General features: G+C 36.0%; 1 protein-coding gene across 2 annotated transcripts; it reads right to left on the reverse strand.

The window, feature by feature from the left end:
• Positions 1–16929: 16929 nt before the first annotated feature.
• LOC141397840 (uncharacterized) lies at positions 16930–160957 on the reverse strand. Of its 2 annotated transcripts, XM_073974597.1 has the most exons (7): positions 160142–160957; positions 88538–88567; positions 37198–37984; positions 33586–33885; positions 24486–25808; positions 24295–24424; positions 16930–18130 (listed from the first exon to the last, which is right to left on the reverse strand). In XM_073974597.1, the coding sequence occupies exons 3-7, from the start codon at positions 37327–37329 to the stop codon at positions 17769–17771; spliced, it is 2247 nt and encodes a 748-aa protein (XP_073830698.1). In that variant the 5' UTR covers positions 37330–37984; positions 88538–88567; positions 160142–160957; the 3' UTR covers positions 16930–17768. The 2 variants fall into 2 exon arrangements, with proteins under 2 accessions (XP_073830698.1, XP_073830699.1); XM_073974598.1 differs by lacking the exons at positions 88538–88567; positions 160142–160957 and adding an exon at positions 44618–44826.
• Between the last annotated feature and the right edge of the window lie 57381 nt (positions 160958–218338).

Consider the following 218338-nt stretch of genomic DNA (forward strand, 5'->3'; position numbering starts at 1 on the left):
CACTAAATGTGGAAACGTCAGACTTGAACTTAATTGATTGTGTTAATAACAGCGTTTTGCTTGTGTATTTTTTATCACTTCACATAGCTGTAAATTCTACAGGCACGTGGATAAAACAATTTGTTCCTCATTATACTCGTATATGATTCAGACTGTTGAAAGCACATATTTTGTAATCATAATTTTCTCTGTTTCTTTTTTTGATTCTTACCATAATTATAAAATTTATTTTTATGGGATTTTGTAAACATTGTTGTTAATTATCAAACCTTTACTTTGATAAGTACAGTTTCTTTGTTTATTACCCAAGCAGTCGATAACGATCGAAGTAATTTTGAATCATTGAAAGGGTTTGCTTTTGTTTAGAAATGAAATAAAAAAAAACATTTATTGCAGGTAAATGACATTTTGTGTAAACAACATTAGAGATAATATTCGCTTTCACTATCAACGAATATACGAAGGCAATACTAGCATACACCGTCTAAATCTTTTTATCAGTGACACATTTGTTATATCACACCGCACAGGTTTTAGTCCGATTCGACATTTTGGCTTCACATTGACTGATTTCTTGGTCGCACATTGCAGAAATTTTTTATAGTAGACGTTCACAAATTTTGTCATTATTTATATTCAACTCTTGCCATAAATAGTATACAACTCGTGGTCCATCACAAGTCGATAACACTGGTCAACACGGCTTTTGTTTCATCTGTTTTTTTTTTGAGTTTCTAACTCAAATCGGCTAGTTATCTGTGAATCCGGTCGCGGGTTTTCTCCATCAGCTCTTGTTTTTCAGATATAGCTAAAAATCCTTTTTTACGATTTTTAGCTAGAATTTCGACACGAATATATCAAGGAGATGTTGTATGCTCAATACAGACAGTTTTTTTTTCAATAATTATGGTGAATATGTTTGAAAAAATATAGAAGATATACAACGCACCTTGTAAAAATTCGGTATTTTGAGTACACAAAAAATTCGGATAAAACATTCAATTTTTTAATTTTGTTGACCCGTGTTCTCCAAAACTGCTTAGTTTTTATAATGCAATAATTTTAATCTTTATCTTTTAAATAAAAATTATTAAGTAAAAAATTCATCTTAAATAAAACACTTAATTTTATTTTGGATTTGTGTAACAACAATAATTTATTACTTCTTTATTTAATTTTAATAAATTTGATTTCTGTCTTAAATATTTTATTTAGATTTTTAATAACATTTATCAAACTTAATTTTAAATATGCATTTTTTTCAATTATATAAAACAGTTATAATACAAATTTTGTTTATTAGCCTTAATTTTTCCCAAAAATATTCACAAATTTTTAAGCAACAATTGTTTATTCTTGTGAAATGTTTGTTTTTTGTTTTAAATTTCTATTAGTTTTCATGTATAATTTTCCTAATAAATATTATTGACAATAGCGTTTGAATTTAAAATGTTAACTAACTTTTTTGGAATTATTTTTTATTTTTAGCTTAGATCTAAAGAAACTAATTTTTAAATAATTGTGTTCAAAATAATGATATTTTTGAATTTAAAATAGTCCTAAAGAAAATTATTGGAATTTAGAAAAACAACCCAGCAAAAAGATTGCTTTCAAATATGCAGTTAAATCATATTTACAAGTGATCTGGAATGTCATCAAATTATGCATACTCATTCAAATTATGCACCCTCATTTTTTACAAGAGCGTGTGCCCCAAAAGATGCAGTCCATTAGCACTGCATTTCCACTAAATTTTTTGTTTCGCATTTCGGATTTCGACAAGGGCTCCAAATGAACTCCATTAGACATTTTCTTCACACGAGTTACAGTAAAAATATTCACAACTCATTTTTTTTTATTTTTTGACAAAGTTTTTTTGTTTACACGAGCAAGCAAAGAGTGTTTCTCTCTCCACTCCAACAATCTATCTGATTTTCTTTGCTCAATTTTTTCGTTGTTGTATGCCGATAGTTAGTTTAGTTAGTTTAAACGCTTTTCAGTTTCTTGGAGGAAAGGATGTAGGTACATACATACATATATACAAACTGAATCGCTTGAAGGCCCCTCTACGCATCTGCAAATATGGAGTCCGATTCCATTGGAACTGCATTAAAATATGCCGGGAAAGCACAACTCTAGATTGCACGATATCTAAATTATTTTGCTGGGGTATTAACTCTCGTGAGTAATGCACATTTAAAAACATTCAGCATTGTAAAAAACAAATTGCATTTGAAAGAGTAAAAGTTAGATGATAGCGAATCCGTCCCACATCCGATATGCCTGAGGAGCCTTCATTACCAAAGGCGAAACATTTTATGTCACATAGTCGTGGGTGTGTGGGTTCGTGTCGTCGGCTTTCCTTTTTCAGATGCATTATTGGTCATTAAGCTTGATTTCCAACGAGAATTTAATTAAAAACAAGTAAAAAAGTATCAGTCGGCTTTGCCGACAGAGATATACCCTCAGCCTGTGTATATTGAAACAATTTTTTTTTCCAAAAAACGCATGTATTTAGGGAGTTTTACAAATTTTGGGCGTTTGAACTGACAAAAATGTTGATTAGGATTTAATATCAAAAGTTTTGCGGAGGAGATACTAAAAAGAATGGATCTCCAGCCACTACATATGGTACCATAGGGGTTTTTTAGAACTTCAGGGATGTTTGCTCAAGAAGTATGAACTTGCCCCTGAAACAACTTTTACCATCGCAATTGAGGCAGCAATGCAAGTTGCTTCAACAAAAATCAACGTGATTCGAAAGCAGGTCTTAAAGTGAACATGTATCCGAAATTTTGAGTGGGAGGTACCGGTTGGAGTGGACAAATATAGTCCATATTTGAACCTGATCTGTATCTGGTAGATATATTAGGATGTGTAAAGTATGGACCAATTCGGCCACTCTCTTCAAGAGTTATCGTACGCACAATTTTTCCGAACATTTTCGAACTTTTGTGGGGGAGGTACCTGAAGGAGTGGACCGATATGGCTTATCTTCGAACTTAAACTATGTTTGGACAAAATATTACTAAGGCCAAACTTTGGACCGAATCGGCAGACCTGTTGGAGAGTTATTTTGCCCTCCAACCTCCTCACACGGTGTCATAGGGGTTTTTTTGCAACTTTCAGGCTATTTTCTCAGGAAGTATGGACTTGCCCCTGATGAAACTTATACCGTCGTATGGAGGGCAGTGAATACAAGTTGCTAAAGCAAAAATCAAAGCGATTCGAGAGATGTTCCTAAACTGAACTTTTCCAAAATTTTGTGTGGGAGGTACCCGACGGAGTAGACCGATTGAGTCCATATTAAAACCTGATCTAAGTCTGGTACACGCTCCACAATGGGCAAAATATAGACCAAATCGGTTACACCCTTCAAGAGTTATCGTGCGTACAAATTTTCCGAACATTTTCGAACTTTTGTGGGGGAGGTACCGGAAGGAGTGGACCGATATAGCTCATCTTCGAACTTAAACTAAGTTTGGACAAAATATTACGAAAGCCAAAATTTGAACCGAATCGGTTCATCCCTTCGAGAGTTATCGTGCGCTCCAGCCAGCCAGACAGACAGACGGACGGACATTGCTCAATCGACTCCAAATTGTCTGAAACACATTTCGTCCAAACATACTTGGGGTCTAAAACCGTTATTTCGATGAGACACATTTTGCCCGTATGAAAGTGTATATACCCTTCATAGCCTAAAGGCTGAGGGTATAATTAATACTAAAAATAATCTTCGCCTTAAAAAGCAAAATTTTCAAATAAATATCTAAAAAGTTACTCAAAGTTTCTGCATATAAAAATTCTTAATTGTTGCCCAACGCCGCATTAACTACATTTTGCAATGTCATTGCTTGATACTGTATGTAAGAAAAAAAAAAAAACAGTAGCTAATTTAATTGTTTTTATGACCTCAACCAAAGTATGGAGGGTATATTAAGTTTGTTTTCCGTTTGTAACGCATTGAGATGATCATTTACGACCCTATATATTCTTGATCAGGGTAAAATTCTGAGTCGATCTAGCATTCAAAATGGAGATATGACGCTGAAATTTTGGGAATATGCGTCCTGTGTTTGCAGGCAGGTCAAGCTCGATGATATATCGGTCCACGTTTTGGTATAGCCCCCATATAACAGTACCGCTCGATTTCAAGTATTTTGTCGTTTTTTGTCACATTTTCAAACCGAATTAGTTATAATTTGACATTTAGGGTTCTTAGTGATCATCAAAGTTATATTCCAAAAATGATTGGCATAGGTCCATGTTTTTGTATAGCCCCTATATAACGGTACCTCCCGATTTTCGGTATTTTGATGGTCTTAACTAAATTGTTTGACCACCAAAAATGTTAAAGATAAATCTACACTTTGATATAGCCCTGTAGGTATTACCTTCCACCTGGCTGAACACATGTTTTTAGATTAGATTACATAATTTGGGCATTTGGGGTATCCATGGTCGAAATTGTTTTCCATATAAAATTGTGAAAGGAAACTTAATATTCAATTTGAATAAATACTATTTTATGGTGGAGGGTATGGCCGAGCTTAACGCCTTTTTACTTGTTATACAATAACAGAATTTAATTGTTTCGTCGAGTTGTTTCAACATTGTCACAAGAGTTTTTAAATATTTCAATTGTAATTGAATAAAAATAATACTTAGTTATTGCTTGGGATGTGTTATTAAATATGATACCATAGTTATACAAGGTAACCATAATGCCCAGCTGGCTGAATTAATTGTGCTCCAATATTAATGAATATATATTTTTGGGTACAAACTCCCATTCAGAAAAAACTATTTACCACCAAGAGAGAAAATGACCCATTCATGCACAATAACAAGCATGTTTTTACACGAAAGGGCCTAACTCTGCCAAAATTTGGGAACTCGGTGCCATTTTTGGAGACCGACAGGCCTCGGTACATAATCGGTGCAATGATTTATTAATAATTTGGTAAAAAATTGTAGTTAAAAACTTAAAAATACTTAAAATCCGTCGTTACCATTGTAAGTGGCTATATCAAAGCTAGTACTATATCACTATAGGCCCAAAAAGTCTGTTTTTGAAGTCATATATTTGGATAAAATATGTAGTTACGGGATTAGATTCTTAACACTTTGAGCCACTTAGAAACAAAATCATTTCAACCTGGCAACGCTTCATGACCACATACCGGGCAATGTCAAAGATATTGCATCTTACATTGTAAAATTTTATAAAAATCTATCAAACGAAGAACAAATTTCTTTCGCTCGACAATTAAAAACCGCTAACATAATAAACAGGTTTTTAATGGATAACACGTGTAAAGGTATGTAAATTAATATTCTGATTAATAATTAAAAAAGTTAGATTTGGTAAGGAATATTTGATGTAGACTTGTGGTGTATTTTTTGTGTAGTTTATATTGTAGTTTATATGGTTTTTGGAATAGAACTCTCGGTATTGTGACGCATTCGCGAAACTATATATATGTGGTAGAAGGTAATAGTGAGTACTATATGTGTAGAAAATTTTATGCCCGTATGGATCCGTAAACTTATAGAAAAATTTTTACAGATAGCGTGACACTTAAAAATTTGGATATTTTTTAAGTATTGGGCTGGGAGTGGGTCTTGTAAATACGACACATGAGTTATACCAAGCATTGAAATCTTTTATGTTCATGATCTCGTAATTTAGTAATTGGGACTAAAAAACCCTACTAAATTTAAAAATCTTGACCTGTAATTATAAAGTATTCAAAAATTGAACGCGATCGCGGTATTCTACTTCCAAATCATCAATTAATGAAGGAGGTCACAATTACTATTGTATTGTATCCCAATACGTCAAATGATCTCTGAGATTTCGCGTTTGGCTAAAACCCGTTGTGGGGGAGGTCCCCCGCCCCCTCCATTTTTCGGTATAAAAACTAACTTACGATCAATTATAAGACCTAAAGAATCTACAGTCAAAATTTTATCAAATTCGGTCCAGAAATTTCGCAGGATTTATATTTCGAACATCATGGCAGACCTGAATAATTTTCTATGTATATGTATATACCTGAACCGATCATGTATATACCTGGACGTGATTCTTAATTGATCAGGATGTACCATATCAAATTTTAAAGTGATCTGATGCAAATTATGACCTTAGTGCGGCTTAAATATAAAATCGGTTAAAATCGAAAGCTATATCTATATCTGAACCGATTCCTTCCAAATTTTGCAGATATATTTTTATGCTCACTATAAACATCAAGACGAAATTTGAAAGGTCCAGCAGCTTCCAGTGACTTGTTGCTCAAAAACCTGTAATTGGGTCCATAGTGTATATCCATAATTTTTGATGGAGAGCTTTTTCACAACTGCGAACCTTAAATGCCAAACTAAAGCCAATTTTTTTAAATACCAGAAATCGATGATATCGTTATGTGGGGAGCTTTTAAAAAACGTGAACCTATGACCATAATTTTTGGAGGAGAAGTTTTTTTGACCACTTAGTGTACTTTTACAAATCATTTTAAAATACCTAAAATCTAATCTATCTTGCCCGCATACCAAAGACACATATGTGCAAAATTGTATTCAAAATCGAAAGAAAGAAGAAAATCGATTTTTTATATGGCTCAATCGAACTGTTTTTAATTTTTTCCGGTTTTATGAACAAAAAAACCTTAGTTTTTTAAACCTTTCCACCATTTCTGTAAAACCAAATATTTGAAAAAAAACGATTATGTTCTAAATAAGCTCCCAAAAATATATTACGATCGGTTCATTACTTTTCAAGCTAGAGTTGGCACCGCAACATTTTTTAAACAGGGTTTCGTAGAGAGTAATTTGCCACAAAACTAATGTTTTTTAAAAAAATCAGAAAATATGTAAAATGATAAAATATGTACATATAATAGTAATAGTAATAAAATATGTATAATAATCTAAATAATCTATGTAATAAATCTAAATCGTAGTTTTCTTGGAAAATTGTTTGGGTCAGCACAAGCTACAAGGGGTAATTTGGTAATTCATTTACATGTACAGTATATTTTTAGGCTGAGAGGTTATTAATAAATATCGAGCCCTTCTCGCGAAAAAGATGTAAACGAGGTTTTTTCGATTTTCTTATTTTACTGAAATCGATGAAGAATATTCCAACACACCATCTCTCAAATTTTTAGAACTTCTCCATGTACTATTACAAAATTAGAACAAAAACAATTTTGATGTAAGCGTCCTTTCGTTTTGTTTATATTTTTAGGCAACAGCGAATTGTCGCTTACATCAAAATTGCACATTAACATACCATGTAGTTATTCGACTATATTGCAAGAAATACGCTTTAATCTTTTAATTTTTCGAATAAATACTTGCTATAAAAGTAAGTTGCTTTGTTTTTAAATTGTAGATGTGAAATACTCTAAAAATTATTTGTTTCAAATACATTTTGTAATGTAACCACAACTTCTAATGTAATAGCCTGATTGCGTGGCAGCGAAAAAGACGCAAGCGACACAAATTACTGTTATATTAAAGATATTCCACAAATTATTTATTTTTTGGTAAATAGGAGTTACTAACGGGACTATACCAAAATTTAATAAAAAATTTGGTTAGATCAAAAGTTATTCAATAAAAACCGTCTCCTGTAAAATTTGCTTTTTGTCGCTTACAACTTTTTCGCGGGAAGGGCTCGATATGTTTAAAATGTTTATGTTTACTTGCGAATCAAATTAAGTTTGAATAAAATATTACTAACGCCAAATTTTGGACCAAATCGGTTCATCTGTTCGAGAGTTATCGTGCGCACCAGCCTGACAGACAGACGGACGGACATGGCTAAATCGTCTTCAAATTGTCTGAAACACATTTCGTCCAAAAACATACATGGAGTCTAAAACCATTATTTCGATGAGGCACATTTTGCACGTATGAAAGTGTATGTACCCTCGTGAGCATAAATGCTGAGGGTATAACAAATTAAAATGCATACGTCTCCATCGAAATATCTGCTGCTGACTATGGGAGGTCAGTATTCCACGTTGAGGATGTCCCATTTTAATATTGTTGAATTTGGCATTCTGGGCTCGGAGTTCAACTAAAGCTTGTCTTTCACCTGAATACTTAGCAATCCAACGATTGGCGAATGAGTGGTGTCAGCAATCAACATCGAGGATGGCGAACCCTGCTGAAAAAGTACTGTCTTAACTGTCCTATCCGGTGACCGTCGTTGATATAGACAATACAATTATTGTACCTATCTCTTACAAAGCCATTGCAGTGAGAGGAGCTTCTCCGAAACCATGTTAGTGTTTAGAAAACTGATAGTGCTGTATGAGAGAATAAAGGGTTTTGAAATCTCTACTACTGTAGGGAAAAAGTATATCTTGGAGAACAAGTTCATATTTTTAGCGAATTTTTCTGCTTTTATAATGGGCACATTTAAAAGCTTTGGATTGGGAGATAGAACTCTCAACTTTACAGATTGCCTAGGAGATGTTCTACAAATTGCCCTTTACACATTTCCGTCTTCTGAACACAAACTCGTTTAGGAAGATTTTGGGAGGTGTGACGAAGTCCAACAAATTGCCAAAAAACGGTGTTGCACACTTTTGGGCAACTGTGGCTGACTTCCTAAATGCCAGTTGCTTTGTTGTCTTGCATAAATCTAGGGTTCAAGGGATTCCATACTAGAGTAATTTTATGAAATTGTAGTAGTCTGGAACTCGGTCTAAGAATCCCTAGTTTCATGTATGACTACAAAGCAACTAACGTTTCGGAATTCAGCCTGAATGTATTGTTTTGGAACTAAAAAACTTATGATTTTAGACTAATACTGTTTTGAATTAATTGTGCAGTAGTGAATATGTTGTAGCCGCTTTATAATAAGAAAATATAGCAGAACTCTGAATGTTACTATTTAATATTCTGCGATTTTTAGTGATTTTAAAAATAAATGAAAATATCTACCAAACAGATACAATCCTCACGAAAAACCTGTAATAAATCAGCTGACCTGACAAAACAAAACTATTTGTCCGCCACTAAAAATTGTGTATTTTTTGAACCAAAAAATAATTTTTACATTTTGCAAATTTGTTCTAAAAAAATAGGCTTGCGCTTTCCACAATAAAAACGTTTTCAAAGTGCAAATGGGCGAATAATTAAAAACAGATTAAGAAGATTAAAGGAATAAATTTGTTTAGCAGAACTGTTGCTCAGCTGGGAAGGGTTGTTGTGGCACAGTATTCTCAAATCTATATAAACAGCCTCAGAATTCCAGATACCAGAGGCCTCAAGAACAGAAGGTCTTTCTGCTACCGAACAGAAGAATGCGGAATATAGGGCAACCAGCAATCAGATGCAACATGTACCACACGAGATAGTTATCGAGAGAAAAAAGAGTTCAGAAACGCCCTTTCCCCAGAAGAAATGATTTTGAATGAAGTTGGATAAATCCACCAAAGAGGGAAACCTCAAACTGATGGCATTGGTGCAGGTAAAGCTTTGTGTAGAGATGAACAAGGTATTCAAGTAGTATATACAGATAGCATGCCCAAGGTATGCCGCAGCATAAATGCCAGAAGATAATATTCTCCGAATCCGTGGCAGAAATAAGACAGTTGAAAAATAATAATGCAGCAGCTGCTGACATGCCGATAGCATCTAGAATTCAACTAGAGAACAAAATCGAGATAAGACTATATGCTATAAGTACAAGGACATAAGTCTCTCCATATTGCCTATATAAACCTTTTGGTAACTCTCATATCAGCCCACTCGTTTTGGTACCTCCCCATAAAATCCCAAACTATTTTGATTTAGTGCAATTTAAGGCCTGTTCTAAAGTCGATTTGAAATATGATTTTATAAAACTTTGGCCGAAGGTAGTCCTTGAGCTCTTTATTACAACGATGTAATTTTTTTCTACGGCAAGTTCATATTTCCCTAACTTGGTGCCGTTACAGCAAAATTAGTGATGCGCAAATCGTAATATTTTTGATTATGTGCTGATTAAGGGCTATTCTAGTATTGTCTTGAAATTTTTATAAAAGTTAGTGCTTGAGTTCCTGATTACAATGATATACAGTTTTAGTGAATTACTCTATTATTTATTCCTTTTTTACTCAAAAGAGGACCGTAGGACCAATAAGTCTATTCTTCCTGAAATAAAAGCCCGATAACTATGGAAAGGTGTGACTGATATTGCTTCAATTGTATATCATAATATTTTTCTCAAAGTTAAACTGAAATAACTGGTGAGTACGATCGAAACCAATGACTCTCAACCTTATATGAGGTTAAAAGATGGATTATGTGGGTTCATTTCCTCAGCTACCTCTTCCTCAAAAGTTCAATACTTTGGAGCTTAGATTCAGTTTAAGACCACTTATCGGTTTTATATTATTCTAGGAAAAACCAATACTTCTCGAGATATGGGTTCCGAAATATTACTATATTCAGAGTCAAAGGTCAGGGTCAGTATAGAGAATAAAATATAACATTAGATAGAAAACACGGGAACACTTTATTAAATTGTTGAACGGGGGGTATTTTATTCTCCATACTGCCCCCGATAATGGCCCGAAATTTCCAAAAACCCTGCATAAGAGTTATTCTTGTAATAAAGGTAGGATTAAGGATTTTATTCGTGTAGAGTGCATTGATTTGATCTTTCAGAGTAAAAATTAGTCCAACTGTTATGGTATCTACTCGATTAGGATATAGAGCAAACGTTATGGTTTTGAAAATCCTTGCGGAAACTCACAAACCTTTTTGTCTACGTCATTATTTTTTTTAATTGGGAATATGTTCAGTAGGGTTATGACTTTTTTACAACCTCGTATCCAGGTATCATATTTTGATGAGTTTAAAGGTAGTGAGCTAACATGTGCCGCGCGTTCACCCATAAGAACGTTAAAAGCTTGGGTTTGGGCGCAGGGTTAGTAACCCTCCTCTAAAAAAAGCATCCTACTATGAAAAAACAAAAGAAAACAAGTAAAAAGCGTTAAGTTCGGCAGGGCCGAACTTTTCATACCCTCCACCATAAAATATTCTGAACTAAAATGGAATAATTAGTTTTCATTCTTGTCCCCAACTTTAAGTGGGTACGTTAAAATGTCAGATAATGTACATAAAATGATTCATTCGGGAGGCCCTTTTTTATGGTGCCTATATCTATGTATGTTGACAATTTTTGGTGGGATAAAAATTGGGAGGTACCGTTATATAGGGGTTATAATAAAACATGGACCTATTTTGACAGTTTTTGATGGGAGCCTTTAATGTCAAATAACTCCTAATTCGGGTAAAAATTTTAGCAAGAATCCTCAAAGTACCGAAAATCGGTACATAACGTGGGAACTTCAAATGTCATTAACAGCTAGTTCGGAGGTATGTGGGCTGTACGGAAATATGAACATAAATGAACAATTTTTGTTGCAGAATTTTTGTTGGCTTTTAAATTTCAAATTACGGAAAGTTCGTCCAAAAATAAAACTAATGTGCGGAAAATCGGGAGGTTTGTTTTGGGGCTATACCAAAACATGGACCTACGTTCGGTAAAAAATTGTAAGTAAAATATTGGGGCTATGTTGAAAATTGCTGATGCAGATGTGTGGTGACCACTACAACCTTCAAATGTCAAATTACAGTTAACTAAAATTGCCAATTTACTGAAAATTTGGAGGTACCGTTATATGGGAGCTATATCCGAACATGGACCTATGTTGACAATTTTTGATGGAGAGGTGTTGTGACCACTAAGAACTTCAAATGTCAAATTACTGCTAGTTCGGTTTAATATTGTAGCTTAAATTATCAAATTACTGAAAATCGGGAGGTACTTTTATATGGGGGCTTTATCAATACATCGACCTTCCTTGACAATTTTTGGTGGAGAGGTGTGGTGACCACCAATGTTCAAATTACAGATAATTCGGTTAAAACTTGTAAACATGGACCTATGTTCATAATTTTTTCGAATATAAGTTTTTTGGTCACTAAGAACCCTAAATATCAAATTATACCTAATTCGGTCTAGAAATGTGACTTAAATGGGATGGGGGCTATTCCAAAACATGGAACTATGTTCACTAGTTATATAAGTTTATTGACATTTAAGAACCCTAAATGTCAATTTATAGCTAAATCGGTCAGAAAATGTAGCTAAAAACGTCAAAATGCCGTAAATCGGGGGTACCGTTATATGGGGGCTATACCAAAACGTGGACATATGTCCACAAGTTTTGTTATATAAGTTTACTGACATTAAAGAACCATAAATGTCAAATTATAGCTACATCAGTCTGTAGTTAAAAACGGGCTATACCAAAACGTACCAAAACGTAATACCGAAAATCGGGAGGTACCGTTATATGGGGCTATACCAAAACATGTACCTATGTTCATATTTTTTTCGAATATAAGTTTTTTGGTCACTTAGAACCCTAAATATCAAATTATAGCTAATTCGGTCTAGAAATGTGACTTAAAACGTTAAAATACCTGAAATCGGGCGGTAACGTTATATGGGGGCTATTCCAAAACATGGACCTATGTCCACTAGTTTTGTTATATAAGTTTATTTACACTTAAGAACCCTAAATATCAAATTATAGCTAATTCGGTCTAGAAATGTGACTTAAAACGTTAAAATACCTGAAATCGGGCGGTAACGTTATATGGGGGCTATTCCAAAACATGGACCTATGTCCACTAGTTTTGTTATATAAGTTTATTTACACTTAAGAGCCCTAAATGTCAAATTGTAGCTAAATCGGTCTGAAAATTTAGCTAAAAACGTCAAAATACCGTAAATACGGGGGTACCGTTATATGGTGGCTATACCAAAACGTGGACCTATGTCAAAAACTTTTATTATATAAGTTTATTGACACTTAAGAACCCTAAATGTCAAATTATAGCTAAATCGGTCTGAAAATTTAACTAAAAACGTCAAAATACCGTAAATCGAGGGGTACCGTTATATGGGGGCTATACCAAAACGTGGACCTATGTCCACAACTTTTGTTATATAAATTTATTGACACTTAAGAACCCTAAATGTCAAATTATAGCTAAATCTGTCTGAAAATGTAGCTAAAAACGGCAAAATACCGTAAATCGGGGGGTACCGTTATATGGGGGCTATACCAAAACGTGGACCGATATAGCCCATCATCGAACTTGACCTGCCTGCAAACAAAAGACGCATTTTCCCAAAATTTTAGCGTTCTATCTCCATTTTTGTGGATGCTAGAGTGATTACCACATACGGACGGACGGACGTGCACAGATCGACTCAGTTTTACGCTGATCAAGAATATATATACTTTATAGGGTCGCAAATGAGTATTTCAATGCGTTACAAACGGAAAAACAAACTTAATATACCCTCCATACTATGGTGGAGGGTATAAAAAAAACAAACCCCTCAAAAGTTGACGACCCCCGCAAACGTTTTAAGTACCATGATCTGCGAATCTGCACCTGGAATGTTCGCATTCTTTATAGAGAAGGTGCAGTCTTCGCATTGGCAGACGTCTTGAAAAGTACAAGGCCGATATTACTGCCATACAGGAAATACGATGGAACGGGAAATGCGTCACAACAACACCTAAAGGTGACGCACTGTATTATAGCTGCCATGACGTAAAGCATGAGTTTGGTTGTGGATTCGTAGTTAGTCGGAGACTAAAACATCTGGTATCCAGCTTCACCCCAGTGAATGAAAGACTTGCTGCAATTCGAATAAAAGCTAAATTCTTCAACATCAGCTTTATTTGCGCTCATGCTCCCACTAAAGACAAGGACGAACTGACCAAAGATATATTTTATGAGCGCGTAGAAGAAACATATGACCTTTGCATGCCCATGCCCATGACATTAAAATTATTCTAGGCATTAAAATCGGAAAGGAAAATATCTTTGGCCCAACAGTCGGAAAATTCAGTCTCCACAGTGCAACATCTGACAATGGTATGATGCTGATAGACTTCGCAGCGGCAAAAAATATGGTAGTTAGCAGCACCAGTTTTCAATATCTCGACATCCATAAGGGCACCTGCCTGTCTCCAGATCAGAAAACAAGAAATCAAATTGATCACGTTGTGATATATGGAAGACATTCATCAAGCGTGTTGGATGTGCGTTCGTTCCGAGGAGCAAACATAGACTCGGACCACTACCTTGTTGCAGCAAAGGTACGCACCCGGTTAAACGTAGCAAACAAAGTACGAACAGACCCAACACGAAAGTTAGACATCGGTAAGCTGCAATCACAACATATAGCCACAGCATATTCCACTCAATTGCTTAATCAAAGCACTCCTCATTCCGATAACATATCAGCGCAATGGCAAAGCATTGCCCACTCCATGCAAAAAGCCGCATAATCCATACTTGGATACCAAAGACACCCACCAAGGAATCCATGGTATGATCAGGAGTGTCGTGCTGCTACCGAAAGAAAAATGCGGCATATACGGCTACTTTACAATCCGTAGCAACGCGTAGCGCACGAGAGAGATATCGGGAGAAAAGGAGAGGAGAAATGTCTTTTCCGCAGGAAAAAGAGGGAGATGGAAAAGCGGGAGTGTGAAAAAATCGAGATGTACAGGAACCGGAATGAAATCCGAAAATTCTACCAAAGAGTCAAGCATCAAACTGATGGCTTTGGTACAGGCACATCCTCCTGTAGAGACCAGCAAAGTAATTTGGTAATTGATACAGATAGTGTGCTCAGGATATGGAAAGAACATTTTTCAAAACTGTTGGTATCCAATAGCAGCGAAGACGATGAAGATACCACAGACCCAATCCCAGAAGATGGTATTGAATGTATACCGCCCAGCCAAGATGAGGTAAAGACAGCAATAAATCGGCTGAAGAATAATAAGGCAGCAGGAGCCGATGGCCTACCAGCCGAGCTGTTCAAAACCGGAGGCGACACGCTGATAAGGTGTATTCATCAGCTAGTTTACACCATCTGGCAGGAAGAACGAGTACCCGACGATTGGAACCTGAGTATCCTGTGTCCCGTCCATAAGAAAGGAGATAATACTTTATGCTCCAACTATAGGGCCATAAGTGTTCTCCCTATCGCCTACAAGATAGTGTCAGGGATATTGTGCGAACGACTAAAGCCCATGGTCAACGAAATAATTGGGCCATACCAATGTGGTTTTAGACCTGGCAAGTCTACCATTGACCAGATATTTACCCTTCGGCAAATCAAGGAGGAGACCCAAGTGATGCAGATCGACACCTACCACCTTTTCGTCGATTATAAAGCAGCCTTCGACAGCCCGCTGCGTTCAAAGGTATTCCAAGCCATGTCTGAATTTGGTAGCCCCGCAAAGCTCATCCGGCTTTGTAAAATGACTTTAACTGACACGAGATCTTCAGTTAAAATAGGAAAGAACCTCTCCGAAGAGTTTTGTACCAAAAGAGGTTTCAGACAAGGAGACAGCCTTTCATGTGATCTCTTCAACATCCTGCTGGAAAAGGTTATACGAGAGGCAAACGTTAAAAGAAGTGGCACAATCTACACCAATAGCCACATGTTACTTGCTTATGCTGATGATATAGACATCATGGGACGATCAGTAAAAGAAGTAACCGATACCTTTATGAAGGTCGAAGGAGAATCTGCTAAAGTGGGTCTGGCGGTAAACGGCGAGAAGACCAAGTTGATGGTGTCGACGCCAATGCGTCCATAGAGATCGGACCAACTGTTGAAATTGGTTCCTATAATTTTGAGGTAGTAAAAGACTTCGTATACCTCGGCACTGCCGTAAACACAACAAACGACATCAGTTGTGAAATGAAAAGAAGAATTGTAATGGCCAACAGATGCTACTTTGACTTAAGTAAGCACTTTAAAAACAAAGCCATATCTCGTCAAATAAAAATAACGCTCTACAAAACACTGATACTACCCGTTTTGATGTATGGCTCCGAGGCCTGTGTACTTGCGCAAGCAGACATGGCAGTGCTTGGTGTGTTTGAGAGAAAAATTCTTCGAAAGATCTGCGGACCAATCTGCGCTGACGGTGAATATCGACGTCGCATGAACCACGAGCTGTATCTGCTATACAACGACATCAATATAGTTAAACGTATCGAGATGCAGCGATTGCGTTGGCTAGGCCATATCATAAGAATGGGCGAAGTTGAACCCGCTAAAAAGGCGTATAAATACGAACCGCTTGGCGTTGCACGCAGAATTGGCAGGCCAAGGAATAGATGGCGCAAACAAGTGGATGAAGAGATGAAAAGGCGCGGTATTCCAGAGTGCGAAGCAACAAATAGAGAGAATTGGAGATCTTTTCTTAGTTCGGCCTATGGAACAAATGTTCTGTAATGGGCCAGCTAAGTAAGTAAGTATGTAATAGGTAAACGGTCATACACTCGTGTAACAGGAAATTAGTTTTTAGGATTCTTTTTTTCATTTAGTATTTTTTCAAAAACATTTTTTCAAAGTGGTTTGTGCGTGACCTTTTTTTAGTACTTAAATGCAATAAACTTCAGTTTTAGTCATTAATAGGCAAAGGTTCATTCATTCCTGCTACATGAAATCATTTTTAAGAAGAAAGGTAAAAAAAGTCATAACCCTAATGTTCATACGCTATAGATTTGTGTGATACCGAAGGAATTTAAATAAGTTATTACGATTTGAGATTTGGTTTGTTCTATTTCTTTTCCAAGATAAAGCCTGTTCACAGCTATAATTATGTCAAACCAACAAAAATTGCGAATAACACAAAATAAATTTTCAAACATTTTTGAAACTGTTTTTAACATGAATTTGATGTAAAATATTGAAAGTGTAATAATACAGTTTCTTCTTTTGCATTTCTAATTTTATTTTTTTTAATTTCGTTGAAATTTTTAAAATTATTTCACTTACTTTACTCTTAGTCTAAATTGTTTTTGTTTTTTGTTTTTATAAAATGTTAACATTTGTTTTAATACTGATATACATGTGTGTTTGTGTATAGTGTATAGAACTGTATGTGATTTTTTTATAAAAAAAAATAATAACGGTAAGTCTTGGCAAATATAATTGCAGAGAGCTTCGGAGACTATAATTGCCCCAAAACTAAATTATTTTTCTAATACAAATTGTAAACCAATAAATTTAAAGGTGATGAGGTGTTTGTGTAGTTGTGTGTTTTATAATCTATACATACATAAACTACGTATATCTCTATTTCTTCAAATTGTTTCAATATGTGTACTTCAATTTTTTTCTTAACGACTAATTAAAAAATAATCTATTTTGATCTTCATCAAAGTAATTCAGATTCTTTTTATTTGGCATTGTACACTGAAATGTGTACCACATATTTCAGATTAATTAAAAATTTACAGCCAATTTTGGGGTGGGAATATTCCCTTATGTATGTTTTTTTGTTATTTTTCGACTTATTCTTCGTGAATGAAGGAAGCCAAACATAACTTATAGGCGGATTTAAAATTACTTTATTTTTACTCTGATAATAATTAAGTTTGCCTATAATTTTTCTTGCCTTGTTCTAATATACAATTTATTGTTGTAATTTTACAATTGTTTCTAAATATAAAAATAACTAAATTACAAATTAAATTTCATATATCATTTATTCTTGAGTTTTTGTGTGTGTCTTTACAGCTCATTTATACCACATCAACGACAACTATTCGCCTTGGCAATTTCACCCCTCTACTCACATGGTATGTGTACGAGCCATCACACTATGCCTCCGAGACTATGTGAATAGACTACGTCATAATGAAATCAATTGAGCTTTACGTTGTGACTCCAGCCGTATCTCAAGCATTGCATACGGCAGAACACTCACCACTAGCATTATGACCAATGATATAATTTTCGGTGTCTCACACATATATCCATGGGCGGCAAAAGTTATACTCAGCCCCAAGAAACGTAACGCCTGTAATGGTGATGTTACTTCGACCACGTGATTGGTGTGATTCAAGGTGACCAAGGCAAGCAGCAGAGTTTCCCACATGCCATTGCAGGCACCCCATGAGGCAGCCAGAACGTAGAAGAGAGCACTATCATCACTTGATGGTTTCCAGGTGGAGAGGGCCAACAGTAGACACGAGTGGAAAAAGAAGCCAGCCACTGGAAAGAAATAAAGATGAATTAATTTATTAAAATTTGTTGGAGGTGTAATGGGAAGAGGTTGCATTCTAAAACAAGTATAAAGGGCGTTAAGTTCGGCCAGGTCGAACTTGTTATATCTTCCACTACGAGTTGTATTGAAGTAAAATGAAACGATTAGTTTCCTTTCGTTTATGAAGAAGACTAAATACCAAATTTCAGCAAGTTTGGTGAAACTATGTGGCTAACTTTCAAGCAACCGAAATTCGCGAGGTACTGTTCCATGGGGCTACATCAGAACGTTAATCTATGCCTACAAATTTCTGGCGGAAAGTTTACGGACTCATTATTTAGGTAAAACCTTCAAAATACAGAAAATCAAGAGGTACGCTTCTACGGGGGATATAGGAACCCGCGGATCTATACTGATAATTCCCTTCCGGTGTGTTTTATAACCCCATTTAAGACTAAATAACAAATTTCAGTTTTTCGGTGGAATATTGACGTCACAACCTTCAAAATTACGAAAATCGGGAGGTACCGTTATAGGGGTTATATCGAAACGTATACCGATAAATTTCAGTCAGAGAGACTTTTACCTCCAACAAAGACTAAATATCAAATTTCAGCCATTTCGGTGGGTTGCTGTGGCCACAACCTCAGTTCTATGGTGGCTATATGAAGTCGTGGACCTATACCGACTAATTTCTGGGAGAAAGTTGTGTACCCCCAACGAAGACTAAGTACCAAATTTCAGCCATTTCGGCTGAAGGCTAAAACCTTCAAACTACCGAAAATCGGGTGGTACCGTTCTATGGGGACCATATGAAGGCGTGAACCTATACAGACAAATTTAATATGGAACGTTTATTACCACAAATGAATATCAAATACCAAATTTCAGCCATTTTGGTGGATTATTGTGGCCACAACCTTCAAAATACCGAAAATTGGGTGGTACCGTTCTATGGTGGCAATATAAAGGCGTGGATCCGTACCGGCAAGTTTTTGGGGGAAAGTTTAATACCTCCAACGAAGACTAAAAACCAAATTTCAGCCATTTCTGAGGAATATTGAGGCCTCAATTTTCAAAACACCGAAAATCGGGAGTTACGTTCTATGGGGGCTATATGAAGGCGTGAACCTATACCCACAAATTTCATATGGAACGTTTTATACCCCAAATGAATATCAAATACCAAATTTCATCCATTTCGGTGGATTTTTATGGCCACAACTATCGGGGAAATCGCGAGGTACCATTCTATAGGAGGGTTTAATTAAGGCTTGGACCTATACCGGCAAATTTCTGGGGGAAAGTTGTATACCCCCAACGGAGACTAAGTACCAAATATCAGCCATTTCGGTGTGATAATGAGGCTAAAACCTTCAAAATTCCGAAAATCGGGTGGTACCGTTCTATGGGGGCTATATCAAAACCAAATGTAAAGCTCTATCTTAAAAATTGCGTGCTGTATCTTGATTTTAGCAGACGGACGGACGGAGATACGGACAGGCAGACATGGTTATATCGACTTATAATTTTACCCTGATCAAGAATATTTATACTCTATAGGGTCTCCTCCATATTATGGTGGAGGGTATAAAATATAACTATAATACAAAGACTTAAGAAATAAACTTAGTTAATTTTTTTAACCACAATGACCCAATGTTGCCCTCAGGCAACATTTGGAAACTCCCTATCCGCGAGGAATTGATGAGAATTTTTTTCGCATAGGACTTATTTTTGCGAGTACTAATCATAATAAAAATGAAAAATATTTTTATCTCTACGGAAAAAATCGGGGTTCGATGATTTAAACTTTCACTTCGACCGAGGGCAGACACCCTAGCAACAACATGTTCACGTTTGTCTATGTGTCGATATTGGAAGCGGTATATCACGGTATACCGGCGGCGGATTATTGTAGTGTGCACCAGGATTGAACGTAACTCCCGACCAAGGGTTTCCTCCCCTTGTCATTGCCTCATTGCATTTTATATCCTCATCGTGAGCTGGGGCTCTGTCGAGCTATAAACAGCTGTATTACGTTAATGATGAGATATCCTCCATAACCTCTTACCGCTGTACTTTTCTAAACTATGTGAAATCTTATTGACAATGGTTCAGGGAATTACCGGTTCGAATAGTTAACGACTTCTATCTGAAACATTGGTTCATTAAGATTGAAATTGTCGGCTATGGTTAAATCACTCGAAACAATGACATGTCGGAAGAAGTTTGGGTATTATTTTGACTAGTAGTGACAGAGGCGAGAAAGAGAGGCGAATGGAATTATGTTACTCCGTATAAGACCCTTCAGTTGAGGAGAAATCGATAAAATTGCCAGCGGTGCTCTGGAAGCCCGGTATGGATGTCAACAGTGGTGAAGTTTTTAGGTTGTTGACAGCATATGACATGTTTTTTAGATAAGGTTTTCTGCTTAATCTGGCTCTGGGTCTATTTCCAGTTCTAGGAATGTGACAGCTTCGAAGGGTTATAACCACAAAGCCACAGGAGTTATAGTAAGTATACATATAATCGGATTTGATAAACTGGGTCCAATGCGAATACGTCAAATAAATTCTCGTAAAAAAGGTTAACCTGGCAAAAAGCTTTAGTGTGTATGGCGGTTTAGTTGAGTAGATTTGACCAGGCAGTTGAAAAAGTGTAGTGTGTCGTGCGGGGCTCTTCCGCATGCTGGGCAGATGTTTTGTACGATGTCATCAATCTTTTCGCTAGAAGAATTTAGACAGATACATCACTCCTAGCGTAGTTGAGCCAAAAGTATTTTGGTTTGTCGCGGCAGCTGACTCTGAGGACCGCATTTACACGATAGTTGTGGCATCTGCATCCGTTCTATTTAAACCGGCTTGATATGCTTGTTGATCTACGGATTTTTCTTGTAACGTTAGATCATGAAGATCCCTCCTGGCATGCTAGGTTGGGGTCCTATCCACCTTGTGGTGGCTTTCACGGTAACATCCGAACAAGTACTGCAACGAAGGCATGTCATTGTGTTGCTGTCCAGGAACAATCTTTATTTCCTCATATAGTTGGTCCACTGAAAACTGAAGAGAAACCCTGCTGCAGTTCTCAGGGCGGCGTTCTGACAGGTTTGAATATTTTTCCATCGCGTAGCACTTATATTCGCAGACCACACTGGTGGTCAAGAAGTTGTCTTTGTCAAAAACACAATTGCAGCCGGCTAGGAACTTGGGGACCTTGTTCCTACATCTCAGCTTGTCGCAGATAGCTGTGACATGCGCGGACGACTTTTACGTGCTGTCAAATGTGAAGTAGTTAGTGGTCCATATTCTGTTACCATCGACCATGACATTCAGCTCAGTGATCATTTCCGCAGTTTATGTGTGGTAATCGGCGGTAAGATCAGTCAAATAGGAGTTCAGCTTTTCACAAATCACATAAGAGAAGATACCTGACGCCAGGATCGTATAATCATCCGTAGACGTTACGATCCCAATGTCGTCTGACAGGGTGGAATACAGGAGAGGTCGAGCTGAAGCAGTTCCGGTGATATTACCCAACTTTGGGGAGTGTGAAGTGCTTACAAGCATCAAAGCATCGTCATATTTCTGACGCTGTTTAATGCGTCAAGAGCCTTTGCTACGGGCGACAAGAACAAAATCGGCGTACACGATTCACCTTTACTGGCGTCCTTGCCTGGCTTCAGAAACGGGCCCACTCGGCACATTTCCAGACTTCTGATACGCTGTGTGTGGCTAGCGATAGTTTGAGCACTTTGGTGAGATACTCAACTCCTGGCACATGCAGTTGTTTCAGCGTTACCATGGATATTCCATCAGCGCCAAACGCCTTGCATGATTTAGCGTTCCTGATGGCATTCCATTGTAAATTGTGGCGGTTCTTCCTCGTCAGGAAGATATCTAATGCGACATAGTACTTTTCACTTCGTCTTGTCACTCCCGGGGTGCTCGACAAACTGTCGATTAAAATAACTTGCACACTTCTTCGGATCAGTCATTGTAACGTCGCCAAATGTGACTGAGATCCCATCTTCCTTTTTGCCAAGAGCTGACAGTGACTTAACCGTTGCTCACAATTCACTTATTCCGGCTCCAATGTTGACACTCTCCAGATGGCTTGGCACCAACCTTAACTTTCAGTGTCAGCTAACTGAATTTGGTATTACGGGGGTTGGCTTGACGATGCTCATCACGCTCATTTGCTAATCCCGTCGCTTCTGCTGGGAAGTTTGGTCTCACTTCGGGTATTCGACCAGCAGGTATATGGCGCGCGACTGCTGCAGTGATGATGTCCCGGAACGTCTTTTCCGCTACCCGAACATCAGAAGGATTGGGCAGATCTGTGAAGCGGTGATTAGTGTACTCTAAAAAACTCAGGCCAGTTAGCTTTCCCATGATTAATAAAAGTGCGGCGTTCAGAGGTGATGAAATCGGGCGGTCTGCAGAAAATTATTTGGAGATGGTCTGATCCAAAAGAAACGACGGGTTGTCAGGTGACGTCAGTTTTCAGAACACGTGACACGATTGTTATGTCTGGCGAACTGTGACACTCTCCGCGCCCTCATTGACCATGCACAACGTAGAGCTATCAATCTGCTTAGCAAGTACTGTACCCGCCGATTCCAAAGACAGAATGCCTCAACTCATGACGGTACTGACCTTCGAAAAGCGGCCTAATGTTGGACCTGTAACCTGGAGTACAGCTATTTATCGGAGGGATGTATACGTTCAGCAACTGTACCTCGGCAAATTTCACACCTGACTGCTACCTTCATACATTCCATGTACGGGTCAGTAGAGCTTGGCTCAAGCGAGATAGGTCTGTATTGAACAGACTGATGCAATAGGAAAACTAATCTCCACTTCCACTTCTGGTGCGATCTTTCCTCAATACGTTGTATTTATAACAACGCTGTAAGCTGCAGTTGTTGTTGAACTTGGATTCCTGCATAAAATCCACTATTTGTTCGAGTTAATTGTAAAAAGGATGCATTTTCAGGGACTGGAACAGCAACGGCTGGAGTTAAGTGCTGTGTGTCTGGCTTCTGTTGGGGGATTGCAGAGGAGCAACATAGTCACAGTCGTAGTAGCTCACATGGACGAGTCCAGAACAAACCCCTTAGATGCACCCTTTCGAAGGCTGAAACATGCTAGGCCGTGAGACTGCACAGCCATTGTCATTCTTGTCGAAGACCCGTACAGGGAAACAGGGTATTCCCCACTGTCCGAAACTGTTTTTCTGAACTTCCACAACCAGTAGACGGCATAGATATCAAAACAAAACGGTTGACGTTGGGTTTTTTCGTGGATGGTTATGTTAAATGTCTACATAGCCATCAACAGTGGAATATGAAATTGGGCTCTCCTTGCACACATTGGTCGATAATGTGCCGATTCTGACCACCAACTAACCCAAGATATAGGGTTCAACGTTTAACAACTTATTTGAGTCGTTGATCGTTGCTTACGAAGAATCGGTGTTGACCTCTTGCAAAGCAAAGTCCGGTGTTTAGTAAGTTATGCATATATACATATTGTGAGAATGACGACTTGGGAACCTTGTTCACGACGGAACGAAAATTATAGCACACGATTGTCTCGATGCAGTACCACATGAATTGCAATTTGATTCCCTTCAAATTCCCATCTCTTCTGTCTCCACAAAGAATATGCATAAGACATAGAATAATGAATATATGGACGAAGGATTACTCAATTTTTCCGCGGTCAAATCACACAAACCTGAAAACTCAAACAAGTTAGAAGACGATTTTAGGGGAAAATTTACAATATTTTCTTGGATAATTTTATCTGAGAATTAGTTCCCATCAAAAAGTAACCCCATGTAGTCTTTTGTCAGAACAAAATATTTATTAACTTGTATTTTTTTGGCATTTTATATTGAGTTTCTTGGTCACCACAGTCAATTCGGACATACTCGGTGAGAGCATTCCGTCGTCTATAAATTCATTAGTCTATGCATAAGATTTAATTGTACAGATGGGTTCCACACCAACAAAAAATATAGCGACTCAAATGTTCCAAAATTTTTAAAGTTGGGAACGTACTATCGCAATTGAAGATCAAAATTGTGAATCCTTTCAATCCGCTTTGAAATTCCAACCCCCAGGTTACAGTTTAATTAGATTTTATTCAAATAAATGTTAACTTACATATAACCACAATACGTTTTGTATGCCGCAATAGCATGCTCAGGGTGCAGGACACAATAAGTTGCATTACACCCATGCCAATAATGGCTCCTGCTACCATGCTTATACCCAGCGAGCAGGAAACAAAGGCCTAAAAATATATTAAAATTATTTTTGTACAAACCATTTAAACAAAATGTGTTCCGACTTACCGTCAAAAAATCACTTAATATATAGGCTTGTTCCGTGCCTATAAAATACGCCAATGGCCCAGCAAATAGCAGTGTGTCCGTCATACCCTTTATACGTTCGTGGCGAAATGTTGCCTGTACCTTTCCAGCCAATACTAAGAGTATGACAGAAATCAAGGCAAATATCAAATAAATTCCAATTAAAGTCGAAGATCCAGCTCTGGGCTTTTCGCGTATAAAAGGTGAAAATATGGTTTCATTGATTTCATCATTTTCAGCGGCCACATCATATTGCCATAGGGGACACATGTCGGCACCACAAATACGACTGCCGTGTTCATCCAAATTGTAATATTCCCTTTTATAGGGTGAACCACGGCTCCAGACATACGGTGTACTGGGTATATAAAATTGAACAGCCTGTGCAAGGGGTGCGGTGTTATTTGCCGTGTGATGGTGGGGCGGTGGTGATACCGAGCTTGTTTCTGGACTAGTCGTGGTGGTGCTTGTTGTTGTTGTTGTCGTTGATGGTGTCGTCGGTATTGGTTTTGTATGACCCAAACAATTCCAATCTCGTGATGTGCAGGATAATACCATTGAGGCAATAATAGCTCCCACAATTATACCAATATCCTTGGAAGCTTGGAACCAACGACCTAGTCTTCTGACCTTTTGATCGCGATTACATGATAACTTATGTTCCTCCCACGAGTCCAAGGCATGTGACGACATCAGCGTACATTCATGTTGAGAACAACTCAATTTACTGCCAAAATGTACCACCACTGCGATTTTACTTATCCACGAAGGACTATGGGTTACACCCAGTATCATGTATGCCGGCAGTAGTGTATAAATCGATGGATACAGATGACATATTAAAAATAAACACACAGCCACTGAATTGACTCCCATTAAAATGGTATAGCCAAATTTGCGAATAAGTTTTGGTGTAATCAAAGACATACCCGCCGATATGAATAGACAAATACTGAGGAGTAGCGAGCCGATATTGGGTCCAATTTGCAACCACTGCTCTCGGTGATGCCAAACTGAATTAGAACCTTGAAGGGCAAATATGGGCACCAGTACACCACACAATAGACCATGGGCCAAGGCCAACAGGGTGAAGCATTTTGTGACCTTCTGTCGTATGTGGGCTGGTACTTTGTAGCGGCAATTACGATTATTCAATGAAATCAGGCGTCGTATTGAGGTTGCTCCTATGGAGCTGTTTATTGATTCACGGCGACGTGATGCTGCCAATGCGGCCTGTACATGATATGACGAGACGGGATTAACACGATGTGATCTAGTCGATATGGGTGAATAGGCTGGCAGGTGCTGTAACACAGAAGAAGGGACAGAGAGGAGATAAAGTAAATTTTCAATGTTTAAGCATTTTAAGGTTAAATATATTAAAAGGTTTGATTGGCCTGAACTTAATACTTTTGTACAAAAACTGGAATATACTCGACAGGAAACCCGTGGACATGCAACCAATGTCCTTTTGTTTCCTTAAAAAATTCCCTTTATTCTTAAATTAACTTATTGAAAAATGGGAAACAATGAATTTTTTAATTTTCTTTTAGTATCGATGCAATATTAATATCTCAAAATAATCTTCTTATTGATTTAACAGGTATATACACACACCTTATTTCCACAGAGTGTAGTGACCCTTATCACAGGTACAAACACTGTGAAGAAAGCTTCGATAGGTGGTAAGTTCGAGGACCTCTTGCTTCCTTTTATATGAAACAGAGACAATTATCTAAAAATAATCAGTAAAAAGTTCTGGGCGGTACTTGCCCACACAAAAAGGGAAAAGTATAAACGAAATAGGAAGAAGCCAAATTGAAACACATCTATACAAAAAATAAGTACAAAGGAATCTGTGATGAAAGAAATAGTATTTTTGTAGATGACAAAAAAGTTTTGGAAGTTTCAAGCGTAAACTATTAGGTGTTTGCTGGGTAGGTGTCATATACCTTAAGGAGCGTCCATTTTGCGAGTTTATATGTTTGTACCCTCCACTATAATATGGAGGGTATAATTAAATTTGTCATTCCGTTTGTAACACATCGAAATATTCATCGGAGACCCTATAAAGTATGTATATTCTTGATCAGGGGTTCTAAGTCGATATAACCATGCCCGTCTGTCCGTCCTCCGTCTGTTGAAATCATGATACAGCTCGCAGTTTTTAATATAGAGCTTTATAATTTAGTATAGAAGTTTCTAATGCTTCTAGGATGTTTGGTATTGCAAATGGGCTATGTCGGTTCGTTGGGGATATAAAACTTTTCCCAGAATTTTGTCGGTATAAGTCCACGCCTTCATATAGCCCACATAGAACGGTATCTCCAGATTTTCGGTATTTTGAAGGTTGTGGCAACAATAATTCACTGAAATGGCTGAAATTTTGTATTTAGTCTTCATTTGGGGTATAAAACTTTCCGTATGAAATTTGTCGGTATAGGTCCACGCCTTCATATAGCCCCCATAGAACAATACCTCGCAATTGTCGGTATTTTGAAGGTTGTGGCCTCACTATTCCACCGAAATGGCTGAAATTTGGTATTTAGTCTTCATTTGGTTATAAAATTTTCCTCCTGAATTTTGTCTATATAGATCCACGCCTTTTTATAGCCCCCATAAACCGGTACCTCCGGATTTTCGGTGTTTTGAAGGTTGTGGCCACAAAAATCCACTGAAATGGCTGAAATTTGGTATTTAGTTTTCATTTGGGGTATAAAACTTTCCATATGAAATTTGTCGGTATAGGTCCAGGCCTTCATGTAGCCCCCTTTGGATGGTACCTCCGGATTTGCGGTATTTTGAAGTTGGCGAAATTGTTAAAATTTGATATTTCGTCTTCATTTGGGATATAAAACTTTCTATATGAAATTTGTCGGTATAGGCCCGCGCCTTCATATAGCCCCATAGAACGGTACATCCCAATTTTAGAAATTTTGTGGCCTCAATATTCTACCGAAATAGGTGAAAGTTGGTATTTAGTTTTCGTTGGGTATACAAAACTTTCCAACTGAAATTTTTAGGTATGAGTCCACGCCTTATTATTGCCCTTATATAACGGTACATCCCGATTTTCGGTAAAAATACCGAAAATCAGCCACTGAATCGCTGACATTTGGTTTTTAGTCTATACTGGAGGTAAAAACCTTTCCGACGTCAAAATCCCACTGAAATGACTGACTGAAATTTGTTATTTAGTCTTCCATGGGGTTACTAAATATTCCAGAAGAGAATTATCAGTATAGGTCCACGTCTTCCTTTATCCACCATAGAAGCGTACCTCTTGATTTTTGATGTTTTGAAGGTTTAAGCCACATTATGTTACCGAAATATCGGAAGTTTGATATTTAGTCTTCTTTGAGTCTAAAAACGTTCCTACAGGAATTTGCCGGGATAGATCGAAGTTTTGATGTAGCCCCCATAGAACGCTAACTCCCGAATTTCGGTATTTTGAAATTGCTGAAATTTAGTATTTTGTTTTCTGCATAAACGAAAGGAAACTAATTGTTCCATTTTACTTCAATACAACTCGTAGTGGAGGGTATAACAAGTTCGGCTCGGCCGAACTAGTTTACGGTAAAAAAAATTCCACCTGCCCCCATCCACCACCCGGTAAGTTATTACTCTCTTAAAACGCCTGTAAAATCGTCAAAATTCCTAAACGTGGCTTCACACTGGAACCAATCACAATGAATACTAACAACCCAAGAGATGAATTTAAAAACAATGAGCGAACAACCTCTTCAGACCCTATGGAATTACAAAATGTGCCCCGCCTAAATTGAAAAAAAGAAGTAGCTTTTGTTAGACTCAGAAACTGGGTAAACGGAACGAACTCGATAGTGAGTGATGCGAACAACATACATAAAACCCTCACGGGTAATGCCATGCAGGCTGTGGCCCTATACCAGCAGTTGAGAGAAAACAGCAATTGCATTGAGCAAAGTCGTGGGAGAAATCCACGACAGCGAAAAAGTACAAGTAGAAAATACCCTTCAATTTTACCAGAGCAGAGAAAATTGAACAAAACGGTTCCCGTATTGGCCCTGAAAGCAAACATGAGACAGTGGCAAATAATACCCAATGGACCGCAATAGGAGTAATAACTAACATAACTAGGAGAAAGGCGCAGAATAACCTGGGTCCTTGGGTCTACCAAGGGCGAAATACAATTAAAAGTAGTCGTTTCCCTTACGCCCATAACTTGAGAATAATGTATTAATGGGTAATCCTGAAGAACTAAAAAGAGAGAGCCTAGCATGAAGAATATACGCTGGAAGCATTAAGCATTAAGTTTGGCTGGACCCTCCACCATGAAATATTCTGAACAAAAATATAATAAAAACTTTTTTCTGTTTGCGGTGCGGAAATTTTCGACCACTGAGAACCCTTAATGCCAAAGTACAGCCAAGTTAGACCGATATTGTAGATAAAAACATCAAAATGTCTGAAATCGGGTGGTATCATTATGTGGAAGCTATACCACAACCTGGACTTATGTCCACATTCCAATTAGGAATCCTAAGTGCCAAATTATAGCTTATGTGGTCGGAAAATATAACTATAAACTTCAAAATACCTGAAATATAACGGTACCTTTATATGGAGCTACTCCAGGAACCCCTAATTGCAAATTATAAAGCTACTTAATACAGAAAATACGATATAATACAAACAAGTAAAAACTCGTTAAGTTCGGTCAGGCCGATACTTTACGACCATTTTTGGGTTGGAAAGTTTCGTGACTACAGAGAACCTCAAACTTCAGGTAATTCCGTCAAAAAATGTTCTCAAAACGCTGAAAACACAGAAAATCGGGTGATACCGTTAAATGTGGCCTGTGGCAGCTGGGAAACTCAAATGTCACATGACAGGTAGTTCGGTCAACAAATGTAGCTAAAGTACTGAAATTCCTTAAAACAGGGAGGTACTGTTATATGGGTGCTATTCCAAAACATGGACCTATGTATATCGACAATTTCTGCTGGAGAAGTTCCGTGATTGCAGGGAACATTAAATGTCACATTACGTGTAGATCAGCCAACAATGTAGTTTCAACCCTCAAAATACCTCAAAACCTATGACGAGAATTTATGGCGGAGAAGTGTCGTGAATGCAGGGAATCTCAAATGTCAAGTTACGGGTAGTACAGTAAACATGTAGATAAGACCCTCAAAATAACGAAAATTGTGAGGTAATGTACGTAAAATACCGAAAATCGGGAGGTACCGTTATATGGGTGTTACACCTATACATGGACCTATGTTGACAATTTTTGGTGAAAAAGTTCTGAGAAATGCAGATTCCCTGCAGGCACGAAACTTCTCCACCAAAAATTGTCAACATAGGCCAATGTTTTGGAATATACCCCATATAAAGTTAATTTTATGAACACTGCAGTCTCGAAACTTCTCCATAGACAATTTTCAACATGGGTCCATGTTTAGGTATATCCACCATATAACGGTACTTCCCGATTTTCGGTATTTTGAAAATTTTTGGTCCAATTTTTAAACTAACTAGCTGTAAATGTAGATAAAACCCTCAAAATACCGAAAATCTGGAGATACAGTTATATAGAGGCTATACCTTAACATGGACCTCTGTTGACAGTTTTTAGTGGAGTAGTGTTGTGACCTTTATGAAACTTAAATGCGAAATTACAGCTAGTTCGGTTAAAAATTGTAGCTAAAACCCTCAAAATACCGAAAATCAGGAGGTACCGTTACATTGGGGCTATACCTAAAAATATACCTATCATGACAGTTATTGGTGGAGTAGCTTTATGACCCATAAGAACCTTAAATGTAAAATGACAGGTAGTTAGGTTAAAAATTGTAGCTAAAACCCTCAAAATACCGAAAAGCGGGAGGTACCGTTATATGGAGGCTATACCTAAACATGAACCAACGTTGACAGTTTTTGGTGGAGTAGTGTTGTCTCCGCTAAGAACCTTAAATGTCAAATTACAGCTAAAACCCTCAAAATACCACAAATCGGGAGGTACCGTTATATGGGGTCTATACCTAAACAGGGACCTATGTCGACAATTTTTAGTGGAGTAGTGTTGTGGCCTTTAGAAACCTTAAATGCGAAATTACAGCTAGTTCTGTTAAAAATTGGAGGCTATTCCAATATATATCATAGTTAGATTATGACCTACCTGAAGAAAGACACATCTGTGCAAAAGTTTAGTGTCCTATCTCATACTTAAACTCATAATTTTACCCTGATCAAGAATATGTACATACTTTATAGGGCCGAAACTTATTACTGCAATGATTGCTTCAGATACCAAAGTTGGAAACAGAAATGAGATTCCTGGAATAAGAAATCGGGAATGGATTCGTACAATCGTTCGTACATTATTCCCTGTGATAGTAGGAAAAATGCTGGTTCAAATTTTGGGTATCGTGATATTTTGTCCAATCTTAGTTTAAGTTCGAAGATGGTCCTATCTGTCCACTCTTTCCGGTACCTCCTCCACAAAAGTTAAAACAATTTCGTTACAATAGTGCTTCCAGACTTATATCAGGTTTGAATATGGACGAAATCGGTACACCCTTCCGGGTACCTCACACACAAAATTGGGAAAAAATAAAACTTAACAGCTAGTATCGGATCGTTTTAATTTTTTTGCTACAATTTCATCTTTTTTTAGGGCAAGTCCACACTACCTGAGATAATGGCCTAACAGCACCAAAAAAAGGCCTGCCTGCACCAACTAAACTGGGTAGTACGTAAAATAACCTTCGAAGTGAGAAACCGATTTGGTCCAAACTTTGTACATCATATTTTTTTCTTTCAGAGTCGGATTATGTCCAAATATTGACTACATCGGACCATTCTTTCGGTTACATCCAAAACAAAGATTGGAGGGAATGCAGTTGAAGGATTCGTCTGGGATCATCCATCTTTGGCAACATATTATGTATGCGGCCCTGGTTACGGCGGTACAATTTCTTCGGGGTCATGTCCATACTTCCTAAAAAATTGGCCCAAAAACACAAAAGACCCATATAGACGTCAAAAGTAGTATGTTCTTCTTCTTTTCTATGTCGAACAAAAATAAAACGAAAGAAAAACAACTAAACTTTGATTTTTAAATTTTGTATTTTTTTAAAGCAAACACAAAGTCAATATTGCCATGAAAACCAAAGTTTAGGTGTTTTTCTGTCGCAATCATATTCTTTCGACATAGTGAAACAGGCCCTATATCTCTTTGAAGTTGAGGCATTATTACCTGAAGATTTTTATTGTTCGTTTAGCCGATTACACTGTGTAGCAGCATTTTTGGGGGGTGGAACATTTCATTTGGAGATGAAAGCCCTTGATGAATATACTAAGAATCCAAAAGGAAATTTTCGCCATAGGTCAAGTTTCTGAGATATCGCGCGATGAAGTTTTTAATTTTTTAAGAAAACGTTTTTTTTTTGTTCTAGAACTACAACCAGCAAATTTTCCATAATAGAATTAATTTAATTTGATTGACAACTCTATAAGCTTTTTAATGGTATATATAAGTTTAATCGGTTACTTAAAACCGGTTCAAATATCGGTTTTAATGTCGCAATATCCGGTTTAAAAACGGAGATAACCGAATTTATCCTCCAAGAAAATTTGTTATTAACGTGTTCACCATTACAAGAGCTATTTGTGGTAAATATTTCAGAAGCACCCCAGATGTCTACATAAGTAATAACCAATTGTTATGTCTACATACCTATACATAACCAATATCGAATATACAGAAAAACAAAACATAGTTTAATTCTGAACCAAGTCCGAATAAATATCAAAAATGACAATGACGGGACAAAATCGATTAGTTGTCAAAGAACCGTATCTAAAATCTTCTGAGCAACATTTTTTAGAATATTTGGATGCTGAACAATCTCATCTGGTGGTATATTCACTACGGTTCAAGAAATGAAGGAAATGTTCTACGAAAAGATTCGCCAATCGATTTGACTGAAGACATGTCATTTCAAAACGAAGATACAACAACTCCAAACAGAGATATGGAGCTATTTTCCCAAGTATTATAGGGATATCTCAGAAACTTTACCTATGGCGAAAATTTCCTTTTGGGTTCTTAGTATATTCATCAAGGGCTTTCATCTCCAAAAGAAATTTTTCACCCCCAGACTTTTAGTTCCATTTTGTGTCACAGTGTTACTAGGCATATTAGATGTTTGATAGTGTCTAGGCGAATATTACTTTTTTGAAGATCTAAGTGAAGTTTTTTGAAGTGCATATAGGAAAACCGCGAACTAATGTGAAACTTTGTTATCCCAGAAACCTATTTGTAATGTTCTCTTTTTACATTCCATTTGGGTTTCATATTGCTTTTCTGAAGAAAATCCCTAATTAGTCCCGGACCACAGTATAGATAATTTCACTGAAATTTTGAGATAAAATGTTGCGTTTTTTTTGGAAAAACACATAATTTCATCAAACTAGTGTACGCGGTTTCATGTGTTCGTCAATTTTGTTTTGTTGCAATATTCGTATGAAACAAGCAGTCTGTTTGATTTTACATTTTTTCTTACTTTCATGTCAAAATTTCAGTGAAATTACTTATAGTGTGGATAGGGATTTACATAGAAACAACAATACGTAGAGGTTTCTTTTCTGCAAAGTTTTTATTTATTCTGATAAGTGAATTATAACGCCTAAATGTATACTCTGAATTTCAGCATGAATATTTCTTAACAATCTTTAACTACGCAATGGCAATTTGTATTTGCCGCTGGTGATTTCTTCTTTAAACGGAAAAATAATACTTATTTTTGTTAAAGTTATCTATAGCCTCCAACACAAATTATAAACAAAAAAAAAAAATATTAAATTTAAATAATATCCGTTTAATATCCCCAGGGGTTGAATGTTGTTTTTCAGCTATCAATTTCCTGTTATTAAACTTCTCCTGCATGTACGAGTATGTATGTATGTACGTAGGAGTTCTGTTACCATCTAAAACTTGCATTATTTTTTGCAGATATCAAATTTCAGTCTCCCACAACATCTATGCAGTAGCTATGGTAACTTTAGTTGTTTCCGCTTTATTCGTACTACTCACCTCCAAAACTTGATCATCCCAAATATTGTGTGTTGCACCCGAACTTCGTGTACGCAATACACGATGCCTTGTTGTCAATGAATGACGATAATGATGGGGATGCTGGTGTCCATGGTGTTTGTGTCCTGCACCAGTACCCAAGCCATAGCTAAGTAATGCTGCACCACCAACTGGCAGGCCCCCACTTGCCGCAACAGCAGTCGAACCACCTCCACCACCAGTTGCTATTGCTGTATTATATGGAGCCATACTGCCGCCCATACCCAAGCCAGCCATTAGATAGGGATTATATGAAGATGGCTGAAGAGAGAGGGAAGAGATTAATGTAAGAGAATATAATACATTTCCTGAGATTGTAAAATTTGAAGAAAACTAAAAATAACAATGAGGCCGTTTTGTTATAAAAATAAAGAAAAAACTTCTGCAACAATATCGAATTTCTTTAATTGAATTTCAATTTGGGTCTTATGTGTAACATTTTTATACCCTACACCGTAGTATGGAGGGTATAATAAGTTTGTTTTTCCGTTTGTAACGCATTGAAATAATAACTTGCGACTTTATAAAGTATATATGAGGATTTCTGAGCGAAATCGGATATTTTTTCAAAAAGTGGTTTTAGATTTCCTTTATTTTTTGCTGTGGTGATGCTGCTCATCAGCCAAACATTTCAGTAAATTTTCAGATTTTTGACTTGAACAAGACGAATTTTGTAAAAGATATGGGCAAAGATATACTCATAACATCTTTAATATTGGTCCAAATAGAAACAAGTAAAAAGTAAAAAAACGTTAATGGCCGATCTTTTTATACCCTGCACCATAAAATAGTCTTAATTAAATGGAATAATTGCCATCCTTTCACAATTCTATGTGGAAATAATTTTCGACCATGGCCGAACTTTTTACACACTCCACAATAAAATAATCTTAATTAAAATGGTATAATTAGTTTCCTTTCACAATTCTATGTAGAAAAAATTTTCGACCATGGATACCCCAATGCTTAAATTATCTAATCTAATCTAAAAAATGTATTCAGCCAGGTGAATGGTACTGTCTATGGGGCTTTATCAAAGTTTTTACCTATCTGTACAATTTTTGGTGGAAAAGTTTTATCACCTAAAAAGTCAAATTAAGGGTAGTTCCGTCAAACAATGTAGCTAAGACCCTCAAAATACCGAAAATCGAGAGGCCAGTTATATGGGAGCTATACCAAAACATGGACCTATGTTGGTGATTTTTAGTGAAGAAGTTTTGGGACCACTGAAAATTCAATTTCAAATAACAGCTAGTTTGATTTTTGGTGCTAAGTTTCATGACCACAGAGAACCTCAAATGTCAAATTACTGATAGTTCGGTTAAAAAATCTAGCTGAAATGCTCAAAATACCGAAAATCGGGAGGTACCGTTATATGGGGGCTATACCAAAATATGGACCTACGTTGACGGTTTTTGGTGGAGATGTTTTGTAGCCTCTGTGAATCTTAAGTATTAAATTACACGTAGTTTGGTCAAATAATGTAGATAAAATCCTCAAAATATCGAAAATCCAGAGGTACCATCATATGGGGGCTATACCAAAACATGGACCTATATTGAGAATATTTGGCGGAGAAATTTCGTGGCGACCGAGAACCTTAAATGCCAAATTACAGATAGTACGGTTAAAAATTTTAGTTAAATCCTCAAAATACAGAAAATAGGGAGTTACCGTTATATGGGGGCTATACCAAAACATGGACCTATGTTGAAGTTTTGTAACCACTGAGAACCTCAAATGTAAAATTCAGTAATTCGATTAAAAATTTAAGGTTCACAGTGTTCACAAAACATCTCCACTAAAAACCGTCAACATAGGTTCATGTGTTGGTATAGTCCCCATATAACGGTACCTCCCGATTTTTGGTATATTGAGGATTTTAGCTAAATGTTTAACCAAACAAGCTGTCATTTGACATTTTTGGTTCTTAGCGGTCACAAAAATTCTCCAAAAATTGTCAAGATTGATCCACACTTTGATATAGCCTCCATAAAACGGTACCTCTCGATTTTGGGTCTTTTGAGGGTTTTAGCTAAAACCGACATATCTGTAATTTTATATTTGAGTTTCTCTGTGGTCACGAAACTTCTCCACCACAAATCGTCCGCAAAGGTCCATGCTTTGGTATAGACCTATAGAACGGTACATCGCAATTTTCGATATTTTGAGGATTTTATCTAAAATGTTTAACCGAGCTAGCTGTAATTTGACATTTGAGGTTCCTGGTGGTGACGAAACTTCTTCAGTAAAAATCGTAAACATAGGTTCATATTTTCATACAGCGCCCATATAAAGGTACCTCCCGAATTTCGGTATTTTGTGGGTGTACCCGTTTCCCGTTTGAGGTTCCATACAGTTACAAAACTGTTCCTCCAAAAAATTGTCAAGATATGTCCACACTTTGATATAGCCCCTATAACAAAATACCTCCTGATTGAATACAAAATTAGATTAGATAATTCAGGTATTTGGGGTCTCCGTGGTCGAAAAATGTTTGCACCTAAAATTGTGGACAGGAAAAGAAACTCATTATTCCATTTTAGTTAAGGCTTTTAACGACTTTTTACTTGTTTAACGACTTTTGATTTGTTTTTTTCCGACAAAATTCGGCATAGCTGAATGGAATTTATTTATTTTGAACATCAGCAATTTAATTCAGCAACTAAATCCAGCCACTCCGAATTTTTTACATCAACTCTTCCATGAAGACTTCTTACTTCATCTCCTCTATAAAAAAACTCTCTGCTTCAGCTCGTCTACAGGGAATTCTGTTTCAATTCGCCTTCAAGGAATCCCTACTTCAGGTCGTCTATAAAGAATTATCGCTTCAACTCGTCTAGATGGACTTCAGCCCATCTGCAAGGTCTACCTACGTATGTATATAAAGACTCCCAGCTTAAGCTCTCCTATGAAGACTTACTAACTCAGCTCTACACAAACTCCCTGCTTTAAGGTAGAAACAGAATCAATTGTTGCTTGCTTTGATTGCTTCCCGAATGTCAAATTATAAAGGAATGCCAAAGCCTCTTTGCAATTCCGCCGGCGGTCCCCCATATAATTTGACGTTTGAAAGCAAGCAAAGCAAGAAACGAGCTGATTCTGTCACGGCCTTTACTTCGACTGTAAAGGCTTAATGCTTCAACTCATCTGCAACGATTTCTTTCTTATTCAGATCGTCTACCCGGACTCCCTACTTCAGATCTTGTATAAAGACTACCTGCTTCAGCTTTTCTATGAAGAGTCTCCACTTCAGCTCGTATACAAGAACTCGTCTATAAGATATAACTACTTTAGTTCTTCTGCTAGCACCCTCTGCTTCAGCTAGTCTTTGAAGACTCCTTACTTAAGTTCATCTATAAATAGTCCCTGTTCCTGTTGTCTAAGAGGAATTCCAGAATTCCTAGCTACAGCCTGATTATGTCCCTTACACACTGTTTCAGTACGTCTGAATAACGTTTTCCCAAAAAAACCTTTGATGTTTACCCATATAAACAAGCTTAAGCCTGCCAACATTTAATTTACAAAATTTAACTTCTCTTATAGACTCTCTTCATCTTTCCATTTACTCACCTTTCTGTGCTGCATACGTTCTCTCTCTCGACTGGCTTCACGTGCCAATCTCTCACGCATTTCACGCTCCCGACGTTTCTCACGTTTGCGCTCCAATTGTTCCAGCTCATGTAAATTAGGTAAACTACCCATGTTGTTGCTTTTTAGATTCTCTCAGAGATAATAGATATCCTGCAGAAGATGTAGGTTGTAGACAAAAGTACAACAACAGCGAGAACAATATTGTAGTTTATTATTGTGCTATTTTTGTTATTATGGATTCTCCCAATGCCCTGTAGCACTGTCCACCGCCCACCTCAAAAACGAAGCAAATCGGGGACATCAACAGAAATATGAGATTATGAGGCCACAATAAGGGACGGTTGGTCGCATTAAGAACCCAAACTTATGATGAATGCTAACATTGCTCCTGCAAAAGTAGTTGTGGCTGTTTTTGACAGCTGACCACATTCAACGTATTTGCCACCCTTCATTCTTTGTGATTGGGTTTGAGGTTTTTGTCACGGTTGCTTCAGTTAGTGCGGGCTCTATGGTCGTCGCTCGGTTGTAGGTTCGTTGTTTTTTAATGGTGTCTGTCTTCACGTAAAACAACAAAAATTGTTAATTAAAAGCTCTTACTCATTGTTGTTAACAGGACATTTTACTGCTGTAATATTCTAAAGCCATGCCATCCATGGTAATGGCGGTCCTCCTGATATAGTTAGAGATGGCGTTGATTTAGATGTTGTTAATGAGAACACCATTTTCTCCTGGTTAGACCAAGTCAATGATGACAATGTATATAATCCTGCAACGAAAAGAGGAGGACAAATGAGTAACATGAATTGTTAACAAGTTATTGTTATATTGTTTTTGTTGTTGACTCTTCTTCATTTTCATATTTTATAATAACTTCATAATTAAAAGTGACAGCAACCATTTGTTGCTGGCTGGCAGGTCAAAGTTTTTGATTTGCCCTTAAGCAAAAAATTGAGAGAAATTTATGTTGTGCTAAATATCAAGTCAGGAATATTAAATGGAAATAGGCCAATTGTATTAAAAAAAGATTATCTAGTCTCCTTAGGTGAAAAACTTCAATACAGCATAACTGAAAAACCAGTAAGGAAAAGATAAAAAAATTTCGACATAATTTGGCACATTTATTTCTAGACCAATTTCCGTCACACATTCCAAATTTCAATAAAATTTGATGCACCAAATACCTTAAATTGGTCGAAAATCTTAATACATAACAGAGATTAGTGATAATATTTTAGTGATTATATTTTATTTGGGAGTATAAAACATTCCGACAGAGAATTATCGGTACAGGTCCACGTTTTGACATAGCCCCCATAGAACGGTACCGCTCGATTTTGGTAATTTTGAAGGTTTTAGCCACATTCTCCAAATTAAATTGTTGAGATTTGGCATATAGTCTTCTTTGGGAGTATAAAACATTCCGACAGAGAATAATCGGTACAGGTCCACGTTTTTATAAAGCCCCCATAGAGCAGCATCGCCCGATTTTCGGTATTTTTAAAACTTCAGTCACATCATCGAACCGAAAATGCTGAAATCTGGTTTGAATGCACATAATTTGTGGTGGAGGGTATAATAAGAGTTCATAATCACTCCAGCATGCTCTTTTAAGTAACAACAACTTTTATTTAGCAGTTTGTTTGGAGGCCTTTTACTTCTTTCTGATATCAGATATCAGAGATTTTATATCCAACATTTTTCCAGAATCGTCATTTTATTTGAATTCAACTTTAGGAAGCATCCTGTGCTAAATTGGCATATTTCCTTAAAAATGGCAAAAAGTCGCAGTAAATAACTTGAGAGGTTATTCCAGACAATATATATAAAACATAAAAAAATATCTCGTTCCTTTCTGATCCGATTTTATACTCTTTCCCTGTTTTAATTGCAGAAATGGAATAAAATGGACGATACATATAATTAGTCCGTAACATCTAAATTAATATAACTTATGGCTCATAAAACTGTTTAATTTAGTTAAATATCTTTATGATAAACCAAAAATACAAAAGATTCGAAAATAATATTTTCACAGACAGCAAACGTCTATCGCAATTTTACAACTAAAAACATCATCGTGAACACTGTAAAAATATCTATGTTCAATGTAACGTTTTTCCATTCCGACTACTCAATTCTAGTTACGGTATATACCGTTAAGTACAGTCGACCCTCTAGTTTGATACTGTACTAAAGTTTCATAGTTTCGTTAAAGCCAATTTTTTGATTTTCTGCACGCTAGATCGGTATTTTTCCCACTGTGCGGCGGTTTAAAATTGGTCAATTTTAAGTATTTGACAACGACTGTTCTACACTTGAGCACCGATGTTCTCGAATCGAGCACGGCTCGTGGTCAATTCGCAATCGTATGTATTCGGATGCATTTTTATTTTTATTTTCGTGTTGCTGAAAGTGAAAGGACGCTTTGCAAAATAAAATTTATTAAAAATGGAAAATATTTAAGAAAATTGTACAGAAGAGCAGCAAAATATCATTGCTGAGTTAGTGGAGATCAATAGTAATATTATGATGGTCATCAATACATGCCTTCCAAGCACGCAAATTACAGAAGACAGTGACGACGATAATAAGCTTTTGGAATTCTTAAAAGGCATAAATATTTCGAAGTTTGCCGTACTTACAAAAGAAGATTTAAAGGAAGCAGCACTAGGACTGCGTGTGGAGTTCAGAAAAAGCTCTTTGCTCAGTATTTATATTACCATACTAATAGCTCGGAATCGATGATGAAACTATGTCAGTTCCATCCAAAATAGATGCATTTTGGAACCAAAATGAGATACGTGCCAGCATTCCCGGCGCTCCTGGTTCCAACTTATCAAATGCCGGATGCATTCTTTAGATTAAAATAGTAAATATAAGATACGTCGTAAATATAGTTTATAGTGATTTTTTAACGAAGGACCTACATGTTCCTAAGCATGTCACACTTCACCTAATATTTCCAATCAAAAGTTGTCCGAAATTGATGAATCAGTTGGCAATGCATTAAAAGCTTATTTAAGAGGAGAATGTGTGGATTGGGATCAGTCCGAGTAAAATGGAAAAGTTCTTTTAGTTATTTATTTATTTTTTAATTTATTCATTCATTTATTCATTCATTCAGCATTATTTTTTTTTTATTTATTTATTTATTTATTTATTTTTATTTATTTATTTCAATGTTTCATCAATGAACAGAAACAAACAAAAAGATTCCCGTACCAATCACACAAAGTCACAAACTTTTCAGTTTCTCTGAATCGTTTCGTTCTGAAAACAAAACAAAACCACAAACTTGTCAATGCAAAAATTCGAAAACCGTACGATTACGGAAATGTACTTCGGTTTCAGTTTCTCTGAATCGTTTCGTTCTGAAAACAAAACAAAACCACAAACTTGTCAATGCAAAAATTCGAAAACCGTACGATTACGGAAATGTACTTCGGTTATGCTTTGCCGAGTTGTTTCATTCACCACCGAAACAAAAAGAATTTTTGGCAAACATTTGCTTTGCGAAATGATCAATGCCACCGTGGCATTGCCACGCTGAGACAGACACACACATTTGATTAACAACCCTGTACAAAGTTTGCCATCATCATCATCATCAGGGATGGAAAATTAAAAATTCCAAAAAGTACCGAAATGGTACTTTTTTCATTGAAAAGGTACTTTTTTAAATTAAAAATTTTACTCAGTAAAAAAAAAATACAAAGGTTTGGATCATGAAATCTAAAGAATGTTGCAAAATCGTACATATTTTTATACACTCCAACATAGTATGGAGGGTATATTAAGTTTGTTTTTCCGTTTGTAACGCATTGAAATACTCATTTGCGACCCTATAAAGTATATATATTCTTGATCAGGGTAAAATTCTAAATCGATCTGTGCACGTCCGTCCGTCCGTCCGTCTGTGGTAATTACTCTAGCATCCACAAAAATTGAGATAGGACGCTGAAAAACGCGTCTTTTGTTTGCAGGCAGGTCAAGTTCGATGACGGGCTATATCGGTCCACGATTTGGTATAGCCCCCATATAACAGTACCCCCCGATTAACGGTATTTTGACGTTTTTAGCTACATTTTCAGACCGATTTAGCTATAATTTGACATTTAGGGTTCTTAAGTGTCAATAAACTTACATTACAAAACTTGTGGACATAGGTCCACGTTTTGGTATAGCCCCCATATAACGGTACCCCCCGATTTATGGTATTTTGACGTTTTTAGCTACATTTTCAGATCGATTTAGCTATAATTTGACATTTAGGATTCTTAAGTGTCAATAAACTTACATAACAAAAGTTGTGGACATAGGTCCACGTTTTGGTATAGCCCCCTTATAATAGTACCCCCCGATTTATGGTATTTTGACGTTTTTAGCTACATTTTCATACCGATTTAGGTATAATTTGACATTTAGGGTTCTTAGGTGTCAATAAACTTATATAACAAAACTTGTGGACATAGGTTCACGTTTTGGTATAGCCCCCATATAACGGTACCCCCGATTTACGGTATTTTGACGTTTTTAGCTATATTTTCAGACCGATTTAGCTATAATTTTACATTTAGGGTTCTTAAGTGTCAATAAACTTATATAACAAAACTGGACAGAGGTCCACGTTTTGGTATAGCCCCCATATAACGGCAGCCCCCTGATTTACGGTAGTTTGACGTTTTTAGCTACATTATCAGACCGATTTAGCTAAAATTTGACATTTAGGGTTCTTAAGTGTCAATTAACTTATATAACAAAACTTGTGGACATAGGTCCACGTTTTGGTCTAGCCCCCATATAACGGTACCCCCCCCCCCCCCCCCCTATTTTCGATATTTACGGTATTTTGACGTTTTTAGCTATATTTTCAGACCGATTTAGCTATAATTTGACATTTAGGGATCTTAAGTGTCAATAAACTTATATAGAAAAATTTGTGGACATAGGTCCACGTTTTGGTATGGCCCCCATATAACGGTACCCCCCGATTTACGGTATTTTGAGAACTTTACCTACAAGTTTTAACCAAATTAGTGGTCACCACACCTCTCCACCAAAAATTGTCAAGAAAGGTCCATGTATGGACCCCATATAACGGTACCTCCCGATTTTCAGTAATTTGATGATTTAGGAGGAGGATTTTACTTAAAATGTTTAATCAAACGTAGGTCCATGTTTTGGTATAGCCCCAAAACAAAACTCCCGATTTTACGTACCTTAGCTTTATTTGTTGGACGAACTTTCTGTAATTTGAAATTTAAATTGTTCATTTAAGTTCATATTTTCGTATAGCCGACATATAGGGGTACATCCGAACTAGCTGTTAATGACATTTGTATTTTCCACGTTATGTACCGATGTTCGGCATTTTGAGGATTTAAGCTACAATTTTTAACCAAATTAGGAGTTATTTGACATTAAAGGCTCCCATCAAAAACTGCCAACATAGGTCCATTTTTTATTATTACCCCTATATAACGGTACCTGCCAATTTCTAGCCCACCAAACATTGTCAACATACATAAGCACCATAAAAAAGGGCCTCCCGAATGAAGCATTTTATGTACATTTTAACGTACCCACTTAAAGTTGGGGACAGGAATGAAACTAATTATTCCATTTTAGTTCAGAATATTTTATGGTGGAGGGTATGAAAAGTTCGGCCCGCTTTTTTACTTGTTTTTTTTTTTTTTTATTTTATACTTAACATTGTTTCCGTTTGTAACACATCAAAATATTCGTCGGGTACTCTACCGTTTGACCCGTATTATCATACCAAAATTGGTGAAATTTGGTATTTAGTCTTCGTTGGGGTTACAAAACTCACTCCCAGAAATTTGACGGTGCAGGTCCACAAAACGGTACCATCCGATTTTCAGCACTTTAAAGGTATGGGCTCATTATCCCATCGAAATAACTGAAATTAGCTATTTTGTATTCGATATGGGTATAAAACGTTCCTACACTCAATTGTGGGTATAGATGCATGTTTCATTATAGCCTAGTGCTGGCAAACTATCAATAGTCCCACCTTCGTTTGAAAGTCAATTTTTTTTTAATAATTCGTAACAGATAGCCCCAAAAATGTCCTGGTGGCCAATGTTAACTTTGTTTTACGTCAGTAATCAAAGCGATAGATACATGTAGCCCATAGAAGAGGTGTTACAACTTTTCAGATTGAAAGGTACTACGATACCGTTCGATGTGAAGTCTTTTAAATGACTAGTCTACTTTAGTGACTGTAAATTATACATTTTGCAGATATGATAATATTAATCTTGAAAGCAAAGTGTGAATTTTGAATTGTTGGTTTCACATAGAATTTGCAACCTGTGGGACTAGAGTATGTGAAATGGTACTGAATTTGTCGCGGGGGTACTTCGGTACTTTTTATAGTGGAATGTTACTGAAAAATGTACTATTGTACTGAATTTTCCATCCCTGATCATCATTTGTGAGTGGATAGAGAAGCTCTCTTTGCTTTCTCGGGCTGCGGAATGTTGTTTTTCAAACAACAAAGTGTAGTGTTCAAAAGCATTTTGGTAACAATTTTGATAGAGTTTAACCCGGAACTGGCCAGGAGATACTTTAGAACTTGGATGGAAGGAAAGATGTTAATAAGAAGCGTTATTGCCAGAGACAAAAATAGACGAAGAGAGCCATTCATACAGTAGCTTCAGTCGGGCGGGGGGTTCGGGTCTACTTTGAACTCATGGGTCTTCCATCGGGGCATAAACAAAAAAATATTCCAGACTCCCTATGTTTAAAAAAAACAGGATGACAATTGATATAGAAGTTAGTCGTTTTAAATAGGTCCCCAGTGACTAACACAAAGAGAAAAAAATAACAAATTGAAAAATAAAGATTTATCTCACCATCAAAAGAAGTGGATTCCTGGTGTTTTTAGAATCCTTGCCTCTTTACCCATAACCCAACCATGGTTTTAGTGCCATACGTTTTGTCTAAAACCCCTACCTCCATACCTACTTTTCCTTTAAGTCACCACGTAAGCAGAAATAAAATTTAGCAATTCATTTTCAACTCAATTAACATTTAATGAATAAATTCAGAAATATGAATAGTCAATAACAATGAAATAATTAGAATTGATTCAGGACATGCCCGTTTATGTATAAAGAAAGGTTGCAAAACAACTAGATTTTTGAACATTATCTTATAATATATATTAAATCAAGGAATAAACTATTTGATTCTAGGCAAAGGGAGAAAGAGTGTTGTCGGACGGACATACCAGGACAAAGAATGAAACATTATAATGTTTTTCTTGTTTTTTTTTCCTCTAAATATCGAAATTCACTAATGATATGCAAAATTTAAAACAAGGGTATTTTTTAAAGGATTCTAAGGGTTAACACATCAATTTCTTACCACTTACTTAAACTTGATTATCCTTAAATCCTTTGCTGGAACACTACTGCGGATTATGTCGCCGAGGCCTCAGGATCATTTTATCCTTTTTGTGTCGAAGTAAAGGTGTTCGAGGATATTGTGTGGTTAATATAATTATGTTGTGTGTGTGCAAGGAGGTGTTAATTCCTTCAAACAAACTTGTTGTGGATGATGATTTTGTTGATGAATTTGCTGCTAAGTTAAGGAAAGAAGGTTATTAAAATCTTGCATATTTTAGTGGAGAAGATACAAATTATCTGTTCTTGGTTTTGGGATCTACTCTACTCGTGAACAATTATTTTGGTTTGATCAAATTTTACTCTCCTCAGCTTCCCAAAATCAGGGGCAATTACACCGTGGGCAATATGGACATGTCAACTTCTACTCAATGCTAGGGGAAACGTTTTTATCCAAATTTGGTGGTCAATTTCCGGCGGTATTACACAGGAAACCCAAATTAGGTGTTTTACCGGGATTGAAGGTTAACCTCATTTACGCGTAAATTGGGATTCCCGCAAATGAGGATTTTAAATCACGATTTGTTTGATGGAATAATTTACACATTCTAAAAGAGATTTTGTGTTAACACAATCACACGATCACTAATCTTTAATAAAACGTTTCTTACCACTAACTAGGTTAGGAACTCCAATGCCATGAGTTGCCTTTGGGATGAATTGTCTCGCAAATAGTTTGGGGTTTTATCCCAATTATAAGGAAATTTAGCTTCTTTTTCAAATGGGTTTTACTATATTACCCGACAAAGCAATCGAAGCTTCCACAAATTTTTAATTTTTAATGTCTTATAGGGCACCTGGCACGTTAATGCCAACCGTTTTGGTTTGGTTGTTAATTGCAAAAAAATATGTGATGTTCCAAGGCCAGGCAAACAAGAAAAGAACGAGTCGTCTTCGACATACCGAACACAAACTTCTTTGCTTTGCTTGTCCAAATTTGCAGAGAGAATTTAACGAAATTAAATGAGAGAAAGCTTTGGAATGCATTCGATCCTGATTGGCTGATATCATTATCATTCAGCAATTGCATTGGGGAATCCGCAGAAATTCTCTTTTGTGAATGCAATAAAAAGACATATTATTGTAAAGACTAGACAATGTGCATTTGCAAGTTTAGTTTTACTATTAAACTGTAGGTGTTTTGTTTTTTTTTTTTATATAATAGATCAGAAGAAGTATTGTAGAAATATATATTATTTTCAAATGGAAAATAAAAAGTCGAAAATATCTCTGGTATATGAAATCCTTTAAATCGACTTAATAAGTATAAAACAAGCAAACTGTTATTCTCCAACGTCATCTACTGAAGTATAACATCAATGAAATGAACCATCTTAGTGCAATATTTCTAGGAGTTAGAAATTAAATTACAAATTCAATATTGGTTCCTAATTTAATGTTGCAAGTAGAGAGTTATTCATAATAATATATAATGAACTAATAGCATTAAGCTATTTAAATAATGATATAAATAAAACAAAACCCAAAAAAAAATTATGCCTGAGCCGGGGTTTGAACTCGAGTTACCCGCATGGTAGGCGAGAACACTCGCTCTAGGCTATGCCAGGGTGTCGCTCGCGGCTGCTTAATTGAAAAGTAGTATGGCGATATTTGCCAAATTCTGGATAATGGTTTCCAATTAAGGGGGAATAATTCCAAATATGAATTGGAATTTGGTTTAAAAATAGATCGGTGGGGAACTGGGAACAGTAATGTCCCAGTGCACATTTTTGTTTAGTTTTGTTAGGGCAAGGGTGTGTTAGCTGAACAAAGTTCACCACAAAAGGAATCATTCATTGAATCATTAATGTGCTTTGATACTTTTCGTTTTCTATATGTTGTTGTAGAATTGAGAACTTTTCGGTCAATTGGTTATGTTTCGTTTTGTATTGTTCCTATGGAAAATGCGAATCGAAGCCACTGGAAATGTTTCATAAGATATCAAGATATCAATTCCATAAAATTTTAAAAATGCAAATTTCTTTATAGTTCATTTAAAAGATGAACATTTAATGTCAATATATGGATAAAACGGATAAAAAATAATGACACCGAATGGTGTCAATTTGACCCCGGAGTGGTGTCAATCCGACACCGTTTAGGGTCAATCTGACAACGGACTTGTGTCAATTTGACACCATCCGTGCGCAATTCGAACACGTGCTAAATTCGAGCCCAAACGTTGTTGCTACACTATCGACAACGGATGTGATCAGTTTGACCACGTATGGTTTAATTTTTTCTCTGGGTGTACCCCTTATCACAGTGTGGTGTAGGTTATAAAGAGTTCCTCTAGGGGAACTACAAGCTAACTTGGATGAAGAAAGGGTTCCTAAGCGATAACTTCAATTCAGCCTGGCAAAAATAAATGTTCCTATAGGAACAATTCAATTCCACCTGACTACAATAAGAGTTCCTATAGGAAAACTTAAGGCTGAAATTAGCGTTTAGGAATGCTTCAATTCGGGCCGGTTGAAATAATTGTTCATACAGGAAATCTTCATTTCAGCCTGGCTGAAGTTAGTGTTCCTAGAGCAATACTGCCATTTAGCCTGGATAAATTAAATTTTCATCTAAAGACTAAATTTTAAAAAAAAAAACCTTTCTTCAAAAACCTCATTTGCTTCTTTATTTTAATGATTTGATTTTTCAATCTCTTTAAAGTGCCATTTATTATTTTTAAAACCCTTTTCATTTGTCAAGCGTCGAATATGAACACCCACTTCTTTTATGGTGTCATCTATGAAAACACTTCATAAACAGACTACAATTTCCATTTCCTTTTATTAAGGACAAATTTACCGGTAAATAACAATTGTCCGTGTGATAAACCCTTTGAACCATCACAACTACTCTCCCCTTCCTCACAGGATTACTGTTTGATAATGAAGCTGTTCATCTCCAGTCTTTAACCACTGAATCATCCTCTCATCATTGTTTGACCATTTAAGCATCTATCTATCTGTGGCACAGCAACATTTGTAAGGTCAGATAATGGTCGCATGTGGTTTGATGCAAGATGGGTGTATGTAAATGTCATGTACATAATTACATGGGTGGACCTTGACATTGCTCAAATCAAAGGCATGACAGGTAGGGTAAATGCACTAATAGTCGGCCCTTTAACTTTTTTTTCCATTTTTAAACTGGTGTCATAGGTTGTGGGAATATAATTTTACTGTAAATATTTAATTTTACACATCACTAAAGGGTTATGTTTCAGAATTTATAAACTTGTTTTTATTAATTATTTAATAAGTATTGCCAATTTGCATTTTTTCCAAAAAACATCCTATGTTCTAATAGTCGGCATGCATGTTCCTAAGTTCGGCCACTGATGTTCCAATAGTCGGCACCCCTTTTACCGTTGTAGAAAAAAGAAGAAACTTAAAAAAATAAGAATTTATTTCGACTAAAAACCTACATAAATATATTTATATCAATTAATAAAACTTAAATCTGACAAATTCATTTACATTAATACGCCTTACAAATATAACAAAAAATTAATCATTTTAACATTTATATTTATTGAATTGAAATTTATTTCCCTATATCGCTCATTTACTAGAAGAGTGACAAATCTCAAAAAATCAAGATTCGAGAAAAACACGTTTTAAGTTGGAAATGGAAATTTGACTACCCAAATTAAAACGGTTATTACAGGAAAAATAAAATAAATACTTAGATCATATTTTGCAAAGAGTTAGCCAGATATCAGTGTTTAATTTCTGTGCAAGATATATCATGATTTGAAGTACTGTAGTGCACCATACACTTAAAAGCCTGAACTTTCGGAACGACCTCCGCTGGACCTCCGACCAACCTCCTCCGAACTTCGAAAGTACCTCCTCTGGACCTCTGACCACCCTCCTCCGAACTTCGGAACTACCTCCACTGGACCACCGGCCACCCTCCTCCGAACTTCGAAATTACCTCGTCTGGACCTCTGACCACACTCCTCCAAACTTCGGAACTACCTCGTCTGGACCTGCGACCACCCTCCTCCGAACATCGGAACTACCTCCTTCGGACCTCCGACCACCCTCCTCCGAACTTTGGAACTACCTCCTCTGGACCTCCTACCGTCCTCCTCCGAACTTCGGAACTACCTCCTCTGGACCGCCTATCACCCATCTTCGAACTTCGGGATAGCCTCCTCTGAACCTTCGCACAACTTGCTCTTTCCACATTCAGTTCACAAGAACATTAAAACCTGTGCGCTACTACACACGCAAAAACACACAAACGGCAAAAAAATATGTTTCACTCGATTTTACTCTACGAATAAACTCGTACTCCATTTCGAGTACTTTCACTCGCACTCTTATTTTGAAACTACGAGACAAAAAATACATATCTATTAAATTTTTATTGGTGGCCGACGTTAGGAACCATGTAGAAACTGGCATGTTCTAATAGTCGGCATACCTATGCCGACCATTGGAACAACTGTGATTTTATTGTTCCTATTGTCGGCATACCATAAATACGAAGAATTCGCATTTTTTATAAACATTTATCACTTCCACCTTATTAGTTTTAATAATATATAATATGGCAGTCACTTATTTCAAAACAAGATATGAATTAATAGGATTTTTTACTTATTTTACTTTCATTTATAAACTAACAAATTTCTTAAAAAATTCACTTTAACGCGTGTTGACAAATCAGTACCGTTAGAAACGACTATAAATGCTAAAATACCGTTCCCAGGACCATGAAAAATTGTATAGAGGGAGAAGGGAGTATATTTTATGTAAATGTAATCTTATTTGACTATACAAATAACGGTATTCTTATTTATTCGTGTTTATATACAAATGTGGCCGAATACTGGAACCGGCCGACAATAGGAGCGTTTACCCTACATAAATATGTTATCCACATAAGCAATGCTACGATAAAGCATATTTTGTATTCAGAGGTAACAAATCCCTTTGAATATTAAACAGAAGGTAAGTAAAACAATAAAATAAGACTTTATTTGATATGTTTAGACAAAAATTGAAGTCATTTATAATTTAAGAGGCTTAAATGGTCATTTGCCTAAGAGCCAATATGTCCAACCAAGACTTCGTAAGTATCTTGTATGTGTGGCATCCTTATGACATCTGTGGGATATTGTTAGTTTCCTTTGGGATCGAGATCTACTCTGATTGGAATTTAATACTTTTAATTACTACCTCTCACAATAACGCCAATAACTGATTGCACGAGGACGTTTGATTAATGGATGATATCGCCTTTCTTATGTTCGTATCACGTCGTTGTTCTTATTCTCCATTAACTTGTCATTTGCCCATTTTTTATATACACTGAACTGTGTGCAGTGACATTTTAATGTACCAAAAGATAAATAGTGAAAGGACAACCAATCAAAAAGTAAAGCAGTACAGTTGGGCGGTTATCAATGTATCATACCCTGCACCACTCAGAATATTTAAGAGATTCCATTTCAGACTACAGATATTTGTTTTTGAGTCCAGTCGAAATCGACTTTGAAAGAGCTTTAGATTAAACGCATTAAACTTCCGTAAAATAATGTATTTATAGAAAACAAGTAAGCCAAGGCTATAGTCGGACGGGCCGAACATGTGATACCCTACACCACTACCCCAGGGAATTAGCTTTCAACAAATCAAAATTTCTTTATGGAACAAAAAAACTTATTGTAAGAAATAACTTTGTTGTTGTAGCAACGCATATATGTTCGTTCATGTATTATTTCAGTTATCAAGTTCCTCTGTATCCAGACTCAAGAATTCTGCAACCTGGACTTGTTGCGTCCATAAAGAATGAGGAGACAGGTGAGTGGGGTTAGCTGGGCAGTTGAATAAATGCAGAGTATCGTGTGGTCCTAATCCACATGCTGGGCATATGTTGGGTATCGTGGCGTCAATTCTTGTCCAATACGAATTGAGTCGGCTGCATCGTCCGGATCTTAACTGAGCTAAAACCACTCGTGTTTACCTTGGCAGCTGGCGTTCTTCTGCTGCGATGGATGGGGGATGGTTTCCAAGTACGGCATTCATACTGTATCTTCGTACTGCTTGCGCAACCATGTTGGTGTGAATGCGATTCAAGCCTGCCTGATAGGCTCGTTGATCTAGCGGTTCTCTTTTATACCTTTGGACCTCTCTCTCTAGATCATGAAGGTCTCTCCTGACGTCCCTGGGTGGGGGAGCCTGTCCATTAAATCGTGACAGGGATGCTCACTGCTGTAACACCCAAGCAGGTACTGCATCGACAACATCTTATTGTGCTGACGCACCGGCAAAACCTTCGCCTCCTCATGAAGATGGTCCACTGGTGTCATGAGGAGGCACCCTGTTGCAGTCCTCAGGGCGGCATTCTGGCAGGTTTGAATCTTCTTCCACTGCGATGCGCTAACCTTTGCGGACCACGCTGGCACCGCATAGCTTACAACAGACCGGCCTATTGCATTGTAGGTGGTCGACAAGGTTTGCTTATCAGCAACCCAAGTGCTGCCGGCCAGCGACGTGAGAACCTTGTTCCTACAAATTGCTGTGGATGCGCGGACGACTTGAACATGCTATCGAACGTTACACCCAGTATTTTAGGGTAATTAGTGGTCGGAATCAATGCACCATCGACCAATATGTTCAGTGGGAGCCTCATCTCAGCCGTCCATGTGGTGAACAGCGTGGCTGTGGATTTAGCGACGGATATTTTCAAATTCCTCAGATGGAAGAACTGCACTAGGTCAGCTATGTGGACATTTAACCTATCACATATGTCATCGACGCCAAGATCGTACTATCATCCGCATACATCACGATCTCTGTGCCGTCTGGAGGGTGTGTAATTACAGAAAGGTAGAGGTTAAACAACGTTTCAAACATGGCTGGAGATTAGTTTTCTCTATATCCTCGAACAGCTTGGCATGGTTGACGGTATCGAAGGCCTTCGATAGGTCAAGAGCCACCATGACTGTTCGGTCGCACGGCCTTTTCTGGTTCAGTCCTCTACTGATATGTATGGATATGGCGTCTAAAGCTGTTATAGTACTATGCATTTTCCGAAATCCATGTTGATGTTGGGCAACTGGAAAACACCTTCTCATCGTGGGTAGGAGTAGCGCTTCTAGGATCTTTGCTACTGGCGACAGGAGTGAAATCGGCCTGTACGATTCACCTCTGCTGGCATCCTTGCCAGGTTTCAGTAGCGGGACCACCCTGCCAACTTTCCAGGCATTCCGGTACAACATGGGTGGCTAACGATAGGTTAAGAAAACTTGTTAAATACTCAACTCCAGGTTCATCCAGCTGCTTAAGCGTTACCATCGATATTCGGTGCGGGCCCAACGCTTTGGATGATTTAGCGTTTCGGATGGCATCTGCAACATCGCTCATCGTAAATTGTGGTGGTACCTCCTCGGCTGGAAGAGCTCTTCTTATACGGCATAGCACACTTCTCTTCGCCCTATCATTCTCGGGTTGTTTGTGTGTATAAATAACTTTGTGGATTCTGGCACCGTATCAGACCAAGCTTAAATAACACTTAAATAACATTTTCAATGTAATCTTGTGCAAACAACATCTACTGCGGATTTTATGACAGAACAGACCCAATCGACAAAACCCCTTTTTGGGTTTTGTGTTGTTCGATCGAATTTAGATTTTGTGGCCTCATCTAAACATGGATAAATATTTACTTTTTAGAGCAAATCGAGGCAATATCTCTGAAACCAATTCAATTCTTGTTTACACCTCTGAAGCAAACATCTACAACAGCATGAAGAAAATAATTTTAGAAATAATTGCTTCGAAGAACTGCATTTGTTGCCTCAAAATAAATAATACATATATCTTTAAATACCTTTATTTCGCACCCTATCTCCAAACCTGTTAAATTTTTTGTTAACTTTTCTTTGAAAGAAATATCCACTGTAATTCACAACGTTTCAGAACATTCTATTCTTGTAAAATGCATCTATCATGCTATTTCTAGCACATTTGCAAAGCAAATTTGATAAATATATGAACAGTGCATTAAAATCCCAAATCTATACAGGTATTGGGAATATTGTGTGAAATATGTTTTTTTAGAAAGTATGATATGAAATATAACCCAAACAACATGAAATAAGTATTTTAGAGTTTCAGAATGTTCTGAAGAATTGCTGAGCACATTGTTTGGAACATTTTTGCGAAAGGTTACTTGGTTCAACTCGCAACAGTTTTGCTGCTACTGGCCATAATTCCAAAAATTATATAAACTTTCAAATATTTTATCGTTTTGATGTGCTAGATGCAGTTTTTCCTAGTTCTTCTGTTTAACACATAAGTTCTTCTACTTTATGGCTACAATATTGCTGCAGACCGCGAAGTAAAATTCTTATTTCAGTGGAAAAAATGGTCCCTTTAACCCGGTTTAGATGAGGCTATAAACTCCAAACCCGATCTAACAACACGAAACCCAATTAGGGTTTTTGTAGTCTCGGTATGAAAATGCTCATTTGGAGTTGTTTGCATTTTCAGTGATGCACAGTGTAATAATATAATACATAATTGTTTCACAAACATCCCAGAAGGGACAAAGGAAAATTCTTTTATATAAATGAGTGAGTGCTCCCCGATTCATATTCGCTCAATGTAATGGGACCCACAGCTTATCTCCGAGTCCGAACAGCGAGTCGTAAGACACCACTTGTAGAGAAGTTTTACATGGCTGAAATACTCATAAAATGTTGCCAACATTACTGAAGGATATTTTGCCACCGCTTAATGTTGCCTGGCTGGGGAATCGTTTTGAAAAAAGGTGGCAAAGCTTACCATGCTGCAATGTATGTATAAAAATCCAACTGGACAATTAATATGCTAGGGCACCGTGTAATTTGCAATAATGCAAAAATTGGTAATGGGAAAATGTGGTTCTCTACACAAAACACATTATATTAGGCAGTAGGCCCGTTATCTAGCAGACACGTTATCGCAATTTGCATTAGGGGGTAAGGTTATTAGTTTGTTTCCATATGTATGCTACTTTGCCGGTATATGCTCTCCAGGAAATAAAATATAGACCAACAAGTAAAAAAGTGTCAGTCGACTTTGCCGACAGATATATACCCTCAGCCAATCGTCGGTATCATGCTTAAGTGTTCTATACGCCATTTCCCTGATTCGAGAAAAACTCAAGTTAATGTTTGAGTCTATACTGTCAAAAAGTGGTGCAAAAATTCAATACTTTAAAAGCACAATTCTAACTAACTAAACTCAAAGACTATATCAGAAGTTGATTTTGGTCAGATATCTGGAATTAACTGCACTAAGACACAAATGTTGTACCTTTGTGGTGGAGGTACCCTTAGGGAGGACCGATATGGGCCATTGTAGAAGTTAAACTAAATTTTCACAAAATATTAGGAGATCCAAAGTTTGGATCAAATTGGTTGCCCCATTCAAGTGATATCGTCCTAGCATTTTAGTGAATTTTTTTTTTAAATATTGTGGAGAAGTACCGGAAGTTGTGGACCGGTATTGCCCTATGAAACTAAGTTGGGATATAATATGACGAAGACTAAATGTTGGACCAAATCGGTTGAACAGTTCGAGAATTATCGTGCTCTCCGACAGCCACATATGGTGCCATATGGATTTTTAACATCTTTCTTGCTGTTTTCCAAAGAAAAATGGACTTGCCTATGAAAAAACTTTTACTGTCGTAATGGAGGTAGTGAATGCAAATCGCTTCAACAAAAATCAAAGTGATTCGAGAGCAGGTCTTAAAGTGAACTTATCCGAAATTGTGTGTGAGAGGTACCAGAAGGAGTAGACAAATATAGTCAATATTCAAACCTGATTTATATCTAGATATATTAGGATATGCAAAGTATGGATTACATCGGTCATTCCCTTCAAGAGTTATCGTGCGTACAATTTTTCCGAACATTATTGAACTTTTGTGGGGGAGGTACCTGAAGGAGTGGAGCGATATGGCTTATCTTCGAACTTAAACTATGTTTAGACAAAATATTACAAACGTCAAATTTTGAACCGAATCGGCTGATCCGTTCGAGAGTAATCTTGCGCTCCATCCACTACACACGGTGTTATAGGGGCCTTTTGCACCTTTCAGGCTATTTTCTCAGGAAGTATGGACTTTCCCCTGATGAAACTAGTACCCTCGTATGGGGACAATGAATACAACTTGTTGCAACAAAAACCAAAGCGATTCGAGAGCAGGTCCTAATTTGAATTTATACGAAATTTTGTGTGGGAGTTACCCGAAGGAGTGGACCGATTGAGTCCATTTTGGAACCTCATCTAAATTTAGTAGAAATTTCACGATGTGCAAAGTATGGATCAAATCGGTTACTTCCTTCAAGAGTTATCGTGCGCACAAATTTTCCTACCATTTTCGAACTTTTGTGGGGGAGGTACCGGAAGGAGTTGACTGATATAACCCATCTTCGAACTTAAACTAAGTTTGGACAAAATATTACAAAAGCCAAATTTTGGATCGAATCGGTTGATCCGTTCGGCAGTTATCGTACGCTCCAGCCAGACAGACAGACGGACATAGCTCAATCGACTCCACATTGTCTGAAACACATTTGGTCCAAACATACTTGGAGTCTAAAACCATTATTTCGATGAGGCACATTTTGCCCGTATGAAAGTGTATATACCCTCGTTAGCTGAGGATATAAAAATATATTTTTTTTTATTTTTCATACAAAAGTAGTGGATAATCACCTGCTAAGTAATATCAGATCATTATCCAAAATTGTAGGCATCTTCTTCTACCTAAACTGTTATATTGTGCAAAATTTCGTGATAATTGAGTTATAATTGCGACCTCTAGCGTGTTTATGATTACACTACTAACAAAAAACTGGTATATTAGGCTGTAGCTCTGTTATCTTATCATGTACACCAACACAATTGACATCAATAGAAAGGTCAAGCGTTCTTCTTCCAAGTATAGTTTACTTGACTGGAATGTCTCTTCCATAAATAAAGATATAAGCTGTATATTACAAATTTTCCCAATTTTCACACAAAAGTTGTGGTCCATTTAACATTCTAAATATTATTTGATCGCCATCTCAAAGTGCAAGCTTTTTCTTTGTCATTTACTCTTACCTTGTTTAAAGTTTCGCGATTATCGGACTATTATTGCGACCTACAGAGCCGCTTTAAAATTAGATAAATATTATGTTTTTGGTCCATTTCACGAGTTAAATATTTCACGATAAAAATAGGGATCTATTCTGGTCTGAACACGACCTCCATACCAAATTTTGTGACGATCGAACAGACGGACGGACGGACACACATCTCAAAATCGCTTTATCTCGTCGAGATATGAAGATTGGTATACCACATTGGGGGTCTCCGACGAATATTTCGCGGTGTTACATGAATTTTTACCAAAACAAATTTATAATAAATACCCTTTCCACATAGTGGTAAAAAAAACAAAACATTGTTTCACAACATACCATACCGGACAAGGGTGACTTCTCTCATATCAATGGGGGTGCACTCATTGATTCATATTTAGCTCAATGATATGGGATCTACTCTTTACCGCCGAGTCCGCGTGTCTTAAGACACTATTGTGGAGAAGTTTTGCTAAGCTGAAATACTTAAGAAATGTCGCCAACATTACTGAGGGGTATTTTGTCACCGTTGAAAAATGTTGGATGTTGCCTGGCCGAGGAATCGAACCCCCGACCTTATGCGTGCAAGGCGAGCGTGCATACCATTGCACCATTGCACGGTGGCACATAGTGGTGTAGGGTATAATAATGAAGATATTCCGTTGCAACAAATTTTTCGCTTGTATTTTTCCTATTGGTGAATATTTTTAGAACATTATATTAAATCACAAGGAATTGCAATTGTGGCATAACATTAACATAATGGTTTAATGAATATTACAACATTTGAAACGCATTTAAACCGCGTTATAGGGAAAATGACATAGTGCGCATCTGATTTTCCAACACAACGAATCCATCCCTTTTATTTGATGTACAGTTTGTGAAATTCTATTTTGCGGCCACGATGTAGCTTCTCTTGCATATTAAGGCCCAAAACACAGTATAATGGTCATAATTTCCATGAAGTTTTATGCGTATCCAATTTCGATGATAACCTTTAACAAGTAAAAATGTTAAGTTCGGCCGGGCCGAACTTTTAATACCCTCCACCATAAAATATTCTGAACTAAAATGGAATAATTAGTTTTCATTCCTGTCCCCAACTTTAAGTGTCAGATAATGTACATAAAATGCTTCATTCGGCAGGCCCTTTTTTGTGGTGCCTATATCTAACTATGTATGTTGACAATTTGGTGGGCTAGAAATTGGGAGGTACCGTCATATAGGGGTTATAATAAAACATTGACCTATGTTGACAGTGTTTGATGGGAGCTTTTAATGTCAAATAACTCCTAATTCGGTTAAAAATTGTAGCTAGAATCCTCAAAATAGCGAAAATCGGTACATAACGTGGGAACTTCAAATGTCATTAATAGCTAGTTCGGAGGTATGTGGGTTATACGAAAATATGAACTTAAATGAACAATTTTTGTTGGCTTTTAAATTTCAAATTACAGAAAGTTCGCACAAAAAATAAAGCTAAGGTACGGAAAATCGGGAGGTTTGTTTTAGGGCTATACCAAAACATGGACCTACGTTCGTTTAAACATTTTAATTAAAATGCTCAAAGTACCGAAAATCGGGAGGTATCGTTATATTGGGGCTATGTTGAAAATTGTTGATGCAGATGTGTGGTGACCACTACAACCTTCAAATGTCAAATTACAGTTCGTTCGTTTAAAACTTGTAGCTAAAATTGCCAAATTACTGAAAATCGGGAGGTACCGTTATATGGGGGCTTTATCCATACATGGACCTTTCTTGACCATTTTTGGTGGAGGGGTGTGGTGACCACTAAGAACTTCAAATGTCAAATCTTAAAATTACAGCTAATTCGTTTAAAACTTGTAGGTAAAATTCTCAAAATACCGAAAATCGGGAAGGTACCGTTATATGGGGCTATACCAAAACATGGACCTATGTTCATAATTTTTTCGAATATAAGTTATTTGGTCACTTAGAACCCTAAATATCAAATTATACCTAATTCGGTCTAGAAATGTGACTTAAAACGTCAAATTACCTGAAATCGGGCGTTAACGTTATATGGGGGCTATTCCAAAACATGGACCTATGTCCACTAGTTTTGTTATATAAGTTTATTGACAGCTAAGAACCCTAAATGTCAATTTATAGCTAAATCGGTCCGAAAATGTAGCTAAAAACGGCAAAATACCGTAAATGGGGGTACCGTTATATGGGGGCTATACCAAAACGTGGACCTATGTCCATATGTTTTGTTGTATAAGTTTACTGACACTTAAGAACCTGAAATGTCAAATTATAGCTAAATCGGTCTGAAAATGTAGCTAAAAGGTCAAAACACCGTAAATCGGGGGGGTACCGTTATATGGGGGCTATACCAAAACGTGGATCTATGTTCACAAGTTTCGTTATAAAAGTTTATTGACACTTAAGAACCCTAAATGTCAAATTATATCTAAATCGGTCTGAAAATGTAGCTAAAAACGTCAAAATACCCTAAAACGGGGGGTACCGTTATATGGCGGCTATACCAAAACGTGGACCTATGTCCACAAGTTTTTTTATGTAAGTTTATTGACACTTAGGAACCCTAAATGTCAATTTATAGCTAAATCGGTCTGAAAATGTAGTTAAAACCGTCAAAATACCGTAAATCGGGGGGTACTGTTATATGGGGGCTATACCAAAACGTGGACCTATGTCCACAAGTTTTGTAATATAAGTTAATTGACACCTAACAACCCTAAATGTCAATTTATAGCTAAATCGGTCTGAAAATGTAGCTAAAACCGTCAAAATACCGTAAATCGGGGGGTACCGTTATTTGGGGGCTATACCAAAACGTGGACTTATGTTCACAAGTTTCGTTATATAAGTTTATTGATACTTAAGAACCATAAATGTCAAATTATAGCTAAATCGGTCTGAAAATGTTGCTAAAAACGTCAAAATACCGTAAATCGGGGGGTACCCTTATATGGGGGCTATACCAAAACGTGGACCGATATAGCCCATCATCGAACTTGACCTGCCTGCAAACAAAAGAAGCCTTTTCCCAAAATTTCAGCGTCCTATCTCTATTTTTGTGGATGCTAGAGTGATTACCACAGACGGACGGACGGACGGACGGACGGACGGACTGCCGTGTACAGATCGACTCAGAATTTTACGCTGATCAAGAATATATATACTTTATAGGGTCGCAAATGAGTATTTCAATGTGTTACAAACGGAAAAACAAACTTAATATACCCTCCATACTACGGTGGAGGGTATAAAAATACATCATTTTATATCGTTTCATTGCGATCCATCAAGAACCGCACTTCATTTGTAGAAAAAATTAATTGTATCTCCGGTTTCGCTATAGTTTTTTAATATCTTAAGCAGGCGTATCGCTCTCTTTAGTTGAGTAGAAATGACACATCCAAAACGTTTATAAATACGCGATATTTTCAAAAACATTTATTGCAGATTTTAGAAATTTGAGGGGTATCATATCCGACGATATAGTGGATGGATTTAGACGCGACGTGTCTTATCAGAGTCAGAACGTAAAAAAACTAAATTTACGTGGGTTTTCACGGAAGTCGGATGACGTTTGTGCGTACACGCACACGTTATACATTAAATAATGCGAAATCGCGAGTACTACAATCAAACAATATACTTTTAGGTATGTCCAGCTGGGCGTCCCGATTAGAGCAAAAATTCAAAAAAAAAAAAAAAAAATATTTTTCATACTTCAAAATGTCAGCATCCGTTTGAGGTAGATATAGTGGATATAGTAAAAAATCATACATTACATACTTCAACTCTGAAGTGTATTCTTTAACTTCTACTTTGAGCATTAAGCTCTCACGGTGCTCTTGAATCAAATTTATATGGAAGGTGCTTACACCTGGGAAGTTTTTGCGGATTCTGAAACTACAATGTTCATAGATGAGAAAAAGCAAAAAACCAAAGAAATTGCCGGAGCGCTTCTTAAATAAATCGCGATTCTAGTTGACATTTTTAGTCCTTGATTAGGTTTTCTCGATTTTGCTTAGAAACCGCAAGTCCTATCAAAATGAGACTGAAGAAAATGTTGTAGCTGTGAAAATTCTCTACAAGACTCAAGGGCGTAGCCAGGATCAAATCTAGGGGGTGCAACATATTTTTTTTGGTGATGTGTATAGTTTTTACATACAAAATTTTAAACCCTTTATTTAGGTACATACCTAATAAAAAACAAGTAAAAAGCTTCCACATTAAAATATTCGGAATTTATGTGAAATATTTAGATTTCTTTCCGTTATGAAAGTTCTATTGGCCACGATTTTAGATGAATTGCGTATACCAATTACTTAAAATATGTCGGTATCGTTGTTTAGGGGTATACCAAAATGTGGGCCTATTTCTGCAACTATTGGCGGAGAAGTGTTTTGATCACTACGAACACTTAATGCTTAATTGCACCCAATTTAGAGAGAAAATGTAAATAAAAATAAAAATTTTGAATTGGAGGTACCCGACGACTGGATTTATATGGACTATATCCGACTTGATGAAATATTGTAATACGATTTGCTATAATTTTGGGTACTTTTTTAAATTAATTTTAAAAAATTAAAAAAAAAAAAACATTAATTTGAAAAAGTAATCATGGTGAATTATTACCAATACATAAAACCGTTTAACAAAACATAAAGAAGTTGTTTTAGATGCACAAGCAGGACTTTACATATGTGCAAAGTTGACTGTTCGAAATTGTCATAAATATGGACAAATTAGGGGGAAGAGTTATTATAGCCCCATAGAAGACTAATTATTAAATTTTAGTCATTTCTGTAGGATAGCCGTACTATCCTACAATATCCCGAGTATTTACCCAAATGTTGGTTCGGCAGTTAAAGAGTTTTTACCCATTTTTGGGTAAATATTTCAAATCGCGGTACCCTTATATGGGGGCTACAAGAAAACGTGGACCTATGTTGACCAATTTTTGTAAGGATATATTACCCATTGAGGACTCACTGCGCCAAACTACAGCCAATTTGGTTATAAAATATGGCTAATGAGCCAAATTTCGCCAGCCTACGTCAAGTGGTTCGGCAGATAAAGAGTTTTTACCCTATATTTTGGTAAATACTCAAGTATTTACACATTTGTATAAAGTATTGTTAAACTACCCATTTTGAAACGATTTCACAACCTAAACCCAGATATAGGGTGTAAGATGTTGTATTGGTGATTCAATATAGTAAATACCCAAATAAATACTCACATATGGGTATTTACCCACCGTGTGGGTATCTAATCACAAACAATTAAGAGGCGGTCTCACTTGTATTGAAAGGAGTGCCAAAAATAGTTCTAATCGAGCGAAATTTTAAACATAGTTTAACAACAAGCAAGATGAAAAAAAAAAATTAGTTAATGTAGGTCCACATTTAGGTATAGCCCCCTTGTAAAGGTAATGCCTGCTTTTTGGTATTTTGAAGAATTTAGACACAGTTTCCAATTGATTTGGTTGAAATTTCGCATCCTCGCAAAAATTTTTCAATATAGGTCCACGTTTAGGTATAGCCCACATATAAAGGTTTATTTTTTTTTTAAACATGGAGTCTCCCAATACTCCCAACATTAGTAAAACTCAGCATAAATGTATAGCACTGATTTCAAAAGTATCAGAAAATTTATTTACAAAACAAAAAATATATTTTTAAGGAAGTTAAAAGTTTATATATGAATATCTTTTTACGTAAAAACATTGTCAATGCTATCAACTATAACTTTAAATCTGGAAATTGTACATTTATTTCACTCATAAGCTGCGAATACTTTTCAAATTTTTCGACTTTTCTTGACATATTACCGCTGTAAATTGGCAAAAATTGTACTGCATATAAACAATTTGATGTGTTTAGGTAATATTTATTTCAATCGAAATCAAATTTGTTGCCATAAATGTTCGATTTTTGTCCACGGTCGGAACCACAGTGCGATACGGCCCTCTTCGAAGATAAACTAATTTTGGACCGATATAATAAAAACTTCTTTAACAAATTTTTAATTTTGATAGTCTATCAGTCAATCTATACTATATCGACTCACAATTTTATCCTGATAACAAATATCTATACTTTATTGGGTTGCAAATAAGTATTTTAATGCGTGACAAATGGAAAAATATACCATATATCCATTCTATGGCGGAGGGTATAAAAATTGCATAATAATAATAATTGTTCCAAAAACATGCCAGAAGGGACAAGGGAGACTTGTCTCATATCAATGAGTGCACCCCGATTCATATTAGCGCACTTGTAGAGAAGTTTTAAATTAAAAATTGCATACCTCATGTATTTTTCAACAGAATTCAAAGTTTACTTAGAAATAATAAATTATGTTTGGTATCTTCTAAGCAGCCTAGAGCAAGAGGAAAAGCATTTTCCTATGTTTAATGCGTTTCTTCACTTCTATCATTATAAACCAAACATTTGGTAACCGCTTTTAAAAAATAAGGCTTATTCGATAAATATTAGTCGTCCATTTGCCGTTATTAAATTTAAAAAATAGTATATCAGAACAACTGCAGTTTTTTATAATTTTTCAAACTTTTTTGACGGCTCTAGGCAGCTGCCTCAGTTTCAACATAGTTTAATTTCCTACAAAAAGCTTGATATGTTCCCATGAGGAGCGCAATTATACATATCTTTAAAAAAATCCAACAAAATGGGAGAGTGTTTAGTAGAGTTATTTTACGTTGGAGTCATTTATGCAAAATGAGCCACATGTGCTTCAAATGTTAAACCCTTGCTCTTCAACAAAATTCAGTTTTGTGGGAATTTTTGCTATTTCCCCCTTATACACATGCATATGTTGACTGGGCTATAATATGCCCTTCATACAATGGTGGAGGGCATACAAAAGAATTAATGGGATGTATTAGCCACCTACGCCAACCTACTTCGCATCATTTTAAAGGTGATATGGTCTTCTTCCATTGGCAAGCTTTGCTTTTGGAATGCTCAAAACTGAATTGACTGTATTCACATACAAATAAAACGTTGAATTTTTCTCCATATACATAGAAAAACCTACAATTTTTTGAATCGCCTTTTTATTGTATCCATGACTTTTGAAGATCATCAATTCATGCTGGAATTTAATTTCTTGTGTTTTTATTATAGTCCATCTATAAACACCATTAGTCGCTGTCACATGTTATTATCTTGCAATCAAACATCCCAAAAAGAGAAATCGACAAAAGACAATTAATTTAAATGCCAATGGTTGAGGCGTTTTGTTCTTTTTGACAAAAAAAATTTGTTACGCAAATGGACTTTCGATTTCGGAAAAACGTGCTTAGAATGTATGTGAAAATATTTATCATCTCTCATGAGCTGGACTAAGGGGATAGAAGGTACGATTTCCTGCAGTATTTTGACACTTTGCCTGCCTAAAGGCTTTGACAAGGTTTAACAATTTACCAGGCATATCAATCACTTATTGCTTTGGGTTGTTAATTTCCAGCACAACTTCCGAAAGATAACAAAACCACAAGAAATACAAAATATTGTTTATTTTATCCCTAAATGTGATAATGAAGTACCCTTCGGCTTATCATCCTCCTAAGGGAGTGTGTTTGTCTTGCACATTTTAAAACCACAATTTCTATGAAAAACTGATACTTTGATTTTTGTTAATCTTACAAAGGGAATGGTGATTGTAATTCATGGGAAAAAGGTTAATATTGCTAATATTTTTGTAAGGTTAAGTCAGATTGAAGGGGATATAAATTTCCGTTGGTTTGTCTATTTATTTATTTTTAAGAATTATGTGATTGAAAATGAAACCACTATTAAAACATTCATCAATAACCTGTGACATTTGATTTAATTTAATTTTCCTTTTTGTTTGTTTTGTTATTGCTGAATATTCAATCTTAGTCCGGTCAAAATAGACATTGAAATAGCAAAAATTCCCACAGGGCTGAATTTTGGTGGAGAGCTGGGGTTTGCCATTAGAAGCAACGTCCTAAAAGTCCCCATCGATCCCATCCATGTGTGCAAAAAAAGTTATTCGGGGTCAAAGGTCAAATTTTAATGGTTTTTAGGTTTTCGGATTTATTTTTTGAAAACGGTTGATCTAATCAAAAAGTGACTAAAGTAAATATTGTAGACAGAAAAATTATCTACAAGTTTGGCCCTTAAAAGGAACCATTCTTGAGATATAGTTGTTCTAAAAAACACATGATTTTTATGCACTTATAAGGGAAATATGCACATATTCATACGAACCGGCTAAAATAAGCGAAGTAACCGGGTCTGTCCCCCAAAAAATATATATTTTCTTGAAGAGCGAAATTATAGCTATCTTTTAAAAAATCTCCAACAAAATCGGAACGTGTTCAGTAGAGTGATTCAATGTTAGAGTCATTTTATGCAAAAATAGCCCATTTAACCCACATGTGTAATTGTGAGCCCAACGGGAACGACCCCAACGAAAACTCTCCGATTATTTTCAAGTTTTGTCAGAAGGTAGGGTTTGTTGCGCTGATTACGGAAATGTATAATTTTCAACGGTTGCGGATCCGGTTCGCCGGTTATTCGACCCGAAAGGCCAAATTTAAAAATCGGGTTAGACCCGGTTCTACTGAACCGATTACTGCAATATCGTTTGAAAGCTTATGAAAGTATCTAACACATAGTGTCGTTACTTTAACCGGTTCGCCTCATAATGTACTTATGCGGCTAATTTTTTATATGACCATTAGATCACGATATCTCGAAAATGGTAAGTCTTTTTTAAAAATCATAAAGACCACTCTTGTAGACAATTATTAAATCTACAACTTTAATTTTAGCCGGCTTTTGCTAAGTCTTACCGTTTTTGAGAAAGATTAAAAAAACTGAATAATGCCTCTAAAAATGACCTTTCTAATGGCCAACCCTAGCTCTCCACCAAAATTCAGCTTTGTGGGTATTTTTGCTATTTCCCTTATACGCATGTCTATTTTGACCGGACTATCTCCTATGATTGCTAAAGTCTGTATTCCCCAATGATTTAACTTTATATTACTCTCTGTTACAGAGTGTAAGTTTACAAAACGAACTGAAAACATCGCGTAATTTACTGATCGCTACCAATATCATGATTTCGTCCCGGCGAAGTGAATGTTCACTTGGCTTTTTCAGCTTCTTTTGACATGATATGTTTAGTGAAAAGCGATATCCTTAAGTATCGAGTATTCTCATGTAAATGAGAAATACATTTACTTCTTTTTTCCGTAATTCTGTCAGTCAACACCTAACCCCTGCAACAACAATCTTCCCTATAAAAATATTCATCAAATTAATCCATTCATTACGAAAGAATTGCAAAATATTACATTCACTTCCGCACATCCATATGTTTGATCAACTCAATCTTAATTTAGTTAGCAATTGTTTACATCAATATTCATGTTAAAGTCATATCCTCTTGTCAAAAGAATTTACCACAGCATGATGCTCCACACAAGCTAGTCGAGGTAGAACAGCTAACAGTTGTATGTGCTGCGTGTGTGTGAGTATGACATAAATTTACTTCATGTTTTAACCAAATGCCGGATTTTGCTTTCATTTCTTGAAATCGTTTGTCATTATCATTTTTTATAATTTATCATTTGCTCTATATGTCATTCCGGACGGCGGAAAAAGAGGGAATGAAATAATTTTTTCCTTGAAAAAAATTAAGGCCAACAAAATCAACAACGAATGGTACCACGATAATACAAGGTGCGATATTTAAATTTGTTGATATGGACTGAATGGTCAAATATTAGTAGATCTACAAAGAAGAGTAGCAGGGAAAGACATAACTAGCATCAACCAATATGCTAAACACCTGGCGGATAATTATGTGACTAATCATTAAACTCACTTTTAAGTTTGATAGAAAATATAGTTGTGGTTAGAAAATGTATTGGGAAACAATGTTTATGGTAACTTTTGGGAAGAAATGAATGTATTACCCTCGGAAAACTTACAATCATTTTTGCATCGCTATGAGCAGCACACCCTTATATGTCATCTCATTACACAACAAAATGAAAACAATCATAAACCAGGAATTTCACTTAAAACTTGACTGGTTGAAACGTAAATAACTTGTGTTCTTTTTCTTTCCTCAATGCGAATAATAATACAGGAAAAAACCAAAAGTAAACAGAAACAATGCCAACGATATGGAACTCCAAAACGGTGCTCACGGTGCTCTGATCCAATTTTAAATGAATGGTGCCTAAGGCTGAGAAGTTTTTTGCGGATTCTGAAACTACAATGTTCATAGACGAGAAAAATCAAAAAGAAAAAAAAATCACCGGATCGCTTTTTAAATAAATCGCGGCCAAAATTCACATTTTTAGGGGTTTTCACGATTTTGCTAGAAAACCGCAAGCCCTTTCAAAATGTACCTAAAAAAAGGTTGTAGCAATAAAAATTCTCTACGAGAATGTCTTCTACAATATTTTCGTAGAATTTACCATTTTTGAGATATAGAAGTTTAAATTGGGACAATTCACTGACTATATCGTCCCCCACGGTGCTCTTGAAACCAATTTAAATGGAAGGCGCTTACACATGGGAAGTTTATGCAGATTCTGAAACTACAATGTTCATAGATGAAAAAATATAAGGCTCTTGAATCAAATTTAAATGGAACGTGCTTACACCTGGGAAGTTTTTGCGGATTCTGAAACTACAATGTTCATAGATGTGAAAAATCAAAAAAAAAAAAAAAAAAAAAAAGAAATGGCCAGAGCGCTTTTTAAATAAATCGCGATTCAAGTTGACATTTTTAGAGGTTGTTTAGGTTTTTGCGATTTTGCTTGGAAACCCCAAGTCCTATGAACATGGGAATAAAAAAAATGTTGTAGCTATGAAAATTCTCTGCAAGATTAACCTTAATAATATTTTCTTAGGTTTTACAACGTTTGAGATATAGAAGTTGAAATTGGGACAATTCAAATTCAATTCTGTATCGTCTCCTTATAAAACAATGTCATGACTGCAATTTCCCAACTTAAAATTATATATCTAAAAAAATGGCGCAACCTAGGAAAAATAACATAAACCATTCTTGTATAAAATTTTCACAGCTATAAAATTTTCTCAGGTCCCATGCCGAAAAGACTTGCCGTATTCAAGCAAAATCGCGAAACCCTAACAAAAAACCTAAAAATGTAAACTGAGCTTCTTTATCTCAAAAATCGTGCAGCCTGAGAACAAATCATAAACGTCTATCCTGTACAGAATTTTCACAGCTACAACATTTTCTTTACCTCCATTTCGATTGGACTTGCGATTTCCAAGCAAAATCGTGAAAACCTAAAAAACACCTAAAAATTGAATTTTGACCGCGATTTATTTAAAAATCCTTACAGCGATTTTTTCTTGTTTTTGGATTTTTCTCATCTATGAACATTGCTGTTTCAGAATTCACAGAAACTTCCCCTGTGTAAGCGGTTTTCGTTAAAAATTAGTTAAGGCACACCCTTCATGAAATTGTTTTATAAGGGGGCGATACAGTCAGTGCATTGTCCCAATTAGAATTTCAATATCTCAACAAGTGAGAAAAGGCTATAGTCGGTACGGGGCCGACTATGTGATACCCTACACCACTACCTCTGTGAATAATCTTTTCACTCGAAAACATTTCTTTTATGGAGATACGAAAGTTTTCACCTATCTGGCCCTTAAAGCAAATGACTTAAGGCGAACTGAACCAAAATAATTAATATTTAATTTTATATTTGACTACTGCCGACATCACCAACATCAATAGGCTTCTATCTCTGTGAGAAAATTTCGTGATGATCCGATCAAAATTCCTACCTATAGTGTGATTGCGGAAAAAGTGGAAAAAAGGGATGCATTAACGACTATTGCGATATCTCTATTATTTGACTACCTACGCAAACCTACTTTGCATAATTTCAAAGACGGGATTTTCTACTTTCTTAGTCAGGCTTTGCTTTTAGAAGGTCCCCAACCAAAGGTCTGATATCATTATTATTAAAATCGCAAAAATGAGAAGTTGGGTTTTATTAGCGACTACTGCGATATCTTCGTTGTTAGACCACCTACGACAACCTACGTTACATTGTTGTAAAGGTGATATTTTATATATATTGACTTTTTCTCCAAATAAAGTTTTTGCCCATTCCGACCCCTAAATATTATCCGACTATCATCAAAATCAATAGGCTTCTTTCTCTGTGAGACCCTTACTAACCCTCGAAATTTCGTGACGATCCGATCAAAATTGCGCCCAGTAGCGTGATTTCCAAAAAAATGAAAAAATGGGATGTATTATCGAATATTGCGATATCTCCGCTATTTGGTCACCTACGCCGACCTAGTTTGCATCATTGTAAAGGTGGAATCTTCTACTTTTATAGTCAGGCTTTGCTTTTGGAAAGTCCCCAGCCAAAGCTGTGATAGTCGTCATTATAACTAAAATCGCAAACATGAAAATTTGGGGTTTATTTGCGACTATTGTGATATCTTCGTTGTTTGATCACCTACAGGAACCTACTTTACATCGTTAGAAAGGTGATATTTTCTACTTTCATTGTCAGGTTTTGCTTTTGGTATACCCCATATAGAAGCAGAGATACTCGTTTTGGAAAAAAAACGTTGTCTTTTTATCCACATAAGTTTTTTGCCCATTCCATCACCAAAATCAATAGGCTTCTTTCCCTCTGGGACCCCCATCAACACCCAAAATTTCGTGACGATCCGATCAAATTTGCGACCTGTAGCGTGATTACAAGGTTTAGATGGACAGACGGACAGACGGACGGACGGACGGACTGACGGACGGACACACATAACTAGATCGACTCAGCTCGTCGAGACATTCATTTTGATATATATAAGTATGGGTCTACGACCATTATTTCGATGCGTTACAAACTTTTTGGCCAAAACCAACTTATAATACCCTCCCCACATAGTGGTGTAGGGTATAAAAATGGTAAAACCTACGAAAGTACCGTAAACGTGAATCTTGTAGAGAATTTTTATAGCTACAGCATTTGTTTCAGTCTCATTTTGATAGGAATTGCGGTTTCTAAGCAAAATCGTGAAAGCCTAAACAACCCCTAAAAATTTCAAGTTGGACCGCGATTGATTTAAAAAGCGCTCCGGCGAATTTTTTTGTTTTTTGATTTTTTTTTTTTCATCTATGAACATCGTAGTTTCAGAATCTGCATAAACTTCCCAGGTGTAACCACCTTCCATTTAAATTGGATTCAAGAGCACCGTGTTTAATAACCATCTATGTAGTAATTGCGTTTTACCAAAAATTATAATTCAAAAAGCTGTGAGAGGAAGCCAGAACATTGATAGCGCATGAATATTGTCAACAATTAAACGCTTTCATAGTATTTTTTGCAAGTGTAACCGGAAAATGGTGACATTTTTAAAGGTATTAATGGTAATCCTTCAATGGGAACCGTGATTTGAATTCATTGGAAATGTCAAATATTGATAATTTTATTTGAGGATAAGTTAGTTTGAAGAGGACTTAAATTTCCGTATGTATGTCTTCAGCAGAATATTAAGAAAAGGTCACCGTAAACCGATGTCTACGTTGCCATAGAATAGCAAAGAGACCCTTCCCTTTCCCACCTTAATATGGAACAGTATCTTTTTATACCCTCCACCATAAGATGGGGGTACATTAAGTTTGTCATTCCGTTTGTAACTGCTCGAAATAATCATTGTAGACCCCACAAACTATATATATTCTTGATCACCGTGCAATTATACATCAATATAGCCATGTCCGTCCGTCTGTCTGTCTGTGGAAATCACTCTAGCGTCCGAACGGATTGGAGTAGGTGGATGAAATTTTGTTAAAATCTATTATATTGTTACGGAATTAGATTTAACTAATCTGCGTGTAGACGTTGTTTTATTCCCCAGTCCGATTTGTACCAAATAAAACAGGGTTCGTTTTAGATTACGTTTCTACAATGCTTTATTTACTTTATTACACTTATTCGGAACCGACTTTAATTACTAAGCACACAGCAAGTCTCTAGTTAGCACGCAGCTATTCTTTAACCGGTCTGTTCAGTTCAGTTCAGTCCTCTAGAAAATGTCTGGCAACTCCTCGAATCTGTGCAGCGAACACACAGACGCACATTCGCACTAAGCCAACAACCATACTCACATACATACAAGTAGACCAGCACAGTAATGACGTAATTACAACAACAAACAAATACACGAAATACAAGAAGTAGAAACTAAACGATAATTACATGATTATGGCAAGACAAATAAAAGCACATTAATGAAAGGTAAAGAACTAGAATTATGAAGATAATTCTACATGGTAGTTGTTGTTGCTTAACCCAGATAAAGCAACTGGTCGTTTAAACGCCACAAAAAATGGTTGCAAAAATTGACGTAAAACTCTGTTTTTTTTCGAATATTTTTGTGGGGTTTTTTGCATTTTGTTATATTTTTGTGGGGTTTTTTGCATTTTGTTATAGTATTGTCTGTTATCTGTCATTTCACGCTTATAACGCTTCATTTGAGCTACCCATTTCCACGCAATTGACCTAAACCCCAAGCTATTCAAAAAAATCGACTTTTTTGTAATTTTCGACTTTTGATGAAAAATTTAAATATGCGATAAAAATTTAATCATAAATGTTAGAATCATATAGGGTCAGGGATTTGTTAGGAATATAGTTAGAGTATTTTCTCAATCAAAAACCAAGGGATTGGCATGTAAGGATACACCAATATTACCCTCCAAAGTTTTTGGCACTTTTAAAAGAAGGCCCGATTGCAGGAAAACTAAAAGTTTTAGAGAAAAAAGTTATTTCTTAAAAAATGCTTAAAAAGTCTCAAAAATAAAATATTCATAAACAATTTTAAGTTTTCTTGCAAAAAAAATCTCGGCGCTAAGTGGGTTAAATAAAGTAACTGCGTAATAAAACTTTACGTTACAATTCAAATTTTTAAATTAATGGAAATTAAACTAAATTAACTTAAACCAGTTAATCAGTTACATTCGTAACGATATGTACGTAGGACTTTTGGTGTTGAAAGCGGGCTATGTAGGTCCACGTTTTCGTATATCCCCCATACAAAGTGACGCGTGACGCGTCGTCGTTTTAAGGCATTTTTAAGATATTTTTTTTCCATTTTACCACAGAATTGGTTGTAATTTGGTATTTTGTGTCTCCAGAGGCTAAAAAACATTTCTACCAAAGTTTGTTTATAAAGGTCCACGTTTTGGTATAGCCCCCATATAACGCCCCATATATCGTACGCGTCGGTTGTAACTTTGTATTTTGTGTTTCCAGCGGCTAAAAAATATTTCTACCATAAAATGTTTATATAGGTCCACGTTTTGATATAGACCCCATAGGACGATATCTACCGATTTTCGGTATTTTGAAGGTAATGTAATGAGGCTACCACACCAAAATGGCTGAAATTTGGTATTAATTTTTCGTTGGGGGTATGAAACTTTCCACCAGAAATTTGTAGGTATAGGTTCACGCCTTCATATAGCCACCATAGAACGGTTCCTCCCGATTTTCGGTATTTTGAAGGTTGTGGCCACATTAATTCACCGAAATGGCTGAAATTTGGAATTTGGTTTCCATTTCGGGAAATTTGAAAATATTGGTCCATGTTTTGGAAAGAACAAAAATGTCGCCCCATATGAGCTGTTTTGAAGGGAGTATTATCAGTTGAGATATATGTACTATTCCTGCATTAAAAGGAAGAGTTTAGTACTTTCTAAACGAAATTAACCTAATTGTTCCTATTCACTTCAATACAGTACGTGGTGGGGGGTGTAAAAAGTTTGGCCCGGCCGAACTTAACGCTTTTCTTACTTGTTTTCATAGTTGGATGTTTTTTTCTAGACTAGGGTTACTAACCAAATGCCCAAACCCAAGTTTTTATCGTTCTCATGGGTTAACGCGCGGCATATGTTTGCTCACTGCCCTTAACGGGTGTTAAAGGCAGCTCCCCAGGTGACACCACTGTGTTAGTGTCCACTTAAGATGAGAGGGGGGGCAAGAAAAATCCTGAATTTGCCATGTTAAAGCCGGTCAGGACCGTTGCTTCGTATCTTTCATCCCCTACGTGAATTACACTGTGCTACAGTGTAAATTTGCAGGGGCTCTGATGCATAAATTCGGTATTGTGGAAGTCCATGGAAGACGAAAATACCTTTGGTTTCTTTGGGTCACTTCGTTTTTTATTTTATAACGCTAAATGTAGTGAAAAACGGGGTTTCGTGGATTTTCAACTTTAAACGGACATAACTTCTTTTTTCCACAATGGAAATTTACAGCTTATTTTTTATTTAAAAGGTGAAAATCATGTCTTTCGAAAAAGCCATAATTTTTAAAAATCGGGTAACAAATGGTTATGTTATAGTGATTTAAGTGTGATAAAAACGCATTAAAACAGGAATATGCTTTATTTAGTTATTTACTTTTATCAAGAAGATAAAAAACCAAACTGCGTAATTATTTGCTTTGATTAAGGAGAAAATTTAGTAAGCTTTACAAAATGGGGAAAACCCAATAAAATCGGTTGAATGCGTGAGGCATTTTTTGTGTTTTAACTTTTTAGGTTTGCTTTATAAAAGTTGGTACCTAGGTGCGTATGATTGTAGTGTGAATTTGTCTAGTTAACAATTACGCACAAGGTACCAATCTTTTAAAAGGAAAAATCAAAAAGTTAAAACATAAAAAATGTGATAACTCACGCATTTTTCAACCGATTTTATTGGCTTTCATCTTTTTGTAAAGATAACTCCTTGATCAAAGTAAATAATTATGCAGTATGGTTCTTCTACGCTGCCTAGAGCACGAGGAAAAGCATTTTCCTGTTTTTAATGTTTTTTTGTCACGCTTAAATCACTATAATTTAACCATTTGTTTCCCGATTTTTAAAAATTATGGCTTTTTTGAAAGGCATGATTCTCACCTTTTAAATAAAATATAAGCTGTAAATGTCCGTTGTGGAACAAAGATGTTATGTCCGTTTTAAGTTGAAAATCCAAGAAACCCAGTTTTTCACTACATTTTCCGTTATAAAATCAAAAAACGAAGTGACCCAACGAAACCAAAGGTATTTTCGTCTTCCATTGTCTCCCACAATACCGAATATATTTTTCAGAACCCCTGCAAAAATTGTCTCCACTTTAAATAACAACGATAAGTAAATAACAACGATTAACATTCGAACGGGACCTTTGGCACCAAGCTTCTTGTTTGCCCTTCACACTGAATAACTTTGAGTAATATAATACAGGTATATAGTAATCTGTTTGTCGAACACTACAACAGTGCTGAAAGCCAGAAAAGATTTTCCGTTACTATAGTATATACTAGCTATATGAAACAGCAAATCGTTTCTTATGAACAACTTCTCTTAGTATTATATCTGTTCTCGTGCAACAATATTACTAGCTTTATTACATTTCCTAATTTTTAAGGTGAAGGGTGTACAAAGTTCGACATATCTGTTGAAGCAACTACAACCGCTGACTCGAGTGTTTAATTCATTTATATCATTATTTATGAAGGTAATTGTTGAAGGTAAAAATCTTTAGACATTCAAAAGAAATTCCGGGACTTCAGAATTTAAAAATTTAGTTCAATAAACCAAGTATCTCTACTGCGCAATAACATTGCAACTGTAGCTCAGCTCACTTTAAGCAATGACAACAAACAAGTTGTCATCATAATTATGTAAATGGGTCTATCAGTCTGTCAGTCGGTTGCTCGTTTCTTAGTTGCAGTGTGTATATTATTGTTGTTGGAGTCTTTCTTCTGAATAAATATCTATTTTGCGTAGGTTGTTGTCATGGTTAAAATATGATTGTGTAAAGTGGGGTGGTGTGGGTGAGGAAATGAAAAACGAGAAAGTAAAAGTAACAATCCGATGCTGCCACTATGCGTACACTTTACTCTCACAGTCACGAACACACACACTTTTTGTGCCACCTATTTGTACACATGTGGTCTCTGTCTCCACAGTTATCTCGTTAATGTGAATTATTACACATACAGGGCACGTAATCATTACATCTTTTGCTAAACCTAAGTAACAAAGGCAGTCATACAAAAGAAGTTAAAGAATGATGATGGATGGATAGCAGCAGCTATGGCGAAAGCATACAATTTACTCTTCTATGCAAAACAATGCATGAAATGCAAAATGAATACCTTAAACGGATTTGTTTCTTGTCTTTAGTTTTGTGGGCTGAGGTTTTTCTTTCTTTCTCCATTAGAATCACGTTTTCCCAAAAGCCTTGAGTTCCTCACTTATTGGCATTAACTCCATTAGAATTTCATAACATTTGCAAATGAATGGAAAAAGTTTAGCATCTTTGAATGAAACTATTTTCATTAGGTAATGTTCACAACAACGATTAGTTTTTGTTCAGCCAATAGAAACGAAAAAAATTATATGGAAAGAAATCTAATCTTTGTGAACTTGCACACACAAATTTAGCTAATTACCAAGGCATTGAAGAAAATTGGTAATATATAGGTGATGCCAGTTGGTATGGAGACCTCTCCGTAGGTAACAATTTCCTTGATAAAGCTTATTCAGAACTAGGAGCATGCGAATTGTTATCATATGTACATATGTTTGGATCACATTCGAATTTGAACAAACTTGCACTAGCTATACGTAGCACACAGGAGATATAATAAGAAGATATAAAGAAAGGGAAGAGGATAAAAGGGAGAAATGATATCATGCACAGGTATTAAAATACGATCTGAAAATTCTACGAAAGAGTGAAACGTAAAACTTATTTAGAAATCAGCAAGTTAATCAGGTGTTATACAAATAAAGAGTTCTTAGACAATGCAAAGGACCAATTTCCATGTTGTTGGTATGCAGTAGTAGCGGTGATAACGATACCACAGCACCAATCTCAGAAGACGTTATCGAAGAATACCGCCTAGCCAAAAAGAGGTCAAGGCAGTAGGTGCAAATGAATTACTAATCCAAATATTTAAGTGGCGAGGTGACATGCCGATAAGTTCATGTATTTCAGTCTACAATAAAAAGATGACAAGTCAGTATGTATAAGTAAAAATACACTGTAAAAACAAAATATCTCACGAACATCCCCGAAGAGATAAGAGTTGACAATTCAAAATACAGAGACAGAAATTTCCTCTCCATTGCAACGAAATTAAATAATTGGATTTAGATCAGAAAACTTCGCTTTACGTCAAAATCTGGAACAAGAAAACAACACATTCATGTATTTGTAGATTTTTTCTTTCTTCTGATTTTTTTCTTATAATAACTGACACTCATACCTCAGTTTAAATACGAAAAACCAGGTTTTCGATTAGTATTCTGCGTGGAGGTATTCTACCCACTGAGATTCCCAAATACCAAGTTAAATCCACTTCAGAAGGAAAATGTAGCAAAACCATTTAAAAGAGCTCACATGGGGCGTCATCGTTGTTCTTTCCAAAGCATGGACCTATATTTACAATTTTCCGAATTGAGCTTTTATATTCTAGGACAAAACACAATACCAAATTACAGCACTCTCGGTTGGAAAATTTGCCAAAAACCCACGAAATATACATAATTGGACAATATCGGTTGATAGGGGCTGTGTACGTCCCTGGCTGATTCAATAAAAATCTAGTAAGGACATCAAAATCTAGTATTTCATCGACCGATTTTATTTTTCGAATTTTGTTTGCCCGCTTTATGATCAAAAACCTCAGATTTATTAGCTAAAAATTAAATTTTGGGAAAATTTCATATTTTTTACAAATTCGATCAATGAAGGACTAGATTTTGATGTCCTTGGTAAGTCCATAAAAATATATGACAATCGGTTCACTATTTTCCGCAAAATGATTTAATAAAAACAGGGTTTCGTAGACGGTCATTTGCCACAAAAGTTCGTAATATTTTTCAACAAGGAATTTCAGAAAGCAGATTAAGTTATGCTCTATAATATGAAGAAAAATCTAACAAAAAACTTTCATAGTTTTTTTTTTTTTTTTTTGGAAAAATTCATGAAAAATTGCTTTTTTAGGGCTTTTTAACTGAGATTCTGAGGCTGTCGCAAATGTGGCATTCGAAAATGTTGGCGTACGTCTTGTATAAAACCTGGTTATGAATTGCTTATAATTTTTTATTTTCACATATTTTGAACATTTAAAAATGTTCTCACGGGGAAGAAAAAATTAACAGAATATACTCGTGCAATGAAATCGGCAATACCGTCAACAGCTTTCTAACATGTATTTTGTTGCTATTTTCCACTGTAAGATTCAGGAGAAACAATATAGATATACATTTTAGTAATAACAAGTAAGAAAAGCGTTAAGTTCGTCGGGCCGAACTTTTTATACCCTCCACCACAAATTTCAGCCATTTCGGTGGATTAATGTGGCCACAACCTTCGAAATACCGAAAATCGGAAGGTACTGTTCTATGGGGGCTATATAATGGCGTAGACCAATACCTACGAATTTCTGGGGGAAAGTTTTATACCCCAAACGAAGACTAAATTTCAGCCATCTCGGTGTGATAATGAGGCCAAAACCTTCAAAATACCGATAATCGGGAGATACCGTCCTATGGGACTACATATATCAACACGTGGACCTATATAAACATTTTATGGTAGAAATGTTTCTTAGCCTCTGGAAACACAAAATACAAAGTTACAACCGATTCTTTGGTTAAATGGGTCTAATACATTCAAAATATATTAAAATGACGCGTACTTTATAATGGGCCTTATGTGGGGGCTATACCAAAACGTGGCCTCTGAAGACACAAAATACCAAATTACAACCAATTCTGTGGTCAAATGGGTCTAATATATTCAAAATATATTAAAATGACTCGTACTTTATATGGGGCCTTATATGGGGGCTATACCAAAACGTGGACCTATATAATCCAACTTTGGTAGGAATATTTTTTGGCCTCTGGAGACACAAAGTACCAAATTACAACCTACATAGCCCGCTTTCAATACCAAAAGTCCTACGTAAATATAACATGTTTTCCCAAAATTTCATCAACCTACGTCAATCCGTTCGGACGCTAGAGTGATTTTCACAGACGGACAGACGGACGGACATGGCTATATCGATGTAGAATTGCAAGCTGATCAAGAATATATATACTTTGTGGGGTCTACAATGATTATTTCGAGTAGTTACAAACGTAGTGACAAACTTAATATACCCCTATCCTATGGTGGAGGGTATAATAATAATAACACTGTGCTACAGTGAAAATTTGCAGGGGTTCTAATGCATAAATTCGGTTTTGTGGGAGTCCACATAAGACGAAAATACCTTTTATTTCTTTGGGTCACTTCGGTTTTTAATTTTATAACGGTAAATGTAGTGAAAAATGGGCTTTCTTGGACTTTCAACTTTAAACGGACATTACTTCTTTTCTCCACCACCGATTTGCACACACTGTTTTTCATTATAAAGGGGAGAGTAGTGCCTTTCGAACAAGCTATAGTAAATATGAAAAAAAAACAAAAAGTTGAAACACAAAAAATGCCATAACGCATTCATTTTTCAACCGATTTCGTTGAAGTTTCCCATTTTGGAAAGCCAACTAAATTTCCTAAATAATTATACAGTTAGGTGTCGTTTACGCAGCCTAGAGCACAAGGAAAAACATTTTACTGTTTTTTAATGCGTTTTTGTTACACTTAAACCACTATTACTTAGCCATTTGTTAACCGATTTTAAAGATCCATGGCTTGTTCGAAAGGCATTACTCTCCCCTTTATAATGAAAAACAGTGTGTGCAAATCGGTTGTGGAAAAAAGAAGTAATGTCCGTTTAAATTTGAAAATCCAAAAAAGCCCATTTTCAGTACATTTACCGTTATAAGATAAAAAAACGAAGTGACCCAAAGAAACCAAAGGTATTTTCGTCTTCTATGGACTCCCACAAAACCGAATTTGTGCATCAGAAATCCTGCAAAAAAATTTTGTCCACTTTTGTATCACAGTGTAATTGTTCCACAAACATCCCAGATGGGACAAGGGAGACTTCTCTCATATCAATGAGTGCACCCCGATTCATATCAGCTCAATGATATGCGACCTACTGTTTATCGCCGAGTCCGAACGGCGTGTCTTAAGACACTACTTGTAGAGAAGTTTTACATGGCTGAAATACTCAGAATATGTCGCCAACATTACTGAGGGGCCACCCCGGAAATTTTGATTAAAAGCTTTATCACCATATTTTTGTCGAATGACGATAAAATATTACGAATATATTGGGAAAATGTTAATCAAATATGAAAATGTTACTAGAAAGCGATCGAAAAACGATTTTAAACAAATAATTTATTGAAATTTGTTTATGGTTATTAATAAATTTCTGTTGTTAGAATGGTTTTCAACGTTTTTCGCATGTTCTCGCTCTCAAGAGCGAGAGCAAAAATTTTTTACGGCATAGAGAGAGAGTGAGAGAGATCGCTACAACAATGTGCTGTGATTTTTCTTGAGATGTGAGTGTCGTTGCTGTGTTTATTTCAGGGACGCGCTTCTTTGCAAAGACAGTATAGTGTGGGCGCTCACTGAGTTGTTCTTGCATTTGCGTCTCTCTCTCACTTACAGTCTAGATAAATGAAAAAAAAAAAACAATAAACATCATGTGGTTGTTGTTTTCTTCACTCATACATACACACATACTAAAACATTGATGGAAATTCTTGGGCGACTCTGGTTTATTTCAAAGCATGCCGATGGCATTTTTGCGGCATGGAGGGATGAAGCGTTTGTGTGACATTTGGTTTGTTTATCCACTTGTACTCGGGTGAAGGCTTGTATGTATACAATAAGTTTGTTACTGTTTTTTGTTGATGTTTTTTATGAACCTAACAACCTAACAATAGGGAAAGAAAAAAATGGTACGAGCTCATGTTTTTTTCTGTTTGGTGGTTAAGAAAGACAGAGAATATTTGTTAACCATCAGTTTGGTTTATTGTGGCAGTTACTTTAAAGCAGTCGTCGTGTGTGGATCGGTAGTGCAGAAATAAATCAGTGTTTGTGTGTTTTCTTAAAGTAAAGGTGCTTTTCAGGTAAATTAAATTCCCAATACATTTTATAAGTGGAACTTTATTTTAAAATTGAATACACAATTTAAAAAAGGGGAATAAGAATATTTTATTGGACAAAGAACCAATCGCATGTGATATTGGTAATAACATCAATACATTTTATATATGTATATGAAATATGGATGTACGTAATATTTCTCACAATAGAGACCCATTTTCCGCTGATGATTTTCAATGTGTCAAAAGAATGTGTTTTATTTCACAACTAACGAGAAGCGTTCCCTGTATTTTATATTTAAAAGTCATTTATTTGTGTTATTTTATTAAAATATGACACTAAATAATTATTTACTTCTGTTATTAATTATTTCATTCCGTTTTTCTTTCTTTCATCTGTTATTTCTTGTATCTATTATTTCTAATGTACCTATGTGTCTGTTATTGCTTTGTGTTTGGCACTTCTATGCGTTTCAATTCAGTAAATAACCACCACCGTTCAAAAATGTGTGTATGTATCTTTTTTGTGGCTTTTGGATTTGTATTTAACAGAAAAACAATAAAATAGTTGTAAATATGAACATTTTTTCATCGATTAAAAAAAATACGTTCAACAATTTTTTTAATCCATAAAATATTTTGTTTTTATCAAACATAATATTTTGGAATATTTTGATAAATAGTTTTGTCAATATGTGAAATATTTTATCAGTACAAAATAAAAAATTCTATAAATATTTTAGTCAATATGGCAAATACCAGGAAATGTGGCGAAAATTTCACAATCGTCTCTCGTAAAACAATTCGAGGCAGGTTCCAGCGTCGATATAAGAATTCAGAATTGCACTGTTTCCAAAACCATTCTTGTTGTTGACAATTGTTTAACTTTTTCCATTGCTGTGTAATTTTTGCGAAGAGAAGAGAGATCTGAGAGTTTAATTACGGACAAGACGGTCCCTATTATTTCTGCCACTGCAGAACTGATGAACTATGAATCCGCATCAGTCCAAATAGGCTGAATGAAACATAAACATCTTCTGTGCATCTTCTTGACAAATTGTCGGTTTAACTCGATAAACGCATACCATCGTACCTGTCACAACTCCTCGACACAAAAATACTATAAGAGTTTATCACAGTCCCCCAATGATATATTGAATGTTCCAGGCAGGCATAAAAGTACATATGGGCTGAAAGTAGACAGTCTCAGATATCTACCATCTTGGCGTTTTTTGCCTTTGCGAGTTCTGGTGTACCTTAGTTTTAATTTGACCTAAAAATAGTATCTTTAAGACAACTGTCCTACCTACCGAACAAAAAATTACCCCGGTATCTATCAAACATTCTTTTCTAAAACAAGAAGACATGTTGTCTAGCAAATCCCATCAATATTTGTGAAACCGGTGATGACAAATTGGGATTGTGGCCAGTAAACTGGAATCACTGTGCGGCGATTCGAACGTAGTACGACTTTATTTATACAAATAAAACTTACATAACGTGACTAACATCATTTTACCAGGGACGAGCCCCTGGCTCTCTTGGTCCAAAACTGGCATGATTACCACTGTAGGCCCCAAAATATGTTATGTACTGCCCTTATATGTTATAATCACAATTTCTAACCGATATTGTAATCCTATTGAAAAATGTTTAAAGTTTGTAACACCTGAGTTTGCTTACGATTGAAAATCTTTAGGGCGTTTTTTCTAATAATTTAAATTTGTTGTAATATCTAACGAAAGATTCCCACCCAACATGGCTACATGTGTTAGTTCTCAAATGCCTATTTTTTGTTTCTCAAACAATGTTTTAACAAATTATTTGCATATTTTAAACAGAAACTTTGTTTTCGTATTTCCTATATATTCACCTTTTTACTTGCAAATCCTCATCAAATTAGCAGCTACATAGGCAAAAAAAAAACACACACACACACATGCACCTACATTATCCTGCCTCCTGTTTAAAAATTCCATTCACAATCAATCACATTACACATTGTCTATCATCACATTGCCTGTCCCATGTCAGTCAGGGCATACAAAAAATTCCACACGGTCTCAGAAGCTACGGTGAAAATTTAATTACATTGGATGTTGTTGTTGTGTGAATTTAATTAAAATAAAATTGAATATTTTCCATAATGCGATAAGGACGATTTGGAATGTTTTCACAACATGTTGTTGATACACATGTGTGAGTGTAACATTTAAATATTCAACATCAGCGCTTTATATTAATTTAAATTTTCTAATGGAAACATTGTTACCACAAAGGTTGCCGATAAATTTTCTATAAAAAAAAATAATTAACATAAAATGATGAAAAAGCAAAAAAAAAAAAATAATTTGATCCATAATCGTTAAGCGTTATTAATTCTTTCAAGTCTCAAAAAATTTACAAGTTGTAGGTGACAGTATTCGGTTCTTGAAAACGAATCTTTTGAGCTTGTTAAACAGTACGAAAAAGTTAAATTTTCTTTAAAATAAGTATCTTTTTGGGATAAAATTGTGTGAGTAATGAAAAGGCTAAAAATTACAGAGTTCTGCTAGCCGTGACAGCAAACAAGACGAATGACTTCATTTCATGTGAAAATAATAGCAACCAAATTTTGTTAATTAATTTTTTTTCGCCGAACAGGCAAAAAGGGATTACAAGAAAATTTGTTTACCATATTTATAAGGTCTGAATAATTTATTAAACAAAGTCATTTTCATACTTCGTTAGTTTGTAGACAAAACAAAAACTTCTTCTTAAACATTTCCAAAAATCCCTTATTCACAAGAAAATAAGCAAAGGAAATATGAAACAATCCTTGGTAAACTCTATTATTAAAAAAATTACATTTTCGGTTAAAAAAACCTCTAACCATAATTTTGGTACTTTTGGCTATGAATGGGCAAGTAGTAATAGTGCGCAAAAAGTTGTTGTCGTTCTTTTTTAAAAAAATTACTACCATAAAACTTTGGCTTTTCTTGTTTCCCACCTACACTAAAATTTTCTCTTAATAATTCATTTCTTAATGAGAAGAGTTTTGAAAATTCTACTCGGCTCTGTTGTTCTTTTGAGTTATACTTTTTCATTGGAAGAACCATAAGCAACTTTGGTTTATCCTATTTAAACAATAATAATAAGGTCGCATTTTAAAGAAGTTGTTGTTGATATAAGATTGTGGTGTTTGTTGAACAAATATTAAATAGAATGAATTTACAGTTTCAGTAGAAGCTCAAAACGAGCAAGGGATTTATTAGCTTTTGAAAATGAGGCAGTTTATGGTGCTTGCTGAGATTATGAAATTATTTCACATATTTTGGTAGAGAAATGGAGGGGAATATCATTCATAATTCATTGGATTTAATGTTTTCTGAGTAAATAAGAAGCCTTGTGGTACAACTAATAGAATACGTATTGCCAAAACGTATACGTCATAGTTGACAAGGTGCTTACACCTGTAGTGCGATTCTCTAACTCATTTTTTGAGTTACCGACAATTGTCGGTAAAATTAAAATGCTTATAATTTCGGTACTTACCGATGTTTTTCGGACGAATAAAAAGCAGTCGTAAAGTTCTACCGATGGCAAGAGTGTTGTCAACTTTAATTTGAACTTTTCATTCATAATTTTGCGTTTTAATTTTACCGATTTTTGTCGGTAACTCATAAAATGTGTTAGAGAATCGCACTACTGGGAAGTTGTTGCGGATTCTGAAACTAGAAAGTTCATAAATGAGAAAAATCAAAAACCAAAAAAAATCGCCGGTTCAAGTTGACATTTTTAAGGGATTTTAGGTTTTCACGATTTAGCTTGGGACCGCAAGTCCTATTGAAATGGAGCTAAAGAAAGTGTTGCAGCTATGAAAATTCTCCACAAGATTGACTTTTATTGAGATAGAGAAGTTAAAATTAGAACAATGAATTGACTGTATCGCTTCCTTATAAAACAATGTCATGTATGGTGCGTCCTAACTAACTTAAAATGAAAACCGCTTATACCTGGAAATTTTTTTCGGATTCTGAAACAGCAATGTTTATAGATGAGAATATTCAAAAGCAAGAAATAATCGCTGGATGGATTTTTTAATAAATCGCGATCAAAATTAACATTTTTAGCATTTTTTTAGGTTTTCACGATTTTGCTTGGAAACCGCAAGTCCTATCGAAATAGGACTAATGAAAATGTTGTAGCAGGGAAAATTCTGTACAAGAGTGGCTGATTGGCATTTTCCTAGGTTTTACCATTTTTAAGATATAGAGTTTCAGATCAAGCTTTCAGATTTTTTTCTTAGGTTTTCAGGATTTTGGCATGAAAACGGCAAATACTTTCGAAATGAGACTAACGAATTCCTTTTAGCTGTAAAAATTGTCTACAAGATTGGCTTTTATAATTTTTTCCTAGGTTGCACGATGGGGCCAATAGCAGGTTTTCGAGGCAAAAAGTCAATTTTTGAACTGAACAATTTGAAAAAAATAATAACGGATTTCGATTGCCAACACTCTGAATCACTAAAAATAAAAAAATAAATCAATCTGGTAACATCACATAGCGACATACTGATCTGGCAATGGTGACATATTTTCTTATGCATCATTTTCCGACATTCATTATAAATAAGTAGTGAAAGCATTTTAGGCGCCAAAAAGAACATTTCAACATTTTTATATTTTTTAAACTTGGAAAGCTCTTCAATGGGTGTGTAAAATAAGATAGTGTTAACAAATAATAAAAATGTTATGTGTGGTAAATGTATTTTTGAGTTAAGATGTTATGTCTTTTTTTGGAGTATTTTGCTTCGTTATCCATGTGTTCTCTGGAGTATAACTTTTGAGATCTAGGTAGATCTAGGATATTATATATATGTGGTGAAAGGTATTAATGTGTACTATCATTTTGTGAAAAAATTAGCTGCGCCTATCTGCGCCTTTTCATAAAAATCTGATTTCAGATGTCGTAATACTTAAAAATATGGACATTTTTATGTTTTGGTTGGCGAATAATCGGAAACCCATTAATGTTACCAATTGGATTTCGGAAAAATTTAATAGACGTATATAATAATAATAATATATAATTTCAAAGATATCGCAAAGATTGGCTTTTGTGGCGGAATCTTAGCCGATTTTTACTAAATTTGGAACCATTTTTTATTAACTTATAACAAACCGCAGACAAAACCGTGAAATTTGAACAGATGTATATAGGGGAGCTATTTCTATATCTGAACCGATTTCAATATAACTTGACAAACTTATTTGTAGTCCGAATTCCGTAACATTTTCCACATTTGATTGTAATCTGATGGAATTTGCATGCTTGGTAAATCATTTTCCTGAAATCGGCCGAACATATATGTGGGAGCTATATCCAATTCTGAACCGATTTCAATACGATTTGCCAAAAAATGTTTCTAGACCAAAATCCGTCACACATTTCAAATTTCATCAAGATTGGACATACATAGCGGGATTGGTGCACCAAATACCAAAAATCGGGCGAAAATATATAGGAGAGCAATATCAAAATCTGAACCGATTTCAATATAACTTGGCAAACTTATTTGTAGTCCTAACTCCGTGGTATTTTACAAATCGCATAAAAATTGGGCAGAATTTGCGTGTTTGGTCCATCAATTGCTTGAAATCGGGCGAACATATATATGGCAGCTATATGTATATATGAGCCGATATGAACCAAATTTGGCATATTAGTTTCTAACCCCATTATAAACATCTGTACAAAATTTGGAAGGTCTAGCTTGCCCCAGTGATTTGTTGCCTCGAAAACCTGTCATTGGCCCCATCGTGGGTTGTACCATTTTTGAGATATATAAGTTTAAGTTGGAAAATTGCAGTGATGCCCTTATTTTATAAGGAGGCGATACAATCAATCCATTGTCCTAATTTTATCTTATATATCTCAATAACGGTAAAAACTACGAAGATATCATAAAAGTCAGTCTTGTAGAGCTATAACATTTTTTTAGTCCCATTTCGATAGGACTTGCGGTTTCTAAGCAAAATCGTGAAAACCTAAAAAACTCATAAAAATGTCAACTTGAATCGAGATTTATTTAAAAAGCGCTCCTGCGATTTTTTTGGTTTTTTAATTTTTCTCATCTATTAACATTCTAGTTTCAGAATTCGCAAAAATTTCCAAGTGTAAGCACCTTCCATTTATATTTGCTTCAGGAGCACCGTGATATGTTTGTTTTGGTAAAAATGCATGTAACACCGCGAGATATTCGTCGAAGACCCCCTGTTTAGGTTTGATACATTCCAACTCAACTTCCCGAGCTCAGTCCATCACGGATGCTGATTGACATCATCGTGCATCACCTCAGCAAGTTCCCTCTGCGGAGACCGTAGAGTGTTGATGCTAACGACCGGTGGTTGTTGAGTTTTCTCTCATTGGAATATGTAAATGTAGTATAAATCGACTCAGATCCTCTGCGATCGCTGCAATCCTCTGCGATTGCAAGAACCTCTGCGTTCACTTGTCGATTAACCTTTGAAGAGTTAACTTGTCGCGTATTAACCAACCGCCTCGCGTTAATACTAACCGGCCTCCGTCGCCACTCCAGATTACAATTGGTAATCTTTGTTGTTTGTAACTAACAGGCCTCTGCCGCCACCCCAGATTACAAGGTAATCTTTGTTGTTGTATGAGAAAAGAAATAAACATCACCAATAAACCAGCATATTATTTAATATTAAAACTGATACTGCTTGTGTTTTATTTTCATGTTCTTTTCTCCCTCCACTGCTTATCATACGGTAATCCCGAGTTATCGAAGAAACCTATGGATTTCCCCTCCCTCACCTAAACACCCCCAATGTGGTATACCAATCTTTATATCTCGACGAGATAAGCCGATTTAGAGATGTGTGTCCGTCCGTCTGTCCATTATAAATTGTAAACACGCTCCAGGCCGCAATTATGGACCGATCGTCACGAAATTTTATGGAGGTCGGATTCACACCAGAATAGATCCCTATTTTTATTTGTGATGATCGTGACATATTTTGAGGGTGAAATGGACCAAAACATAATATTTATTCAATTTTGTAGCGGCTCCGTAGGTTGTTAATATTTTAACATGATTCGTTGTTAATATTTTAACATGATCCGAAAAGTGATCTCAGAAATGTGTTGAATATTTGTGGAAGAAATATCCGAAGGAATGAATCGATATAGTTCATCTTGGTTGAGAGAAATATTACGATGCGCAAAGTTTGGACCAAATCAGTTACTCCTTTCGAAAATTATCGAGAGCACTGGTCACACAGACGCATTAAATCAAATCGACTACAAACAGTCTGAAACAGATATGGTTGTAACATATGTTGGGTCTAAAATCAATTTTATCACATCAAATTGAATATACCGTCTTTAACCATAAGTTAGAAAGTTAGAAAGAATTACATATGGACGGGCAAATCATGCGACACTCTACAACACATCTTTGGGTATTAGCTAAACTAAAGATGGTACATTGGTATCTTTGCGCAACATTCACACACCCCATTGGTGCCTCATTGATTACCATGGACCATAAGAGTTTAACAAAGTTTTTTTGCCAGCTCCCCAATCGCTTTCGGTCAGCTAATTGAAACGAATTAAATAAGCTCTCGGACATTACACCCAATATATTTGTGGTGATGGTGGACATAAAGGCAATGTTGTCATTTATGTATGTTCAGCGAAACTTCATGTTAGCAGTCCATGTGGCAAACAGTGTGGCTGTAGATTTACTAGCGGATATTTTCATTTCATTTTTATGTCAGGAAGCATGGACTTGCCCACGAAAAACATAATATCGTTGAAAACAGGACCATACGGAGAAGCATCGATATAATTTTCTAAAGGATCTGCACTTAAACAAAAATATTGAACTTTTTTGGAAGAAGTACATAAACAGAAGAGCGATATAAACCATTTTCGAAATTAAACTACATTTGGGTAAACATTAGGAGATCTAATGTTGGAACAAATCTTTTGCTCCGTTCATCAGATATAGCGTGTACCACTTTAATAGAATTTGTTTTATTTTTTTCAGGGTGGGAGGTGGTTGGTGGGGTATTAGGTTCCGGAAGTTATAGGCCGATATTGCCCATCTGAACTTATCAGAAAATTTGTGTGCCAGGTACCCGAAGGAGTGAACCGATAGAGTCCATATTGAAACGTCATCTATACCTGGAAGAAATTTCACGATGTTCAAAGTATGGACCAAGTCGGTTACTTCCTTCAAGAGTTATCGTGCGCACAATATTTCCGAACATATTTAACTTTTGTGGGGAGGTACCCGAAGGATTGGATCGATATGATCCATCTTCGAACTTATTCTAAGTTTGGACAAAATATTACGATCGACAATTTTAGACCAAATCTATTGTGCTATGGTGCGTTCGAGTGCTATAGTGCGCTACAGCCACTACACATGGTGCCGTAGAGATTTTTATAACTTTCGGGATATTTTCACAGGAAGTATGGACTTGCCCCTGAAAAAACTTGTACCATCGTAAGGGGGCAGTGAATACAAGTTGTCACAACAAAAATCAAAGTGAGAGTTCGAGAGGAGGTCTTAAACTAAACTTATCCGAAATTTTGTGTGGGAGGTACCCGAAGATGTGGACCGATAGAGTCAATATTGAAACCTCATCTATATCTGGTAAAAATTTCAGGATGTTCAAAGTATGGACCAAATCGATTACTCCCTTCAAGAGTTATAGTGCGCACAATTTTTCCGAAAATTATTACGAAGGGCAAATAGTGGACCCAATCGGTTGATCTGTTTGAGAGTTATCGTGCGCTCTAGCCAGCCAAACAGACAGACAGACGGACGGACACGGCTAAATCGACTCCAAATTGTCAGTAACGGATTTCACCCAAATATACATGGGGTCTAAAACCATTATTTCGATGAGGCACATTTTGCCCGTATGAATTTGTTAGCATACACGCTCGCGCTCTGCGCCACCTTAGTCATAACTTTGTATTATTTTTGTTTACATTATTTTGTCATGGGTTACATGACTAACGGATCCGAATTTTTGCTGGGTAATGATCAACTCAACCCACAGTAAAAATCTCGCATTATTTGTCTACTCTTTCGTCAAAAAATGCCGTTATGTCACTCTTCATGTGTAAAGTACAATTGTTCCACAAACATCCCAGATGCGACAAGGGAGACTTCTCTTATCTATGAGTGCACCCCGATTTATATTAGCTCAGTGATATGGGACCTACAGTATATCACCGAGTTCGAACGGCGTGTCTTACGACACCACTTTGTAGAGTAGTTTTACATGGCTGAAATACTCAAGAAATGACGGCAACACTACTGAGGGGTATTTTGCCACGGTTGAAAATTGTATGATGTTGCTTGGCCGAGGAATCGAACCCACGACCTTCAGGGTGCAAGGCGGGTGTGCATACCATTGCACCACGGTGGCATCCCAACTAGTAAACTATAAACATATTTTTGTCTCTACTTAAAAATAGAACATTTTGAGCTACTGCCCTCTTGTTTTTTGTGCGATATGTCATCAAAAATAGGATCATTCGCATACGTGACGAGTTTGGCCGTGAGATGTAATAGGGTGTAATATTTTTAGTCCATTTTTGGTCTAAGTAAGAATAAGTTTATTATGTCTTACCTTAAAATTTCAATCCAGTTAGCAATTTATCTGAAAACAAATATAATAAATTATATTAAAGAATATTGAAATCGTATATTTTATTAATTTAAATTTTAAATATAATATCAGATATCGGTGTCTGTTAATGTTTTATTTCTCAGTTTACGGTTTATTAGCAAAAAATTAGTACGTCTTTTGGTTATAAAACGCTCAAAAATAAAAAAAACTCTCTCGTTCAAAGACTTCATTTTGGTGTACTTAATAACGCTACAAAAATGTATGATGTACAGCCGTTTTCGAACTGTAGTGAACGCCGATTTCAGAAGTGCTATTCGAGAAAAATGTATTTGAAGTATCTATGTTACATATAAAATATAATGAATTTTTGCTCCCCAAAGCTCATATCTTAAAAATTTTATCACGATTTAAAAAAAATCATTTTAAACGTTAAATCAATTAAAAACGCTAAGTTCGGTCGAACTTTTCATACCCTCCACCATAAAATAGTCTGCGTTAAAACGGAATGGAATGGAATAAGGCGCACCGTCCTTAACTAATTTTAAATGGAAGGTGCTTACAGCTTGGAAGTTTTTGCGGATTCTGAAACAACAATGTTCATAGATGAGAAATATCAAAAAACAAAAAAATCGCCGGAGGGATTTTCAAATAACTCTCGAACCGATTCGAACCAAATTTTGGGTATCGTAATATTTTGTCCAAACTTAGTTTAAGTTCCAAGATGTGCCATATCGGTCCACTCCTTCTGGTACCTCCCCCACAAAAGTTCACAATTTTTCTGTAAAATGGTCTGAACGATAACTCTCGGGGAGGGAGAGCAAGGGGAGCAATCGATTTGGTCAAAACTTTGCACATCGTATTATTTCTTCCAGATATAGATCTGGTTCGAATGTGAACTATATCTGTCCACTCCTTCGGGTACCTCCCACACAAAATTAGGATAAAGTGAAGTTTAAGGGCTCTTCTCGGGTGGTTTTGTAATTTTGTTCAGTAAGTTTTCCTTGCGGCTCCCTTTATGAGGGTACAACTTTTTTCTTGCGGAAGTCCATACTTCCTGAGATATTGGCCTAAAAGCTCCAAGAAACCCTGACGGCACCAACCAAAATGGCAAATCCCCAAAATCTTCGCAGGGAATTTCTGATTGGTGCAGGCTTTGCACATCGTATTATTTCATCCAGTCATGTATCAGGTTGGAATATGGATTGTATCGGTCCACTCCTTCGAGTACCTCCCACACAAAATTCGGATAAAGTGAAGTTTAAGAGCTCCTCACGGATCGTTTTGATATTTTTTTCAGTAAGTTTTTTTTTGTGGTTCGCTTTACGACGGTACAATTTTTTGCCGGAGTAAGTCAATAATTCCTGAGGTATTGGCCTTAAAGCTCCAAGAAACCCTGATGGCACCAACCAAAATGGGAAATCCGCATGATAATCCTCGCAGGAAGTTTTTGATTGATGCAGGCTTTGCGCATCGTATTATTTCATCCAGTCCAGTATGGGATTGAAATATAGACTATATCGGTCCACTCCTTCGGGTACCTCCCACACAAAATTCGGATAAAGTGAAGTTTAGGAGCTCCTCTCGCATCGTTTTGACTCTTTTTCAGTAGATTGTTGGAGTGGCCTCATTTACAATGGTACATTTTGTTCCGGAGTAAGTCAATACTTCCTAAGATAATGGCTTAAAAGCTTCAAACCCCTGTCGGATATTGTGCAAGATAACTCTAAAACTTTTTCAAAAATTTCTTTCAAACTTATTTTAACATAATTTAATATTTTGAGTCCTTTATGAGGAAGTTTGGTTGCCAAAAATGTTTGGTATATGTCAATGATTTGGTAAAAGCCCACGTTACGCTACCTACAGATTTTAAAGCAAACTCGTGATATAAAATCAATATATTTTATATACGGCATAACTATTGTGTTTGGTTTGGTTTTGTTATCAGTGGCTGAGGGTATTTCTCCGTCAGCACAGCTGACTGATACGTTCATACTTGTCTTTAGACTAATTTCGATACGACTTGCGTGAAAACCTAAAAAACTCTAAAATTGTGAATTTTGATCGCGATTTATTTAAAAATACTTTCAGCGATTTTTTCTGATTTTTTTTATTTTTCTTATCTATGAACATTGCCTTTTCAGAATCTGCCAAATATTCCCATGTGTAAGCGGTTTTTATCAAAAGTTAGTAAAGGCTCACTGAGCATGATATCTATATATATAAAAGAAGCTTACTGATGAATGAGTGAATGACTGACTGACTGGCATATCATCGCCCAGACGAAACCGCTGAAGCTAGAAAGCTGAAATTTTGACTGTGGGTTGCTGTCGGTGTGTAGGGGTGAGATAAGGCTGGGTTTTTGGAAGTTCGACCTAGAAAGGTACGAAAAGTACTAAAAGGTACTAAATATGGTACCCTTTGTATTAGGCAAACGGGAAGAGCTAGAATTCTAAAATTTGGAAAGAGGGTAACTGATGGAGATTTAGAAAGATGTACCAAAGGGTTTTTGGAAATTCGACTTATAAGTGTACGAAAAGTTACTAAATTTGGTACCAATTGTATATTTTGAGCGGATATAGCTACAATGTTCATATTTGGTAATGAAATCAAGGTTGGGAAGTGGTGTTGATATAAGGAAATTATTTTGGAAGTTCGTACTTATGTGTACGAGTAGTACTAAATGGTACTAAATTTGGTACAATTTGGATTTGGGTGAACGGATAGAGCTGAAAACCTGAAATTTGGAATTTGGATTACCGTTGAAGCGTACGATTGAGATATGGGTGTACTTTTGGAAATTCATACTTATGTGTACGAAAATTACTAAATGGTACCAAATTTGGTACAATTTGGATTTAGATAGACATGGAAACCTGAGATTAAGATTTATATTTGGGTGAACGGCTAGAGTTGGAATGCTGAAAAGTCGAATTAAGGTTACTGTTGGAGTGTAGGATTGAGGAAGTTTTGGAAATTCGTACTTATGGGTACGAAAACTACTACATTTGGTACAATTTGGATGTGAGTGAACGCATAGAGATGGAATACTAAACTAAATAATAAATAATCTATATATATATATATATATATATCACATCCAAATTGTACCAAATTTAGTACTTTTCGTACCCATATATATATATATATATATATATATATATATATATATATATATATATATATATATATATATATATATATATATGTATATATATATATATATATATATATATATATATATATAGATTATTTATTATTTAGTTTAGTATTCCATCTCTATGCGTTGTACCAAATTGTACCAAATTTAGTACTTTTCGTACCCATAAGTACGAATTTCCAAAACTTCCTCAATCCTATACTCCAACAGTAACCTTAATTCGAAATTTCAGCATTCCAACTCTATCCGTTCACCCAAATATAAATTGTACCAAATTTAGTATTTTCCGTACCCATAAGTATGCATTTCCAAAACTACGTTAATCCTACACTCCATCAGTAACCTTAATTCCAAATTTCAGGATTCCAACTCTATCCCTTCACCCAAATTAAATTGTACCAAATTTAGTACATTTTGTACTTTCCGTACCCATAATATATATATTTCTAAGACTAACTTAATCCTACACTCCAAAAGTAATTAAATTCCAAATTTCAGGATTCCAGCTCTATCCGTTCACCCAAATCCAATTTGTACCAAATTAAGTACCGTTTACTACTTTTCGTACCCATAAGTAAGAATTTCCAAAACTACCTCAATCCTTTACTCCATCAGTAATCTTAATTCCAAATTTCAGGTTTCCATGTCTATCTAAATCCAAATTGTACCAAATTTGGTACCATTTACCATTTACCATTTACTAAATCCAAATTGTACCAAATTTGGTACCATTTACCATTTACCATTTTCGTACACATAAGTATGAATTTCCAAAAGTACACCCATATCTCAATCGTACGCTTCAACGGTAATCTAAATTCCAAATTTCAGGTTTTCAGCTCTATCCGTTCACCCAAATCCAAATTGTACCAAATTTAGTACCATTTAGTACTACTCGTACACATAAGTACGAACTTCCAAAATAATTTCCTTATATCAACACCACTTCCCAACCTTGATTTCATTACCAAATATGAACATTGTAGCTATATCCGCTCAAAATATACAATTGGTACCAAATTTAGTAACTTTTCGTACACTTATAAGTCGAATTTCCAAAAACCCTTTGGTACATCTTTTTAAATCTCCATCAGTTACCCTCTTTCCAAATTTCAGAATTCTAGCTCTTCCCGTTTGCCTAATACAAAGGGTACCATATTTAGTACCTTTTAGTACTTTTCGTACCTTTCTAGGTCGAACTTCCAAAAACCCAGCCTTATCTCACCCCTACACACCGACAGCAACCCACAGTCAAAATTTCAGCTTTCTAGCTTCAGCGGTTTCGTCTGGGCGATGATATGCCAGTCAGTCAGTCATTCACTCATTCATCAGTAAGCTTCTTTTATATATATAGATATCATGCTCAGTGAGCCTTTACTAACTTTTGATAAAAACCGCTTACACATGGGAATATTTGGCAGATTCTGAAAAGGCAATGTTCATAGATAAGAAAAATAAAAAAATCAGAAAAAATCGCTGAAAGTATTTTTAAATAAATCGCGATCAAAATTCACAATTTTAGAGTTTTTTAGGTTTTCACGCAAGTCGTATCGAAATTAGTCTAAAGACAAGTATGAACGTATCAGTCAGCTGTGCTGACGGAGAAATACCCTCAGCCACTGATAACAAAACCAAACCAAACACAATAGTTATGCCGTATATAAAATATATTGATTTTATATCACGAGTTTGCTTTAAAATCTGTAGGTAGCGTAACGTGGGCTTTTACCAAATCATTGACATATACCAAACATTTTTGGCAACCAAACTTCCTCATAAAGGACTCAAAATATTAAATTATGTTAAAATAAGTTTGAAAGAAATTTTTGAAAAAGTTTTAGAGTTATCTTGCACAATATCCGACAGGGGTTTGAAGCTTTTAAGCCATTATCTTAGGAAGTATTGACTTACTCCGGAACAAAATGTACCATTGTAAATGAGGCCACTCCAACAATCTACTGAAAAAGAGTCAAAACGATGCGAGAGGAGCTCCTAAACTTCACTTTATCCGAATTTTGTGTGGGAGGTACCCGAAGGAGTGGACCGATATAGTCTATATTTCAATCCCATACTGGACTGGATGAAATAATACGATGCGCAAAGCCTGCATCAATCAAAAACTTCCTGCGAGGATTATCATGCGGATTTCCCATTTTGGTTGGTGCCATCAGGGTTTCTTGGAGCTTTAAGGCCAATACCTCAGGAATTATTGACTTACTCCGGCAAAAAATTGTACCGTCGTAAAGCGAGCCACAAAAAAAACTTACTGAAAAATATATCAAAACGATCCGTGAGGAGCTCTTAAACTTCACTTTATCCGAATTTTGTGTGGGAGGTACTCGAAGGAGTGGACCGATACAATCCATATTCCAACCTGATACATGACTGGATGAAATAATACGATGTGCAAAGCCTGCACCAATCAGAAATTCCCTGCGAAGATTTTGGGGATTTGCCATTTTGGTTGGTGCCGTCAGGGTTTCTTGGAGCTTTTAGGCCAATATCTCAGGAAGTATGGACTTCCGCAAGAAAAAAGTTGTATCCTCATAAAGGGAGCCGCAAGGAAAACTTACTGAACAAAATTACAAAACCACCCGAGAAGAGCCCTTAAACTTCACTTTATCCTAATTTTGTGTGGGAGGTACCCGAAGGAGTGGACAGATATAGTTCACATTCGAACCAGATCGATATCTGGAAGAAATAATACGATGTGCAAAGTTTTGACCCGAGAGTTATCGTTCAGACCATTTTACAGAAAAATTGTGAACTTTTGTGGGGGAGGTACCAGAAGGAGTGGACCGATATGGCACATCTTGGAACTTAAACTAAGTTTGGACAAAATATTACGATACCCAAAATTTGGTTCGAATCGGTTGAACTGTTCGAGAGTTATCGTGCGCACAAACCAGACAGAAATTTTTCGTATCAAAGTGTATGTACTGAGGGTATACAAATGTTGTAGCTGTGAAAATTCTCTACTACACCTCTATATCTCAAAAATGGTAGGTTTTACCATTTTTGAGATATAGAGGTGCAGTTCAAATTTTTAGGTTTTTATCTTAAGTCTTCAAGATTCATATCAAAATGGGACTAACGAAAATGTTGAAGCTGTGAAAATTCTCTACAATACTGAGTGATTCATTTTTTCCTAAATTGTACCATTTTCAAGATATATAAGTTTAATTTGGGAAATTGCAGTAATGACATTGTTTTATATGAAGGCGATACAGTCAGTGCATTGTCTCAATTTGAACTTCTATATCTAAAAACGGTAAAACCTACGAAAATATCATTAAGGTCAATCTTGTGGAGAATTTTCACGGCTACAACATTTTCTTTAGGCCCATTTACATAGGACTCGCGGTTTCTAAGCAAAATCGTGAAAATCTAAAGAACCCCTAAAAATGTTAACTTAAATCGCGATTTATTTGATAATCCCTCCTGCGACTTTTTTCTTTTATTCATATTTCTCATCTATGAACATTGTAGTTTCAGAATATGCAAAAACTTCCCAGGTGTAAGCACCTTACATTAAATTTGGTTAAGTCAGACCGTGGGAATAATTAGTTTCCTTTCACAATTTTAGATGGAAAAATTTTTCGACCATGGATACACCAAATGCCTAAATTATCTAATCTAATGTAAACAATATGTTCAGCCAGGTGAAAGGTACCACCTAAGGGCCTATATCAAAGTGTTGACATATCTTAACAATTTTTGTTGGAAAAGTTTTATATCCGCAGGGAACCTCTAAAGTCATATTACGGGTAGCTCCGTCAAATAACGTAGCCAAGACCCAAAAAAAAAAAAAAAAAAAACAAAAATCGGGAGGTATCGTTATATGGGAGCTATACTAAAACATGGACCAATGTTGACAATTTGTGTGAAAAAGTTTCGTGACCACTGAAAATTAAAATGTCAAATTACACCTGGTTCGATTTTTGGTGGAGAAGTTTCGTGACCACTGGGAACCTTAAATGTCCAATTTCAGAAAGTTAGATTAACAATTGTAGATAAAATCGTCAAAATACCGAAAATCGGGACATACCGTTATATGGGGATTATGCCAAAAAACTTAGTCTGCCTGCAAGCAAAAGACGCGTCTTCCCAAAATTTCCGCGTCCTATCTCCATTTTTGTGGATGCTAGAGTGATTACCACACTGACGGACGGATATGCATAGATCGACTCAGATTAAGAATATATGTATACTTTGTAAATGTAATGATGTTATTTTTTTTCCGATTGCAAATTCATACTTACTGAGATAATGACCCAAAATCTTTTCGTCACTGTCAAACTTCTATACAACAAACTTCCCTGCAACGGATACTTCTCTATGACGGGATTGTTTTTATGGCTCAACTGGAATTTTTAACAAAATAATCTCTATATAATCCGTCGGTCCCCAAGTACTACGTTATGGAGAAGTTCGACTGTATTTAAAGTTTAGTTACACAGAATGTAATTCAATTGTTATTTCTAATGTTGTACAGGTTTTAATAACTTTGATGAAAAACTATTTTATGCCATTTTATTTTTTTCTGTTTTTCATTAGTTCTGTAACATTTATTTCATATGCACAGTCACATCTGTATGTATGCCTGTATAAAATGGACCTTCCTATATGGTTTTCTCATTAATTTACAACTAATTAAAAATAATTTCCAATTCATGGAAAATAGTTTTCCCAGAAAGCGACTGCATGCTAATTTAGTTAGTTGTCGGGTATGCAAGAAAATTTGTTATTGCTGGAATATAAGTTTTGAATTTAATTATGAAAAATATACATATGTATGTATATTTTATCACGCTGCAATTACACTTTTATAGTGTGGTTTAACTTTTTATCTTGAAATCCCACAAAAGAAAAAACCGCATGAACAAATTAATTGATATGGTTTGTTAAGGATAAATGTTATCCTGGTAGTGGTGGAATGTATATGTAGAAAAAATCTATAAATAATTTAAAAATGTTTTCGTCGGAGATGCTAGGACAGTTCTAAATATCTATATATGACGAAAAATGAAAAAAGTTTAATATTGGTGAAGCCAAGGTTTGCACTATTATAATACGCGAACTATTGCAGTATACCATAAAATATGACTATAGCTGGACTAAATTCAGTGTTTTTTAACAAAGCTCAAAAATTTGGCTAAAAAAATTAATTTTCGTGGAAGCTATGACCGCGTAAATGAATAAAAATAGATAAAAACACGTTGAAGCAAACTATTGTATAACCTCCACCATATGGAGGGTATAATTAAATTTGTCATTCCGTTTGTTGTATTCGTCGGAGACCCTATAAAGTATATATATTATTGATCAGGATAAAATTCTATGTCGATTTGACCATGTCCGTCTGTCCGTCCGTCCGTCTGTTGAAATCAAGATACAGCTCGCAATTTTAAAGATAGAGAAAAAAATTTGGTACAGAAGTTTTTATTACTTGCAGGATGATTGGTATTGAAAATGGAATATATCGGTCCACGTTTTGATATAGCCCCCATAGAACGGTACCTACCGATTTTCGGTATTTTTAAGGTTTTAGCTTCATTATCCTACCAAAATGGCTGAAATTTGGTACGTAGTCTTCTTTAGGGGTATAAAACTTTCCCCCAGAATTTAGTCGGTATCGGTCCACACCTTCATATAGCCCCCATAGAACGGTACCTCCCGATTTTCGGTATTTTTAAGGTTTTAGCTTCATTATCCTACGAAAATGGCTGAAATTTGGTACGTAGTCTTCTTTATGGGTATAAAACTTTTTTTATTTTTTATTTTATTTATTCAATATCAATACAAAGAAAGCTTACAAAGCCTATTATTTATGTATTGTAAGATAAAGACTATGCAAATAATTCAACAATATAATAATAAAAAAGAAAAATTAAATTTATAATAACAAACAAAATCGATTAGGCTCCCCAGCCATATGAATACTGCAAACATTTTAGAACAAGATAACCCTATACCAACCAGCGATAATTATTAACTTGACCGTTAAAGTAAACTTTCAGTTTATGTTTAAAAGAATGGTATGAATAAGAAAACAATTTTAGATCATTTGGGAGATAATTCCAGATACGATAAACACGCACAAAATATGAGTGTTCATACATAGAGGAATGTACAATCGGAATATCAATTTGAACATTTCTTGTAGAATGAATAAAATGAAATGAATTAACTAACAATTTAGGTTGCTGCATTTTCATGATATTGAAAAAAAGTAATATAGTCCTTTGTTTAATATAATTACGGAAATTGCAGCCCAAAAATGCATGTGTAAATTCAAGAGCATTAACATGATCGTTTACATTTAATGAATATACATATCGTATAATTTTCCTAAAAATTCTTTCAACATTATCAATGTTGTAAGACCAAGTACCTGTATAAACTTCAATTCCGTAATTAATCAGGCTCATAAGTAAAGAATACCCCAGACGCATTCTCACAATCCTAGGAGTATATGCTTTAAGACTATATAGCCTTCTCAAAGTAAGACAGATCTTATTGGACAAAGTATTAATATGTTTATCAAAACTCAGATTCTGATCCAGTATAACACCGAGACATTTAACAGAGTCAACAGAATTAATTTGAGTATCATTAATATAAAAATTTGGATAACAAATCTCACGATTTCTATTGTGGAAAATTATAGCTTTAGTTTTTAGAGGGTTTACTTTAAGCTTGTTATCTTCCATTAACTTTGATATAATACTCAGATGAGAATTTATGGACTCTTGTGAAGATTGTGATTTAAATAGTAAAAAGAAATCATCTGCAAAAACAAAAGGTTGACAAAACTGATTCTTAATCTTAGTAATAATGTCGTTTATGTATATAAGAAATAGTATTGGGCCCAATACTGACCCTTGAGGTACACCAGATGTAACCCAATCAACAGAAGAACAAATCCCATTTACAGATACGTACTGACTACGTCCTGACAAGTAGGAATGAATTAGTTTACAAGATGTCCTCGAAAATCTAAAGTTATCACGTAGTTTCTCAATCATAATATGGTGGTTTATGCAATCAAAAGCTTTTGTGAGATCCAGTGAGACCATAGCGCAAGATACATTATCATTTAGATCTTTTCTGATAGAGTCGGTAAGAGCAAGCAATGCGGAGGTGGTGTTATGATTGTTACGAAACGCAAACTGAGAGGGATTAAATAGAGAATATCTGTTGATGTGTTCAAGTATTTGATTTTTCATTACATTTTCGAGAATTTTAGACATTGCAGGAAGTATTGTAATGGGTCTAATATTATCAATATCATGGCTACCATCTTTAGGTATTGGAACAACACGTCCTAATTTCCATGCAGATGGGTATATGGAAACAGTTAGTATCGTATTGATCAAATGTAATAGATATTGAGATATAATTGGAAAGATAAGTTTAATAAATTTAGTAGGAATCGCATCATAACCTGCAGAGTTCGATTTGATAGAGCTTAGGGCAAGAACAAGTTCAGTACTTGATATTGTTTTAAAGGAGAAGGAATTATCCGATTCACTAAACGCTTCAAAATTAAAATCGCGATCATCTCTGGGGTTCATGTAGCTTAAGAACTTGTTTGCAATCTGATCAACATCACTTTCTAAGAGATCATTGTTCTCACGTTCAATACAACCAATCGAACGAATCTTTTTCCACATTTGAGCATTATTAAGATTAGAAAATTGCTTACAACCAAATTCGGAGCGGACTTTTCTGACAATAGCCTTTGCTTTATTCCTCAAACGACAATACATTCTCCAATATTCATCAGTATGAAAACGAAGGTATAAACCATATGCCTTATCTCTTTCCTTTCTAGCCTGTCGTATTCTGTTAGAATTAAACCAAGAGTCTTCATTACGATTTTTTCTTACTCTAGTTGTTGGGACATGAGCATGAAGGACATTTACAACATTATTTAATTTGGAAAGTTGTAAATCCACATCATTTGAATGAAATATAGATCGAAGCTCAAGGTCATCAATATAATCTGAAATGTCTTCAAGCCTAGTACGATTGTAATCTTTAATTTCAACCCAATCATCACGTAAAACAGGTGAAAAATCTATCGAAATAAAAATAAAACTGTGATGGGAAGAGAAAAAAGGAAACTGAATCTGATCTTTGTGAACAACACAATTAGGTTGGCTTACCAAAAAATAGTCCAATAAAGACGTACTATTGTTGTGTAAATGAATGTGTGTAGGCAAACAGTTGTGTATGGGATGCAGACCACATCTAGTCGCAACAGACCTGAGATTTAGAGATTTAATGTGATTAAACAAATTGTAGTTAAAATCCCCCATTAAAACAATATTTGGATAACTATCTAATATATCGGCATGCACACTTTCAAAAGCATCAATAGAACCATTGGGCAAGTAAACCACGCCAACAATAACAGACGATATGCCATTGCCAAAGACTTCAACAAATAACGACTCACATACACCATGCTGCATACCACGGAAAATAACTCTGAAGCGTAGATTATTAGAAACATATAAGCAAACACCGCCACCTCGATGAGGAATGCCAGGTTGATCACTGCTGAAACGATCATTTCTAATCAATTTGTAATTAGGAACCATTAGAGCACTTGAAAATACATGTGGCTTAAACCACGTTTCCGAAACGCCAATAATATCCAACCCAGAATCATAAAAAGTGTTTTTAAACTCTTCAAGTTTAACGCTAGAATTTGACGGGCATAAACTTTGGGCATTTATATGTCCAATATTAAGATTTTTATCAAAAGAATTAGTCAAATTCTTCAATAAACTATTATCACTGGCTATAGGGCCAAGATTCATATTATCGGTCATGACTTTTAATGCAATATTCATAATTGTGGGGGAGCCAAAAATCTAAAACCATTTTACTTGTATAATTCCAATAACTTTTCATTTCAATATGAAATACTACAATTCATTAATTAAACCACTTGATTGAAAATATTACAGCAAAAAATAAAGCATGAATGAGATCAATATATAAAGAAGAAAATACTTTTACATTGCAATTTGTGAATGAATTTTGAAGACATCTATAAATTCCTTATAGTTGAATTTCTTGACATCACCATCTAACATGACAATTTTAGTTCCAATTTGTTCTCTGTTTATAATGCTGAAACCAGATATTTTATTGTCCTTCTTCAACTTAGAACAGGTTTTAAATAACTTGTTGGCCAAGCTGGAATAGTTGTCGTTTAGATAAGCTCTGTCTCCATTTGAACCACCAATAATATCAGACACTTTTAGCGATTTATGCTTGAAATAAGCCGACATAACTTCATCTCTCTTCCCAATGTCTTTAAATTTTAATAGAATTGAACGGCGCCTTCGTATATAAAGAACATTTTGAATATCATCCGGAACCATGTCCACTTTTAAAAATGCACACAAATATGTGGCAACATCTTTAAGCTTTTCAATATTATCAGGAAGACCAGTTAAGATTGCATCATTTCTGTTAAGTCTGTGCTGTAGTATAAGATTTTGAAGTTCCAGCTCAAAAAGAGAACTTTTAACAGAAATATCATTTGCTTTAGCAAATTCCCGGCAACAATGTACTTCATCTCTTATTTCTTGCAAACTGGTTGAAATCTCCGCACGAAATTCCGCAACAGCAGTCTCAAAGCCTCGTTTTATTTCTCCTTGTTCTTTTTTGATATCACTAGCAAAGGTAGAAAAAGATTCTTTGAGTGATGAAAATTGTTTTCTAACTTCAGTCTTGAACGCTTTATCGGAATTGTCTGGAGGATTAGCCATACACTTGACGCATGTGTAGGCGAGATTGCGATTTTGGTCAAGAAGGTTGAAAACTGATTTGGAAACGTTCTCACAATCAACGTGAAACCATAAATCACATGTCCTCTTTTTCTTGAGGTTTCCAAATTGCAAACTCCGCAAGGATGTCCCATTTTGAAGAAAAAATATTAAAAGCCAAATAAAAATTTGAGCGGCACGATCGCTGTTTACTTATGTGTCAGCTGATTAAAAGCAAAGTTCAACGGCGGCTATTTTGCATTAACGGCGTCAAAAATAAAGATTGTTTGCAGCGATAACGGCGTTAAAATATAAAAATGCCGGCGACTAATGTGATCAACAATAAGATGGCAGCAAAGAATCTATCGACTTCAAAATGTAAACAAGCGGCTTAAGCTAAGATGAAAATTATCAGCTTGGTACTTAGCCAGAAAATACAGCAACAAATCACCGCAACCACGATGCAAAAATATAGATGCAATTAATTATTAACCGTGCATTTAATTAGTCGGCATTCATAAATCACAGATGCAAGATGTTTTCTTCTGTCCGAATTTACATAGTAGTAATTCACTTTCGCACTAAAAGTTGTAATTTTTAACTTTCAATCAAGAGGCGATATTCTCCACTTCTACCACTGCATAGTGTTGCCAACTTTTTCACTTTCCCCCAGAATTTTTTCGGTATCGGTCCACACCTTCATATAGCCCCCATAGAACGGTATCTCCCGATTTTCGGTATTTTGGAGGTTTTAGTTTCATTATCACACCGAAATGGCTGAAATTTGGTACTTAGTCTACGTTGGTGGTATAAAACTTTTCCCCAGAACTCTCTCGGTATCGGTCTACGCCTTCATATAGCCCCCATAGAACGGTACCTCCCGATTTTCCGTATTTTGAACGTTGTGGCCTCAATATTCCACAGAAATGGCTGAAATTTGGTATTTAGATATCGTTAGAGGTACTCAACCTTCCCCTTTAAATTTGTCGGTGTAGGTCCACGCCTTCATATAGCCCCCATGGAAAAGTACCTCCCGAATTTTCATATTTTGAAATTTGGTTTTTAGTCTTCAATCTATATATATAAAATAGAAAAATGTTTGTATGTTTGTTTGTTTGTTTGTTTGAAATTTATAGACTCAAAAACCGCTGAACCGATCTTGCTGAAATTTTCAGGGTATATTACTACATCGCCTGAAAGTAACATAGGCCATAAAAAGTTTCGAAATTCCGCTCTGATCCGGAGATATAGCATCAGAATCGGAGGTACCTCCAAAAAATTTAAACTTTGTATGCAAATATCTATAGAACGGTTACAGATACAGACTCCAAATTTGAAATGTGTGATGGATTTTAGCCTAAAAATAAATGTGTCAAAATATATCGAAATCGGTCCAGATTTGGATATAGCTCCCATATATATTTTCGTCCGATTTCAAGTATTTGATGTACCAAACACGCTATATATGTCCGATTTCCATGAAATTTGGAATGCGTGACGGAACGTAGCTTATAACAAAATGTGCCAAACTATATCGAAATCGGTTCAGATTTGGATATAGATCCCATATATATTTTCGTCCGATTTCAAGTATTTGATTTACCAAACACGCTACATATGTCCGATTTCAATGAAATTTGGAATGTGTGACTAAATTTGTTGCAGAAATGAGTATGCCAAATTATGTTGAAATCGGTTCGGATTTGGATATAGCTCCTATATATATTTTCGGCCGATTTCATGTATTTGATGCACCCAACCCACTATGTATGTCCAATTTCAATGAAATTTGGAATGTGTGACTAAATTTGATGTAGAAATGAGTATGCCGAATTATATTGAAATCGGTTCAGATTTGGATATAGCTCCTATATATATTTTCGGCCGATTTCATGTATTTGATGCACCCAACCCACTATGTATGTCCAATTTCAATGAAATTTGGAATGTGTGACTAAATTTGATATAGAAATGAGTATGCCGAATTATATTGAAATCGGTTCAGATTTGGATATAGCTCCTATATATATTTTCGGCCGATTTCATGTATTTGATGCACCCAACCCACTATGTATGTCCAATTTCAATGAAATTTGGAATGTGTGACTAAATTTGATGTAGAAATGAGTATGCCGAATTATATTGAAATCGGTTCAGATTTGGATATAGCTCCTATATATATTTTCGGCCGATTTCATGTATTTGATGCACCCAACCCACATGTATGTCCAATTTCAATGAAATTAGGAATGTGTGACTAAATTTGTGGTGAAAATGAGTATGCCGAATTATGTTGAAATCGGTTCAGATTTGGATATAGCTCCTATATATATTTTCGGCCGATTTCATGTATTTGATGCACCCAACCCACTATGTATGTCCAATTTCAATGAAATTTGGAATGTGTGACTAAATTTGTTGTAGAAATGAGTATGCCGAATTATATTGAAATCGGTTCAGATTTGGATATAGCTCCTATATATATTTTCGGCCGATTTCATGTATTTGATGCCCCAAACACGCTATGTATGTATGTATGTATGTATGTATGTCCAATGTGTAACTAAATTTGGTGTAGAAATAAGTATTGAAATCGGTGTTGATATGGCTATAGCTCCCATGTTTATTTCAGTGAAATTTGGGCGGTATCTACGAGTATATCTATAACGGAGGAAAATGTTTGTACGTTTGTTTGTTTGAAGTTTATGGACTCAAAAACCGCTGAACTGATCTTCCTGAAACTTTCAGAGTATATTACCACACGGCCTGAAAGTGTCACAGGCTATATAAATTTTAAAAATTCCGCCCCGATCTGGAGATATAGCCTCAGGATCGGAAGTACCTCCAAAAACTGTAGACTTTGTATGCTGATGTCTAACGAACGATTATCGATACAGTCTTCAAATTTGGTATGTGTGACGGAATTTGGTCTAAAAATAAATTTGCCAAAATAATTTGAAATCGGCTCAGATTTGGATATATATTGTCGGCCGATTTAATGCATTTGATGCATAAAACACGTTTTGTATGCCCAATTCCAATGAAATTTGGAATCTGTGACGGAATTTATTGCAGAAATAAATGTTCCAAACTATTTTGAAATCGGTTCAGATTGGGATATAGCTCCCATATATATTTTCGGGCGATTTCATGTATTTTCTATATCAATCACGCCATGTATGTTAAATTTTGACGAAATTTGGAATCTTTGACGGAATTGATCCTAGAAATTAGTTTGCCAAATTATATTGAAATCGTATCAGATTTGGATATACCTCCAATATATATTTTTGGCCGATTTCATGTATTTTATGCAATAAACACCTTATGTTTGTCCAATTTCAATGAAATTTGAAATATGTGGCGGAAATTGATCTACAAAAAAATTTGTCAAATTATATTGAAATCGGTTCAGATTTACATATAGCTCCCATATATATTTTCGGCCGATTTCATGTATTTGATGCACCAAACACGCTATGTAAGCCCATTTCAATGAAATTTGGAATATGTGGCGGGAATTGGTCTACAAAGCAAATTGGTAAATTATATTGAAAGAATTTCAGTCAATAGAATTTCAGGAAATGCACAAACGTACAAATCCATTGATACTGTGGCAACTGAAGACGACGCGGTTAACTATCCAGTTGAATTCCTAAGTTCGTTGGATCTTCAGGCTTTCCACCACATAATGGTGTTCCTATTATTTTATTAAGAAACATAGACCCACCTCGCCTTTGCAATGGTACAAGGTTAACAGTAAAAAAACTACATAACTATTTAATTGAGGCAACCATTATTACTGGGAAGTATATAGGTTCAGATGTAATTCTACCTCGAATCCCTCTAATAGCAACAGAAACGCCCTTCAATTTTAAAAGATTGCAGTTTCCTGTACGTTTGACATTTGCATTGACTATAAATAAATCCCAAGGACAGACTCTTCGTGTATGCGGCCTAAATTTAGCATGTTCTTGCTTTTCTCATGGTCAGCTCTACGTTGCATGTTCACGTGTTGGTAGACCGGGCGATTTGTTTGTTTAATCTCCTGAAGGAAAAACAAAAAACATTGTATATCCTAAAGCATTATAATAAATACTTTACTTTAAATTTTTGAATTTATTTCTATCTGATTTTAAAAAATCCGTAAAATTTCAAATGCATATCAATCTAAAGGGGTAGCGAAACGCACCGGGTTCAGCTAGTGTGATATAAAACTGTTCGCCAGAAATATGTCTGTACAGGTCCACGCATTCAAATTTCCCCATTTCTGACTAAAATTCGTCGGTATAGGTCCACGTTTCGATATAGCCCCCATAGAACGGTACCTCCTCATTTTTGTAATACTGAAGATTGTGACGTCAGTATCCAATCGAAATGGCTGCAAATCGTTATTTCGTCTTCCAATAGAAGCGTACTTCTTGATTTTCGGTATTTTTAAGTTTTAGCTACATTCTCTTACCGAAATATAGGAAATTTGGTATTTACTCTTCTTTGAGCCTAAAAACTTTCCGTCGGTCCACTTCTTACGGTACCTCACCCACAAAAGTTCGAAAATGTTCAGAAAATTTGTGCGCACGATAACCCTTGAAGAGAGTAACTGATTTTGGCCATTTTAAGCACATCGTGAAATTTTTACCAGACTTAGATAAGGTTCCAGTATGGACTCCATCGGTCAACTCCTTCAGGTACCTCCCACACAAAATTTCGGAAAGGTTCAGTTTGGGACCTGCTCTCGAATAGCTTTGTTTTTTTGTTGTAACAACTTGTATTCACTGCTCCCTCATATGATGGTATAAATTTCATCAGGGGCAAGTTCATACTTCCAGAGAAAAAAGCCTGGAAGGTGCAAAAAAGCCCGTATGAAACCGTGTGTCGTAGTTGGAGGGCAGGATAACTCCCGAACGGATCAACAGATTTGGTCCAAAATTTGGCCTTTCTAATATTTTGTCCAAACATCGTTTAAGTTCGAAGATAAGCCAAATCGGTCCATTCCGTTTGGTCCATACTTTACACATTCTTTACCAGATATAGATCAGGTTCGAATATGGGCTATATTTGTCCACTGCTTTGGGTACCTCCCACACAAAATTTCGGATATGTTCACTTTAAGACCCGCTCTCGAATAACTTTGATTTCTGTTGAAGCAACTTGCATTTGCTGCCTCAATTACCACTGTAAATGTTTTTTCAGTACCAAGTCCATACTCCTTGAGAAAACAGTCCGAAAGGTGTAAAAAACCCATGGCACCATATGTGTTGGCTAGAGAGCACGATAACTCTCGAACTGATCAACCGATATCGTCCAAAGTTTGACCTTAGTAATATTTTGTCCAAACTTAGTTTAAGTTCGAAGATGGGATTTGGTCCAAAATTTGACCTTCGTAATATTTTGTCCAAATTTAGTTTCAGTTCGACGATGGGCAACAACTTTCGGTTCTTAACCCCCCAATATTTAAAAAATGTCACTATAATGGTATGCACGATATCTCTTGATATTGGTCCAAACTTTGGATCTCCTAATATTTTGTTTAAATGTAGTTTAATTTCTATAATGGCCAATATTGATCTTCTACTTAGGGTACCTCCCCCACAAAAGTTCAACATTTGTGTCTAAGTGCTGTTTAGGGTCTGTTCAAAGATCCTTTGGAAATGTATACCGATGCTGTCTGTTGTGTTCCTGTTTACAGCCATATTTTTTCCGTGAACAAGTCCATGCTTCCTGGCATACTGGTCCAAAAGTTATAGGATGACCCACTGGAATGACTAGTGAGCCTATGACTCACTACAAGAAGATATGACTCTCAAAATAAGATTCACTTCCATAATGGACTATGTCGGTAAATTCCTTTAAGTACCTCCTCCGCAAAACTTTTAAACTTTAATCCTAATCCCCTTTTTTGTCGGCAAGTTCAATTGTCCAAAAATGGCCACAAAATTCTGAAAAAAATTCTGAAATTACCCTAAATAAATTCGATCTGTCCGTAGATTATAGTTTTAAATTCACATAGGCTGATGTCTCATGTCACAAATACGTATTTACATGTTTAAACTTACATCAGTCCACTCCTTTAAACATTTCGGTTTAAGGGCTGTTCCCGTATCGTTTTGAAATATTTACCGCAAATTTATGTGCATAAGAAACACAATAAGAATAATTTATTTTTTATTCGGGAAGCCCATACTTACGGAAATAAGGGCTCGGAAAACCTATAAAGCCGCAAACTAAAACTGTTTTTTTTAATAGTCAAAGTTTTATCTGGCCTTTAAGTGTTAATATCTAATTCTTATGTTACCTCGCCAACAAATATCGACAATTTACACATAAACGAACCAGGACTTGTGTTGCTTCAAAATTTTTACATCACGTACTCCTTGTGTTCCCCATAACATTTGTGTATTTTTGGAAGAAAAGTGCATACTTCGCGACTTGCACAGAATTAGAAATGTCTCTCTGTTCCAAGAGAATTCCTTCAAAATTTGTTGTAGTTATGATCGCCTTCCCGAGGGTGTTTGTCAGTTCTCCTACAGGGCGCGTCCCCACCGGCGGATAGGGGGAGGCGGATGACCGTACTAATTTGTTTTAGATCTAGGGAATTAATTTGTGATTAAACCTGTTCCGGAACGGATTAGTACGATCACCTGCCTCAGGGAAATTTATTTTCCCCGCGGACAAAAAACTGACTATGGGGGTGTTCCCCTAAAACAAAAAACACAATATGAAGAAAGTTGGACAAAGCGAAAAAGTTACGGTGCAGGGCCTAATAAACCCAGTACCGGCGGGTGATGTTGATCTGCCCACGAGTCACACCCCGTCGTCATCATGCGATCGTGAGCAAATCTATCCCACAGGTGTGGGTGCCTTGGCACCTGTGGTCGATGGTAATGCGACAAGCACACAGCCTAAGGGCAGATACAGGGAGGAAGAGACTGAGAAGCTAAGGGGAAGTTCATGCTCGACCCAGCCTTCAGATACAGGTAGTGACTCAGACTCCAAATCCGATAGCGAAAGCAAACGTTTCGAGTGCACCGCGTCAAATACCACGCAAAGGAGACTGTTCCGAGAATCCTTTGGCAGAGGGCGACAAAGTCAGCTCGAACGTGAAGAGGGTGTGCCCAGCCGCGGAATCGACTGCAGTGCCTGGGGATTCTGCGAAGAAATCCCGGACCCGGCAGAAGAGGAAGAGGGCTGCGGAGACTGGTAGAGAGCCGCCATCTTACGCCAAGGTAGCCAAGAAACGCTATAGGGACGAACTCTACTATGCAGTGATCGATACCAATAGAGGTTCCGGAAAGCTACCCAAAGACCATCTTCCAGCAATTGAGGAAATGGTCAACAATAAGATATTGGATCATATAATGATTGGAGGTGATCCAATTCAAATTATCAGCAGCGGGGTCAAAGGGGACGTGATGGTGTTCCAATTTGCCCAGCATGCAAACGTTGCCGCCCTCAAGGATATTGTCAGCAGCATAATACCTCCATGGGAAAACGGCAAACTAAAATTGGTGAGGAAAGACCAAATTCCTCAACTAACAAAAACTTCAGTATTCGTCAGAGGATGGGGCAGCAAGTTCGAGACGGAACGCATGCTCGAAGTCTTTGGTCGTCAAAACAAGGACTTGGACGTGAAGAGATGGGAGGTCTTCCACAGGGAGGTGCAGGAGGACGGAACTCTCCTTGTGGTCGGAATTGACCATCTCTCCATGGCTAGTCTGACAAAGACTAAGGGCAGGGCTTTCTACATCTCCAACGCTGTCCGCTTCAAAACAGGAAAGGCGGTAATCGGCGAAAGCGAGGAAGCCAAACAAAATAGCGAAGAGGTTTTACCTCCCAGCAACAATGAAAAGGGAGTCGATGCCGTAATCACCGACTCTCAAGAAGCCCGTTTACTGGAGGACCAATGATTGAGGTCATCCAGATAAACCTCCATCGGAGCGAGACGGCAACCATGGCCCTGATGGAGAAAATCAATACAGGTAAAATCCATATTGGCTTGATCCAGGAACCTTGGACTATTCAGAACAAGGTCTCTGGACTAAACCATATAAACTACCAACTGTTTTATGCAAATACGGGGTCTCGACCGAGAACCTGTATAATATGTCACAAAACCTTAAGTTTTCTTTTCTCTCCAGAGTTGTCAACATCGGACGCAACTGTGCTGAAGCTGGGGAATGGCAATATATACCTTGCGTCAGTATATTTACCGTTCGACTCGCCGACACTACCACCTACGTCGGAGCTGCAGCGGTTGGTGAGGAAAGCAAAACAAACAGGTAACGAAGTACTAGTAGGTAGCGATGCTAACTCACACCACATTGCGTGGGGTAGTACTAATACTAACAAAAGGGGCCAAGCCCTTTTAGATTTCTTGAATACTAACGACCTAATAACCCTTAACATAGGTAATAAAGCCACCTTTGTTAACAAGATTAGGGAAGAGGTATTAGATATAACAATATGTTCCGAAAATCTTATAAACGAGGTGCAGAATTGGAGGGTCTCGGAAGAGTACTCCTTCTCGGATCATCGTTATATAAGATTTGAACTAACACGGCCACCGCCGAAACCTATAAGTTTCCGAAATAAATCCAAAACCAATTGGATAAAATTTGGGAAACTAATAAAAGAGAGGCTAGGGCACGATAGATATGAATGCCTAAGCACGGAAGATATAGACAGAAATGTCAACATTATAACGGAGGTCTTAGTAAAGTCATTCGAAGAAAGTTGTCCCCTTCGAGAGAGGAAATCTGCTACGAAAAACCCTGGCTTTACAACAGAGCTCGACGAAAGAAATTAGCTGTATTCTGGGACAACTATCACACAAAACTTAAAGAATACAACAAAATGACTAGAACAGCAAAGCGCAATTCCTGGAAACTTTTCTGTGAACAGGTAGACAGCGTAAATGATGTATCCAAAATAAAAAAGTTTCTATCGAAAACCCATACACAAACCGAGATCATGGTGAATGATATGGGAAATAAGATGGAAACAATCGAGGACACGCTGGGGCTTTTGATGAATACACATTTCCCGCCAAACACTGCGATGCACGCAGGGGTGCCGGTAATGAGGGAATGTGTTACAGAGGAAGCACCAACAATTGATGAAGCGATGGTAAAGGATGCCATCAAGAGCTTCAAACCCTTCAAAGCAGCGGGGCCGGATGAGATATTTCCGGCCTTACTCCAGAAAGAGATGGACTTCATTGCGCCCAAACTATCTGGAATTTTTAATGCATGCTTAAAATTTGCGTATACCCCTAAAGCCTGGCAGGAGGCGAGGGTAGTATTTATCACCAAACCTGGGAAGGCAAGTTACGCAATTCCTAAGTCTTATCGTCCGATAAGCCTAACATCCTTCCTGCTTAAAACCATGGAACGATTAAGAGCAAGATTCCAAACGATATGCTTAAATACAAACAACATGCATACGTTAAAGGTAGATCAGTGGAAACCGCATTACATGAGGTTGTTCACCACATCGAGAGAATCTTCGACAGGAAGATGTATACACTAGCGGTATGCATTGATATCGAGGGTGCTTTCAACAACGTCAGCACCGAAACCCTTATCCAATCCTTAGATAAGTTTCAGGTGAATCGGGCCCTTAGGGACTGGATAAGCCACATGCTAAGGAATAGATGGATAAGCTGCGGGCTACTTGACGTAAAAATAAAGGACAAAGTTGGTCAGGGTACGCCAAAGGGGGGGATTTTATCCCCACTCCTATGGGTCACTACCATAAATAGCCTATTAAGGACTTTAACCGATGAGGGATTTGACCCAGTCTGTTATGCAGACGACGTTATAATACTTCTGAGGGGTAAGAATCCAAACTTGCTATGCAGAAGAGCTGAATCAGCCCTAAAACTAGCGTACAACTGGGCTAGACCAAGAGGTCTTAATGTAAACCCGGAAAAAACGGAAATATGTCTGTTTACTAGGAAAACAAAACTGGGACACTTTGAAGAACCAGTTTTCCTAAACAAGACGATCAATATTTCCAATAAAGTCAAATATCTGGGAGTAATTCTGGATAGGAAACTTAAATGGAAAGACAATATTCAAGAAAGAGCTAATAAAGCTCATAGATGTTGGTCAACCTGTAGAAGGGCTATAGGCGCCAAGTGGGGTCTTAATCCTAAGATGACACACTGGCTATACAAAAGCGTAGTTAGACCTATTCTAACATACGCTTCAGTAGTCTGGTGGACAGCTATGGATAAAAAGTGTAATATTAAAATACTACAGAAAGTCCAACGAATGTGCTGTCTAAGTGTAAGCGGCGCAATGAGGACAACATCAACGAGGGCATTAGAAACTATTCTATATATACACCCAATAGAAATCCAGATAAGGTATGAAGCGGCTGTCGCAGCTATTCGACTTAAAGCGATGGACGAGTGGATCAGTAAGGACCACGTAACATACCATCAAAACATTCTACAGGTAACAACGGGAGAGTCAATGGATAACATTGTATCGGACCGTATACCTGAAACATTTGTAGCTGCCTCATGCGAGGCATTAATTCCAGACAGAGACTCGTGGATCGGCGGAAATCTAGCACAAATGCCGACTGGAAACTGTTGTTATACATACGGCTCAATGCTAGGTGGGAGAACGGGACTGGGTCTCTTTATTGAAGAACCAGAGACCGAAATATCTCTTCGTTTGCCGGATCACAATACGGTCCATCAATCGGAGATCCGAGCGATCACAGAGTGTCTGAACTACTGTAAACGTCCTTACGGACAGTAAAACTACAATCAAAGCAATAACATCCAAGACAGTAAAATCACAAACAGTCCTGGATTGTATACATTCGATCAACAGCTATACTCAGCATGGCACGGTGCGTATAATATGGGTACCGGGACATGCGGGGAATAGAGGTAATGAGATAGCAAATTCTCTGGCAAAAAAGGGAAGGGAATTAACAACCGTAAACCTAGCGAACGCAAAGCCACTAAACGCTAGAGTTAAAAAATTGGGCAAAAAATGCCCACTTATCCCTATGGAATAGAGAGGAATTAGGGAAAACCACAAAAATCCTATGGGGAGACCCAAATGAGGAAAAAAACTAAAAACCTATTACTGCTAGGTAAAGCAGAGTTGAGTAGACTTACAGGTGTTCTTACAGGTCACCTGGGTTTACAAGCTCATCTGCAAAAAATTAATTGTGCAGACAACAGCGTATGCAGGGCATGTGGAGAGGATGATGAAACATTGGAGCATTTTCTCTGCAAATGCCCCGCTTTCGCAAACATTAGATCCCAGTTTTTAGGGAACGACACAATACCAGATCTTAATCAGGTAATTGTAGACGACCTAAAACAATTACGGGATTTTGTTAAGGGGACAGAGTTCCTTAATTAATTTATAGTAGAGTCCCCTTCTTCAAAAAACTTAGACTAGAGCGCACAACAGGCCTACTTCATGGCTTATGTGTATGTCCACCAGGACATGTGGCGAGTACTCGCCCCTCTTTTCAACCTAACCCAACCCAACCTATGATCGCCTTCATATGTACATTGTAGAACCCGCCATTTCGTACATGTGAAATATTCACTTTTAACAAATAATTAAGTCACCATTAAAGTGATTTAAGGCTAAGAGAAGTTTTGTTTGCTTTCACACAAAAACAATGCAATAACCGACCAAAACACAACAACCTCTGTCAAGACAACAGCCAGCAACAGACTTCATCGTAAGTACTCCTGTTGCCTTGGCCCATAAATTAAGGAACGGAAATCGTAGTGTGAAGAAAATAACACCACACACAAAACGTTAACAGAAAATATAAATTACCCTGGGGCATATGAAATGAATACGAACGGACGTAACCGTTATTTTCAAGCATGGCACTTGATTATCAAATATGACATGAACATGAAATGTGAAACAAGTGCTCTTGCTCTTTCTTCCATCTTCCACACTCTGTGCGGAAAAAAGGGGTCATAACTTAACAATGAAACTGAAACGCAAAGACAATTACGTAAAGATACAAGGCTAAGAAGACAAATGGAGAAAAAGTGTATCAGGAATGTATGCACAAAATTTTAGAATAACAAAATCCGACACTAAGGGCTGTTGTTAACTTTCGCTATGATGGATGGTTGGCACCTTATAGAGTGTCGCTGTTTTGCCATAGAAAGCTAGCTTAAATGCCAACATTTGTTGCTTTCATTGAATATGTGCGTATCGTTTTATTTCCCCCTCAAATGACTTGGAATGTTTTACAGACATTCCACATTTGTAGTTGCTTATAAAAGTTGCATTAATATTTTTTGCTTAACTTTTTTTATAATTTTTAATTAAATGTAATTATGTCTAATCTTCAGTACAAGTAGATGGGGGAAGAGGATGTTTACTTGGAAGTCAAAGTTCAAGTTTCTATTAAGCCGTTTCATCGAACGGACCAAGAGATTATACATATAGGATCCTGATTAGCTTCACAAGGTTTTCTTTTTCATATCCTGTGGAAACATGTTGGGATTTTTAAACTTATTTAACCTTCAACAAAAAGAGGAGTTGAAAAGGAAGATTGACTTGGTCCAAAACGTAGAAGGGATGAAAGCAAAGATCTTTATTGGCTTTACTGGTGGGTGCTTAGGTAGCTGCATATTATTTTAAAACGTTCAACCAAAAGAACGTTAGACACTCGGATTGAAGCTTTGTATAAGGCAACAAACCCTAGGAATATGTGAATCCTCACCTGGAATGTCCTACCTCTTTACAAAGAAGGTTCTGTATATAAAAATCTCGTGTTGCTTGAACTTATTACCATTTTGCTGTTTATTTGGGAATTTTATCACCAAAACTAAAGCGGACAAAATCGCCTCATATTCTTTTAATTGTTCCACAAACATCCCAGAATGGACAAGGGAGACTTCTCTCATATCAATGAGTATTTTGCCACTGTTGAAAATTTGATGTTTCCTGGACGGGGAACCGAACCCACGACCTTCTGCGTGTATGGCGGGTGTGCATACCATTGCACCACGGTGGCACCCATATTCACATTTTCAAATATTAATGTCAAAAAAATGATTAAAATTTAATTTTATATAGGTACTCTTCTTTTTTTACCTTTTCTCCCCGTAGAAGAAATGATCCAAAATTCTAATTGATTTTTTTGTTTTTGTTAGAAAACCCCCATAAGATTTGTCTTTGATTGTTCATCTCCTCTGTTTATTTGGGAGTGAAATTGAAAACGTGCCCCGAAATCCTTTTTACATTCTAAATGAGGGTTGTTAAGTTTTTCACAAAGTTTTGCTAAGGGTTTTTGCTAGTTTGCAAAACGGCGATGGTGCTGTTGTTGTTTGCTGTTCGGATCACAATTTCGTTTGGATTAATTTTTCATTCAATTAATTTTAAAGGTTATTTTCATTTTGTTGTCATTAAAATTATAGTAGTTTGGGGAAATCTCTGGTCTAGGTACAGGTATTAACTAAATTGTGTGGATCAAGATAATTAACATAAAATAATTGGTGTATAATAATTAGGACACAACTGTCTTAAAAATGCACTTAGGAGTGTAGTTTTCAAATATCTATTACATTATTGTATAAATTTTAAATGTTTGTTTTTGTTTTGGAAAGTTGGTGTACATATTTTAATCGTTCTGGAGACATTCTGAATAAAGCAACGCCTCACGCATGATGGCATCAGTCTTTTGTATTAAACTGGAGAATTTTTATGTTTCTTCATAAGAGGTTAAACAGCAGATTATATTAAGACTGACTTTTATACAGACTTTTTATATGCTAATTAAAACCTAATTCTCTAACACTTTAAAATCAGTGGTAGTAATTACGAATAGTTATGAAGTAAATAAACGTGGACTAAATCATCGAAAAAAATATTATGAAAATCTTATAACAAACTCTCCCAGAGCATATAAACGCTGCTCAAACATTTTATCTGAATAGGGTTTTTTTCTGTTTTTATCATTCCCGGGAAATGGGAATCGGGAGTCATAAAATCGCCATTCCCGGGAATACGGGATTTCCCGGGAAATTTAAAAATAAGAGATTGGATCAATGTTACAATACTTCTGAAGTTTCTAGGGGCTTTTTGAGTTTTTGAGCTAATTTCTTAGGAAGTATGGATTCGCCCCGAAAAATTTGTATCGTTTTAACTAGGGTTGCACACAAAACAGGTTGCCAAACATTTTAAAAAAGAGTGAGGGATATTTCTCCCTTCGACGGCTATCTTACGTACTACCTACCCTATATAGTTGGTACCGGCAGACATTTTTTTGAGATTTTGGGCCTTTACCTCAGGACTTGCTCACCCAAAAAAAGTTGCGCCGTCGTTACTCGGCCTTCAAGTAGAACTTTTTGGAAAGAATTTCAAAACGATTTGAGATGAGCTGTTAAGCTGCACTTTTCCAAAAATTTTGTGTTGGAGGTACTGATAGGGTTGGGCCGATATAGTCCATATTCCAACCCGATACATGACTAGATGAAAAAATACAATGTGCAAAATTTGGACCTATTAGAAACTTCCTGCGGGAGTTATCTTTCCAATTTTCCATTTTAGGTGTTGCCGTCAAGGTTTCTTGGAGGTTTTCAGACATTATCTCAGGAAGTTCGAACTTGCCCCCTACAAAATTTGTACCGTGGTAAAGGGGGCCGTAAAGACAAACTGCTAAGAAAATATCAAATAGATCCGAGAGGAGCTCTTAAACTTCACCTATTCCGAATTTGGTATGGAATCCGTCCTATGCCTGAAACTAATATTACCATATGCAAAATTATGACCGATTCGCTTACTCCCTTCGAGAGTTGCATACGAAACGCACCATTTTAGTGATAATTGTTGAACTTTTGTGGGGAAGGCACCGGAAGTAGTGGACCACTGATATGGTCCAACTTCGAACTTAAACTAAGTTTGAATCGAATGCCAAATTTTTGACCTGATCGGTGCCTTTGTTCGAGAGTTATCGTGCGCACAAGGCAGCCAGCCGGACCCTCTTTAAGTACAGTACACATTGTCAGTTTTGAATGACGATTTTTTGCAATTATCGATAACTGTCCAACCGTCCAGCATCCACAAAATATTTTGTGGTTGCATGATGAATGACAAAAATGACAATGTGTACCCAGCTTTAGCCAATGATTGAGGGTATAAAAATAGGACTTCAAAATAGAAAATATTCTTTCGCACTTAAATGAAACAGAATTAAAATCCGTCGTTATATCCCATGTTTTTGGTGCGGCTCTTATAACTTTTTCCCTGAAAACACTTTTGTAGATTAAAGTTATTTCCAAATCTTTTGTAATTTATTGATTCTGTAAAATCTAATCGAATTCTGATTCTATGATATAAAAGTGACGGGCATAGTTTAGTCATTCATTCAATATTAGTTGCGATAAATGTAAAAAGATATTTCCCGATTTACCGGGAAATATGATTTTGTTTCCCGGGAAAATCCCGTAACCAAAAAACCGAGAATTCCCGGTGCGGGGTTTCCCTACCCAAAACCCTACATCTGGATTAAGGGGTAACCCCAAGTCGTAAAGCCCAATAAGAATAATTTTTCCTGAATTTTCTCCAAGAAAACTACGGAACTTTTTTGGTACTCAGCAAAAATTTGGTAAGCACATGTCATTACTTATTGCATTACTGGGTAATGAGTAGATTTTTTTTATTTGAGAGAGCATATCTGCTGAAAAATATTACGTAGTTTTGTTGAAAATAGTCTTCGTCGAAACCCTGTTTTTATTAATGCGTTTGCGGTGCCTACTCACATATAAAAATAATAAAACACCATATAAGAGAAGTTAGGAAAGAACGATTTTTGTTTTGCACTTCAGTATCCTCAAAAACAATTCCCCTGATTAAACAATTATCAATTTTAACAAAAATCTACAAAAATATTTGGTATAAAGGTTAAGGAAAAAATTCTGGTTTCATATCTGTTGACGTTCACAAAATTGGCCGATGCGCGCAAATGTTATAGCTGTTTTTATTCTCTTATAATGAAAAAATATTTTAAAATATCTTATTTGTTGTATTGAGAAAATGTACGCATATATCAGTAACAGCATTTGATATCCATCCGAAGATGCACCATAATTTCTAAAATTTGTTTTTATTTTCTCGGAAAATCCAAAGAATTATAAAAAAATCCGTATAAACCTCTTAAAAATAAATTAAAAATACGTACAGAATCTAGACAGCGTGTACAAAAATATGAAACCAAAATATTAACATTGGCTTTATAAATTGCATATTATAGCAACATATTATATATATTACTAGCAGACCCCGGTCCGCGTTGCTGGCCCGTCGTAATGAGTTTTAATGACAACTGTTTATCGATTTTATGCTTGAAAATTAAAAAATAGGTATTTTCTACATCACTTCTTCGGTCTATTGTCAAACCGAGAAGGATTTTTTGTCTGTAAGCATTCTTTTCTCTTATGGACTTTGTCGGATTTTTTCGCCAATTTATGCTTTTAGGATTTATTATCGTCCATGTCCCTGTCTTTATCCTAAAGCGATCTAATTTTAAAGGTTAAGAAGTTGTTAAATCGAATTCTCCCGCTTATTGAGACTTATATGTTTTAGCTTTTCATGGCTGATGGACCGTTGAACCTCACCATAATTTGTAAATATATTGTTTTTCTTGATCGGGGGCGCAACCACCGTTGTCTCGAAAACTAATTTGCAACCCGATGCACTCATAAGGTTAGCAAATATAGCGATTATAAAACAATAGGCCCCGAAATTCGTCTACAAATATAAAGCATTTTGGACCACGGGACTTTCCTAACCATTTTCTGAATATACGGTTCAGTAGTTTTGGAAAAATAATGTTTTGAAAAGAGTGGACTTGGTCATCAGTTTTCAAGATATAACATATTAAAAAAAGTAGGCCTGGTCCGGTATCTTGGCTCCAAATATGTACCAAGGGTGCACACAACTTCATTGCCTACCAAAATGTATGCTGAAACCGATATAATCATACATTTGGCTTATATATAGCGTTTAACAGAAAGGCATGGGGAAGGTACCCCACCTCTTCCGAAATTCATAATATATACATAACAACGGCAAACATTGAGCTTTTGTCGCAAATTTTATGGAAATCCCTTCAGTAGTATTGGAGTTATGACATATTAAAAAAAAAACAGGCGTGGTCGGGCCTATAGGCCCTAAAGAAGTACCTATATTGTAGATTAATCCGTAAATTTTTAATCCGATACATGCATAATTTTTGCAAATATGTATAACGTTTTTTAAAAAAATCACATAGGGGAGGTACCCCGCTCCCTCTGGAATTCAATAAAATATGTAACCTGTTTTCGGGGGGGGGCGTGGTAAACTTTTCTTTCCAAAAAACCTAAGTTGGGTTATGACAGCATTTGATTTTTATTCATAAAGGTAAGGCGTTTTTTTCAAATATGCCCCCTTCAAAATTCAAGAAAATATGCCTGTACATTCCCTGACATTTTCAGGAAAATCGGTTCAGTAGTTTTGTAGATGTAACATATTTTAAAAAGTGGGTGTGGTCAAGTCATTGGATCCTAAAAAAGTGGGTAAGGTCTTCCGAAATAGATACATTCGTAATTATTGTAAATATAACATTTTAAAAAAAGTAGGGTAGAGGGGAAGTACCCCGCCCCTTCCGAAATTCAACTGAATTTGTAGCCTAATTTAAGCGGGGCCATCCTTGTACATTCCCTGGCAATTTGAGGAAAACCGGTTCAGTAGTTTTTGTAGAAATGATAAAAATTAAAAATTGAAAAAGTGGGCGTACATTTTCTTTGCATAAAAAATATCGAAATCGGTCCAGCCGTTCTCAACTGATGCCATGACCAACGAACGACATTTTATTTTTATTTTTAAAGATTTAAAAGTTTAGATAAATCGCGATTTCCTTGAAAATCCCTTCAGTAGTTTTGTAGATATAACCTAATTAGAAAGTGAGCGTCGTCGGATCTTAAGTCCCAAAATAAGTACGTAAGGTTGGAGACACAATCGCCATTGACTCGCAACTAAATTCTGAAACCGATACATTCGTATTTGTTGCAAATATTGCATTTTTACAAAAACACGCCCGATCCGAAAGTCAAAAAATATGTAGCCTATTTTTATCGGGGACCAATCCTGTACATTCGCTGAAAGTTTCAGGAAAATCGATTCAGTAGTTTTGTAGATATAACATATTTAAAAAAGTGGGCGTTGTCCAGTCTTAATGCCCCAAATAAGCACGTAAGGTCGGAGACACAATCGCCATTGACTCGGAAATTAATTTTCAAAGCGATACATTTGTAATTGTTGCAAATATTGCATTTTTACAAAAATAGGGTATAGGGGAGGTACCCCGCCCGATCTGAAATTCAACCAAATGTGTAGCCTATTTCAACAGGGGGCCATCACTCTACGTTCCCTGAAAATTTCAGGAAAATCTGTTGAGTAGTTTCGTAGATATAACATATATATAAAAGTGGACGGAAAAGTGGGCGTGGCCAATATTTCTTTTCATAAAAACCTAAACTGGACTATGACTAATATTTCCACAAAAAATTATCCAAATCGCTCCAGCCGTTTTCAACTGATTCAATTACCAACAAACGACAATTGAGTTTTATATATTATATCTAACATATACATATCAGGTTCGAATATGGACAATATTTGTCTACTCCTTTGGGTACCTTCCAAACAAAATTTCGGATAAGTTTTTGTTGAAGCAACTTACATTCGCTGCCTTAATTACGACGGTAACCGTTTTTTCCCGGGGCAAGTCTATACTTCTTGTGAAAAGAGTCCGAATGTTGTAAAAACCCCTATGGCACCATATGTGGTCGCTGGAGAGCACGATAACTCTCGAACTGATCAACCGATTTGGTCCAACATTTTAACTTCGTCATATTTTGTCCATACTGAATTTCAGTTCGAAGATAAGCAACAACTTCCGGTCTTACCCCACAATACATAAAAAAATTCACTAAAATGGTATGCAATTTGATCCAAACTTTGGATCTCCTATTTTGTCGAAATTTAATTTAATTTGTAAAATGGTCCATATCTGTCCTCTCCTTAGGGTACCTCCCCCACAAAAGTTCAACATTTGTGTCTAAGGGCATTTTAGGGTCTGTTCGAAGATCCTTTGGAAATGTATACCGATGCTGTTCTTGTGTCCTGTTTACACCCATATTTTTTCCGTGGACAAGTCAATACTTCCTGGCATACTGGTCCAAAAGTTATAGGATGACCCACTGAAATTCCTAGTGAGCCCAATATATATCAAGAAAATATGACTCTCAAAATAAGATCTACTTCCATAATGGACTATGTCGGTCCAATCCTTAAGTACCTCCTCCGCAAGACTTTTAAACTTTAATCCTAATCCACATTTTTGTCGGAAAGTTCAATTGTCCAAAAATGGCCACAACATTCTGAAAAAAACCCTAAATACAGTCCACTCCTTTAAATATTTCGGTCAAAGGGATGTTCCCGTATCGTAATTGTAATTTGTACCGCAAATTTATGTTCCAAGAGAAGACCTTCAAAATCGTTTGTAGTTATGGTCGCCTCCCTTCGTTTTGTATCCCTTAAGTATTTCAACTTATACAGCTCATACATTGTTGAACCCGCCATTTCGTACATGTGAAATATTCACTTTTAACAAATAATTAAGTCACCATTAAAGTGATTTAAGGCTAAGAGAAGTTTTGTTTGCTTTCACGCAAAAACAATGCAATAACCGACCAAAACACGACAACCTTTGTCAAGTCAACAGCCAACAACAGACTTCACCGTAAGTACTCCTGGTGCCTTGGCCCATAAATGAAGGAACGGAAATCGTAGTGTGAAGAAAATAACACCATACACAAAACGTTAACAGAAAATATAAATTACCCTAGGGCATATGAAATGAATAAGAAGGGACGTAACTGTTATTTTCAAGCATGGGACTTGATTATCAAATATGATATGAACATGAAATGTGAAACAAGTGCTGTTGCTCTTTCTTCCTTCTCTCATACTTTGGAAAAAGGGGTCTTATTTTAACTATGAAACTGAAACGCAGCGACAATTATGCAAAGATACAGGGCTAAGAAGACTCTCGGAGAAGGAATATAAAAAGATTGTATGCATAAAGTGTTAGAGTAACAAAATCCAACGCTAAGGGTCGTTGTTAACTTTCGCTATGATGGATGCCCTAGTCAGTTGTGGTGTAAGCTAAATGTGGGTGTTACCTTATAGAGTGTTCCTGTGTTGCCACCGACAGCTAAGTTAAACGCCAACATTTGTTGCTTCCACTTATCTTGGGAAGTGCTTGGAGGATGTGCGTGTCGTTTAATTTCCCCATTAAATGACTTGGAATGTTTAACAAACATTCCACATTTGTAATGGCTTATAAAAGTTGCATTAATATTTTTTGCTTAACTTTTTTTATAATTTTTAATTAAATGTAATTATGTCTAATCTTCAGTACAAGAAGATGGGGGAAGAGGATGTTTACTTGGAAGTGAAAGTCCAAGCTTCGGTTACGCCGTTTCGTCTAATGGACGTATAGGTGACGGACATAGGATCCTGATTTTTTTAGAAGGGTTCCATTTTCATATCCTGTGGAGACATGTGAGGATTTTTAAACTTATTTAACCTTCAACACAAGATAAGGCTGGGCCAAAAAGTTTCTAAATCTAAATCTGTGCAAAACGTTCACCCAAAAGAACGTTAGAAACTCGGATTGAAGCTTTAGATAAGGCAACATACCTTAGGAATATTCGAATCTACACCTGGAATGTCCTACCTCTTTACGGAGACGATAGTGTATTTGCAGATATTTAAGTGTTTTCTCTTAATGACGTATATAAAAATCTCGTTTTGGTTGTTACCATTTTCTTTATTTATTAGTATCTTACTTCCGAAACTAAAGCGAACAAAATCGCTTCATATCCACAATTTCAAATATTAGCGACAAATATTTTATTTAAATTTTCATTAAAATTTTTTTGTTCTCTGTGTTTTTACATTCTCTCCCCGAAGAAAAAATTATCAAAAATTCTAATTGATTTTTTGTTGTTGTTAGAAAACCCCCATAAGATTTGTCTTTGATTGTTCATCTCCTCTGTTTATTTGGGAGTGAAATTGAAAACGTGCTCCGAAATCCTTTTTGCATTCTATATGAGGGTTGTTGAGTATTTAAAAAAGTTTAGCTAAGGGTTTTTGCTAGTGCGCTAAACGACGATGCTGCTGTTGTTGTTATTATTTGCAATTAGGTTTACAATTTCTTTTGGATAAATTTCTCTTTCAATTATTTATAAAGGTCATTTTCATTTTGTTGCCATTAAAATTATAGTATTTTGGGAAAATCTCTGCTCTAGGTACAGGTATTAATTAATTTATGTGGATTTACAAGATAATTAATACAAACTAATTGGAGTATAATTATTAAGACTCAACTGGCTTACAAATGCATATAGGTAATTAGTTTTTAAATATACTTTAATGATACCCAACTTTTCATGTTTACGATTTTAATTGTAATGACGAATATCACAGCTTCCCAAAACAAAGCCTAGCTATGAAAGTAGAAAATCTCGTCTGTACAATGATACAAAGTAGGTTGGCGTAGGTGGCCAAATAACGGAGATATCGGAATTGTCGGTGATACACCCCTCTTTCCTATTTTTAAATCAAGCTACAGGTCGCAATTTTTTATCGAAAGGTCACTAAATTTTTGCCATAGAGTACGAAGCCTATTGATTTTGGTGATGGTCTAATAATATTCTGGGGTCGGAATGGCCGAATAACTTATGTGGAGAACGTCAGTTCCAAGTTGATGTCGACAGTAGTCAAATACAAAATTAAATGTTAATTATCTTGGTTCAGTAGTGCGATTCTCTAACACATTTTTTGAGTTACCGACAAAAATCGGTCAAATTAAAACGCAAAATTATGAATGAAATGATCAAATAAAAGTTGACAACACTCTTGCTATCGGTAGAACTTTGCGACTGCTTTTTTCGTCGCTAATTTACCGAAAACATCGGTAACTACCGAAATTATAAACATTTTAATTTTACCGACAATTGTCGGTAACTCAAAGAATGATTTAGAGAATCGCACTACAGATCGCCGAACGTCATTTGGTATAAAAACCAGATAATTGAAAACTTTAGTATCTTCCTAGGAGAAATGTTTACGAGTGAAAAGCTTAATAGCCGTTGCTCACTTGTTTGGTCATAAATCGGGCAAACAATTTTTAAAAATAAAAATGAACTATGAAGGACTAGATTTCGATGTCATTTCGAGAAAACGCGTTTTTGGTTTCTATGCTTTACCCAAAACACAATAATTTTTCCCTTCCAACTTACATATCTCAGGCAATATTGTTCCGATCAACTTAAAAACACATACATATTATATGAAGTTTTTCCTCTTAGATATACAAATAATACAATGCGTCAGTTTTATTTAACTACATAATTGTTTTTTCTTAACATTTTATTTGTTTATACGATTTTTAATAATACTTAAAACACTTATTTTTTACCTAATTATACCCTACAACACACTGTGGTAAGGGGTATTATGTCTTTGTGCATTTGTATGTAACATATAAAAGGAAACGAGATAGACCCATAGTTCCTTTTGGGGATATACATAGAATCACTTTCTGAGTCGATTTATGTATGTCCGTCCGTCTGTCCATGTATTTTTGTTCGCAACGTACAGGTCGCATTTTTTGTCCGATTCAGCTGAAAATTGGGGAATATAATTTTTTTACCTATAGGAAGAACGCTATTGCTTTTGGTGAAAATCGGTTCAGATTTGAATATAGCTCTCATATATATATTTTCGGCCGATTTGACGTATTTGCTGCACCAAACACGCTATATACGTCCGATTTTAATGAAAATTGGTATATGTGACTAAATTCAGTCTAAACATAAGTGTGCCAAATTATATCGAAATCGTTCAGATTTGGATATAGCTTCCATATATATTTTCTTCCGATTTGACGTATTTGCTGCGCCAAACACGCTACATAGGTCCCATTTTGATGAAATTTGGTATGTGTTACTGAATTCGATCTAGAAATAAGTATGTTAAATTATATCGAAATCGGTTCAGATTTGGATATAGCTCCCATATATATTTTCGTCCGATTCCAGGTATTTGTTGTACCAAACACGCTATATATATTTCTTCTTCTTTATTTGCCTATTCGATTTTCGAATGTTGGCGACCAAAATGCAAATATAAGTATAATATTACAATAGTTTGAATTATTAAATATTGTTTATAATATCGGCAAAAGTCTCTCTGTTTCTAGCTTCGCTTAGCAGGTTTATGACGTCACGTATGCCGGTCCATTCTTGGATGTTGTTCATCCACAGAAGTTGTTTCCTCCCTCTTGTCGGCCTTCCTTCAAAGTTTACACGGATAATACTTTGCAGAAGTTTGTATTTTTGATTTCTCATAACGTGTCCCAAGTATGATGTTTTTCGTCTCTTTATGTTATTCAACAGCTCTTTTTCTCTGTGTAATCTTCTGAGAACTTCATTATTTGATATGAAGTGTGTCCACGATATTTTTAGGATGCGTCGATATGTCCACATCTCAAAGGCTTCGAGTTTTTTCATATCTACGGATTTTAAGGTCCATGTTTCCACGCCATATAATAGGACAGACCATACATATGTTTTAATATATCTTATTTTAGTTTTTAAGTTTACATTATGGCTTGTAAAGACTTTTTATACCCTATACCACAATGTGGAAAAGGGTATAATAAGTTTGTTTTCCCAAAAATTCATGTAACGCCGCGAAATATTCGTCGTAGACCCCTCATGTGGTATACCAAACTTCATATCTCGACGAGATAAAGCGATTTAGCGATGTGTGTCCGTCCGTCCGTCCGTCTGTCCGTCCATTAAAAATTGTAATCAAGCTAGAGGCCGCAATTATGGACCGATTGTCACGAAATTTAGTATGGAGGTCGGGTTTGGACCAGAATAGAACTGATTAGTTTTTGGCGATGATCGTGAAATGTTAAAGGGATGAAATGGACCAAAAACAAAATTTTTGCTCGATTTTGTAGCCGCTCTGTAGGTCGCAATAATAGTCCGATCGGCGCGAAATTTTAAACGTAGTTTTGGTTTGAGATGAAGAAGTAGCGTGCAAGTCAACGGTATGATCGGATAATATTTAGCGGGTTAAATTGATCAAAACTTTTGTGTGAAAATTGGTAAAATTTCTAATGCACATCTTATAACTTTATCCCAAGAAGACGCGTTTCGCCCAAATATGTTTCATATGTTATCTGAATAAAATTGATTATAACATAGTTTAATGTTACATTTTCACATGAGAACAAAATTCTTGCACTTATAGTATTGCATTAGTTACTGTTTTACATTTATTGCTTTAGAACAAATATATGTATGTAGATTATTATTTCAACATGTTATTGTTTTCTTTATTACTTAATAAATGTATACATTTAAATAAAAGTTATCATTTATCAAAAGCTAGCCCGGAAAGCTAGTGCACAGGGATAGTGGTATAGGGTATCACATGGTCGGCCCCGTCCGACTATAGTCTGTTCTTACTTGTTTATATTTAAAGAATGTGTCTAGCCATTTCAATCCTGCAGGCTATTTCTTTAGAAATGTCCCATTCGTTGTTGATAATAACTCCCAGATATTTAAAGCTTTGGACTCTTTCCACATTTATTTCATTAATTTTTAATGGGGCCGCATTAGTATATGTATGGCGTTTACTGATGTCCATGTATTTCGTTTTGTTGATATTAATTTTAAGACCGTATTTTTCGCTGCAAGTGGTCAGCCTGTTGACGAGTTCTTGAAGTCCTGACATATTATCAGCTATAAGAGTGGTGTCAGCGGCATACCTTATGTTGTTAATGAACGTTCCATTTACATATATTCCTTTCCGGATATCATTTATTGATTCTTTGAATATTCGTTCAGCGTATATATTGAAAAGTAGAGGGGACAGGACACAACCTTGTCTAACACCTCTAGAAATATTAATATTTTCAGTCAGTTCGCCACTGACGTTGACTTGCGCTGTTTGGTGCCAGTACAAACTTTTTATGCATTCAAGCTCCTTGCCTTCTACTCCAATGGACAATAAAATCTCTATCATTTTGTCATGTTGGACCGTGTCAAATGCTTTTTCATAATCAATAAAGCATATGAACACGTCCTTCTGCGAATTTCGGCATTTTTGAACTAACGCTTGTAAGGCGAATAAAGCTTCGCGGGTTCCCATCCCATCTTTAAAACCAAACTGGGTGGTCCCCATTGCATTTTCACATTTCCGGTAAATTCTGGAGTGAATAATCTTTAGAAATATTTTGAGTGCGTGGCTCATTAGACTAATTAATCGATAGTCATTACAAAATTTTGGACGAGTTTTCTTAGGAATGGTTATAAAAATGGATGTGAGCCAATCTTTGGGATATTTACTAGTTTCGTAAACATAATTAAAAAGTTTCGTCAGAAGGTTAATGTTTTCACCATCAATTAACTTCAACAATTCGGAAGGAATCTCGTCTGGTCCACATGCTTTTTTATCTTTTAGCGCCTTTACTGCTGTTTCAACCTCCGATCTTGTGATAGATGTCCCAGATAATTGTTGATCTACCGGCCTTTCGTAGATGGACCGATTTTCGTCAGTAAAAAGGATTTTTATATACTTGCTCCATATGTTTTTCTTGTCTATAGTATCCAAAACAGGTTCATTATGTTCATTGTATAGTACTTTAGGTATTCCTCTGTTGTATATTCCAGCAGCTTCCTTAATTTTTTTATGAAGATTGAAGTCGTCATGTAATTGTTGCAATCTCTCTATTTCTCTGCATTGATCATTAAGATATTCATTTTTGGCATGGCGTATATTAATCTGTATTTCTCTATTTATTTCGTAGTACAGTTCGTAATTCGTATTCGTATTAGTACAGTTCGTAATTCGTATAAAAAAAAACTCCGCACGGAGTTTTTGATTTCGATGAAATATGTAATGGGTGACTGAATTCGGACTAAAACTAAATGTACCAAATTACATCGAAATCGGTTCAGATTTGGATATAGCTCCCATATATATTTTCGCCCGATGTGACGTATTTGCGGCACCAAACACGCTATATACGTCCGATTTTGATTAAATTTGGATTGTGGGACTAAACTCGGTCTGGAAATAAGTGTGCCAAAATATATCGAAATCGGTTCTGATTTGGATATAGCTCCCATAAATATTTTCTCCCGATGCACGAAATGCCCTATATCTGTCAAATTTTGATGAAATTTGGATTGTGAGACTAAACTCGGTCTAGAAATAAGTGTGCCAAATTATATCGAAATCGGTTCAGATTTGGATATATCACCCATATATATTTTCGCCCGATTTCACGTATTTGCTGCACGAAACACCCTATATCTGTCCAATTTTGATGAAATTTGGAATGTGTGACCGGATTTTGTCTAGTAATAAGTGTACCATATTATATAGAAATCAGTTCAAATTTATATATATCTCTTGTATATATTTTACATATTCATAGTGATGTAGGGTATCATATAGTCTGCCCCGCCCGACTATGATCCTTTCCTTACTCCTTTTTTCTAAATTCAATGTTCAAAAAATTATATTTTCATTTAATTGTATAAACCTGCACAAATAAATAAATAAAAAATAATGTATCGAGCAGATTTACTAATAGGAATAGGATAGGATTCTAGTAGTGAAGCAAAGATCATCCTTGACTATTTGCCTCAGAGGAAGAAGCATTAATTATGCATGTTATTGCAAGGATGTTGATTAGTAATTATATTTTATATAGAAAAGTTCATCGGTGTTGGTTTTTCTAACAGAAAAGTTTCACCAATTATGATTTGCATATTAAAAAGACTCATTATTGTTAACACTTTTGAAAGAAAATTGCATCATTCATGATTTTTCTTATGGAGAAGTTTAACAGTCATGTGTTTTTTAATGAAACGTTCGCTGGTCATAAATATCCTTTTTAGAAAAATTCATCATTGGTAATTTTTTAAGAAAAGTAAATCAAACATGACATTCAGATAATTTTTCTTATTGCAAAGTACATATCCTACATATCCTTAGTACTTTCTATCCATTTCGTGTCATACTTTCCTTCCAATTATACCCAACAAAATAACGGTAGTTATATCCACATTCTTAGTATTTCGTATCACTTTATGGTGACAGTTTTTAAATTCTAAACATTTCTATTCTATGCACAGAACATATACATTCTCTACTAGATTGTCAAACAAGTCAATTTGTATTTTAGACACAGAATAGCAGCCATGTATAGATTATTGAGTTAAAGCTCAATAACTGTGTCACATTAGTATTGTTTCCCCGTTATTGCTTTGTTTTCAATTCCTTCTCTTCTTTTTGTTTCATGACACAAACAGACGCCCTTTCTGTTTAAAGTTTAAACACTCATTCCTTTGTTTATTTTCGCTTCAGTTATCGCAGGAGATACCAGCGATAATACAATAAATGCTCTTAGCCTGAACGTGAAAACATGAGAACTTGACTCGGAAATCTTTTGGTAGGGGAGGGAGAAATTTGAAAAAACAAATGTAATTGACCCTTTAGTGTATTGGCATTGAATTGCAACCGGAAGTAAAGGAAACTAAAAAAAAATATTTTCTATTGAATTGTATTGTTGTGTAGTTTTTTATAAGTTCTATTTCGGCTTCAGAAAATGCTAAGATTGTGCAAGAGATTTTTATCAAAAGTTGGGTTGTTTTGTTATTCTAATTGGAATTATTTGTAGAAAAGTTTCCCTTTTCGTCTTTCGCAACACAATATAAATAGAAAGCATTCCATCACTACGCCACACTATGACATCAAATAAGGAAGTTCTATTTGTAATGAGAAAACAATTTTTGGACCGATATGGCATTTCTTTATAAGATGGTGTTCTGAAGTCTGAGTTCATTATAAGACCATATTCGCTTAGAATATTTGGTTGATAAATCGAAATAAAATTCATATAGGGAGTATACCAAATAATGGACCAATACTGCCAATTTTTCGCAGGGAGGTTTACTATGCATTAAAAACTCTTTGTAATGGATTACAGCAAATTCGATTTAAAAATGTGTTGGTAACAGTAAAATACTTTAATTCAGAATGATTCATTACATGGCAACCACGCGAAGTTTTGGACCTAGGACCCCAATATTTTACTTAGAGTGTTTTTAGGCCACTTTGACAAAAATTTTAGTTCGATATATTAATTAGAAGTATTTTTGTCATACTTTCTCATGTAAGTGCCACCACTGTGCGATATGACATATTTTAAAGGTTCCAAGCACATTTACCAACATATTAATTTATATTTTGACATTTTTTTGTTCTTCGTAGGTAGAAACCCGCTCGTATTGCTACACGCAGACAAATATCTGTAAGAAATATGTTTGGATTCAAATAAATACTTGTTTGGGACCGATTGCAAACAAATATATGTTTGGATCCAAACATAATTTGTTTGTGTCCAAACAAATATATTTTTACAACATTTTGTATCATATCTCAATTTTATATGTTTGGGTACCAACATATTTTTTATGATAGAACATATTTTTTATGGGTGGAGAGGATTTTTAATTAATTCACTTTCGAGTTGAGGTTATTATACCTATTATATACATTGAAAGACAAGTAAGCCAAGGCTATAGTCGGACGGGACCGACCATGAGATACCCTACGCCTTTACCACTGGGAATTAGCTTTTCATATATCAAAATTTCTTTATGGAACAAATAAACTTGTTGTAAGAAATAACTTTGTGGATTCTGTTACCGTATCACACCAAGCTTAAATAAGAATATAATAATTGTTTCACAAACATCTCAGAGGGGACAAGGGAGACTTCCCTCATATCAATGAGTGAGTGTACCCCGGTTCATATTCGCTCAATGATATGGGACCCACAGCTTATCCCGGAGTCCGAACGGCGTGCCCTAAGACACCACTTGTAGAGAAGTTTCATATGGCTGAAAAATGTCGCAAACCTTACTGAAGGATATTTTGCCACCGTTGTAAATGTGATTTTGCCTGGCTGGGGAATCGTTTTGGAAAAAGGTGGCAAAGCGACCCATGCTGCAATGTATGTTTAAAAATTTAATTGGACAATTAAAACGTTAGGGCACCATGTAATTTGCAATAATGCAGAAACTGGGAATAGGAAAATGTGGTTCTCTACGCAAAACGCATTATATATTAAGCAGTAGGCCCGTTATATAGCAGACACGTGATTGCAATTTCCATCAGGGGGAAGATCAGTAGTTCTATTTCCATATGTAGTCTACTTTGCCGGCATATGGCCTCGAGGAAATAAAATATAGACCAAAATTACTTTTTTTTGTATTTTTCATATAAAAGTAATGTTCCATTTCACCCGCTAAATAATATCAGATCATCATCCAAAATTATAAGCATCATCTTGTACCTAAACTTTTACCTCGTGCAAAATTTCGTGATTATTGAGATATAATTGCGAACTCTAGCGTGTTTATGATAACACTACAAACAAATAACTGGGTATATAAAGCTGTAACTCGGTTATCCTATCATGAACACCAACACAATTGAAATCAATAGAAAGGTCAGCGTTCCTTTCCAAGTATAGATTACTTGCCCGGAATGTCTCTTCCAGAAAAAAAGATATAAGCTGTATATTAAAAATTTTCACAATTTTCACACAAAAGTTCTGGTCCATTTAACCCTCTTAATATTATCTGATCGCCATCTCAAATTGCAAACTTCTTCTTTGTCATATACTCTTACCTTTTTTAAAATTCGAGGCGATCCACTGTGGTCCCAGGCCGCGACAAAAATACAAAAATCGATGTCTACAAATTATGATTGTAACTATTTAAATCTATCGTAGACACATCCAATTTTAGTATTCCGGCTTTCTTTTTACAACTTCTAACGGTACTTGTTATAGCAGAGCCGCAGAAGTGAACATTTCCATTTGAAGAAATTGAGACATTGAAATTTCCATTAACGTTGTGACAAGTTAAAAGTATTATCACATAAAAGTAATGTGTAAAATTACTATAGTAAGAAATGGAAGTTAAAGTTAATGGTATTGTTATTGTTTTTAATTGATAACATCATAAAGTTGTATCTTTATTTTGTTGTAAAATTGATCTCTTTTGAAATGTATTTTTGTGAGTGTTTTTTATTTAATATTGTGAAAAGACATAGACTTTTAGTACCTTGGATCCTCGCGGATCCTCACGTTATTTTTATTTAAATGTTCGTGAAAGTGTCCAGAATTAGAAAAAAAATTATCTCGTCTGCCGAAAGTTGCCGAGCGGAATTCAGTTTTCATTATACTGAGTACACTCGAAGTTTTGTGAATGGGTTTTTGGGTGTTTTCAAGCAATCGGTGTTGTTGTTTTGCATTTTTTTCGACCTTATTTCATAAAAAATGATGTTTTTAGGATTACAGTATGAATGTGTGTTTTCAAATTTGTATGTTTTTGAAATATTGTCAATGCCAGCATGGGACGGACGGTATTCGAAGAAATTATAGCAAATCTTCAGGTGGATGTTGCGGGATATGATTTCATTTTAAACACTGTCTCTGCAAAGGAATTTCAAAAATTTGGATACACAACGAGAGGACAACAAATATTATAAACATCATGCAAATTGGCTTGCTATAAAAGACACCATTATTTTTGAAGCAAGAATTATCTGCCGTTGAAAGTAACAGCCACATGTTACTGGCTTATGCCGACGACATTGACATCATGGGTCGATCGGTAAAGGAAGTAACTGACACCTTTGCAAAAGTCGAAAGAGAATCTGCTAAAGTTGGTCTGGCAGTAAACGGCGTAAAAACCAAGTTGATGGTATCGACGCGTAATATGTCCATAAACACCGCACCATCTGTGAATGTTGGTACCTCGGCACCGCCATAAACACAACAAATAACATCAGTTGTGAAATACGAAGAAGAATAGTGTTGGCTAACAGATGCTACTTTGGGCTGAGTAAGCAGTTTAGGAATAAAGCCACCTCTCGTCAAACAAAAATAACACTGTACAAAACACTGATACTACCCGTGCTAATGTATGGTTCCGAAGCATGGGTACTTGCTCAAGCAGATAAGGCAGTGCTTTGTGTGTTTGAGAGAAAAATTCTTCGAAAGATCTACGGGCCAATCTGTGTTGACGGCGAATATCGGCGTCGTATGAACATCCAGCTGTATCAACTATACAATGACATCAATATAGTTGAACGAATCGAGATACAACGATTGCGATGGCTAGGCCATGTTATAAGAATGAGTGATGATGAACCCGCTAAAAAGGCGTATAAATACGGGCCGCATGGAGGTTCTCGCAGATCTGGAAGGCCAAAGCTTCGTTGGAGCGAACAAGTGAAACGAGATGTCACAAAGCTACATATCCCAGATTGGGAAAATACAGCAGCAAACAGAGAGGATTGGAGATTTTTTCTTAGTTCGGCTTATGGAACAAATGTTCTGTAAAAGGCCAGTTAAGTAAGTAAGTGAAAGTAAAAACGCGGCCTGCCGTAAATTTAAGCTCCACACGGAAAACTAAACAACGTAGAACGGTTATATTGACATGCAGGGCCACCTGTATGGTCTTGTTTACTTTTTATATGCCCTGGTACATTTTTAGTCGATCTGGGAACTCTCCTAATCCAGAAATCCTGTAGCTAGTATTTATTTTAATAGATGCCAACCCATCCTCGCGAACTAAACGTCTCATAAAACATCTTAGTTTCCAGATATTCCCGGTTTGAGAACTATAGGACATTGTTTACATCTAATATAATCTGGTACGCCCTTGGTCTATGTGTTAAACCTCCTAGTAAGAATATTCTATGCCTTATATTGTTGATACTTGTTACCAGTTAATCCTTCTCAAGAATAAAATTAATAAAATATCATGATTTTTACAAACGTTTATGTAAAAAATTTAGGCCAAATACTTAAAATGCCAAATATCTGGAGTTAACATAATATAGGACTATACCCAAATGTGGACATATATTGATAAATTTTTGCAAGAATGTTTGATACAGATTATAAACTCGAAATGTCAGATTGCAGCAAATTCAGTTGGAAAATATGGTCAAAATCTTGAAATTATTAAAAAACGGGAGATACGTCTATGTGGAGAATATACCAAAGCATGGACCTCTATTGACCATGGAGCTATGCAAGATGTTTTATACCACCAAAGAAAACAAATTGTCAAATTACCGCGAATTCACTTTGAAAATTTAGACATAATCTTGAAATTAATAAAAAACTGAAAGTACCGTTATGGGGGGTCTACACCTAAAAGTGGACCAATCCTGACGATTTTTGGGGAAATCATCTTCTAGTCACTACTAGTTTACGGTAAACTTTTCAGATCGATATCTTGATTATAAATATTTTTGTCGCTCTCTCCCATACAAGCTAAACCACAGTGCGATCGGACTATTATTGCGACCTACAGAGCAACTACAAAATCGGATAAAAATTATGTTTTTGGTCCATTTCACCCACTAAATATTTCACGATCATCATCAATTAAAATATCGATCTATTCTGATGTGAAACCGACCTCCATACCAAATTTCGTGACGATCGGTCCATAATTGCGGCCTGGAGTTTGATTACAATTTATAATGGAAAGACGGATACACGGACGGACACTCATCTCAAAATCGCTTTATCTCGCCGAGATATGAAAATTGGTATATCACATTGGGGGTCTCCGAAGAGTATTTCGCGGTGTTACATGAATTTTTACCAAAACAAACTTATAATACCCTTTCCACATAGTGGTGTAGTGACATCGGTCCAACCCTTACATATGGTATTTAATATTTCTCACAAACTAAACTTAAATGGGAAGTTGAACTATAACGACACATCTACTGGCATAGCATCTGGACCACACCTACATACTTACGAAATCCTGTTATGTGAGTTTTGCACTACAGGTAGTTTGTGTGGTATATATGTATAACAACGCTATATCTTCTCCATACTGCCCTCGATAATGGCTCTCACTGTGGAAATACCACCCAAGTGGTGATAATGTATTATGTGAAATATTGGATATATCAGTTGTGTAGTATCACACTTTGTCGTTGGTGACATTTAGGTCCACCACTCTTGTTTTTTTTTTTTTTTTTTTTTTTGTAAGCCATAGGTTGAGGGTATTAAGCTGTCGACAAGGCTGTTTCTTTTTTATTTGTTTTCCATTTTCTCTTCACTAAATGGGAATTTTCATTTTCTTTTGAATTTATTTTTATGTGTCTATTTATTTCTTTCAAGTGCCAACGTGATGAACAGATAAGCTCACTCGTCTTGAACATTGACTGCCTGGGTTCTTAGACCAGACAATATCACTTTTTAAGCGTTTACAAAGGCTCTTCAAGGCGCCATTTTCAGCTATGTAAATCTTTCCTACAAACTGGTGAAGGAAGTGGAAGGAATAAAGGAGGTCTTCATAGATCCCTCGGAGATGTTTGTTTGAAATATATGTATGTATGGATTCACTCATACATTTCTCCCTCCTGCTTTTTTTGGTTTGTGCGCTTTTCTTCCGAATTTGACAATGCTTAGCATCAGATTTTGTTCGGAAGTCGAAACGTAACATTTCGTAAGATGTGAAATCAAGTCATTCTCTCGAAATAACATTCATTTATAACTCACTTTATGGTTGTACATAAATACATACACATTGGGGCGACCAAAAAATATAAAATTGTTTTATTTTATTTTTATTTTGAAACGCCTTCCAGAGCAATCTTCGTTTCCATAGTAATTTGTATTGGACCAAAGGTCAATTTTCACGAAAGTTCTCTAAAGGCCGAATTTATGGTCCAATCGATGAAAAAATATTACGAGTTCATTGTAGGCGTTTCAAAAACAAAAAAAAAAAACATTTTTTGTCTTTTTTGGGCCGCCCTAATATACATACATGTTTTATAAATTATGATTATTATGCCACGCTGGGTTGTGGTGTTCGCCTATAATAGCTATTTGCTTTTTTTGAATATGGTTATGCCATTTAGTTTCAGTTATGACTAAATTAGAGGTGGTTCTTCTCTTCATTCATACATTTAACACTTAGCAGAAGATAGAAGCTTCCTTCACAAACATATCAATTCCTTAAACAACAAAAAGAAATGCCAAAACTTCATTCATTTGAAAGATGTTTTATTTATGATGACAGTTTCCTTCTTATGCTGTTGCTGTTTTGTTTGGTGCCTTTTTTCCCTTGATGTCTTTGTTTCCTTCTTCCACTTTTCTCGGGCATTAATTTTAAACTAAAATAAATGTTGGCATATAAATAATGTAAGTGTCAATCATATGTTATGGAAATGGCAATCTATGAACATTGTATGTGTATGGAGGCAGAGCCAGCACCTTCCACATCCACATTTTTTTCGTTCTCAAGGAAGTTTAAGAATAATCTTGAGAATTGCTGACATTTGTCTATTTTTTAAAAGGTAGTGGTTGGGGACCATTACAGCCCCGATGTGTATGAGGTGTGGGAGAAGCAGTCTCCTCAAATATTCCTAAGGCGTTAGGTTGGGTGTTCTCTGAAGTGCTTTCCTTGCCATTGAAGAAAACGCTATAAGTGGTTCAATGCCAAGCAATTATGATTTAAAAATAATAAAAAAAGATAAGAGTCAATAAGAACAACAAAAAATCAGACATCCGCCATAAAAATGACAATAAATTGTGTATGCAATCATTTTATATTCAGGAATGAACAGTCCTTGTTGAATTGTGGTACTTTGTAATCATAACAAAATATGTATGTCAAATTAAATTTACCAATCAGTGTTCATTTGAGATTTGTTTCGCTTAACAAATAAATTAGGAAGAGAGGAATATCCTTAGAAAGCAATCAATGTAGTCGCAACAAAAATGTATACTCTGAGAGCGAGTTACTTGACATAACATACACATGTAATCCCATGACCTATGACATTTATACAAGGTTGATGTCTCGTGTTTGCTTAAGAATTAAGGACAAATATTATTTTAAACTGGATCCCTTCTTGCCAAATATTTAAAACCGCGACATTATGTGCGGTCTTAAGAAACCGAATAAATCATTATACATGCAGATTTTCTCAGCGGAGTAGCAGTGTTAAGAATGCGAATGCACGTAAGTTTGGTATTATATTTTTTATATCTCATCATTTGCTGTCCATTATAACCCAGAAAGATCCGATCTTTTCATCAGAATTTAAACCAATTCGAAGGAAGCCGTGAAAGGTCCGATCTTTTCATCATCATTTGAACTGATTCAAAGGAGGTCGTGAAAGACTCGATATTATCATCAAGAATTTGAACCCATTCCATCGATTCTTTAGACATGAATTATATGTTTTTATTTATACACATTTAATTTTCTTCTACTTATCTAAATACTTTTAAAGCTATACAAGATTTATTATGTTAGGAATGTTAGGAAAATACGAGGGCAGTTCGGAAACTTCTTAGCCTATCAATGAAAGAGAATAGTTAGTTTATCAAAAATATTTTTATTTTTCAATATAATCTCCTGAAACTTCAATACACTTAGTCCGACGCTTTTCTAGCAGTTCTATCCCTTGATTAAAATTGTTTTCCTCAAGGTCTTCAAAATAGTGGTTTACAACTGTAATTGCATTTTCATTTGAGGTAAAACGCTTGCCACCAAGGATTTTTTTTAGATTTGGGTACAAGTAAAAGTCACTGGGAGCTAAATCAGGAGAATAAGGTGGGTGGTCAAGCAACTCGTTTTTCTCGAATTTGTACATTTAATAGATCCAAAAGGTTGCAATAGTACTCTGAATTTATTGTTTTACACTTTTGCAGATAGTCAATCAATAAAATACCTTTGAAGTCCCAAAACGCCGTTGCCATAACCTTACCAGCCGATTGAATTGTTTTTGCCTTCTTTGGGGCACTTCCTCCAGCTTCAGTCCATTGTTTGGATTGTTCTTTTGTCTCTGGAGTATAGTAGTGGTTCCATGTCTCATCAACAGTTATGAAACGACGCTTAAAATCCATTTTATTTCGCTTAAAATGATCCAACCAAGCTTGAGAAGTGTTCATTCTTATGCGTTTTTGATCGACTGTTAACAAATGCGGCACCCATCTTGCAGAAAGCTTTTTCATCTGTCGTTCTTCATGCAAAGTTAAATGGACTCGACCCATGATATTAGCAATTTCACGCACTTTTATTCGTCGATCATTTAATATCATATCATGCACTTTGGCTACAATTTCTGTTGTTGTTGCTGTTTTTGAATCTTCAATGCTTGTACGACCACGTTTAAATTCAGCAACCCAATTTTTTACTGTTGCATATGAAGGAGCACTTTCACCTAACACATTCACCATATCATTATGAATTTCTTGTCCCGATAAACCTTTTTTATGTAAATATTTAATGACAGTACGCATTTCTAATTTTTCCATTGTAAAAAAATTGCGGATGCGTCTTTGTTGAACACCTGTTTCTATATAAAAGGAGTTGCCAGATCGAAACAAAATTTAACTTGTGTTCAAAACAGAGATGGAAGTTTCCAAAACACTTAATTTTTTTCTGTTTATACCGCGCTTTTTGTGCTAGGCTAAGAAGTTTCTGAACTGCCCTCGCAGAGTCGAACTGCACTCTTTGGTATTATAATAATTTATTTGCCTGCTCTAGAGAACCCACTTCAGAGCCTTAAAAGCAAGTCGATTTTTAGATCCCTACAAAACAAAAGAGTATACATTTCTAAAATGTTATAAAATAAAATTCACGAAATAATAGTAATTTGCAGTTGAAGTCCATGTCGAAATCTGTACTGGTGATGGGAAGTAAAAAACCTTTTGAAAGATGAATCAAAATCAGTTGCGGAGGGAGTAAACTCTGTTGCGAGCAGCGGCGGTGCTTAAACTGCAACAGCTGGATGGCCGGAAGTCAAGTATCTCACTAAAGTTCTCAACCTATCGCTAGCCACCCACACCGTTCCCGAAGTCTGGAAAAGCAAAGGTGAATCGTACAGACCGATTTCGCTTTTGTCGCCCGTAGCAAAGAACCCTGGCGCTTTAGTTCTCCCCAGCATCGGAAATAACTGTCCTGTTGCCGATCAATAGCATGGGATCGGTAAGCAGCACAACAACTGCGCTGTACGCCATCTCCACACATATTACACTGTGCAACATTTTTAAGGTGATCTTGTGCAAACAATTCGAACTGAGGATTTTTTAAAGAACAGACCCAAACGACAAGAAACCCTAGTTGGGTTTTGTTGTGTCAGATCCAGCTCGGAACTTTTGGTCCCATCTAAACATGGTTAAATATTGAGTTTTTAAAGAAATTCGGGGCTATATCTCTGAAACCAATGCGAATCTTCTTCTGACCTCTGAAGCAAATTTGTAGATAAGGACAAGAATAAAATATGTGGAAGAATAGTGAACTCGAAAAACTACGTTTATTGCCTCAAATTTCAAAATATAAATATATAAAATTCCACAATTTTTATATATTTCGCACCGTATCTCCAAAACCGTTAATTTTTTCTGAATATTTCCTTTTGGGTAAATATTCCCTGGAATGTAATACACAAGTCTTCAGAACATGTCATTGTTGTAAAATGCCTCTATGCCATTGTTTTCAGTACATTTTTCAACGACGATTTAATTAAAATATCAATAATGTAGTGAAATCCGAAATGCGAGAATAAACTGTTGGTGTGAACTGTGTTTGAAATACGTGTTGTAAAAGATATGGTGCAAAATACCGCTGAAACAACATGAAGTAAGCAGTTTAGAGTTTCAGAATGTTCTAAAGGTTACTTGGTTCAACTCCCAATAGTTTAGCCGATACTGACCAGAATTTCAGCAATTATGTAAAATTTTCTATATTTTATAGATTTTGATGCCCTAGATGGAGTTTTTCTTATGTGGTTTCTTCAAAAGATAAGTTCTACTAATTTAGGGCAACAATATTGCTAAAGACAGCAAGGCCAAATTCCTATTCGGTTTAGATGAGGCCATAAAATCCGAACTGGATCTGACGGTACAAAACCCTACTAGGGTTTTTGTAGTCTAAATATGTACTTTCAAAAAATGTATACTAGAAGTTGTTTGCATTTTCAGTGTTGCATAGTGTTAGTCGAGGACTCAATCAGAGCAAGCCGTGCAATAGAACAGTGATGACTGTCAAGCACTCCACGCTGTTTGAGGTCGTCGAGCAGACTACGCTCCGGCCATGTTTGAAAAGTTGATAATAAATTATTTGTGTGGACGCCAGTCGTACGTAGAATTTAGAATCAAGAAGTCCAAGAGTCAGATCAAGCAGAAAACTGAACACACAAACATATAAACTACTGTTACAACAACAACAACAAACTGCAATTATGGATATAAACTTTTTGATGATAATTAAATTAGAGTTATTTCATAAGTTCCTTTGAAATAATAACAAGTAAGAACGTCGTTAAGTTCGGCCGGGCCGAACTTGTTATACCCTCCACCACAAGTTGTATTGAAGTAAAAAGGAATAATTAGTTTCCTTTCGTGTACGAAGAAGACTTAATACTAAATTTCGATCTATACCGACAAATTTCTGACGGAAAGTTTTTAGGCTCAAAGAAGACTAAATACTAAAATTCCTATATTTCGGTAAGAGAATGTGGCTAAAACTAAAAAAATACCGAATATCAAGAAGTAAGCTTCTATGGGGATATAGGAAGACGTGGACCTATACTGATAATACTCTTCTGGAATATTTTATAACTATTGGAAGACGAAATAACGAATTTCAGCCATTTCGGTTGGATATTGACGTCACAATCTTCAGTATTAAGAAAATCCGGAGGTACCGTTCGATGGGGGCTATATCGAAACGTGGACCTATACCGACGAATTTTAGTCAGAAATGGGGCAATATGAAAGCGCGGACCTGTACAGACATATTTCTGGCGAACAGTTCTATATCACATTGAAGACTAAATACCAAATTTCAGCCATTTTGGTGGAATATTGAAGACTCAACCTTCAAAATACGAAAAATCGGGAGGTACCTTTCCATGGGGGCTATATGAAGGCGTAGACTATACCGACAAATTTAAAGGGGAAGTTTGAGTACCCCCAACGAAGTCTTAACACCAAATTTCAGCCATTTCGGTGGAATATTAAGGCCACAACGTTCAAAATACCAAAAATCGGGAGGTACCGTTCTATGGGGGCTGAAGGCATGGACCGATACCGACAAAGCTCTTGGAGAAAGTTTTATACCACCAACGTAGACTAAGCACCAAATTTCAGCCATTTCGGTGTGATAATGAATCTAAAACATTCAAAATACCGAAAATCGGAGGTACCGTTCTATGGGGGCTATATGAAGGTATTGACAGATACCGACAAAATTCTAGGGGAAAGTTTTATACCCCTAAAGAAGACTACGTACCAAATTTCAGCCATTTTGGTACGATAATGAAGCTAAAACCTTAAAAATACCGAAAATCGGGAGGTACCGTTCTATGGGAGCTATATGAAGGTGTGGACCGATACCGACAAAATTCTGGGGGAAAGTTTTATACCCATAAAGAAGACTACGTACCAAATTTCAGCCATTTTGGTAGGATAATGAATCTAAAACCTTCAAAATACCGAAAATCGGGAGGTACCGTTCTATGGGGGCTATATGAAGGTGTAGACCGATACCGGCAAAATTCTGGGGGAAAGTTTCATACCCCTAAAGAAGATTACGTACCAAAGTTCAGCCATTTTGGTAGGATAATGAAGCTAAAACCTTAAAAATACCGAAAATCGGGAGGTACCGTTCTATGGGGGCTATATGAAGGTGTGGACCGATACCGACAAAATTCTGGGGGAAAGTTGTATACCCCTAAAGAAGACTATGTACCAAATTTCAGCCATTTTGGTAGGATAATGAAGCTAAAGCCCTAAAAATACCGAAAATCAGGAGGTACCGTTCTATGGGGGCTATATGAAGGTGTGGACCGATACCGACAAAATTCTGGGGGAAGGTTTTATACCCTTAAAGAAAACTACGTACCAAATTTCAGCCATTTTGGTGGGATAATGAAGCTAAAACCTTAAAAATACCGAAAATCGGGAGGTACCGTTCTATGGGGGCTATATCAAAACGTGGACCGATATATCCCATTTTCAATACCAACCATCCTGCAAGTAATAAAAACTTCTGTACCAAATTTTGACTCTCTATCTTTAAAATTGCGAGCTGTATCTTGATTTCAACAGACAGACAGACGGACTGACGGACGGACGGACGGACGGACAGACGGACATGGTCAAATCGACATAGAATTTTATGCTGATCAATAATATATATACTTTATAGGGTCTCCAACGAATATTTCGATGTGTTACAAACGGAATGACAAATTTAATTATACCCTCCATATGGTGGAGGGTATAATAAAAATTATGAAAATTATATTTCAATACAGCATTTTCCATTTTTTGAACAAGGCGTGAACATTTCATGCCTAACGGTTGGTGAAAATGACATGTCAAAGCATTGGTGGAAATGACATGTAAAAGCATTGGTGAAAATTACATGTCAGATGATATGCTTTGGATCCAAAAATGAATAGCATCTTTTGGGGTCCACGCTCGTATAAAATTCATCGATGAAGATGCCAAAAGATGACATGCCAGATTATTTGCACCCATGATTGAATAGCATCACGGTGCTCTTGAATCATATTTAAATGGAATGTGCTTATGTAAATGCAGTGAGGGGATAATAGACCCCTTCCTATGACATCCCCATATTAAATTCACCAGTCTATAGCATTGGAGTAGATTGCGTGGTAACTAGTTGTGTTTACCAGTAGCCAGCAAAATTGTTAGTTATTCCCTAGTTACCCGAACATCTGAGTTACATTTAGAATTTAAATGAGGTAAATACTTAAACTTGAGACCTAAAATTCTGTGCATACATAATGGTTTTGAAGGACAAACGTCTGTTCACAAGTTTGCAAGTCTGCAGTCTTCTTCCGAATCGCCATATACTTCCAAAACTATTAATTTTCAAAACGATTTTAAAAGTATTTAAAACGAACAAATGTAAGTAGACAAATGTTGTTTTTGTCTTTAATGTCATAATCTTGACATGGCGGTTTGATTTGAAAGGTTAACTTGCAGAAACTACCAGAGATGGGAGTCCGAAATTACAAATGATGTTACCTTTATTGTTCTACCATGTAAAACTTGCATATAAATATCAACTTATCACATTGAAATGAAAACTCAATAAAAACGAAATTAAGTTGACTGGTACCCTTCCCCGTGAGAAAATCTTAAAACTTTGAACATTGTAAGCTTGAAGGGGCTATAAAAACTTTGACCTATATAAGAAACTATAACGAGCAAACAAAATTTTTGCTTAAATATTTTTCATATAAGAATAAAATAAAAAAATTTCCCGCAGTCGGAGTCGAGTTATTTTGTTCGACTCAGACTCCGACTCCAGCAAAATTGCTCGACTCCGACTCCGGCTCCGACTCCGAAACCCTGGTCTTAGCCTTAATCTCACATTTAATGTTCCCAATGGTCAGAAAACTCCACAAGAAACAGTTGACATTTTTACTATTTAGAAGATTTTCGCTTATTTTGGATAAAAAAAACAGTGATTCGACATTAAAGTTTCCAAGAGGCAGGGGATTTATTTACGAAAAAATGGTGCCATATTTTCACATTTTGGTATCCTCCTCCCACATAACGGGTTTCTTCCGACCGAGTTTGCTGCAATTTCGTACATCGGATTCTCAGATTGGAAGGTAAGCGATACCACCCGTTTTGACGTCTTTTAAAGGACTTTTTCCCGCTTATTGCGACTTATGGTGGGTACCACCGTGGTGCAATGGTGGGTTCGATTCCCCGGCCATGCAACAATAAACATTTTTCAACGGTGGCAAAATACTCCTCAGTAATGTTGGCGACATTTCCTTAGTATTTCGGACTCGGCGATAAACAGTAAGTCCCATATCATTGAGCTAAATATGAATCGGGGTGCACTCATTGCTATGAGAGAAGTCTCCCTTGTCCCGTATGGGATGTTGTGGAACAATGTTTTTTTTTGTTATCGTTTTTCTTGATCGGGGGCGCAACCACGGTAGTCTCGAAAATTAATTTGCATGCCGATGCACTCATAAGTTTAGCAAATAATGCGATTATAAAACAATAGGCCCCCGAAATGCGTCTACAAATATATAAAATTTTGGACCATCGGATATTCCTGAACATTTTCTGAAAATTGCATGAAGTTAGGTTCAGGAGTTTTGAAACAATAGTGTATTGAAAAGCGTAGGCGTTGTCATCAGTTTTCAAGATATAACATATTTAAAAAAGTAGGCGTGGTCCGGTATTTTGGCTCCAAATATGTACCTAGGGTACATACAACACCATTGCCTCCCAAAATTTATGCTGAAACCGATTTAATCATAAGTTTAGCTTATACACATAGTGGAGGTACCCCGCCCGCTTCGGGGCGGGGGCCATCCCTGTACATTCCCTGACAGTTTTAGGAAAATTGGTTTATTAGTTTTGCAATGAAATGAAAATTGAAAAAAGTGGGCGCGCTAAAATTTTCTTTCCATAAGAACCTAAATTGGGTTATGAAGGCATTTGATTTTTATTCATTAAGATATGGTGTTTTTTTTCTAAATATGGCAAAGAGAAGTACCCCACTCCTTTCGAAATTCGAGAAAATATGCATCCTATTTCCACCGGAGGCCATCCTTGTACATTCCCTGAACATGTATGTAATATATTTTAAAAAGTGGGCGTGGTCAAGTATTTGGATCCTAATAAAGTAGGTACGTTCGGAGACACAACCCCATTTGTCTCAAATTAATTTCCAAACCCGATACATTCGTAGTAATTTGTAGCCACTTTTAACCGGAGGCCATCCCTGTACATTCCCTGACAATTTCAGAAAAATCGGTTCAATAGTTTTTGTAGAAAAGATAAAAATTTAATTGAAAAACCTAAGTCTGGTTATGACGAACATTTCACAAAAAGAATTATCCAAATCGGTCCAGCCGTTCTCAACTGCTGCCATTACCATCGAACGACATTTGAGTATACCCTCCACCATAATATGGAGGGTATAATTAAATTTGTCATTCCGTTTGCAAGACATCGAAATATTCATCGGAGACCCTATAAAGTATGTATATTCTTGATGAGGGTAAAACTCTAAGTCGATATAACCATGACGGTCTGTCCGTCCGTCTGTTGAATTAAAGATACAGCTCGCAATTTTTAAGATAGAGCTTTAATATAGAAATTTTCTATTACTCTTAGGATGTTTGGTATTGCAAATGGGATATATCGGTCCACGTTTTGATATAGCCCCCATAGAACAGTACTACCCAATTTTCGGTATTTTGAAGGTTTTAGCTTCATTATCACACCGAAATGGCTGAAATTTGGTACTTAGTCTTCGTTGGGAGTATAAAACTTTCCCCCAGAATTTTGTCGGTATAGATCCACGCCTTGACATAGCCCCTATAGAACGGTACTTTCCGACAACTTTCCCCCAGAAATTTTTCAGTATAACTGTGCCTCCCGATTTTCGGTATTTTGAAGGTTGTGGCCCCAATATTCCTCCGATATGGCTGAAGTTGGGAATTTAGTCTTCGTTGGGCGTATACAACTTTCACCCAGAATTTTGACGGTACTGGTCCACGCCTTCATATAGCCCCATAGAACGATACCTCCGGATTTCCGGTATTTTGAAGTTTGTGGCATCAATATTCCACCGAACTTGTTGAAATTAGGTATTTAGTCTTCATTTGGGCTACAAAACAAAATTGTGAAATTTGTGGGTATAGGTCCACATTTCGATATAGCCCCCATAGAACGGTACCTTCCGATTTTCGTAATTCTGAAGGTTGTAACGTCAATTTTCCTCCGAAATGACTGTAATTTGTTATTTAGGCTTCCATGGCGCTATAAAATATTCCAGAAGTTAATTATCAGTGTAGGTCAACGTCTTCCTATATCCGCCATAGAGGAGTACCTCTTGATTTTCGGTATTTTGAAGGTTTTAGCCACATTATCATTACCGAAATATCAGAAATGTGGTATTTAGCCTTTTTTGATTCTAAAAACTTTCCGTCAGAAATTTTTCGGTATAGACTGACGTTTTGATATAGCCCCCATAGAACTGTACATTGTTTTACAGAAATTGCTGAAATTTGGTTTTTAGTCTTCTTCATAAACAAAAGGAAACTAATTGTTCCATTTTACTTCATTACAATTCGTGGTGGAGGGTATAAAAAGTTCGGCCCGGGCGAACTAACTCGTTATTTATAAAGTTATACCCTTTACAAAAGTATTTCCCGATTTTATGAATTTTAAATTTTCAATTTCAATAAAACTCGTGTACAAAAGAAGTATATTTTGATTTGTTTTTCCCTTTTTTCTCTGCATTATACCACACTTTCATCCTCCCTCATTTATTTCATTCTGCATTCTTATTATTAAAATATAGATTGTGATTTTTATTGTATTGTTTTTTCCTTGTCAACTCTCATTGAAGTTAATAATTATCATTTATTACGATTAGATAGGCATACCCAAAAAATGCTTATTTAAGTTACGCTGGAAAACCAAAAAAGGATATTTGCCTTCGTTTTAAAGCAAATCGTAATTATATCACTGAAGTGTTTATTTAGAAGAATGAAGATAAATGTTGAATATGCGATAATGAGAAGAAGTAAAGTAAACTTTGAAAGAAGATTAAAATTGATTTTCAATACTTAGTTGCTGAAGAAATTTATGGACGGCGATGTAAATCAACAAGGGCCTCATGTAAACTTATAATTGATTTGATGTCTTTTAAAGGATTTAACCACTTGTTTGTCAATAATATAGCATCTTGCTTACTCAACGACTGCACTTTATTTAAAAAATGTTAATTAAGCAAAATTAAAACAAAAATCCCCTGGAACTTTTCTTGTAGAAATCATAAAAAGAACAAGCACATTCTCCTGTGTAAGCTGTAGAAATCTCGACTCATAATTTATTCTTAAGGAAGCAGTAAAATATTCTGTTTTACACTTTACATTATTCTAATGTATTCTTGTTTAATTTTTGTTCTTTATTTTAGCAGATTATTTTCAAGGTTTTTTTCTTCTTCGACTCCTTACAGCATGTTGTGAAATTCTACTTGTCAAACAAGTCATGAACTGCAACTGAATTTGCCAATAATTTTGGGGGGGGGGGGGGGGGTTGGTTCCTTACCAAAAACAAGAAAATTAAAACAGTAACAAAATTCTAAGCTAAATTGACAAAAATAATCTTTAAACGATGAAATTTGCAACGAAATTTTTTTATACCAGCATCACAACCACATACATACAACATGCACATGTATAATGGCAAAAGGCAGCTTATTTGTTTCTTATTCAGATTTTGCGTAGAAGAAAGACATAATAAGCTGATAGAATTTCTTTTCCCAAATGAATGTGTAGAAAATGAAGTGAGAAGGGGGAAAGAGAGATCGATAAAATGAATGTAAATTATTTTCAATTAATACTTGATTGTAATGTACTAAATAAACGATATGTGTTGAACTTAGGGGCTTAGTGTGACTTTTTGTTGGAAATCACAATTGAGAAAACAGGAAAATATTTTAAAGGGAAGGGGGTTTTAATGTTTCACCCTTAATGTTACACAAAATTATAATACAATTTGTTATGTATTTTCTCCTTGTGTAGACATTAGGGTATGAATAACATTGTTATATGTGTTTTTACATTAAGGTTATAAGTTTTATGCATTATTATACCCTACACGACTATGTGTAAGGGTTTTTTAAGTTGGTTTTGGCATAAATCTTTATAACACATCAAAGTTATGGTCGTTAACCAATACATTAGAATCTCGATAATTCGTAATTCAAGGGACCGGCCATTTAAAAATGCAATAAATTCTGTTCTTATGAGGATATCTCCGCTTCTGCTAGAGGTATTCCAAAAGAAAATCCAGTTAATGGAAACAGATAAGATCTCTTCTACAATAATCTAAAATAGTCGGTGTAGATGTCCAGAAAACTGAGATATCTCAATAAAGGTAATACATCCCATTTTTCCAGTTTTTGAATTAAATGTTAATGGTGAATATACTAGATTTGGTTGGGTGTATTTCAACAAAAGTGACCGGTATAAAAAAAAACACTTTGATCTTTAAATTGATCTCAATTGCGTTTCAAATAGTGGCCAAAAATTACACTGTGTGTAATTTTTTGAGTCATGTTTTATTAACCATATTCTGACTCCACAGTGTGATAGACACCAAAAATGAGAAGACACGTGTCTCGCCGTTTTTCCCTATCTCATCAACTTTCGCGGTTATAGGCCTCCAAAGGTTTGAGGAATTGATGTAAAAAGGGTCATTTAGTCAGAACTATATCTTCCAAACCGTTAGGAAATTTGAATTTATCTCAGAGGCAAAGTTGTAGCTCCTGTCTTAAAGAACAAAAATTGTGAACACTAATAACCCATCAAACTTCATCTGCAAGGTCAAAATCGCCATGGTCAAAATTTTTTTAAAATTTTTCTCAAGTTTTGTTATACAGCTATCAAACCGATCAAATTTGAACGAAACAACCAACTACAAAAATGTACCTCAGATCTCAATAAACATCTTTCTAGAATATACGAAGTGTCTATGAACGGTTCTTAATGGTAAAAATAGCAAAAATCTTTTGAAAATATCCAAATGCATAGGTTCCACACAATTGGCCAAAAACTCAAGCTATTCAAACAAATCGACTTTTTTGTAATTTTCGACTTTTGATAAAAAATTTAAATATGCGATAAAAATTTAATCATAAATGTTAGATTCATATAAAATCAGGGATTTGTTAGGAATATAGTAAGAGTATTTTCTCAATCAAAGACCATAGGATTGGCATATAAGGATACACCTATATTACCCTCCAAAGTTTTTGGTACTTTTAAAAGAAGGCCCGATTGCAGGAAAACTATACGTATTAGAGAAAACTATACGTTTTATTAAAAAATGCTTAAAAAGTCTCAAAAATATAGTTTCCATAAACAATTTTAAGTTTTCTCGCAAAAAAAAATTCTCGGCGCTAAGTGGGTTAAGGGCTCCTCTCGGATGGTTTGAAATTTTTTTCAGTAAGTTTTCCTGGCAGCTCCCTTTATGACGCTACAATTTTTTTTCTTGTGGAAGTCCATACTTCCTAAGATATTGGCCTAAAAGCTCCAAGAAACCCTGACGGCACCAACCAAAATGGCAAATCCGCAAGATAATCCTCGCAGGGAATTTCTGATTGGTGCAGGCTTTGCACATCGTATTATTTCATCCAGTCATGTATCAGGTGGGAATATGGATTGTATCCGTCCACTCCTTCGGGTACCTCCCACACAAAATTCGAATAAAGTGAAGTTTAGGAGCTCCTCTAGCATCGTTTTGACTCGTTTTCAGTAGATTGTTGGAACGGCCTCATTTACAATGGTACATTTTGTTGCGGAGTAAGTCAATACTTCCTAAGATAATGGCCCAAAAGCTTCAAAACCCTGTCGGATATTGTGCAAGATAACTCTAAAACTTTTTCAAAAATTTCTTTCAAACTTATTTTAACATAATTTAATGTTTTGAGTCCTTTATTAGGAAGTTTGGTTGCCAAAAATGTTTGGTATATGTCAATGATTTAGTATCAGGGCACGTTACGGTACCTACAGATTTTAAAGCAAACTCGTGATATAAAATCAATATATTTTATATACCGCTTAATTATTGTGTTTGGTTTGGTTTTGTTGTTTTTTTCTTGGTCAGTGACTGAGTCAGCACAGCTGACTGATACGTACTTACTTGTTTCAGTTAGGCGTAAGTCATCTGGCATAAAAGCCAGGGTGGCTGATAAAACTGTGCAACATTTTTAAGGCCTAGTTGGGGTTTGTTGTGTCAGATCCAGCATGGATCTAAACCATACTAAAACATTGCTCCACAACATCCCATACGGGACAAGGGAGCCCCATCTAAACATGGTTAAATATTGACCTTTTAAAGCAATTCTGAGATATATTTTTGGAACCTATGTGAACCTTCAACTGACTTTTGAAGCAAAGTTGTAGATAGAGGCAAGAATAAAATATTTGGGGAAATAATGAACTCGAAGAACTACATTTATTGTCTCAAATTTTATAAAATAACGAAAATTTCCATAAGTTGTATACATTTCGCACCATATCTCCAAAACCGTTATTTTTTCTTAATATTTTCTTTCGGAAATTGTTGTAAAATGCCTCTTTCATGTTGTTTTCAGTATATTTTTCAACGACGATTTAATACTAATGGCAATAATGTGATGAAATCCGAAATTCGAGAATAAACGGTTGGTGTGAACTGTATATGAAATACGTGTTGTTAAAGATATGATTCACAATACTGCTGAAACAACATGATATAAGCATTTTAGAGTTTCAGAATTTTCTGAAGAATTGCTGAGAACTTTATTTGGAAGATTTTTGCAAAAGGCTACTTGGTTCAACTCCCAATAGTTTAGCTAATACTAACCAGAACTTCAGCAATTATGTAAAATTGTCAATATTTGTTCAATTTTGATACCCTAGATGGAGTTTTTCTTATGTGGTCTGTTCAAAATATAAGTTCTACTAGCTTAGGGCTACAATATTGCCAAGACAACAAGGCCAAATTCCTCATCGTTTCTCAGATAAATGTCCGATAAATGCAAAAAAACTGTAGTTTTAGCCCGGTTTTGATGAGGGACAAAACCCTACTAGCCTCAATAGGTAATTTCAAAAAATACATACTAGAAGTTCTTTACATTTTCAGTGTTGCATAGTGTAATTTAGAAAAACACCGCCTAAATGCTGTTCTTGTATAACGTAGAATTGTTCTTTTATTTATGTATTCTTATTACTTCGCCCTGAATTATTTGAACGACTTGAAGAATGAATTATAAGTAGCAGTTGATAAAAACAGTCGGTTCAAATAGTCACACATGTTACAATTCAAAATATGATTATTACAACATCAAAGATCCAAAGTCATGTTAAGGAGCTTAGTTGTGACAATAACAACTTAAAGTGGGATTTTCAGTGAAGATTCTTCACTGCTATCGTGAAATTCCACTGCTTTACTTGTTTTTGTTAGCAGTACGGACAATGTTCACTCTTCGCAGTTTGTTCTTTGAAATGGATTAGTTTCAAACCACAGTCTTATAAACATGACTGCTTCGTAGGATTATTTTGTTTTGCTGTTTGCTTTTTTCTCTCTCTTGATATTTTCCACGAAACAACATAATTTTCAATTTCAAATGTGCTTGTTTTTTCTTTAAATGAGCCACCGAAAAAAAATGTTTCACTTGTGGTTGTACCTGCCATTTCTTATCTACTCAAATGTTCTTACAGATTCTTTTTGCCACTGTTGTTGTTTGTTGTGCCATTAATGTTCAGAATTTATTTACTTTTCATGTGATTTTGACAGTTATGATTGTTAAGTTTTTTCCAGATATTCTTCTGATTCTTGATTTGAATTTCTTTGAATTTATCGTACACGTATCTGTAAAGCAAAGCGGGTTCTCTGTACGATACCTACAATATTTAAATACCGAAAGGTTATAATAATTGGTGCATAAGTTAGATACTTTTTCCCTCAACTTCCCCCGCTCGATCAATAAAGGGTGCTGATTGGCGCACTGGCATCTCCTCCCTCTGCGGATCGCCGCTGGGCATAGGTTGTTGTCGGTTTACTCACTTTGTTACACTTTTACTCTCACTGGAATAATTGTAATTGTATTAGTATGTGACACGGGATCCTTTGCGATATCTTAGAACCTCTGCGTTCACTTGTCATCTAGCACTTGTCGTAAAATAACGTCTATGTGTTATTACAGAAAGGCCTCTGACGCCACCACCCTTTTACAAAAGGCAACTTTGATCCAGTTAGTTCCATATAGTTTAGTCCAGTCAAAATAGTCATCAGGGTTTCCCCCTGTAAAAATTCCCTCAAAGCTGAATTTTGATGGAAAGCTAGGGTTTGCCATTAGAAGTAACGTCCTAAAAGTCCCCATCGATCCCACGTGTACAAACGAAATTATTCAAGGTCAAAGGTAATTTTTGGTAGCCTTATTTAGTTTTTTTTATTTTTCTCAAAAATGGTAAGACCTATCAAAAATCTACTTAAGTAAAAGTTGTAGGCTTAAAAATTGTCTACAAGATTTGTCTTCACAACTTTTCAATAGGAGTCATCGTTCTTAAGATATCGTGATATAAGTGTCAAATTACACATGTGAAATAACAACGCCATGTGTTAGGTATTTCCATAAGCTTTCAATCGATACCCACTTTGCTGTAATTGGTTTAATAGTACCGGGTCTAACCCGATTTTAAAACTGGCCTATCGGGTCAAATAACCGGCGAACCGGATCTGCCGCCAATGAACATTATACATTTCCGTAATCAAAGCAACCAACCCCACCTTTTGACAAAAATTAAAAACAATCGGAGAGTTTTCGTTGGGGTCGTTCCCGTTGGGCTTTCGATTACACATGTGGGTTAAATGGGCTATTTTTGCATAAAATTACTCTAACATGGAATAACTCTACTAAACACGTTCCGATTTTGTTGGAACTTTTATTAAAGAATAGGTATAATTTCGCTCTTCAAGGAAACATATATATTTTTTGGGGGATGGACCCGGTTACTACGGTTATTTTAGCCGTTCCCTTGCATATGTGCGTATATCCCTTACAAGTGCATATAAATAAGGTGTTTTTAAACCGTTATATTTCAAGAACGGTTGCTTCTAGGAAAAAAGTGTAAAGACCAAACTTGTAGGGAATTTTTCTGTCTAAAATATTTGCTCTAGTCATTTTTGATTAGACCTACCGTTTTCAAGAAAAATCCGAAAACCTAAAAAATTGCTAAATTTTGACCTTTAACTCCGAATAACTGTTTTTGCACACATGCTATTTCAATGTCTATTTTGACTAGTCCAGTTCCTTTGGCACAACACTAATAACACGGTACAACAAATTTGAACTTTTCTTAAAATAACAAGGAACCCCGCACAGATAATGAAAGAAGACCGAAAAAAAGAAGACACGTGTATCGGCGTTTTGAAAGTTTACGTCGCAAAGTAACCGAAATAGGCGTGGCAATTTCCGCCCATTTCTACAGGATTTGAAATATTCGACATCAGATTCCTTGGAATCCTTCCATTTTAGGTATAAAGTGACTTTGGCAATATTGCTGACAACAATGCGGAGCATCTTTCTATAAAAAAATTAACCCTCATGCGAGTCACTAAAGGGGTCTTCTTGGTCACATTTTCAAAAACTCCTTTAAAATGTGATTGTATCAGATCAAAATATTCTACAAAATTTTTGTCATAAAATTTTACTATAGGTCCCCGAATACACCAAAACTCTAAATCGTACCTAAACGCCAGGAATCTGCCAAAAGTAAAATCACGTTTTAGGGTTAATGTTGTAGTTTATCTAAGTTTTGTCCCACAAAACTTCATTCTAGATAGAAAAAGTCAAAGGCGGAAAATAATCTCCATCAAATTTCAATATAAGTCGCCAAATAAATGAAATATGGATTTACAATATATATCAAGAAAATATATTAATCAAATTTGCCAACAAAACACCCAAATAGTTCTTTGAATAAATTTGTTTTGTTCTTTTTTCGAGTTGTATTCTGCCCAAAATTTTAATGTAAGTCCCTAGAACAACTAGATATCTAATTAAAATACTTTGTTAAGAAAATTACGTTACAAAATTAGATGTTATAGCTAGAAATTATTTGTTAAACTCTTAATTAAAATTTATTCCATACTGAGTTAAAATCCCCTAAAATACTTCACTTTTTGGGGATGGTGGCAAAAGAAGAAATGTTTAAAATCAAATTTCTTTATTAGTCTCTGAACAAAAGAAATTTGTAGCTATAATATTTAACATCTCCACAAGCTTTCGCTTTTTATATATGATTTAGGACCGCATTCTACCGTTTTTATTCACATTTTCGTTATTTGCGGTCACAATATATGGTAACATGGGGCGCCTTCCCCACTGGGGCGGCTACGCCATCGCCGATTTTATCGCAAACTATAAGTGCTAGAAGAAATCCGTTAAAGGTAAAATTGTGAGTTTCACCAAGGTCTATCATCCTCCAAAAGTTGGCAGTTTTGCCATATATATGATAGCGGGCGCACGCTGTTTTGTGTTTTCAAGGTATTGGAAAAAATAATTATGGTAGGTTTTCTTTACCTTTTGCGATATCAAAAATATATGTTATACCATTAGAAGACAACTACTGAAGAATATAAATCCCAGTAGTTTGCATGAAAAAAGCAATTAGAAATGTCAATATATTAATATTATCAAATATGTAAGGGATGGGGCGCCTACGCCATGATAGGTGTTTGGCGGGTTAATGTTAGAAATTTGTCATGTTTAACTTAAATTCCTTATGCCATAGATATACCACCTTTTAATGTGAAGTTAAAAACAAATATTATCCTAAACATATCTTATTTTAGAAGTATTATGATTTTTGTACCTAAATTCAAGGTACCTACTTCAATTAAGTACCAGAATCTAGTTCTGCTTGTGAATTTTGGAATCATTTTTGATTGTACAATAGAAAACATGTTAATTTTTCGCATAATATTGATATTTAAGGAACAAGTATGGTAAATTACAGTTTTGGAGTCCGTTGGAGAATGATCCATATCGATGGCGAAGCTGCCCCATGGGTGGGAAGGCTTCGCCACTTTTAAAATCATTAATATATCAGAACTTATAGCCAATATATGCTAATATTTTTACCAAAAATAATATTTTAAAAAACTTTCACGGTGTCGATATGAGAACATTTTGAACAAAAACGTGGCGAAGGCTCCCGATGTTATTATATATTTTATTGATGTTTTTATACCCTCCACCATAGGATGGGGGTATATTACGTTTGTCACTACGTTTGAACTTATTGGAAATAATCATTGTAGACCCCACAAAGTATATATATTCTTGATCAGCGTGCAATTCTACATCGATATAGCCATGTCCGTCCGTCTGTCCGTCTGTGGAAATCACTCTAGCGTCCGAACGGACTGACGTAGGTTGATGAAATTTTGGGAAAATATGTTATATTTACGTAGAACTTTGTGTATTGAAAGCGGGCTATGTGGGTCCACGCTTTCGTATAGCCCCCATACAAAATGACGCGTGACGCGTCGTCGTTTTAAGGAATTTTTAAGATATTTGGCCCATTTTACCACCGAATTGGTTGTAATTTGGTACTTTGTGTCTCCAGAGGCCAAAAAATATTCCTACCAAAGTTGGGTTATATAGGTCCACGTTTTGATATAGCCCCCATATAAGGCCCCATATAAAGTACGCGTCATTTTAATATATTTTGAAGGTATTAGACCCATTTGACCACAGAATTGGTTGTAGTTTGGTATTTTGTGTCTTCAGAGGCCAGAAAACATTCCTACCAAAGTTGGGTTATATAGGTCCACGTTTTGGTATAGCCCCCACATAAGGCCCCTTATAAAGTACACGTCATTTTAATATATTTTGAATGTATTAGACCCATTTGACCAAAGAATCGGTTGTAACTTTGTATTTTGTGTTTCCAGAGGCTAAGAAACATTTCTACCATAAAATGTTTATATAGGTCCACGTGTTGATATAGCCCCCATAATACAATATCTCCCGATTTTCGATAGTTTGAACGTTTTAGCCTCATTATCACACCGAGATAGCTGAAATTTGGTATTTAGTCTTCTTTCCCCCAGAAATTTGTAGGTGTAGGTCCACGCCATCATATAGCCCCCATAGAACGGTACCTTCCGAATTTCGGTATTTTGAAGGTTGTGGCCACATTAATCCACCGAAATGGCTGAATTTTGTGGTGGAGGGTATAAAAAGTTCGGCCCGACCAAACTTAACGTTTTTCTTACTTGTTAGGTTTATTTTAGGTTTTCGCGATTTTGCTGGGAAACCGCAAGTCCTATCGTAATGGGGGCCGTTATGATTTGTTCCTATGTTTTACCATTTTTGAGATATATATGTAGATGTGCAATTCATATTTTCAGTTTTTTTGTTTTTAGGTTTTCACAATTTGGTTGAAAACGTTAAGTCTTATCGATATGGGACTAGATGGAATCTTTTAGCTTTGCAAATTCACTGCAAGATTGGCTTTCGTAATTTTTTCTTAGGTTGTACCATTTTCAAGATATATAAGTTTAAGTTGGAAAATTACAGTCATGACATTGTTTTATAAGGAGGCGTTACAGTCAATGCATTGTCCCAATTTGAACTTCTATATCTCAATAACGGTAAAACCTGCGAAATTATCATGAAGATCAATCTTGTAGAAAATAGTCATATCTACAAGTTTTCCTTTTGTCCCATTTCGATAGGACTTGCGGTTTCCAAGCAAAATCGTGAAAACCCAAAAACCCCAAAAAATGCCGAATTGAATCGCAATTTATTTAAAAAAGCGCTCCGGCGATTTTTTTTTTTTTTTTTGTTATTTTATTTTTTCCATCCATGAACATTGTAGTTTCAGAGTCCGCAAAAACTGTAAGCACCTTCCAGTTAAAGTTGTTTCAAGAGCACCGTGTATCATATCAATGAGACACATTTCTTGTAACAAAGTGATTATGCTCTCTATACCCATAAGGGTGAGGGTACAACCAAATTACGAAATAATTCTCAGGTTAGGTTTAGAATTTTTGTGAGATCTATGATTTTTGTTTTTAATTTTTAGATTTTTCTCAAACAACTGTTTTCGAAAATATCCTATATATTTTTGATTTTTGTCGCAGAAAGACATAAACCCGAATATTCGGAAATTAATTTGGATCGAAAAAAAAGAGGTCTAAAGCAATCATTACACTGTGCAACATTTTCTAGGTAATTTTGTGCAAACAATTTCAAATGCGGTTTTATGAAAGTGCAGACACAATAGACAAAACCCCTCTTTGGATTTTGTTTTGTTAGATCGGGTTCGGATTTTATGGCCCTATCTAAACATGGCTAAATATTGACTTTTTAAAGAAACTGGGGGCTATATCTTTGAAACCAATACGAATCTTTGCATGATATCCGCAGCAAACTTGTAGATAAGAACAAGAATGATGTATTTGGAAACATAATGAACAAGAATAACCTCATTTATGGCCTCAAATGTTATAATATATTTAAAATTTCCGTGATTTGTATATTATATCATTGTTGTAAAATGCCTCTATCGCGTTGTTTCTAGCATATTTTTCGTCGACCATTTGAAATATATATAAACAATACATTGAAATTTCAAAGACGGGAAAAAACAGCCTGTGTGAACGTTGTTTGAAATAGGTTTTGTAGAAAGTATGATAAGAAATACCGCTTAAGCAACATGAAATCAGTGCTTTACAGTTTCAGAATGTTCTGAAGAATTGCTGAGGACAATATTTGGAAAATTTTTGCTAAAGGCTACTTGGTTCAACTCTCAATAGTTTGGCAGTTACTGACCATAATTCCAGAAAATAGGTAATCTTCCCTATATTACATCAATTTTGATGCGCTATAGCGGTTTTGTAGTTCGTCTGTTTGACATATAACTTCTACTACTTTAGGACTACAATAATGGTGAAGACCGCAAAGCAAAATTCTTATTAGTTTCTGAGATAAAGCACGGATCAATTGAAAAAAGGGTCGTTTTAGCCCGGTATAGATGAGGCCATAAAATCCAAATCCGATCTAAAAACACGAAACCCAACTAGGGGTTTTGTAGTTTTAATATGTACTTTCAGAAAATGCCCACTAGAAGTTGTTTGCATTTTCAGTGTTGCACAGTGTTATTTAGCCGTATCAAATTAAATACCCAGCAAAATGTTCCATGCCATTCAATCATGGGTGCAAGTGATCTGGCATGTCATCTTTTTAGCATCTTCATCGATGAATTTTATATGAACGTGGAACCCAAAAGATGCTATTCATTTCTGGATCCAAAGCATGTCATTTACAACAATGCTTTGGCATGTCATTTTCACCAATGCTTTGGCATGTCATTTTCACCAACCCTTTGCAATGACATTATCATTACGACGAGAGTTTTAACAACGTTGGTTGTGATTTCGAGTCGCCGACAACATCAAGCCTATTGTAAATAATTAATCTTATATATTTAGAAAAATGTGTATAAATAAAAACTCAAAATTCATCTCTGTTAGATCGATGAAATGGGTTCAAATTTTAGGACTTCATCTCGGTAAATATGGGATCCTCAATTACTCCCATCGAGAGTTACTGGGCCAACAAACCAATCAGGCAAAACATATGTGTTTGGGTTCTAAAACAATACTTCAATGAGACACGCACGTTGGACCGAGCAAATACTTTAAATACAAAACAACTTAAGGAAAGTTGGAGGAAAGTTGTATCAACCATACAGACACACTAACGGACGGTTTTTGAAAAAAGTTGTAGTTTTGGAAAAAATTGATTTTTATACCCTCAGCATTTATGCTAACGAGGGTATATACACTTTCATACGGGCAAAATGTGCCTCATCGAAATAATGGTTTTAGACCCCAATTATGTTTGGACGAAATGCGTTTCCGACAATTTGGAGTCGATTGAGCAATGTCCGTCCGTCTGTCTGTCTGGCTGGCTGGCTGGAGCGCACGATAACTCTCGAACGGATCAACCGATTCGATCCAAAATTTGGCTTTCGTAATATTTTGTCCAAACTTAGTTTAAGTTCGAAGATGGGTTATATCGGTCCACTCCTTCCGGTACCTCCCCCACAAAAGTTCGAAAATGTTCGGAAATTTTGTACGTACGATAACTCTTGAAGGGAGTAACCGATTTGGTCCTTATATTGCAAATCGTGAAATGTTTACCAGGCTAAGATGAGTTTCTAATATGGACTCAATCGGACCACTCTTTCGGGTACCTCCCATACAAAATTTGGGATAAGTTCAGTTTAGGACCTACTCTCGAATCGCTTTGATTTTTATTTCAGCAACTTGTATTCACTGCCCCCCATACGACGGCACAGGTTTCATCAGGGGCAAGTCCATACTTCCTGAGAAATAGCCTGAAAGTTGCAAAAAACCCCTATGACCCCGTGTGAGGTGGTTGGAGCGCACGATAACTCTCGAACGGATCAACCGATTCGATCCAAAATTTGGCTTTCGTAATATTTTGTCTAAACATAGTTTAAGTTCGAAGATAAGCCATATCAGTCCACTCCTTCAGTTACCTCTCCCACAAAAGTTCAAAAATGTTCGGAAAAATTGTGCGCACGATAACTCTTGATGGGAGTGACTGATTGGGTCCATCCTAATATATCTACCAGGTATAAGTCAGGTTCGAATATGGACTATATTTGTTTACTCCGTCGGGTACCTCCCACACACATTTTTGGATAAGTTCACTTTAAGACCGCAATCGAATCACTTTGATTTTTGTTGAAGCAACTCAATTACGACGGTAAAATTTTTTCAGGGGCAAGTCCATACTTCTTGAGCAAACAGCCCGAAGGGTGCAAAAACCCCTTGTGGCGGTCGGAGAGCACGATAACTCTCGAACTATTCCACCGATTTGGTCCAACATTTGGTCTTCGTTATATTATATCCAAACTTAGTTTCATGGTGCAATACCGGTCCACAACTTCCGGTTCTTCTACCCAATATTTAAAAATGTCAATAAAATGGATCTCTAATATTTTGTCAAAATTTAGTTTAACTTCTAAAATGGCCCATATCGGTCCTCCTCCCCCACAAAAGTTCAACATTTCTGTCTTAGTGCAGTTAATTCCTAATCCACATTTTTGTCGACAAGTTCAAATGCCCAAAAAGGGCCCCGAAATTCTGAAGAGACTTTAAATACATTCGATCTGTCCGTAAGTGAAAGTTTTACTTCACATTGGCTGAGGGTATATATCTGTCGGCAAAGCCGACTGACACTTTTTTACTTGTTGTTACACATTTTGGCTTTAATAAATAGAGATGTATTGTTCTAGTCGACTAAGTAGGTATGTGTTGGAAAAGAGTTTATTGCGAATTATTCACTTATCAGAATATAACTTGTCGTTTACAGTTTTGTTTTTAACATAGTATGCCATGAATTTGCTATTGTTTCTTTTTCAATAAATACATATTTTTGTCTGTCGTTGTTGTGCTATCGAATTTATTGATCGTTTCAATTATTAACTCTGCGAACAGTATGTATGTCGGTTTATGAACAATGTTACTTCGTTATTAAAACTTTGATTTGGATATAAACAAACTAATCATGTTAATTATGGTTTTTTGTTATTCCGACAGTCAATAAACAAAATTTAGAAGTGAAACTCATTAAACTTGCACTTCTTTTTATGAGTATTCGGTCATAAAATATTGGACAAAAATTTATCCCGAAAACATTCCATTAATTACATCTTCTTTCCTTTCCTGTGTTTTTTTATTAAGTTTCAGAGGGTTTGTGTTTGATGAAATTGACCAACTTCTGTTATTTGTGGAGTACACGGCGTTGGATTTATGACTATGTTTGTGATTTTTTATTACCTCAGGTTTGTTGTTGTTTTTATTAGTGTTGCCGTCGCTATATCTCCACTCATCAAACAAAAACGGCATTGATGATGAGAAGAAAAGAAAACACAACGTTGTTGTTTTTATCACCGTCACCGCCTTTTGTTGGCTCCCTGTTATTTCACTTTCACTTTTGTTGATATTCTTGGTAGTTGTATTGGTTGTTTGTCGTTTTTTCTGATATTATAGGCTTTTTAAAGGTAAAATAAAAACACCTACTAACACACACGCACTGATATATGCACATACAACTTTATGTACACTTTTATACACTGTGATATACGTATGTATGTTGCATTACATGGGGTTTTCTCTTTTTTTAATACTACATCAACAACATACTGGTGTTATTTTGTTGTTGTTGCTGTTTTGTTTTTCATTATTATATTTCTTGTTGTTTTTATGGTTTAATACGGCCAACATACACATACACACTCTCATATATATATTTAGGTCACACAATTGAACTGTTTTTCACTTTCTCCAGTTGTTGTTTTTTGCAAACAACTGCAAATTTCCAAACAAACAACATTTTTCTGATATTTTAATGAATTTGTATAAAGTCAGAAAGAGATTTTTAAATGAATATTTATATTCTAAAGCATCTTCTTTTTCATTTTCACAATATCTATGCCTTTAGTTTACATTTTTTTTCCAGTTTAGTATTATTTTTCTTTCAACAAGAAATGAATTCCTTATTATTCCTTTTTATTTTTGGTTTTTGTTATACCGAAAGTTTTAAACAGAGCGAGTTTTAAGCACCAACTAAAGTGAAAACAACCTTTGGAAAACTCTATATAGGCTGTTTGCCTTGGAGAAATACCTTGCAAAACCAAAATATCTGCAGAGTACAGAAACACAGACACACAAAAATTCATACAATACAATGGGAGAGCAATACAAGAGTCTGCAAAAGATACCGTGGTGTAAAAGTTACAAACAACTCTTTGGGAGAGAGTCTTGAGGAAAATCACAGCACATTTACCTTTACCTATATCACGCAGGCGTATAAGTAACATGACCGAAATACTAACGTAATACAGAACAACAAACATAGGGTTGCTAAGTCAGGGAAATTTGTGCGATAATAGCTTATTTATTTGGCGGTTTGGTCGTCTTTACATGCTAATTAACACGTAATGCCAAAAACGAAGACTTTTCACAGTTTGTAGTAAAAGAATATGAAATGCAGGAAAAACAAGTAGAAAAGAATCTGTCGGCAATGGCATCTGTCGACAGTCAAACATTACAAAAATTTGGACAGGGTTTATTGTAGATTCCGGGTCAGTTTCAGGGGAAACATCCCAGAAGGGACAAGACAGACTTTTCTCACATCAATGAGAGCACCCCGACTTACTGTTTATCGCCAAAACCGAACGGCGTATCGTAAGACACCGCTTGTAGAGAAGTTTTATATGAGGCGCTCAGTGCACACTTCGACTAACTCCACTTTTTGAAAAATTTGAGATTTTAGTGTCAAAGCCTTTGATATCGCCATATCTATTTATGATTATAATATCTTTTCTGAATAATAAAGATGAGCACCTTTAAATAACAAGTCTTTATTGACCACTGAATAATATGCAACTTTTTTCAGTGCACACTTCGATTAACTCCACATTCAAATGTAGCTCTGCTCGCAACGTGTACATTTTTACATGCAATGTCCTTTCGGCTTTTGTTGAAACCATAGATGGCCTTATTATGACGTATATAACATACATTTTTGACGTATATTACATACGTCGGAAACGTCGTAAACCTAGCCATGAAGAATGACGCTAACATAAAGCTAACATGAATTAATTACAAATATTGTTTTATAACTGAACTGCCAACATTAATTTTTATGTAAAACCTGTAATATATGTGTAAAAAACTAAGTTTTTCGTTAATAAAAAAATTCAAGACCTAACTTTATTACTTTTTTCAGTGCACACTTCGATTAACTCCACCATTACCACAACATTACTAACGATTGTTTGTTGACTATTGTTTTTATTTTATTTTATATACCGTTAGATGAAAGCTATACCTGCTATTATGCATTCTACATTATATATTTGAATCCAAATAATCAGGGGAATTTTAAAAAACAATATACATTTCATCATTGCTTTTCTCAACTTTTTGTTTTATGGAGTTAGTCGAAGTGTGCTCTGAACGCCTCATATGGCTGAAATACTCCGAAAATATCGCCAACATTGCACTGAGGGATATTTTGCCACAGCTGAAAGTTTGATGTTGCCTGGTCAGGGAATGGAACCCGGGCATTCAGCGTACAAGGCGGGGGTGCATACCATATAACTATGGATAATATAATCATAGAGTTGTAATAAAAACCACAACGATAATCTGCAGAAAATATCAGCACTTAACTGCAATTTCGTGTCGAAAGTGTATGTGGAAGTGGCCGTAAATTTTAGTTCCCAAATCTCTAAGGCTTTCATTATACGAGGACTGCATTAAAACTTTCTAGCCTAACAATGAAAACGCGAATATATACCATCACAAATAATTTTATTGTTATTTGCGTGATACCACTGAGTGTCGATGGCTCAGGATGAAAAGAGAAGAAAATAAAAGACAAACAAAAACAAGTGTTTCAGTCTCAAATATATTTTCGGTTTATTGTTGGTGTAGGGTTTCTTCGAATGAGAAACATTACCTTTTGTATTCTCTCCCACAATCCGAACTAAGCGAATGTGACTCCTAAAAGAAAGGCAGAGAAGATTTCCCCATTGAGCTCGAAAGAGCGGCCAATAATGCGGTTAACTGTTATGCTGCGGAAGGGCAAAACAATGCAACGAACATATACATTGGCGTAACCAATATAACGAAATAAACAATTGTTTTCTGAAGTAGTCTCCAGGATGATTTATAAACTTTTTCATGTGCTCAAACCTATTGTTGAAGCACTTTTCGCACTCCGACAGAGACACATGTTTTTTGAACGCTTCAACAGCATCTTCTGGCGACGAAAATCGTTAACCACTCCTTTTTTCTTGATGGGCGGGAATCAAATGAAGTCAGTGGGTTCCAAGTCAGGGCTGTACGTCGGATGATCCATCAATTCCACGTTTTGTGCGGTCAAAAATGCGCAGGTTTGATTCGATGTGTGAGATATCGCTTTGTAATGGTAAATGATTCGTCTTCCCTTGTTCGTTTTTCGAATTTCTCAGGAGACTACCAACCAAATTGAAATGTACCACTCAGAATTACCCATACTACGTTCCTCAGGCCGTATAATAGAAACATGGCTAGTTCAGGCAAAAAACAAAAAAAAAAAAAAAAAAAAATACAGGCGACCATTTGCTTCGAAATGTTTCTTTCTTTTATGAACAATTTTCGATGGATTTGGCTCGCCTTCGAAGACCCACACGCTCGATTGCCGTTTTTTTTTTGGCAAGATCCAAGATTCGTCGTCTGCGACGTCCTTAGAAACGTCGTTTGAACATGGTGAGTTTGAGTGTGTCATTCTGGCAAGTTTCAATCCTTTTCCAATACGTATCACATAATCTCCGGGACCAGACTGGCGCCGCATAGCTTACCACAGACCGACCTATCTCGTTGAATGTGGTCAACAAAGTTTCTTTATCTGCACCCCAAGTTCTGCCGGCTAGGGACTTGAGGACCTTGTTCCTACTTTTAAGTTTGTCGCAGATAGCTGTGGCGTGCGCGCACGACGTGAATGTAGTGTCGAATGTGACCCCTAAAATTTTGGGGCAATTTATGGTCGGAATTCTGCTACCGTCGACCACGACATTCAATTCTCTTCCAAACTGCGCTGTCAATGTGGTGAACAGAGTGGCTGTTGATTTTGCGGCGGAAATCTGCATATTCCTCGAGTGGAAAAAGGTGGTAAGATCGGTTAAATAGTTGTTCAGTCTCTCACAGATGTCATCAGGATAGGTACCCGACGCCAGGATCGTGCAATCATCCGCATACGTTACAATCTCGATGCCGTCTGGAGGGGGCGGAATACAGGAGAGGTAGATGTTAAACAGTTTCGGAGATATCACCCACCTTGGGGAACTCCCTGTTTCACTCTACGTGGGTTGGACTTCTTGTTCCTGAATTCCACGTACGACTGGCGTCCACACATATAATTGACTATCCAACGTTTCAAGCTTGGCTGGAGGGTTGTCTGCTCAATGTCCTCAAACAGCGTGGAGTGCCTGACTGTATCAAAGGCTTTTGATAAGTCAAGAGCCACCATCACTGTTCTATCGCACGACCGTCTCTGATTGAGTCCTTGACAAATATGTTTGGTAATGGCGTGCAGCGCAGTTGTCGTGCTGTGCTGCTTACGGAATCCATGCTGATGATCGGCAACTCGATAGCTGTTTCTGATACTGGGCAGGACTAAGGCCTCAAGGGTCTTTGCTACGGGCGACAAAAGCGAAATCGGCCTGTACGATTCACTTTTGCTGGCATCCTTGCCGGGCTTCCGTAGTGGGACCACCCTGCCCATTTTCCAGACTTCGGGAACAATGAGGGTGGATAGCGACAAGTTGAGAACTTTAGTGAGGTACTCCAGTCCCGGCTCATCCAGCTGCTTCAGCCTTACCATGGAGATTCCATCAGGGCCCAACGCTTTGGATGATTTAGCGTTCCTGATGACATACGCAACATCATCCATTGTAAACTGTGGTGGTTCCTCCTCCGACCAACCTGTTAACTTCCAGTGTCAGCTCCCTGACTCTGGGGTCATTGGGGTTGGTTCGGCGAAGCTCATCACGCTCATTTGCTAATCCCGTCGCCTCTGCTGGGAAGTTTGGTCTTACTTCGGGTGATGATGTCTCGGAACGTCCTTTCCGCTACCCAAACATCAGAAGGATTGGGCAGTTCTCTGAAGCGGTGATTGGTGAACTCTCTGAAAAACGACCAATCAGCTTTCTTATGATTGACGAATGTGCGGCGTTCAGAGGTAATGAAATCGGGTGGTCTGCTAATGGAGACAATTATGGGGAGATGGTCTGATCCAAGGGAAATGACGTGTTGCCAGGTAACGTCATTTGTCATACCAGGTGACACGACGGTTATGTCTGGCGTGCTGTGACACTCTCCTCTAATTCTGGTAGGGGCGTCCTCATTGACCGTGCAAAATTTAGAGCTGTCAATCTGCTCAGCCAGCGCTGTACCTCTCTGATCGTTTCCGAGGGCCGAATGTCTAATCTCATGATGCGCTTTAAAGTCCCCCAGGACCAGACGATTATGACCTTCCAAAAGCGGACAGCTATTTCTCGGCGGGATGTATACGTTCAGCAACTCTATCTCGGCAGTTCCACACCTGGCTGCTACCCCCATACATTCCATGTACGGGTCATTAGAAACAGGCTCAAGCGAGATAGGTCTGTACTGGACAGACTAGGGCAGTAGGAAAGCTAATCCCCAACCTCCACTTCTGGTGCGATCCTTCCTTAGTACGTTGTAACCATCGCAACGTTGTAAGCTACAGTTGTTGTTGAGCTTGATTTCTTGCACCGCAGCGACCTTGATATTCCTCCGACTCATGAAATCTACAATTTCCTCGATCTTACCTCAGAGTCCATTGCAATTAAATTGCAAAAAGGATGCATTTTCCGGGATTGGGACAACAACGGCTGGTGTTAAAGGCTGCGTGTGCGGTTGTTGTCGAGGGGACTGCGGGGGAGTTTCGTAATCAGACGACGAGGGAGTTTCGTAATCCGATGACGACTCACACAGCATGCAGCAACATAGTCCCTGTCGTAGTCCCTCACGTGGACAAGTCCAGAGCAACCCCTTAGATGCACCCACTCCTGAAATCTATTGCATCTCACCGAAGGCTGGATGTGGGTGAAGAAGCGGATGTGACAAACCGATCACAAATATATTGGTCCTGGGTTTTCCTCCTACAAACATATGTACACTGAGGTGGCAGTCGCTGGCCGCAATAATTATGTTGTGTAGTTCCGGGTCAATCCGGTACAAAGAGGGATTGCGCTCTTGGCGTGATTAACCACGTCGAAAGTTGTAAAAAATTATCGGACGAAAATGTTCACAAGTTAATTCCATTTTTTTTTTTGCAAAGTGATTTTTCAAGTCACTTCTCGCATATCCATGAGTTCATATCCATGAGTTCGCATATCCATGAGTTCACCCCGATTCATATTAGCTCAATGACATGGGATCTACTCAGGAAATGTCGCCAACATTACTGAGGGGTATTTTGCCACCGTTTAAAAATGTTTGATGTTGCCTGGCCGGGGAATCGAACCCACGACCTTCAGTGTGCAAGGCGGGTGTGCATACCATTGCACCATGATGACACCCATAGAAAACATTTAAATTTGAATGAATTTAAATTATGGCATTGATATGCCAAGTAGTTTTGTCAATGTGAAGGTGCAAATTCGAAAATTGTTGGAAATAAGTATTTTTGGCCTGCTTTTACTAAAATTAATAACTTTTATTACGCTCCAATATTCTAATATTTAAAGTAACGGTCGTTTTGAAAGTAATTTTTATCGTTGCTTGGGATGTAATAAACTTGGTTTTATTTTTGTTTGGAGGTAAATAATGATCATATGGTGTTTACACTTACCCAAGTCTGTAGTACTAAGTACATCGGTTTTGTGAAACAGATTTTAAAATTAGTGGAGTGGAAAAACTTTTGTATAAAAGTGTATATCGATATTATTTGCTGTTTGAGTTGTGAAAAGTGAGTGAGGAGCCTGCTGCACATATTAGCACACGAACATAATATTTATCTTTTTCAGTGACCACCTCATTAAGGGGTTACCTCCAATTTTTATACAAGTGTTTGGGTGTCCACTAAAGCTGTATAAAGAATGGGCCGATTATCATATATTTAAAACCTTCAAAATACCGAAAATCGGGCGGTACCGTTCCATAGGGGCTATACCATAATGTCGACCAATACTTACAATTCTCTGTAGGAATATTTTACAGCCCTGGCGAAGACTAAATAACAAATATCAGGTTCTTCGGTTGGATAATGTGGCTAAAACCTTTAAAATACTCAAAAACGGACGATACCGTTCTATGGGGGCTATATCAAAACATGCTCATAATTTTTATTAGAAAAGTTTGTTGTCCACTAGGAACCCTCAATGCAAAAACTCAGCCAATTTGATCGAGAAACTTAGGTAAAATCTTCAAAATATCGAAAATCGGGAGGTACCGTTAAATGGGGGCTATATCAAAACGCGGACCTATGCTCATAATTTTTGTTGTCCACTAGGAACCCTCAATGCAAAAATTCAGCCAACTTGGTCGAGAAAATTAGGTAAAATCTTCAAAATTTCGGAAATCGGGGGGCTATACTAAAACTTTGATCGACCTTCTCCTCAACATTGTCAGCTAACAATAAGTACATGTACCAAAACTCATTCACCACTCGCTACATATTGCGTTCTAACGTTAACTACTTTGTTCCACAGTGTTAATAAAAACACTTTCACTGATTTCTCCTCATTACTCCTCACATTCCTTTAATCCTTGCCCACATAACCTGTCTGCCTCTTTGCAGACTTTAGTTGCTGTTTTGTGGTTAAGGTTATGTTCTACCTTGCTATACCAGTCACGTGTTTTAATGTCCTCTTTCACTTTTTAAACAATTTTCTAGGCCATGCCATAAACACGAAAACAACCTCGAAATTACTCTCACTGACTCTCTTTTTGCCTTTGCATGTCTCTCATTTTTTACACCCACTATACCACACACACCAACGAAGAACTTTGCATGATGTTTTTTGGTCCATCCTAATCGTTTATGTTCACTCTGTTAATCTTAATCATCATCTTACTCCCAGGTGGATCAGGGTGGATGAATAACTTTTGTCTAAGTTACACGTGTAACACTCCCCCGAAAACAAAATAACGCAACCAAGAGTTACAAATAACATTTTAACAGTAGCCTCACATCAATGGTCACCACAAAGATAAAATATCGTAGAATTGAATTCAAGGAAAACAAAGAGCGGCTAAATTATGGGAATAGGTTTCACATTTTTTATAAATAACTTGAATTGAGTATTTCTTGGTGTGGGTGTTGTATCCCGTAGTTGTTATTGCCTTTGTTATACCCACACCATGCCAACAACAACAATACCATATATATTACACTAGGTTACAAAATAAATGCTCCATTGTTGGTGGTTAGGCGGTTGGTTGCGAACAATGGTATTTGAGTAGTTGAAAATGTAATTAAATTCTGACCATAAATAAAGAAAACGACGAAGGATATGTGAAAACGGAAATCCTAATTAAATTTCATAACCTATTTAAAGTGGATTGCTAAAATCAACAAGGATTGATGTAAAAGCAATGTTTGGTTGATTTTTGAGAAGAAACATGTATTAAAGGAATCCATGAGAGTTTTGAAGGGACTACTCCCCTTTATTCACAAGTTGATAAAAATAAATTCGGAGTTAAGTAGCTTAAATGTTTTACCCAATGTTTAATAATTCGATACTTATACAATGATAGGTGTACTTTTTCTATCCCCAGCCTTATGGCCTCATTAAAATATTTTTTTTTTTAGATTCCAAACATATTTAGGCCAAATCCGTTTCACACAATTTAGTGCAGATATATATGGCTGGTGGGTTAACACGATAACATTCGGAGGGAGTAACCGCTTTTTTCAAGCTCATCGATGGACCTATCTATCCCACAATAGTTAAAAAATTTTTGATAAGTTGCAGTTTAAGGGGCTGTTGGAGATTCGTGTTTAATTTTTTTAGAGAGGGTAATCATTTTGATCCCGATTACAACTATGTATTCGTGCACAAGTCCATACTTTCTGAGATAATACCAAAAATGGTTAAGGTTAATTTTGAAATTTTTGGTCCTGATTATATCGATATATATATATATATATATATATATATATATATATATATATATATATTTTTTTTTTTTTTTCAATGACAAGTCCATGCTCCCCACGTAATTGCCACAAAGACTTAAAAATCCTACTTATGGAATAGACTTATAGACAGTTTCTTAAAAACCAGAATTCTACCTATCTAACAACGCAACAACGAACATAATATGAACAAAACAACAATGAATATAATCTATGTAATGACATTTTCAAAAATAACATATTTTCCAAATAGGAAAAAATTGTCTTTAGAGACACGCCACATAGTGGAGTGATTTCCAAACTTTGGTCACGTTCCTCCATAAAAGTTTAAAAGTTTTTCTTAAAAAGTTTAAAAGTTTTTCCAAAACTTCTTTAGTCACCTACGAATATCATATTGGAAATTAAAGATCTGTTCATAGGGCCACTGGCACAGTGGGCCCAGCAGGCACTGCTACTCATATTACTGGGTCTTGGGTCAGTCACAGGCTGAATATATCTAGCTGTCGATTGATTCCAACTGATTATACGAAATCCGTTTCAGACAATTTGGAGTTGATTTATCTATGCCCGTTCGTCTCTCTGTCTGGCTGGCTGGAGAGTACTATAACTCTCGAACGGATCTGCCGATTCGGTGTAAAATTTGGTCCTCGTAGTATATTGTCCAAACTTAGTTTAAGTTCGAAGATAGGCTATATCGGTCCACTCCTTCCGGTACCTCCCCCACAAACGTTCGGAAATGTTCGGAAAATTGCGCACGATAACTCTTGAAGGCAGCAACAGATTTGGTCCATACTTTGTACATTGTGAAATTTCTATTAGACTTAGATGACGTTCCAATGGGGATACTATTGGTCCACTCCTTCGGGTACCTCAAACACAAAATTTCGAAAACGTTTAGTTTAGGACCTGCTTTCGAATGGCTTTGATTTTTGTTGTAACAACATGTATTCACTGTCCGCTATACGACGGAACAAGTTTCATCAGGGGTAAGCCTATACTCCCTGAGGAAATAGCCTGAAGGTTGCAAAAAACCCCTACGACACCGTATGTAGTGGTTGTTACGCATGATAATTCTCGAAGGGATCTGCCGATTCGGTATAAAATTTGGCCTGCGTAATATATTGTCCAAACTTAGTTTAAGTTCGAAGATAAGCCATATCAGTCCACTCCTTTAGGTACCTTCCACACAAAAGTTCAAAAATGTTCGACAAAATTGTGCGCACGATAACTCTTGAAGGGAGTGACCGATTTGGTCCATACTTTACACATCCTAATATATCTACCAGATATAGGTCAAGTTCAAATATGGACTATATTTGTCCTCTCCTTTTGGTACCTCCCACACAACATTTCGGATAATTTCACTTTAAGACCTGCTCTCGAATCACTTTGTTTTTTTGTTGAAGCAACTTGTATTCGCTGCCTCAATTACAACGTTAAAAGTTTTTCCAGGGGCAAGTTCATACTTCTTGAGAAAACAGCCCGAAAGGTGTAAAAAACCCTATGGCACCATATGTAGTGGCTGGAGAGCACGATAACTCTCGAACTGATCAGCCGATTTGGTCCAAAATTTGGCCTTCGTCATATTTTGTCCAAACTTTGTTTCATTTCGAAGATGTTCAATACCGGTCCACCACTTTCGGTACTTCCCCCAATATTTAAAAACTGTCACTAAAATAGCATGCATGATATCTTTTGAACGGTCCACTTTGGTCCAAACGTTGGATCTCCTGATATTTAGTCCAACTTTTGTTTAACTCTAAAATGGCCCCTATTGGACCGCTCCTTAGGTACCCTAACAAAAAAAGTTCAACATTTGTAAATGTATACCGAAGCTGTTTATTGTGGTCCTGTTTACAGCGATATTATGTTTTCCGTGGACAAGTCCATGCTTCCTGGCATACTGCTCCAAGAGTTATAGGATGACCCACTAAAATGACTAGATGGCGCGATATCTAAGAAAAGATATGACTTCCAAAATAAGATCCACTTCCATAATGGACTATGTTGGTCCATTCTGATTGACATCATCGTGCATCACCTCAGCGGAGACCGTAGAGTGTTGATGCCAACGAGCGGTGGATGTTGAGTTTTCTCCCATTGGAAAATGTAATTGTAGCAGTATAAATCGACTCAGATCCTCTGCGATCGCTGCAATCCTCTGCGATTGCAAGAACCTCTGCGTTCACTTGTCGACCGACCTTTGGATAGTTAACTTGTCGCGTATTAACCAACCGTCTCGCGCTAATACTAACCGGCCTCTGTCGCCAATCCAGATTACAATTGGTAATCTTTGTTGTAACTAACAGGCCTCTGTCGCACCCCAGATTACAAGGTAATATATTCACCAATAAACCAACAAATATTTAATATTAAAAACTGATACTTTGTTGTTTTATTTTATTTTTTCACCCCTATTGCTCAACAAACGGTATCCTGAGCTATCGTTGTAAGTACCTATGGATTTCCCCTCCCTCACCTAAACAGAGCATATGATTAATATTAATAGGAATGTGTCATGTATAAGTACTATTGTGCGTATGAATTGATTTCAATATTTTTGTTATTAATAAGTCCAGAGAAATCTCTGCAATTCGTAAGATTCCTTCAATAAGTCTTTGTTGATATTTATTTGTTTTGACAATCTAATCAAGTCTTGCTATTGTCATTGCTATGATTATACATGGATTAGGGTCATACACATACATATGTAAGCGGATTTGAATAGTTCTTCGAAATGTCAATAGATTTGTTACTATTGTCATTTATAGGGAATTTCTATAAGTTATTAAGTAAACTTAAACAAGAGCATACAAATGGGTGTAAGTTGGTCTTAAAGCCCATTTCATAGTGAATATTTTTAATTGCCAATGGGCCAATAATTGTGGATTTATAACTAACTTTTTAAAACAATAAATTAGGAATTTGTTTAAGAAAGTTGTTAATGGCAACAGGATTTCCAGATCAGTTTTTTCACGACTCCGACTCCGGGTCGGCTCCGAGTGTGAATTCCTGTAACACTAAAATTACTACTTTTTACTTTTTACTATATTTTTACTATATTTTGGCCTATGTAGGCGGTTTAATTACATATTCTTTAGAAATGGCATTTGAATATAATACTCAACTACAGAACATTAAAATTCGTATCTATATTGAAACAATGAAGCAAGTTTTTGCCGGTTTTACGTTTTTTTGGCACGGTTATATTCTGGACGGAATATGGAAATATGAAAATGAAGGGGTAATACAAATCATAAGTACTAAATGCGATAAAAATTATAAGCAATTCATAGCCAAGTTTTAAACTGGATGTAAGTCAATGTGATTAGCTTTAAAAGGAGACCCACAGTTGTAAAGCCCAATAAAAGCCATTTTTCATGTGGTGCTAAATCTAGCACGAAAACTAATAGACCGATTGACATATATTTTTCTGGCCGATTTCTAAATATCATTTCGAGAAAAACACCATGATATCTAATGAAATATTGTTACGATTGACTTGACAATTTGACCATATATTCTATGATATTTATCCTTTTTTTCAGAAATTGTGGGGATCACCTCTTAAACTAAAATTCAGCGAACACATTTTGAACTTTGGTGTCCTTTATTACTCTTTTTCGGTGAACATCTATATATGTATATGGCGAAAACTAAAAATGTTTTACAATCGATGAATCCGAGTTTTAACCATTCAGAATTCGCGAACTGTTAACATATTCTATATTGCCTGATTGAAATTCTTTAAAGTGTTTTAGGGTAAATCCCATAAGGTCGACCATTAAAATTAATTTACGTGGAAGCTGCGTTGGCATCAATTTAGAAAAATAGGTAAAACTCGGTTGAAGCCAACAAGTTTTTTATGCTCCCTTCCGATATCTTGCTTAACCTTACATTTTATAGACATATACCTAAAGAAAGAATTAAAGAATACTTCATGGGCAATATGATACTAGTGTATAATTTTTCGATTTATCCACTGCATCCACCTAAAATTGATGCTGGCATTTTGAAGCCGGAATTTCGGAGTTTTATAATTCGGACAAGATAATATTCAAAACTCATAATATGATTATAGAACTCGTGATTTTACGTCGTTTAGTGCAAATCTTATGAGTGTGCTCCTTAAAGCATCCTAGTAATTGGAGTCTAAATGTCAATATTTGATGCGTGGATTTTTCTAAAAACCCTATTTTTTGCGTTTAAAATTTACAAGTGCCATTCAATGCGCATCAACTGATTTTAACTAATTCGCGAATAATAGGCTTTTTAATTTCCACGTTTTTGAATGATTGTAATTTCAATATTACTCTTAATTTCCTATCCTTATAAGTTATCACAGTAAGCAAATAAGCTTTCACGATGGTAAACGATATTTCTTGATGAAGTTTTACCACTACACATTAATTATTGTATGGGATTTTAGCGAAATAGTTGGAGAACTCCCAAATATTTTTTCTAATTTTTCGCATCAAACCAAAAAATATATTTGCAACAATATTTTCCAACAATAAGTTTTTCTCTTTTGTTGTTGCTATAATATGCAATTTATGTACCCAATCCCTATTAATTTGGTATCATATTTTTCTACGCATTGTCTAGATTCCGCATATATTTTTATACCCTCCACCATATGGAGGGTATAATTAAATTTGTCATTCCGTTTGTAACACATCGAAATATTCGTCGGAGACCCTATAAAGTATATATATTATTGATCAGCATAAAATTCTATGTCGATTTGAAAATGTCCGTCCGTCTGTCCGTCCGTCAGTCCGTCCGTCTGTCTGTTGAAATCAAGATACAGTTCGCAATTTTAAAGATAGAGAGTCAAAATTTGGTACAGAAGTTTTTATTAGTTGCAGGATGGTTGGTATTGAAAATGGGATATATCGGTCCACGTTTTGATATAGCCCCCATAGAACGGTACCTCCCGATTTTCGGTATTTTTAAGGTTTTAGCTTCATTATACTACCGAAATGGCTGAAATTTGGTACGTAGTCTTCTTTAGGGGTGTTAAACTTTCCCCCAGCATTTTGTCGGTATCGGCCCACACCTTCATATACCCCCATAGAACGGTACCTCCCGATTTTCGGTATTTTTAAGGTTTTGGCTTCATTGTCCTATCAAAATGGCTGAAATTTGGTACGTAGTCTTCTTTAGGGGTATAAAAATTTCCCCTAGAATTTTGTCGGTATCGGTCCACACTTTTCGGTATTTTGAACGTTGTGGCCTCAAAATTCCACCGAAATGGCTGGTATTTAGACTTCGTTGGGGGTACTTAAACTTCCCCTTTAAATTTGTCGGTATAGGTCCACGCCTTCATATAGCTCCCATGGAAAGGTACCTCCCGATTTTTCGTATTTTGAAGGTTGTGTCTTCAATATTCCACCAAAATGGCTGAAATTTGGTGTTAAGTCTTCAATGTGATATAAAACTGTTCGCCAGAAATATGTCTGTACAGGTCCACGCTTTCATATTGCCCCATTTCTGACCAAAATTCGTCGGTATAGGTCCACGTTTCGATATAGCCCCCATAGAACGGTACCTCCCGATTTTCGCTATTTTTAAGGTTTTAGATTCATTATCACACCGAAATGGCTGAAATTTGGTACTAAGTCTACGTTGGTGGTATAAAACTTCCCCCCAGAACTTTATCGGTATCGGTCCATCCCTTCATAATGCCCCCATAAAACGGTACTTCCCGATTTTCTGTATTTTGAACGTTGTGGCCTCACACCGAAATGGTTGAAATTTGGTATTTAGACTTCGTTGGGGGTACTCAAACTTCCCCTTTAAATTTGTCGGTATAGGTCCACGCCTTCATATAGCCTCCATGGAAAGGTACCTCCCGATTTTTCGTATTTATCAGTATAGGTCCACGTCTTCCTATATCCCCATAGAAGCGTAGTTCGGTATTTTTTAAGTTTTAGCCACATTCTCTTACCGAAATATAGGAAATTTGGTTTTTAGTCTTCTTTGAGCCTAAAAACTTTCCGTCAGAAATTTGTCGGTATAGATCGACGTTTTGAAATAGCCCCCATAGAATAGTGCCTCATATTGTTTTACCGAAATTGCCGAAATTTAGTATTAAGTCTTCCTCATACACGAATAGAAACTAATTATTCCATTTTACTTCAATACAACTTGTGGTGGAGGGTATAACAAGTTCGACCCGGCCGAACTTAACGCCGTTCTCACTTTTTTATTTTATTTTTGAGGGTTTGTACGGACTCTGGGACAGGATAATTTGGATTTACTTCAAAATTTTTTATTATCTGTTGATTTTCCGCGAAAATAATAATACATACTGTTAACGATTTATGCATACACATAACAACAAATAAGATATTTTTAAATATTTTTTCTTTATATGAGAATAAAAACCGCTATAACTTTTCCGCGCATCGGCTAATTTTGTGAACGCGAACAGATTTGAAACAACAATTTTTTTCTTAACCTCTATGCCATAAATTGTAAATGTGCTCGCAAAAACATTTTTTAATTTTTTTTTTGCAAATGCAATTGCAAAGGATTTTTGGTTATTGCAATATACATATACGTAATATTATTCAAATTAATTTTTCTTTGGAAATAATTATATGGTGCAGGGGAAATTTTTAAAGTCATATTTTCACTACAAATGGTCTGAAAAGAATTATTATTGGCTAAGATATATTTAGGATTAAGTACAATAAAGAAAAATGCAAATTTGGAACAATTAGAATGGTTCGCTTTGGTTCTGTCCCTGGCTACAGCCTTGGGAAACAATAAAATCGTGAAAACTGCATCATGGACAGAAATCATGTAAACCAAACAACCACGACTTTTTGTCACTTTTCTTAAAATTTTAAATCAGATCTATCCAACAGAACCAATATAATAATGGTTCCACAAACAAACCTGAAGGGACAAGGGAGACTTTTCTCATATCTGACAATGTGGAGTCGAGTTAGTCATGTGCATCCCTCTGTCTATCTGTTTCTCTGGTTAACACAATATCGAAGGGAGTAACAGATTTGGCCCAAATTTTGTAGATCGTAATGCTACTTCCAAATATAGATCACTTTTGAATTTGAACTCTATCGATCCACTTGATTCAAAAGTTCCAAAAAATCCTATCCTGTTACAGGCAGTTTAAGTGCAATGCAGTTAAGGTCTGATCGAAGATAGGTTTGTTATATATTCTAGTCATGATTACATTATATGATTTTTCGGGAGCAAGTCCTCTTACATAATGCCCTAAACTCTAAAAACCCCTACCGGTATCAACTACATGACTGTTGAGCACGATACTTCCCTTTCGCTACAAGAAAAAGTTACAGTTATTGCTTAAGTGCAGTTTAGAAGCTACAAAACTTACAGATTTTATTTACTTCAATTAATTGAGCTTATCATGACCTAAGGCGTTTTGTATTGAAAAAGTGATATGTAGCGAAGTCCACACACATCCAACCAATATGCTACGATCGTTTCGCTGCTGGCTTAAGCCAGCTCATAAGGTATATTTAGATGTGGATTACAGATTTTTGTTCCTGTGCAGTTAAAGATCTTTTCGAAAATCTGCATTGTCGCCTTTATACTCGTTGGCCAATGTCTACACTACGCCTTTTCCTTAAAGAATCTAGACATCCCATTTCCATTTTCATAGCAATGTATTTTACGGATTACAACTATATAGTCTCAACCATAGCTTGAGTTTAATGTATTGTGTGGCACTATCCCTGCGATTAGCGTGTAACTCAGTGCGATAAACGAAGAACCATAATTTGATGAAGTTAAAATTAGCCACGGCATTTGCTTGGCATCTACCCAAACAAATATCCGACCATAATACTTTATTTTGCTGATATGTCTTTCAGCTTTCAGTAGAATTTGCCCAATGCAGGCGCTTTGTGAACTATTTGGGTTTCAAATGACAACCTCCATCCCGGACATTACGATTCGCACCGCCAGCAGGTATATAACACATTTATCAGTGCTGAAAGAAGTTAATAAATTTTTCCATATTTATATGACTTCTAGTAAAACCGAAACCGGTTATCCGGTTTTGAGTTACAAAACCGAAACCGGTTTCCGCCAAAAACGTCATTTCGATTAACCAAAAACAGGTTAGTTGTGTTAATTAACCGGTTTAACAAAAATAGTAATATTTTAAATATTTTATTAAAATTTTATTCTTGAAAGTAAACTAAATTTAACTAACACAAGGTACGGCAAAATAATAAATGTCATCTTTAAATTTGAAAAATATTTTGTGTAAAATGTATGAGAAAACTGCGTATAATTAATATCACACATTAGTCTGTATGACGTTACTCATACGTTTTGGAACTAGTACAGAATTAGCTACAATTTAAAACGAATATTTGGTTCAACATAGTCATTGTTCAACAAATTTTCCGATGATGTCTAGTATTCACTATGATTAGCCTTATTAGGCGAAGTCTGTACATAATTAACACGATCTTTACTAGAATTTCAGGATATAGGTAAATGGTAACGATAGCAAAATGTGTGTTTGATTCAGGCTAATTTGTGGTTGCCAAAGCAATACGAAGAAGATTTAATTAAATGTAAACTTATGCTCTGTCCAGTAGCTGCAAGAATTTACCAAAGAAATCCTTTCACCTAAATTCTCTCACTGAGTGTGAATTGAGTCAGTTTAATATGCACTCAATTTTTTAAAATGCCAATACATAACTATAAATTTTTAATTTAGATTCACTTTGGCAGTTTTATTGGGATGGGTGTTTAGATATTATTTTTAAAGAATTTCAGCTTAATCTCATATTTGTTGCTTTCAAATTAAAAAAAAAACAAGTTTTTAAAGTGGGTACATTTAAATTAGGGAAAGGCGGAGAAGGCTCGTTTCGTCCAACGCCACTTGGACTCATCAGTTCTCTTAGTTAATTTGATTTGCATATGCGGCTACTAGAGTTTTTGACTGTTTCTGTTGAATTCGCATTTAAACGAATTCCTAGATCACATTTATTCTTGAGCTCGAGCCGTCATAAAATCAATACAAAGAACTAAGAGAACTGATGAGTCCAAGTGGCGTTGGACGAAACGAGTCTTCTCCGCCTTTCCCTAAAGTAAATCAATTTTACCTACACTCACTTTAAAAACTTGTTGCTATTTTAAATTTGAAAACAACAAATATAAGATTAAGCTGACTTACTTTAAAAATAATAATATAATTTTTTTTAACTATTTATTCTGGTAAATGACAGTATGTGGGTAATCTTGGCCGCATATATATCCTTTTATACATAAAAATATTCAATTCAAATATTGCAATTTACCCCAAAACATTGTGCAATTGAGTGAAAACGCTCGCACTTTCCGTAAGGGCGACACCTAGAAAAAATAAGCCCATTACAATTTCTCTGTCTATATATTTATCAGTCCATATTTTTCCTACAATAACAATTGCTCAGTTCCAGAACCTACAAGAAGCTACTGTTTTTCACAACGATGCATGTTTTCCTTTATGTTATCGGAAAAAAGTAAAAATTAGTAGATTCTTGCAGTTCTGGAACAGACCAATTTCTTCCATTATGTTATCGAAAAAATAGTCAACATTTGTAGATTCTTGCAGTTCGGGAACAGACCATTAATTCTTTTGGTACACAATTGGTCTGTTTCAGAACTGCAAGAATATACTAATTTCTACTATTTTTTCCGATAACATAAAGAAAAATTTTATTGTAGTAAAAAATAGTAGCTTCTTGCATGTTCTGGAATAGAGCAAATTTTATATTTGTAAGGGATTTTACTATTTTTAAAGCACAATTGCTGTCTAAATGTTGCTGCACCACTTGGAAGACGAATGTCAAATAACAAGGATATTATCAGATATTTGTATAATAACGAATTAGTTATACTTATTTTAACCCTTACCGCAAATTTGATCAAGTTTTTATCAATTATTAGAAATTTTGTACCTATTTAACAAAATATTTTGAAAACGGAAAACCGTTTTGTTTGTATAAAATTGTTTTTTGGACACGCTAAATAAAACGTGTAAAATATATGTTGATGTTTACATAAAATTGCACTTGTTTTGTGTTATTTATATTCATAAAAAATTCAATTATTTGTTTATTATTGCGTCTTTTTGTTATTGTTTTTATCCATTGCCACGAATGCTAATTTGACAATTGTTGACATTTAACACCAGCATCCATACAACTGTAAAAATGAACTTAACATTTCTATTAAGCTATGCAAAAATCTCTCAGTTTATTCATGCACCAACAAAGCTACTGTCACAGCTAGAAGTACACCCTCATGTACATACACTGGAGGACTCATATGGTATAGTACTGCCCCTCACAAAGCCATCACCTACTACAGTCTACCCTCTCTACAATACACGCAATAAACTGACTTACAACTTAAATGGGTGGGGTTTTTCGTTTACCACCTTTTTTCTTAGTTAGTTTATTGTTTACCATTTCATCTTGAAATGGCTTCGATTGTTTGATCTTCAATTACGATAAAAATTCTATTATATAGTGGCATGAATGTGAATACCAGGCAGACAGCCACGCATCATCCACCGTTTCGCCTATAAGTGTCTTTGAAATGAGTGGAAGATGAAAAAAAATTAACACCTGTTGTTGTGTTTCTTTCGACACGAATTTCACACATAGTAATGGAAAACACTGAAAGCAATTATGTAAAGGAAGGGAAAACAGGATAAATCAGAAGTTTAAACATAATATACATATTATGTTATTATGTGCGTTCCCGTACATTTTTAGTGGTAAAAGTAGTAAAATAGGGACTGCGAAAAAATAAGATACACATAAAATTTTGTTCAAGATGGACGCGAAGAATGGTAGAAACGTAAAAAAACTGGAACAAATGTCAAAGTCGGCCTACCACCGAATCAGAAGGCGGCAACCATGTTACTATTTTTTACATGCTCAAATTTATCGAGTACAAAGTTTTTAAAGAGAGCGTCATTCAGCGTCATTTTGTTTAAAGAAAAGTGAACATTTTACAACTTCTTTGTATATGGGAACGGTTTTTGGGGTAAAATGTGTAAAAGTGGTAAACATTTTAAAAACTTTTTAGTTCTGGAACAAAGCTATTGTTAAAAAAATACAATACTGAAGCGATTATTCTAGTCTACAATGTAATGAGTAACAGAGTGTCCGTGTCGGACTATAAAACCTAGGGGTGAAAGATCTAGACTCAGCGTTTTTGAAGCCGTTTAATAACTACAAATTTTGTGCGACAAGCCTCTCTTAAAATAATGGGTTAGTTAATTTGTGGGCCGTTATGTGTACCAAAAGTTCAAATATGTTTGTTCGTGCATATTCTCAGCTGTCTGCTTCTTCTGTAACCAAACTTAACAATTCTGCAAACTGGAGTTTAGGTGGGCAAGCGTATTGTGTGCAGCGCTTGTGTCTCAGCTGTCTGCTTCTTCTGTAACCAAACTTAACAATTCTGCAAACTGGAGTTTAGGTGGGCAAGCGTATTTTGTGTGTCCAGATGCAGCGCTTGTGTTATATGTCGTGCTGTCAATTCGGCCTACTTGAATTTAAGCTGGTGCACCGTCCTGATCTTAACTGTGCTATAACCATTTGCTTTTGCATTGGCAGCTTGGTGTAATTCTGCCGGAATACGAGTAGATTGAGGTATTCACAGTACATTACTGTATTATGCCTGCGCAACTACTTCAGGGTGAATTCTATTCAACATTTAATGATAGGCTCGTTGATCCAGGGGCCACTTCCTGAAGTGCCTTAGTAAGGGAAGCTTATGCACAATATTTTGGAAGAAATGGTCATGACGTAGCACCTAAGCAGGTACTTATCCTCTGCTCAAACCACTCGTGCTTGCGAGCATGGTATTTTCTGCTCTAATGTATGGCAATCACGAGTACAGTATTCACACTATATTTCTGTACTTTCTGCGAAACTACATCAAGGTGAATGCTATTCCATCCTGAGTGATAGGTTCGTTTATCTACGTTTATATGTTTGGTTCTTTCTCTCGAGATCGTGAATATCTTTCTCATGGCGATAGCACCCAAGTAAGTACTACATCGATAAAATCTTGTTGTGCTGATGAACCTGTAAAATCTTCGCTTCTCAAACCTTCGCAGTCTTTAGGGCGGCATTCTAGCAGGATTGGATTTTCCTCCTCCGTATGTATAGTGTTAATGTTTACAAAACAGACTGGTGTCGCAAAGTGCAAACCACAGACCGGCTTAATGCTTGAATGAAACTCCTTGTTTCAATCTACGGTCTTCGACTTTGATTAACAGGACTCTAGCGAGCGATGGCAACAGCCTTGATGTTACGGAAAATTCTCACATTTGGAGTTCTCAATAGTCCAGGAACTTCTCCACTAAAAATTGTGGACGCAGGTCAAGGTTTAATATAGCCTCCATATAACGGTACCATCCAATTTCAAGCATTTTAATCTACATTTTTTGCTCAAATGGACTGTAATTCGGCATTTCGGTTTCTCAGTGGTTTTCTTTCTCATGCTAGAATATCTCAAATAAAACGCTTGCCGTTTAATTTTGCCACCATTCATAATTTAAATGCAAGCGTTTTATTTGAGAGATTCTATCATGAGAAAGAAAATATTTATTGAGGCTAAGCGACAAATTATTTTTTAGTTTTAAGTGCAATTCTAAATAAAACACTGAGACTTATTTTTTTTTAATTATTTTTTATTAAATATTGTTTTTTGTATTAAAATACGATTAATTACAAAAAATTTAAGTCCCATTTTGTAGTGGAATTCGAATAAATACTACCTTTTCTATTTTTTATACCCTACACCACTATGTGGAAAGGGTATTATAAGTATCTTCTGCATGCAAAATATACAAATTTTTTAATTTCTGGAGGGCATATACCGGCGAAGTAGCCTACATGTAGAAAAACAACTACTGACTTTTCCCTGTTGCAGATTGTAATAATGTGTCTGCTAGGTAACGGGCCTACTGCGTAATATGTAATGGGTGTTTCGTAGAGAACCACAATTTCCTACCATGCTACATGGGATTGTCTTTTTCATGACAGAGACATTTTCAGTTCAGTTGTCCAATTGGATTTTTTATACAAATATTGCAGCATGGGTTCGCCTCGCCACCTATTCTATTCTAGGATTCAGGGTAAAGGGGATACATACAAAATACGACCAAAGATATGTCCAAGTATGTTTGGACGAAATTCGTTGGAGTCGATTTGGCCCTGTTGGTTCATCTGTCTCTCTTACTGTCTAGCTGGCTGGTGTGCACTATAACTTTCGAACAGATCTACCGATTCAAACCAATTTTTATACTTTGTAATGTTTTGCAGCAACTTAGTTTAAGTTCGAATATAGGCTTTATATGTAGGCCCACTCCTCCCCGACAAAAGTTAATTTTTTTCGAAAAATTGTGTGAACGATTACTGGAGAAGTGAGCAATCGATTTGGTCCAAACTTTCCATATATTATTATTCCTTCCAGATATATCGGGTAAGACTATATAGGTCCACACCTTCGGGTACCTCCCACACAAAATTCGGAAAAGTGAAATTTAAGAGTCCTCTCGAATCGTTTTGATTATGTTTCAGCAGATCATTCTACGGCCCCTTTACGATCGTACAAAATTTGGGAAAAGTGAAGTTTGAGGACTCGTATCGGATCTATTTGAATGTTTTTTATTTTGGGTGTATTCCGAAAAGGAACCTGATATTCAGCGGCTAATCAATGTGAATTTTCCAATTTTCGAATATTTTTTAGAAATTTATAATTCATATAAAAGTTCCACAAACATTCCAGTAGGGACAAGGGAGGCTTCTCTTATACCAATTTATTCATATTAAGTTATTGATATGTGACCTCGTTTTTATCGCCGATTCCGAACAGCGTGTCCTGAAGTACTATAGAAACATTACTAACAGGTATTTTGCCACCGTTGAAAATTTGATGTGCCCAGGCCTGGGAATCGAACCCGGACATTCAGCGTGTAAGGCGGTTGCGCATAGCTTATTCCTAGAGGTTGTGGTGTAGGGTATCACACGGTCGGCCCAGTCCGACTATAGCCTTTGCTTACTTGTTTTTTTTTAATTTGTCAAAACATTTTTTCTATATCTTATATCACTGAGCAAATTTTGTTTTTTTTTACCAAAAAAGTAAAATGTTTTGTTTTTGTTTTATTTAGAAATTAATCTAAAAGTTTCTTCATTTTTCGATTTTGACAATGGTTTAGCAATTATTGTACCAGCATTAGTGGGTATTACTGAATGCATTTTTTTTTGTGCCCGCGATAAGTTTGGTCATTTAATATCTCAAACTCAAATCCTCCTTCGTATTTAAATAATTATCTTTTGGTGAAAATATCACTTCAATAATTGGTAGAATATTCGGCTCGGATACCCATTCACATAATTTCCAAACTGTAGTTTTTTGATCATCAATTTAGTTTAGTTATTGTTCGGCTGGTACAAAAAGCTCAACCATTTTGACGAAGTTTTTAAGATATTTAATATAAATTCCCAAACAAAACTACAAAACAAATATTAAAAAATGTATTTTTTATAGTTCAGGTAGAACAAGAAATGTTTCACACTGTTTTCACAAAACTTTATTGACAAATTTAAATAAAAATATGGAAAAATACTTATTATTATTCGAATCCCACTACCAAAAAAGACTTAACATTTTTGTAATTATTCGTAGTTTAATACAAAAAATCAAGAAAATCGAAGAGTACAATCATTGATAAAAATTGATTTTAAAATTAAATCGCGAAAATTGCATCTAAGCCTACTGTGCAATTTTTTTCTATTTTTTATTAGATAGCTGATAAAATAACGAAAAAATCCTAATAAGATTTATTCTATTTGGACCAATATTAAATAAGTTATAAGTATTTCTTTGTATATAGTATTTATGGAATTCGACTTTTTCAAGGCGCGATATCTCTGGAACCGTAAGAATCTGAAAATATACTGAAATGTTTTACTGATGAGCAGTTTCAACCAGGGTTTCGGAGTCGAGTTATTTTTGGCTCGACTCCGACTCCGACTCCGGGTCGACTCCGAGAGTTAATTAATATACCACTAAAAATGAATAAAATGTGCACAAATTTTTAAATTTTTCCTATATTTTGGACTATATGGGCTAATGTATTAGATTTTCCTTGCATATTCATTAGATAGGACTTTCGTTCAAATGCATTTGAACACATCAATATTGTTTCTGCCGAATCTTACATTGAAAAATAGCAAAGTTAGAAAGTTTTTATCGGATTTCCTTTTTCACGAGTATATTCTGGACGGAATTCTTCCTCGTGATAAAATCTTTAAGCTTTCAAAATATGTGAAAATGAAGGGGCAATACAAATCATAAGGATTACATGCAATAAAAATTATAAGCAATTCATGATCAAGTTTTAAACTGGATGTAAGCCAACATTTTAGGAAAATTTTATGTAGGGTCTGTCCACTAGGACAAGAAATCGATATTGTCATGCTTTCATTGTCCTTTTTCACTTTTACCCGTTCCTTTCTCATGAAAACTCTATGATTATGTATTTCATTGAATTTCGTATATGCTATTGATTGTGTAGAAAATTCGGATACACATGAACTATATCTGTTCCTGGCGGACAGATACGGTTGTTTGAATGTCTACATCTCATTGACTATATAATGAATCCTAGAAGAAATATTCGCCGTTTGTAAGACTTCTGAGTTATGTCGGGATGAATCAGTCGTTGACCAACAACTAATAAAGAGCAATGAAAACCTAACAATATCGATTTCTTGGATATGGGAAACCTACATATAGTGTTCGATGGAACATTTTCGTAGAAAATTTCATTTTGTTTTACTTTTTGAGTTCAAGAATAAACAAGACATGGAAGGAACTGAGCTAGAACCACAGCATATTCGACAGAAATGTCGTCATTCTATTTAACTGAAATGATGAAACAATATCTCCAAACAGAGGTATAAAGCCATTTTCTCAATGATTGATCTCCATCAATATTAATTTCAGAAATTTCAGTTATGGGATGCTTGGGGCTTTCATTCCGAAAAGGAAGTTTTCCACCCCCAGATCCTGACTTCATTTTGTGTCACAGTGTATTCAGTAAGGTTTCCCATAGAGATTACAATATCTTTAATGGAAGACAAGGATGACTTCTCATAAAAACACAAGATGAGAATACCAATAAACCTTTGTGGGAAGACCAGTAGGACTTCTGAGGAAAGAGGTTAGGGATGAATTGACTTCACTTTACTTCAGAGGATAGTAAATATCCTGTGAATTGTCCTTTAACTTAGTATATTGCAGACTGTAGAATATATGTTTTCTTATACCATTCTTTTTAAATAAATAGTGATTTTTACAAAAATGTCCTTGTTCCAAATTTAATGTTATATTTCTATAGCGTGGAAAAAATTTTGCCCGGAGTCGGAGTCGAGTTATTTTTTTCGACTCAGACTCCGACTCCAGCAAAATTGCTCGACTCCGACTCGTAGACTCCGACTCCGACTCCGAAACCCTGGCTTCAACACAGCAAAATATAAATTAAATCAAAAATTCCGATTTCTTTTGTCTTTGATCCGTCAGAGTTAGATGATATATACCTACACCCGCCTAAAAAACGTTTAAAATCGTATCCTAGAAAGTTCGTATCTTCTAAAAAGTTGTTCACTGTGATCTTAGGCAAATTTTTGTAGTTCGCTGTTTTCTTGAATTTTTGAACGGTTCGGCTTCTATGGATGAGAAACGGATAAAAATCGATTATTTAAGATTTTTCCCATTTCTACCATTAAGAACCTCTCTTTGAAAGTTCATATATTCTAGGAAGTTATGTATTGAGACATTAGGTACATTTTTGTAGTTGGTTGCTTCTTTAAATTGTGAACGGTTTAGTATCTATGAACCAAAATCGAAGAAAAATCCGCAAAAAGTGAATTTTCTTATAATTTTGTTGATATTTTGACCTTTAAGAATTGCTCCTAGAGAGTTCGTGTATTCTAGAAAGTTGTTTACTAGAGTCTAAGCTATAATTGTGTAGTTAGTTGCTTTAACTAGTTAGCGGTTTTATATATACAGACTAAAACCCGATAAAAAATAGTAAAAGAAATTTGATTTTGACGATTTTGACCTTGAAAATGACCTTTGATGGATTTTGTGTGTTCACATAATTTATTAATTACCAGATTGATTTATTTTTTTATTTTTAGTGATTCAGAGTGTTGGCAATCGAAATCCGTTATTATTTTTTTCAAATTGTTCACTTCAAAAATTGACTTTTTGCCTCGAAAACCTGCTATTGGCCCCATCGTGCGTTGTTCAAGCGTGAGTCTATTCATGATGATTTGTCAGGGTATACTGAAACAAATAAAAAAAAAGTTTCATCAAAATTTAATTTTTTGTGTTATTTTTTACAATTTAAAGTTCTATCTAGCTTAAAAAAACACCCTTTATATACATGGTCTAAGCCCTCTTCTTTTAAACATTTTTCGCTGTTAATTTCCTAAAAAGGCGCTTGAAATTAAATGAAAATCGACTTGATTTTGAATAAAACATTCTGTACAATTTTAAAAAATTTACAAAACAGAGGCATTTTTCGCCAAAAACTGTCCAAATAGGTGTCAAGGTATACTCCAAACGCGAAGCTCGAAAGAAATTTGTGAAAAAATTGACTTTCTTGAAAAACTATTTTTGCAATTTTTTCGCAAAGTTACGCGATTTTTTTAGGTTTTATTCTTTTCTGCCATGAGACCATTCCGAATTGGCGCGAATTGTCAAAATCTGTTCAGCCGTTCTTGAGTTATAAGCGTAGTAACTAACATCATCCTTTTTTATATATATAGACTAGGGGACCCGGCGAACTTCGTCTCGCAGTTTGTTAGGTTCAGAACTTTATGGCTTTGGTTCAAATCTATAATACTATTATTGCTATCACCTTGTTCAATGGCAAATATTTCTTTGTTTTGAACTGTTAGGACGATGCACATTAGACAATTGTACTTTCGACAATTGTCACTTTGACGAAGAGAGAAGGTACTGAAAGGCAAAGTGTTTCTATTTTCCTCGACTCTCTCTTCTATAAACTGACAATAGCCACGAAAAAAATTAGGTAACTCTAAATCGGGACTAAGATATATTTTTTAAGCAAATAACACGTTTTGCGATGTAAATAAAAATATTTGGTAGCGCAGTTGAAGCAAAATAATATCATAACGCCCTACTCGTTTCATAATCGAAGGTTTTCTGCAATTCTTGTTTCCACCACTGAACACGATATTTCACTAAAGCAATTGAATATGAATTTGAATTTAATGCTGAATATAGTGCTTATTTAAATTTGCGATTTAATCAATTAACCCATTTTAACCTATTTACCCATTTTAATCCGATCGTTATCAGGTAACCATCTTCGTCTGTTTTTATACCTTCCACCATAGTATGGAGGGTATATTTAGTTTGTTTTTCTGTTTGTAACACATCGAACTAATCATTTGCACATATATGGCCTGTTCCCGTACTTTATAAAGTGGTAAAAGTCGTAAAAGTTGTAAAAGTCGTAAACGATTTTCATATAAATTTTGTGTACGGGAACGCAAAATGTGTAAAAGTGGTAAAAATTGTAAAAACTTTTTAGTTCTGGAACAGAGCTATATTCTTGATCAGGATAAAATTCTAAGACGATCTAGCCATGACCATCTCTCTGTCTGTCCGTCTGTTGTAATCACTCTAGCGTTCGCAATAATTGAGCTAGAGCGCTATATTTTTGCACCCGCGCGTCTTTTTTCCATAGGCAGGGCAAGTTCGAAGATGGGTTATATCGGAACACTTTTTGATATAGCCCCCATATAACGCTACCTCCCGATGTTCGGTATTTTGGGGATTTTAACTACATTTTTTGACCGAACTACATGTAATTTCACGTTTGGAGTTCCCAGTGGTCACAAAACATCTCCACCAAAAACCGTCAACATAGGTCCATGTTTTGGTGTAGCCTCCATATAACGGTACCTCCCGATTGTCGGTATTTTTAGGATATTAGCTAAAATTTTTAACCGAACTACCTGTAATTTGACAGTTGAGGTTTCTAGTAATCACAAAACATCTCCACCAAACACTGTCAACATAGGTCCATGTTTTGGAAGAGCCCCTATATAACGGTACCTCCCGATTTTCTGTATTTTTGTGGATTTTAATTACATTTCTTGACCGAACTATCTGTAATTTCAGGTTTGGGGTTCCCAGTGGTTCCCAAAGTATATCCACTAAAAACAGTCAAGGTGCATGTTTTGGTATAGCCCCCATATAGCGATACCTCCCGATTTTTGGTATTTTGAGTATTTTAGCTAAAATTTTTGATCGAACTACCTGTAATTTGACCGTTGAGGTTTCTAGTAATCACAAAATATCTCCACCAAAAACTGTCAACATAGGTCCATGTTTAGGTATAGCCCCCTATATAACTGTACCTCCTGATTTTCACTTTGTACCTCCCCATATAAGGTTCCTTACCGATTGAATACATTTTTTATGTTTTTTTACCTTATTTAGGTATCAGAGGTCACAAAATATCTTCGTCTAAAATTGTGGACAGGAAAGAATATAATTATTCAGTTTTAGTTCAGAATATTTTATGGTAAAGGGTATAAAAAGTTCGGCCCGGCAGAACTTAACGCTTTTTTACTTATTTTTTCTGACTTCTCTATTTAATGTGATCTCCCGAATTCTACTTGCACTGGAAATTCGGTATTAGATGCAATGGCTCTGGTAACATGGACAGAGCTATTCTATTAGTTGCCGTTCTTTGTGTGTTTCGGATGCTTGAAGTCTTGTCACACTAACACGTGACTGTTGTCGATTACTTGGTCACCCTATATTTAATTTCGACGTAAATAACATAGTCAAATTAATATCACAAACTAATTAACGATTAATAAGTATTTACCTACTTATGTCGCCGATAAAGAATATTTGTCAGATAATTCGACCAAAAAAACTCCAGTACCTCCGATTTCTTGTTTTTTCCAATTTTGAATATCATCCTTTTTTCGAATGACATACATACAGTGTACCAACAGTACCAATGTACATATGTATGTCTGTATGTATGTATTTGGCCTTTTGTAATTGCCTTTTTTGTATCATGACAGAATCTAAAAAGTATCAAAATATATCTGGTACAGCTTAAATATTATACCGCATACATCGGAAGTTTATCTTTCGAAGATGTTTTTACCTATGGTTTAAAAGTATACATATATGCCACAACTTCACTTCCAATGAAATTATCTCGGAGCTCTTGATGTTTCAATTAACCCACCAATTTTGTGGATTTGTACCTTTTTCCTCAAAACTGTGGAAACCACTTTTGGCATTATCATCTTAGTCTTTTCAATCGGTATCTGACCGAAACCACCACTAATCTTTACAAACTCTAAACTAAGCCCTTTTAACCATTTTTCGCTGTTAATTTCCTAAAAAGACTCTTGAAAATAAATGAAAATCGATTTGATTGTGAATAAAAAATTCTATACAACTTTCAAAAATTGACAAAGGCGTACAATGGACCCTCATAGTAGGTGCAAATACAATTTTCGCCAAAAACTGTCCAAATAAGTGCCAAGATTTACTCCAAACGCAAGGCTCGATAGAAATTTGTGGAAAAATTAAACTTTATTGAAAAAATATTTTTGCAAATTTTTCCCAAATTTTCGCGATTTTTTTAGGTTTTATCCTTTTCTGCCATGAGACCATTCCGAATTGGTGCGAATTGTCAAAATCTGTTCAGCCGTTCTTGAGTTATAAGTGTAGTAACTAACATCATCCTTTTTTATATATATAGATGACAAGTACTACAACCTTTTTTTCTCGGAGCACAGACCATAATTCTTAACGGTTTCGAAGATATGAACCTGACAATGCGATAATTTTTCACATCAAGGCATCCGACCTTTGAGGGCCCATAACCGCGAAATTCGAAGTAGGGGGAAGAAACGCCGAGACACGTGTCTTCTTATTTTTCGTCTTCTATCACGCTGCGATGTCAGAATATGGTTAATTTTTTCGTGTCGCACAGTGATATTCATTATCTGTTCATAGGACATTTACATCCACAAGTCCCCTTATTTTTATACCCTCCACCATAGTATGTATGTAGTATTAAGTTTGTTTTTCCGTTTGTGACGCATTCTTCAAAAATCTTCAATATAGGTCCATGTTTTGGTATAACCCCCATATAATGGTATCTCCCGACTTTCGGTTTTTTTGAGGATTTTAGCTATTTTAACCGAACTATCTGCAATTTGACACTTCAGGTTCTCAGTGTTCATGAAAGTTTTTCACCAAAATTCCTTTCGATTTTCGTTGTTTTGAGGATTTTAGCTATTTTAATCTTCAATTTGACATTTGAGGGTCTCAGTGGCCATGAAACCTCTCCACCAAAAATTGTCAACATAGATCCATGTTTTGGTATAGCCCCCGTATAACGGCACCTCCCAATTTTCGGTATTTTGAAGATTTTAGCTACAATTTTTAACCGAACTAGCTATAATTTGACATTTGAGGTTCTCAGTGGTCACGAAACTTCTCCATAAGAAATCGTCAATATAGATCAATGCTTTGGTATAGCTCCCATAGAAGGGTACCTCTTGATTTTCGGTACTAATTATTCCATTTTAATTTAGATTATTTTATGGTGGAGGGTGTAAAAAATTCGGCCCGGCCGAACTTAACTTTTTTACTTGTTTCTTTTTTCAATTTTGTGGACAGTCGTAGACTGCGGATTCACTTTTACTTGTTTTCTTCTCTGTGTAAGCGCCAATTGTTGCTTCATGACGATAACAAATATTCCACATTTGAATTAGAATTAGCTTTTATTGGTGTTCCTTCAATTTGTACGACTTGGAAATACATTGAGACGCACACTAGACACACACACATACTCATAGCTAGATTCTTTTTTGACATTGCCAATTTAAATGGAAATATTGATAGGGAGAGAAATGTGGGGAGCATTGACATTTATCATTTACCAATATTCAACTAAATTGCATGTTGGGGCGAATTACTTCGAACTCAGACAATGGCTGGTTGGTTGTTATCCACTTGAATTGTAACATTCAATGGAAAATGTGTTCGAAAAATAACTTTTCTTTTCGTTTTGTTATTGGGATGTTCTTAACTTTGTGTCTTATTCAATTGGTGGGGGCAGTGGTGTTGTTAAGTTTATTTTCTTGCTGATGCGATAAAATGTGAATGAATAAATTATTATCACCTTTATTTATTTACTTCGTTTTTTGTACTTTTTAACATATCAAAGGACACAATCTACTAACTTAGCTAATAATGTGCAGATATACATACATTTTGTAAGAAGTTCTTTGACAATAGCAACGAAAAAACGCTAATAAATGATGATAGTTAAATATACATAATGTTTATTCGAAAAATCGTTTTTTTTTTGTTTTGCAGTTTATGGCGAGGATGAAAAATAGCCACCAAAGGTCCTAATTGAACTGAACATGAAAAATCGGTCACTGTTCATGACGTTGAGCCCTATCGTTAAAGTCATTCGTGAATTTTACTACTATTTAACCTAGCTTAACACCTCCGCAGTACCTGATGGGATATTAAATTGGGGGTTGTTGATACAACCCATTTTATGCGTGTTAGAGAAGATCCTCATGATTTACAGAGGGAAGTCCAATACAACTACAATACGAATACTAACCACCCGCAGAATTGATAATCATCTATTGTTACAGTGTTTTATTTAACTGGCTTTGGTGTCCGTTTAGTTCAAATCTATTAACTCATTTTTAACACAGTTGCAGTTGACCAATCGAACAGAAACTTTGCACACTTTTCAGATTTGGATGACAATACATGAATATGAAACCAAAACCAATATGGGTTAATTTTGTTCTTTAGCCCCCATATAACGATGCCATCCGATTTAGTTCAAATCTAGTAACTCATTTTTAAAGCAGTTGCTGTTGACCAATCGACCTGAAACTTTACATGAATATGAAACCAAAACCAATATGTGTCCAGTGTTTCCGATAGACCCCATATAGCAGTACCACCCGAAGGATTATATCTTCCATTTTAGGCCGAATTGGCTGTAATTTGGCATTTGGAGTTCCCAATTGTATAGAAGCTTCCTCACAAAAAATGTTGGACATAGGTAAAAATTTTGGTATAGCCTCCATATAGAGGTACAGACCGATTTCAGGTATTTTAAGGATTTTATCTTCATTTTCAACCCGAATTGGCTGAATCTTGGCAGTTGGAGTTCGCACTGGTACAGAAACTTCCCCACCAAACACTATGGACATAAGTCCAGGTTTTGGTGTAGCCCTTATATAACGGTATCACACAATTTCAGGCGTTTTAAAGTTTTTATCTACATTTTCGGCCTAAATTGGCTATAATTATACCCTCAGCCTTTAGGCTAAGGAGGGTATATACACTTTGATACGATGAAAATGTGCCACATCGAAATAATGGTTTTAGACCCCAAGTATGTTTGGACGAAATGTGTTTCAGACAATTTGGAGTCGATCTAGCCATGTCCGTCCGTCTGTCCTGCTGGCTGGAGCGCACGATAACTCTCGAACGGATGAACTGATTCGGTTTAAATTTTGGCTTTCGTAATATTTTACCCAAACATAGTTTAAGTTCGAAGATGAGCTACATAGGTCCACTCCTTCCGGTACCTCCCCCACAAAAGTTCGAAAATGTTCGGAAAGTTTGTGCGCACGATAACTCTTGAAGGGAGTGACCCATTTGGTCCATACTTTGTATAGCGTAAACTTTCTACCAGAGTAATATGAGGTTCCAATATGGTCTCAATAGGTCCACTCCTTCGGGTACCTCCCTCACAAAATTTCGGAAAAATCCAGTTTAGGGCCATCTCTCGAATCGCTTTGATTTTTGTTTTAGCAACTCGTATTCACTGCCTTCCATACGACGGTACAAGTTTCATCAGGGGCAAGTCCATACTTCCTGAGAAAATAGCATGAAAGTTGCAAAAAACCCCTATGACACCGTGTGAGGTGGTTGGAGCGCAAGAAAACTCTCGAAAGGATCTGCCGATTCGGTCCACAATATGGCCTTAGTAATATTTTGTCCAAACATAGTTTAAGTTTGAAGATAAGCCATATCGGTCCACTCCTTCAGGTACCTCCCCCACAAAAGTTCAAAAATATTCGGAAAATTTTTTCGTACGGTAACTCTTGAAAGGCGTGGCCGAATTGGTCTATACTTTACACATCCTAATATATCTACTAGATATAGATCAGGTTCAAATATGGACTATATTTGTCCACTCCATCCGGTACCTCCCACACAAAATTTCGGATAAGTTCACTTAAAGACCTGATATCGAATCACTTTGTTTTTTGTTGAAGCAACTTGCATTCGCTGCCTCAATTACGATGGTAAATGTTTTTTTAGGGGAAGGTCCATACTTCTTGAGCAAACAGACCGAAGAATGTAAAAACTACCTATGGCACCATATGTTGTGGCTGGAGATCCACTTCCATAACGGTCAATGTCGATCCATTCTTTTTAGTATCTCCTCCGCAAAACTTTTGATCTTTAATCCTAGCCAAAATTTTTGTCTGTTCAAACACCCAAAATTTTTAAAAACCCCTAAATACATACGAATTTTGGGGAAAAATTGTTTCAATATACACAGGCTTAGGGTATATCTCTGTCGGCAAAGCCGACTGAAACTTTTCTACTTGTTTTGTTATGAGGTTGTCAGTGGTCAAAACATTTAATTACTGAAAAGTTAAAAATAAAAAATAATTTAAAAAATTAAGTTACAGTGTTTTAATTATAAATGCACTTAAAACTAGAAAATATTTTTTTTATGGAACCTCTCAAATAAAACGCTTGCCTTTTAATATGTCACAAGTTTTAATTCAAATGCAAGCGTTTTATTTGAGAGATTCCACCATGAAAACATATTTTCTATTTTCAAAATTAACAACGCATAAAATTGTATAAAAAGGGTATTAAATATTAGTGCCAAACAATATCATACAAAAACCAAATGGAAAAAAGACAAATTCTCAAACTTAATGATTTCCTTAACAGAACGATCAAAGAATTGATCAAACATGCAATCGCTCCGAGTATTGTCAACCTAGACCAAAGCGTCGAAAAGATATACAAACAATTTGCATATGTCCCAGGATTCTCAGAAAGGTTTTCATATTCAAATATATAGAATAACGAGCAATACCGATACGATTGGCCCCCAAAAGCAATAATACGAACAACATATTCTTCAGTCGGACAAAGACAAAAGTACCAATTGAAGAAAAATCAAATTTGATATACAAAATTAAATGTAATGGTGACTCGTCCAACATATGCCCCAAGGTATATACTGGCACAACTAAGACGAAATTAAAAACTAGGATAAGTGGTCATAAGTCTGACCAAAAAGCAAAGAACAAACCTCTGGAGCAGAAAACTGTTCTTGCAGCACATTGTGCGGGCATACTCCAAATTTCAAGGACGTGGAAATTTTAACTCAAGAAAGGAAATTATAAACGCAGATATATTCTGAAAATGCGCCATATAATTAATGTGCCAATGGAGAAGAGAATCAATTATAAAATGGACACAAAACACTGTGCACAGATTTACAGAAACTTACTAACTTACTTAGGTGGCCCATTACAGAACATTTGTTCCATTTCTCTCTGTACAAATTATTTGTACATGATTTAGTAATGGTTGTGCTGTTGGGGAACTTCGTGTAATATTGGAAAATATTTTAATCAGTCAGTTTTCCAGCAGCAACATTTTCTATTAGCATGTTCGATCATAAAATATTTAAGTACAATGGGCAATAAAAATCTATGTATTTTAGATAAGTAGAGCATAAGAGATAACAGTTTATGGGAACGGCTGGGGTGCATTGATAATAAAGGCATCGCCCAAGTGATAATGCACTCAGCAAGGGAAGAGGTTCTTGTAGTGATAAGAACATAGAATAAGAGAAGATAGGCTAAGAATTATTTGGTAACTTAGTTCTTAAGATTTGTTTTATCTTGATGTAAATGTGAGAAGAGAAAAGACAACCTTTCGGTTTGGTTGAGGATTCAATTCTAATTTTATTAAAATAAAATGAAACTTAAGAGCTACTTAAACTAATCTATCTTAGCCTACACGCAGACATACAATCTTTTTTATCTATTTAGCCACCACACAAGGAGGGTTGTTTTGTCCCTACATTGTGTGCCTTCTACCTACTGAGCGTATCGTTATCTTCGTGTGTGGACTTTATGACATTCTCTCTTATCAGTGCTCACACACATAGATTTACGATGGCTCGGAATTCATCATACATATTTGAACTAGATCCACGTCCTGTGGATCTTTTGCTGGGTGCAGACTTGTATCCAAAAATCGTGTTAGATGGTTGTCAGTCAATTTTGTCGGGAGCATTGCTTGCTCAAAATTCTGTTTTCGGATGGCTTGTCACTGGACCGATCCCATCGTCGGAAGTTCAAACATTTGCCACTACTATTGACGTCGTCGAAGAGGACTCGTTGAACAAAACTTTGTTGCAGTTTTGGGAATTAGAGGAGATTCCTAAACGGAAAATGTTGACTCCCGCAGATCGTATCTGCGAGGAAAATTATGTCAAAACCACGCGTAGAGATTCAGAGGGAGATATATCGTGACGCTACCTTTGCGATCAGAGTTCGGCGAAGAAATAGTTTTGGGAGAATCTCGTGCTAACGTTCTTAGACAATATATTCGTAATGAGATGTCTTTGACTAGGAAACCATCCGTAAAAGTAATGTATGATAGGGTCGTGATCGAGTATTTAGAACTTGGCCACATGAAGCCAATAGATATTTCCATAAATGATAGCTCTCTTTCGTGTTATTTGCCTCATCATCCGGTGATTAATCTGGAGAAACAGACTTCTAAGTTGCGTGTCGTTTTTAATGCCTCCAACAAAACTTCCACCGGGAATAGTCTGAATGACACGTTATATGTTGGGCCTACATTACAACTCGACTTGGTGCTTTTGTTACTTCGTTGGCGAGTGTATAGATTCGTGTTCAATTCAGACATCACTCAAATGTATCGGCAAATTCGCGTCGACCCTAAACATACCCCGCTTCAAAGAATTCTCTATCGGGACTCGCCAACCAAACTAATTCTCGATTACGAATTGCAGACGGTAACCTTCGGCCTAAACTGTGCGCCTTATTTAGCAATTCGGACGCTATTGCAACTCGTAGATGAGACTGAGACGGAATTTCCACTCGCGGCTAAAATATTGCGAACCTCCATGTATGTGGACGACGTGTTAGCAGGGAATCATGATCTCGAGACCGCGTTAATCGCTAGGGACCAATTGATCGGTGCACTTTCTTCAGCAAAGTTCGAACTAAGGAAGTGGACGGCCAATGACAAGTCCATTCTCGATGGTTTCCCTCCCGAGCATTTAGTTGATGCTCAAGTTTTGTCGTTTGAGGAAGCTAGTGGTTCAAAGCCCCTGGGAATTAGGTGGAACGCTAGGTTGGATTCGTTTTACTTTGAAGTTAGTCCCATTGAAACTAAGCCTCAGTATACTAAGCGAGAAGTACTTTCGGCAATCGCCAAACTTTTTGACCCAGTTGGTTGGTTAAGTCCCGTCATTGTAACGGCGAAAATTATAATGCAAAAGGTCTGGATGGATCAGATTGGTTGGGACGATCCCCTTTTGCCCGCTACTTATTCGGAGTGGCGTAAATTCGTTGATGATTACCCCCAAGTAAATTTAGTAAAAATTCTTCGGTGGATTCGATATACCCCGGAATGTTCGGCTGAACTTCACGTATTTTCGGATGCCTCGGTTAAGGCATATGCGGGGGTAGCGTATATTAGAATTGAGTCTCCAGATAAAAATGTGTTTGTTCATTTGTTATCGAGTAAGACAAAGGTAGCTCCCTTGAAATCGATCTCACTCCCTCGGCTGGAGCTTTGCGGCGCAGTGTTGGCGTCTGAACTTGTAACAAGTAAAAAAGTATCAGTCGGCTTTGCCGACAGAGATATACCCTCAGCTTGTGTATATTGAAACAATTTTTTCCCAAAATAAGTCTGTATTTAGGGGGTTTTAAAAATTTTGGGCGTTTGAACCGACAAAAATGTTGATTAGGATTAAAGATCAAAAGTTTTGCGGAGGAGATACTAAAAGGAATGGATCGACATTGACCGTTATGGAAGTGGATCTCCAGGCACAACATATGGTGCAATAGGGGGTTTTTACACTCTTCGGGCTGTTTGCTCAAGAAGTATGGACTTGCCCCTTAAAAAAAGTTTACCATCGTAATTGAGGCAGCGAAAGCAAGTTGATTCAACAAAAAACAAAGTGATTCGATATCAGGTCTTTAAGTGAACTTATCCGAAATTTTGTGGGGGAGGTACTAGATGGAGTGGACAAATATAGTCCATATTTGAACCTGATTTATATCTGGTAGATATATTAGTATGTGTAAAGTGTAGACCAATTCGGCCACTCCCTTCAAGAGTTACCGTACGAACAATTTTTCCGAATATTTTTGAACTTTTGTGGGGGAGGTACCTGCAGGAGTGTACCGATCTGGTTTATCTTCAAACTTAAACTATGTTTGGACAAAATATTACTAAGGCCATATTTTGGACCGAATCGGCAGATCCGTTCGAGAGTTATCTTGCGCTCCAACCACCTCACACGGTGTCATAGGGGTTTTTTTGCAACTTTCATGCTATTTTCTCAGGAAGTATGGACTTGCCCCTAATGAAACCTGTACCGTCGTATGGAGGACAGTCAATACAAGTTGCTAAAACAAAAATCAAAGCGATTCGAGAGATGGCCCTAAACTGAACTTTTCCGAAATTTTGTGTGGGAGGTACCCGAAGGAGTGGACCTAATGTGACCATATTGGAACCTCATATTACTCTGGTAGAAAGTTTACGCTATACAAAGCATGGACCAAATCGGTCACTCCCTTCAAGAGTTATCGTGCGCACAAACTTTCCGAACATTTTCGAACTTTTGTGGGGGAGGTACCGGAAGGAGTGGACCGATGTAGCTCATCTTCGAACTTAATCTAAGTTTGGGCAAAATATTACGAAAGCCAAAATTTGAACCGAATCGGTTCATCCGTTCGAGAGTTATCGTGCGCTCCAGCCAGCAGGACAGACAGACAGACAGACAGACAGACGGACGGACATGGCTAGATCGACTCCAAATTGTCTGAAACACATTTCGTCCAAACATACTTGGGGTCTAAAACCATTATTTCGATGAGGCACATTTTCATCGTATCAAAGTGTATATACCCTCCTTAGCCTAAAGGCTGAGGGTATAAAAATTATTGTTAAAGAGATCGACTTAGAATTTCGTCAAGTCTACTGTTGGACGGATTCTACAATTGTTTTGTCGTGGCTTAGGAAAACCCCCTCCACTTGGACTACATTCGTGGCGAATCGAGTTTGTAGAATTCAGGAAAACGTTGGTAACCATAATTGGTATCACGTTAGGTCGGAAGATAATCCTGCAGATTTGGGTAGTCGAGGAGTTTTTTCGGCAGATTTGGTTGCTAACCCTCTTTGGTGTCATGGTCCGAGATGGCTCAGACTAGGCAAGTCGGATTGGTCTGTTAGAGACCTGGTTCCGCTTGGAACTGAAATGGAAATGCGTCCGGTTAATTGTCACTTTTCGTATTTCTCGTCCAATTTTGAAGATGTGCTGGAAAAGTTTTCGTCACTTAGGAAAGCACTTCGTGGTATGGCTTATTGGTTAAGACTCATTCGACAGATCCACCCACGTCATAAGGGTAACTATTCGTATCCACACCCCAGGGTTCCCGCTGCAGAATTAAACGAGGTTCGAACTAAATTAATTGTTACTGCCCAAAAACTCCATTTCGCAGACGAGTATCAATGTCTAATAGATAATAGGCCGCTGCCTAGAAAGAGTCCTCTTGTTCCTCTCAATCCGATCATTGACGAAAATGGTGTCATGAGAATGGATGGTCGGCTAACGCGTTCGCCAACTCTTTCGTATTCGGAACGCAATCCAATTATCCTTCCATATAAAAGTAGGTTTGCTCGACTTTTAGTAGAATACGTCCATCTAAAATGCGTTCATGGGGACGTACAACTCATGCTTAGAACGTTAAGAATGGAATATTGGATTCCACGAGCTAAAAATATGATTCGCTCGGTAGTGCATAATTGCAAAATATGCCTTTTGGAGAAGAAACGGCATTGCAGTCAAATAATGGCTGCGCTACCTCCAGAGAGAACCATTATTGATAGGGCGTTTAGTACAACGGCGACGTTAAGTCATTTACTGGTCGTGCGTGCAAGATTACAAAAGGATACGTTTGTGTGTTCGTTTGTTTTTCTAGTAAGGCGATTCATTTGGAAGCAGTTTCGGATTTATCGACTGATAATTTTTTGGCCGCACTTCATCGCTTCATAGCACGTCGGGGTTGTCCCCACTCGATATTTTCGGACAATGGTACGAATTTTGTGGGTGCTTCTGGCGAGCTACGTCGAAATTTTCGAGAATTCATTCGGGATAGTTGTGATTCGGTTTCTTCTACATTCGCAGCTCAGGGCCTTTCATGGCATTTCATTCCAGCTGGTGCTCCACATACGAGCCCTAACCACTATTAATTCGTACATCAGGTATTTTTTCACTATTTAACATGAAACTTAATTAACATCAAATGTATGTCTAAAGAGAATAGATTTTCATAAATTTTTGTAGGATTCATTTTTCAGCCAAAATAATGAACTGGTAAACTTTTTTTCCATCAATTGGAAAATAATTGTGGCCTGTAGGCGGATTTTCGGAAACTTCGTTTTTGGTCCCCATACAAAGTTCTATGAAAAATAAAGAGCGGCCATAGAGCACGGGTTATCGTTAACCGATCGTAATAAATTTTTGTAGAGATAATTTTTTAGCCACAATAATGAACTGCTAAAGTTTTTTCATCGATTGGACCATAATTGCGGCCTTTAGAGAATTTTCGTGAAAATGCACCTTTGACCCCATACAATTTACTATGGAACAAAGATCGCTCGGTAGATACGGGTTAACGTTAACCAATCCCCGTAAAATTTCATATATAAGGTTTTTGGTTCAAATCGAAACAAATTTAGGAGGTAGGAGCTCCAAAATAAACATATTTTGTTTTTGATGGGTCGCCCTAATATACATACTTTAATAACACATTGTTGAAATATGCTCAGTGTACGAATTAATAGTGGTTAGGGCTCGTATGGGTGGACTCTGGGAAGCTGGAGTGAAAAGTTTTAAGCAGCACTTTCGAAAACAGGTTCGAAACGTTCGGCTTACCTTTGAAGAATTGGCCACTGTATTGGCAAGAATAGAGGCTTGTTTGAATTCGCGTCCTCTCTGTCCGATGTCGGATAGTCCTGATGAACTGATAGCATTGACACCAGGTCATTTTTTAATAGGCGCGCCTTTACTTGCTCCTCCTGAGCATGTCGTAGTGAACGAACCGTTATCGCTCGTGAATCGGTTTCGTAAAGTTCAAGCTCTTGCTCATTTGTTTTGTATTAGATGGAAGGAGGAGTATTTGAAAACTCTGCACAAGCGGTATAAGTGGAAATATCCCGAACGGGAAATTGAGAAAGACGATCTCGTTGTCATTCGTCAAGAGCAGCTTCCTCCGACGTCATGGATGTTGGGTCGAGTAGAAAATATCTACCCGGGTGTTGACGGCCACGTTCGTGTCGTGGATGTTCGTACGTCAAACGGCGTTGTAAAGCGGCCCATATCTAAGTTGGTCACTCTGACCGACCAATCCTCGAACTCCGAGTAACTTTTAATTTTTTCGCAGTAAAATGGACGCTTCTAATATGTACGCAATAGATCTCATCATGCAGATTGATGACCATTTGGAACGAGCTGATAGAAAGAAGCGAACTACCTCAGATATAGCGGAAGATTTAGCGGCTGTGAAGCTCACTGAAACGGAATCTGTTACTGCAGATCCGATATCAATGGCAACAATTCCCGAATCCGTCACTGCGGGTTCTACTGGGGTATTATCGAAATCCGTCACTGCGGATTTAAATAAACACAATTCACCATCGAAATCCGTCACTGCGGATTTAAATAAACAGAATTCGTCATCTGAGTCCGTCACTGCGGGTTCTTCCGTTCCCAATTCGCGCGCGGTGAATACAGATCGTGAGCCCGAATCCATCACTGTGGGTTCAACTGTGGCCTCCAATGTTCGCACGGTGGAAAGGGAGTTGTCGTCCGTAACTGCGGGCGAATCGCCGTCGTATTTGTCAGCGCTGGCACTCGTTGAGCATGTGCAAAGAGTTTTTATCTATGTCTGTAGATTTACGCATCAACATAATATTGAAACATCGAGACTGCACCCGTTGCTTGGGGAAATGGCATAAAGCTAAGGAATGTCATAGCAACAAGACTTGTTACAAGTGTAGTGGTGATCATCACACGTTATTACATGATGATAAAAGAGTTTCCAACACCGTTTTCCAACCAACATTCCGTCCGCGGTAAAGTTCAAGGTCTCGTCCGTATCCTAACTCGGCGTTTGGCCCGAGTTCCAGATCCGAATCACGTTCGTCCGTGAACAGCTTGGCTATTTGCTTGCCATATGGCACGTCACTCGGTGCCTTGCCCTTACAAACGGTTGCGACTTTATCACCAAGTCTAGTGGTTAACTTGCAGTGTGTCGGACCATCGTTCCCCGTACGTGCAGTACTAGACCCTTGTTCCATACAGAGTATGTTATGCTCATCCATGGTAGATCATTTGCGACTACCTACGTCCGACCTAGGCGGGATTAGGCTTTGTCGTATCTCGGCCACTTCCGTTTATGACCATTCGCAATCCATATCGTTTATGGCTAGAGTGACTGATTTGCGTCATGTCTACACTCCAAAGGAAGCGGTGTCGGAAAGGATAAAAGATGCATTCTTGGGGCTGCCTTTAGCAGACCCCTGTTTTTTCAGGCCTAGTCGTGTTGCTTTGGTTCTCGGTCCTGATGTTTATTCGAAAGTCGTGTCTCACCGAGTGCAAGTGTTGCCAGGATTACCAGTGGCGCAATACACCATATTTGGATGGGTGTTGTCTGGCGCATGTCATAATTAGTTCCTATTAGTAAAACTAAACTGATATTTGAAAAGATTGTACATGAATTGAATAAAAAAAAAATGAATAGCTCACAAACACTGCACCACCTATTCTATTGTATATAATTAATTGCTATTGTAAATACTTCTTATCGATCTGTGTTACAACATTAATAATGTTGCAAGGTCGGCGCCAATGTTTAAGTAAGAATTAATATATTTCAGTTAAATTCGCATTGTTTGGAAATGCACGCTTTTCGCACTATTTTCATTGTGTTTAATTTGCATACTCGTTAGAAAACGGCCTACTCCCTTTTTGTTACAACATTGATCTGTCATCTAGGAGTTTTCTAACGAGGGTTGTTTTTGCGCCTACGCGACCTTTCGGCATTATTATTGACACTTCGTTTTCGATCGCCATCCGTAACACAGGTAATCTGTTCGCCTTGCTACTTTTCCCTTTATTTATAATTATTTATTTATTTTGTTACATGGCGTGGGGGTGAAAATGTTTGGAATTGTCATACGGGATGTTGGTTGTATGCTCCAATACCCATTTTCATATTGCACCGGTCCAGCTCACTCGGTCACACCCCACGTATGCACAAAAATATCGTACCACCATATAAAACTCATTAAAAGAAAACAATAGTTGTTGTCGCCCCATTCATTGTTGCTGTGGGTACCCTGGATGACGTTAGGGTACCTCTTGCCCTACCCTATGGACCCCTACAGCGGATCCCCTTATGGGCCTCATGTTGAATGAGGACCCCCAAAGATATACATGACTGACCCCTTACCTTTCTCTACCTTCTCACCTTTTGATTTATCTTAACATGTTTGATTTCGTATTCATATTTTATATATCATTGTTTATTCAGAAGGCTTGAATGGTACAAATATTAAAAATTCCGATTTTTATGAAAAATTTATATTAAATTCGATGTGTGTCAAAACAAATATCCAAAATAACAATTCCAAAACATTCTCAAATTATAATGGATCTTCCCATTTAATTCGTGCCATTGTGCACGATTAATCAGATAAAAACTTCAAAATTATTTCTTTAACCCTATTCGAGCTCGTATAGAATTTCATCGCCTTTAAGGCAGGGATCTTAAATCACTATAAATGGGATTATCTAAGGCAGTAACAATTCAAAGGTAATAACGTAGATAATTTCTTATATATATATAGTTTGTATAATTTATCAATATAATAATAATACTTATAATCACTGTACAAAAGAATAGATAAAAATCATGACATTTTATGTGCTTTTGGATTGTTCAGTACTGTAACGTGCAACATATTTTTAATGACAAAGCCTAAAAATATGCTTCACTGAATGACATAATATGGTATGAGCACAAAGTTTAAAGTCATAAATCAAGAGAAGAAAAATGCACTTTAGGACTACCAACGTTTAGTCTGGTCATTAAAGTGCAATAAAGAATCTACATGAATTAGTCATATATAGGACTTTACTCTTGTGGATCATTTATAATTCAAAATGACCACACCAAACTTTACGTCCTTTAATGCTTTCTTATCTGGACTTACGTTCAATTTAAACTGGGCTCTTACTCTGTTGCTCCTGTTTTCACAGATGAGGTTATGATACAGCTGAAACTGATGGTGGTTTCGAAGATGTCCACAAATAAGTCGTCACTGGTATTAATTTGTCCTGGTGTATGTTGATAATGTTGACCATTGATGATGATGGTGTTTATTATTAAAGCTGTTTAGGGATACTGTTGATGGCTGTGGCTATGAATTGCTGTGGTGACGTAACGGAGGGAAGATGGTTATTGTCGTTGAGGTAGGTTGTTGTACCAGATGGTGATGTATATTGCAAGGCGGAGGGATGATGGTGTTGTTGTAAAAGGGTCATATGATGACTGACGTATGGAGCCGGTGTATGGTTGGCCAATCTCGGACGGAGTAAAAAGTCGATGGTTTGCACCCAAATTGAGAATGAGCCTTGATAAAACTTAAACCCCTTTTTCGTAAACTACCCTCGTTTATTGACGGCGAAAGGTTTCCATACAAAATCGCATAAAAATCATACACTGGAATCTTCTAATTATGTTGAGGCTCTTTGGGACTTCTGGCGTTAAGTTCCGTTATGCGAAACACGTGATTACGTCTGCCCACCACGATGTATGGGGCTCGAAATATTGCCGGTGTCAACTGTAGAGGATAGGTGGTGGTATCAGTTTTCAAAAATTTCTTCTCGGCAGCAAAACGAACAACCTTCATTCACATTGGCAAATTCAGCGTGTAACCGATGTTAGGCAATGGACATTGAATCCCTTGGGCGGCTTGTAGATCTTGGTGGAGTTTGCTACTAACACACTACTGTCGTAGGTTATGGTTTGCTTGTGGCTGCTGCCAAAATTATATTGGTGTTTCAACGAGGATTCTAATGGCAAGCATAGTTCATGGAGCCTATTGAACCGAGTCCAGCATTGCCCCGGGTACACTGTGTTCCTGACCATGTGGTCATGAGTACCGTTCTTTGCCAATGTGAGGAGGAGCTGAAAATGTCAAAAGAAAATGAATAATTTTGTCTTCCAATTCCTTTTGGAGTTTTAATTCCTCACTTTGTTCTGCGTAATTTAACAACTTTATTGTTGGTGGTTGCGTATTTCATACACGCGCGTTTTATGGGACACAGGTTACTTTTGTCCACTACCACACTTTAATTGTATCCACTTTTCTTCCTTTCATGAATTTTAACTTGCCGGCTTGAGAATTTGTTTGCAAAAGATCTGCATATTTGACATGCAGTCAGGTAGGGGTCTATAGATTGAAAAATGATTTCAATGCTGGCACAACATTAGTGTCACAAAAAATGAAAACAAACATATGAGCAGGCACAAAGGGTGATCCCATGGTGTCGGGCGAAACACAGGGTGACATAACAATTTACTCAATCAAGCTTCTGCTTTTTATTATTTGAAAATTAAAACGTTCGTGTTTTTATTTATCTCTTTTTCGAAACGCAATTTCAGCGCCTTTACATTGCCGTCTGCGCCAGCGCATAAGAGCGCTGCATGGAAAACATATGGTATTTTATGACACTGGGAAATTGATAATATGCAATATTTATTTTTAATGGTTTGATTTTCCCAGTGCCCTAAACTCACCCAAAGATATGTACAAAGTTATTTGTACACTTGAATAAAATTAGAATAGAATTTACAACCCAACGAGACGGTTGTAGTTTTATTACTCAAACATGGTCCTTCGAGCCGGATTAAAAATAAAATATATAAACATGGTCGTTCGAGCCGGAATAAAAATAAAATATATGTATATCACCAATATTTTTGAAAATTTAACATAGCTGAAGCCAAGGTTTACCCTTTTACAACACGCGACTCGTGATTGTATATTATACAAATTAAATACTTTTGGATAAAATGAAATGTTTTTGGACGTGGCAAAAAATATTGGCCTTAAAAGATAACACTGGTCAACAGGACTTTTGTTTCAACCGAAGTTGCAGTTGTTTCTAGATGAAATCGGCGGGTTATTTTCAAATCCGGCCCCGGTTTTTCTCCATCAGCTCTTGTTTTTGAGGTATAGCTCAAAATCGGTTTTTACGAATTTAACCCAGACTTTCGTTATTTTCGGATACAAACAAATATTTTTTGTGGGTTTTTCAACATTATTATATTAAGGAGATGTTGTACGCTCGATACAAATCGTTTTTGAAATAGTTATGGTGAGTATATATCAAAAAAATATAGAAAATATATGACGGACCTTGTAAAAATTGCATATTTTGAGTACTTTAAGCTGCAATTACGTCATCGGGGGAAGTCATAGGATCTTAATATGGTACTCCGGATATGCTTAGGGTGTCTACTATATAATCCAGTATTCAAATGTATAATATAAAGTCCATAGCCCCCATGATGGACTTTATATGTCATTGAAAAGTAACTGGCTTATGTGGTAATGATATCACTGGTAAATGATTTCCCTTTAGCAGTCTTCATGATGATTTTTAAGTTATGGCCGAATCATGGGCGCTATGAACTTTATATTATATATTTGAATACTGGATTATATAGTAGACACCCTAAGCATATCTGGAGTACCATATGAAGATCCTATGACTTCCCCCGATGACGTAATTACAGCTTAAAGTACTCTAAATAAGCAATTTTTACAAGGTCCGTCGTATATTTTCTATATTTTTTTGATATATACTCAACATAACTATTTCAAAAATGATTTGTATCGAGCGCACAACATCTCCTTAATATATTAATGTCGAAAAACCCACAAAAAATATTTGTTTGTATCCGAAAATAACGAAAGTCTGGGTTAAACTCGTAAAAACCGATTTTGAGCTATATCTCAAAAATAAGAGCTGATGGAGAAAAACCGGGACAGGATTTGAAAATAACTCGCCGATTTCATCTAGAAACAACAGCAACTTTGTCTGAAACATTCAACTTTTTCAATTTTGTTGAGCAATGTAATTCGCGAGGAAGCTGTGGCTTTATTTATGTTAAAAAATTGGTGAAAATGGGTTGAAGCCACCATGTCTTTTTTTGTTATCTCTCTATTTGTGAGTAAACCACACTTCTCTCGAGTTTCCTGTCAAAGTAAAAGCAGAAGCAAACTAAATAAGGATCATCTCACTAATGTATTACTTTTCAAAATTTCGTCTGCTTCTACTATTAAATGATGCTGACATTTCGAAGCCAGATTTTAAGTGTTTTTTGAAATGTTCTTCTAATTTCCTTCCGCAAACAGGTTTCTCAAAAAATCGTATATAGGATTGTAGATCTCGTGATTCTGAGTTATTTGATATATGTGCTGTGAATGTAGCCTACACAGCTTCACAGAAATCTGCATCCAAATACGAAAATTTTGTGCGAACATTTTTCTAAAAATCATATTTTTCGGGCCCAATTTTTACCATTGCCATTCGATTGTCTCGTACTTGATTGCAAATTTTATATTTTTATGTTGCGGATCTAATAAATCTTTACTCGTGAAATTACATCTACTAAAACGCGAGATACGAGAAATTCCAAGGTAGGAAAATCACCTAAAATTGTTTTCGAAAATATTGCGCATTTTATCGCGTATTCTGGGGCCGTTTCTACTGCAATGAAAAAACTACGCAGCAAAATTCGAAGGAAGAGGTTCTATTCGATGACGTGATTTCATGGCATATTTTGCATTGCACGATGGGGCCGATGATATGTTTTTGAGGCAAAAAATCACAGGGGCAAGCTAGACCTTCAAAATTTCGTGCAGATGTTTATAATCGGCCTAGAAGCTAATCTGCCAAATTTGGTTGATATCGGTTCATATATACATAGATATAGCTCTCATATATATGTTCGCCCGATTTCGAGTAATTGATGGACCAAACACGAAAATTCTGTCCAATTATGATGATATTTGTAATATGTTGCGGAATTCGGACTGGAAATAAGTTTGCCAAGTTATTTTGAAATCGGTTCAGATTTGGATATAGCTCCGTTATATATTTTCGCACGATTTGAGGTATTTCGTGCAACAAACAAGCATTTTCTGTCCAATTTCGAAGAAATTTGAAACGTGTGACAGGATTTGGTCTAGAAATATGTTTGCTAAATTATATTGAAATCGGTTCAGATTTGGATATAGGTCCCATATATATTTTCACCCGATTTTAGGTATTTGTTGCAACAAACACGCAAATTCTGTCCAATTTCGATGAAATTTAAAATGTGTGACGAAATTACGTCTAGAAAATAAAGTATGCCAAATTATATCGAAATCGGTTCAGATTTGGATATAGCTCCTATATACATTTTCACCCGATTTTAGGTATTTCGTGCAGCAATCACGCTATATATGTCCAATTGTGATGAAATTTAAAGTGTGTGAAGGAATTTGGTCTAGAGAACATTATTGAGACATCATATTGAAATCGATTCAGATTTGGATATATCGTTCATAAATTTTCTCTGTAGAAGTTAATTGTTTTCTCAATTTAGTTGGTTGATACCGAACTTCCTTGAGAACATAGTTTAAATATTTTTCTTTTGACAAATTGGCCGAAACAGAGGCGGCATGAATCAAGGGTTTGGTACTTTTGCCGTGTTCATAGCAGACTTCCGAAGCAAGTTTTCTTCCTTCACTATAATCCACATTAGGGATCTTCTTTTAATCATTACCTTGTTCTAGCGTAAATACTGTGTCGCTAGCTAACCATAAGCTTTCAAATTGTAATACACGACTTTTTGACCTCCAATTTTTTATGCATTTTTGGTTAAGGCGTGCACAAATATTATAAATTTGCTTTTTAACTTCCGTCATGAAGTTGTCTTTGACACCTCGATTAAATTTTGCTGAAATCCATTCTATAAGGAGTTTAGGTTTTCGCTGATTTTCCAACCAAAAATTAAAAATATCCAAGTTTTTAAGTTTTACGAAATCTGGAAGTGGATAATTTTTTTATTCGCAAGTATACGCAAAAATTCTTTTCAAAATCTGTTAGCCGACATTGTCACCTTTCACCAGATACATATTTTTACGAGAAAGCTCCCTGAAGTCGAAAGTTCTACTCCAAAGAACACATGGACGATACCACAGACTACATCAAAAACCATCACTTACTGACACAATAAATTATTGGCCACATCTAATATTACATTTACACTTTTAATAATAATCTTAATTTACATACCATTACCCGTATTTTCCATTTTTAAAAAATAGATAATATCAACAGATCAGGTTTTGGCTCCAAAATACTTAAATTGTTTAATTACGACTGAATTTCAGAAATAAACGGAATCATAATTATGACATCTTTGACGGCTTGGCATGTCGCCGTGGGTCGTTGCCAGATTGTAATTTTTTGGTTTTGGAGGTTTGAAAGTGTTAAGAATATAATTCCGTTATTATTTGATTTCAATCGCTGACTTGAAAAAATGACTTTTTGCCTCAAAAACCTGCCATTGGCCCCATCGTGCATTGGTTCAAAGCAAGTCGTGAAAGATCCGATCTTTTCATTATCATTTAAACCCATGCAAAGGAATTCGTGAAAGATCCGATCTTTTCATCAGCATTTGAATCATTTGTACAGATCACTATAAAAAAACAAGTCGATTTGTACATCCCTAGAAGTAGCGACATTAAAACAAAAGAGTATACATTTCCAAAATTTTTGTTATAAAATTACAAATTAAATGTAGGTTCACGAACTAGAAATTGTTAAAGAAGTGCTGTTAGAGTTCTTGTCGAAATCTGAACTGGTGATGAGAAGATAATAGAAAAGCTTTTGTAAGATGAAACAAAATCAGTGACTGAGAGTGGACGAAGTAAACTCAGTTGCGGTGCAGCGGCGATGATTCAATTAAAATTTTGGATGTAAACTTTATGCTGATAAATTAGTTCTAGGTATTTCATGAATTAGTTTGTATTAATAAAGAGTTTGGTTTTGTCATGAAAATCATATTTCAATACAGAATTTTCCATTTTCCAAACAAGACATGAAAATGTCGTGCCAAAGGGTTGGTGAAAATGACATGTCAAAGCATTGGTCAAAATGACATTTTTAGGATCCGACTATGAATGTCATTTTAAGATCCGAAAATGAATGTAATTTTATGGTGGTCACGCTCATATAAAATTCATGAGTGAAAATGCTAAAAAGATGACATGACAGATCACTTCCACCCATGATTCAATAGCATCCTTGGCATCGAACATTTTGCTGGGTAGTGCAGCATCTTCGTTTTTGTGGAAACAGAGATTTAAAAACTTCACTGATAAGGGAGCTACATTAATTTTATCCCAAAAAATAGTGTGTGATGCTACATCCACGGTTCCTGATTGATCGCCTTGAAATAAATATATCAGGAACTAGCAGACCCCGGTCAGCGTTGCTGGCCCGTCGTAATGAGTTTAATGACAACTTTTTATCGACTTTTTGCTTGACAATTCAAAAATAGGTATTTTCTACCTCACTTCTTCGGTCCATTGTCAAACCGAGAAGGATTTTAAATTTATCAACAGATTTTGTTTGTAACCTTTCTTTTCTCTTACGGACTTTGTCGGATTTTTTCGCCAATTTGTGCCTTTTAGGATTTATTATCGTCCATGTCCCTGTCTTTATCCTAAAGTGATCTAATTATAAAAGTTAAAATAATAAAACAACAACAATGGGATTAAGGCAGACTATTTTGAAAAAAAAAAAAAAACAAAATTGTATTAGCTATCCCAATAAAAACGACGCCACCAATGTTCGTTAAAAAAATGGTTAAATCGAATTCTCCCGCTTATTGAGACTTATATGTTTTAGCTTTTCAGGGCTTATGGACCGTTGAACCTCACCATTTAAGTACATTTGTAAATATATATATATATATATATATATATATATATATATATATATATATCTTTATATATAAAACCCAATTGTCGTTTGTTGGTAATTGAATCAGTTGAAAACGGCTGGAGCGATTTGGATAATTTTTTGTGGAAATCTTAGTCATAGTCCAGTTTAGGTTTTTGTGCAAAGAAAAAATGGCCACGCCCACTTTTCCGCCCACTTTTATAAATAAGTTATATCTACGAAACTACTCAACAGATCATCCTGAAATTTTCACGGAACGTAGAGTGATGGTCCTCGGTTGAAATAGGCTACGTACTTGGTTGAATTTCGGGTCGGGCGGGGTACCTCCCCTATGCCTTATTTTTGTAAAAATGCAATATTTGCATCAATTAAAAATGTATCGCTATGAAAATTAATTTCCGAGTCAATGGCAATTGTGTCTCCGACCTTACGTGCTTATTTGTGGCATTAAGACTGGACAACGCCCACTTTTTTAAATATGTTGTATCTACGAAACTACTGAATCGACTTTCCTGAAACTTTCAGCGAATGTACAGGGTTGGTCCCCGATAAAAATCGGCTACATATTTTTTGACTTTCGGATCGGGCGGGTACCTCATATATGCCCTATTTTTGTAATTTATTTGCGAGGCAATGGCGATTGTGTCTCCAACCTTACGTACATATTTTATGACTTAAGATCCGACCACGCTCACTTTATAATTAGGTTATATCTACAAAACTACTAAAGGGATTTTCAAGAAAATCGCGATTTGTCTAAACTTTTAAATCTTTATAAATAAAAGTCAAATATCGTTCATTGGTGATGGCATCAGTTGAGAACGGGTGGACCGATTTCGATAATTTTTTCTGTAAAATGTGCGTCATACCCGATTTGGGTTTTTATGCAAAGAAAATGTTACCATGCCCACTTTTACGCCCACTTTTTTCAATTTTCAATTTTTATCATTTCTACAAAAACTACTGAACCAATTTTTCTGAAATTGCCAGGGAATGTACAGGGATGGCCCCGCTTAAAATAGGCTACAAATTCGGTTTAATTTCGGAAAGGGCGGGGTACTTCCCTTATACCCTACTTTTTTATATAATATATATATGTTATATTTACAATGCTTACGAATGTATCTATTTGGAAGTTAATTTGCGAGACAATTGTGGTTGTGTCTCCGACCTTACCTACTTTTTAGGAACCAAAGACTTGACCACACCCACCTTTTAAAATATGTTACATCTACAAAACTACTGAACCGATTTTCCTGAAAATGTCAGGGAATGTACTATCATATTTTCTTAAATTTTTAAGGGGGCATATTGAAAAAAAATACGCCTTACCTTTATGAATAAAAATCAAATGCTGTCATAACCCAACTTAGGTTTTTTGGAAAGAAAAGTTTACCACGCCCCCGAAAACAGGTTACATATTTTATTGAATTCCAGAGGGGGTGGGGTACCTTCCAATGCGATGTTTAAAAAAAAAACAAAACGTTATATTTGCAAAAATTATGTATGTATCGAAGTATCTAGGTACTTCTTTGGGGCCTATAGGCCCGACCACTCCTGTTTTTTAATATGTCATAACTCCAATACTACTGTAGGGATTTCCATAAAATTTGCAGCAAAACCTCAATGTTTGCCGTTGTTATGTATATCTTATGAATTTCGGAAGAGGTGGGGTACCTTCCCCATGCCTTTCTGTTAAACGCTGTATGTATAACCCAAACTTATGGTTATATCGGTTTCAGCATATATTTTGGTAGGCAGTGAAGGTGTGTGCACCCTAGGTACATATTTGGAGCCAAAATACCGGACCAGGCCCACTTTTTCAATATGTTATATCTTGAAAACTGATGACCACGCCCAATCTTTTCAAAGCATTATTTTTCCAAAACTACTAAACCTAATTTTCAGAAAATATTCAGGAACGTTCCGTGGTCCAAAATGCTATATATTTGTAGGCGAATTTCGGGGCCTATTATTTTATAATCGCTATATTTGCTAAACTTATGAGTGCATCAGGTTGCAAATTAGTTTTCGAGACACCGGTGGTTGCGCCCCCGATCAAGAAAAAAAAAAAAATATATATATATATATATATATATATATATATATATATATATATATATATATATATATACTAGCAGACCCCGGTCAGCGTTGCTGGCCCGTCGTAATGAGTTTAATGACAACTTTTTATCGACTTTTTGCTTGACAATTCAAAAATAGGTATTTTCTACCTCACTTCTTCGGTCCATTGTCAAACCGAGAAGGATTTTAAATTTATCAACAGATTTTGTTTGTAACCTTTCTTTTCTCTTACGGACTTTGTCAGATTTTTTCGCCAATTTGTGCCTTTTAGGATTTATTATCGTCCATGTCCCTGTCTTTATCCTAAAGTGATCTAATTATAAAAGTTAAAATAATAAAACAACAACAATGGGATTAAGGCAGACTATTTTGAAAAAAAAAAAACAAAATTGTATTAGCTATCCCAATAAAAAGGACGCCACCAATGTTCGTTAAAAAAATGGTTAAATCGAATTCTCCCGCTTATTGAGACTTATATGTTTTAGCTTTTCAGGGCTTATGGACCGTTGAACCTCACCATTTAAGTACATTTGTAAATATATATATATATATATATATATATATATATATATATATATATATATATATATTTTTTTTTTTTTTTTTTTCTTGATCGGGGGCGCAACCACCGGTGTCTCGAAAACTAATTTGCAACCTGATGCACTCATAAGTTTAGCAAATATAGCGATTATAAAATAATAGGCCCCGAAATTCGTCTACAAATATATAGCATTTTGGACCACGGAACGTTCCTGAATATTTTCTGAAAATTAGGTTTAGTAGTTTTGGAAAAATAATGCTTTGAAAAGATTGGGCGTGGTCATCAGTTTTCAAGATATAACATATTGAAAAAGTGGGCCTGGTCCGGTATTTTGGCTCCAAATATGTACCTAGGGTGCACACAACTTCACTGCCTACCAAAATATATGCTGAAACCGATATAACCATAAGTTTGGGTTATACATACAGCGTTTAACAGAAAGGCATGGGGAAGGTACCCCACCTCTTCCGAAATTCATAAGATATACATAACAACGGCAAACATTGAGGTTTTGCTGCAAATTTTATGGAAATCCCTACAGTAGTATTGGAGTTATGACATATTAAAAAACAGGAGTGGTCGGGCCTATAGGCCCCAAAGAAGTACCTAGATACTTCGATACATACATAATTTTTGCAAATATAACGTTTTGTTTTTTTTTTTAAACATCGCATTGGAAGGTACCCCACCCCCTCTGGAATTCAATAAAATATGTAACCTGTTTTCGGGGGCGTGGTAAACTTTTCTTTCCAAAAAACCTAAGTTGGGTTATGACAGCATTTGATTTTTATTCATAAAGGTAAGGCGTATTTTTTTTCAATATGCCCCCTTAAAAATTTAAGAAAATATGATAGTACATTCCCTGACATTTTCAGGAAAATCGGTTCAGTAGTTTTGTAGATGTAACATATTTTAAAAGGTGGGTGTGGTCAAGTCTTTGGTTCCTAAAAAGTAGGTAAGGTCGGAGACACAACCACAATTGTCTCGCAAATTAACTTCCAAATAGATACATTCGTAAGCATTGTAAATATATCATATATATATTATATAAAAAAGTAGGGTATAAGGGAAGTACCCCGCCCTTTCCGAAATTAAACCGAATTTGTAGCCTATTTTAAGCGGGGCCATCCCTGTACATTCCCTGGCAATTTCAGAAAAATTGGTTCAGTAGTTTTTGTAGAAATGATAAAAATTGAAAATTGAAAAAAGTGGGCGTAAAAGTGGGCATGGTAACATTTTCTTTGCATAAAAACCCAAATCGGGTATGACGCACATTTTACAGAAAAAATTATCGAAATCGGTCCACCCGTTCTCAACTGATGCCATCACCAATGAACGATATTTGACTTTTATTTATAAAGATTTAAAAGTTTAGACAAATCGCGATTTTCTTGAAAATCCCTTTAGTAGTTTTGTAGATATAACCTAATTATAAAGTGAGCGTGGTCGGATCTTAAGTCATAAAATATGTACGTAAGGTTGGAGACACAATCGCCATTGCCTCGCAAATAAATTACAAAAATAGGGCATATATGAGGTACCCGCCCGATCCGAAAGTCAAAAAATATGTAGCCGATTTTTATCGGGGACCAACCCTGTACATTCGCTGAAAGTTTCAGGAAAGTCGATTCAGTAGTTTCGTAGATACAACATATTTAAAAAAGTGGGCGTTGTCCAGTCTTAATGCCACAAATAAGCACGTAAGATCGGAGACACAATTGCCATTGACTCGGAAATTAATTTTCATAGCGATACATTTTTAATTGATGCAAATATTGCATTTTTACAAAAATAAGGCATAGGGGAGGTACCCCGCCCGACCCGAAATTCAACCAAGTACGTAGCCTATTTCATCACTCTACGTTCCGTGAAAATTTCAGGATGATCTGTTGAGTAGTTTCGTAGATATAACTTATTTATAAAAGTGGGCGGAAAAGTGGGCGTGGCCATTTTTTCTTTGCACAAAAACCTAAACTGGACTATGACTAAGATTTCCACAAAAAATTATCCAAATCGCTCCAGCCGTTTTCAACTGATTCAATTACCAACAAACGACAATTGGGTTTTATATATAAAGATATTGTCAATTATTTCATATTCCATTTCAGAAAAAAGGATACATTTTTTTCGCGCTACATCAACGATTTTTGATATGTAGGTTAAGAAAAAGATTCCCAGTACGAATCTGGTCGCGAGCCAATTTTTGGTTGTTGCGGACAAAAGTTATGGCGCTTTTATGTCGCTTTTTAAGAAAGAAAATATTATAAAAACGCTAATTATTTTAATTACCACAATTGTTACTAAAAAGCTCTCTCGAAGTGACTTCAGCGAGTATATTGCATAATACCAGCAAAATGTTACACAGAATTCGCGGAATGTACATAAAATTGATAAATTATTGAATATAAGTCTACTGTTTTCAAAATTAAGGCCCATTTAGTGGTCATAAAATTACATAAAAATTTGTTGTGGATGAAAACTTCACGGCGAATCAAATGAGACTACAATCATACAGATTGGTGTTATAGTTTCGATGTTACAGCCAAAATAAGCACATATTTTGGTCAAAAAAATTTTTTTTGTTTGAAAAAATATTTTTTCACATGCATTATGTAGTAGAAAATGTTTTAAAAATCTATGGGAATACTGCCTTCATTTTGCTTATATCTCCCAATAAAATACACTGATTTTGCTTTATTGACATTCATATTAAAGCTTTCCCATTAGGGAAGGTAATTGGGTTGATGAGGATATATCTCAAAGCTTCTGAAATGGAAATCGAGGTCAAATAACCCATTTTAATTTATATGCATGTTAAAATACGTGTAAATCGCGTAATTATCAAAATCATTTTGTCCGCATGTGATTTTCATGTACAGCAAGACCATATCTGTTAATTTGTATATATTTTTCGAAATTTAATTTGGAAGCTAAGATGTAGCATCGGCTGCATCTTAGCATTAAAAAACCTATAAAATATCGCTAATTTGCGCAAAGTGCATACAATTTTTGTCCGCATCCGATTTCAGTGTCCACCATGAAAATCTACATCTATATATATCTATTTGAATGCGACCAATCAAGAACCGTGGATGTAGCATCACACACTATTTTTTGGGTTAAAATGAATCTAGCTCCCTTATCAGTGACGTTTTCTAAACTCTGTTTCCGCTAAAACGAAGATGCTGTATTAGTTGTTTCATTGCAGTGGAAACGAACCGCAGACAACGCGATAAAATACGCGATATTTCCAAAAACAATTTTAGGTGATTTTTCTACTTTGGACTTTCTTGTAACTCGCATTTTAATGGATAGATTTTCACGGGGAATGATTTATTGGATACGGAACGTAAAAAACTAAAATGTGCAATCAAGTACGAGGAAATCGAATGACAATTGTAAAAATTAGGCCCGAAAAATATGTTTTTTACAAAAATGTTCGCACAAAATTTCCGCATTTGGATGTAGATTTCTATGAAGCTGTGCAGACTACATTCACATTAGTCGTATCAAATAACTCAGAATCGCAAGTACTACAATCCTATATATGATTTTTTAAAAAATCTGTTTGCGGAATGATATTAGAAGAAAATTTCAAAAAACACTGTAAATCTGGCTTCAAAATGTCAGCATCATTTAATGGTAGAAACAGTTCAAATTTTGAAAAGTAATACATTAGTGAGATGATCCTTATTTAGTTTGCTTCTACTTTTACTTTGACAGTAAAATCGAGAGAAGTGTGATTTACTCACGAATTGAGAGAAAACAAAAAAAGACATGGTGGCTTCAGCCCATTTTTACCCATTTTTTAACATAAATATAGCCACAGCTTCCACACAAATTATCTTTTAAGGTCAATATTTTTTGCCACGTCCAACAACATTTCATTTTATCCAAAAATATTTAATTTGTATAATATAGAACCACAAGTCGCGTATTCTAAAAGGGCAAACCTTGGCTTCAGCTATGTTAAATTTTCAAAAATATTGGTGATATATCGATGTAAACTTTCGTAGTGACACTGAAACCGGATGCGGAACAACATTTATTGTACTTTGCACAAATTAGAGATGTTTCACAGCCCATGCTACATCTAAGCGTCCATGAAAATCACATGCGAACAAAACGATTTTGATAATTACGCGATTTACACATATTTTAATAATGCATATAAGTTAAAGCGGTTTATTGAACTCTATTTCCGTTTAAGAAGTCTAATGATTTATTTCATCAACCCGATAACTTTCCTCAATGGGAAACCTTCTATGTGAATGTAGATAAAGCTAAATCTCCAAATTTTCTTGGGAGTTTCAAGAAAAATAAAAGAAGTACTCCTATAGAAGTTTTTCAATATTTTCAACTCTAGAATACATGTGAAGACTATTATTCCAAACCAAAATTTGTTTTTTGTAACACAAATATGTGCTTATTTTGGCTATAATATCGTAACCATGGTGTAAGAAAGAAGGTGATACAATAATAGCAACCTATGTCTTCATTTGCTGTCAAAACATATTTTTAATCAAAAATAAATAACAAATATTTCGCTTCTATAAAAAATATCTGTGTACAACATCTTTGTTTAAGCTTCGCGAATAATATTTTAACGTTTTCTTCTAACTTTTGTGGATATTTCGCGCAAAAAATATTTGACAGCAAATGAAGACTACAACCTAACGTCAACTATTGGATCACCTTGTTAAATTCGCCTTGATCGTAACTACTATCCCGATGATTATAAGTTTGGTCTCATTTGATTCCCCGTGGAGTCTTTATTTAAAACTGTTATTTTTTTGTAATTGTTGACGCGTAAATGGACCTTTATTTTCAAAAAATTCGGATTACATTTAAAATTTTGTAAATTCCGCGAATGCTGAGTAACATTTGACAAATATTATGCAATCTACTTAATGACGTCACTTCATGATACTTTTTAGTGACAATTGTGCTCCATAAAATAATTAGCGTTTTTAAAATAATTTTTTCTTAAAAGCAGAAATAAAACCGCGATAATATTTGTCCGCAACAACCAAAAATTTGCTCGCGAACGGATTTGTACTGGGGAATTTTTTCTTAACCTATGTACCAAAAATCGAAATCGCGAAAAGAAAAAATTAAATTTTTTGGAAATGGAATATGAAATAATTGGCAACATTT

Source organism: Musca autumnalis, unplaced genomic scaffold (assembly GCF_047663935.1).
Source record: "Musca autumnalis isolate F117 unplaced genomic scaffold, ASM4766393v1 scaffold_3, whole genome shotgun sequence".
Lineage (NCBI taxonomy): Eukaryota > Metazoa > Arthropoda > Insecta > Diptera > Muscidae > Musca > Musca autumnalis.

Bases quoted from the DNA above. Each gene is read 5' to 3' on its own strand.
- LOC141397840 (XM_073974597.1), bottom strand. From the start codon at position 37,329: ATGGGTAGTTTACCTAATTTACATGAGCTGGAACAATTGGAGCGCAAA. The intron at 33,886-37,197 runs GTGAGTAAATGG...CTCTCTCTTCAG, and splicing joins AACGTATGCAGCACAGAAAG to CCATCTTCATATAATCCCTA. The intron at 25,809-33,585 runs GTGAGTAGTACG...TCTGTGTTACAG, and splicing joins GGGATGATCAAGTTTTGGAG to CACCTGCCAGCCTATTCACC.